A 288,358-nucleotide genomic window follows, 5' to 3' on the forward strand; every position below is an offset into this window, starting at 1 on the left:
CACTGTTCCTGTACTTCGTTCTCCAACTCGCAGCAAGTAGATAAACGATCCATTGGCAAGAAGCCGGCTTTACCCCTCCACTCTTTCCGTCATCCCCCCAGGGACCGCTTTCTGCTGTTGAATGGACGCATTGTCTAATTTAGGATTGCCCGTCGCACGGCTCGTGCAGATTAACTCATCTCATTTCAGACATTCAGACACATCATAACCCCATACTGTCACCACGCAATGCACCCAGAGCCAGCAGCCCTCTCTCCCAGTACCGTACCACTGAATTTATGAAGCCATGGCAAAGCAACCCACATTATGGGGGCTTGCATAACCCACATAACGTGAGTTCATCAGACTGCGTTTGACTGCTTAATATAGGACGGATCTGAACATGCTGCCAACCCTGCCTCTATAGAACTAAAGCTCTTTCCCAACATGATTGGATGTGACATTCGAGAAAAGCCGCGAGATATTTTTTCAAAATCTGGGAATGTATTTCAGGATGACGAGAAAGGAACCACCCCAGAAAAATCTTAACTGCTTTCAGTCTCAGTCTCCAGAATTTGCCTAAAGGCTTGTCAATGCAGACATGAGGTTCAGTGCTTAAAGTGGATTGTGGAATAGCCATTCTCAGAAGTCCAGTGGCTTTACTTTACTACTAGTGAACCACTCAGGTTCATGAAAGGCTTTAAATGTTTGGAATTGGTAGGTCTTAAAAGAATTGAAGAATGGCAGGAATCATTTACCACAAATGCAGCCAACCAGCCTAGGCATGTTTGGTAGCTGACGTGTGCTGCTTTACCTAACAATGTGAGATGCTAGGCTAGCCTTTTTAAACAAACACTAGACTTGGACCACCAGCAGTCTCATCTCTGTAAATATACATGACAAAATCTCAAGTAATTTGGTCAAAAAGCTATGAAAAAGCTATGTAAATGGGTGCATTCCACATCTCCACCAGACCCTTCCACCATCAGTGGAAAGCTAGAGACAAACTCTAGAGACGATATGGGTGGAAAGAGTTACTGCGTTATTTTTAATGAAGATGTGCACTAGGCTTAAGCCAATTGCTAAAACTTTGCATTTAACACAATTGCCAATCATAATGGATGGTTAAAATTATAGAAATGCCTGCTGTCTACACCTTTCGTTTAGCAGTTTGGTGGTTGGTGTGGCGCAACAGATAACACCACTACCTCCCAGTGAGCTACCTTACCATGTGGGAGACTGGGGTTCGATTCCTGTTCTGGGTGACTGAGCTGCGCTACCCCAATAAGAGTCCTTGGGCAAGACTCCTAACACTACATTGGCCTGACTCTGTAATATGAGTAACCTTAAGTCGCTCTGGATAAGATATGCCATAAATGTAAATTTAGCGTGTAGTTCATGTCTATTTCTGTCTATGCAGTCTAGCTTCAAAACATTCTGTGGCAACTGAAGGACGCACAGGACAGACCTGTGGTCACGCTTGTTAGATTCCACACAACACAAAACAGCAAAACCTTATAACAGCAAAAACTACCGAGCCAGAAGCAAGAAAAGCAGCTGGCTTAGAGATTTCTCAGAAGAAACGTGTTTATTTTCTTGCTTCTGCAGTTTCACGGTGGCGTCACACCGTTGCCTGTAGTGCTAAGACAGGGTCTTGGAAACGGAGCCACCTTTCAGTCTCGACCGCTCAGTTTTCACAGCTTTTTCTTTCTGAAAATATGCCCCACAACACGATACTGTCATCGATCGGCAGTAGGAAAGAGGTGCAATAGGGTGATAGTGGAGTGCACACAATCTCACAAGCCTAGTGTGCACTGCCACTGACGTTCAGGATCAGTAGTCACCACCAGCCAGTGATTGCCCATGCCTTTATTTCATTTTATTGTAGACTGCATGTACCTTTGAAAACAGTTTGTTAACTGTCATAATGCTTGAGTCCTTTTTTATATTCTGATAAGGCTGCTCATTTTACAAAGCACAGTTTTATTTTTATGAACAATTTGCTTAGTTTCACTTAGACAATGCCCCTTTTTATGGCGCAAAAGGGGCATACATTTACGCATTAAGTAATATGGATTATTACAATAATAGTTTTTAGAAGAAATACAAATTACATCATCTTTCAGGTCTCAAAAATGAGAGGTTTAAGTTGTGCGCAACATATTTTTAGAAGCTGTCTTGTTACCAAACGCATGCTATATTCAAATAATGAGCTAAAGTTAAGAAAAGAGGAAAGCTACATTCTGATTTTCTCTTGCCTCATCTGGTGAGCAGACATGGCTACTGATGCTAATGATGTGTAACATTTTGAATCTAAGATTGCTAGCAGTGTAGATATACCAAAACACTTTCCTGAGAGAAATAGGTTTGCATACAGAGTCTCAGTTTCTCATCAGTGAGCATGCAGTGAATAGCTGAATCTGAGACTGTGTATGAAATGCTATATTTACATATTTTCATATGTTTTAAGATATAGTTTTAGATTTTTTTCCAGTGTCTTTATGTGGCTGCTGCATAAAAAGTACACTCACTGCTCTCACTGTGATGCTAAAGTTTTCTGACAGCTTTCCCTATCAGCTAATCTTTGCTCTATGTTGCTTCTTAAGTCAGATGAACCATGGCCTAGATGTCACATTTTGGGTAAATCTCACAAAACAGCACTAGGTCCAATATGGTTAACTAACAGTTTGATCCAGTGTGCTGGGATATCTGTTTTAATCCATTTAATAATGTCAATAAATTCATTACAAAAATAGTATATATGATATATATAGTCTGGTAATCCAGTAGGCCAGTTAAAGGCTTAACTGACTGGCCAGCTATTTAACTAACATTAGCCAATATATAACCAGCAAGAAATGCATTTAATAGCAAATATTAATATTTGCTTAATGGTTATCTGACACTAGCTCTTAACCTACACCCCCAAGTAAGAAGCATGCTTAGTTAGCTAACATTAGCAAGCTATAACTAATCCTGCCACAAATGGTATACATGACAACCAGAAAAATATGGGTAATAGTCAATAGTAATGTTATACACAGAACCTCAGCCAGTTCTCTTGTCTGATGAAACTAATCAGCACCCTTTTATGCTGTGAGCAAGAAATTTACCTCATTGGCTGGGCTGTTACTGAGGCCAAGAGACTAATTCAGTGGCTAAAACTAACCAAAACTACGAAGTGCTATAGAAATAATGCATTAACCCATAGCAGCTAAACAGCTAGTTGGTATAATCTTGACAGTTGACTTAAAACTTCCTCAGACAAGTGAGGTACAGTAATTTGGTACAGCTCCAGTTCAGCAATCATTAAACCCTGGAATAATCTATGAATGAGCTCTACCTCCCCACTTCCTTGACACCTGAGGCAGTCAATATGAGCAGCAGTCGATGACAAAAAAAACACCATCAGCCCTTATAAAGGTGCAATATAATGGCCCTCACTGTCTACTTCCATTTGCAGTAGAATAACGAAAGCAGATATAGCCAGGAAGAACCTCTGACAGATGTACTGTTAGTGCTGACAAGTGCCAGCCATACCGCTTCCGCAATGACATCCGGAATCAATACATTTTCTCTGTGGATTTGAGATGAGCCAGTCTGATTGGCTGTGCATGCCATGTGTAAAGACACTAAATCTCACCTCGCCACAAATCCATGGTTATTTGATTTTCCTTAGAAGAAAATGAGCAGCTTATGTTTGAAAAAGGCTTTACTTGTTCAATGGAAGGGGTGATTGGTTCAGTTTTTCGAAGTGAAGTTTTTGTTTGGAAACTGAGACTAATTTAATGTGAAAGAAGCCATATAATACACTTAACCTGTAAGCTTAGTCTATAGTGAAATAGGCTACTTCTACTTCCTCCTAGTTCCTACCAATAAACCAGACCTGTTTCACTATCCCTGCACTTCTACCAATGAACCGGCTCTGTTTCTCCACAGCTCTGAATCTCACTCCAAGAAAACTGTAAAAGTTGGCAGCTCTGTCTGTGGCTCTAATCAGATCTGTAGCCATCTAGCAAAGCCAACATTTAAAGTTGGGTTAGCCTTGAGGCTACAGTTTCAAACACTATGGAACAAGTTTAATTTAAGCTTTCTGTTGCTCTGTCACTAGTCACTCAGATTTTAGCCATAGAAACTTGTATCAGTGATGCTTTATGGATTAATGGATTGACATGCATTGCATGACGGATTGCGCTGTATTAAATTATTTGGTGACATCGTAACCTCATTCCACTTAAATGGTTCTGTGGTTCTGAGCATGGTTAGCTAACTGATCATAATTGTGTCAGTGTGGAAACTGTTTTCCTCTGTACTCAGAACCATATAGCTCTACAGTGGAAAAGAAGCCATGGAGTCCCGGCCACAGATAGCTGCGGCATCACCAGAGAACAATCATGCAGAGTCCCAATATTAGGGCCAATGCTTAGGGCCTGAAGTGGTTACATGTTATTTTAGTCCCTCTATGCTGTTTAAAAATTGTGATCACCTAACCTTTCTCACTCCTCAGCCCACTGCATCCACATGGCTAGCAGATCAGACAGATTCTAGGAGAGGACGTTCCACTCAGTTCACTTAGCCTGACCTAAACGCTGCACTTCTACACTAACCGCTCTTGTACACAAAAGCATATATATATATATATATATATATATATATATATATATAGGCTAAAAGTGTGACTGAAATATAATCTCAGTTTAAATATATCCTCCCTGTCACTTCCAAGCTGAGTCACTGCTCCACATACAACACAGACCTCATATAACATGCTGGGATCTAAAATCAATCAATCAATCAATCAATCAATAAACAAATACATTCGTTCAAAATATATAATAAGGTTCATCAAGGTTCATCACCAGGTGGTGGAAAAAGTATGGACATAAGAATATGTCCATTAAAAAAAAAAGTTCATTGTACAATGTACAGGTTTAGGCCACCCCCACATCTGGTTCAGTTTCAAATACAGATATACAATCAGATAATGGCATTGTTGTACATCCCTATGTGTATCTGAGTATTTCCTTTTGACTGCTAAAGGAGAATCTATTAAAAATGTTCAGGCTTTAAGCTGATTGATAGATGCCATATAGTGTCTTACATTATTTCTTAGCCTTGTAGCTCCTGTGCAATTCTAAAAACAAAATTGTTCAGACACCAAACACTGTCTTCTCCCCAGCCTACCCCACCACATCACTATCACACTCTATATTGTGTTGCTTTTCATTGCTCTTCATTTATGTCTATTAATGAGTGAGCAAACCTGATAATTAGCTCTTTCACTGGTGGGATGGAAACAGTCTTATCAATAGCAGCCATGTGGACAGAAACTAACCAGTGATATATATGGTAATTGTGGATGACAGTAGATTGGCTATAGTCTGTAACTGTATACCTACAGTCCTGTGCAACAGTAAGACCACCCTTTATTTCATTTCCAAATACAGTGGGGGAAAAAAGTAATTGTAATCATGTAATTGACATCATAGGTAGACCTCAACTATGAGAGACAAAATGAGAAAAAAAAAATTCTGAAAATCACATTGTCTGATTTTTAAAGAATTTATTTGCAAATAATGGTGGAAAATAAGTATTTGGTCAATAACAAAAGTTCATCTCAATACTTGTTATATATCCTTTGTTGGCAATGACAGAGGTCAAACGTTTTCTGTAAGTCTTCACAAGGTTGGCACACACCGTTGCTGGTATGTTGGCCCATTCCTCCACGCAGATCTCCTCTAGAGCAGTGATGTTTTGGGGCTGTCGGCGGGCAACACGGACTTTCAACTCCCTTCAAAGGTTTTCTACGGGGTTGAGAACTGGAGACTGGCTAGGCCACTCCAGGACCTTGAAATGCTTCTTACAAAGCCACTCCTTTGTTGCCCTGGCAGTGTGCTTGGGATCATTGTCATGCTGAAAGACCCAGCCACGTTTCATCTTCAATGCCCTTGCTGATGGAAGGAGGTTTGCACCAAAATCTCACAATACATGGCCCCATTCATTCTTTCATGTACACGGACCAGTCGTCCTAGTCCCTTTGCAGAGAAACAGCCCCAAATCATGATGTTGCCACCCCCATGCTTCACAGTTGGTATGGTGTTCTTTGGATGCAACTCAGCATTTACTCTCCTCCAAACACAACGAGTTGTGTTTGTACCAAACAGTTCTACTTTGGTTTCATCTGACCATAAGACATTCTCCCAATACTCTTACGGAACATCCAAATGCTCTCTAGCAAACTTCAGACGCGCCCGGATATGTACAGGCTTAAGCAGGGGAACACGTCTGGCACTGCAAGATCTGAGTCCCTGGCGGTGTAGTGTGTTACTGACTGTAGCCTTTGTAACGTTGGTCCCAGCTTTCTGCAGGTCATTCACTAGGTCCCCCCGTGTGGTTCTGGGATTTTTGCTCACGGTTCTTGTGATCATTTTGACCCCACGGGCTGAGATCTTGCGTGGAGCCCCTGATCGAGGGAGATTACCAGTGGTCTTGTAGGTCTCCCATTTTCTGATTATTGCTCCCACAGTAGATTTCTTCACACCAAGCTGCTTGCCTATTGCAGATTCAGTCTTCCCAGCCTGATGCAGGTCTACAATTTTGTTTCTGGTGTCCTTCGACAGCTCTTTGGTCTTCACCATAGTGGAGTTTGGAGTGTGACTGTTTGAGGTTGTGGGCAGGTGTCTTTAATACTGTTAACGAGTTCAAACAGGTGCCATTAATACAGGTAATGAGTGGAGGACAGAGAAGCCTCTTAAAGAAGAAGTTACAGGTCTGTGACAGCCAGAAATCTTGCTTGTTTGTAGGTGACTAAATACTTATTTTCCACCATTATTTGCAAATAAATTCTTTAAAAATCAGACAATGTGATTTTCAGATTTTTTTTCTCATTTTGTCTCTCATAGTTGAGGTCTACCTATGATGTCAATTACAGGCCTCTCTCATCTTTGTAAGTGGGAGAACTTGCACAATTGGTGACTAACTAAATACTTTTTTCCCCCACTGTATTACAGCCGTTAGGTGCAAGTTATTCTTTTTTTTAGCATTTTAAAAACTTGTATGAATGTATCAGAGGCCTTAACAACTAAAAACTAACATTAGGTGTTTCAATGTTACTGTGTCCACACTTTACCTCTATTACAGCTTCCATTCTTTTCAGAACTGTCAGTTCTGTGGGCAATTTAGTTACATGGTTAATAGGAGTCCCATTTTCATTATTTCTTTCCCAATTTTATGGACTATGGTATTTAATCTCTTTCGAAATTCTTGAAATATCTTGAAAAATTAAGAACTTAATTGAAATAAAAAGGATCTGTATGTTTTCACAATACTGTACAGAGCAAATGAAGGCCACTGAGTAGAAGAACAAGGTAGATGTACACTTCTGGACACAAGTATTGGGGCACCTGCACATTCATCCCCAACTCATCCCAAAAGTGGATAGGGCACCATCATTCCGATGAACACAGTTCCACTGCTACATGGCTCAATGCTGAGGGACTTGGCCTTAAGGGCATGGTGCCAATAGTTTCATGTCTATCTACTCCAGAGAGTCCTATTCTATTGACTGCGTTTTTACATCTAAATTAAAGCAGCTGAAGGCATTTATCAGAAGGGTGTCCACAAACCTTTAGACAGAAACGGTAGATTAGCTCACCTCCTAATACTCATTAAAGGTTTGCTGCAAAACTGGTCACCTATTTCAGTTCCCCTGCAAACATTCCCTGATCATAGGTAACTTGACCACATTACATGTTGTCATAGGTAATCTGCTGACTGTTCACATACAAACAAAGCCCTAGTCTACTGTAAAGCTGGGCCATGGTGTCTGTCAAATGTTGAACTTACCAAAAGCATCCATCACAGTCCTATGACGGTCAGTGTTAAGTGGCATGCCATTAGTTATTTACCGTCATAGGCACTTGACTGGGGTTGTCTGAAACTGTCTTCATTAAGTATTCAGACTTTTTTACAACAGTCAGGTTAGTTTACGATAGCCTTTCCACTCCAAACTGAAACAGCCTCTTCAGGGGTCAGTGTGTGGGTCACTGAGATGATTACATTCGATCCACACTGTCGGATCTTGTGACAGTCAGGCCGTAAAGTGTGTCGAGGTCAGCCCACATGGTGGGGGCAGATATTTTGGACTGAGGATGATTTGCATTAATGAGAGAAGGGTTCATTCAGGAGTAGGATTTAATTAGCTGGCCTTAGTGTCCAGAATTGTCCGCCATCACTTGGCTCTAAATCTGCTGGGATTGCCAGGTGCGGTCCTGGAATTAACCCTGCATGCTCAAAGCAACGTCATAGATGACTACTGACAGATCTGCCACCAATGGCACATCATTAACAGAACTCTCGGTGATGTAATGTTTCCGTCACTGCACACTGTGGGCTCAGGCTCCTTTTGCAAGATGCAAACGTGCTTCAGTTGCTCAGATGCATCAAAATGATAATGATGTGAACTCACTTCCACATATTGCCTTTGATTTCCTAACCCCAAACATGAAATTGCAAAGGGAATGCTGAATATTTCATCATTAGAAATGAACTCTTTCTGACTGAAGCTTCTGGATGGTCCTGGTTGCTAAACTGTGATCCACTCAAAGTCTTCTTGGGGCTCTGATAGACATAAGGGGACCCCCCTGAGAATTGTGTGGCCAGTATACATTCATAGGAAAAAATTAGGACATTAGGACCATTTTTGTATGGAGTAATGTAACAACTAAAAGTTTGGGAGTAGGACCACGGCCCAACTCCTCCTCTTCATTACTTCACGCTATATTACATCATGCCATTTAGCTGCTCCTCTCCCCTTTCCTTCTCATGACAAAAATTTGCACCCCTCCACCGCCCCTGCTCCTCCCAATGGCCCAATTTTAACCATCCTCCGCCCGGCAAGGGGGGGGGCTGGCTTCGGGTCCCATCAACTCAAAGCCCCCCAGAACTCCAGCCCAAATTTCTCGAGTTTCACTTTGCAAATAAATATTTAAACATATGGACATTCATGATAACAATATCAAGGGGTGGAGGCAGCATAACTAAACAATAAAATTAAGAAATGTCTTTTTTTCATAATTGTAAACTGTAAAAAGTTAGGTCCCCAATTTTTTTACAAACCTAAAATGTGTGTCAGGTTTTCCACATCAGCTGCAGATGACTAGTGTCAGGCCCTCATTATTGTGCCCTCCCCCCAGGGTGATCCAGAGCCACTGCCCACAGGCCCAAATAAGGACTTCCACCTCATTTACGTTCATGTGTGTTTGGTTCAGTTCATTTGTGTTCACATATGTTTTGGTTCAGTTGTAATCGTTCATTGTTTTGCTCATGAGTTTCACCTGGGACTGGGGGTACTTAAGGAACCTTGACACCATCATTCTCTGCCAAGAATTTAACCGTATGGAGCCACCAGGACGCCCTGAGGTTCCTTGTGCGTTTTAGGTGTGTTTAGGTCAGCTCCGGTGCTTTACCCATGTTCAGGAGCAGGTCTCCTGGCTACTCACGCGTCAAGCGAGACTCGCTTGCTTCCTGTCCAGATACTCAGGTTACCCACATGCAGTTACAGGCCTTGCTGTTTGGTCTGGCAGCTGGTTTGTTGTGTATGCCATTTCATTTGTCACGTTTGTGTTTATCACTGTTACTCACTGTTTGCTGCTCGTTTTGCCTCACTTGCCCCTTTGTGTTAATCTGGTTTTGTTAATAAATCTGCTTGCTTTGATTCCATCTCTGCAAGTGTACATCTACCTTGGTCTGGCCTAACATGCAGTGACAACTACAACATAGTTAGAGAGGATTACAGAGGAGTCTGTCTTAAACCTCAAAATTAAGTAAAAAGGATGCAAACTTCAGTCAACAAACAAATCTTGACTGATCATTTACATTTACATTTATGGCATTTAGCTGACGCGCTTATCCAGAGCGACTTACAAGGTTACTCGTATTACAGAGGTGGGCCAATGTAGTGTTAGGAGTCTTGCCCAAGGACTCTTATTGGTGTAGCGCAGCATAGTCACCCAGACCGGGAATCGAACCCCAGTCTCCCACATGGTGTGGTAGCTCAGTGGCAGGTAGTGGTGTTATCTGTTGCGCCACACCAACCACACACATCAAAGGTCAAAAGGAGAGAGGGGAAGTTTTGTAACACTCCTCCTGTAATTCAGCCCTGCGTTAGTATGGCTGTCTATATCTACACTTCGCATTACTCTTTAATGAATAGATTTCTATATGATCACACACACACACTATGGGGCACACACACACACACACACACACACTGTACAGACCACTGTGTTTTATCTGCTTCCAGAATGTTAAACAGTTGAAATTTCAATGCGAGCATTTATATAGTCAGACAATTCAGTATGCATTATTCACACGGGACTGGTAGATCATTTTTGTTTGATGGTCAGAGCAGTAAAGACTTGCCACTAGTCACTGCCTCAAAGGAGGCTGCCGTTGATTTGATAAGCTCACCTCTCGTGGCCTGTTATCAAACAGAATTCATCATCCACACTGCGTTTGCTCTCGTTCAGCTGTCTTCAGACAGACGTGCCAAAACGATTCTTTAGGCGTCAAAGGGCCAATGCCGCCCACTATTTTTTAAAGCATTAAATATTAAAAGTCTTAAATATTTGAAGCCTTTCAACCTGTTTAAAGCTAAATTGCAGTAGACAATTGAGAGGGTGAGTTAAGCTCAATTCAGCAATGTTGGCTTTGTTGACTGATCAGAAGGTTAATGCAGGGATGGAAGTGTATGATCTCGACCTGAAAGAAAGAAAGCTTCTGTTGTCAGTTCAAGTCTCCTTTCACACCTGCCATTTAAAAATGTACAAAGTACTTACAGTAGGCCACGTTGTTGTTGTGTCTTTCCCAGCAATGTAAAAATGTGTTGCTCTCATAAGGATTGACAGGAATCCCCTGTAATGTCCTTTGTCATGTGAAACAACTGCTATGCCAACATTAAAACAGCAGTGGCAGTTGGAGGTGGGTGATTTGAATGAGTCATGTATATTTTTAAATGATTTGCTTAATATTAGTATAAATACCTTCAAATTAAAGCTGGCATTCCGCTGTTTAATTTGAAATCAAGAGACAAAAAACAACAAAAACTGCCTCTCCACAATTACTTTAACAATACAAACGGACGTCTTGGCTAGTAAAATCTAGCCATGGTTAAATGTAGTCTTAATTTAATAAGTATTGTGAGAATTATGACATATAATGTGGTTATGTTGATCATTTTGTGTTAGGTATCATTTTGTGATTATGTTCATCATCGGGGGTACGAACAATAATTTAGCTTGCCGTGTGTAATCAAAGTAACCAAGGCCGTGACTGCGTATATTCTAATCAGAATCCACAGGACAAGAGGTTCAAGTACAGAGTGTTCTAGTAGAAGATACATTGGGAAGATACAGTTGGGATGTAACTATACCAGCTTGGGAGACGTACAGAAAAACATGTTTTATCTGAACAAAAGAGACTCCCTATAGAGAACTATAAAAGGGAACAACTTTTGTACGAACATCAGACTACTACGGGCATTTTCCGTGTGCTGTGTGGTCTCCGTATTCTGCAGAATATTGTAATAAACTTTTCTACTTAACACGGACAGCTCTCTGTGTGATCTTTTCCTCATCCACGAGCATGCTGATCATGGACTTAGAGCTGTGATCGCAACAGTATACTATAAGATTATCATCAGCACTATGCCTATGGTCTGTCGACAGGCCACCAGTTTGTACAGAAGTCCCTGTAGTTACTGAGTAGTACACCTTAGTGTGTAAAAAGCCCTGCTATGTTGAGGGGTTAATAGGTACATATGTACTAATTACATTTAGCTGTAGTATCTATCAGGTATGGTTGTATGTACTACATTGGTAATTATGCTACATCTTACTCTTAAATATGAAATCATACCCCGGTATTACTTGCAGTAGTTGTTGTACTTGTTAAGAGTACATCTCCATTCTGAGTAATCTTTGCATTGTAGCACTAAGTACTGCTGTGTATACCTGGTAGTTATTATAGAAATTGGGTTGTACCTGCAAAGTATCTTATTTCACTGGTTATTTTAGACTGCATTATTTGTTCCTGGGATAAAACATGTTTTTGCATGGTACTAGATTAAATGTATATGATAATCCACTGCCTGACTATTGGTTATTCTCACTTACTCAGTCTCTCTCATTCCTTCACATATTACAAAAGCTTGTTGGCTAAATGTAAATGAATTACTGTTGAATTGCCATTTACAATGTTCCCAACAACACCAGATAAATACAGGGCAGCTAGAACAACTCAAGCTCCAGCTCTACCCCGCTTTATGTTCTACTGTATCTGCCTTTTTACTCATATTGATCCAGGATGCACTGATTTCACTAAGCTTTGATTTTGAATGTATTGTACCTGTAATGAACTTCCACTCCCACATACTGAAATCTCTTACATTCTACGTATGGCTGACAATTAGTAGGTTACCCTTGTTTCTTGCCTTGGCTCCTCTAATGCTCTCATGGGGGTCTCTTTTCTCTCTATATTTCTTTTCAGGTTTTTTTTCATGCTCTTAAAGTTGAGCATGATTGGCTCTTCTCAGTGGTTCTTCCTCATGCTTTTTATGAGGTTCTTCCTTTGAGTCTTGGTTTCTCTAAGTGGTTCTTCTCTGTGAATGTCTTCTCTAAGAGTTTTTAAGCTTCCAGAGAGGTTCTCCTGTTTATAATCTTGGCCTCTTTCTCTTGCTCCTTCTCTATTTTCTATTTTGATTCTTGATTCCTATCAATGATTCTTTTTACTGCTCTTAAAGAGACTCTACTTATGAGTCTTGGTTCCTCTTCATGGGTTGTCCTTATGCTCTTAGGTTTATTAAGGTGTCTAATAGCCCATTTCTGAAAAGGTGCTTTGGGACAATATCTACAGAAGAAAATGTCCTGCATATAAAATAGATGCGATATCTAATTAAAAGGACAAAGTTACTCATGCTTGTTCAAACTCAGATCTCTGCTTTCTGGGTGCCATGTGGAGCGGGTCATGAGTAGAAAGTTGCATTATATCTCCCGAGACAGAATCAGGCATTTCTTGAGGCTCTGCCACATCCTGGAATATCTAAAAATAAGATGTGGAGAGGAGAGCCATCTCAGTTCACCTACAGCAGCTGGCCTGGTTCAATCTGAAAAAATTAAACTGGAAAAGAAAAGAAGCATTCAACTGTAAAGAAAAATGACTGCTATCATTTCAAAGCAGCTTCCGCATGAAAAAAGCCTTTAAAGATTTTTCAGAAAAACGGACAAAAAGAGGGTGTGTCATTTTTCTTACGTTTGCAAAACCCAATTAAAAGACTTGACGTGAAAGTTATTAAAGCAATTCAGTTTATGCACTTTTTTTTTTTGAGCGATGCTACCTTTGATTTCCTAAATAATTTCCATGTTTTTAAAGGAGATATATATGGGTGGGAAGAACCTTTGAGAGATTTAAGGAACCATCACATGAGATAAATGTTTTATACCGATTTAAGGATTGTCATTGAACTTTTTACATTGTGTGGTTCTTTAAACTTAAAAAACATTTTCCTAAAGGGCTCCAAAAAAGCATGCATTAAAATGCAATGTTTTAAATGTGCATAATTTTTCTTTTACCCTAAATGTAGTTGATCTGTTAAGATGTGTTTGAGGTTCAAAGTTTGCATTTTATGGCATATATACAGTGGGGAGAACAAGTATTTGATACACTGCTGATTTTTCAGGTTTTCCCACTTGCAAAGCATGTAGAAGACTGTAATTTTTATCATAGGTACTCTTCAACTGTGAGTGATGGAATCTAAAACAAAAATCCAGAAAAATACATTGTATGATTTTTAAATAATTAATTTCCATTTTATTGTGGGAAATAAGTATTTGATACACCAGAAAAAGAAACTTAATATTTGGTACAGAAACCTTTGTTTGCAATTACAGAGATGAGACGTTTCCTGTAGTTCTTGACAAGGTTTGCACACACTGCAGCAGGGATTTTGGCCCACTCCTCCATACAGATCTCCTCCAGAGCCTTCAGGTTTCGTGGCTGTCGCTGGGCCACACGGACTTTAAGCTCCCTCCAGAGATTTTCTATTGGATTCAGGTCTGGAGACTGGCTAGGCCACTCCAGGACCTTAAGATGTTTCCTACGGAGCCACTCTTTAGTTGCCCTGGCTGTGTGTTTTGGGTCGTTAGCATGCTGGAAGACCCAGCCACGACCCATCTTCAGTGCTCTTACTGAGGGAAGGAGGTTGTTGGCCAAAATCTCACGATACATGGCCCCATCCATCCTTCCCACAATACGGTGCAGTCGTCCTGTCCCCTTTGCAGAAAAGCATCCCCAAAGAATGATGTTTCCACCGCCATGCTTCACGGTTGGGATGGTGTTCTTGGGGTTGTACTCATCATTCTTCTTCCTCCAAACATGACGAGTGGAGTCTAAACCAAAAAGTTCTATTTTTGTCTCATCAGACCACATGACCTTCTCCCATTCCTCCTCTGGATCATTCAGATGGTCATTTGCAAACTTCAGACGGGCTTTGACATGCGTTGGCTTGAGGAAGGGCACCTTGCGTGCACTGCAGGATTTTAATCCTTGACGGCGTAGAGTGTTACTGATTGTTTTCTTTGAGACTGTGGTCCCAGCTCTATTCAGGTCATTGACCAGGTCCTGCCGTGTAATTCTGGGCTCATTCCTCACCTTCCTCAAGATCATTGATGCTCCACGAGGTGAGATCTTGCATGGCGCCCCAGACCGAGGGAAATTATCCTTTATTTTGCATTTCTTCCATTTTCTAATAATTGCACCAACAGTTGTTGCCTTCTCACCAAGCTGCTTGCCTATTGTCCTGTAGCCCATCCCAGCCTTGTGCAGGTCTACAATTTTATCCCTGATGTCCTTACAAAGCTCGCTGGTCTTGGGCATTGTGGAGATGCTGGAGTCTGACTGATTGAGTGTGTGGACAGCGCATTACCTGTATTAATCTTCTACATGCTTTGCAAGTGGGAAAGACACCTGTCTTTTATACAGGTAACGAGTTCAAACAGGTGCAGTTAATACAGGTAATGAGTGGAGAACAGGAGGGCTTCTTAAAGAAGAAGTAACATGTCTGTGAGAGCCAAAATTCTTACTGGTTGATAGATGATCAAATACTTATTTCCCACAATAAAATGGAAATTAATTATTTAAAAATCATACAATGTATTTTTCTGGATTTTTGTTTTAGATTCCATCACTCACAGTTGAAGAGTACCTATGATAAAAATTACAGTCTTCTACATGCTTTGCAAGTGGGAAAACCTGAAAAATCAGCAGTGTATCAAATACTTGTTCTCCCCACTGTATATATATATACAGTGAGTCCAAGAAGTATTTGATCCCTTGCTGATTTTCTTCGTTGGCCCACTAATAAAGACATGATCATTCTATACTTTTAATGGTAGATGTATTCTTACATGGAGAGACAGAATATTAAAAAGAAAATCCAGAAAATAAATCTAAGGAATATATATTAATTGATTTGTATTTCATGGAGTGCAATAAGTATTTGATCCCTTAGTATTCATTAGCAGTTCTGGCTTTTACAGACCAGTTAGACACTCCCAATCAACTTGTTACCTGACCTGAAGCCACCTGTTCTCACTAATCACTTGTGTGAAAAACACCTGTCCACAGAATCAGACAGATCACACAGATTTCAAGTCTCCAACATGGGTAAAACCAAAGAGCTGTCACAGGACCTCAGAGTCAGAATTGTTGACCTTCACAAAGCTGGAATGGGCTACAAAAAGATTAGTAAGGTGTTGGATGTGAAAGTAACAACTATTGGTGCAATTATCAGAAAGTTTAAAGAGTATAACATGACAATCAACAGACCTCGGCCCGGTGCTCCAAAGAAGATTTCGCCTCGTGAGGTGGCAATGATGCTGAGAACAGTCAGAAATCGTCCTGCAACCACTCGGCAGGAGTTAGCAAATGACCTGAAGGCAGCTGGGACCACAGTTTGCAAGGAAACAATTGGCAACACTTTGCGCAACAATGGATTCACATCCTGCAGTGCCCGAAAGGTACCCCTGCTGAAGAGAGCACATGTGGAGGCGCGCCTCAAGTATGCCAATGATCATTTGAAAGATGAACCAAGTTATTGGGAGAAGGTTTTGTGGTCAGACGAGACCAAAATTGAACTTTTTGGCCTCAACTCCACCCGCCATGTGTGGAGGAAGAAAAATGCTGCCTATGACCCCAAGAACACTGTGCCCACCGTCAAGCATGGAGGTGGAAGCATAATGTTTTGGGGGTGTTTCTCTGCCAAGGGTACAGGGCTACTTCACCGCATCACTGGGAAGATGGATGGAGCCATGTACCGCACAATCCTGAGGGACAACCTCCTCCCCTCTGCCAGGGATCTGAAAATGGGCCGTGGTTGGGTCTTCCAACATGATAACGACCCTAAACATACAGCAAAGGCAACAAAGGATTGGCTCAAGAAAAATCACATTAAGGTCATGGAGTGGCCCAGCCAGTCGCCAGACCTCAATCCGATCGAAAATCTATGGAGGGAGCTGAAGGTCAGAGTTGCCAAGCGACAGCCCACCAACCTTCATGATTTAGAGAGGATCTGCAAAGAAGAGTGGGCCAAAATTCCCCCTGGTGTGTGTGCTAAACTTGTGGTTAACTACAACAAACGTCTCACCGCTGTGCTTGCAAACAAAGGCTTTGCCACTAAGTATTGAGTGTGTTTGGCAAGAGGGATCAAATACTTATTTTCCTCATTGAAATACAAATTAATTAAAATATATTCTTTAAAATTATATTCTGGATTTTTGTCTTGATATTCTGTCTCTCCATGTTAGAATATATCTACCATTAAAAGTGCAGAAGGATAGTGTCTTTATTAGTGGGCAAACAAAGAAAATCAGCAAGGGATCAAATACTTCTTGGACTCACTGTATGTATGTGTGTGTGTGTGTGTGTGTGTAAATGAATGAATACCGCACCTTTATTCAGCCAGTTAACAGTTATGCAACATGAAAAATTTTATTTTAAAAATAATTTACATAGAGTTGCATGCAAACGTTTGGGCACCCCATGTTAAATGACGTATACAAATTAAAATACATTATTTCCTGTGAAACACTTCTGCATATTTTAATACACAATTATTAAAACACCTTCCTGAGCTTTGTGTCATGGCGGGTTAGGCCATAGGGGGACTAAAGGGACTAAATAGTAAAACAACATAAACTCGACAACCAAAACTGGCGGGGGGCCCCTGGGAGCTTAGCTAATAGAGCTGGTGAGAGAGAGCTGGGGAACCAGCCGCTGAACCCTAAATGGCTAGGCCGACCAAAACAGAAGACGCAAAGTCGAAGAGGGTCACATAGCTGGAGCGAGAGTCACGGATAAATCCAGGGAGCGACCGAGGGTGCCTCGCAAAAAACTCGACACTCGAAAGCAAGGTCCGCTAGTGGACCTAAATTGTGAACTGAATTGTGAACCAAAGTGGCCTAAACAAACCATGATCTGAGTCACGAGCCTCTTGGGCTACCTTGAGGCTCTGAACCTGCAATTCTCAGCGAGGAGCACTGTAGCCAAGCTGCTTAAGTACCCCCTGTCTCAGGTGAAACTCATTAAGCAAACACGACGTGATAAACCGGAATTGAACCAAATCATTGAATCAAACTACAATGGAAACACAACAAAAGTTCTTGTGTGAGCCTGTGGGCGGCGGCTCAGAATCGCCCCGGGGGAGTGCGCAATACCGAGGGGCTGACATCCTAAGACATTTCAGCCAGCTCTTTTTAAAGGATCTTTTTACACATTTGTTTATGACTGTCCCAATAAACCCCCAAAATCCCCCAAAATACTTGTAATGAATAGTTATTTAAAGAGCCATTTTTTGAAAGTAATATGGCATTGAGGAGATGGAGGAGCAGTAATGGAACCTTAAGGAGTAGTACGTAGCGCAGTGGGATGATGTGGAGATGTAGATCGAGTAATGGTGCATTGAGGAGTAGAGTAGTGGGACGTTGAGAAGATGAAGGTGGAGTAATGGGGTGGTGAGGAGGGTCTCATATAGGCCAACAGGAGGTCGGTGTAAACACATTCATGGTCTGGGCCACAGGACTGCTTTCCATTTCTCATGCACTTAATGCACATGTTCTGATGCCTTTGCTCACGTAATTATTTTGTATCATGTTTTCTATATTTCCCAATTTAAAATGATAAAAAAGGGGGCACATCAAATTGGCTAATGCTGGTGGTAGGTTCCATTCCATTCCAAAGCTAAAGAAGCTCACTCCAGACCCTTGAAATGGCTTCACTAATCAACTACAGTTAGTGGCATGCTTTAGCGTCCACTTCACATGGTACGCTCACGTCTAAGAGCAAATACCATCAGAAATACACCTAGAATAACAAAGGCACGCTGAGTGCAGCTCCTCTCATTCAGATGTGCTCTAAATGCTCCACCGCCAGCGGGCTGAAATGACAGGCTGGGCCTGACTCATTGCTCTTTAGCTAGCTGATGAAGAGGAGCCTGCGCAGCCTGCCTCCGCAGCTCAGCCGTGGCATCAAACAGCTGCATGGACCCCAGGCACCACTTCAACTCTCACCCCTTTTTTGTCACATGCTGGGACTGCTCCAGCTGCTGCCCACACAGCTTCTCCATTATCACCATCACAACTGCAGAGAGAGACCTACTTTCATGCCTGTGGAATTTCACGCTGACCTTTCACAACTGCACTTACGCACAGCAACCACTGCGATGCTGTAAATATATTGTAGAAGAAAGCTGTTTTATTCCCCCCATATTGTTGGCGCTCTTTTAATGGCCTTTACAGTAGTGACAAGTGAAAATACAAATCTTGGGAGAATGGGAGAAAGTAATATAATCATTATGGAAAAGTGGATGTATTGGAAAACAGGGTCCAGATTCATAAAACCCAGATTTACTGACACATTAAGAGCAAACGATGTGACGGTAGCACACTCACATTTCCTTCAGAAATGAGGGTTACCAGGATGCTTTACTGTTTGCTTCAGTCTAATATGAAACACTACACCCATTCACTTGATTTGCATGCCTTTCATACCCCAACATCATCTTTTTTTGAGCATCCTTATTGTTTAAAAAATACGTCTGTCTCCAGCATTTGTGGACACCTAGGCCTTACATTTAATTTTGGAACATGACTTCCAAGAGAGCTTTAGTGAGGTCAGGCACTGATGTTGGATGATTAATTCTGGATCAGAGTTGGCACTGCAGCACATCCCAGAGGTATTGGATAGAGCTCCATCACTCCAGAGAACACAGGTTCACTCCTCCACAAGCCAGTGCTGAGGGTTTATACCCCAATGTTTATACCCTAGCTGGTTGGCATTGGGCTGTGCAGTTGAACAATGGTGTCAACAGTGGGTGCACCTAACAGGGGCTGAATGTATTGATGTACTGGAGTGTCTGGATGCTTTTAGATGTAGTGCATTAAGAAAAGGGAGCATAGCTACTGCTAGCCTCATGTGTCATGATAAAATCACCTGTTATTTGTTTTTATTGTTTAATTTGTTCCTATGATTAAAGAAATTGCAATTACAGACCTAGAAACAGTAGTATAATGGAAAACTATTCAAAATGTGGCCCACCAGAGTTACTCTAACTCCAGATCCTGTTTTTAAAATAAAACTAAGCTTTAAAAACTACATAAAAATAACTTCTTTTTTTGTATAGTGTTTCTTTTTTCTTTTGGCCCTAAGAAACCACAAACATGGCACTTTGGCCCCTTCAAGACAAAAGGTTTTTGCCTAAATCTGGTATTTAAGTTCAAATGACTATAATGACCCCATAATACTGAAGCTGTTATTTTCACCTCTTCTCTCCTTTACACCTTTTCTTTTTTCTTGGGGTGGTTTAAACTGTGGGAGAGTCTTAAGCTTGAGGGCGTGGGTTCAAATCCCACCTGAGCTTGACTTTGAAACCCAAACACACTAATCCACAGAAAGATTAGCCTACCATAGACCTTATCAAACCATTCAGTGGGACTTAAGTCTCTAGTAAACCTGGAGAAAAGTGAACCGGCATTTAAATGGAACGTCCCCGTTCGAACTGACGTCCGCTAATTTCGGCCTAAACAGAGATAGGAGCTTTCTAATAAAGGGCATTTAGGCAAAGAGCTGAGGCAATTTAACTAGCATAAAACAAATTATTTCTTTGATGGCAACACCACAATGGAGCGAGTTGGAATAATGGACCATTTCTGGTATCGGAAGGAAGACTGCACCGAGAGTCCCACTGAGGACCGCTGGTGATAATTACTTTCGATCTGTGTTCGTTTAGCAAAGCCGGAGTGCAGAAGTGCTTGCCCTTGGTGTGGAAACATAAATTGGACAGCATGTAATGCACTCTGCCTCGAGATTGACACAGACGAATGGGCAACAAGTACTGGGGAGCTGTTGAACGTTGTTAAGCTGGGCTAGGCATTTTTGGCCCTAGCCCTTCACTACAGGGACAACTCAGTAAATCAAAAAATGCCTTTGGATGTCTGAAATCCATAAAAATAAATCAGTTCATTGATGACCTATTCTGCTTCTTCATTAAGTGCTCAATATGGCCGTAATTTTCCCACTTATTTCCCACCCATGCTAATTCCCACTCTCCCACTATATAATGCTATCAGTTCAGCTACTGGAAGAGTGAATGCTAGCACAAGCTTCCTCAAAGATAAGTGAAGCACTGCACAGCTTAGACATGCTCAGAGAAGCATGCTAATGGCCAATTTCATTAGGTCCACTGGAATTGGGCATGGATGGCTGTGGCATCGATAGAGATGGAACTTGTGATCTGCTGTTGATTAGCTGATTAGTATCCTTCCACCAGATTAGATTTAACAATACTCACAAATATGCTCAGAAAAGCATAATGGGATGTTAAAATGTTGCAATATTTCCTACTGTTTAGTTTCCAACCTGTGTATTTATATGCATTTTCACACCCACCCACAATATACTTATCCTGTAGATTATAATCAGTGTAACTCGATTATATAATTATCAGTGTATAACTCTGATTATACACTTATCAATGCAACTAATACAATGTTTAATAACAATAATGATAAGTATACAATAATGATGTAACAGGCTAGTTACACACTGAGGTGTATTACTCAGTAACTATTACCAGAGAATATCCCCACCAGTTTGTACAGAAGTCAGGGACTTCTGTACAAACTGGTGGGGATATTCTCTGGTAATAGAAGTTTCTAATAACAATTTTGGCCCACTGGTATGCCACAGATGTTTTAAGGGGTTAATCAGAATATGTTTACTATAGGAACCTGGCTCCTGCTTTTGTTTGCTGCTCTTAAATTGATCTTCTGTGAGCATGGAGGATAATTTAAAAGCTGCATTTGATTGAGAGAGCAATGGTCATGGAGCCTATAACTATGACTTCAGACAGACACCACCCAATGGCCCTTTACAATGTGTTTACGTCAGTCAGTCAATTACCACAGTTCAAAACCTTGTTTAACAAATCTACTGTAATCTACATTTACACTACATTAACAGATGGAGAGCATATTGAAGACTTTATTACTTTATTACTTTACTTACTTTTAGACATTTTCTCAATGCTTTCTTAACCAAAACGGAGAGTTTTTAACCTTGTTGAATGGAAATCCTAAGAATTGGACAGGTACTTCAGGGCCAGGACTTTCGAAACACTGACCTAAGCAAGTGCTTAACCATCCCAGAAGATCATTAGAGGAAACAATCCCTCTGTTACTGTGTGTTTGCAAACTCGCCAGAGGACTACAGGGAGTCTACAGGGAGCATTGCCTCTACTGGAAGTCAGCCATGTGCTTTGAGATGGGCTACAGACCTGACGAGTCTCCGGCAGCAGCTGGGTCCAGCCAAATGCCCTGTCCTGTCAAATGCCTCTACAGTCCAAAAGACTAACAGAGTTTCTTTGATGACATCAAAAGAGAATAAGGCTTCAGGTCTTGCTAATATAACCTCTAAGAGAGAAGTTCACTAGAGAAAATACTGTCTCAATTCAAGGTGAGCGTTCCAGAAAGCTTTATCTTAATAAGGTCCACCTGCCACTACCACCTGCAAAAGGCCTTTGAAACACACTGTATATACCAGTTCAGTACACCTGCTGGTTTCCAATACCTTCTTTTCCCTTATCTTTCAATCTCTCTCACACACACACACACACACACACACACACACACACAAGGAAGCCTCTTCAGTCATCTGATTGAATCAAACTGAGAGCACAATAGGATTACAATGCCTTATACCGCCCAGTTGTTTTTCCCTTTCGGTTAAAGTCACAAGCCCTTTGCCATGGCTGACCTTTGTTTACGCATGGGGATTAAGCCAGCAGGGGGGGAAATATTATTTTTAGCAAATGAAGGTTATATTGAGAGGAAAGCCAGACTTCAAAGACAGGATTAGCGGTAATGCTACGGATATGCTAACATACACTATATGGACAAAAGAATTGGGCCACCTACACATTACACCTACAGGAGCTTTTATGACATCCCATTTTGGAGAATATGAAGCTATAACAGTTTTCACTCTTCTGAGAAAGCTTTCTGCAAGATTTTGCTGTGTGTCTGTATGTGTTTTACACATTCATCTAGAAGAGCATTTGTAAGGTCAGACACTGATGTTGGGTGAGGGGGCCTGGCTCACAATCTTGGTTGGAAATTGGAAGCACACAACTGTCCAAAAATGTCTTGGTATGCTGAAGCATCAAGAGTTCTGTTCACTGGAACTAGTGGGCCTATGCCAACCCCTGAAGAACAACCTCATAGCATTATCCCTCCTCCACCAAACAGTTGGCACAGTTCAGTCAGGCGTTCTTCTGGCAATCGCCAAATGCAGACTGCCTGATTATGAAGCATGATTCATCACTCCACGGAACACATTTCCACTGCTCCAGAGTCCAGTGGTGGTGTGCTCTACACCACTTCATCGTGCTTGGTGATGTAGGGTTGCTCGGCCATGGAAACCCATTCCATGAATCTCCCAGCACGCAGTGTTTGTGCTGATGGTAATTTCAGAGGAGGTTTGGAAATCTGCAGTTACTGGGTCAGAAGAGCATTGATGACTTCAGTGCACTATATGTTGCTGTGGTATCTCAATGCTTACACTGTTCAATAATACCACTCACAGTTTATGGTGGAATATCTTGCTGCAGTGGTGGCATCCTATACTAGTACAATGCTGGAATTCAATGAACAACTAATTTTTTCACTAATGTGTTTACTAGGTGTGTTTCACTAGGTTTCACTAGGTATTTGATTTTATACACCTGTGTCAAGAAAACTGAATAAAACACCTGAATTAAATGATTTAGAGATGTGTCCCATTACTTTTGTGCACATAGTGTAGTGTGGCATTCTCACAGACCAAAGAGATTAACTGGATACATTACATCTGTTAGAAATCAATGTAGGGAAATCTCTTTCCGCAGCTCTTTGGGGCCAAAAATCTATATTTATAATGGTTCATGCATACGGTGAGGAAGTAATTCTAGACCATAAGCATTTGTGCAATTTCAGAAAAGCCTTTGAAAAAAACACCAGAGAGGCCTTCTGGATGCATTCTCACACACGTAAACACTGCAAAAGTCGACTCTCCCTCTTTCACGTCAGTGTTACCACAGATTCCCGGCCAGGCACGTCAGCCGTGTTAGCATTTGGTGACACAGCCATTTGGCATCAAGACGAAGTCTTCAAACCCATGCAAGTCTGTGGAGATGTCCGTAACACTATGTTAGCGTATCTCTTTTTCTCTCTCTTTCTCTCTCTCTCTCTCTCTCTCTCTCTCTGTTTGTAGAACAAATAATGCCATTTCTGAATTTGACTTTTTTTTAAAAGACGATTCTTGTTTATCACATCCTTCAGGGTAAAGGATTCATTTCCATATGATATGCAGCCTTTGAGAATAGGCCAGCAGGAGTAAGGGCGAGATAAAGTATTGGGGGGGGGAGGGCTTCTGAAGCACTTCATCAAATGTCATCCAGGAGATTTGCGCCAGAGAGGTGTTGCATGAAAATGGCACTATCGAGTGTTTAATAGAGATAAATGCCTAAGCTTACCGGGTTGACAGGTTGTCGATTACGACAAAGAAAAATGTATCATGGAAAATCAAGATGATTGATTCGTTTAAGCCTTCGTGAGTCTCACCCAGTAAAGACAGAGTGGGAAATACACAGACTAGTCCTGCCACTGGTAATCTACCATCTGTGGCTGGCAACCACAAGGTTTGCAAGCTGCTACGCAGGCTCTTATCACTAGTAGTGGGTCATTTCATCACTCCCCCAGACTGGTGGAAGTACCAGTTGCATAATGACTGGGAAGGAGGAAGGAAGAACTGGGTTTCTTGGTGCTGACAGAAAACAGGCTCTCTGAAATTTTTATTGGGGCATCCATTTAGATGCTGACATAATTGTGCACTCCTGACTCACAGAATTCAATTTCTTTACAACACACTTCACCATTTAGCTTCCATCAATTTTCTACAGACAACTCTGGTGCCTATTTATCTGCCTCTTACTCACCACCCAGCTAATCTAGGGTGACTTTGTTCAAATAGATTCTTTACAACCAGAAATATGATTTATTTATTATGCTACAATCTTAAAATATTAAGAATATTTCTATATATACAAGCTATGTACACTGTTATCCCAGTTAGGTCACTGAGTATTGGCATGTAAAATGGTTCATTCTAATGTTCTGCTGTTAAATAATGGTCAACTGTGTGTCTCAAAGGCAGTAAAAATAGCGCTAGCAATCATCTTGAGAAATCACATAGCATCTTTTGGTTGAACCTTTGCTTGACATCATTGTACAAGTACAGGTCCAGATTCTGCTTAGCATTGCCGTTGTGTTCTCATCTAAAGGGTACATAGGCAGTTAGCTTTAGCAGCCTTAATCCAGAACGCCTCCACTGAGAGAAATCCCCTGTATTCTGCTTCCACTGAAAAAAAAGCTCTCCTGGGAGACACTACAACTGTCTGCCGCTCTGCCCACTGAAGAACAAGTGGTCAGAATATGGTAGAACCCTAAACTGCACTAGCAGACTGTTGTGATAAGGAGATAAAGTCTGGGCTATGAATAAAGTAGTAGTAGGTGTTAAAGCCCATAGGCAATGGCAGGGTAAGGAAGGGAGGGTAGGTGCCCAGGTGGTGGTGGGTCAGGGTGCCAGGAGAAGCTGTCAGAACCATCACAGACACCGTGGCCGACAGGTGCTCAAAGAGAAAGCCACTAAAAGGATGACGCGGGCGTGGTCCACAGGGTAAAGCAGGGATTATGTCTGAGCAGCAGATAAACAGATTATTCCCGAAACAGAGTCTGCTTTTTTAACCTCACCGCTGAGGCTTGTGGCTCTTTGAGAACAGCCACACACATAACCACCACCCCCTGACTTGGGTGGGCTCTCTTGATCACTTCGTCCCGTCACATCCAGGAATTCCTACCACCTACCGTATTAAGGCAACGAGGCCGATGTGATTATGAGTTACAAGACTTTACTTGCAGATGTCCAGTTTCTGTCTTACTCCAATGGCAGGCTCCATTCTCCTGACATCTACCTGAGGTAGAGAAGATTTGACCTGGACACACTGATTTTCAAGCCTGAGTTAGAGCGCAAGGCCTGCTGTACCACCATGCCATTGAAATGCGGGTTTCTACTTGGCTTATTCCTCTTCGCCCTACCGGTAACAGCTACCAAAGGTAAGACTCGGGCATTGGGTAACTGTACCTTGTAAACTTTACAGAGGAAAGCATTCATTTGTCATTTAATCAAAACAAGAGTAAATGCATAGGACTTTCAAGGGAGTCTTCATCAAGGGTAACTGCAGAATTACAGAATGGTACCAAGGTCAAGGGTATTATTTATTTGCATCTAGCATTGTTTGCAGCATTCTGTTCCATCTAAAAGTATCACATTTACATGTGCTCTGTGAAGAGACCTCTGTATAGTGGCTATACTCTGGAATGACTCTAATAACTTGAAGATTTCAGGTGTTGCTAGATCTTTCAAGCAGTTGCGTCCATATATGCAACTATAAATTCAACAAGAGGCCCTACAACTAAACACACTGAGTAGTGTTATTTATGTGCTGCTGATCTTTCCGATTGCATTGACTGGTAGGGTAACAATGCTTCAGGAGACTTTTTCAGATTCTACCTACATTCTTATAAATCCCATAGGCCTACAACAAGTGCTTGTGGTAAAACCCAGTAAGGTTTGAAAACAGTAATGCACTGAATGGCTCATCTCGTTCCTTAACACTGCATCTAATAGAGTCTTCGATAAACCCATCTAACATGGCTTTGTCCCGCCGTGTACCAAGAATACATTAAAGATCCGAAAACAACCCTGCTGGCATTGCGTAACATCTTGGCAGGACCACACAGTAATGTGCTGCAAGGCCACGACTGCTGCGAATGCTCTGCGTGTGGTGGCCAATCGCACACCAGGGTGGCCAATGACATACCAGATTAGATTAAGGGACCACATTACTCAAACATGCTAACATGGTTGCAAATTAATGAAACCTACCACGGATTAGATAGCATGATCTTATTTGCGTAACTTGCCCATACAAAGCATTATGCATAGCTAGCAGTGGTGATGTTGTCAACATCCCAGCTGCCTTTTCAATAAACCTTGGGAAATAAGAATTTAAAATGCAGCTTCAGAACACCTCCTGTTCTAGAGAGGAATCAGTTTAAGACCATCCGAGTCGTTGTGCCTTGTCTTCACAAACTGTACATACGTAGCACTTCAAACACATTGCTTATTCCCATAAGCATAATTATCCAGAAATTTTTCATAATATGCAGAGGTTTTCATCAATTTCACACATTTTAATCCAGGTGCAGACAACAAGACCATATCCAGAACTGGGCATTGGCTCAGATTTTTGTCACAATACAAATACAAAGCCAAAATGATGTCCACCAAATATAAGGCACACATAATCCATATGAAGTAGGCATGTATTAGATATATTAGATATATACTGAAATTTCCATGTGTTAAATTAACTGACAATTTCCACATGTTAGCTTGTGCATTTGCTTTTAGAAACATCTTCGTACCCTTAACCATTGGTCATCTCTGGGCAGTAGCCCAGCTTGGTATTTCCAGCAATTTTATTAAGGCGTATTTTAGCTATTGTCAACTACATCAAAATTGACTAAATGGCAGCTGATGCTTGATGGATGTTCATGTAGATTTATGCCAGTTGTAATGAAAGACTTATGTAGATGTCGTGTAGCCTTAATAAAGGCTAGGCTTACTTGAAGCTTTACTCACTGTTCTCTGTGTTCCCAACCCTTCGAGGCCTATTAATCTAGGGAACGAGTATTTAGCCTCTGTCTATATTGACCAAAGAAGTGTGCAGCAGAATAAGCATGGAGCATAAGCAGGAGGCAGCTAAGCATGTTCAGTCTACATGTTAATCTTTTCAGGTATTTCTGTTGTCCTAAAACACTGACTCATTGCCAGTCAGGTACTCAAGATAGATTTTTCTTCACCCTTGACTCCGTGTAGGCGCTGCTCAGGCTGCCTATTAACCTAATCCAGCCATCTTGATATTTAGCCCATTGTCAAAATGGCAGCTGGGTCACCTGGTCAGTGTTCCTTCTCAATCCCGTTCGTTCTCACAGATCTTCTTAGCTTCTTCCGCTCTAAACCTACTGACATATTCAATAGAGCAAATCGATCAAACGTCTAAAGCCATTTCTATGACAGCGCAGCCACCTGTCAACCAATCAAGCTTTGTTTACAGAAAGCTGCCTGCTTAGAAAGAACAACAGAAATGCAGTTTCGAGTGGGCTGCTTCAACCTCTCGGGAATGAAAATGAAGCGGGGGCATTTCTCGCCTCCTAGATATCAGCGTTAAAATGTCTACCAAATTATGTTGAAATAGGTCAACTTACAGAAGGATTTCAGCACAGTTCCTGGGTGTTATCAGGTATCTGACTGTGCCGAGAATCGAATGGAAATGTATGGATGATGTTAAAACTGGATTCCAATCTTTGTTGTTTCCTTGGCGACTGCCAATATGAGGCAGCAACATTGTATCATTTAGGGTATAATTATTGCTGCCAGTGAGGTAAAAGGACTGATGGATGAGCTCTCTCTCTCTCTCTCTCTCTCTCTGTCTCTTTCTGTCTCTCCTCGGCTCTCTGTGTGACACTCAGCAGCATTTACCACCATTTTCCCCCTATACACAACCATTTAAAATATAATCCATGGTAATAATGTGCCCTCCTGAATGCATGCGAGGTGCAGTGTGGGGAGAACAATATGTTTGTAGCACACTCTTGCTCATTATAATAACAAGCTCTCTACCATGCATCAGCACCTCCATTAATCATACATACACAACATAGCCATTGGTTGTGTTTGACGAATGGCCAAGAAAATAATACTTGCTTCTTGCTCCAGAAGGAAGTGGACAGAGCCAAGCAGCAGAAGCTATTGGCTCTCTTCACCTGACTGAACTGCTGAGCTCATCCAAGCAGATGTCGAGAATCAGGTCCATATTTGAACTGGAGAGGCATCGCACCAGAAGGTCAGCCTTTTTCCACTCGGGGGTCAAAGTGTGTCCACAGGAGACCCTCAGAGAGGTTATAGCCAGTCATCAGGCCTATTACAAACTGAGAGGTAAGACTTTTTCACTTCTGATATGTTTATATATGAAACATGCATAGGATTCTATCACATGGTCTATCATCAGTGCATGTCTCCACTCACCTGATAAATCAACACAATTGCAAAGTCTACAAGGCTTAGAAGAAGATTCTTAGGTGGTCAAGCGAGCCTCACATTGAACACCCTCTCCTTTTCTTTTGAGAAATCAGGCCAAAAAAATCACCAGTTACAGTTAAATGCTATGCTATTGTCTTACTGTCCCAGTCATTTTTTAGTGAAAAGCTTTCTGATCTTATACTGAGAGGATGCACTAGCTAATTTGTCTTAAATGGTGGCATCACTTTGATGTCAAAACATTCCTCAAATGGTATCCTTCACCAGTAAAACACATCAAAAGGCAAATAAATAGCTCAATCAAGGGCAATCAAGCTTAAAATCCAGAGACCTTTTGAACTCGGAAGCTAGAATCATGGATCAAGTATCTCAAGACAACGCAGCCGTGACGTACAAGCCACTGGACCTTGTGGAACACCATGACGCACACTGTCATGGAATAAAATCTTCTTCCCTTCTCTTGTCAACTTGTCATTTTGGAGATACAAGGCTTTTGTCCGACAGCGACGATATATGACATGCATGGCACGCTGTCATGCTTGCTATCAGTCGGCAGTGCAGATGCAACCCGAATGAGAAATGTAATATACGGGGTGCCCTGTTCGCCTGGAAGAGCCACGGATGAAACTCCTCGACACATTAAAAGGGCTGAGACATCACAGCTGTAATATTCGCAGTGTGAAAATAAACTCTTATCTCAGCGATGTTTATAGGAGCTGCGAGGAGGAAGAGGTGGAGGTGGAGGAGGAGCACTGCTGTCATCCAACAGCGCTCAGGAGCAGGAATGAGCCAACAGCTGCATTAATGCTGACCGCGATTAATGCCCTTCAGTGTCCACTTCAAGACATTATTTATTTTAATTCCCACACTTTCTCTCTCTCTCTCTCTCACCCTCCACTTTCTCCAAGCCTCGTAAAGCCTCAATTAAGAGGCAGAACCTCTGACTCAGATTTAAGAAATCTCACTGCCTTTCTTACAAATGAAATAAATGAGATCTTGCACTGCAAGAGAAAGAGAGGGCGATTCTTCAAAAGATGTTTTGAAAAAGCGATGTGACTGAAGAAGGGTCAAGAATGTTGACATAATGTGAAGGTTCTCAATGAATTTATAGGTTCCTCCCAATGTCACATTATTACATGTTTTTATTTCCATTCATGGCATTTGACAGCTGCTCTTATCCAGAGCAATTTGCAAAATTGTTACTTAACTAGTCCCAAATAAGCATAAGCCCATTCCTGTTTCCTGTGCAGACAAAAAGTACATAAAAGTATAATTAGCCACACCTTATTAAAACACATGTAATTACTTAAGCAATACAATTCAGTAAAGTCTAAAGTTGATAACCATGTATTTACATAATTCATAATTCAACTGTAGTCTCTGTAAGGGGTAGTTCTAGGGCAAGGCCTCCTCCTGCCACCAGGGGGAGGCCCCGAGTCACCCCAGCTAGTGATTGAGCCCAATTTCCTACACCTGGGCAGTAGGCTATATAGGCACACAGATCCAGTTGCTGGATCTTTTGATTCTGGTGGTGTGTGTGTCTGTGTGCCTGTGTAGCTCTCGAGTGGAAGGCTGAGTGTGTGTCACTCCCCTTCATGTGTCTCTCCCGAGTCTGTCTCCCTGTGTCTGTGCAGTGTGTGTGTCTGTGTGTGTGTGCGCGTAGCACTCATACACTTGTGTACCAGAGGAAGGCAGGAGTGTCTGTCTTCCCTGGTGTGTGTGTCTGTGTGTGTGTGTGCGCGTAGCACACATACACTCGTGCACAAGAGGAATGCAGGAGTGTCTGCCTTCCCTGTAACTTCTCAGTTTTCTGGTTTCTTTTGGGAGATCCTTTTTGCCCTTAGTTGTATTTCCCTCTAGTGTTAAAGAGGTAGCCAGCTCTCCCCTGGCGTCCTTTGTTTGTTTATTAAACCCATCCCTTTTTAAGTTTCATTTGTTGGCTGCTTTCATAACTGCTGCTTTGGTGAAGCGGCAGAGCGCCAGTCTCGCGACGCGGCGGCCTGGGTTCGAGTCCTGAGAGGCTTTATTTTTCATTTCCATTTTACCTGCTCTAAGATTGAAAGACTCTGCACTTGGGCCCGTTGGTTACGTGATCGTTGTAGCTCACTCAGTAGCGCGCCGGCCCGCCAACACGGCGGCCTGGGTTCAAACCCCGCTTTAAGTGAGCACCACATTACAGAAAGATCCAGCCAAGACATGGACCCAGCAGAGACGTTCAATCTAGAGCAGGTAAAAGTTGCTCTAGCTAGTCAGGGGGTGACTGTGGGGAGGCATGAGCAGGCCCTGCAGCAGATTCTTTCTCAGCTGCAGGTTCTGACAAATCTAGGATGAGCTGGCCTACCGTGACCCTCCCACCTCCCTCGATCGACTCATTGAGCTGGCCCAACGGGTTGATAACCGTCTCGAGGAGAGGCGAAGGGCGCGGGGTGCCAAAGCCCCTCGAGCTTCTCATGGCCCACCGGCTGTCTCTGGCTCTTTTAGGGGGTTAGAGGAGCCTCCCGATGGTGGTGTTCAGCCCATGCAGTTGGGGCACACTCGCCTGCCACGGCAGGAGCGTGAAGCCCGCATGCGTGAGGGCAGGTGCCTCTACTGTGGGGTCTCTGGGCACCTCCGTTCTGCTTGCCCCGAGCTCTCTGGAAAAGCCAAATGTCCGCCAGGGGAGGGGAGACCACTGACTGACCTGACGCTTCTCCCTCGGGCCCAGGGGGTATTCCTCATTGCCACACTAGCGTCAGGGTTGTTTGAGGTCCGCTTGCCTGCCTTCTTGGACTCTTGGCAGGGAACTTTCTGGATGCTGGCCTCACCAGGAAGCTGGCCCTGCCGCTGGTCCCCTTAAGGGAGCCTATGCCCATAGCAGCTATGGACGGCCGGTCACTGGAGCCCGGGGTGGTGTCCCACCAAACCCACCCTCTTACGCTGCGAGTCGGTCCTCACACTGAACGAATAGTGTTTTTCATCATCAGTGCTCCCGACTTGCAGTTGGTTCTGGGTTTCCCCTGGCTCCAGCGGCATAACCCCCATGTGGACTGGCTATCTCGGTCTGTCTTGGCATGGGGGCCAGCTTGTCAGTCCTCCTGCCTCAAGGCCCCAGGGGCTACTGTGGCTATCGACACCGTTCCTGAAGGCTTTGACCCCTTGCAAGTGCCAAAAGAGTACTGGGACCTTCGGGAGGTGTTCAGCAAACGACAGGCCCAATTGCTGCCCCCCCACAGACCTTTTGACATTGCCATCAACCTCCCTCCTGGCACTACCCCCCCTAGGGGTAGGCTGTTCTCGTTGTCGGCACCAGAACGCCAGGCAATGGAGAACTATGTCCAGGAGGCCCTGGCCCTGGGGTTCATTCGGCCGTCCACTTCCCCAGCTGGAGCCGGCTTCTTCTTTGTAGGGAAGAAGGATGGGGGTTTGAGACCCTGTATTGACTACAGGGATGATGGGATTCATGAATTGAGAAGAGGAGGTACAGTGCAGTGAGTGTCTGGTTGGCAAAATGGGTGGCAAAGCAGATTTTAATGATCGGCTAAAATACGTGATTGCATTTGGGCGTGTCAAAAGCCACAGTGTGAAGGAAGTAGCTGAATTTAAAGGTGTATGGAAGCGTACGGTCATACGGGTCTACCAGCAGTGGCAGAAATCCCAGTCTACAGAAAATTCTCCTCAGAATTGTGGCTGAAAGACAAAACTGGTGAACAGGGAGCCGGCGGGTTTAATGGCTTCTGCATGAAAACTGCTTCACTTCTGGGCAAGAATTATATTAGGGTGAGGCATGGGCATCTCACGTGGACATAGGGCAGAGTGCAAAAAGGAGTAAATCAGTCACTAATGCAAATGCAAGAGTAACACAAAATACTTTCAAACCGAAACCACTCACATTCGTCTCCATCTTTTTGTTGAGCAAAACATTTGTATATATGCATCTCTAGTTTTTTCATTTTTCACTAGTTTAGATCATTTGAATTTGTTTATTGGTCAGCTGGAGTGAGCTGGAGAGTCGCTCACTCCTGGAGCTTCTGGACCCAAGCTCGCTGAACCTATGAAGCTTGGCAAGAGAGCGCCGCAGACCTGCAGTAGCTCCCTAATGGACCCTGAGACGAGAGCTGCCTTTCCCTGCTAAGCTAGCTAGGTAGAAAGAGTGCTCTGTACGAGGATGGACTCTACAGACTGGACCGATGAATCCTGAGTCTCTACTGTGAACTCAATAACCTGGGTGCATGACACATGACAAACATAACCAGAAACCAAGATGGCGACGATGGGTGTCAACACAAGAGTCCTTTTCAACATAAAAGTCCAGAGCATAACTAAACATGACATGACTTTGAAGGGGGAGTTCTTGATCGCCTGTGAGCCGCGGCTCGAGACCGCCCTTGGGGCGGGTGCAGCGTCGCAGGCGTGACAACTAAAGGATAAACTAAATTTATAGTTATCTATTTAGAGACTGTTCAGAGGCATTATGGCAATATTCAATTAATACAGGCAATATCAAATTAAAACACATTATTTCAGATCTAAAATATCTTTTTAATTTACATTTCCTTTTTTACAGCTTTCTATTCATTATGTGTGATTACATACACTTCTGAAGTTGGACAGAACTTGGATAGAACATCATCATTTTGTAATCTGTCTGCCATAATTCTCTACTGATTTCAAACGTTTTATGATGGTAGTGGATATGCTTTGTAAAGTCATGTAGGTTATTTTACTTAATGAAATTATACAAACAAACTTCCCATTAATCACATTCTCCAACTCCTGAAAATTATATTTGCTGGTCTATTTTATTGTATTTTTTTTTCTTATGGCGAAGGGTGGGCTACAGAGCACTCCATATATCATTTACTTGTCAGTGTGTATCCAGCATCAGTTGGCGGTTGAAAGTAAAATGGATGAACATGGTCAGGATGAAGTATGAGCACCACACGCTCCATAATTCATGTTCAGAAATGGTGGTTTTGCTGTGGGGTTTAAAAGATTGTCTGGTGTGAATGGCTGGTCTGAAGCTCTTCATAACACCTGACTGTTTTCCATCTCTCACTTTGTCAGTGTGTCAAGAGGCAGTATGGGAGGCGTTCCGGATCTTTTTCGACAGAATTCCCGGCACCAGCGAGTATCAGAGATGGGTCCACACGTGTCAGCACGACTCACTCTGCATCTCAGACTTGGCCCAGAACTTCAGCAGCTCTGACGAGCACATGGACATGGTGTACAGGGTGAGCAGCACACACACACCAGTTGAGTTAGTTTGGGTGTTCAGTCTGCAGTTATCCGAGGATGAGAACTCCAGATACTGATCAAGGCAAAGGAGAAAAGGGCTTTAGTTCTAGGAGTTAAGCTGCTTTGTTGACTGTAAACAGAATGTTTACTGCTCGCATTAAGCTTCACAAAGTGAAATGAAATGAGCTGCAGGAGGCACTTCTGAATTTGCAGAGGTAGAGAAAACCCAACCGAACAAATCTCAAGCTTTCTCAATGTTGACAAGGATTCAAGCAGTCATTAGCATGCATTCCAAAGACTCTGTTTTCAGAGCTCACATATTAATATTTGGGCCTGACTGATACATAGATTGGGCAATAACAATAGCCAATATTGACAATCTACTTTTTTTATCAGAATGGGTAAACATATTGCAGTTAGACTTTCAATAATTCACAACTTCTTGTGGCAATGCTGGGTTTTGAATTCCGACCTTTTGATGATAGGTCAAAACCACAGTTTAACCACGTAATGGCGTCAAAATAATAATAAAGAAAGTTGTGATACATAAAAATAAATGAGTTCTGCTGTTTAAAGTCTTTGAAGTCATCAAATCTTCCATTTCTCCCCTTAACTTTACATGTTTCTGAGTGAAACAGGGCCTGTGAGAGGGAAATCATTGTGGGCAGGCCATAACTATGTTCATTGAAATTTGATTGGATGGTGAAAAGTGGCTGTTTAGTCTGCAGTCAAGGATGAGAGGCAAAGGAGAAAAGGGCTTTAGTTCTAGGAGTTAAGCTATGTTTATTTGAGCCTGTGTGAGCAGCTGTGAAAGGAGGTCAAAGGAGGTTAAATGTAAAAGAGAAGAACCTTCTTCCTTGTACTCATCAAGTCAACCAAATGTCAGCAGCTGGTAAAAATGACTGTACTTTTTTCATTTTGTAAGCGTCAACCTTGTTGATGAAAGAGGTCCACGGAGAATGGCCAGACTGTTAGGAGCTGACAGAATGGCTACAGTAACTCAGATAACCACTCTGTACAGCTGTGGTGAGCAGAAACGCATCCCAGAATGCACAACACGTCCTACCTTGAAGCAGATGTGCTACAACAACAGAGGACACAGACATTAACCTTGAAAAAACAGGCTTGTCTAATGCACTTTTATTTGTGGTGAGGAAGAAGTGGTGTGTGTGTTGTGGGCACATTTTGGACCTGTCAATACCAATCAAGCATTGCTTGAATGCTGCAGCCATTTTGAGTATTGTTGCTGACCATGTGCATCCCTTCATGACCACAATTGACCCATCTACTAACGGCTACTTCCAGCATGATGATGCACCATGTCACAAAGCAAAAGGTCACCTCAAACTGCTTTCATGAATATGACAGTGAGCTGTAACAGTGTTCTTTAGTTTTTCAGCCATCCCAATCACTGGATCTCAAATCCATTAGAACACTTTAGGATGTGGCTGAACAGCAGATTCTCAGCATGAAAGTTCTTTTGAAAGATCTGCAGGGATTGCGTGATGCAGTCATGTCAGCATGGACCAGAATCTCAAAGGAAGGCTTGAGGCTGTTTTGAGAGTAATTTCGAATAGATTGTTCGGTGAGCATATCAAAGAAATCCCCACCCTCTTCCTTACTGCGGGACACATATCCTAGAATGTAAGATTTTTATTGCGTGCAACAGATTATACAATGGCTGCATGACAGTTAGCCTATACTTCATTACCTTGAGGGTCAAAGTAAGGCCATACACAAGAACCCCTCACAATCAATACTCATGTATGACAGCAGATATATGCAGCTTTGCCTTACAGCACAGTTACTGCTGCAGTTAAAGTGAAATGCCTTAAAGACTAAATGTCAGCAAGTACACTGAAGAATGCCCTGGAATATTTAATAGAAAATCAAACTCCAGAACTGGGCAAACAGTGAAAGCATACACAAATGAAGATTAAGTGATAATTAGTCTCACAAAATGCAGAGCTTAGAGATGGTAAATAAGGACGAGTATGTTTCATAACTCAACTCATGCATTCATAATGTCTTCTTGTGCAACTCAAACTCAATATGAAAATTCCACAAGAATACAAATGAACACATGAGTGTATTATTCCTGGGAGGTGTAAACACTCAAAATATATAGAGCTTTTCAACAAGGCCTCCTCTTGAGAATACACACCTAGGGCACACATAACACCCTAAGCATGTATTATTTCAGGACATTCCTCAGCTTCATTCAAATTGTCTGACTTCAGCAGGCTATTAACTAGAAGTTCTGTTTGGGACAAAGTATAATAACAACAAAACAAGCTGCTGATAACACAATATCGCCAAACCACCCCCCCCCCCCTTATAGCTTTGTTAAATTGCCTGTGTACCATGGCCATTGCTAATTACAGTGATTGATTTTCAGTGCACCGTGACAACCCTGTGATGGCTTACCTTCAACTGCCACATTGCAGCATGACTCACCCAATGGAATAGCTGCGCTCTCTGGTTGAATATAGTAATACAGCCACTTGCATTGTTGTCAGTATTAGTGAGCCCTTGTGTACAGCCTCATAAATAAAGGTTCCTAAATGGTTCATTTAAATGCTCAATTTTGAATTCTGTATTAATTCGCTCTGAAGTCTAGTTTGTATCAACGTCCATAGTGATGTTTGTCACAATGCCCGGTCCAAACATGAAAATCAGCTATATATATATATATATATATATATATATATATCAGCCAGCACTTTTCACAGAGGCTTACAGAAGTCATGACATGCACACCTTCAAGACCACACTCTTTTCTGTAATATCTACAATAATATATTGTGTTCAAACCATTGTGGTACTGGTAAATGTTTTATACAACCCTGTGTGGCTCCTGTAACCATATTAAAATGTAAAGTAACATCAGCCTTACTAAATTATCTGAGGCAGGAAAGGACGAACATTTCCACTGATTCAGTTAGATGAACTAGGTTTAATGTAAGTTTGTGTGTAAGTTTATGGTATAGCTTTTATATACAGTCTGAGGGTCTATCATAAAGCATGGGGTATTTAAGTGACTTCATTTAGAACTGTAAGTATTTAACACAGTATTATGTGAGAATTGGCATTTCATGGACCTGAGCTTCCCCTACAGGTAGGCAATTGTAGTTAATACATTGGGCCACCCCTTAAGGACATGTTTTACACATATTTTACAGAACCCTTACTGAAAGTGAAAGAGGCATGTGGACTGAGGTGGTAGAGTCATATTACATGATTACAGGATAAATATGACTCTGATTGCAGTGTGTTGCACAGTGGTGTTGTCCTGCCCACTTTACCAAAGTTACATAGTGTCGTTAGTAGTGTGCTGACCCACAGCAACGATACTAGCAGTATTCTCCCTATTATATATATTGAAGGTTATGATAAGGTGCTGCATAATGTTTCTTTCATATAGATATATTTTGGAAGTATCTTTCTCCTTTACACAAGTACACCTTTTTTTACATCTTACACCTTTTACAAGTCCATTGACTAGAGCTACTAGAGCTACTAGAGCTATAACCAAACAGATTCTTATCAGTAAGTGCATGATGTAGTTTTTGCACATTGAGTTTAATATCATCAGCTTAAATAAACACATTTGAATCAGTAAAGCTTCAGTTAATTTTTAGTAAATAGTTAAACTTAAATATTTATACTTATTATTGATACTTAAAGAACTATGAATATTTTAGTGAAAGCCATTAGCCTGCCCATTTTCTTAAATTACCCTGTTAGCGTTTTAATTTTTTAGGAATTTCTGTTTGTATATTTTAGTATGCCATATGTTTTGTATGTTTTTTCCATCTTAGTAACTGGAATTACATAATTGAATGCACATCATTTATTAAATTATTTCAAATGTATTTAAGATTCCGTGCATTTCAAATCAGAAAACAGTAAATATTGTATTTTCAAACTGTCACAAACACACTGAAGATAATATTAAATAATGGAGTAAAATTAGTTTGCTCTGCTTTTCTAAACATTGGACACTGTCCCCTAGTTCAAGTTACTTGCAAATATGGACTGACAACTGTGCCTGTCTAACCCAAGTGTACTCTAGGATTTCAGTGTGGTAAAATGGGACTCCTTGTACTTTGTCTTCCAGAGAATGAACCTGCAAAGAGTGATACTTCCAGAAAGGTGAGAGCACCACAAATGTCCACAGTGGTTTCAGAAACAATGTCCACAAGTTCCACCCTGACACACTTTTTACAAATAGTTTAATTAGCACATAAGGTGTAAATGTCCTTCGTACATTCACAGAGAAGACACCGCAGCAGAGCTGGTAACAGAGCCCACGCCAGAAGCAACAGACAGAATTCCAGAAAGGTGAGACCACCAAATAGTCATAACTGATATATAACCATATATTATGAATAACATATTTATTATAAATGTGTGTATTCTTTTTGCATCCACAGAGAAGAAACAACAGCACAGGTGGAAACAGAGCCAATGTCAGAAGTAACAGGCAGACATCCAGAGCGGTAAGGTTTGGGTGATGTGGTGATATTTTTTTTATGGTGACAAACTACATCACTAAATGCATGTTGTGTAACAATGTAAAAATGTTGTAAACGTATCACAACAGTGTCTGTTTCACTGTATATAAAGCAATGTCTGCAATCTTTCATGTAACAAGTGGATGTTCATTTTGCATTCATAGAGAAAACACAGCGGCAAGGTCGGTAACAGATCCTGTGCCAGTGGTAACAGGTAAGAAGAGAGAAAAGGAAACATGAATATTTTGCTATCCTGTGATATTTCCAGTATTTAAAAAAATACATGCTGTCCCAGAAGAACCACAAAAGGTCCTGGCCCAGACTGAGGTACTAGTAGACGTGTCTCAGCCCACTACCAGCCCCCCCAGCATCCCGGCACAACCCACCGGAACCTCTGAAGACTTGGAGGAGGAAACTCAAGAAATCCCAGTGGAGGTCAGTGCTTGGACATGAAGAACCCTTAAATAACAGGGACAGCTATTGAAGCTGTTTCAAACCGAGATTAGATTAGCTCATAGCACCATGCGGAGAAGCTAGGTGAAAGCTTTCAATTTTGCATCACAGCCAGACTGATGAAAGTTTCTTAACTAATGCAATATACTTCATAATGAATTTTTAACCACATCCCTGCAAGTGGCAAGTCCGCTGTAGATGTTCTAGCATATTGGCTTTAAAGGAAAAGGAAATGCAGGCTTCACTCAGGATATGGACTGCTTAGTGCAACCCAACCATTAAAAAAATTCAGAACTGCCCTGAAATTAAAGACCTTTGAGTGGATTATTACAGAGAAATAAGATCTATAGTGCTGAGTCAGCCTGACTGTAGAGCACAGTACAGTTCACAAAAGGCCTACAAATTGCCTCAAACTACACCATGTTCAAATCTCTGCTACTAATTATCCACCCATCTGCTGCCTGAAAGCAGCCTGAAATCTGAAGTATGTTTTTCAAATCCCATCGAATTTACATTATTAGTCTAATCTTAAGTTTCATAGAATGTTACATAGATGGCAAATGTTGCATCATCAAAATAGATCAATATTAACTTTTTTTTAGAATTTATGTACTTGGTCCATACCAGACACTTTGCTAGTTTAGACCTTACCTTTAGTTTATGGTAATTTGGGAGAAGATTGTACAAGAGGGCAGAGGACTTTTGGGCTGGAGTTTATGGGGAACCTGCTTTGTGGTAGGAGCCGGTCCCCCCTCTGGAGCCAGGAATGATAGATGACAGGGTTAAAAGGGAGATGGCTGGGTTGTGGAGGGTTGCTCAGGATTCATGTGAACTCATTGGATAGAGATGGAATTCATTGGATGTTTGATTAGGGAGGAGGAGCTTCAGGCTAGTTCCTCCTCACCAAAATTTAGTTATTCCATAACACCACTTATAGAAGAACCACTTTTGTTTCTCAAAAAAACTTCAGTCGGGTAGTTCTTTAGAGAGGCGTTTTTGTAAATGAGATGTGGGTTTAAAAAACCTGGGAGGAATTCTAAACTTGGTCTAGAACCTTTTAGATTATGTTACGATTCTTTTAAAACATGGCCATGTTGTTTTATGGCCTACTGCCACAGAGCAACCTTCCTGCAGAATTCAGCTCCAACCCCAATCAGCTCCACCTGATCCATGAAATAAGGGCCTTCAGAACAGTTTGATCACCTGAAGGAGGTGTGTGAGATCTGGGTTGGAGGTGAAATGTGCAGGAAAGTACAGTAGCTCTACAGGAGTAGGGCTGGTGACCACTGTTCTATGACATTGCTGTTGGCAGCTTTATTTTAAGAGCTTAGTGTCATTTCTACAGGACTTGGAGATGCCCAATGTGGTGCCTGAGGAGCCGGTGGTGCAGGTTGTGGAGTTTAGGATCAGCCTGGTGGACCCTGGGTACAGGGAACTGCTTGGTGATGCTGATTCACCTCAGTACCATGACCTGTCACGGCACCTCCAAGACCAGGTAAGAGTTTATGATCAGCCCTTACCTGGGGTTTTGAGTGGATTATGACAAATCCATAAGAAATAAAGACTAAGTCAGCCTGGCTTTAGAACAAACGTATTGACTTAGACCCGTTATTAATTTGCTTATACATCTATAACCATTTATTGTTAAAGGGAAATATATCTCTCTTGGCTGCATTTCAGTATTACTATGTCAATGATTATAAAAAACGCATATCACGTCCACAAAAAAAGTTCCAAACCTGATATGGTTTTCCTTGTGTATATTTTCCCCAAACCACAAGTGGAGTCTCAGAATGGCGAGTTTGTTTAGCCTACTAGCATGATGACATTTTTATATATATTTATGGATCTTTATTTAATTAGACACTTGAAGACACCTGCATTGAATTTACTGTGGGTGGACTCTGTAGAGAAGCTATGCTGAAAAGCTGCTTACCAAAGATAGCCAGGTCATACCAGGGAAAGCCGAAAGATTAGCTCACCACGGAACAGATAGGCTTGGCTTAATTTATCAAATCGTGCCAGTGAAGGCGCCATGCCAGAACGTGTTTGCATTTTTTATTTATGTCTGTATGCATGTTTATTTTCCCTGAGTTAGATGTAACTTGTTTTTACCTTTTTCATTGCAGTTTTTCATTAATCACAGAGGTCTATGTGTTAACACAGCTGGGGAGTAGAAGCCTTTCGCACTCGGCTGTATTTTTAAATGTTGGCTCAGTTTACTGAGAATTTTATGCCAGTGTGAGCCTTCCCTCAGATCCAAGTACTATTAATGACTGGCCAAGGAAAGGCACCAGTTGGTAGAGTCACTAATTAGTGAAGTAACAGTTGACACATGTGGATAGTGTTGATAGACCTTGCAATAAATCTCTCTACTTCACAGATGCAACATGTGTTTGATGACTTCCCTGGGTTTAAAGACATCCAAGTGCTGGGAATCAGGTAGGTCATACAGACTAGCTTGAGGCTCAGCACAGCAAGGGATATGAGAAGGAAAACGCTGAGGATGAGGTCATTTTCGGAGGTCATCAAAAAGCCATATCCTCTCTATTAAAGCATGTTGATTAGTGTCTGAGTCATCGGCTGTACGCGGTAGAACCCACAGGGGCTTAAAAGAATTGTCTGATTTAATTGCAACGACATAGCATTCATCTGATAAAAGCGCACAGCTGGTTGAAAAAAAAAAAAAGATCCAGGCTTGGCTTCCCTACAGTCTCATAATGTAAGAATTATCTTAGCATTATCTTAGCTGTCAGACACAATTGCCATTTGCTTTGCCATCTTTATGTTAAAATGCTTTTGGGCAAGCAGGCCAGGTTGTGTGATCATCTCTAGTCATTTCAGATTGCTTATTAAATACTGACTAATTCATTTAAGCATGTAGGTTGAGTCACATGTGCATAACTGTTGTGATGTCTTAATTAATGTGGCTGACCTTTCTTTTTCTTTCTCTAAAACCAAGCGAGACAGAAGGGAACGATGGGTAAGAATATAGTCGACTAGAAAAGTCGACTGTAGTGTGTCATGTTGTTTATGGTCATTTGTAGGTAACAGTAAAAAAGGTGGTATGACACCACTTATAATGGCATTAGTAATGTACAAATGTACATGTTGCTATTTGTGGCATGCTAACATCTTTTCTCTGCCACTTATTTTTGGTTTGTCAGTAGAAGCCTCTTATACACAAGGCTTAATGGATGCCAGCATTAAGGCTACAAGACCCTACTTTCATGAAGACTGACATAAACCTGTAAACATTTATAATGGCTTAGTCCAAAAAAGCATCAGTTGCTGAACTGAACAGATATCAATGTGGACTAAAAGATCCATGATAAAAACTACTGCTTGTTAGTACAAGCCTTTATATATGTGTATGTAGGGTAAAGATAATTGTCATGAAAGACCTATGTAGGTGATATGTAGCTTCATGAATGCAACTATTCATTTTTTGACTATTATGTCAACATGCAGGGACCAAAGTGGGTTGTATCATTGGGACTCACCACACAGTGCCTAAAATGCAGCAAATTGGAACTTGTAAAGATGAAGTATGTCATTTAAATCCTAACCTAAACCCATGCTGGTTCCACAGATCTGGAGGAATATCAGTGCACTATGCAGTCATCTTTGAGATTATCACACCCGACATTGGTGAGGACAGCCTGGAGGACGGACTAGATACAAGAGTTTCAGCAAGCGGACCTAGCCTGAGGGAGACCATGACAAAAGCACTAGCTGAAGAGGCCTCCTTGCCAATCGACCTCAATACACTGACCTTTGATCCAGGTAGATGATTGATGTGAATCAGGTGGCCAGAGGAAAGAATAATTGACCTGGATATCAAGCTATTCGTAGAATCTAGTTCAAATATACATCACCCATTTTTCTGGATTATTCCAACAGGAGCCCAAAGCAAAACTATGCATGTTTGGCATATGAAGCAAATAAAAACTGTGCACTTCTGATCATATTCTTTCCCCTTACAAAATTTATCAGTTGTTCTTTTATCTATTGTTCCCAATCACACTAGGCAAGATCTTCACACCAACTCCAGGCTCTGAGGTTTTAGAGGAGTTTGAAACAGAGGTGAGGTGTTTTTTTTTTACTTCAAAAATCATCAATTTAAAAAAAAAAATCATTACCTATTACCTATAAAATTGAATGCAAATGTTTGGGCATACCTTACCTTTTTTTGAGAAAGAAAATAAGCAACAGCCTCAACAAGGAAGAGGAAGTGTGTTAAGCTTGTGGTTTCTACAATGTTAAATATTATTAAGAAATTGCAGTTCAGGGGAACTGTAGAGATCATGAGTTCATGCAAGAGATGGTGGATTCTTTGGAACTGGGATGATGGTTGTGGCTTTAAAGCAGGCAGGAATGGTAGACTTTGCTAGGAACATGTTGAAGATGTTCATGACGGTGGCAGCCAGCTGGTTGGCACACACTCATGGGACTCTGGGATTGGATCTGGCCCAGCCACTTTCTGAGATTCCGCTTCAATGCTCTCCTCACCTTTTCTGTAGTCGTGAGGAGAGGGGAGTCCATGGAGAGGGGCAGGGCAGTGGTGGTTAGCTGTGCCTGAGCAGTGATCTCAAATCGGGCATAGAAAGCATTCAGTTCAGCAGAAAAGGAGACATCTGTGGGTGCTGAGTTGCAGAATTTTCTCTTATAGTCAGTGACTGCTTGGATTCCTTACCACATGCATTGGGGGTCTTGATGTTGAATTAGGCCGTGATTTGTGTACTGTACTTATGCTTCAGGTTGCATCTGGCAGCTTTGAGTTCCTCACTGTTGCCAGATTTGAAGGCTGTATTGCATGCTTTCAGCAGACTGTGTATTTCCCAGTTCGTCCAAGGGCTTTTGGTTTGAAAGTGTGTGAATTAGCTTTGTCTCGGTCACATCATCTGCAAACTTCTTGATGACCCCAGTGACTCATCAACAAGAGAGTCACTGGTGGCTGCTATTTTAAACACATCCTAGTCATGATGGTAAGAAAGGCAAATAAAAACCTCAACATGACTGCCAAGAATGAGCAGGACGGTTTAGCTTAGTCAAATGTGGTGATTCACTATTCCACTGTGCAAAGTTGGTTGCTCCAAAAAACTGCATTTCATGAAAAGAACACCAATTGTACAGAAAGAAAATGGATGTTATATGTTTAGGAACTGTGCTCCCATCAGTGACGATATTAATGTTGCACAGGTAGAAGAAACAAATTCTACAAAATACCAATAAATCCTGAATGCAAATACCAAACTAAACCAAGCTTTTGGAATGGCACCCACATATCCTTGCCATAAACATCATAGACAACTTGTGGATTGACCTAAAATAATCTATACATGCAAGAGGACATAAATATCTTTGAACTATGGGCATTGGGAAAATATTCCAACAATGAAAAATGTTTACAAGCTGAGATTTCTGCCAAAGGAGTGTTACTAAATCCTGATTGTGTAAGGTGCCCAAACCTTTAAACATTGATGTATTCTCTCTAAAGCATGTAAACATCTAAACCAAGGGTGCCCAAACTATTGCATAAGCCTGTATCTATATAAGTAAATAATATAATAAAACACATTATATATTTTTTATTTTACTTTACAGATCCCTGAGCCAGATATTTATGATGACCCAGGCATATCAACTGAAAAGCCAGAAGTTGTGGAAATTCCTCTTTCTCCTGTTCAAGATAAGAATGATCTGGATACGCTGTTTGATTCAATGGTTACTACAGAGACAAGTGTCTCTCAAAAAACACTACCAACGACAAGTGAACCTGAAGAGGAGATTTTCATCACCCACATGATTGAGACAATAACAGGAGAAAATGTTGAGCTCATAAGAGATATTTTTTCCATGACCCCACCAGAAGAAGTACTCAGCGAGCCACCCAGTGAGGATACTAGTGAAGAGGACACAGAAGCCCCAGATAGTGATTTGAGTCCAAACCTCATTTCAGAGGATGACTTATCATTGGCATCAAATGACGAACGTCTTGACGCTCAAGGGAGGCCTGTCCCTGTTAGTGAGTCGAGTCCTAACATGATATCAGAGTTTGACATCATTTCTACATCAGTCACCACAACACAGATTTTGCTTACCACAGCAACAGTAAGTCCTCCCTCTATGGACACAGAGTTGCCAGTTACGACAGATTCAGCTATTACCTTGCAGCCTCCCACTGAGCCAATAGAGCCATTGACTGAGGAGGAAGAGTCAAACATACTTCCAACTGAGGAAGAGACACATATGTCTGAACAAGACAGAGAAGCCAAAGTACTAGAGGATGCTAGTTCAGAGGTGACTAAACCAGTAAAGAGGCCTGGAGGGGATCGGGAACCTGGTGAGAAAGTAGAACCCTTTGAATCTGAAGATCTGTCTGTGGACAAGGTTCTTGAAGTGGATCATGAATCTTATGTAGCAGAATCTGAAGGTGAACCCAATGAAGAGGTTGATGTAACAGAACCCAATGAAGAGGTTAAGGTAACAGAACCCAATAAAGAGGTTGAGATAACAGAACCAAATGAAGAGGTTGAGGTAACAGAACCAAATGAAGAGGTTGATGTAACAGAACCCAATGAAGAGGTTGAGATAACAGAACCCAATGAAGAGGTTAAGGTAACAGAACACAATGAAGAGGTTGATGTAACAGAACCTAATGAAGAGGTTGATGTAACAGAACCCAAAGGAGAGGTTGATGTAACAGAACCCAAAGAAGAGGTTGAGATAACAGAACCCAATGAAGAGGTTAAGGTAACAGAACACAATGAAGAGGCTGGGGTAACAGAACACAATGAAGAGGCTGGGGTAACAGAACACAACGAAGAGGTTGATGTAATAGAACCTAGTGAAGAGATTGAGGTAACAGAACCCAAAGAAGAGGCTGATGTAACAGAACCCAAAGAAGAGATTGAGGTAACAAAATACAATAAAGTGGCTGAGGTAACAGAACCCAATAAAGAGGTTGATGTAATAGAACCTAGTGAAGAAATTGAGGTAACAGAACCCAAAGAAGAGGCAGAGGTAACAGAACCCAGTAAAGAGGTTGATGTAATAGAACCTAGTGAAGAAATTGAGGTAACAGAACCCAAAGAAGAGGTTGAAATAGAACTAAAAGATGGTACTGAGGTAACAGAATCTAAAGCAAATATTGAGGAAACAGAACTCAAAAAACAGACTGAAGTAACAGAACCCAAAAAAGATGTCGAGGTAACAGAACCAAAAGAACTTGATGTAGAATCTGGAAACACAGAGGAAGTAAGCAAATCTGCAGATGACAATATGACAAAAGAACCAGAGGAAAAAGCTGATGTAGCAGAACCTGAAGTACAGGTTAAAATAACAGAACCTGAGGAAGAACCTGCAATATTGGAGCCCAAGGATGAAGTTATTGCCATGGAACCAGAAAGAGAGACTGATGGAGGTGTTGAAATAGCATCAGAAGAAGAGACTGAGGTGCCAGAACTGAAGAAAGACACAGAAGCTAAAGAAGTAGAACCAAGCATAAGGGTTGAGGCAGTAACCCCTGAAGAAGAGCCTGATTTATTGAGACCTGTAGAAGGGACAGACATATTAACACCTAACACACCAGAACTGCCAGAGGAAGTTACGGTGCCACAGCCTGAGGTTGATATAGCAAGTGCAACTCCTGTTCCAGAGGTACAACCAACTGAACCTCCAGCTGAGATGATTAAGATTATTCCACCCGAAATTTCTAGAGAAGGCTCTGAGCCTGGTGGGGACGCAGACTATAATCACCCTAAAGAACCTGACAATATGTCCTTTGTGCCCATAGAGGGCATTCTACCCGAGGAGGACCTAAGTGAACCTGAATATATGGATTACACCCATCCTGAGGATGAACATTCTGAGGTGCCAGGTATCAAGACTGCTGAAACAGCATCTGAGGCAGCAGAGGTCATAACAGCAGAGCCGTATGAGGACACTGCAGCTGGTGTTCAACCTGACAAACCAACTATAGCTGAAGCTCAGCCTGATCAGATTGCTGGGGAAGGACCGTCACCTGCTGAGGAACCTGAAACCATCAACAGAGGTGAACATTGTTTGATGTGAACATAAAGGGATATCTTTTACTGTTTGTGCGGAGAGAAACACATAACATGATTAAAGGGATTTAATAGCCATACTTCAATTGTGCATTTGCGTGAGAGCTAATAATTAGTCCAGCCTCCAGGGGAGAATTAATGTGCTATTTTTAGGTCTTGTGCTGCCTCCACTGATGAATGTTCTGTCTAGTTTGTAAATTAATGCCCACAAAATACTAGGCTTTTGACAATTCATTAATTCAAATACCACAGGCTACCAAGAGACACTTTGTGTAGTTCAAAAAATGTCCCCCTGCATTACTTTGATCTGTGAAAGTTTTTCATAACTAATTTTTTTGATCAGTTTATTTCATAAAGGTGCAACGGTGTTTCAGGATGTATCCATAGCATAAATAAAAGTGCTGTTAATTAATAGTGTCACAAAACAGTGCTTGATGGGAGCATTTTGGCATTTTGTATCAAAAATGATAAGACTGTTCTAGTAAAGAGGCATAATGAAAAACACAATGCCTTAAATGAGCCGTAGAGAACTGTAATTACCTTGGCATAGTTAAATAAGGAGGGCCTGGTACATGACAGTGATATACCATTGACCTCAAACATTGTTTCTCCTCATTCAAATGCAAATCTAGCATTGGCCAAGGAAAAGCTATAAAACGGGCCAACTGTAAACCCGAAATGGTTTCTTGATTAATCACTATTTACACCCCTAACCTTTACATACACACATTATTGCCTTAATCCAAGATGTCGGTACAGTAACTCTATCCATTCTAGCCATTCTATCCCAGGATCACCAGACTGCTAGAAATCAGTAAATACAATGAATTAGGCCTTGGCCAATTCATGGCTTTGCATGTTACCACTCGCTGGGTTAGGAGGTCGAAAGGAGGCGAGGATCAATGCTGAGCTAAAAGCTAACCATAGCCTTACAGCTAAGCCTAGCCGAACTGACAGAATAGTTATGACTATGCTAATATTGTGTTAGATATGTTGCTTCTGTCCGAGCCATTGTGAGGCCTTTCTGTGAACCAGCCAATCTGGACAGAGCTCACCAAAAATATTAGTAATGGTCCCACCATAAACGAAAAATGTCCGGTGTTATTACAGGGCCAAATCATAGGGTTGTAAATTGAAATACAAACCCGCATCTGGGCATTTTCCCTCCAGCCAAAGTCATGTACCTTCTATGGCACCAGAGGACAATTTAAAATACTGAGGAAATGCGTTCTATTGCTCGCTTAAATATTTAAAAAATGCTGCTAAAATTCAATGACTGTTTTGTGTCTGCTTTTAATTTTGATATACAGAAGGAGACACTGGTGAAACAGAGGCCATCCCTGACAGGGCAGAAGATTTTACCAAATCAGTCCCAGAACACAGCCCTGTGACAGAATCTCCACCAACTACTGCATCTGCAGACATGGGGCTCTTCGAGGTGGTTTTAACAGATATCCCTGTGATGACACCAGTACCTGCTCACGAGGAAGAGAACCTACAAGAAAAATCTACAGGAACATTGGTAGAACCTGCAAATGTGGAGGAGGTTGAAGGCATGGACACAGTACAGGCAGAAGGAACGGAAGAGGAGGCGGCTTCACCCGAGGACTTTGGCACTGAGGTGCAAGACCTTGCCAGGGAGCTGGATCAGATCGATGTGTTGAGCACAGAGACCATTGATCTTCTAAGTTATGGCACTGGGTATACCTTTCCAAATGAAGAACATCCATTTGAGAGCACAGTGGCTCCTCCGCTCAAATACTTGACCACACCTTCCATGACCACAGCTAGCAAAGGCAAAGAGCTGGTGGTGTTCTTCAGTTTGCGAGTCACAAACATGATGTTCTCTGACGACCTCTTTAACAAGAGCTCTCCTGAATACAGAGCTTTGGAGAATAGATTTGTTGAACTGGTGAGTGAGAAGGTGTCTTTTTTACTAAAATGCTAGAGCAAGGAAATCTTGATGATATGTTGAGTTGACTGTTGTTGCTACGGAAAGTCTCATATGTCACATATCCACTATCTTCTAGATGAATAGATAAATATATTAAGCAGCATATTTTTGGGACATTTTTTTCCCAGTACAAAATCCTTCTAGCAGTTGATCTACTGTACTCAGGTCTAAAGTGAAATCCTGAGTCATGGAGAGTACCATCACATATGGAAAGTAGTAGCAGCGGTCCAAGATCTTTCACTTCAAAGCAGCACTATCCTGAACGACCCTATCACAAGGCAAATCCACAGATTCAAACTGTTGTCTGACACTGCTATCTTCAAACTCATTAATGTCTCGGGTGAAGACATCTCTCAGAGCTTGCTTGTTTCCTGCCTGCCCTGTGGTGAGGGGAACAAACAGCACTCATGTCTTTGCCTCAAACAAATCAAACACATTCTCTTCACCACAGAACGGTGTTTTAATGACAAAGACAACAAATTAGCATGCATCACTACAGTCCTCTCTGCAGGAGTTGTTTTGTTTTTTTGTTTTTGTTTTTCTTTTTTTCAAGCCGGCAAAATTTCAGCCGTTTTTGGGTGGAAATGGGTTTTTTCAAGCACTGCACTTGAAGATGCATGGTGAGCTTTGGAAACGAGAGCTCATTATAGAAGGTCTTGTTTTTCTGCCTTCTTCAAGTATAACAAGTGAACAGAGTATGTCATAATTGAAGGCAAAGCCTTGTTGTTAAAAACTCACAAATCCTCTACAAGAAAAAGCTGAAAGCTTGATTGAACTGCACACTTTCTTGTTGATTATCCACAGCACACACACCCTTGTACCCTTGTAAGATTGTCTGTGGGTCTTTCTTTCACTATGACCACTTTTAAAGCCGAACTAGGCTACACTGTGTGAATCAAGTGGTCCTAAGACCTCATTAAATCGTGAGCCTTGGTCCAGAAGCTTATTATAACACATTCTGCAAGATCTGTTTTACTAATGTGATTTTACCTTCCACAAAAGACCAGACCTTAACCAAGGAGACTAATCTAGTGCATTTCTGAAGGTCAAGCTCAATAAACAAGACTGGTCATGAAAATGAAGGTGTTCACAGTTTCACGAGGATCTCTGTGCTGTGTGTCGGTTCTTCTTCCCAGCTACTGCCATACTTGCAGTCAAACCTAACCGGCTTCAAGCAGCTGGAGATTCTGAACTTCCGGAACGGGAGCGTGGTGGTCAACAGCAAGATGAAGTTTGCCAAGTCTGTGCCATACAACATCACCCGAGCAGTCCACTGTGTTCTGGAGGACTTCTGTAATGTGGTTGCCCAGCGTCTAGACATAGAGATTGACAGCCACTCACTAGACGTGGAACCAGGTAAGCACAATTTGCCCATGGATCCGTCATTATATTGCCTCTTTGTCAGGGTGTCCATAAAGCAGTAGTTCAGGGGGCCTTTTATGTGATAATTTGCTTGCATTGATTTTGTTATGTTACAATCAATAATAATCAATCTCCTCCACTTCCTGAGGAAACTGAGGTCTTTCCATGTATGCAGCAAGATGCCATGCATCTTTTAGAAGTCTGTGGTAAGAAGTGCAATTTTCCATTTGGCAGGAAAGTAGCATTAAGGAAAGTTACAGACCAAAGTTAAGAGACTGAAAGTGGAAGGAAGGCTGATCAGGTCAATGAGGTCTGTCTAGACTCTTTGGGACTGCTTGTTCAGGACAGGATGCTGGCTAAATTGTTGCACATTATTAACGGTGTCTCTCATTTCTTTGCTTGAGAGTTTTATCAAACAGTGGCGCGCCTTTAGCTCCAGACTAATAACGGTACAGGAGTTCCTTCCTGCTTCCAGCATCATTAGTAGAGCACACTTTACAGCCATTGCACAGCAGTATGATGGAATTCAACCTCCACAATTGCCCCCCCATTCATGGCAGTAAACACACTATGACCCTAGTGATTACTGCAGTGAGAACACACACCCAGATGGGTGCAATGGGCAGCCACCTCAGTGCCTGGGGAGCAACTGGGGGGTTGGGTGCGTTGCTCAAGGCCACCTCAACCATAAATGCCAATTCTTCTGGTCCTAAGAAGACCAGCCTTTAGACCACAGCTGCCCCTTATCCACTCAGTGGGGGATTAGTTACAAGAGGGGGGTCTAGTAGCACTTTATTTGAACCTATAGTAGATGCGTTGTAGACTATCATTTATCTATTTAAATTCACCTTTGTTGTCCATGATCCCAAACCTGACCTTAATCCTTACCCCTTAAATCCCTAAACCTACCTGTGGTCCTAATTCTAACAGTATCCTTCACGCTGTGGAGAATCTGCTTAAAAGTTTGCTGACAAATTGATCATCTGTAGGTTATCAGCAGGACACTGTCCAGAGAATTAACCCCTACCTCAGTTAATTATGCAAATTATGCTTCGCTTTAGCCCATGTGTATTATGCCATTACTTTAATAGTTCAATTGCAGAAAAATGATGTGCTTGCAAACTATAGGTGTGGAGACGGCAGATTCCTTCAAATGGCTGCAGACAGGGAGTTCTGGGCAGCATGATTAAAGAGAGGCCATTCCTATAGGAGGCCATGCATTAATACTAATGTGATCCAATTTACCCATTCCTCTAGCTGATCAAGCTGATCCTTGCAAGTTTCTGGCCTGCAACGAGTTCTCACGCTGCGCAGTGAACCGCTGGACGAAGGAGGCCGAGTGCTTGTGCGAACCAGGATACATCACGGTGGATGGGCTGCCCTGCCAGAGCGTGTGTGACGTTCAGCCCGATTTCTGTCTCAATGGTGGAGAGTGTGAAATTGTACCAGGGCATGGCGCGGCTTGCAGGTACCTCACCATACACACTGTATGAGCGAGATTAAAGTTGTAGTAAAATTTACTGCATAGAAAATCTCTGAATTGGTACTCAGTTGACCACAGCTGATGCCAACCTATCTTACAGGGCGTCTATGCTGCTTAGCATCGCCACATCATAGTTCCATCAAGTTTCTGACTGTCCGTTGGCAAACTTGTGTACTGAGTAGTGGACATTTTTTCATTATTGTTCAAATGAAATCTTGTCTGTGTACATGTGAGAACACTAGAGGTGAAAAACATATTCGGATCTGCAGTTTTTCTATCTTTGTGGGGACTCACATTTGTCATTAAAGTTAGCTATTCTAAAGCTTAAACCCTAAACACTGTTACAACTGCCAAAACCAAGCTTTATTCTCATATAAACCAAGCTTTACCACTCATATATCTGGAACAGCCTGTTTTAACCCTTAGAAGTTGCAGAAGCAGTCTGTATTATTAGCAGTGCTATTTTTCACTTCTAGCTCTTTGAAAAAGCAGATTTTGAAATTGCAATCTAAACGTGTTTGCTATCAGATAAAATATAGAATAAATGTTTTGTTCTGATAAGAAAGTTCTGATAAGAAGTTCAATACAATAAAATATTATGTAAATTATGTTCAAAATACAAAAGGTTTAACCCCTTAAAATCACTGGTGGGCCCAAAGTGTTATTACAGACTTCTATTACCAAAGAATAGCCCACCAGTTTGTACAGAATCAAAATAATATGTAATAAGGGGTTAATCCCCAGTCTGTACAGTTCATTTATAGCAACTAAGATGCAAAACGGCATGTTTTAAGCTTAGCATTTTTGTGATGTCACAAAAACCTGTTTACATATATCCACCCTTTTAGCCTACAGCCATTCTGCACTGCCAGTTACCTCTGAAGTCACTGATAAATGTCTCCATGTACATACTGTATATCAGTCTTAAAGTCACAGTAACCAGAAACAGGTTATATCTAGAATTAGCCAGAAATTAGCTAGCATCAACTAAGCAGCAACTCCACCCAACTCAATGTAAATGAGCAGTAATGCAAGATGCTAATGCTAATGTATTGTTATTTTGATAAACATGCTTTTCTGAGCACATTGTGAATTACTGTCAGCACTTTATAAACTCCATGTACCACCAAGAGCAGGTCTCATCACAAAGAGAATACGCAGTCCTATTTAGCTGTAATATAAATGATTGAGTTTTTTTTGATGAGTTTTTAAAATCTGCCACTACTAGTGTCAATACACTGTGATACAGATCATGTAATAAAGTATTGTGATATTATATTTTTACTTTCTCTAAGCACTCTCAAAGATATTTAGCCTTGTGAAATTATAGCATAGCATCATTGTTAAGTAACTGTTTTGAATGAAATAAGTGCAGAATATGCTTTCCAGAGTACATCATTCATGATCCTGGTACCAGGTCCTTCAGGGCCATTGGTGTTTACCTTGCACAAACTCAAAACGCCCACCAGTGACCAACTGCAGGTGGTCTGAGCATGGCAGAGCTATTTGTTATCTCTGGTGGTGTGCATGCAGAATAAGGAATAAGGAAAGCGTGAGAGAGGATGGAAAATGGTCATGTAAAAAAGTTGGTTTTTAACGTAAACCCTAAAAAAAAACTCATTACACAGTGTCATTCAAGAGGAATGCATGTATGTATTTAATATGTGTAGAATGTGAACGCGATGACCCAGAGTGCACATCAAATGTAGACTTAGAGTAATTACTTATAGATCTGATTGTGTAATTAAACAGTAACGGCATTATTACATTTGAATAATGGAACAAAAGTAGCTCGACATCTAAGGGTTAAAGCACTTTGCTCTGCGGGGATCTAAAACACATTCCTAATGTAATTGCCTGGCCTTTCTTTTAAGATAATGGGACCCTGCAACGATAGAAAAACCAGTGCGCACACACTCAAGCCATTACTTAAGGCTTTGAGAACATAGCATTATCCAGAAGAGCTTAATGAACGATCTGCTCTACGTGTTATCACATGAGTTGATGCTCTAACTGTCTCTCTTGACCCTTTTAGATGTCCCGTAGGTAAATTCTGGCACTTTAACGGGGAGAGATGTGCTGAGTTGGTCTCCGTGCCTCTAGACCCTTTTCTTTTCCTAGCCTGCCTCGCGGGGGCCCTCACCTTTGTTTTTGCCGTCATTGCACTCTTGATATCTATGTACAGGAAATGTGTACGGACCAGAAAGACACTGGCTTTAGTGTAAGCAGGTCTTTTTTCGTCAAATTTCACTGTGTTGACGTTTCCTTTTTCTCTGCCTATTTGGTTGTATGTTCTTCATGCACTTTACACACAGTGACCATCTTGGCATTGTTAGAGACAAACCCACCTGAACACTGAGACTGATCAGACTGGGTTTAAAGCCTAAAAAGGAGGTCAGAGCCATTCTTGCCATTAATAAGGCAGGACCTGTAAGGAATTTCATTCCTCACCTCAGCTAGTGTGCAGGTGTGAAACGATCAGTGTGGTTCTGGGTAGTTCTTCACCTAAAGACTAAAGGTGATGATTTCCCATTTTTTCCTGTCATAACGTCTTCATGAGGGGCCTAAAATACCTGAAACAAATTCTTTTAAAAACATGAGAGTAGACTGTTCAGCAGGGTGCATGCAGGTAAAGTCATCATCTATATGCTAATGATTACCATCATCAATTTTTTTTTATATGTTTGGCTTTACAGGAGAAGGCAAAAGTGGTCTGAACTAAAATAAGAGTTTATTCTAAGTAATTTAGAGCTTTTCTATTGGTCCTTTCATCCAGAGCTATTTACACAGTGTACAGAAACAGCTATAGATTCAAACCATGGAGAAAACTAAAAACAGACAAAAAAATGGAGATACATGCATTTAATTGGACAGCAGTGATATATAAAAACGGAATTTTATCATTCCTAAAATTAATTTTTAATTTTAGGGATGGAATCATAGTCAATATAAATTTTTTTTACAAGAAATTACAAAGAAAACTGTAATGTCAAACAAAAACAGATTTCAACAAAATAATGTCAATTAATTAAAATATATAATATAAAAGATGCATTTTTCACAAGAGGGAATGTCAAGAATGTGAATCTAGATAATAATGAATAATAATAATGCTTAAAAAATAGGATTTTCTCCTGCATCTTCACTTCATTCTGTACTTTTCAATAATAAATAAATAAGAAAAGCCCCTTTTGATGAGTTGGGAGAGCATGTTTCAGATTCAGGAAAGCAGTACAGAGGCTCCTACGTTCTATATATCACAATGTTTTAATACAGGGGAAAATGTTTCCTTTTGCCCCCTTGCCTGAATTCCGCCTGTATTGCCATCATGGCTTTCATTGCTAATTTAATTTTTTTTATTATCTCGAAAATGTATTTATACAACATATACAATAAACATGACAGCAGTTCTAGATTGCCCCACTGTTCCCTTTCATAATGGTCTACTAACATTTATCAAGAATGCAGAACTACTTTCTCCTTTTTTCTAGTTTCTTAGTGTTGCTCTGTGTCTTTTCATGGTTTTAAAGGTAAAGCCCATGTAGCTGTATACTTACTTGAATGAGAGAATGAGATCAGTTCAGTTATTACCAGTCTAACCTGGACTAGAGTGGAAAGCATTGTTGTTAATAATAAACATTAACCCCTTAAACAGCCTGTAAACAAATCTCAAGCTAATATCCAGCTCATGCACTCACAACAAAGTCACAAAGAGACAGATTTTTGGTCTTCCTGCATCCCGGCATATCACTGGGTCATATTGTAGTCAATTGAGATACATACTGGCTTAACCATCCACACCATGCTTTTTCTGTCATTAACTCAGACAGGGTAGGCCTATGTAAGCAGTGCTGGAGCATCGGGACACTAAAACTGGTCGACCTTGATGCCTTGCCTCCCATGTTGTCCCCTAAGCCAGTGCCTTAGAAGGCCATGATAAAGCGCTGTTGATTACTTGCCAAGGAATCAACAGCGCACTGTAAGCGGTTAGCTGTGTTAGCGTCAGCTTACACTATTCATCCAATGAAATGCATTTGAAGATGCCTTGGATGCTGAACTTCCATTCGGCCTTGGTAGCCAATGGCAGGATTTATGAAGTTTCAGACACAGCCTCTGAAAGCTTTCTGTCCTGCTCTTGTTCAAGTTCCTGTTTGGTTTTAGCTCCTTATCTGCCACCAAAAGCTTTGGGTAGTTACTCTCAACCTCTACTTTACATTATTTCTGTGAAGCAGTAACTCTATTTCTTTTTTTAAAACTCTCTAAAATCCTCACAAAGCTGAAATGTACAAAAGAACATTCAATGGTTTACTTTTTTTAAGGAGAAAATATTCAATCACGGTGACCATCGTTAAAGAGGCATGTCAGTGTCCTTGCCTTGTCCCTCCACATTCAGTTGTGCTGATTAAAATGATGAATGGCTGATGCTGTTTGAAAATCCAGGAACTAAACAGCAGAAACAGTTTAAAAAGATGCCATCAAAATTGTTTTTGTACATGTTGGAGGAACCTTTAAGAAAAGGTTTTTAGGAAAAAAGAAAGGTGAAGAACCTCAAACTGAAGAACCTCCAAAAGTTCCTCAAGAAGATCTCTTACTTTTGTAACAGTGGCATTCGTGGCATGGTTTGGGGGCAAGGGTAATGTTATTGTGAACAGCTAAGTGTGAATGGCCTAAAGTTAAAGATCAAACCAAACATTTCTTTAATATTCTAAAAAAGATAACTTTTTTATTTTATAATAATAATAATAATAATAATAATACAAAACCTTCAAAGTCCAAAGTTTGAGCACCCTGGAATTTTCACCCATTCTTCCTTGCAAAAGCCCTCTAGTTTTGTTTGATTCTTGGGCAGTTTTACACTCACTGCTCCTTTAAGGTCTACCCACAGATTTTCAATGATATTTAGGTCAGGTGACTGTGAGGGCCATGGCAAACCACCATTAAAAAGGCATGTCCTTGTCCCTGCCTGTACCCTTCACAGTCAGTTGTGCTGATTAAAATGATGAATGGCTGATGCTGTTTAAAAAACGAGGAACAGTAGAAACAGTTTAAAACGTTGCCATCAAATACATAGTGTAGCCTGTTTGGGTGTGTTTAGAGCAGAAATGTAAACATGCTGGTGTTCCAGGAGGCTTGGAGAACCACAAGTCTACATGAGAATGACTGTGAGCTGTGGAAGACTAAAAAAAAAATGACTCCAGGCATAAGAAAATCTCACCTCAATAAAGTTGGCACCTTGCTCACGGTGCCTAGAGTGCTCTTTGCAAAAGCTTGACAGAGCACATAGAACGAGATTCTGCCTAGCACAGAAAAACAGCCTGTGAAAGGTGCTGCTCCCATTAAAAACAACTGGAAATGAACCCCCTGGCCCACAAAAACAGTACCACATGCACAAACTGCTTAGGATGTAATAGACATGGGACTTTAAGGGGTTAATGTAATGAAAGCTGACATATAGTTCAAATTGGGTTAAGCATCGTGCACAAATATGTACTATTCATTTATATAAAAAATGAACATCTAAACAAAAATCAAACCTGAAGAGGAACTGTTTTCCCCCATAAGAGGACACTGCAACACAAGCACCAACATGGACTTTCCAACATCTTGTTTTGTACATAGAGCTCCTCACTAATGTATCTTCTTTACAGAACTCCTCTTGTCGTGCTTCACCCCCCTGTGATTGTCCCCTTGGGATAATGTATTGTTGACTGTATTTTCTTCTCCTTTTCTTCTCCTGTCTTTATTCCATGTTTTACGCATTTCAGTTTCTGTCTAATGAAAGCTAGTGACCCTCTAATGGAGCATTTATCTCTTTTATAGAAAACGGGACACCGCCACACTGCCAGGTCTGACAAGTTAATCATATAGACAGCAGATCTTGACAGTGTTCTAGCTCACAATGAGGTATGGATGCCATAAGGCAGCGCTTTGTTGTTGTTGTTTTTCTGTACCATTATCAATACCTGCTAACATAACCAGTATAGCCCCCAGAAACTCTAAATCCATCAGTCTCATGGGTGGGAGCCCATGTCATGTTTGACTTATTGTTCAGTTCAACTCATTAGATTGATCCGAAGTGGATCAATAAAATATGGGCCTTCTGTTTCTTGTGGGCGTGAAAAGGCCGTTCTCTCATTAATAATGGTGTGGCTACTCGAGATACATGATGATATTGGTATCATATTGGTATTCTTAGCTATTTTCGATAAAACCAGCAGCTTTCAGATTAAACTGATATTTGAAAGTGATTATCTGTGATGTACACTGTCAAAAGTGTAAGAATCCGAGGAACATTTGGAGGTTTTTCAGTTTGGGGAACCTTTTGGGGAAGAAAAGAGAGGTTTTTAGAAGAAAAGAAGAAGCTTCCTTGCAGGTTCCTTCAATGCAGATTATACATTTCTGCATTTTATAAACGTTAATATATGAGCATCTGCAGATTTTTGCAGGATTTTTGATTGTAAAATGATTGGTAATATATCTGTGTATCCCTAGTAGCCACCACACAGCAGCACACTCTTTAGTTTGCACTGGAGCTATGAGGCTAATGTAGCTAACAAGTAAATGGAAGCTCTTACCCCACCAGAACACTTTGCATTTTCTGACACTGTTATGCATAAAAACAGAAAAGGTCCATGGTACATCTAAATCAGTATCAGGAGTCATCTTAAATCTGTACTGCTCTCCATATTTACAGATAGCCATGAGTGATACAGTGCCAGAAACCAGAAAAGAAGGTCATTACATGCCAGGCGTAGATAGATGTCTTCCAACACTGAAGACATTCCCCCTTTTTGATAACGTTTCACAACAGACATGATTCCTCCACAATCACTGTAGTCTCTGCCATTGCCATGGTGACAACCAACATGACCCGGTTGGGTCCCAGCAAACAGTACTTTCGGGCAAACGCCAAAAAATCTGATTTTGTCATTTGCTGTGTCTGCATATGGTGCTAGCATCTCCAAAAGCAGCTCAAACTGGGTTACAGAAACCAGAGCATTAAGCCAGAGGAGACAAAAGTTGTATCCTCTGAATGAAGCAGTGAAACTCGCTGTGCTCCTTCAAATCTCCAGAACGGAAAGTAGATTAAACAAAGGCACCATTTTCCCCCCGCATTTATTTCTTTGGGTCCATTTACTCGTCCTTAAAACATCTCATTTGTAATGCGTCATCATGCACTAATATGATATGTTTCACCTCTCCCGCCCACCACCTCAACCTATCATCAAGCAAAGACACTCGAAGCAAAACCAGCTCCCTGATACTTCATTTCACTCAGAAATGTCACAGTACAGATTTCAATTCACATTAACATTTACACCAATGACGTAAACAAAGTCATTCAGAGTGGTTTAGTGTGAAATCCTTCATCGTAGAGAATCTCAGAATTCCACACAGTGGTGGCGAAAGGAACCGGGGGTCATGATACCTACAACACAAATACTGACATTTTATTTGTGTTATATGTACTATTACTACTACTAATGGTGAAATTCTGATCAATTTAAATGTATAAACATATTTTTTGAACAAAATTGGCAACAAATTTGCTCAGATCTTAGCAGTTTTAGTTTCAAATCCAAAGCTTTTTACTGCATTTGGGCCTTGATAAAGGGAAATAATACCGTTCCAACACAAAACAATACAAACTCAAACATGTATTAATGTACATTTTATTAAAACCGTGGAAAAACAAATACACACACTCCCTTTGAGACTGCATGATTAGCTTGTTACCTCAAGCCCTTCATCTCTGTTATTTTTGGTTGGCGGACCACGCTGAACTAGTTTAACCTAATTGAGCTCTAAGCCTAGTAGGGGCTGCCTGGACATTTCTTGTTATGATGTTTTTAACCACAACATTAACAGTATAGCCCCAAGAAATTCTCATGGGTAGTAGCATATGTCATGCTTGACCTACTGTTCAAACCGCAAAGGTCTATCTACAAATGTGTAACGCCACCTGATTCAGCTTGAACACAAATATTAAATATTAAAGAGTAACACAGTAGGTAAATGCATAAACCCATTTATGATGTGCCATCCAGCACAAACCAGCTTATGTTATGTTCTGAAATCTAGTATAGTGGTCAACGAGCACCACACCAGCCCCAGAACAGGCAGAAACAAACTTACGTTGTGTTTTGGACATTGCTATGCTGGTCAACCTGCACGAGACCAGCCTAAACAAGCTTAGATCGCTATATAAGACTGGATCTGCAAGAACCCTGAATAAGCCTCTTGTTAGCGACATTAGCCAGCTCAAAGCTACCAGTGCAGAGCTAAAAGAAGCAAACTTCAGACATTCAACATGTCCTGGCTCATCCACTACATGTGGGGTAAGGGGGAAGTTGAGCACTTTAGAAAAATGGGAGGTTGCACATAGAGAATAAAAGGGACCAGTAGTTACCTGCAGATATTCTGGACTGAAGATTTGCTAGCATATGGCTGGTGATTAGGCCCAATTGGGATTTCCGAAGCTAGCAGATTTAACTCTTGGAACTTACACTATGTTCTAATCCCGATGTTTTTCCCGTCTGCGAGGGTACTCAGACGTTTTAGCGGGCGTTAAAGTTAATTACAGCAGACTGACTTTGACGCGAAGTCATTAGTTGGATCGCGCTTGAGCCAATTTGCTCGCCTGTCTTTGCAATGGTACCACCTTATCTCCCCTACCTATAGCAAACAAGCCATGAGCCTTACAAACACTGACTGAGGCAATCTCAAAAGACTTGAATGGTTCAGTCATTGCACTGGTAGTATAGTGGCCTTGGGGACTTGAGCTGGAACTGTGTTTATTTAACATTTATCCCCCCCTTTCTTTTCACAGAACCAAGACTGCCGAATGAGTACAGGACTTCACAATATGTTTGTCGAGGATCAAAAACAAGAGCGTTAGAAATGTGAAAGCTGATAATGAACTGCCCGGAGAACACTGCTGCTTCCATGCTCTACAGTAATAGCCTGCGATTACTTTTGATATTCACGAAGCATGGCGCTGTGTGTGTGTGAGTGTGTGTGTGTGTGTGTGTGTGTGTGTGTGTGAGTGTTTGGGGAGGCAGGGGGGTTAGGGGTTATAATTCACCTTTTCCAGTGACTACACAAAGTCATGATGTACTTACTGACAAAAAGGAACAGGAGTCAAAGGGGATGACATCAATTTGGTCAGGGTAGGGACATTAAGGGAGTGTTCACTGCTGGGGGAAAACAGGGTTTTTAGCTATTGTTTTCCTCACAATGAGGCCATCATTGTTCTGTCTGCCCTGGGAAGAGATGTGTTAACTTGCTTTCAAATGTTCTCGAACAAAACGTTAAGTGTTTTGTGTGTGTGTGGCATGCTTTGGATTTCACATCTTTATAAAATGGTACCTTAGCCTGGCGTGCAGCCTGAAATTAGTCAAGCCCCCTCCCCCCACCTTTAAAAAAAATAAATAAGAGCGAGCCATGAAGTTCTAAAGAATCGTTTTCCAAAGTCATTTACATTTGTTGAATAGTGATCTCTGTTAATTATTCTTAGCTGTAGTTAATGATTGTGGAACCGCTCTAGATTCTTTGGTTCACATTGTTAGACTTAATGATTTTCTGCTGTTTTTTTGTGCTGTTAATTCATACAGTGTCAGAATATGGCCACTGTAATGCTTCGGAGCCTCTTTGTGTAAAGCAACGGATTTCAAAACATGGCAACGAAGATGGAAACATGGAGAGGATGATCATTTTTGTTGTCTTTTATAAACTTTGCACTGCCGTGAAAATAAAATTATTTTTCCAATTTAACTCGAAGCCTTTCATTCCTTCTTTTTTTCCATTCAGGTCACCATTAAAAAAAATCTGCTCATGCACACACACCGAGAATTTCACTGATTCAGTCGTTTATTTCATCATTCAAGCTGATGAAAAAGTCAGGGTCTCTTGTGTTTGTGCATGTCTGTCTTTATATAGAAAGATCAAGCCAAGATTAACTTGAGTATAGAGAATGAAAGGGCTCGCAATCTGAAGCACACCACATCATCTGTCAAACATGGTGGAGGCAGTGCCAAAGGACGTGGGTCACTGGGGTTAATGGACCGATGATATGACCGCTGACAGAAGCAGCCAGAGGAATTCTATATATGTATAGAGCTACACCGTCCGCTCTAAGTCAGTCAAATGCTGAAAAATGGATAGGATGGCGCCCAATGGTAGAGATGGATATTGACCCAAGACTTTCCTTGGAAGAAACCCAAGAGTTTTCTTAGATTCTTCTTAGACGGCTGATTCAGTCACCTGAACAGCTGGAGCAGCTTTTCACTTACTGAAGACAGAACTGAAGCAAGAAAGACCCACAAACAAGCAGCAACTGCAGTAAAGGGCTGGAAAAAATACTTCATAAATAATCCTTTGTAAACAGTAATTATTAGTTTATAAATTCCTCTTGAGTCTAAGAAAATGGAGGAGGGGGAAATGTAAAAAAGCCTTATAGTTCCTAAACCTTTAATAACAGTGTTTTTGTTAAATCCCTTCAAAAAAAAAGCATAAAGTCTTCACTTACATCTTGATTGCTTCATTTCAAATTCACTGAAGTGATTCATTCATCAGAATCAATATCAATCAATACTTTCACTGCAGACCAAGCGTGCTGATGTGGGATCTGCTGCCTGTGTTGATGGAGTACAGTCACATTTCTTCAAAATGTAATTAAATCACAGAGGTGAAAACAAAGTCATTCCGAGATGTTAGATGTGAAATTCCAAATGGCCCTGAGCAGAGTCCATTTGTCTCCTGCTGTCTCAAAACACTGGCACTGCCACTGGCCGTTTTTATCATTAGCTAAACGTTTAAATCTTGCAGATGTCAATTAACCTTTGGAAGTAACACACAAGCTCACTTCCACTGGATCAGAAAAATACATCCAATAAACAAACAAACAAAAAAAAAAACCACACAGACAGCCCAGAGGAATGGTTTTAAAGAATTTACTTTGGTGCCTCTTGCACAGCACTGTATATAAAAGGTCCTGCACTGCTGATGTGTGGGATGAGTGAGTGTATTAGAACAGGACAGCATGGGAAGAATACCGAAGTTTATTCGGACGGTGAGGTCATGCACACAGCAGCTAAGGATGTTATATAGCTTTCTACAGAGTTGTATCCATCCCCTCTCCAAGAATCACTTATTTGCTAGCATACATATTTGGTCTGACAGCAACCAATCCACCCATAATTCGACACTCATTTCCATAATATATATATATATATATATATGCACATGGTTAATCAAGTATTGCATACATATCTTCACCCAGAGTTCATCAACGATTTAATGACAAAGAATTTCACACACATTAAGGTTAAGGGAAATCACTGTAAGAATCCTGGTGTACCTAAAGTTCTAGTTAATTACAACAAAAAAAAAAAGGTTTTCAGAGGAACAGTACGAAGTTGCTCGCCAAAATAGACATAGTCGAAATAGTTGAAATCTTTATGTAAGAGGAAAAGTGCTATTTCAAAACATTCTGTACATTCAGTAGTAACTGGACGAGCGTTAGGTACAGCTGGGAAGGTTAGGGGGGTCATAAAAAAGTTGCTCAGAAAAATATAGTGCATCTCTCGAGTTTAAATCTAAACTGCAGATGTACTGTTTGTTGGTTTTCCTCAACCCTTTGCTTCTCAGTGCAAACGTAACGTCTGGTGTGATAAAGCAATATTGTTTCCACGAAAATAATCGGCAAACAATAAACAACTACATTATTTACCGCATCGTAATTGCAACTGTATTCTGTATATTGTGCAAGGTTTCAAAAAAGAGCAGAAACTGTACGCTTTTCCAGTCGTGTAACCCAATGCTATCAGTAGTCACCTGTGTTGTATCAAAACGGAATGGTTAAAAATCTCATCTAAGAAGGTTTACGTTTACAAATATAAAGTGAAGTCTTCCAGGGTGTTAATCGTGAGTGACGCACTTCTAGAACTGGACATTCCTACCAGAATACCTGAATTACCAGCTATTGTTTAGCAATATTTATCATATAATATACAAAAACGCACATTACATTGAGAGGCAGCTTAGAAAGAATCACCCTGGACATTATTACAGTTAATAAGGCCTCTTAGTTGGAGTTATAGATAGATGTTCTGTGGGGGAAGAAAAATGTGTGCAAAGACAAACTGTGTCAAATGCGAAACAATATCCAATGTCGTGATTCGGCGTGAATCAACAGGAACATGAATTTAAGGGATGAGACATAATCAGAAAGGGGAATTAAACAATGAGGACCAATGCAAATGAAGACTAGCAATAAAAACAAAAAAATATTCATTGACAAGAGAAACGCTTAAAGTGAGTCCTACTGCTCTCTTAACGCGGACTACGCTAGCGACTGCATTCTTCCCTTTGATCTAGCCACCTGGAGTACGAGTCCACGTATGCAAGCCTAAGAGTGCACTCTAGCATGGCAGTGCCTTAAGTGTTGGTCGCATGTGTGTGTGTGCCAGTGTCCAACGTCACGCATGCATGCGTGCAAGTCTACTTGAGCAGGCTCTGAAGCATGGCGGTGGCGTAGGTGGGACGCGCCTGCCGGGTCTCAATGGCATTCCTCAGGTACTGGATTCCTCCACAACGCTCCCAGATTTCCTCGAACTGCCGGGGCAGGATCTCCGCTCCTCGCTTACGGGTCAAACCAGTCTCCTCTAGGCTCAGCTCGCACATCTCCATATCGTCCTTACCTACAGAAACACATAATGAGACAGAAAGTCATCCCCAAGCCAGATCCGCACATCTTCTGTAACACACAATTATCCAGATTTATTAAAGAACCCACGTACATGACCAGCCAAAGGTTTGGCGACCCAAAAAAGAGTTTTATTTCATTTTAATTAAAGTTTCCTGCCATTTTGCACTGCCAATTAACAAACTCCAACGCGTCAATTAACCACAGTGAAGCGATGTGGGAAGCGAGCGCCATCTACCCACCTTGGAGAAAGCAAGGCCAATTTACCTCTCTTAGTACCCTGGCTGCCGATGGCTAGCAGCATGACCGGGATTCGAACCAGCGACCCTCTGATCATAGTGACAGCACCTTAGTCAGCTGAACCACTCGGGGGGCCACCACTCCCCCTTATTTTTAAAGGAACGGTTCGGAAACATACATACATACAGTACAATGGAATTATCTCTTTACATAACTCAGCTTAGAAAGCTGGGGTCAGAGCACAGGGTCACCTGTGCTACGTTGCTTCTGGAGCAGAGAGGGTTAGGTGTCTTGCCCAAAGGCCCAACAGTGGCAGCTTAGCGGAGCTGGGCATCCAACACACAACCGTGTGATCAATATCCCACAACTGCTCTAAAACACTAGAGCCAACACTAGAAGTCAATTGTCACATAAATCTTTCCCATAAATCCATGCCCACACACCTCTCTGAACCCCCTCAAACTGCACCCAGGTCAAGGTGACACAGACTTGTCTATGTGGTTTAGGGCCCAGTATGACCTGATGTCTAAAATGGCCATCAACATTCACCTTGTTGATTTATATACTTGACAGCAAGGCATACTTCACCCTACCACATCCACAAGCATGATTCTACTGACATCCTGGATGCTGTTAGTAATGTTAGCCTTGTAACTCAAAAGGCAGACTCAACAAAAGCCTGGCTGACCGACTACATATTCGGAGCTTATTAATATAAAATGTTAAGATATAATATTTGAAAGTGATGAAACAAATCAAAACCTTTTGGAATTGTTTTTGATGCAGGAAACTGGCCAGTGATAGACAACTATTTGTGCGCAACACCAGATAAACTACAGTGAGCACTGTACACTTATATAGTGGAGCTATAATGCATCTGAAAGTGGCCAGGGATTGGAAGGTCAAGGTAAGTGTTTCTAACAAAGTGGTCAGTGAGTGTCAGTTCAAGGCAGATGTTTCTAATAATGTGGTCAGTGAGTGTACACACTGCAATAAATGGAGGGCACCCTGATGATTCTCCGCTCACCTGCCACTAGCACAATGGGCTGTTTATCTGGGTGTAGTTCCATTTGCCGGGCAATCCATGGGCCGTCAAAATGGGCGTACCACCAGCCCTTCTTCTTGTTCTGTGGGTCTTTGTACTGATCTCCTGGTCTGATGAAGGGGATACGGAAATAGCGCTGCTGTCGGTTCATCAGGATCTCATGCTGCCGAGCAGGGATGGGTGGAGGCGCATTTTGCTGGGCTGTAGGAGCAGAGGCATTGTTATAAAGACCTTGAGAGAATGTTCTGTCGTCATTTTGTAGCTTGCCACTGGACTGGGTCTAAGCCACTTCTGTCTTTGAAACCTGATCATGCTCTGAGGCTGACTAAAGACTTCTAAGACCTAGAGGAATTCAGTTTGAAGTTCTAAAATGCTTTTATTATAATGCTACTACTCTACAAATACAATTTAGGAAGCTAAAGAAAAAAAACAGAACTGTTAGATGTTTCCAGAATTCTGAATGGAATAACCGGTGATTCTAAAATGACTGAGAATTTGAGCAGCTGATGATGGTATACACTAATTAAGTTTGAATGTATAATCCCCCAACTCTGACACACATCTTAAGAAACACTGAAAGACAGAAATGGCTTAGACCTGTAGTTCCTTATTTGGCCATGTGGCCAACTGCAAAATGACACATGACCTCACAGGGACAATGTACTCAATCATGGGGAACTGTACCATTATCTACAGAGTCTCTGTTACTAGGTCTGCAAGGAGAACTGTGTAGGGCCCCATTTTCATGGCGTAAAAAGCCAGTTTCTTGACCTGGGGGTGTCCAAAAGCTGCTATATTTTCATGCAGGTGCAATCATAAGCGCTAAGCACTATGCAATCATGAGCGGCATCATTTCATAGCTCTTTAACATCATTTAACAGCTGCACTATGCACTGCGGCAAAAGAAAAAAAAAGGAGTGGTTTGCTACAAATGAGAGGGAGAGAAGTGTCTATACCTGCTCTTCACATTATATAAGGTGGAGCAGACCCTTCAGTGCCAGTGCCTTCGGTGCCAGTCTTCAAAACAAAGTTTGTGTGCAAGGTAATAAAAGCCAGTAGGAATATCACTTGTGCCTTGTGTTATGTGATGCAGCTCTGGGAATGGGAAGCTTGCTAAAATGACATTTTATTTTATTTGTTTTTTACCCTCCATATACCTATTAGGTTAGGGTGGAGCTAGTCAAGGCATTCCATTTAAGTTAATTCATTCATCCTATCCATGTACCAGAAATGCATTCTTCACATTTTTAGCAGCTGTCATAAGGGCTGGCCCATTTTAGAAATCTGATTATATGAGAAAAGTCATAAAATAATGAAGTTTACAGTATATAATCACTGTAACCCTTGGTAGTTCCCCCTAGCACTAGCAATGCTCCCAACGCTAGGGGGTTACCAGGTCCCCAGCTCCACTGCACTAGGTAATAGACACTGGTGCCAGACAACAACGTATAGGAGTGTCCAGGGGAGAGAGCACGCCCAATTGTGCCCCCTTGGCAGGATTGGAACCCAGGCCACAGTGGCAAAGCATTAGTGCATTAGTGTTTTTCTTAGGCTAAAAATTTTCATTAGCTCAATAGGGGTTTTTATCAACATTCTGTAACCGCATGAGAAACTTTATCTACTTGCCTTTCTGACCAATTTTGACCACAGTAAATTTCCATTCCATGCTGAATATCATAATTTACTCCAACTGGTCCAAAATCACACCAGTTGTTGAAAATGTAAGGCAATATGAAGATTGTGTGGCCCAAAATTTATATTAGGGTGCTAAACATTCTGAATTCTATTGTCAACGGGACAATATAAATAATGTTAATGTCACAAGTGGGTGGAGCTACTCTTTACGCTCTTGGTTTCTGTTCATTACGTATTTTTCGTTATTTCCATAAACAAGGACACACTATTGAAGTGAAGTACTGAAAGCTAGTCAGGTATTAACTGGAGTATGGTGGAGAATTTCTGTAGAATTTCCAGTCTGCTAACCAGGAGTGAATGACAAGCCAGGTCAATGAGGTTCTTTGCATTAGTCTTAGATACATTATGGTTATACATATAATTAGTATGCATTACCCCCATATCTTTAACATCAGAAGACAGTGCAACCAAAATATCGGCCCCAGAAAGAATGCATTTGTGGTATGGATAGGTCACAGGACTGAACAGTATGTTGAGAATCTGTTGAGTTCCACAAAGACAACAGGGTCTGTTCTGAAACTGGATCACCACAGTATCTTATGCTTTGTGCGTGACTGTGTCAAGTTTTAGACATTACACTGAATAATGAAAAGCTCACTTTGCACCATCATGGAAATACCACTGTGCTTAAGATACATGTACAGTCTTTGCACATCCATGAAAACAGGCCCTGCAATATTAAAACCAAGATATATTTAGTAATACAGGGGATATAAGACTAAGGTTAAGCACATTTAGAAGGCTTGGATCAGCACCTAATAGGCAGGGAAGGGTAGATCATTTATGTGCTCACTGTTAGTGATCCCTCACACTTAACACATAATCCAAATGTGTCCTGAAAAGTAGTACTATGGCAAATCTACAGGACTGTGCTTCAGCTTCATTCCTGCATTACTGCAGCATTTCTTTTATTAGATACACTTCCATTAAATAAACTGAGTATGAAGGTTACTGAAATTATGAAACCTATGAAATTCCCCTGTAGGATTGCAATCAAATGATGGAAAAGGAAACAAGCATCACTTTCTTTCAAGAACTATGTATAGTCATGCTTTTAATAAACAGGGCACTACTAAGAAAAATGCAGAAAAAGCTACTCCCCTCATGCAGTGAAGCTGTAATAGTCTCTACAGTGAGATTTACTAGTTTGCTAGATTTACTAGTTTTACTAGATTTACAGAACCCCTTTCTGAAAAACTACCATTGCTTTGGGGTGGGTAATTCACAGCAAGCTATCTAAAGTTGCTGAGGGATTCCATTCTGTTCTGTTCATGGCAAATAATATATCAAATATTAGTTTTAGGCAGGAAGGCCCACTTAAATGGTACAGCACAGTGCATGTGCACAGATCAGACTCATAGAACATGACAGATGACCATTCTGACAAGTATCAATTCAGTCTAACAAGTGTTTGGTCGTTTCAGTCAGCCCGATTTTACCCGCAGATGTTTTGTCATGTTGCATGTCATATGCAATAAACTTAATTATATACTCAGCACATGCGGCCCCACAGTCAATACTACGCACTGTACCTCATCACCTGAGATCAAACCCATCGTTAAAGTGTCAGAATTATCTCGGCAGAATGAGAGAATTACGGGTTGTCCAGTCTTTCCATTTTCTTTGCGAGAACGCACTGAAATGCCATGTCGATTACCGCTCCATTACGGATTTGATTCTAGTCATTAACCGAATCGGCGGCTTCACAAAGTGAGGGAACTTTCACAGACGCAGTCAGCTGCACATCATCAACAGCTTGACGAGAGCTTTCTCAACACCCCACCTTTTTCCTTCTTCAGGAAAATCTCTCTTAAAAATGCCACATTAGCATATTCAAAAGGACAGTTCAAGGAACATAAAAAACGGAGCAGAATATGGAAAAGAGACGGACCGCAAAAGTTCAGTTAACAAGCTTCGTCCTCGTGGCCCACATGCTGCCTCTACACTCCCCCAGAAACACTGTCACATAGCCAGCATTCACAGGCAACCGCGAGCAGCCGAGGGAACATTTGGCCAAGAAGCGTTCTGGACAGAAAGAGTCTTTTTCATATCCACTGCTACATATGCCGCCGATACCTTCACTCTTACAAATAAGCTCCTGTATAGCCTGGTTCGTTGCTAGGGTTCGGGGAATGTCTAAAATCCCATAGCTCTGAGAACTTCATTTCCATTGCCAAATGGGCCCTCGCCGGCTGCGGCGCTTTCCTTGGGGCCGTGGCGGCAATGAGGAAATTGAGTTGCCTAATTTCACGCCACTCTCAATAATCAGCACTTGATTATGAATGCCTGAGCAAGTCTTTGGCTTTGTGCTCCAATAAGAAGTCAATTACGATGTTTTCGCTTTCAATCAGTGGACGGACTTTTCTCCCCGTCACACTCCCATGGCCATAACAAGGGTGCGGCGAGCATCTAAACGCAATTTAATCAAATCGGGACCATTTGCCCGCCCCCTTTTTTGGTGGGTCCATAAACCCATTATATTTCTGTCAAAATCAATAGATCCAGCCATTAACGCTGTGGACAGGTAGGTTTGCTTTCACTACTCTGAGCATTGTTTAGTAAAATGGTTTTCTTGCTTTAGAATAGCCAGCGTCCCACACTGGCATGCTAATAGGCCATTTCTTCATCTCGCTGCAATGAAACTATCCAGGGATAGCGGTCAAACTCAAACTGTAGGTCTGGAGATGGGAGGCATGCCAGATTATATCCCAAAGACTCTCTGACGAGTGGCTTGGATCATCCACTGCTTCCAGGGGGCTGTATTTTCAATGAACCCTGTCTCCCTGCCCCTTCAAGGCAAGGCGACATAAGCCCGAAAAATTATGACGAGATGTGAATCCAGAGGGGGCTAAAATGATCAGAGCAGCTTAGTTTGGTGAAAAACAGCAGGCAATTCTCTGCCTGTAATTTTCTCAGGGGAGAAAAACACCAATGGCCGATACGGGCAGAAATAAAATTATAGACTAGCGTCTGTAAATGAGGAAATTACCCCAAAATAGGCTTTTGCTGTTGACTGGTCGTAAAGGTGCTAAATCGGCTATTGGCGAGAGCCTCCCACTAAACACATGCTGAATCCTTTCATGATCTGCAGGGAAACCTATGAACCTGTGGAGTGCATCCTTGTTTTTAGCTTTCGTCCAGTTTACCTGCTTTTCTGACCAAAGCAGGAATGCAGTTCGGTTTGTACTGACTAAGTCCATGTGAACACACAGCAATTTCCAGCAGGAGAGGTGGGGAGGAGGACAGGGAGGTCTAAGCCCAGGAACAGCCTGCGTACCAGTAGCAGAGGGAAGGGAAGATAGGGTGTTGGGCGCAGTGATTAAGAGCCTGGAGCGGCTCGGCTGTTAGTGCTGTTACGTTACCGTCGAGTGGCACTTACGTTCTTTTCTCACATGTGGGGGGAGATCTGCAAACAAACCAGCTGTCTGTTACACACTTTCATCATCACATGATGTGTGTTTGTGTGTTCAAATAGAATTCATTAGAAACAACCAACTGACCAACAACAAAACTGCAACATCACAAATAATGTCCAGTACCTGATTCTACACTATACACATATATATATATTTTTTCATCAGTTAACAATTTGAGATATTAGGTATTATATGAGGTACTATGTATAACCATTATTGGTTATACATAGTATCTCATATATAATACCTAATATCTCAAATTGTAAACTGATGTAAAAAAAACCTTCTTAACCTTTAATGAAAGTATAATATTATTTACAGTCATGTTGGAGCATTTCTATTGGTCAATTCATCATGAAATTACAGAACAATCCATATTTATATTTTTAAAAGATGAAAAATTGAGATATATGTTTTTTAAGTGACAGTTGCAAAATAAAATATATATTTTTATATATTATATATTATATTATATATATATTATTATATATATATTTTTATCATAGACATAAATCAGGCAAGTATTCACATGGCTGACAAAAAAACGGAGCAATGGGCAGCCTTTACTGCGGGGCCTGGGGAGAAGAGAGCCCTGCTTAAGGGCCCAACAGTGGCAGCTTAGCATGCCCAGGTATCGAACCCACAACCCTGTCATCAATAATCCAGCGCTGTAAGCACTGAGCCTCACTGGATCTGTGACTTGTCAGATCTGGTGCCATGTTTACATTATCTCCTCCATACTTAATTTTATCATTTTTGATACCAATCTCAATGGAGATATTTTTAAAAGCTTGGTGAATCTCCCCTCCACTAATAACATCTCTTATTAGTGAATTTCATTACATTTAGTCTGTTCTCTGGTTCTTGCGAGAACGGCTTTGTGCAGCACTGAGCTACAGCACTGTTAACAATTACTACTGACAAGTCACGTCGCAGTAAAAGATATCTGCGTCAAACGGAATGTGAGGATGGAGAAAGAGTGAGGGAGAGCGACGCCTAGGGAGTAGAGTGCAGCACCTCTCAGCTAGCTGTACTGGTATTTGATGTGCAGGCACTGGTTTAGAGTGCATCTCTGCTCTCCGACACACATTATGGCCCATAAGGGCCCCCCATTATCTGTCCTTGCTTGTCTCCTCAGAGATGAGTCAGGCCGCTTTAGCCGCACTCTGTTATTAACAACCGTCGAGCACATGCCGCAGCGTCCTGCTGAACATGCATAAACACAGGCGCTCAGAAAATAGGTGGCCAGCGCCCCGGCGCCGTTACATCCTCCACTCCGCACAAGCTCTTTGTCACCATGGTGACTTCCAGCAGCAGGGACAGAAAGGCAGCTAAGGGCTTATGGGCTGGAGGGAGGTGTGCGGAGATTATTCTCTGTTGATAGCTGCCCTTCCATCTGATCAAACCGCTTTCCCTGTGCTCGTCTGTGCTTAACCCCTTCGATTCTCAGGGACCTGTATGCGGGGTCACGATTACAGTCACCAGCCTCATACCTACAGGACTCACATAATAGTCCTGTAGCAGTTACTCAATTATTCAGAGTACATGAAGGATACTAAACGATTCTTGGGTTAAAAAGTTCTTGAAATGGTTGCACAGAAAAGTGTGTTTAAGCATAGCGAGACTGAGAAAAGAGAGGATTGTGTGTGTGTGTGTGTGTGTGTGTGTGTGTCTGGGGAGATCCCCAGATTTTTTATTTTTTTTTGGAAAGTTGACAGATGAAAAGTGTCTAACAGCAGGACAAAGTTACCAAAATAAACTGTGTGTACATACACACAAACGCAAACACTCATCGGAATCTCCAGTACAACCGAAGAAAGTGTCCTCAGTGCTGCCAACATAGCAGCGGTTAATGTGTGGCTAGAGAGACAGAGGGAGGTCAGAACACAACCTAGAGCTTTTGGGTTTTGGCTGAATAACTAAAATTATGATTAATAATGGTGCTACATAAATATCCTGCACATCTCTGCTACAACATTAAATGTAAACTTTGCCTTTAGCTCCTATATTTTATAAACAAGAGGAAGCAAAGTATGTGCAGACACTGCAGCTTTCTTCCATCATAATCAGTAGTGGGGATAAATATTTTAAATAAAACACAGTTCATTTAATACAATTCTATATGGTTTGAGCCAAATGAGCTTTCCAACCTATATCCATTAAAAACGGCGCCCTGATAATTAGTTTAAAGGTTTTTGGCCACAAAGTGGAAGAGCTTATATGTACACAAAAGTTTACGGACATGACTTTTCTCATTGTTTCTCTGATGAGGGTTTTGTTGCAACACTGTGCTAAAACTAACCCCCCTGTGTGGAGGCTGTACTTTAGCCTGGCTAGCTCTTAATGGAAGTAGCGTACGTGCTCCTGTTAGGCCACCAAAAGATTAATTAATGCAATATAAGAGGAAATTCTGGATTAAACAAAGATTCATAACAAAAATTGACTTTTATTGTAGAGAAACCTTTGCTAGGAGGATGCTAGGAGAATATGAGAAGATCATGATCATGACCAAAAATCATGTTCTTCTTGCACCGGCTTAGCTTCACAAAATTGGAAAGTGTTGAATTCCCTTCATACAATGTGTTAGTTTGTGCCCACTCTCCTACTGTAATCAATTACAGTGACTAATACTTCAACCTGAACTCTGAACTCATCAATTGTTTAATGACAGAGGCCTTGCTGCACCCCCCGAAGCTTCTTGCAGACCATGTGAAACATCACGTTGCTGAAACCCTCGTTCCTTTTGTGGTGTATTTATTGGCTATGCAGCTGTGCATAGACCTGAAGGAATGATATGGTGTTAAGGAATGATATGGTGAGGCCCATGGAATAGACTTGGAAAGGAGAGTGGGATCCGTTCCCAGACCTAATTTGAGAAACTGTACATGAACTGAACAAACATAAGATGTTGTGTAGATTGAACATACTTTTGGGTGCACATAACTGAGATGTTAAGGGGTCCAGCTGTGTCTGCAGCACGTAGAACACGTACGTAATGGTGGGGGCTAATGAATATTCCTTATGGATGAAATGCAGACATCCTGCATATGGGAACAGTCCAACAACAAATGACGTATAGTAGGGTATAAAATATAAGGCATTGTCTGAGAGAGAGAGAGAGAGAGAGAGAGAGAGAGAGAGAGAGAGAGAGAGGGAAAGGAGAGAGAGAGAGAGAGAGAGAGAGAGAGAGAGAGAGAGAGAGAAAGGAGAGAGAGAGAGAGAGAGAGAGAGAGAGAGAGAGAGGAGGGGCACCCAGAATTGGCAGACTCTCTCCACACCGAACTTTTGATTGGAATAAAATGTTTCATTGTTACAACTGAGAGACGGTGGTCACGAGTCTCCTTTCAAAAGAAGTCCAACTACTCCTCCGGAGAAGACGAACCACGACACTTTATTCATGGCACCTGAAAATGGCAGCATCCCTTCATGTTGTGTAAACATGTGGATGAACAGCTATTAGGAAGGTTTCTTCATCGAGTTCCTGTTTCAGAGATGATATAATGATTACAGAACTTGTTCTTTGTAAACAGCTTTCTTACTGATTTGCTGCGGCCCTATATTGTTTGGACATGTATATATGTCTGTATAGAACCTGAGCAGCAGTCCATCCTCACCGTAATCTGTGACTGATTTGGGCGCTCTCTGCTCGGCCTCAGTGTTGCGCTTCTTGTTCTTGGACTTCCAGGCGTGGTAGACCTTCAGCCTGCGGTGGAACTCCTCCCTGCAGGCTGCCAACAACTCAATGTCTGCGAAGAGGGGGAAAAAGGGCAGAAAAGCGAGATCAGACAGATAGCAAATTGAGCTTTCGCTGTCCGCACAAAGGTCAAACATAGATGAGCACACACACACAGACAAGAGAGAGAGAGAGAGAGAGAGAGAGAGAGAGAGAGAGAGAGAGAGAGAGAGAGAGAGGCTCCCATATCACTGTTCTCTGGATTGAAAGCCAGTAGACTGGGACTATTTCCTCAATAAATTATTTCTGTTAAAGGAGAACTCCACCCATTGTGCCCCAAAGCAAAACTCATTCTGATTTGTCACTTCCAACATTTGGGTTTGTAGACACAAATTAATTATCATAACTTATTTGTGTAGACATCCCAGACCCTTGTTCCATTCACAACCACTGTTTGAAAATTAGCCCCAACAGTCTGTACAGTCCTTGTAGATACTGAGCCTTGGAGTGTTAAGGGGTTAAGTTACTCACTTCAATCCAGTCAATTAAACATCTCATAAACTATATTGTGAAGAAATGTTGAAAAAACAATAAATCCTAACATTTCTCACTTATCACATAAAAAAAAAAACCAGTCCACTCTACCTCCAGTGCAAGCCGATCACCTTCATCAGCTCCTTGATCTCAAACAAAGACCATTTCACTCCGCACTCAGATAGCAGATAATTCCAGCTCAAATATGGTCCAGTTTAGGCAGTTAGGAGTCAATTATAGCAATGGCAGGTATACTGTGTGACAAACTGGTCCAACTACAGTGGCCATGCTCTAGATTTATCATGGCATTTACATGCACATGCATCCACATGCAATCCACCATGTGAAGTGTTTGTATAGCATTTCTATTTTGGGCCAAAACTGGCCCAACAGCAGCCCTTTGTGGCTGTATTCCGGCCTCCAGATTCAGACAAAGTCACGGCCGTTACTCCATGGTAATGCAATGTGGACCAGATTAAAGTGTAAGTGTGGACCACAACTGGGTCATGACTCGTCTGCTGTCTGAGCATGCTTACCAGCTGAGAAATCACTACTAACATCTGAGTAAGTGGGAGAAAAAAAACAAAAACAACAAGCAAGGTCCTTTTTTTCCTCCATGAGCAGAAGGAGCGCTGACATAGCAGTAATTTCCCCAGAAATACTCCAGTAATACAGCGCCTGATGATAACAATCATCAAGTCTAGTGAACTAGAGAAAGCCTTCAATAAGTAAAAAAAACAGAGAGAGAGAAAGAGAGAGAGAGAGAGAGAGAGAGAGAGAGAGAGAGAGAGAGAGGGTGAGATAAAGCCTCTGTTGGTCTATCCCTTGTTGCTATGGGCTACCAATCAGCAGCACTCTTTCCCTCCACCTTCAGCTCTGCCAGCATTTTCTAGCTGATGGCAAAACACTCAACATCAAACCTCTACACTGGGAAGCCTTTCTAGTTCAGAGAACCTGCTAAGCTCTGAACATCTTCTCATTGATCTGGAACCGACAGACTGCTACCCTGACGAATCAGGCCGAAAAGTCGGAGACTGTTTCCGAAACTGAAAATAACTACCTCAACGCCTTGCCTTCCATGCTGTCTCATAAGTCACAGAAGCCACAGAAGGTCATGTAGAGATGACGGTATCTAACTCAATCACAAAGTCAACAACTGGTCCAGATATTGCCAGGGTGTCAACAGGAGAACATCCAAAAAGCGTTAGCGTTAATCGTTAGGAATTTTTCCTTCCTCTAAAAATGGAATTTATGACAGCTTGGTTCCTGATCTTTGGTTCAGACATGACCGGGTGCTTTAGAAAACAGTCTGAGCAGGCAGCAGTTGTTACTTTTAGACACTGCCTGAGATCAATGAGGTCTTTTTGCTTCTAGCGTTTCTTAAAAATCAACCTCAGTGCTTGAAAGCAGGTGCTGAGGTCTGCTTTAATTTGGGCTTGAATGCTAACCAACTCTCCAGCAATGGGCAAAAAGTAGAGTAGCGTGCACTCAGGAGGAGTTCAGGGAAATGTCTTATTTACGGTTTTAATAAGGTTAGACAGGTCTGGTCTCTATAGTCTGCTTCTTCAGTTTTGAACAGGAACTACAAGCCTGACGTGGCTAACAAGTAATGCCAATCAACACACAATCCATCAGACAGCACTGAGCAGTTGAGCAGTAAAACCGACCTGCTTTTGCGGCTTCTGAAACGTTATTTATGTGCTACAACCATGCAGTTCGTAGGGCTAGTTAGTTTGCTCACCAGCTTCACAAAGCTGCTAGGCAGTATTATCTACGTATGTCTGAACGGCTTAGCAAACATCCAGCAGCTATTTCACAGCTCAACCATTCTGAACAAGCTTTCATGCAAACTTTTTGTGTGCTTGTCCCCAGCCGAGTTTCTTTATGCTCGGGACGCACAAAGGCACTCTCTAATTTAGCCCATAAACGAGCACTGTATGAAAAAGTCAATAATACAGTCAGGCTCAATAATATACTATCCAACATTCTGCAACTCCACAAAGTAAAGATCCGATCCGATCCAAGTATCAGCAGATATCGATCCAATCTTTGTGCTTGTATAAATAATCCAGCCACACAATTTAGATTAGATGCTGATGAATACGTTCAGTAAAATCACGTTATTTTTAGTGTCAGTTTCTATAATGAGACTTTCTGGACTGATTGATTTAGTTTAGTGGAGATTTTTCTTAAAATGAATAAAATCCAGTCTGACTCTCCTCCCTGACCAGTCAGCTCCCAGCTCCTTTACAACACTGGTACACACTGGACTGATGTCTGCTGTTGGTCTACTGGTGTGAAATAACTGTGTTTAAGTGGGTAAATGTAATACTGTGATTTAGGTTTCTGTAGTGAGTGTGTATTAGCAGTAGCAGTAGCCTCCTCATTTCTGAATGGGCTTTTCAGTGCTGGTTTAAAAACAGAGAAAGTTGAGCATTTCTCCCGCTGGTAAAACAGGGCATTTCAGTGATGTATTAAGCTTCTAAGAACGTCCGTACTGCGGCAGCCGGCTGGGAATAAATGTTGCTGATGATGGCGCTCTGAACACTGTGGTTAAAACAAAGACTCAGAACTGGATAGGGATTAAAATAGCCAATACCCAATCCATTCAAATATGCCTGGATCAACCCTGATCCACTGGATCAGGTCTGAGACACAGGAAGCCAGCATTGGCTTGCATTGTGTTGAGTGATTGGGGCAGGGGGGCATGCTAACCGCTCAGGTCAGGCCACCGATAACTGCAGTAGTAGATGGCTTCACCATTGTGGAGCCTCACATCATTACATTGGCTTACCCAACCCCCCCACCCCCAATTACCCACTTATTAGAATTGCTCATCACATGTGATGCTCCCAACCACCTCCTCTTTTTAAACTGCAGCCAATGGAATGTCACCACGCAACCAACATGCTCAGAGGAAAGTGCCAAATACCTAGCTCTGCTGCATCGGCTAGTGTCACACTGAAGTGATGTGGGGGGCGATAGAGAGGACGACCTAGGCCAATTGAGCTCTCCCGGCTGCTGATTTTTTGACTAGTCAAAACACATATTGACTGGTAGCCTGCATCTGGGGAAGGCGCAAACTTGCTAACTGGCAGAGTATAGACAAGTATAAGCTCCTATTACTTGTTTGCCTAGTCGTTTTAGTGCAAAACTACAGCTGCAAACTTCAAACACCAGACATGTTGACTGACAACTTTTGTGCTCAGAGGAAAGACTTTTTGTCAATGAGATTTTTTAGCAAAGTATCACTTTAAATGTTCATATCTTACCACAGGAGGTGTTGATGGCATCCCGGAGCTCAGCGTACTTCCACTTGCTGAGTTCGTACTTCTTGGCGTTGGCTGCGGCCTTTGTGGCTTGCACCTGCGGACCCCTGCCGTAACAGCCACCACCAAAAATAATAACAATAATAATAAAAAAAACAAAAACAAGAAAGAGGACAAAAAAGGCACATAAAATAGAGGGATTTAGACAAGGCACAGCCAACTGAGTTTCGAAGGGGAAACCTGCTAAGAGCAAATCTCAGTTATAATAAAGAAAGTCACTGATTGCATAATTCAGGAGGCGACATCACAGGCAGGTATTAAAAAAGGAAAGAACGAGAGGTAAGTGGGGTTCAATTAAACTGGAGAGAAAAGCACAATGGAGAAATGACTCAGTGTCTAGGTGTGATTCAGAACACACACAAATGACTTGGCCTATGAATGACAGGAGTGAACGACAGTGAAAAACGGTCAGAAAGAGGTGGTGTGCTTTGCTGATTGGATGATCATTGTGATTATTAACAGTGAATGGAGGTGTGTAGCCACCTCATTCAGCCTTGTGATTACGACACACATGCACACAAACACACGGCAATGCCCTTGATCGCTATCGCTCCTTCTCTCTCACTACCTTTTTCTACTGTTACAGCTCTCGAAGTTGCCCGTTATAGAAATGTCAGTGAATTAGGCCAGTCACCTACATTCACCCACTCTACAATCTGATTGGTGGACATCGCCAGTCACTCAGTATGCCTGGCCTTACACTGTGAGGGCTATTTAGAGATGCAAGAAGCCAAAGGTGTGAGAATGAAAAAGAAATGAGAAGAGAAAAGGAGACAAACGAGGAAATGAGGAAAGAAAAAAAAAAAACATAAGAAAGCTAAGCTGAGGGGGAGAGCAGAAGAGAGAGTGTCAAGGAGAGGAGAGAAGAGAGGAGAAGAGAGAAGAGAGGAGAAGAAAAAGAGAACAGAAGAGAGGAGAAGAGAACAGAAGAGAGGAGAAGAGAGGAGAAGAGAAGAGAATAGAAGAGAAGAGAAGAGGAGAGAAGAGAAGAGAGAAGAGAAAAGAAGAGAAGATAGGAGAAGAGAAAGGAAGAGAGGAGAAGAATGGAGAGGAGAGAAGAGAGGAGAGAAAAGAGGAGAAGAATGGAGAGGAGAGAAGAGAGGAGAAGAATAAAGAGGAAAAGAATAAAGAGGAAAAGAAAGGAGAGGAGAAGAATGGAGAGGAGAGAAGAGAGGAGAAGAATGGAGAGGAGAGGAATGGAGAGGAGAAGAATGGAGAGGAGATGAATGGAGAGAAGAAGAATGGAGAGGAGAGGAATGGAGAGGAGAAGAATGGAGAGGAGAGGAATGGAGAGAAGAAGAATGGAGAGGAGAGGAATGGAGAGGAGAGAAGAGAGAAGAATGGAGAGGAGAAGAATGGAGAGGAGAGAAGAGAGGAGAGGAATGGAGAGGAGAGGAATGGAGAGGAGAGAAGAGAAGAGAGGAGAAGAATGGAGAGGAGAGGAATGGAGAGGAAAAGAGAAGAGAGGAGAAGAAGAAGAGAAGAGAGAGAAGAGAAGAGGAGGAGAAGTGAAGAGAGGAGAAGAATGGAGAGGAAAAGAGAAGAGAGGAGAAGAAGAAGAGAAGAGAGAGAAGAGAAGAGGAGGAGAAGTGAAGAGAGGAGAAGAATGGAGAGAAGTGAAGAGAGGAGAAGAATGGAGAGGAGAAGAATGGAGAGAAGAAGTGAAGAGAGGAGAAGAATGGAGAGGAGAGAAGAGAGGAGATGAATGGAGAGGAGAGAAGAGAGGAGAGGAATGGAGAGGAGATGAATGGAGAGAAGAAGAATGGAGAGGAGAGGAATGGAGAGGAGAAGAATGGAGAGGAGAGGAATGGAGAGGAGAGAAGAGTGAAGAATGGAGAGGAGAAGAATGGAGAGGAGAGAAGAGAGGAGAAGAATGGAGAGGAGAGGAATGGAGAGGAGAGAAGAGAAGAGAGGAGAAGAATGGAGAGGAGAGGAATGGAGAGGAAAAGAGAAGAGAGAGAAGAGAAGAGAAGAGGAGGAGAAGAATGGAGAGGAGAAGAATGGAGAGGAGAGAAGAATGGAGAGGAGAGAAGAGAGGAGAGGATTGGAGAAGAATGGAGAGGAGAAGAATGGAGAGGAGAGAAGAGAGGAGAAGAATGGAGAGGAGAGAAGAGAGGAGAAGAATGGAGAGGAGAAGAATGGAGAGGAGAGAAGAGAGGAGAAGAATGGAGAGGAGAGAAGAGAGGAGAAGAATGGAGAGAAGAATGGAGAGGAGAGAAGAGAGGAGAGGATTGGAGAAGAATGGAGAGGAGAAGAATGGAGAGGAGAAATCACAGTGTTCAGACTGGGAGTCTGAGTGAGGTTTACTGACTGCTGAAGCCCATTAGCTGTGGGGATTAGCCTTGTAGCTGCTCACTAATGTCACTCATTCACAGCCCTTCCAAATGCAACAGGCTAAAAACTGTGGAGTGGAGCTTTACTCTCAGCCTCCTGGGTCAGCGAGTTGGATCACTTGATATGATGTGGCTCTCACTGCTAGCGTCTAAAGCTGAATGACTGATGGCGGAGACCAGAGCCACTCTTTCCCACACGTCTGAGGCAGATTTTACAGCAGTGTGTCAACTGCTCACTTTCATGCTTCATTTCTAAAGAGAGCAGGCCAAGAAAACAAACTGCTGGAGAACAATACCCACACACACACACACACACACACACACACACACACACACACACGCCAAGTCATACTGGAATCCCCAATTAATTACACTATTATAAAACAATTAATTACCAAGCTGTCTCAATTAACAAACTGATTAATCTATTTGGTTATGTGTTCATTAGAAGACATGATGGAGACAACAACCTGTGGGTGAATTCTGGTGGGTAAGATTTACAGAATTACAGAATTAGCCTTGTAATTAATTTAGAATTAATCTCCCCTGAGGGATTTCTTTGGGGGTAATTGTCAGAGATGCTGGCAGGAGATTCGCCGGTCAAGCGGAGCCGCTCTACCCACCTAGCCAAGAGCTCAGACATTTCCTTGGCCATTTCTTCCCTACAGAACATGATGAATGCAACACACACACACACGAGTTAGAATACATCAGAATCACCTTAGCAGAAGCCCACTGTACAGTGTATCACAGATGAACAGCCTCCATGTTTTTAGAAACTGACCAGTGATGAACAAGGTAAATGTGCATGACAACAGGTAGGCATTCCTTGACTGTTTGTAGTGGAAGCACAAGGCAGGTGTTTCTAATAAAGTGGTCAGTGAGTTGAGATACAGGGTAGAGGTTTCTAAAAAAGTGGCCAGTGAGTGGAGGTACAGGGTAGGTGTTGCTAATAAAGTGGCCAGTGAGTGGAAGCACAAGGCAGGTATTTCTAATAAAATGGCCAGTGAGTTTTGGTATAAGGTAGGTGTTTCTAATAAAGTGGCCAGTGAGTTTTGGTATAAGGTAGGTGTTTCTAATAAAGTGGCCAGTAAGCAGAAGTTCAATGGAAGTTCTAATATAGTGGCCAGGGAGTGGACATACAATGCATGTGTTTCTATTTGTCTATTTTATTTTTATTTTTTATAAAAAGTGACACATGACAATCTGAGCTTATCTGCTAAAGCTGAGGCAGATAAACGCACTCGGGACACGCTAACAGGCTCCAGAAACATTCGGAGACGGGTTAAAAAAAATCTCAGTGAAGAACTCGTCAGTTGAACGTCTGTTATGCGCATCAAATCAAGTGTGCAGTTAATCTAATCTGGAGAGCTGCTAGAAAGTGCCAGAATGCATCACTATTAGCATGATGCTAACATTACAGGAAAACCCCTATTTACCAGGCTAGGGGAAATTAGCATCTTCTTAATCGAGCTGACACGTAAACAAAAGCTACTTTCAAAGCCAATTAGGTTTGGGGTGTAATGGCATGCTTGGCTGGCTCATGCTCTGAAAAGTCGTACGCGTATGGCGTGTTTATACTGTGCTCGGCGGCAGCCATTGCTGAACCATACACAGCCAGGGTAAAAACACATACTGAAAAAAGGTGCAGTGTTCTATTCTCGTCATAGTTGTCCTTCAATTAGCACAGGTAGCTATAATGAACTGAACAAAAAATAAGTTCCTAGAGCTGCAGCACAGTACTCTACATTTCAAGCTTGCTTGTTGTGTGTGTGCATGTCTGTGGCTGCATTGAGAACCGTGTGGAGAGAAGGTCACTCTGGCCTGTAGTGACTTCTCAGAAAGGCTCTGATAAACAATGCAGCTCTCGCTCCTTTAAACAAAGCGAATTCTAATATCCACATATAAGTCAAGCACTCCTGCATCAATACAGGCTACGGCGCGCCTTCAGATTCATCACTCTCTAATCCTGTTCTTTTATTTATGAAGAGATGGCATTAGTCAGGCAAGCGAGGGGCTGTGAATGCGCATGTGTGTGTGTGTGTGTGTGTGTGTGTGTGTGTGTGTGAGTGTGAGTGTGAGTGTGAGTGTGAGTGTGAGAGAGAGAGAGAGAGAGAGAGAGAGAGAGAGAGAGAGAGAGAGAGAGAGAGAGAGAGAGAACGTGTTACACCTCCATAGTCACGCAGTGTTAGGGGCTCAGGAGGTCTGCTGCTATGAAAGTGTAATCCTTCATTAGCGATGACACAGCACATTAGGCAGGTGGGCAAAATCGCACCCAGAGACCACTCGCACCAGCCTTCAGAGCTGGGAATAATGGAGGCTGTTCCTATTTTGTAGGTGTATAGGTTTACAGTGGAGTTAGTAGGTAACCTGAGGGCTTGTGTCTGTGTGTTGCAGGATGATGCTGTGCCATGCGATAGTACGATGCACATGTGTGTATACATTTGACATGATAATACATTTGCCATCATACCTTATCATTAGTACGATTATTTTTCTTTGCTATAGTTAGTCTGCATAGTTTAGAGGTTGCTGTGGTTACAAATCTAAGGGTAGGGGAAGGGATTTGGGGTGGTGGGAGGGAATACTCTACTAATACCACACAGTACAAGTGACATACAGTGCAATTAGATATGGGCACACCGATGAGCCACAACTTTAAGCACCCACTCACAGATGACACAAATCCATCAATTATTAATTATGTCGAGGTCTGAGCTACTTTGACAAGGCCCAGATTGTCACAGCTAGCCGTCTAGGTCAAAGAATCTCCAAAACGACCATGCTGGTGGGGAGTACCTACCGAAAGTAGTCAGAGAAAGGACAAGCCACAAATCAGAAACAGGGTATTGGGTGCTCTGTTGCAAAGGCTCTCCCAACTTTGCAGTTGCTAATTCCCAGCCACTACTAGGGACTCCCCCTACCAGCTACCAGCTTGAGGGCTAGCACATGCTTCCTCCAAGAAACATAAAGCCAGCCAACAACATCTTTTTAAACTGGTAATGCTACGGAATTGGACAGCTCAACATGACTGGAAGAGAACATTAACAACCAGTTCTGTCATATCAGCTAACAAGTGCCCACACTGGCTAGTGATGGGGGAGAGGGAGAGCCATCCTAGCCATCCAGAGAGAAACAAGGCTAATAACTATTGTCTCTAGGACTCCCGGGCACAGATGGATGCGGCATCACAGGGGCTCAAACCTAGCAATCTCGTCACAGACATTTTTGAGGATAGTTATAGAAGGAATGAGTCTGCACACATTCCTGACCACGCTAACCCCTGTCCACCTTGGAAATCGCTTTCATTGGGCAAACAAGAGTTGGACCTTGGAGCCATAGTAGAAGGAAGACAAGCGTCCAGGCTTTTTTCTGTCCTGGCACCAAAGTGGTGGAACGAGCTGCCCCTGGATGTCCGAACGGCCGAGTCGCTCGCTGTCTTCAAACGCAGACTGAAGACCCTCCTCTTCAGAGAGTACTTGGACGAATAGTTCTATGGTCGCCTTATTGTATTGTGTTTAGCAATGTCTAAGCTTGGAGGTATCTTTTGTATTATTAGTCTATTCTAACTAGCTGAGGTTTCCTTGGGTAAATAGCAAAGCACTTTGTAAGTCACTCTGGATAAGAGCGTCTGCTAAATGCCGTAAATGTAAATGTAAATGTAAATGTAGAAGGTCGCCTGTTTTCTTTTCCATCCCATGGATGATGCTATTTACTAGGGGAAGGGATAGCACCAGGATGTACTGTTCCAATTGGTTTGAGGAACACGACAAACAAGTTAAAGCTATTGCCCTGATCTCCCAGGTCAGGAACTGCTGCTTGGTTCCAGATACTACAGACCACCTTCAGAGGTCTAGCAGAATTCATGGCTTGGCAGATCAGAGCTGGTTTGGCAGCACGAGAAGGACAAACAGCACGTTGGGTATTAATGTTTTGGCTCATCGGTGTGTCATATGGTTGACTCATGTAGCGCACACTATTAGACAAGAGAACACTACTGGCCAATGCTACTGCTGCAGTGTCCCAACACCACATACTGTTGTGTCAAGTGTAAGTTAAAGATATAGTGTTTATAGTGTTGAATATGTGCATTAAAATAAACAGTGGCTGTAATTTACTCAAGTGATATAGGAATGAGAGCATAACCTACATGGTCAAGCTCTTGAGCTTCTGTGGTGCAGCAACACTGTGAAAATAGAGGAGAACAGGGTTAAATGGAGCTCTGGTAGAGCCTAGAAAAGGTGATTCCTTCTCCACAGCTTGCTTGGTTTGGCTTAAATTACGTCTTTGCCATTAATGCAATTTGGAAAACTTGCTGATCCCTGGTACTGTATTCCTGCAGTATATGCTCAATATTAGTGATCTGCTTGCACTGATGTCTAATAGGTACTTGCAGACGCTGATGTTAAAAGCTGCATGTTAGCTACATTAGAGTGAAGCAGATTCGATTGGTGAATTGCTATGGCATGCTCGGCAACTACAGTCTGTAGGGTCACAGTGGGGTCAGGATAAGCTGGGTTCAGGGGTCAAAAAGTCAAGTAGGGCTTTAAGTATCTTACATAGCTCTCTCGGGGGATGATGGGACGCTGCCGTTACTGAGAGAAAATAAAAGAAACAGAGAAACAGTGGTTAAATATTGTCAGAAAGATGAGGCTCTTCTCTGAGCATTCTGCTATTCTACGACCTGCTTCAAATGGAATTTCAGGTGCTTGAAGGAAGCAGACCCTAGCTGCTCCAAACCAGGTCATGATAAAGATATTAGGAGTCTGGCAGGAGAGAACAAATCACCTTATGACAGACACAACAGACTAATCTTATCAGATAAGATTCAGCTAGAACTGCAGAATCACCTCAGAAGAATTCAAGTACCTGCGGAGTGCAGCGTCTCCCAGTGTCTCCTCCGGGATAAGCTCCGCTTCGCTCTGAGCGATTCGCAGAGCCAACTCTCGATCCCGCCTTTCCTGCTCAAGCACCGCCTGTCGTGCTGCCTCCTCCTCCCGCTCTGCTTCCAACTGCTGCTCCATCTCCTCCTACAGAAACACGAAAAACATAGATGCATAAGAACAGTATAAATGATGTGCTTTCCATATGTTAGTGCTCAGTTAAAAATAAGAAATGTTTCTCCAGGGCCTTGGAGTAGTATCAATATAGGGCCAGTGTTGACAGAGCATAACACTTAAATAAATTAAGGTCAAATAAAGTAGGGAAGCTGAAGGTGGTGTAGGGCCAAAATTGATAAATGACTTAAAAAACTAAAATCTAAATAGATTAATTAGAATGAATAAAACAAAATAATGACATGGTCAATAAAACAAACAAAAACATACTATTACACAGTATTATGAGCTAATGCAATTGCTATGACATAAACAAGAAGTAATTAATTGAATAAAATAATTGCATTTTGCAAAGTAAATATATTAGTAACAATTAAAAAGCCATGATAAAAGGGAAAACAATCAAATGAAGCAGAAGAAGTCTGCTTCTCCCTTTTAGCAGGAGAAGAAGCAGAAGCAGGAGAAGAAGCAGAAGAAGAAGCAGAAGCAGGAGGAGAAGCAGAAGTAGGAGAAGAAGCAGAAGCAGGAGAAGAAGCAGAAGAAGAAGCAGAAGCAGGAGGAGAAGCAGAAGAAGAAGCAGGAATAGAAGCAGGAACAGAAGCAGGAGAAGAAGCAGAAGCAGGAGCAGAAGCAGGAGGAGAAGCAGAAGAAGAAGCAGGAATAGAAGCAGGAACAGAAGCAGGAGAAGAAGCAGAAGCAGGAGCAGAAGACAGAAGAAGAAGAAGCAGGAGAAGAAGCAGGAGCAGGAGAAGAGGCAGAAACAGGAGCAGAAGCAGAAGTAGAAGACAGAAACAGAAGCAGGAGAAAAAGCAGAAGCAGGAGAAAAAGCAGAAACAGAAGACAGAAACAGAAGCAGGAGAAGAAGCAGAAGCAGAAGCAGGAGAAGAAGAAGACAGAAGCACAAGCAGGAGAAGAAGAAGACAGAAGCACAAGCAGGAGAAGAAGCAGCAGACGAAGCAGAAGAAGAAGCAGAAGCAGGAGAAGAAGCAGAAGCAGGAGAAGAAGCAGGAGAAGAAGTAGTAGAAGAAGCAGGAGAAGAAGTAGTAGAAGAAGCAGGAGAAGAAGTAGTAGAAGAAGCAGGAGAAGAAGAACACAGAAGCACAAGCAGGAGAAGAAGCAGAAGCAGGAGAAGAAGCAGAAGAAGAAGCAAAAGCAGGAGAAGAAGCAGGAGAGAAAGCAGGAGAAGAAGCAGGAGCAGAAGAAAAAGAAGACAGAAGCAGGAGAAGAAACAGGAGAAAAAGCAGAAGCAGAAGACCCATGCACGAGAAGAAGCAGAAGAAGAAGCAAAAGCAGGAGAAGAAGCAGGAGAGAAAGCAGGAGAAGAAGCAGCAGACGAAGCAGAAGAAGAAGCAGAAGCAGGAGAAGAAGCAGTAGAAGAAGAAGTAGAAGAAGCAGTAGAAGAAGCAGTAGAAGAAGAAGACAGAAGCAGAAGCAGAAGCAGGAGAAGAAGCAGAAGCAGGAGAAGAAGCAGAAGAAGAAGCAAAAGCAGGAGAAGAAGCAGGAGAGAAAGCAGGAGAAGAAGCAGGAGCAGAAGAAAAAGAAGACAGAAGCAGGAGAAGAAGCAGAAGAAAAAGCAGAAGCAGAAGACCCATGCACGAGAAGAAGCAGAAGAAGAAGCAAAAGCAGGAGAAGAAGCAGGAGAAGAAGCAGGAGAGAAAGAAGGAGAAGAAGAAGACAGAAGCACAAGCAGGAGAAGAAGCAGCAGACGAAGCAGAAGAAGAAGCAGAAGCAGGAGAAGAAGCAGAAGCAGGAGAAGAAGCAGGAGAAGAAGCAGGAGAAGAAGTAGTAGAAGAAGCAGGAGAAGAAGTAGTAGAAGCAGCAGACGAAGCAGAAGACAGAAGCACAAGCAGGAGAAGAAGCAGCAGACGAAGCAGAAGAAGAAGCAGAAGCAGGAGAAGAAGCAGGAGAAGAAGCAGCAGACGAAGCAGAAGCAGGAGAAGAAGTAGTAGAAGAAGCAGGAGAAGAAGCCGGAGAAGAAGAAGACAGAAGCACAAGCAGGAGAAGAAGAAGACAGAAGCACAAGCAGGAGAAGAAGCAGAAGCAGGAGAAAAAGCAGGAGAAGAAGCAGAAGCATTCTGATTCTGATTAGCATTCTGTAATGACATCTTACTATCTCATGGCTAGCTAACTGATGATACTTCTACCACAAAGCACCCAGCATTCATGAGACATCTAGATTCTTCAAGTTTGACTATCCACACTCCTGACCAAAATTCAGCTCTGCAATGCTGCAGCCGGGTCTGAGACACTGAGGACATGCTGAAGCTCTGTTTAGACTGCGGGCTGTAATGTTTAAATCAGCGTTGTTTCTTCTTCATTAAAACAGATGTCTGCGTGTGTGCGCACGTGTGTGTGTGTGTGTGTGTGTGTGTGTGTGTGTGTGTGTGTGTGTGTGAGAGAGAGAGAGAGACAGAATGACCTCTGAAAACCACAAGAGAAAGAAAATTAGAAAAAGAGAAAGAGTGAACGGAAAAGAGAAAGAACTGATTGAACGAGTCAGACAAAAGAGAAACAGACGAGAGGGAGAGAGAGAGAGAGTGTGAAGCACAGGAGGGACGAGAGAAAGAAAAGAGAAATAGAGTAAGGAGAGACAGAGACATGAAGGTAGGAAGAGAGAAGGAGAAAGACAGTGGGGGGGGGGAGATGGAGAGACCGATATATTGACACTTATCTTAAGCGCTCACTTTACCACTTATCCGCAGTCCTGACAGAACTCATGAACGACAGAATAAAACCCGCACTGAGCAGCAGAGAAGAAAGCACGTGGTGGAGAAAGTAGCCGCCTGGGCAGAGCGGTAGATTTCGAGGAAGGGAGTGGTCAAGCCTTAGGCAGGGTGACCTTTAGCACTAAAAAATATTATCATCATCATCTTCACTCAGCCACAATGTATTCTGCACCATCCACCCCTCTCCCCTGTCTCTCTGCGTCCCATGACTCAGCTGGATAATAAGTGGAAACACAAGGTAGGTGTTTCTAATAAAGTGGCCAGTGAGTGGAAGCACAAGGTAGGTGTTTCTAACAAAGTGGCCAGAGAGTGGAAACACGAGGTAGGTGTTTCTAATAAAGTGGCCAGAGAGTGGAGGCACAAGGTAGGTGTTTCTAACAAAGTGGCCAGAGAGTATAGGTATCAGGCAGGTGTTGCTAATCAAGAGGGTCAGTGAGTGTACATCTCCATGCACCATCTGTTCATGCATGCTTCCAGGCCAGATGCTTTTTACTGCGTTGCTGCTCGACACGCATTCTCACAATGTTCCCAGTGACTCAAATTGCACACAGCAGTCTGATCCTGTCTAATGGCTGTAAACAGGGATGCAGTTGGAGCTGCTCTGCCTGAAGCAAAGCTGTGCGTACCAATGTTCCAGCATGAACCTGAGGTGAGAACGCTTAATTTGCAACAGCTCCACTGTGTTTGTTTAGAAAGCCTGAGGTATGAAAGAGAGAGAGAGGGAGAGGGAGAGAGAGAGAGAGAGAGAGAGCGTGTGAGAATGAGCAAAAAAGCAATGATGAGGGAGAGTGGCAAGAGAGAGAAAAAGAGAAAGACAAATAGAGCTAGAGACTGAGTGAAAGCGAGAGACAGAGAGTTTGAGAAAGGCATCTTAAGGGCTGTAAACGAGCAAGCTAAAGGCTACATGGCTAACAATGGCTAACAATCATAGTGTCATGGGTGGGGGGGGGTCTAGGTTGGTGAAGAGATATTATAAACTAAGTAAAAGTATAAGAGAAGAAGAGGGAGAAAGATAGCCACAGAGGGAGAGTGAGGAGGGCACAGGTGTGTGTGGTACTAAGAAAGTGGGGGGCAGGAAAAGGAAAAGGGGGGGAGACAGAGAGAGAGCGTGAGAGGTGATAGGTGCTTCAGGCTATATGCCTCAGGCCATAGGTTCTGATTACAGTGACTAGAAAGGCCTCAAGCCTGGTCTACACTGAAGACCTCTCTTCTAAAGAGAAGTACTCGCCCTTTTAGTGTCATTTTTCTCTCCTGTGAAATTCCTTTAAGTTTAAGATTTCTTTGAAGTCTTAAGATATTAAACATTTCTACTTTAACAGCTCGAGAAAGAACGAGCGTGAAGCACAAGCGCAGGATGAACACCGCCAATCAAACGAGCCTCTATCCTGATCACACATCGCATTAAGAAGCAGAAGCACATGCCTCACATACTGCTGATTGAGCCAGAGTGGCCACTAGTGTCCAGAGGAAATCAGCTCACCTGCAATCTCCTCTCTTCTTCTTCTCTCTTCTTCCTCTCCTCTTCCTCCTGCTTCCTCTTCAGCTCCATCTCTGCTTTTCTAAAAAAAAAAAAGAAGAAACAGAATGAGATGTTAACACTGAATGAATGAATGAATGAATGAATGAATGCATTCCCCTGTTTCAAGTTGCACCCATTGCTGACACAGGTGTGCAAATGCACACACACATAGCTTGTCTAGTCCCTGTAGAGAAGTACTTCCCATAGAACAGGACTCTTTGGAGCAAATAAACATGAGCCTATTCTCATGCCTAATGCCAGGTGTGGGGGCTCGAGGGGTGTTAAGCCCCTCGGCATTGAGCTGTAGAGCAGTGAAGCAGAGGAATGATGGATGGTGCTCCATCTAATGCTCTTGGGATGGGTTTGGAAGTGGGGGATGAGGTTGGGTGGTGATCATGCAACAGCAAGCTTGTCGCTGAAGGCCATTAAAATCTCACAGCAGTGCTTTAAAATCCAGTAGAACCTTCATCCCTGGGCAGTAGAGACTGTTACTCCAAAAAAAGCAGGATCAAGCCATGAGCAGGTGTCCCAATACTTTTGTCCATTTAGTGTATAACAACTTTGAGCGAATAACACAGATCAATGTCCAGTCAGAGCAAAAGCAGCTGCAAATCTATGGTTTTAACAGTCAAACATGGTGATGGTAGTGGGGACTGTTCTGCTGCCTCAGTACCTGGACAACGCTTGCTGCTGATGGCAGGCAGCATGACCTTGGATTCAAACCAGCGCCACCCCCCCACCTGTATAACAATGCCGTAATGCTAAATTCTGCTAGTGTTTGTACATTCCTGTATCCTCAACCACAGTCATCTGAGCGCATGCTTCTCTTTAATGCTCCTGAACTAGTGAATCATGATGCCAGCACATATCTGTCAAACCAGTAAAGCACATTAGACTGAACTGAGCTGAACTGAGCCCAAAGCCCTGAAACCATCTTAGTGTTAAGATCATCTTAACTGGTAGAGAGAGCATTCAGTGTGATGCTCACTCGACCATTTAAGAACCATCTTCCTGCTGAGACGCTTTGGGGAAACCCAGCTCGGAGCTGAAAAGATGAGTGCAGGTGTGTGTGTGAAAGAGAGTGAGGGAGCATGAGAGTGAGCATGTAAATGAGGGTTACAGGAGGGAACAGAAGGAGAGTGGAGCATGTGTGCATAACCGAGACAAGATCTTCTGTTCCGTAGTGGGGCTGACGGACGAGGAAGGTCAGCCACACATATACACGCACACACAGCGTGAGCGAGCGAGAGAGAGAGAGAGATGCAGCCCTGCCCGAGTTACACCATTCACGTCCACTCCAGTGGGCTGGTCATTTCACTGAACATCCCCAATCAATAACCCCACCGACACAATCCCATCATGTCAGCTCCTCACCCCCCCCTCCCCATTCTCTCATGCTTGCCTGCTCTGTCTGTCTGTGTTTTATAGGGTGCGTGACTTTATTAATAACTCCTGATGTGGCTGCGCTCCAACTGCACTGACTCAATTACGGTGTCATTTATGCTGGTGTGCTGTGCCCTTCGTTGGAGGTGAAGGTGAGTGCTGGAGGACTGCACTTGGCCCTCGGTCAGAAGCAGCCCTGGCCTGGTCCCAAACGGCTGGTGTTAAGAGGCGCTGATTGGAGACGGAGCCACAGGGCTGCGGGCCTGATAAAGACTTTATGAGCCATTAACGGAGGACAGTGATGACAAAGCATGCCAATTGAGTCCTTTTGTCTGTCCATCTTTCTAGTTATATCTTTTTCTCCATCTACCCACACAACTAGACCTGGCTCCCCACTCTCAGCTTTTTTTCCTTTCCTAGTGTTTAGATTTTGATTCCTGTTTCTCTTTGTGCTTTTTCTTTTCCTTTTCTCCACTTTCCTCCTTTCTATCCAACTTTTGCTATATAATCTTTCTTTTGTTCTTCAATCTTTCTTTTACCTACTTTACTCTCTCTTTAACGAGCCCATCTATCCAATCACTGTGATTTTTCACCCAGCATCCACTTACAGCCGTCTCTCCTCCTCCTCCTGTTTGCGGCGTCTCTCCTCCTCTTCTCTCCTTTTCTTCTCCTTCTCCATCTCCTCTTGGATGCGGCGCAGTCGCTCTCGTTCCTCCTCCTGCTGTTTCTGCTTCTGCATGGTGGCCAGCAGCTGCCCTGAGCGGGTCACCAGTGCCTGGTGCTCGTGATCAATCTCGATGCGGCTCATGATGGTGCTCTGAGAATAGAAACACACACACAAACCGTGCTTCAGTGAAACATGCAGTTGGTCAGTGTTCTTTACTGAAGAGTACTGAGGAAGTCCGCGTTCATGATGCCACAGTGAGGAAGGGGCTTGATTAAGGTGACATACAGGTGAGAGCAACATAACAGGAAATGCTAACAAACCAACTGAATCACCAATGCTAGTCTGACGTTCGCAAAAATACTACAATTGGACAATCCCTAAGACTTTTGGGATTGTATTCTATGGACACACCAGTCTCGAATGTAATCCTTTGGACAACACAAGCCTCTATACATCTGCGTTAAGGTAAATACTCTATTGAACAGTAAGAACACCATACAACATTTAAACATGGTGGTGGTAGTGTGAGCACTGAATATCTGCAGATACCGATAGCAACCCAATACCATCTGTTCCCCTCTATTAACCTCTAGACCTTTTTTTTTTTTTTTTTTTTTTTTTTAAAAGTTTGACTAAACTTTATTCAGCTAAAAATTCCAAACAATTCATTTCACACAGGACATGTTCTTTTCAGGAGGTTCCAGGTCTGAATCTGAGACGGAAATATTAATATAAAGATATTCGTACAGATTTGACCATGGTTTGTTGGTTAGGGTGCATACTGCTGCTTGTTATATTATGTGTATCTGTCAACAAGTCAAATTGATCCGGGGTTATGAAGCCTAGAATACCAGTCTGTAGGTTTGAACCATGCATTTCTGTGATAGATAAGGGTAATGGTAAATATCCAATCCGGTGACTGTGGTCAGTATTGGATTGGCGCCGCCTAGTAGGAACGTTCTGCTGCTTCAAGACCTGGAATGCTGTTTACACTGATGACGATTCATCAATTCACTGGAGACATGATTAATTTTAAGTATCTGAGCCATGAAGTCTGTCTGAAGCTGAAATATGATCGGGGTATGCTGCTAGTCAATAATCCAAAACCTGAAAAGCAAATCCACACCTGAATGGCTGAGAAACTAAAAATCTAAATGAGCGTTGTTGTCGACTCAAGTCCTGACCTAAACCTGAAAGAGATCTGGGTCTGAAATAAGCAGTTCTGCAAAAGAACAGTTAGTTGTCAGTTGCAGATCATGCAAGGTGGGGGGACAATTACTTACACACTGGTTTTTAAACTGTTGCAACAAACATCATCAAATTCAACATAGGTTGAACCTAACAAACAATTACTGACCGGGGTGGACAGCAACCCACTCTGACTCGATCGTTGAGTCATCTATGTCATCACTAGGAGTGTCCAAAGGTTTGAGACTTTGCATTCTTTAGGTGGTTTGGCTGATCCTCCCTCTCCCCCTCATATCACTCAGCATGACCAGTGCAGGAGTCGGTTAGCTGACGTAAGACACTTAGTGTTCTCCTCCAAGCGTGTTGAAAATTCTGCCGTTTGCTGGCTTCATACACTTTTAAGAAAATATATGCTAGCCTCGGCCACGATGGTGTTTTTTCACTCCTACATAGTATTGCAGCTACCTGCACTAGACAAACTAAGACACAGGCACAGGCTTTGATGCAATCTAATTCTGGTGTAATTGCCTCAGTAGGCAGTTCTTGGCCACATTACGCGGTGAAAAGCACCAGACTCCCTTACCATAGGCTTACCATTTGGCTGTTAAGACTAGGAAAGACCTAGCTAGCAAGCTAAAATACAAGACGTTTTCTGTAAGAGGAGGAACAATGTTCCTATAAGGTTCTTTGAGGTGTCATGATTCTACATAGAACTCTGGGCCTCTTAAAGAACCTTTTTTAAGGGTTTCAGTGCTTTAAGAAGAGACAACAACAACAACAACCACCACTACCAACAGCAGTCTTCCCAAGTCCAAAGACATGCCTTCAAACCCAAAGCCTGCTTTTTTGCACTGCAAGGACTGTTCGGGGGAAGCAGCAGCTGCAGTAAATTAAAGATAAAAGCTTGTCTCTGGAGACACCACTGGAAGCCAGATCCTGCAGACCAGGTACAACTCTCCACTTCCACAGAAGTGCTGACATATGAAGCCCCACAGCCTATCTGTTCTTCACTGCTCTCCAAAACCTGACCCTCATCCCATCTCAGATCCTCCCTGCCTTCTCCCTCATTAGCCTCTTCATCTATATTCATGAGCATTTAAGGTATTCGCGACTGTCTCCAATTTGGGCGCCAGTCATGGTTACTTAACACTCGATGGTATCGATTTGAATATCAGAATCTGCGGCCAACGGCACACAGATGCGAAAAGCTGGTTAATATGCATCAGCAGCTGCCGAGATGGCAGCACTCGAACGCGTCTTGGAGAGCCGGGAAGAGGCTGCGACATATCGGAGAGGACGCTGAATGTGTGTCACGGTGTCTAATGTATGCCTCGCACATGCCTTACTTAATCAAGGTCAGAGATTGCGTCGGAAGTTACCAACTTTCTCTGAGCGACTGCCCGCGAGCAGTCCTCCAGCTTTCATTACAGCTCTGCATCAGTTCATCATCAAGTGTGCGCGAGAGATGGATGAACACATAAAGTGATACTGATCACGAAGGCGCAAATGAACAAGTGGGAACACGTGTTACTACACTGACCTGAATGAACACAGCATTTCAAAAGTCTGGGGACACTTTTAATTTTATAGATTTTTTTCTTGCACTTTTTTTTATTTTAAGAAAGCCATGACTACATGAATATAAGGCCTTTCATAGTCACTCTTTAAGAGTACCTTGTCTATGACAAAACATGGCCACGTTCATAACATTAAACATTTCAATTAAATAAATGACAGTGACAGTCTAAGTCCAACGTTTGTTAGGAACATTAGCCTAGCATCTCCCATTTTAATATAAAAAAGCACAAGTGAAATGTCAAACGTTTCTTGGCTGGCTGACTGCATGTGCTGTAATAAAAAAAAAAAATTATGTTAATTAGTTTTTTTGACCAAACTACTCCTTTAATTCCTTGGAATTTAGAAGAAGTGTTGGATGAGCTGGTGTCAACAAACCTTTGGTCATACAGTGTAGATAACCAGATTAAAGACACTCGGACACATAGATAAGACTTTACTTGACTTTAATTACTTCAGTGAACTTCCTCCTCCATCATCTTCGTTGCTCACTTCATCTCTAAGCTCTTCTAATCACTCGGCATCTGACAGAGGTCATGCCTAATTACATCACAACTCTCCTGTCTGCTCGTTAAAAAGAGCAGAACCGTCAACAGGGTTCTTTCAGAGAGTTGAGTGTAATGCTAGATACATTGATATCTACACAGTTGAAAACAGGCATATACATACACACACCACTGCACCTACCTGGCTCATTCAAATTCTGACCCTGAGTTGGTAGAGCTGATCCATCCCAATTTATCCAGTATCCTGAATGTTTACCAAAAGCATTGGATAACTTAAGCAGAGGTGGAATGAAGTCTAGATTCATTTGAATATAACATATCATCCCCTTATAAGGAGATACGGTGAGGAGAGTCTTTAATTGTAATCTGTGAGAGAACAGTCAACTGTCAAAAGGCTTGGGCAAGGGGCTCTAATGAGAGAGTGAAGAGGAGTGATGAGAGAGGGCACCCTTGATGAGTGCCCCACCAGTTTGTTGTGGTTTGATGAAGATGTACCATCCACTCCGCACGTCATGCACTTCACGGTGTGCTGACAGACAGCAAACACCAACACAAGGCAAGGCCTCATAATTATGCTCTGTTCAGCACTCTGTTCTGTCCCTCTGCTCCACAGTTTACCATTTCTAATCTAACCAATCAGACGTGATTAAGGTAGCGGTCCTTCACTATTGATGACAGAAGAATCCTCAATCGTTTCTCTGGCAGACCAGAAACCGCCTCCAGGAGGCAGGTGTGCATTCGGCGGAGACTACTATCCACAGAGACGTCATGAGCAGAAACACAGAGGCTACAGTGCAAAATGCAAACCACTAAGAGAAGTTTACAGTTTACAAAAAAATTCTGAAAAGAGCTGCAGAAATCTGATCTCGTGGACAGATGAGAACATGATTAACCTCCATCAGACTGATGGCAAGTGCAACGTGTGGAGACTAGTGTGCTCAAGTTCCAGCAAATGCCTCCAAACCGACTGGACTGTGCTTCATCCTACAGCAAGATAATGATCCAGACACACTGCTAAGGCAACACAGAGTCTTCTCAAAGTGAACAAATGGAAAGTTCCTAATGTTCCAGCATGTGTTTCATATGCTGAAGAGAAGACGTAAGGGATCTGAAGAGCAGAAGATGGCTGCATTAGAGGCTTGGCAAAGCATCACCAGGGAAGATACACAGCACCTGAATTCAGGCAGGTGTTGCAATCAAGAGCTCTGCAACAAAGTTGTGAACATGACTGCTTTAATGTTCCTGTCACTGCTATGTGGTTTCCAGCATAGTTTAATAGAAATTAACAAACCATGCTGGACAGCCCTCCAAGACTGGAGTTAAAAACCCCCGTGAACTCAGGTAGACAGAAACACACCTTGATCTTGAGCATGAGCGCGTCGATGGAAGCGTCCAGATCCTGCATCTGTTTACTCATTTCCTGCTTGCCCTCCTTGAGGCCGGATACCACCTCGTTAAACATCCCCATCCGCTTCTTCAGGCTGCGCACCTTCACCAGGCCGTCAATGCTAAAAGGCACACACACACAGGCGCACACATACATAAAGAGAAGATTTAATCAAGCCTCTATTTGAGCTTCTATTTAAGTCTGGTCACAGCTGACCTCAGCCTGATGACTTCAATCCCCAGCAGACTCGGGTAGTTTAACCATTTGCCAAACGGACAGAGTCAAATCACTTAAAATCACTCCGTGCCAAAGCAGCCTTACCAAACCAGCTACTTAAATTCCCCACACATCACACTTTTAATATTTACACTATTACCGTAATGTCATTAGTATCACTCTTGCATGTCAGAGAGCAAATTTTCAATTTACATTTAGGTTACCGCTCCCCGAGCGCTATCCATTAAATGATGAATCCCATAGCAACATTCAATTATATTAAACATGTATTTAATCTCATGAAACAGTTAAAAAAAAGTGTCCAGAAATCCTTTTAGCGCAGCTTATAACCGCACCAGTGTCACGGCTGCTCCTGACTGGTGTCCACCGCAAATCCCTCAGATCATTGAAAAAAGCACTGCATGCAAAATCTCTACCTAAACACTGTCACCCCCCCACCCCACCCCATTTAGTCATTCCCAGTTCCCACCCAGTTACTAGAACTGCCCTTTTCAAATGATGCTACAATTGCCAGGAGGGCGAGAGCTAGCATGTCCTTCCTTTGACACAATTCTTGGACAGAATCTGAACAGACTTGGAGGACAACACTAGTACCAGACTAACAGATGCCTGTGCTGACTAGCATTGTGCTAGTGAATGAACTGGGAAGGGGAACCAGCCTACCCAGAAAACCAGAACAGTGCCATAATTCAATTATTGGATGTTTATAATTGGAGATACATGGCAGGCAGAAACAGAAACAGGAAAAAAAGTACTCATCCTTACAAATGATGGATTTGGCTTTAGGAATCAATAATCTTGGGATTGCAAGACTCTAATTTAACCAGTTTGGACCAGCTTGTGATGATTTGGGAGAAGACTGTAAGAGAAGGGGGAGAACACTGAGGGCTTGAGGTTCAGGTGGCTTCTGCTTTGAGGAAGCCTTAGACTCTTCATCCACAATTAGAATAATAAGATAGATACCATAAGGATCATAAACATTAACAAGGACCATTAACATCAATTTAGAAGTCTTCAACCTGCTTTACAATTTCAGTCTAATGCAACTTCAGTTACACAGCAGTATAATGAAGCACGTTACAATGAACATAAACATGCCTGCTGGCCTCTTACAGGGATGCAGCAAAGATTACTGTATGGAGAACCCTGTTTAAATGACACGTTTTGATGATTTTCTAACTACAAATAAGGGAGAAAATACATGAAATTTCCTCTACATGGAATACAAACTTAAATATGGCATTTCCTGCAAATATTAGAGCACAGGTCCTGTTTACTTGCTGAAATTAAGAGACAAAAATCCACTTTAAATAATCTCAAAGCATGTATTTAGAATAGTTAATTACTTGATGTTCTGTTTGTATAGTCTGTAATGGGCAGTATAATGCCAGTACTTGTTCTTGTGGACATGTTCTCAAACTAACCATAGGTTAGAATAATTGTAGAAGGGGAATAGATGGGGGAAATAAATCACTGGGCATGTGCAAGAGAAGGAAAGAACGGCAATTTTCATAATAACAGGCGCTTACTTGTAGTAAAGCAACATTTAATAATGCATGAATTGCTGGCCAAGGCTAAGAGCAACACTCACCGGGGTTTGTGCTTGCGCTTGCACAGCCACATGCGCACGGTCTTCTGCATCTTGATGCAGGCGCTGGCCCGATACAGCATCTTATTCTTCACTGAAGAGGTGGAGGAGGAGGAAGAGAAACAGAAAGAAAGAAAAGAAAAAGTTGACAATGACTTCTACTGAAGCTCAAAGGCCATACTGTACTGCTGTAAACCCTGGAGTTGAGTTTCATAGACAAAAGCGGAAGACTGAATGGCAGAGACGCTGACAATGCCACATATTCTTTACCATTAGGAAGTATGTGTCCCGCATAATGGATGCACAATTCTTACAAACTAGCCTGTGTATGTGTGTGCGTTTGTGTGCTGGGAATCAGGAGATGTCTGCAGGAAAAGCTCCTGCCTCCCTTTTGTCAAACAGGACAGAAAAAGTATCCCGCTAACAGACGCTGGAGAAGCTCAAATGTTCTGCACCCAAACGCTCAGGAAACAGGGAATCGATAGCAGACACAGCTCAAGCTCTGACAGAGGAGGACAAGAACTTTCTGTGAACGCAGCTGAAAATGACTTGGGAGTAGCATGGCGCTGTGAAACAGAGCAGACACAGTCCCTTGCTCCTGGGCTCCCACTACAGTTGGGAAGGGTAATTTGTGCTTTGAGGTACACCTAAAGGACACATGCATTTCTGGACAAGCTGAGAGGCGCAGAACCGTCACTGAAAGTGAAAGCAGCATATGGACTGAGGTGATAGAGTAATACTACAGGATTTTACACAAAGTCAGTGGAGCATCACAATGATTTTAAAGCTGCTATTTTTAGGAGAAAAGGTTATATATAACATTGCTTTAAAGGGCCCAATGTTCCCGCTAATGCTATGTGAGATTTTGAGCACAAAAGCGGTCATAACTCATTTTGCAGTATGTGTTCAAAAAGTTGCAGACATGCAGTCATGCAATGTTTCCTCTGAAATCAAGAGTATTAACAGAGAGCTTGTCTCCTGTTTTATGACAATAACAGACGCTACTTCTCTGGGAAGATTTCACATTAGAGATGCTAAAACATCTCTAATGTTTTTCAGCATCGGTGAGGTGAGATGATTCCAGCTCTGTGTCTTTATCAGGCTCAGGGAGTGAACGGTAGGTTTGGAAAGTGTATCAATGATGAGATCAAAAGATGTTCAAAGATGTTTTCCATAATATAAGCCCTTGCTTTCAAAGTAACAGTGTGTTTTGGTGTTCCCCCTTTCCTAATCAGCTAATTACCTAATCAGCTAATTAACAAGCTCTTGTGGGTTAGAAGGGGTGTGCTAAAGCAGGAAAATACTGAAACACACAGAGCAGGGGGTTTCCAAGTGTAAAAAAACACTGCAAAATAATAATCAGGGCTGCAGAAAAAGGTTTGCGTGTATGAGTGTGTGTACACGTTCGTGTAGAAGCAGTGAGTTACGCACATTTGATGACCGACAGAGCACACCACTGCACTTTCTTCCAGCGGCTGTGAATCAGCCACTTATTGACCCGTTTGACCAGCTCAGCCAGGTGATCCGGATCAGACTTCATTATCTGGTCAAACTCTGCAAACTGGCAGAAAAAACAGAGAATGAGAACCGTGAGAGGAGGGGGGAAAAGTAAGGACGGAAAGACAGATGGAAGTGGGGTATAAAAAAAAGGAACAAAGTATGGAAGTAAGAAAGCAAGGAAGAAGGTAAGTAGGGAAGAAACAAAAGGAACGAAGTAGTGAAGGTAGGAAGAATGATGTAAGGAAAGAAGAAAGGAACGAAATAGGGAGAAAAGATGGGAAATGGGGAAGGATGAATGGAACGAAGTAGGGAAGGAGCAAAGTAGGGAAGGAAGAAAGAATGAAAGGAGTGATGTAGGGAACAAAGAAAAGTGAAGAAAGAAGGAAAGTAAAGAAGTAAATAGGCAAATGGGGAAGGAAGAAAGGAACGAAGCAGGGAAGAAAGAAGAGCAGTAGGGAAGGAAAAAAAGAACAAATTAGGGAATAAAGAAGGGAAGTAGGGAAGGAAGAAATTAATGATGTAAGGAAGGGAGAAAGGAAGAAGGGAAGAAAGACATGAAGTAGGGGAGGAAGAAAGGAACAAAGTAGGGAAGGAAGAAACGAATTGATGAATGAGAGAAATAAAAAAGAGAAATATAATAAAAGAAAACAGGAATGAAAGAAAAAAAAAAACTAAAGAATAAAAAAAAGCAGGAAAAAGAAAAAAGGAGGACGAGAAACTAAAAGAAAAAGGGGAAAAGAGAAAAAAGAAAAGAAACAAAACAAGTAAAAAAGAATAAAATAGAAAGAAAAATAAATAACTAGAGGAAGAAAGAAATATGAGGAAGGAGAATGAGAAAAACAAAATGGAGAAAGAATCAGGCAGGGGAAGGGAGAAACCAAACAGAGGGAAAGACTGGAAAAGAAAAGAAAGGAAGAAACTAAGGGAAAAAAAACTATAATTAGAAAAAAAAAAAGAAAGAAAGGAAAAAAGGAGCAAAAGGAAAGAAAGAAGGAAAGAAGGAAAGCAGTGTATTCGCAGGTGTGGGAGAAAGTGGTGTAGGTGCAACATTTTTGCATTATTCATAATCAGAACTCAAGCAAAGGCAGGGTGTGTGAGTGGATTTAAAGACTTCATACCTTTAAGGGTTAATTTGCTCATTTCCATTCCTTCATTAACGCTAAGCTGACAGTGTGACATTTTCAAAAAAGCCCACATCCTCTCCTCCCCTAAGAAACCTGCCACAGTCTTCTCACACTCTCACACACGCGTCCTTACTGCAGGTAAATTATTCATTCAGTCAGAAATGAGACTGCCATCTGCTAGTTGCGGTTTACTATCTTCATCTAATTGCTCTCTCATCAGAACGCTAAAAGCATTACTAACTCATGTTCAGCGAGAATCGCAGGCATTTATCTCCTGGGCACATCACGATGGCAACCATTAACAGCGTCTCACCTTTCCAGGTCTGAAGAAGACTCGAGTGAGGCCGAACTTGTAGTCGTTCTCATTCAGGCCCAGAGCTTTGAACAGAGCCTGCAGCAGAGGAGAGGGACGACAGGGTTCATCAACAACAGTCCAGAATGCGGAAAGTCAGACCAAAGTTCATGAAGAAACTTATTCGATTATATATTTCCATTGTGTCACGAATAGTGTACAAAAGATCCATCCTGGCTTCGTCCTTGGCTACTGAAGGGTTTAATGACAGGCCTTCAGGTTTTCTCCAGTGTAGGACTGAAGTGAATGTAGCTTCAGCCGGGCTGTAGTGTTCACAAAGCACGTCTACTGTGAATGTGAAGAAATGCTTCACCGAAAAAAAAAAAGAGACATATGCAATTTTCTTTTGACTCAAAGACAACGGCCTATTAGCCAAGACACTTAAAGGTATAGTTTGGCCAAAAAACAAAAACACAAAAACACACACAAAAAAAAATAAAATAAAATAAATATGATTCATCACTTTGCCAATCATGTTTGGTTTTTAAAGTTTGCTTCTTTAGTTTACAACGACTGATGCTAGGCTAACCTCCAATCCTCCTAACCACCAATCTCATCTTCATAATTATCTGCTCGAAAACAGCTCTGAACCATCTCAATGTGCATTTAGGTCATTATTGCTCTGGCACAGAGAAATCAGAATCAGACTCTTTATTCCCCAAGTACCAGATGTACACAAAATGAAATCCAATACAATGATATATAATATCGAGATACTTACAGAGATTTTTAGTATCAGAACTAATCAGAACTTCTGCAAAATACCAAACTACAAAGCTGGACATTACATACAAGACAAACTAGTTTCAGTGTTTAAGTCAATTTGATTCAAAATTAATTTATATAACACCTCTTACAACAAATGTTGTCACAAAGCACTTTACAGAGATCCAGGTCCATGCCTTTTATGAGCAAGCACCACAACGGAGGTGGTAGCGACAGTGGCAAGGAAAAACTCCCTGAGAGAAACCAAGACTCTGAGGAACCCATCTGCCTTAGGTCGACCCGACACAGTACAATCAAAGAAAGTATTAGCCTAAATGGTTAAATAAGGTCTATCTCGTTTACACAGCTTTTAAACGGACTCTTTAATGCAAATAATGAATAAACAAAATGCTGAAGTAAGATACTGGTGACCGTCCAAGTGCAGTGTTTGGTCGTCTACCATCTTCTGTAAACTTCTGTAACATTTTCTGCTAACCAGTACACTAAAGAAGCAAACTTCAGATATCAAGCATGTCTCAGGTAAGTGATTAATCATGGCTCGTTTTATACAGGAGCTTGTTATGAAGATTAATGTTGCTAACAGGTAATGGAAGTCTATGATAATCATAGGTTTAGGGGAATTATTAAACTGGTAAAGTGCAAACCAAGTCATTTTGAGTGAGAATTGTTGACTGTAGTGGTGAAAGGACCCAGACATCTGAAGAGTTTGTCTGTGTCTAAACGCTACATCATACTATATCAACATATTACACAAGTTGGTTATAAACACATCCTAATTTCTATCTAATCACATGCTAATAATCTTCCTATTTCTTTCCTTTCTGCAATTGACTATGTTATTAATGATTTTTTTTTATACAGGCATGGGAATAAAACTCCTACACTTAAGACCAACTTGAAATCCTCTCTGTCTACAACATGGTCACCTCAACAGACCCTTGTGTGAACCCAGTTTCCCAATATACTTGGAAAACAATATATATCATCCTACAATATGAGCTGAATTTCCCAAGGGCCAAGCCACTCACCTGTTCCCTTTCTTTTAACAAGTTTAGTACAAAACCAGTAGCAATACCACCATACTAAGCTCATCAGTATTACATAAAAGACGTTTATTATACATTTGCACATATACATTTAATCCCAAGTTCCATTCATACCACTGTGAAGAAGGTCTGCAAGTTTCTCTCTAACGAACCATTACACATCAACCCACTCTTTACCCAGAAAACCCATCCAGTCATGAACAAAGCTCACACTGACCTTGCAGAATAGGCGAGGATCCAGGCGTGTCAGCTTGGGGGGCATGTACTGTTTGTACATGTTGTAGAGCTCGTGGAAGGGTGCTCGGGAAGGGAAACCACCCTGCATCAAGTCCAGTACAGATACCATCCCTGAGAAACAGCACAGCAAACTCACATTTAACCCAAAAAGCCTAAAGTAAAAAAGAATAAATAAATAAAAGCAGAAAGCAAGGACTTATTTCAGTATTTCAGTCACTAGAGCACCTGGGGCCCTCAGTGTCTAAAGAAATGAAATAAGCTATTGTTGTCAGTCAGGAGGAAAAAAACTTAGATTAAGTGTTGTCCTTCAAAAACTTCAGAATTTCTTTCTGACCACTCTGAAGGCTTCCTAACCTCACAAGAGCCTCCCATGCTTTTATGACTGGAAGAGGTGGCAAGGCAAGCCAGACACTGCAGGTACAACAAAGGGCAGCCAGGCATTTGCATATGCGAGCACAGAGCACAGTAACATATTTAGCCTGATTCGTTTTAGGAAATAAGGCTGTGGGTTATGTAGGCTGTGTGTCCTCTAAAGCTGTTCCTAAATAAATCTCTTCTCTGTCTAGGATAGGTACTAAATTTTAAAGGATATTAACAGACTAACAGTTAAAAAAAAATGTAAGTCTGTCATGGATGTGCTTAGTGTCATATCCATAGAGCTCCTCAACCTAACAATGCAGATCATACAGTTGCCTAAATGACAACATGGAGAATGCTTTTTAGGTATGAGCCCTGCAGGGTATTTCACAAAGCAGGATTTTCTCAGTCAGCCAGCGCAAAGCCAGGCCTGTACTATAGATAAGGAAGAAAGGCATGCAAGCGTGTGTCAACTTTTGTGGAACTATTTATTTATTTATTTATTTAATACAAAAAAATAAAAAATGAAATCAAATGTGCATATTTTTGCCCAAGTGTCCAATCTAGTAGTGTCCAAAATAGGGTGCGGCTAAAGTTCCTAACAAACACTGGAAGTCAATAGTCCCAAACCTTTTTTCAGTAAACACCAAATAAACACAAATAAACCCAACAGTACAGAGTATTCTACAAATTCTGTTGTTTTTAATGAAATATTTATGTTTCCTTCAAGGCAACCACCTGAAACCTGAAATGTCTTAGGCTTTTTTGGTAAAAACTGCCTGCATAAAGTGGAACACCAAGGAAAGTCTGATGCCATGGTCAAGTCAGAATTCTGCAAAACAGCTACCAGCATTACGTTTTTATGGTCGAGGATTTGTGTGGTTCATTGTAAGTCAGTTATACTGCGCCTTATTAATGTTAATATACCTTAATGTAGATATGCAATTTTATGGTAGTGTGTGGGAATGTATTTATGGCAAAGTTGGTTAGCAATGTCAGCCTCAAACTGAAGCAGCAAAAATTGGAAATTACACATGTCCTAGTTAAGTAGATCCGTCTAGGGTTAAGTGGAAGACTGTGTCCATTAGATTCCTTTGACAAACATTTCCTTTAGGTTACCCAGCTTAATGAGAAATCCTGCTTCAAACCCCCCCCCAAAAAAAAAAAAACCTGAGATGAAAATAACCAGTACCAGTATGTCTAGAAGCTCTGGCTGGTATGTTAACTAAGCTGCATTAAAATAGCCTTTAATAGAATTAATATCAGCACACTCTATCTACACTTTTCAATACATCAGGCTTCATGTGATTAAAACGGATCAAAATCAACTCCTGGATGAACATTACGCCTACGGCAACTCCAGTGAAGAAGCATCAATTTGCATCAAAGCTCCCTAAATGAGGGCTTAATTTGCAGATAATGCAGCTCCTCTATCGGTGATGAGGCGCGGCCATTATCCGAAACGTGTCATCTTATGGGCATTGCTTCAGTCAGAGTCAGAATAACAAGAGCAGGATGATGAAGAAAGAGAGCTTACTGAAGAAAGTCCGCTTAAGAGTTTGTGTGCCGTGTGACATAAGAAACAGTGTTATGGCCTCGTGCAGTGTGTGTAAAGAAGCTGAGGAGAAGCTCTGACCTGAGCATTGGAGCTGGGAGAGAATCTGAGTGCCTTCAAATTGGTGGCTGACCATCTTCAGATTGGGCTTCACGCAGCGGATAAAACTAGAGCCCTGGAGCCACACACAAACACAGCTGATGTAAGGCCAACATGCTACAGTTATACTTATTAGCACCATTGAGCTAAACCTGAGCATGGGGGCCAGAAGCATGGCAAGATTCGTTGTGACATTAGCAGCAAATAGCATACATCAGACGTATACCCATTTAAAGGCAAAATCCATTAATAGTTCACATTTTTAAATATCCTTCATAATGGTTTAATGTGAAATTCTGAAATATCTAATGCTACATAATGGAAAGACTCTTTCATATATTTCCAAATGAAACATTTATTCCCCAATTTGGACCGACAATTACCCAACCTGCACATGCACCCCACTCCCCCCAGCAAGCGATGCCCCCGACACTAGTGAGGGCGGACCCCTCCCCGAAAGTTGCTAATTTTTCAAACTGCCAGCACTGCAGAGAAGGGATGTGGGGACAGAGAGCGCCATCTACCCACCCAGGAAAGATCAATTGTGCCCTCTCAGGGCCTCGGCTGCCAATGGCTAGCAGCATGACCGGGATTTGAACCAGCGATCCTCTGATCATAGTGACAGCACCTTAGGGCCCCTGTCTAGAGTGTTCTGATTAGCGTGACCCAATGAAATGTGATAATTAATAATGTCCAAAGACATTACATTTTTACACTTGGGACATTTATATGACACTTCTGTCCATTGTTTTAGCTGGCTCTGGAATCAAACCCTAATCTGTCAATGGGAGGGCAATGTGTTACCTATTATGCGATCCCAACCAAATTCCTTCTTAGTTCAGGACTAGGAATGTAATGAGAACCGGTACTGATACTTCAGTAGCTAATTGAAACCAATATTCTAAAAAACATGATTACTGGTTTTCTATGGTATTAAAAGAAGCTAAAACTGCAACAGACACATGCGACTGTGATTTCTCAGAAACTGACAGGGGCAGTATAATAAGCTTACACGTGTAGGGGAGAAGAAAAGAAGAAACTAAGGCAACCATAATGTCACGTGGAACGGCATCAGGAGTTGAGCGATGCCTCATAACCAGTGATATTAGCACGCTGCATGTGTTCCGGTCTTACTCATACCTAGAAGTGCCGAGCTTCGGTCTTCTGACCGCTGTGAGTACCCACTAGAAGCACCGTGTTGGTTTTTACCTACTTATAGCACAGGCTTTACACAAGAAAGCTGTTACTGACATATTATGATCTCCAGATGGCACTTCATGGTTATATACCAGTGCTAGACTTTGATATTAGGAACCAGGTAAGTGGTCTTGTCCTAATCTACAAGCTTACCTGTCTGTTTTTACCACTGTGGACATGCAGATTGAGTATGCTTTAAATGCCACTGTTTTTGCAATATTCATTTTCTGTCTTTGTATATTACACCTTGGCTATTTGCATTATTTATTTTGTCCATATTTAAGTTTATTTAGTTTCATTTTTCAAATAACATTTATTTATTTATTTATTTAGAGAATAACACTTTATTAACCAAAGATTCCATCACATTTTTGTTGGGAAAAAAAAAAAAATTCCAAATAAGAGTTTATGTTGAACACATTTACTAAACAGTTTTTTTGGTATCAAAATTGATTTTAAGAATCAAAGAATTTTGATGGTACTGGTACCGACTGTCAAATTTCTGGCATCGTGACATCCCTATTCAGGAGATAAACTGACAAGGTTGTGGTTACCCCCCACTGTATAGAGTCTGAAAGTTTAATCAATCCAATCGGAATTGGGCAGAATCCCTGTTGCGGTGATTTAACAGTTTTTAGTTACCGTGCTGCGAAGCTTCTCCAGTAGGATGTTCAGCTGGGTCTGTCAGGTTAGAGAGAGAGAGAGAGCAAGAAAAAAAGTTTTTAGTGCTGTAACTTCACCACTTTGCACAACACCACAAACACATGCTTGTTACGTTTTCACCTCCCAAAGCCTAAAGCCGTCCACAGCACAATCCTCCAGCGCAAAGATGTTAGGATCAATTGTGCAGCGCAGCCCTGACGTTTCAATACACACACAGACACACAGACAGCCAAGGACAAAGAGTGTAACAGAAGGATGAACGGACATAGCATAAAAGACGGAAACACACAGAAACAGAAAGGGAGGCAGAACGGCTGCTGAGGAACACCATGCAGACGGACACACGGATGCACAGACGTGAGAGCCAAGGGTTGCGGGATACCTGGCTGATAACTGCTTTTAGGCCACCGTCTCCACGGATACAGCATCCAAGGATACTACATTCATATGCAACTCACTGTGCATGGGAAGACAGAGGATAGCATCTCTCTCTCTCACTCTCATCTCTTACTTTTCTCCTTCTCCCTTTCCCCCTACAGTCTCAGATTATGAGATATGCTGAGACAGACCACTGTGGGCAGTGGAAAGCAGAGATCCACACTGATTTGGGTAATAGATGAGGTCATTACTAAAGGTGTGGTACACGGTGAAGAACAAACATGCTGATCCGTCGCGTGGCAGCAGCCCTGCTCCTCTCATTTTTTAATAAAGCCGTGCCAGAGAGAAATCTATTATTAAACTGAATTGAAAATGTGTTTAGGACAAATCTTGAAAACGGGCTCCTGGTTCCTATATACCTAAATTAAAATCTCACAGCAAACCCAACACACACACACACACTGGTCACTTTATCAGAACCTTGAACCTACCTTGAAAATTGCTTTCAGGATTTGCTGCTGTTTTGAGAAGTCCCTTCCTTCCCTCCATATGTGCAATAATGCCAGTGCCTCTGGCAGCAACACAACCTCAAAGCATGAAAGTCCATGCCCCTGCTTCACAGTTGGAAAGGTGTTCTTTTCATGAAAAGCAGTTCCCTTCTTTTCTTCAAAGAAACCTTTGTTGGTTGCGGCCAAAGAGTTTTATTTTGACTTCATCAGTCCACAACTCACATGGTTTCTCTAAGGCATACTTCAAACATTTTGTGACAAGGACAATGATTAGGTTTCCTTCGTATGACTCTTTTTGAGTATGATCTCTATTGAGATTATGTTTTTGCCAGCAATGCTGCACAGTGGACCAGTGCGCCATCCTCTTGACCTTCCTGTAGGTTCTTGGCAGTCACGAGGGGGGGGGGGGGTTGCTTTCCAGCATACACAAACAGTTTTCAGAGAGTTCTTTTGGTCTTCTAGATCTCAGCTTGACCTCCACAGTTCCCCTGAAATGCCTACGTTAACATTCTGCACTGTAGAAATTGCAGGATTGATTATTTTACCCTTGCCTTGCCTTGTGGGCATCTTTAGACAGTAGGTGGTCATGACTGAGGGTCAGCACAATATTTTAAAGTTTTAAAATTAAAGATTTGGAAAGTCTGATACAGCTGACAATTTCTAATTTAAATTGGTGACGTGCCCCAAGCCTGATTTGCCTAAAATGTTGTATTTTATTTTTTTGGGTAGAAACAGCGACTCGGTTTACTACTTCTAAACAAAAAACAAAAAACAAAAGTGTGTCATCTAGACAGCGGTGCCCAAACCCTCATATACAACTGTACTATAAAACCTGGACTTTAGCCAAACTGTAATCATTCACAATTGGTCACCCACCCTCTTTCTGTCTTCCAGTCTATCGTGGGTAAGCGTCTATTTCACAAGGCTAATGTATTAATGCGACTTCAATGCAAACATGCACCATGAAGATTGAAGAACACGAGAGGTCAGACAGCCGGGTCTTATTAAAGCAGTAAAAAGCAAAGGAATAAGGGACTAAAGGTCTTTTTAGTCTTCAGTAACTATCACCTATCACTCTCTCCCTCTCTCTCTTTTGTTCATCATCTCTCTATTCTCCCTTTTTATTGTGGCACGAATCACAAGAGAGGGATGGAGAGACAGAGCAAGTGAGAGAAAAGGAACAGGAGAACAGAGCAGGAAGGAGAGGCATAAAAAACACACATGTAGAAACATACACACACACACAGGCCTACCCCACGCCACAGGACTCAGAGAAAGACAGAACACACTCCTGCTGCCCTGCTGTGAAGGGCCCTTCTGTACAGACATGCCTAATCCAGAGTATATACACTCTAAACTTATATATATATACACACACACACACACAGCCATTTGCAAAGATTATCCACAAATGGCAGTGTTGGTTGTAGCGTACTGATTAGAATAACATCTGTTCTTGTGTTGTTCAAATAATTACTGAGATAATCAATTAGTTTTCAACTGGTAGTGGGCTTCAAAACTAGCCTTTAAACACACACCTTTCTAGCAAACTGACTGTAAAGTAGCGACATGTTTAGATGTGAAGGATTTTTGGCTCACCTTAAATTTGTTGCCCACACTGATGAAGCCGAGTTTGCCAGCTTTCTGTTTGACATCTTTGGAGTTGATGGAGTTCTCAAAAAGCTCCCGTATAAAGCGATCCTTAGACTCGCTCACAAGACTCTCCAGAGACATGTGCAGAGCATCGTTATTTTTCTCCACAAACTGACTCTGAGGGGGAGAAAGAAAGACAGAAAGATAAAGATAAAATTAAACAATGAGGAAAATTATAGAATGAAAACATAGGGAAAGAAAGGAAGGAAGGAAGAAAGAAAGATAAGAATGGGAGGAGAGGGAGAAATAACTGAAAAAGGAAGAAAGAAAGGAAGGAAGGAAAGAAGGAAGACAGACAAAGAAAAAAGGAAGGAAGAAAGGAAGGAAGGAAGGAAGAAAGAAGGAAGAAAGGAAGGAAGGAAGAAAGAGACAGGAAGAAAGAAAAAAAGGAAGGAAAGAAGACAGACAGACACAGAAAAAATGAAAGAAGGAAGACAGACAGCCAGACAGAGAGAAAGAAAAAAGGAAAGAAGGAAGGAAGAAAGGAAGGAAGGAAGGAAGAAAGGAAGGAAGGAATACCGACAGTAAGAAAGAAAAAAAGGAAGAAAGGAAAGAAGGAAGGAAGAGGAGGGAAGAAAGGAAGGAAGGAAGTTCGAAAGAAAGAAAGAAAGAAAGAAAGAAAGGAAGGAATACCGACAGTAAGAAAGAAAAAAAGGAAGGAAGGAAAGAAGGAAGGAAGAGGAGGGAAGAAAGAATGGGCAGAGAAAGGGAGAAATGCAGAGAGAAAGGTAGGAAGGAAGCATCTTTATGGGACAGTAAATCCATTGTTAAAATCAAGCATATCTTCTTCCACAGTCAAAAACTCATTCATTTCCTATTTTTGTAAGAATCTGACAATAAAGTAACAGCATTTATCTCAACGCCTCTGACTTCAGCCTCCTGCATGTTCACACACTCATCTATTCTCTTTCATTAGGCCATCATGAATCATCAGGATCAGAGGAAGCTCTAGGGAGGAGCAAAAGACAAGTTGCTAAACGGCTGGAAAAAGGTGAAAACAGCAGTCATGATACTGTAGTGCTGACATTCAACACCTTTCAGGACACTTGAGGTGTGTGTGTGTGTGTGTGTGTGTGTGTGTGTGTGTGTGTGTGTGTGTGTACCGTCTCATAACAAACTGCTCCTGCGAAATGTCTGATGATAAATCCTTCATCATCCCTCACATTCCTGTGCACCGTCAGCTTTGACTTCCTGGGGACCTGAAAGGTCAGACACACATATACACACAAACACATTTAGACACACACACACACACACACAAAGACAACATTTCTTTCTCTTCGTTCAACTAGAGTTGTTCTACTTCCTTGGTAACAGCCCCCAGGTAACCGTCACCAGGCACAGGCCTACTGCTGGCTAATGGAACTACAGTATGTTAGCCATGTTGTCTGCTGGCTGCACGGCCACTCACAGTCAGGCGGAAGTGGTTTTTGTGTTTGTTGTGGACAGTCTCAGTAAAGTGCTGGTCGCTCGGTTGAGGTAGACGGTTCTCTTCATCCAGAATGTCCAAGATGCCCACTAGTTTCGACTCCACCAGGTCTGGAACACAAACAAGCACCATTCCAAGTAAGTCCAACAGTTTTCTAAAAGCCAAACCTGCCATCTGTGCATGTCTGCACTATTCAGCGCAGCTCAGAGGAGGATGGGTTCACCTTTTGAGTTTTGATCTTTTCAATAGATCTTCCTCATACTCATATGAAGCTTTTCCAAGTGCTTGATCAAACTGAGGGCCACGGCAGTGGTAAAAACTCTCGAAGAGCATGAGAGTGAAGCACAGAGAAATAAACTACCTAGCTTCCTGTGGCCTGCTCTTGAGTCCTGGTTCATTCCAGTGATTCTTCTACATGCTCTTAGAGAGGCTCTCCTTTTGAGTCTTAGTGCTTTGTTCTCATCCTCTATGGTATGTTTTACTGCTGCTGTTGCCTGCAGTTTGATAATTAGTGCTCTCTGACTGCATTTCTATAAAGCTGCTCTGGGACTGCTGTAAACTGTCTGTTGTAGAAAGTGTTATTGAACAGTGCAATACAAATCAACTTAGACTGACACGTGTAGTCACTGGGTTTCGTTTTTTTAGTCCCTCCCCCCCCTCCTTTTTCACCCAGCGGTCTGCCTCCCGGCCACAGCAGCCTTGCATTTTCCATTCGAGCTGGGTTTGATTTGAGCTGCGCTCTATGTATAGCCGAGGGCAGTGGAGTGTGTAAGACCTAATTATGAATGTGAAAGTTAGCTCTACGCACAGTAGCGGTCCAGCTGTCAGTACAAATTAGAACGTCACGATAACAGAGCTCATAGTATCTCAGCAAAAAGAATTTAGGACAGACCGAAAAGAACACCACATTCAAAAAAGAACAACAGGAATAGACACATGAAAGTGGGTGGCATGATTGTGGCTTTACTACGTTTACTCGGCTCCATGGACAAAGAATGATAATATACAATGTAAAAAAGGCACGTAAAGTCCCCCCACCTCAAATTCTATGGTTTTATGTGCCAGGACATAGAAAAAATAATCATTTTAATATGAGAATTTAAAAATATTTAGAAATGAGAATACAACCTCAGATGAGTAGCAAGACACACTAGACTCCATCCTGTCTTCTTTTTATTGAATACAAACTAGGCCAAAATGGAAAAGCCATGTGTGGAAAAACTAAAAACACCCCATGAATCAACAGCTTGTCGAAGCACCTTTAGTAATAGCAGTAATGACGTGAAGCAATGGTTTCCTGTATGACTATCATTCTCACATTGCTTTGGAGGAAATCAAGCTGTTGGATAGTGGATGGCCTCACGTTTGGTATACAGAGGAGTTCATGGTCAACTGCAAAACGGGCCCAAATCATTACCCCTCTCCACCATTTATTGGCAGTTGATATGAGGTGTCTGTACTGATATGCTCGGTTTGGCGCTGTGTAGTATAGTCAAACATCTCTACTTTGGTCGTGTGTGTCCAGAGGACATTGCCCCATTATTGTCAGGTTCCTTCACCCTAAACCTTTTGTGTGTGTGACGGTGTGGTTTATGAATCGCAATCCAGAGCATGCAAATGTGAGATCCTAGACTCCACAGAAATGGTAAAACTGCTGGTCATCCTCCTTTTGGAACGGTCACAGTGATTCTGCTGGCGAGCTGAATGAATCTGGCTCAATATGTCTGTAAATATAGCTCAAAGTGTTTTGATCAGTGGTGTGACAATTTACATTTTTACTTGTTTTTCAATAAAACACACTTAAATAAAATACATAACACCTGTGTGCCACTGACCCCAATGGTAAATGACCTGCATGTACTTCTTGTGCCGTTCCCTCACAGAGGAAACAAGCTTTACTTGGGACGGGTTTCAGGCTACTCTGAGGGTGAGAAACTGAAACACAAGCGTAGTGTTTGGAATAGTTTTCAGGTTTAGAACAGGACCTTTTGTTACCATCTTCTCAACTGACAAAAGAACAAGCATGTCCGGTTCCAGAAGACAGAGAGCTTCTTTTAAAACCAACTACCCATTTAATTACCTACTCAGTCTGTGGTCAAGAACGCAGCAGTTAATCAAAACAGACAAACCGTGAACCTTGAAGGATAACAACACATTAGGATACAAACCGTGCTGCTTGCATCCACAATGTCCGACTAAGTTTCACCTGAACTGATCAAATACGGCTCGTCTGACAACTAACCGAACCACCAAGCCAGGAACAAGGAGAGAAGTCTGGGAGAAGAGAAGTCGCACCCAAAGGGAGCAGCTCATTAGGAGTGCAGCTCATACTGGAAACCACCGAATGGTTTGTTCGTTATGAGAGGTGGACAGGCACTGAGCGGCGGGAGGCAGACGGCACTGTGTATGTGTCTGTATTTGTTTTGTGTATGTATGACTGAGTGCTTGCTTGCAGGAGCTGGAGCTCCTTTACTGAAGAAGGGCTGATGAGCTGGAGAGATCCAGCTGCTCACTGTCTTCTCACTGTGAGCGAACAGAAGGTGCGAGTCACATATACAAACACACACACTCACTACAGACACTGCAGCAGAGGAAAATGCTTAATACGCTGGGGGTAAGGCAGGAAGAGATTTGGTAGGAAGAAGTGACAGAGACAGTCAGTCAGTCAGACAGCATAAACAGGACAGTGTTGGCTAATCGACAGCATACAAAATGTTTCACTTAAAAATTGCAAAACAGTGTAGACTGTGTAGACTGTCTATACTGTGTACTGACCGTCAACACTGTCCTGTCTACTCTGTCTATACTGTGTACTGACCGTCTGCACTGTCCTGTCTACTCTCTGTCTATACTGTGTACTGACCGCATACACCGTCCTGTCTACTATCTGTCTTTACTGTGTACTGACCATCTACACTGTTCTGTCTACATTGTGTACTGACTGTCTACACTGTCCCGTCTACTCTGTCTATATTGTTTACTGACTGTCTACACTGTGCGCTCTACTCTCTGTCTATATTGTTTACTGACTGTCTCAGCTGTCCCATCTCCTCTGCCTATATTGTTTACTGACTGTCTACACTGTGCGGTCTACTCTCTGTCTATATTGTTTACTGACTGTCTACACTGTCCCGTCTACTCTGTCTATATTGTTTACTGACTGTCTACACTGTGCGCTCTACTCTCTGTCTATATTGTTTACTGACTGTCTACGCTGTCCCGTCTACTCTGTCTATATTGTTTACTGACTGTCTACACTGTCCCATCTCCTCTGTCTATATTGTTTACTGACTGTCTACACTCTGCGGTCTACTCTCTGTCTATATTGTTTACTGACTGTCTATGCTGTCCCGTCTACTCTGTCTATATTGTTTACTGACTGTCTACAATTTGCGGTCTACTCTCTGTCTACATTGTGTACTGACTGTCTACACTGTCCCGTCTACTCTGTCTATATTGTTTACTGTCTACACTGTGCGCTCTACTCTCTGTCTATATTGTTTACTGACTGTCTACACTGTCCCGTCTACTCTGTCTATATTGTTTACTGACTGTCTACACTGTCCCGTCTACTCTGTCTATATTGTTTACTGACCATCTACACTGTGCGCTCTACTCTCTGTCTATATTGTTTACTGACTGTCTACACTGTGCGCTCTACTCTCTGTCTATATTGTTTACTGACTGTCTACACTGTGCGCTCTACTCTGTCTATATTGTTTACTGTCTACACTGTGCGCTCTACTCTCTGTCTATATTGTTTACTGACTGTCTACACTGTGCGCTCTACTCTGTCTATATTGTTTACTGACTGTCTACACTGTGCGCTCTACTCTCTGTCTATATTGTTTACTGACTGTCTACACTGTGCGCTCTACTCTCTGTCTATATTGTTTACTGACTGTCTACGCTGTCCCGTCTACTCTGTCTATATTGTTTACTGACTGTCTACACTGTCCCATCTCCTCTGTCTATATTGTTTACTGACTGTCTATGCTGTCCCGTCTACTCTGTCTACATTGTTTACTGACCGTCTACACTTTGCGGTCTACTCTCTGTCTACATTGTGTACTGACTGTCTACACTGTCCCGTCTACTCTGTCTATATTGTTTACTGACTGTCTACACTGTCCTGTCTACTCTGTCTATATTGTTTACTGACTGTCTACACTGTCCTGTCTACTCTGTCTATATTGTTTACTGACTGTCTACGCTGTCCCGTCTACTCTGTCTATATTGTTTACCGACTGTCTACACTCTGCAGTCTACTCTCTGTCTATATTGTTTACTGACTGTCTACACTGTCCCGTCTACTCTGTCTATATTGTTTACTGACTGTCTACACTCTGCGGCCTACTCTCTGTCTATTGTTTACTGACTGTCTACACTGTCCCGTCTACTCTGTCTATATTGTTTACTGACTGTCTACACTGTCCATATTGTGTACTGACTGTCTACTTTCTGTCTATATTGTTTACTGACTGTCTAATTTGTATGTATACACCGTTTGTGTGTCTGCACCATCCTGTCAGTATACACTGTCCTGTATCTGTCTGTATACTCTGCTCACGTCTATCTGTACTTTCTGACTGTACCATGTCTGCCAGACCTCTTCTTTTTACACTTTGTGGGTGTCCACTCTGTCCATCGGCATGTTTTTTTCTGCCCCATACGGTTATACCAATACTGACTGCAGTGTTTACTGTTTCTCTTTCTCTGTCTGTCTAATATGTCTACACTCTGTATGTATCCTGTCTGTCTACACAGCTCGTCTACTCTCTGTTGACTAAGAGACAAGTAAATTGTGTACAAAAGCCCAGAGACAGTTAGAAAGCTAGTGTACACTTCGATACCTGCACCACATCCTCCTCTACGCCTCTCTTCCACTTTCCCCTGAGCCCTCCTCCACCCTTTTCTTTACTTTATTTATTGAACAGCCAATTTCCTTTGTCCCCCGGGGTCATTTGTGTGCATGTTTATATTTATATTTACTCGTTCGATTCCTGCTACACAGTCCGCAAATTGGGGACAGAGGTCACACCACTTTAGTGGCATGAACCCTGACAAAGCCAGAGTAGTGTCTCCATGCACTCTCCATATTACCTCAACCGCTCACTCCAGCCCGATCTGGAGCGTTTCTAGAAGAGTGCAGGTTATAAGTTTGATGTGTGAAATCCAATCCAGTGTGATCAATCAAATCAAGCTTTCAAATGACATAGATTATCCATATTAATATCTAACAGAGACAGAGTCCAATTAGGATCTGTCTCCGCTCAATGTGATTTGCAGGTGTGAGAAAACCAAGAGCTGAGCCCGAAGCTTTGCATGACTGGAACAGCTCCTAGTCATATTCCTCCATAGCAACCAAGAAATGTTCATCGAAATACGTCAAAACACCCAACCCTAACTTAGCATTACTATTTATACACCACAACTAACTTAATAGGCTTTACAGTGCATGTGTGTGTGTGTGTGTGTGTGTGTGTGTGTGTACCTATGCAGTCCTGATTGTCGACGTATTTCACTTCATTCACTCCCAGACCCTCTTTCTGGTACAGTTCTTGCTCCTGAAAAGCACAATTCAAACGCATTCAGTGGTTGCAATGCCAGATATATGCACACATGCAGATCCCATTAGACAATAACGTTCCAGCTCTGTACAGAATATGTACTAGAAAAAACACTTCTGATAATTATATAACCGTTTTTTTAAACAAATACATTTTATTTCCAAAACATCCATAAACCTTTAGAACTATTGTAAAACTTGGTCTACATTATAGATCAACATATTTGAATATATAAAATGAATTTCTGTGATGTCTGCTTTAAACACTTGGCTCCCATCGCCACTACTGTGAATACTGTGTATATATATATATATATATATATATATATATATATATATATATATATATATATATATATATATATATTCCAAAATCCAATCTGTCCTGTTATGTGTCTGTGGCTGTTGCCAGCTAGCTAAACTAACACTAGAGGTCAAAAGTACCATGCCTCGGTTCCAGCCAAGGGTTTATGTAATAAAAAAAAAATCCTTGTACTGATTTAAAAGCATAGTCAGGCAGTTTCACGAGCCTGCTCAGAAACAGCACGACACAGTTTGGCTGTGAGAACCATTTGGCACCGCAGTAGAAATATTCTCAGCTGCCCGAGACACCTGCACAGTACTGTGTAATGTAAACCTATAACGTACATGGAGCTCGAAATGGCCAGTGAGGGGAAGTACAGTAAGAAAGTTAATGGAGAGTGTATTAGTGCATTTGCGGAACTTATGGCCAGCGGCCATCTGCAAGGGAGTGAGAAAGGTGTCCGAGACGGTGCCCAGGAATCTCCATACGTGCTGGCAACAACTAAAGCGAATACTCGGAGCGTCTAAGGACTGTGACTCATGTTTTGGTTACAGTTATTTGTATAAATATATCCCGCTTTTCCGGTAGTCTGTCTGGGTCCACTATTTTTTACAAGGCACAAAGTAAAAACTACGAACTAAAAAGTGAGTGTGTGACACCGTTAGAATTGTCTATATTTTTGCAGAATTTGACCTAAACGTGGCAGATGTATGGGAACCTTTGCTTTCAGTATCAAGAAAATGTTCTTCTTGGTAAGCAGTAGCTTTCTCTTTGCAGCCCTTCCATGCTAAGAAATTTACAGTGGCAGCTAGGTGCTTGCTAAGGTTTTCCGAAGTGGTTATTATAAATGGTTGCAAGGGCATTGCGATGTGGTCCGAAGGTAAGTAGTTGCTAGTGGTTGCTAGGAAGTTGCTTGCTGGTCACCAAGATGTTCCACGTCGTTGCAAGGGCATCTCTGTGTGTGAGCTGATTGATAGGGCTCTGCTAGCGAGTCCATCTCATCATGTTGGTTCCTGAATGGTTTATCCCAGTACCCAATCCCTCATCTTTTTGCTATATGAACATATATATATATATATATATATATATATATATATATATATATATATATATATATATATATATATATATATATATATATATGAAGTAATCAGAATCAAAGAATGATGTAGTGATGTATTGTTTATGTTGACAGTATGGCAGTATGTATTAAAAGGGGTAGGTCTGCTATTCCAATTGCTGAAAAATGTTCTCATTTTGTCTCCATTTAGCAGAATGTTGCATTAAAAATATTCAGACTGAATATTCATTTGATGCTGTTGATCTCAGGACTTAATAAATGTAACATTCCAACATTCTTCTGTCCTCGACGGCCAACAACACAACTCAGTTTCACACCAGAGTTTTATTTTGTGGTTCCAACTCAACACAGAGCTAAGCAGGGTCATATTTCTAGCCTACAGGGCAGCATTAAAGCGGCAGTGCTGCCCTGGGATCAGCTGCTTCCCGCGCACACTATCCCATTCATCAGAAAAGTGGAGTTTAAAAACTGACACCAGATCAGCACACTTCTAGTCTATAAAACTGGATACAAATATACAGCCCCAGGGGCTTTGCGGTGGGACCCCAGGTGGAGGATGGTGAAAGTAAATCTCCATGACAGAGAAATAAAAAGAGAGAGAGAGAGAGAGAGAGAGAGAGAGAGAGATTGAGGAAGTGTTCTCTGATCTATTCATCGGCTTGAGAAATGTGTCCACTCACCTCTTTGAGGATTCGCTCATTGAAGAACTGCTGGAGCTTCTCATTACAGTAGTTGATGCAGAACTGTTCAAAACTGTTGTGCTCAAAATACTCTGAAGAAGAAGAAAAAAAAAAACAGAGCGAGAGTGAGCGAGAGATAAACTGAGATAGCGAGAGAGGGAGAGAGAGAAAGCAGATGCAGAACGAGAGAGAGAGAGGAGAAAAAAGCAGAAGGAAGAGACAAGAAAGAATGAGTGCAAAGAAGAGAGAGAGAGAGCGATAGAGAGAGACAGAGAGTCAAGGGGATGAAAAGGAGATGAAAGAAGGATGGAGAATGAAGGAAGGAAGGAGGCGTGTGAGACTGTGTGAGTGATTGAGAGTAGAGAGGAGCTCATGAATGCTAAGTGTGTCACACTGAGAGACTATTTCGCTGCCTCACTTTCAGCCCCACAGAGAAAATGACCAGAGAGGGGCTACAAAGGACACACACAATCATAATGCATTTCCAGGAGAAAATGCATTTGGGGGTTTTGACACTGGACACTCTTCTTTACACTCTCACATACTATATACTATATAGAGAGAAACGACTGCAATATGAAACATTCTGGACTCATGCAAATAACCTTACCAGCCAATTAAATGGCAGCAGGGCAATGCATGCAATAATGCAGATATGGGCCAGAAGCTTCAGGTAAAGTTCACATCTTTATGAGCATGGCATGATTGTTGGTGTCAGAAGGGCTGTTTTGAGTATTGCTAGAGCTGCTGATCTCCTGGGATTTTCAGCATAACAGTATCTAGAACTCTAGGCCAACACTAGCTTGTTAGTATGTTAACCTGGGGCTAACATTAACTGGTTAGTTTGCTAACTCTAGGCCAACACTAGTTTGTTAGTGTGTTAACCTGGGGCTAACATTAACTGAGTGGTGTGTTAACTTTGGGCCAACACTAGCTTGTTAGTGTGTTAACCTGGGGCTAACACTGACTGGTTTGGGCCAACACTTGCCGCTTAGTGTGTTAACCTGGGGCTAACATTAGGATGAGGCTTGGGCATGACATATATATACCACTATTATAAAAGTTCAATAATTGAAACAAAGACTGTACATATAAACTAAAAATGGATATTAATATAATACACACTGCTTATTTTTGTTGTAAAATAGACCAACACTAGTTTGTTAGTGTGTTAACCTGGGGCTAACATTAACTGAGTGGTGTGTTAACTTTGGGCCAACACTAGCTTGTTAGTATATTAATCCGAGGCCAACACTGACTGGTTTGGGCCAACACTTGCCGCTTATTGTGTTAACCTGGGGCTAACATTAGGATGAGGCTTGGGCATTACATATATATACCACTATTATAAAAGTTCAATAATTGTAACAAAGACTGTACATATAAACTAAAAATGGATATTAATATAATACACACTGCTTATTTTTGTTGTATTGAAAAATGTTTAAAATGGTGAATTTTGTGCATTATTACAACCTACAGATTTGATATTTGAACTTAGTCAGGTCCAGTTCTACTCACTAGTCAGGTGTATACCTATTACATGCGGTGCTATCCAACTGGGAGGGTAAACATGAACCCGCACCTTTTACAACTGCCTTAAAGCAACATTACTGGAAAGCTCAACACCCTTTGAGGAGAATACTAACTGCCCGATTTATTAGCATACTCACATTGTTTACCACAACACACAACACACAGCTTTCAGAGCTCAAACTCCCCCTCACTTAAACCAGCATCCTCAGACGCACTCTCTTACCGAAGCCGGCAATGTCCAGCACGCCGATGAAATTAGCTGAGGAGTCGAAAGGGAAGCACTGGTTGACTCTGGTGACCACATGATCAAAGAGGCGACTATAAACAGCCTTGGCCAGTGCGTCCCGAGCGTTATTCGCCTGCTCCACTTTCAGAGGAACCCTGAACGAGACAGAGAGAGAACATACAAAATGAGTTAAAAATAATTTGTAACAACATATTATATACACCTTCAAGAACATATAGATATATATATATATATATATATATATCAGTTCTAAATGATTTTACATTGTAATTATAAGTGCTCAGTGAATGTAAACACTGTTACGCTGATTTTAGTACTTAATCATCAGCCAATCTCACCACTCCAAAGATCCTGTTTGCTTTTCATCTTCTAAAAGTTAAAATGTCACACCCTGCTGTTTCCATAAGCCAAACATGTTGAGTGCTTTACATTACAGAAAGGTAAATGATACCCATGTTGCCTTTTACTCACCATTAGCTAGACCACATAGCCAGAGAGAGACAGAGGTTAGCATACAATAAATCACACTTTATTAGAAACTAGTGCTATGTGCCACTCACTGGCCACTTTATTAGAAACACCTGCCTTGTGCTTCCACTCACTGGCCACTTTATTAGAAACACCTGCCTTGTGCTTTCACTCACTGGCCAGTTCATTAGAAACACCTGCCTTGTGCTTCCACAGTGTAGTAAAAAACATATGCCTTGGGTAGACAACGTTCGCCTGGCTTCAACAAAACAAAGAGGTGGCAACGTGTGAAACCCTTGTCTGATAGCCAGCCAAAACCAAACTGCAGGGAATTTTCAGTTTGCAAGAGGTGTGTTTGACTTTCTGCAACCTTCGCCCGAGCTTACAGTGGCCCTTAGATGAATGAAAACTGTTCCAAATTGTGAAATGGATATTGGGGAGGGGGATGTTTGGCGAGTGGCACTGGCTCTAGTGCAAAACTACATACGCAAACTTCAGACACCCATCATGCCGAGCACAAATGGGATAAAGAGGGAAAGCGTTGAGCTGAACTGCTGCTTTCAGTGCCTGAAAGGTCAGTGGTCTGTGTATGCAGTCCTGCCAGCTAAACCTTTAGTGAGTTAGTCCAGGCTTTCCTCTTATGTAACATTCACAAATAGAGTGCTTAAGGCAGGCTCAATCCCCTACTGCCCTTCAGCCAGCCGGCTACAGCCGAATTAATACAGCTAGTTTTCAAACGACCCGGCAGCAGCACGCCACTCTCTCCACCAGTGTGACAGAGCACCTGTCTGTCTGACAAATGAGAGAGAGCATCTCACTCTAAACATCTATTCATCTCTCTCTGTCTCCCTCTCTGAGTATCTCTCACAAACACACACAGGCAAGCAACAGAGGCCCATCCAGCCAGCCAGCCAGCCAGCCAGCCAGCCACCCACGCATAAGGTGCACACAAACACCTTATTACTCTCTCCTCCATAAATGAAGAGATAAAACCTTGACAGCAGAATGAACAGAATAAGGGGGGGGGGCACAGTGGTCAGTGTGGGAGGGAGGATAATGGAGGAGAAAAGTGGCTTGGTGAGGAAAAACTGGGAGAAAACGGGAGAGTGGAGCACTTTTGGTAGATACTGACCACTGCGTACCAGGAACACCCCACAGGACTTGCTGTTTTGGAGATGCTCTGACCCAGTTGTCTTGCCATCATAATTTGACCCCTGTCAAAGTGGCTCACATCCTTACACTTGCCCATTTTTCCTGCTTTTAGCACTTCACCTTCAAGAACTGACTGTTCCATTTATTGCACCCCTTGACAGATGCCACTGTAGATGAAGATGATCAATGATTCTCACTTTACCCGCCAGTGGTGTTAATATTATGGCATGTGAGAGACAGAGACAGAGAAACAGAGAGCAAGAGAGAGAATCTTGTTCTTTGTTGTCTACACACAAGTACACACTGGGTATGACATTAAATAACAACATATAACATAACTAAATAACATGGTTTCAACTGGCTTGATCCCCAGTGAAGCCACAGCCATCCACCTTCGGACGCCCCAGAGAGCATAACTGGCCTTGCATTCTCTGGGGCAGTAGGACTGGCCTCTGTCTCCCCACATCACTCTTCACAACGCTAGCCAGCCTGGGTGCCGTTGTATTATCTGGATGTTCCCCTCCAAAAATGCTCAGCTGTGCATTGATGGCTGAATTCACAGAGGAATTTTACTGCACAGAGGATGCATTTTTACTGCACTATTAATACAACTCACTGCTACTACCACCACTACTACTAATACTAGCACCATATCACTACTACCACCACTACCACTATTACTACTGCTGCTACTACCACCACTACTACTACTATTACTTGTGCCATTATCACTACTACCACCATTACTACTATTACTACTGCTGCTACTACTACCCTTACAACTGCTACTACTACCACTATTACTAAAACTAGTGCCATTATCACTATTACCACCACTACTACTAATACTACTGCTGCTACTACCATCTTACAACTGCTACTACTACCTCTACTACTAAAACTAGAGCCATTATCACTACTACCACCACTACTACTAATACTACTGCTGCTACTACCATCTTACAACTGCTACTACTACCTCTACTACTAAAACTAGAGCCATTATCACTACTACCACCACTACTACTAATACTACTGCTGCTACTACCATCTTACAACTGCTACTACTACCTCTACTACTAAAACTAGAGCCATTATCACTACTACCACCACTACTACTAATACTACTGCTGCTACTACCATCTTACAACTGCTACTACTACCTCTACTACTAAAACTAGAGCCATTATCACTACTACCAACACTACTACTAATACTAGTACCATATCACTACTACCAACACCACCACTGTTACCACTGCTGCTACTAGTACCACTATCACTACTAATCTTTACAACTGCTACTACTATCACTTCTGCTACTAGCACCACCACTATTATTAAAACAACTAGTCGTACCATCTGTGCCACTAATACTACTACAACTATTAGTATCGCTACTACTAGTACTAGTAGTACAACTACTGCCACCAGCACTATCAGTATCACTACTAGTCCTACTACTGCTACTAATATCATTATAACTACCATCAATACCATTGTTAGTATTACTATTACTACCACTATCTGTACCACCTGCGCCACCAATACTACTACTACCACTATTAGTATCACTACTACTATTACCACTATCTGTACCATCCGTACCATATGCCCCACTAATACTACTACAACTACTGGTACTATTACCACCACTACCATTGCTACTACTACCATCACCTGTACCACCATTACTACCACCGCTACCACTATTAGGATCACTACTACTACCACTATCTGTACCATCTGTGTAACTAATACTACCACTATTGGTATCACTAGTATTCCAGAGCTATTCCAAACCTACCCCAGAATATATAAGCAGTCTGAGCAGAGAGTATACAGTCACCAGAGCTACATTATGCAAAATGGATATTAATATAATATATATTTATAAATATGAGAACTACATAGTATTTTATATTACTGCATATATAATATAATAGTCCTGATGGTTACAAGTACTACTACCACTAACAATAGGAACAGTAGTAGTAGTAATAATAATAATAATAATAATAATATTAAGCAACAGTACTCTATTCTTCTAGTATAACGCTTTGTGCTTGTTCTAGCTTCATCATCCTTTTCTGTCTTGTTGCTGCACACATAGCATTTACAAAAATGTCAGCGCAGTGACAAATGGCATTCAGTGACACTTTGATGTTTACAACAGATTTCTCTGACATTCTGATGCAATTATTAATCTCCCAATCTGACGGAAACCTCGATTAGCACGGCTTTTAGCGCTTTACAGCGGCCGGCCTTTTGTGGAGACTGCAGCTGAAGTGGCCAAAGGCTGTTAAGCGGGAAGATTCCTCACATTAGCACATCAGTGGCACACAGACGCTAAGTCAATTAGCATCAGCGCTGCTTAATGGAAGAAGAGGGCTTACTTCCACCTGCTCTGTGCAAGCGTACGTGTGTGTCCGTGCTCGTCTGTGTGTGTGAGAGAGAGAGAGAGAGAGAGAGAGAAAGAGAGAGAGAGCGAGAGTGAACGAGAGAGCCTCACTTGATGACTGTGCCTTTAGTGCCCCCTGCTGTTGTGAGCATGACTCTGGTGGTGAGGCTGACTCGCAGATCCTCTTCGTCCAAACCCAGCAGCTCAGCGCAGTGCTCAAGAGCCTGACTCGACTGCTTCTTTAAGATGCAGCCACCTAGAAAACACACACACACACACACACACACACACACACACACACACATTTATTTTTTACGCATATTTATTTCACTTATTGCAGAGATGTGTTATTTTTTAAAATATGCTTAAATATTTGATATCACCGAATGTTGCTCTAAATCTGTGGCTTCCTGCTCTCTAATGAATGCACTATGCAAGTCATGAAATAATGGCTTCCTCTCCAAAACAGTGTATGTAATAGGAACTCATTAATATTCAGCGCTAGGTAAAATTCTTCCCTATTTAACATTTGCTGCACTGTTTGGGTGCAACACCACACCACTGATGCCGTCAACACCCGTAATATCAGTAATGCTGATAGCACTGGAGTTAATAAGCTGCGAGAGGGTAGCTAACCCACTCGATGTATACAGTCATGTGAAAAAATCAGCACAGCCCATAAAAACCTTTATCTTTTTTTAACATATTTAAACACCTGGACATTTGATCTTCATTTTATCAATATTGGCAGATATATCATGAAAATAAACACATAAACAATTCTTTGTAAAATGAAATGAATGGAAATATAATTTGTGCATATGAGGAAAAAGTTAGGACACCCCTCCATTTATTACTATTAGAAAACACACTAGTTTTGGAGGAGCCTGTGTTATTTAAACCTCAGATATTTAGCTTGGTTTGCTCCTGGTTGTTGGTGTGAGCATCATCACCATGACGAGATCCAAAGAGGTCTCGAAGGTCTTCCGAAGGAAAGGTTGTAGGTGAAAAGGACTCTGGGTCTGGAACTTGAGGATCTCAGAAATACTAGAAAACAGGCGCTCCACTCTCTACAAAATGTTTTACAGCAAGTTTAGACCACAGGACACGTAAGAAAGTCCCAAGCAATCCTAAAATATCATCACTTGGCCACACAACATGATAATCCCAGTAAATCCAGCAGTGGATGGTTCATTTTGAGAATCACACACTTCATTTGAGAATCATCTACAGCCCCTCTCTTCTGTCCTTCCTTTTAACAGCCACCTACTCTTAACCCGAAACCTGGAAACTGGTGAAGGTACACACAACTCACACCAACATATCAAATTCACATCAAATGAGCCGAGTTTATTTCTGAGAAGGAGCCGAGAAGTATTTCTCCAGGTGTCTGTGTGTGTGTGTGTCTGTCCTGCAGGCTCACAGGGTGATGTATGGGTGAGATCAGGCCTCCTACAGAGAGCTATTTCAGAGCTAAACTGGTTTCATTAGTTTTCAAATCACCCCCTCCATCTCTGCCTGCAGCGCCCCACAATAAACTCACTCTGTCTCTCTCCTTCAGTCTGTCTCACTCCCTCGCTTATCCTGAGCTTCACTGTGTTTACGATCAAAACTAAAGATCACACCACAGCCAAAGCGTTTACGGTCAGTATCAGAAGGGGTTCGACTGCAAAAGGCGCCACAATACCATATCATAATAAGAGCCATCTGCAATATTTACGGACTCGCTTATTTCACATGCTTTTGTTTGCGAAGCCTTCATCCTGACCTTAACCTGCGCCTTCTGATTCCAGGTTTGAACGGCAGGATGGTAACACAGTCTCGTGAGCTAGCACGTCATTCACCACACACTCCAGAGATAAACTTTACAGTTTACAGGCCCTCCCTCACCAACTTCGACTCAGCGTTAGGAATAGTGTCAAACCTATGTTACGCCACTGACCACTTGCAGGACAAGGGGATAAGGCGACATCAAGAAGCAGACTGTTTAACTAGAACACACCCAGTCTCTGCTAGGCTGGCGTCAGCGTGCTAAACTGTTAGCTATGTAAACTTTGAAAGCAGGGTTGATCCGAACGCACGTCAAGCACAACTAACCGCTTTGTCTGGCTGATTCGTTTCGGTTCGGTGTACCACCATTTTTATGTAGCTGTTAGCCGAACCACTTTTAGCCACTTTCAGTGGTATTCCAGATGAAGCAGTATGTAACCCATAGCCTATGAAATCTGTTTACTGTATGAAGCCATTATGTAGATGTTGAAAATGCATTCAACCTCAATGATCACTGGGCAACCTTCCCAGGGTTCATATAACCAACTTCACTTCAGCTGATAAAGTCACGGAAAGGCCCTTAAGGTGGAATTAGGAACTCCACCGAGGGCAAATGGTGAGGACAACTGGACAAGCAAGTAAAAACAGTGCTGAAATGGATACAGTTGGCAAAGTGGACCTATTCTGTGACCCTTATTATTTATTTTTTGGAGTGTGAACACCATAGAGATGTTTTTCGGGTGTTTGAGCATATGCTGGAGAAGAGGCTAAAATCTGCCCTGCTTATCCCGTATGCACGTCCACGTCAATTCTGTTGCGCCTCTGTTTTAGTGAGAGTAACTGTTGCAGGAGTGCATTCCTGAACATGACTGGGAAATTTAAGAGCTCTTGGCTGGTCATGCTGAGGACTGAGGTCACATATTGTTTACTGAGGCATTCGCGGCAAGTGTAAAAGCGTGCATTCAGGTAAAATTCCATTTAAAGGCTGAATGAGTGATGGGCATGCAACACTTTATCTGAAGGCTGTCTACACAGTCTACACAGAGATAAGCAGTCAATGCCATAACTGTTAGTCAATACTTTACCAAACATTGCTAACTTATAAATCAAAAATGGTTGGGGTTCTTTGGTCCTTTTGTTGGTCCTCTGGATTTGCCTGAGGTATCTGTGCCATTCAAGACAAAACGAGCATCTCCAATCTCCTTTTCCACAGGATATGACTGAATATTTGCCCACATTTCAAGTCCCACAGGATTAGTATTACCTAAGGCATTTTTACAAGGGTAAAGGGTGCCAAAATCTTTACTGACGTGGGAGCACATGGTCCGTGAAAATGACTGACATGGCGCATGCATGCAGACGGGACTAAAATCATTAAGAAACTACTTGAATCCCGTCCAAACAGGCCTTAAAAAAGGTTTCTTGTAATGGAATTCATAAATGTCCATCTTTTTTAGTATAGGCACCTTATGTCATCTTGCAACTACTGGCATAAGCTGTTCATAATTACTGAACTACAGCTTTATAACACATCATTAAAGGCTTATGCATGTCTTACAATCCTCCTGAAGGTGGTCTTCTAATACAGTGTTGCCAAATATTTACATATACACTGGAAGAGGTTCGATAATTGGGAAGTTTAAGGGCAGAACTGAAACGCACCATAATGACTGTGAAAGTCATTAGAATGACAGGAGGAGGAGGAGGAGGAGGAAGAGGAAGTGCCACTCCACTGATAGTGACTAATTGGAATCCTGAAGTCAGCTGACTCTGCAGATGCAGCACAGACCAGGTCCAGGTGTAGCTTTACACGGGCGGTTTATCTCTGCTATACCAATGGTTACACAACACTAATTACATTACGCCAATTAAAGAGAAGTTAATGAGGTTAACCATCATTTAACGGGTTATTTGATTAACTGCTGTTTGATGGGCCTCAGTCAGGAGTGTGTTTGCAGGAAAGGAGGCGTGGGTTGTGATGAGCTGCGGCGCACTTTCTTACACAGAAGCCAAGGTCTTAGATGGATGCTTTTCAATTAGGACTACAATGCAAATTAAAACATGGCAGTAAAAAAAACTCAACATAACAGTTGCTAATATCAATCTATGCATTATAGGGAGACTCCATATTAAGCTGTGTGTGTGTGTGCTGAGAGTGTTTAAAGTGGGAAACAGGAGAAACACCAAGTCAAATGAAACAGAAAACACATATAAAAACACTGAATAAAGCATATTAACATACACAGACCAGCCAAAACATTACAACCACCTGCCTAATATTGTGCATGGTTGCCCTGCTAAAATCGCTCTGACCCACCAAGCCATGGACACGATCAACATTACCTTAATTTAACATTAACTTTACTTTAAGTGCCTGGTTCACCTCCTTTAGAGCAATTTTTGTAGGTACTGACCACTGCAAACCAGGACCACCCCACAAGATCTGCTTTGACCCAGTCATCTAGCCTTAACAATCTGGTCCTTGTCAAAGTGGCTTAGATACTTAGGCTTGCTTGCTGCCTTATATGTCCATTATATTGCACCCCTTGACAAGTGTCACTGCAACCAGTCAGCCGATCCTGATCCAAATGACACAATTGGATCTTACTAAAGTAAGTTATAATCATTAATAATACATTAAGCTAATAATGCATGTGAATGTTCCAAATATCTGAGCAATACATTAATGAGCAGATCTTCAAAACTCAAGGCTGCGAGAATTTGAAAGCTCTTCCAGCAGCAGGGCTTTTGTAACTAATTAGGCCCATCAGTTCATTGTGCCCAACAAATGCAGTCTTCACTTTTTTCAATGGCATTCTACAGTGCGAGTCTGCATTACCGGTTCCCTTGACTGATGAACAACTGAAATAACAAAAACACTGATAAACAACAAGGCAATTTTTCCCTAGCCTTTTTTGTTTATCTTCAACAAAGGTTACCAGTAGCAGTAATAATGTTCAGACACTAAAACTGCCGCTGGAGACGAGGGACTTATTTTCCATATCGCATCCGTCACTAGCAGTTTTCGTGTTCTATTAAACAGACCTTTCAACTCTACAGCCTGCGAGCAATACAGAGTGATTAGATCTTGTTTTCCAACAAGTGCCAGAAGCCCTCCGCCGCTCTGTGGTCCAACACACTGTCAACTCAGTTCTCCCGGAAGACTGTTGTGTTTACATCAGAGGACGAAACGGTCGCTCCTGCTGTTTCTGTAGTTAAACTCTGAAAGTAATTAGGTCTCAAACTCATCAATGCTTTGTAGCAAACAGCTGTAGTCTCTCCCTTCTGTCATCATCACACAGAACATTTCATTAAAAGAGTGTGAGGTTTTCACAAGTAATAGTCACGACAAGAACAAAAGGCCTTTTCCATAAACCATCCATAATTGTGGAGGCCGCTGCACTTGATGAAAAGAAGGGCTAGTCCTCTGTAGGACTGTTATGACACTGGAAATTTCGCTTCAGTATTCGTAACATGATAAGACAGCGTTCCATATGACAGAAATGTTTCTGTGAGAGCAGATCAGCCAAGAAATTGGACTCCAAATTTTGCTTCTTTTATTTAACTTAAGGCTTGCGGCGAGGTCAGTGTAGCTGACAAACACCAGACGTCAATAGTCATTCAAATCCTTTCCATTAGGGGAAACATCATCAAGTTGACTAGTAACAATATGATTTGTGTCTGACAATTGATCAACATTATGGATTACATAAATAGATCACTTGGTGCAGCCCCTCAAATACCTCATCCATCTGCCAGAGTCAAGCAATCAGTCTATCAGCCAACCTCTCCATCTACCAGCCAAGCAGTGTTTTTTTTACCAGTAAACCCAACCTATTTATCCACCAACCAAGCAGTCCATGAACCAGTAAACCCAACTATGTCCATCTACCGGTCAATCTATCCGCTAACCAGTCAGCCCATCTACCAATTGAGTCATCCATTATGCAACCTGTCCAGCTTCAGCCCATCTATCCATCTACCAACCAAAGAGTCCATCAACCAGTCATGTCTAGTTAATTCATCAATCTACCAATTGTGCCATCCATTTATCCGTCAACCCGTCCATCTACAAGCTGACCCATACACCTACCAATCCATCCATCCCCATGAGAATTTCAGTTTTTACCTGAAGTGCTGCCAGCCTCCTCGAAGTCGATGTTGCCCAGGTGAAGAACCCCTGCCACCACCCTGAACAGGTCCAGCTTCTCTGCATCATCCAGCCCGATCTTCTTCATAGCCACCACCATTCGGTTGAAGTCCCCCTGATCGTCCAGCAGGGGGTCCTTCAGCGGACCCGCCTTCAAATGCTAAGGAGCCACACATACAGCAGAGTTTGAGGGTCAAAGGTCCAGTTCAGTTCAGGTTCATGAGGAGAGTATCAGTGCAGCAGTGGTGCAGGTGAACTGGGAATGCCGCCACCAGAGAGATGAGGCAAAAATCAAGGCATAGGCGCACACAGGCAGAATTCCAACAGCGCAGGAGCACCAAAGGAGACTGAGAGAGGAACTGTAATTCAATCAAGTGTTAGTTGCCATTTGTAGATTTACGACATATTTAAGTAGCGAGGCGTCCTTGAGGGAATGCTGTAATGAAGGTCACAGAACACTGGCATTGCAGCAGAACAAACATACAGACAGCTTCCAACATCAGCAGCATCTCCCGCTCCTTATTGGCCCTTCACCCACTCACTGCTCCTTAATTAGCCTCATGTTCATCGCCGTAAGCAAAAGGACAGAACCGTTTATGAATTCGTTAGCATCTAAAATGTACATTACTAGATTATGTCAGGACACACCTGAATAAATGTACATTTTGATCCATAAACTTGTAAGCAAGCGGACGAGTCAATGATAAGCGTTGTTATTAACAACAAATAAACCAGGTTTACATATTATTGCTGTTTCTCATACCTCTCATCTTCAAAAACGGTCATTGTACGCTGTCCAATGAAAAACGTGTATCTCTATTTTTGTCGGTCTTTAGTTTTCTCCAGTGTTTGAACCCTGTAGCAGCTTCTGTACACTGTGTAAATACCTCTGGATGAATAGATGAACAGAACTGTTTGAAATGACCTGGAATAAACTCTTGTTACATTTCCACCTTCTCCTGTAAAGTCAACATTTTGGCATGATGCATGTTTTTGGACAGCACAGATATGCATAACTTCGCTAGGAGTTTTGGGAGACCAAGAACAGACTTGAACACTGCTGTCTGCAAGGAAGAGGGGGTAAATTAAATTCAAGAATCGAGAGACTCCCAACACCTTTACTAAGTACTAAGTTACTGAGTACTGACTTAGTAGTGTGTCCAAATGTTTATGCATGTAACAGTTATTACTAATTGTTTTCTTTTTTTCTTTTTGACTACGTTCATCATCAAAGTGCTGTACTGACATTTCTTTTTAAATAAGTTGTTACAGAGGTTGTGTTTATCTCTTTTCACTTTTTAGTTTGTAATTAGGCCAGGGGTACACGAACAGCTGCACACAACTGTGTGCAAGGTTTTAACCACCTAAAATCACCATGAGCTGTCGAGGAAGAGTCAGTACACTCAAAGGGCAATATTGTGTCAAAATGAGCCAGAGTAACTGCTGCAGGTTTTTCGGTTTATCCGCCAGGAGCTCTGGGCAACCCGTAACACCCCACCAGGGGCCGGGGATCACACTTAACAGGATGTGAACGGCTTAAAGTTGAGCCGTTGAATTTGTGTCATGGATTTTTTTTTGGGGGGGGGGTTCCCTGGAGCTGGCTACCACAGCTGGCTATGACTTTCCAAGCCAGTGATCTGCACAACCAAAAAAAAAAGATACTTCAAATAGAGCCGTTCATCCAGTCTGCAACACCACGTCACCCCCCCCCCCACTCCAACCTGTCCTGTCCCATGAAACTGAGAAAAGAAGTGAATGAAAGAAATAGCAGATGCAAGCTTTGCTTAGCATGCACCAAAGCCACCGCAATCAGCACATAGGCCTTCCCCTTTCCCTTTCAACCAAGCAAGGTCAAATAAATATCGAGCACTACAGCTTAATGATTGGCACTGTCCCAAATCACCTGCATTATTGCCATTCCCTAGGTGACAAGACAGAATAGCTAGAAGGGCCATTGTGTGCGAACTCATCATGAGGGGTCTTTAACGAAATGCCTCATCAACCTGAGCACGTTCTTCGCGTCTCAGGAATGCGCAAGGGCAACAAAAAAAAAACAAAAAAAAAAGGACAAAGGGTCTTTTAAGCGAATTGGGACAGGGCCGACCACTGAATGCATAGGCTTGTACTCTTGTCGGAGCCAGGTCGGGTGCTTAAGAGGAGAGAGAAGACGGATTGAAACCACCCCTGATTGTGCGTGCATAATCACCTTCTTGTCCTGCGATATACAAAGAAGAAGCAACACAAAAAGACATTCAACTGAGATTAACATGGTGAGCAGATGGTACGAAATTATTAGTGTGTGAGTACAAAGGAGAGACCCCCTTGATTACAAGCATAAACAAAGCCATGCGCAAGTCATACATAATTCAACACATGAGACACTACTGCCCGAGCGCCATCCACGTTATTTATAGGCCGCTGTGCTGGTCCACTAATGCATCACATCCTGCTACCTGTCTACATGTCTTCTATGAAAACCCATGAGCAGGTAAACTGGTCTGAGGACATAATAGCGGCACTATCCAGTAAGACCCAGGAATAATTACAAAAAAACTATTACAATGTTCTGTGCCATCCTATGTGCCAACTGTGGGCCATCAGGCTAATGTAAACCAGCCAATGAAAGCAGTGCTCATGTTTTTTTCCATGAGCCCTCCATGAAAGGAAAATCAACATTTCATTCTAAGGCAAAATTGCAGGCCTCTTAATGGGTCTGTAAATCAGTCACATATTTAATATTTATATCAAATACCAACTTCAAATACTTCATAAATGGATTCTATGGCACCTTTAAGAATGGCACCTTTTGCACTGTTGCTTTACTGCTCTACACAGTGCAGTAACTACTAGAAAACTCATTAGTGAGTTCTACAGTTACGCAAGTGGGACATAAGGGGTTATGATATACAGTCAGAACAGAATATTGTAACAGTGGGAATTACCACTCTATGCTCGGTGACTCTAGCAAGACGTTGCGGCATTGACTGTATTAGGTGATGGAAGATGCATGGTAGCATCTCGGAAATCCGCACCTCAGTGGGGCTTTCTTAAGCCACCGTAGTGAAGGTGTGCTGAGAATGGACTTCTCGCACATCGAGTGCCCCTATGGCATAACGGCGGTGCCCTACGGGCCATTCATCCCAGAGAGGAACAATGACTCCGGCGCGTGTGCGATCGTCACACCACACCACAGTGGAGCAGTTATATAATGAACACCTCCTGCCACCTTATTCAGTCCATGACACAGCATCTCGCTAGTCTCATCCGAGCCAGGGGCTCACTATTAGGTAGGTGGTAATCTGCTATGACTATGTGTTATGTGTATGTGTTCTCAATAATAAATGCATACTGTGTTCTGAAGGTTCATGAACACATTACAGACTATAAGTAACCAGGGTGGCACCAAGGCTAAGATCAGTAACAAAAGAAAAAGCCATGCTGACAGACTCGTACACAAAAACACACCTTCACAGGACCTCAAAAGCTAAAACAATATTGAAATAATAATAATCATGATGTTTAATCTTCTCCTTTCTTTACCATTCAGTTCACAACCCCTGCTAAGGACCTTAGAGACAGACCCTTTGATTATGGGGCAGGACAATAGATATGTCCACATAACCCTGCATGACTTGTTCATGAATGAGCTTCAGGCACCGCCTCCTGAAGCATATTTCTAATTAATATGAAAACAATCCAGTTCGAATGCGATTCCCCGGCCGGCGTGGCCTTCACAGGCCTGTAATGAATTAATCATTTCTATTCCTGGAGGCCGGCAGCGCAGGCGGTGTGTTGTAAGGGCTATTTCTGCAAACAATAATAATTAATTTGGCTGTTCCTGCAGGGCCGCTGCAGAGCGGGGCCGGGCGGAGTGGACTTGTTGTGAATAATTAATTACGAGCATGAAGCGCTCACTTCAGAAAGGTACTAAATCAATTCTGTCTGTTTCATCATCGATACCCTGCAGGTGCTAGTGTTATATATATATGTGTGTGTGTGTCCTCCGGAATACTTGGTAGGCTTCCAATTCAATTCACCTGCGGCACTTTGGAGATAAACTTTTAGCCACATAACTTCTTTTCCAGAATACTACTACTTCCATAGTGTACTAGTCCCACTAACCAGAATCGGTCTGATACTGATTGAACTGCAGTCGTTTGACTAGTTTGAGCTCTGTAGGCTACTTTTAGATGTCTGTGAAATGAAATGCCTCCAATAAGCATTGATTGCTGTAAAAGCTTAGTATTTGTAATACTGATACATGGCATTTCAATATCAATCTCAGAAAAGAATGTAGTTTCATGGCATCCTTAACTGTTAATACTCTCAGCTGATGATAAACTGAAACAAACCAAACCAATACAAATTCTGTGAAGCTCCGCCTTCCGTGGTGTAATATTTACACTGTTTACACTATATTATACTGTTTACAGTATATTGGGGTGGATCTATTTATTTTACTAGACAATGAATCTGGGTACCGAGAGGCGCATCCTTCTGTGTGTCAGGCCTATCCTCAGGAGATCGCCAGTGATGCCACAGCCATCCGTAACCACAATGATGCAGCAATCTGAAAAGAAGTGGTTAGCTGGCCACTTGTAGTATCTTGTGTGTGGGAGGGGGGGGGCCCTAAATAGTGGCCCGAAAAACAAAATGACCCCTACCTTTCGGTATTTGACCACTGGAGGTCAGTGTTGTGCTGGGGTCTTATTATTAACTGCTTGCACTTGGGGATTGTTTTTATTATGTAAGCTCTTTTTGGAGCAAGAGTCTCTCTCTCTCTTAGCTTGCTCCTCTCTTCACCATCATGTGTTTCTCCTTTATCTTCTGTAGAGGTCCTGGATTTCCTAAACAGATGACCATTTTAAATACCCTAGACATTTGTGATTTACTACGCCTGCCACTTAATATTGAAGGTGTTTTATGATTACTACAAGTGGAGTGCCCCCCCCCCTCCTTTCTTTATGCTGCGACCCTGGAGCAAGCCAGGCCATACCAATAAATAGTAGTGAATCAATAAATGCACTGAAAACTCATAAATCAACAAAACCAACACTACTTGCTTGAATGAGGCTGTTTGACAGACAGGCACTGTTTTGACAAATGCTAAAGCTTTAACAGTGTCCATATTAAGTGCATATTAAATTTGAATATACAAATATCCAGACTCATTAATTATTCATTTGGAAATGTTTTAGGCTGTAGAAATGATCACAATTTGGTTTCTGTTCCTGAGTGGAAAATATAACAATAATAAATAATAAAATAATTTTATTTATTTATTTATTTATTTTTGGTAGTTTTTATTTTTTACTCTTTAAACTGGTTCACAACCTAATGGCCTAAGTGAAGCAGCAGCCCAAATGCTACAATTGAAAAAAATGGCAATTTAATGAGGACATATTATGCTGTCATTTTCGTTCAGGTTTAAAAGCCACTGCTCTATTTGAGACGATCCTACCTACCCTGATTAGGTGAAGCACCCAGTGAATATGGTAAGAATAGAGTGCAGAGCACCCCAATTGAGGCACAGATGAAGTGTCTGGGTCCAGCGTGAGCAGCAGGGATATTAAAGGTTACCTCTGGACTCTTGCGGTTCTGCAGGATCTGCTTGTCTGTGTCCTTGGTGGCGAAGTAGCGTGTGCATCCCCGGTTCAGGTACTGCATCAGAAGCACAGAAAAGGGAAAAAAAAGAAACAAAAAAAAAAGAAACAGAAGACTGGTGGTTAGAAGCTAATATCACATTCATGCGTGATTAAGTGACAAACGACCAGCTCGGCTCTTGGCGGTGGCAATTTTCAGCGTTGTTGAGACGGCACAGAAGTGTAGCCCACCCCTCGCCGCAGCATAAATCCCAGAACACAAAAACGTCACCCATGCCTTATAGCCCATGCACCCGGCAAGACGTCGAGCTAATGAAATGAGCTACAAGGCAAATGATATGCAAATTCACTTTAATGACTGTTGCAAATGTAATACTGGGACAGTGGGATAGAATGATTTGTTTCGCACATTAGGCCTCGCAATTCCTATCAGTTTCTGTAGTGATAAGTTAGTCAGGTTTGTTAGAGCTATAGTCTGGTGAAGATCACACGTCTGCAAGTTCAACCCAGTAATGCTCAATCAGATAAGGCAAGCGTGGTGGACGTTTGCTTCTTTAATTTTACACTGGGGCTGTGATGCTAATGTGGGTTTTACACTGTGAAAGTACAAATTCAATTATAACTACTGGCTGGCTGCCTGCCTGCAACTACCAGCCCAGCAGCCCACTGGCTGACTGCAACTACCGGCCCACCGGCTAGCTGGCTGCCTGCAACTACCTGCTGGCTGCCTGGCTGACTGCAACTACCGGCCCACCGGCTAGCTGGCTGCCTGCAACTATCAGACCACCAGCAGCCCATTCCTTATTCATATAAAAGCATTAACATATTAATAAATCTATTTTCATCAATGAGCCAAAGGGTGGTTGGGTTGCAAAGGGAGCACCACGGCACAACATGCAGTGCATGTCACCATGCTTCATAGCCTCAGACAAGTCTTAGCACTCATACTAACCCCTGTTCTCCAACAAAACAGCCTAAAATGGCCACACAAGCCTCTGGACTGGACCTTGCAGCAATGGAAGAAGGTCACCTGGTCTGATGAGTCCAGTTCATGACCGCCAGTCATGTGCGTCCGAACTTACGCCAGATATAGCATACACCAGGCCAGAAGCCTGGCTACCGCAGCAAGAGTCTCATTCACCGGGCTGTCCTGTGAGAGCCAGGCTGATAAACACATCCTCTCACTACATGTGTTCTACATCTCGCCGCGGTGTTAGCTGTGTAAGGTAATGTCATTATGAAGCGTGTTCAGCAGTCAGCTTGCCCCCCTCTTTAATTACTACAGTGGGAGATGAATGGCTTTGCGGATGCTGTCACTGGAGAGGCGCGGATAAATGATGAGCGTGGATTGAAGTTCCAAGGTGACGGAGAGGGTGTAGAACAAGAGGGAGAACAATAATAGGGGGCTGGCCAGTCAGTAGACTACACACTACAAAGGCTTTTATTACCAATGGGCTGGTAGAGCAGGGAGACGGGGAATGAGAGAGACAGAGAATGAGAGAGATAAAGAGAAGAGGAGGAGGACGAACATGGACAGCTGACAGACAGGCAGGTGGGCGTCTACATGGATTAGCAACAGAAAGGCTAAATGGGTGCAGATACAGCGTGAGAAAAGGGGATAAAGAATACAAAGTCAGGGAAGTAGTTTTAGAAGTTTTAGAAGACCATCTTCCACTACATGAGTCTGAGCAACCTCTACTAGTTTATAGGTTATTCATGGTCTGGAAAAGCACACACAGACTGGTCGCTTCATTAGCCGACTTTATTGTGGCGCCTCCTTACAGTAGCTCCCTGCACAATGTGGGTTACCTCAAGGATGCCCTCATCTTTTCTATACAGAACCAGGATAACTAGCATGTGGATACTTAAACAGTTCTTTTCCTGGTTAAAGGGTTTCCAGAATAGCTTCAAAAGGTTAAAATGCATCATATAGTTTTATAGCCCTATACAGGACATAAGGGGTCAGCACTGTGGTCCCTGCATTGCATGGATTGCTCCACTGTCAACGCTAATGAAGAGCAAAAGAGAGTGCAAGTCTTAAAAGGTTCCATGATGGACAGCCAGGCAGTCTGACAGAAAGGCTACAGTGGTACAAGTCTCAGAAATGATATCGATTGGTATGGGAGGACCACCATACAACATACAGTGCATCTCACCATGCTTTGTTGCCACAGACTAGTCTGTGCGTAGGAAAAGGGTACACAGCAGCTATGCACACGTGACCACAATATCCGGTTACCAGTAGTCCTGTGGTCAGAAACCGACCAAAGCAGCTGTCAAATCGTGCATGAGACGACTTCACAATGGCAACCTGCGCAATTTGTGCACACGAGTATACAAATGTTTATATGCTCCCCTGAATAGGTGAGTAGGGCTTAAGCGCACATTATGCCGCCTTAGTGGTAGATCCACACACTGAGCTCGACTAATCCCCCCCCCATTTCCTTTAGGGCCTACTGTCAAGTGCCCCTCACCCGTTTCACTTCAAAAGATTCCTATCTCCATGCCAGGCACTCGGAGCTACGCGGATTATCGCGACGGGGCTATGATATCGCAACCCTTCAGCTCAATTTCAGCCTTGTTGCTTGAACAAAGCACATCAAAGTTCAGAGGAACTGAAAGTTTAAGGAAATCAGGAATGAGCTGAAAGGTTAAAATGAAAGCAGTCTGCAGCACTGGGAATGCTCAAGGTCTTCTGCAAGACCCCAAGGATCCCGGAGAAGAAAGAGATGTTAATGCTACATACACAGACTGTAAAATCCCTTTGAAGTGAACCCCTAGTAAACAAGGAGCAAAATCAGAGGGCAAGAGCTTTGGTTTCGAGGTCTGTGGGCGGACAGAAGTCGTCGACCCCAGTTCAACCCCGACTACTGGTTAAAACTGGAAAACAGAACCATGCGGAAGGTTTTCTAGTTGTGGATTATTCTGCCATCTAGTGGACAGGCCAGAAACAGTCCCACAAAAAAAAAAAAAAAAAAGGGCGCATGCAGGTGTGCATTCATTACAAAGCCATTACAGCTGCATTTCTCACACTCTCTCAGCTCTCAGTCCTGGGACATTACACATTATGTTTGTTCAGATTCAATTCACCAGATAATTACGAAGCTTTTTAAGCATTCAAAGAGCTGAATCTAGAGGAGGTGCGCTGTTGGCCCTCGGGGAACCCAAGTTATAAACTACTTTGAAAAGAACTCTGGAATTCAAAGACTAAAATGTCGATTTGCATAATGCTATTTATCTGCTGCATCCAACAATGCTGATTTACGGCAAACTAAAATGTTCTTTTTTTCGCAAAATAATTGGTTAGGAGGCACAGGGGCAACAAGCTCCCATCCTGCTGTGGGCCACAGTTCAGCAGTTTGGCGATTTCCCCGCTCACCTTATTCAGCAGTAAATTACTGTTAACTCTCCAGAACCAAAGTTGGACAGCCTTCACATGCTAGCTGAGCTGTTTGCAAAAGGCTTACTGATTTTCCTGAAAACCCTAACATGAATTTTAACCTGAAACCTTGGGTTAGCCTGCTGTCTTGGTTTCTAACAATAATCAATAATAAACATTATTTTTGTAAGTTTGCATTCATGCAGTGAAACAGGGTCCTTATTAGGGATGGGGGGGTAGATGATGGATAGAAACACAAAATAAATGGAAATCTGACCATCATCCTTTGCAAATAAAAGCTAGCCTATGGATGCACTTTGAGTCTGGTTGGCAGCAACTACAGCCTGCCATTTTTCATTACAGCTATCCAGAGGCCATTAAGGAAGCCATGTCCAAGCTTCCACCAATCTTTAGCAAAACTTTTATTAGGTGGATTTGCGTCCATATTCAGTGATTAAGAATCAATTTTATTTTAAGAAATAAATAAATAATTGCATCATATCCCTCTGAATCCTAATTGAATTACATTGTGAGATGCCTAGAGATGCTCTAATGGCTTTGCACCTGCTGAATGAATCCCCCATTTATGTTATATATATGCCAGAGTCAGTCACTGCAGACCTCAACTTCATGTGGCCTTCAGATTAGCTCAAGAACAGTGGGAATGGGTTTGGTTTCCATGGCCGAGCAGCTGTATCCAAGCCTTACATCACCACTCGCAATGCAAAGCGTCGGGTGCAGTGGTATAAAGCACGCTGCCACTGGACAGAGCAGTGGAGACGTGTTCACTGAAGTAACGAATCACGCTTCTACGTCTGGCAATCCGATGGACGAGTCTGGGTTTGGCGGTTGCCAGGAGAACAGTACTTGTCTGACTGCATCGTGCCAAGTGTAAAGTTTGGTGGAGGGGGGATTATGGTGTGGGCTTGTTTTTCAGGAGTTGGGTTCGGCCCCTTAGTTCCAGCTTCAGCATTAAGAGATTTTGGTCAATTTCATGCTCCAAACTCCCAACAGTTTGGGGGCGGCCCCTTCCTGTTCCAACATGACTGCGCACCTGTGCACAAAGCAAGGACCATAAAGACATGGATGTGCGAGGCCTGCACCTTAACTCAATAGAACACCTTTGGGATGAATTAGAGTGGAGACTGTGAGCCAGGCCTTCTCGTCCAACAGTGTCTGACCTCACAAATGCGCTTCTGGAAGAATGGTCAAAAATTCCCATAAACACTCATAAACCTTGTGGGTGGCCTGACATATTAAACCCTATGGATTAAGAATGGGATGTCACTCGAGTTCATATGCGTGCAAAGGCAAGCAAGCGAATACTTTTGGCAATATAGTGTATTAATTAATAAATAATAATAATATAGTGTATAATGTATTAAATGTATAATCTGTGGTCTTGTCTTCTGAAATTAAATAACTTTATATTTTTGACAGTCAAAAATGTTCCCATACCGAACATAGACTGACAGTAAATATAAGTAAGCAATTAGCTGCATATTACCTATTATATTACATTTTAATAATCACATTATATAAGTTATGACAGTCATATCTGAAGACCTGACAGTTGATCTGTGCACTCACCCTGAAGGAGTCTGGAGAGGTGAGGTGGAATTTTTCCCGGATGTCTTCAGTAGCTCCTGCACACAGTCTGTAGAAGATATGATAGTTCCTCTCCTCCTGGCTCTGCCTGCAGATCCGCGATTTCTCCAGCAGGTAATGAGACACGAACCCCCCTACCACTGCATTCTGGACACCACAGTGATAACAGACACTTTAACACACACATACACACACACAGTCCCCATGTACATGGCAAAACAATCCTAGAGACAGCAATGTGGGTTAAAAAAGCAAGCATGCAAACGCGTAGACCTCATTTGTATAGTCTAATATATAATTATGACTATGTCTCGCACTGCCTGTTTGTTCTGTACGCAGTAAATTAACTTGCTTAGTTTTAGAAATTTCTCAATGTATATATGATCCCAGACTATTGGAATGTGTGACCCCCAATGAGATCCCTAAGTGGACCTCAAACTGAAGAGGACAACAGATTGTTGCAAACATTACACAGACAGTAACAGTGGCTGTGTGTTTTCAAACATACTGAAGGAAAAACGTATTAAGAGCTTGCAACAGCGCTCTACACTTGGCCAAACCCCAGTCACAGCAAGGAGGACACACTGACCTTTGTGTTAAAGTGAATCTCCACAAACTTGCCAAAGCGGCTGCTGTTGTTGTTCCGGACAGTTTTAGCGTTCCCGAATGCCTCCAGCAGGGGATTCGCTGCAAAATCCGAAAGAAAGGTCAAATGTAATCTGTCTGTAACGAGTCTGTGTGGTAAGCCAATAGCATTTCGAGCACACACATACCTTCAACTATCCTTTCATCAATGTCCTGACCAGTCCCATAGGAGGTGGTTAAATATCTAGGGCGGAAAAAAAAGAAAAGACAAAAAAATCAAGGACATGATCAATAACGGTCAGTGTAACCTTCTCAAATGCTGTCTAAAAAGGATCCACTGTGATATTTCTCTCTCGTTGTCGATGTCTAATTAATTACATTTCAATTACACAGCCTTCCCCTTTATTCCAAATGCAGCCACTCAGCCAGGGCATGGCTTATATCCTACGTTTGCTTACTGCATTCTGCCAAGCACCACAAAGCTAATGTAGCTAATGAAGCTAACAAGTAATGGATGTTTATATTTTATATTTGATATTCTTAGTCAATTTGACTAGGTTTTAAGACAAGTTTGATGAAAAAGTTTGCAGTTTGCATCACAGTTGATTTCATGGGTTGTAGGCTGTTCATTTCTTGTCAATTAGATTTTTTTCCCCTTGAAATCACTGATTTGATTAGATTGTAGTAAAGGTAGAATCGTGTCCTTACCGCAGTACGAACTTGGTGTTTTCGGTCTTCCCCGCCCCTGATTCCCCAGAGACGATAATGGACTGACTCATCTTAAGTACCTTCATGTCGCGATAGGCCTTATCGGCTAGCAGAAAGACACAGGCTGTCAGCTACTCCACATTCACACTCTCCACAGTGCTCTCAGCACTCTCAACGGCACTCTCAGTGTTGTGAGGGCTAATTAAGCCACGTTTAATTGGAACAACTCAACAGAGAAAACAGAAAGAATCAAACCACTCTTAGCTATTTATGTATGAAGGTTTGTTTATGAAAAACAGACGGAATCCTCTTTAAACGCTTTAAACTGAGCTCAGGGGCTGTAGTCTTTGTCGCTCACCGATTGCATAGACGTGGGGTGGGAGTGTGCCCAGTGAGCGGCCCCGGTACTGCTTGATGGTGTCGGAGGAGTAGAGCTTGGGGATGTCATCGTAGGGGTTCACTGCTATCAGTATATTGGCCACATACGTCTACAGGAACAAATGGAGACAATGGAGTTAGGCCCAGGCTTAGTAAGGAAGCGGAGTACAGAAATGGACAATAAGTGTAATAGAAACAGACAATATTCAACTGTCTAATTAATTTTGCCCCCTTGAAACTGCACATAAAGGTTGTAATCCAGTCTTCATTTCATTCCACATGTTGATCTCTACTGACACATTTGATAGCTCTGTTACCAAGCTATTTTGAGCAGTGCTTCAGGTAGTCTCCTCCCTGCTACTACGGTGTTTATTTCTGTTGCACACTGGAAAAAAGGCTCCAAATAGTACATCACTGGCCGCATGTTTATTCAAATAATCCTAGGGTACGGTTTTGCCTCTGTGATTGAGAGGCAAGCATTCGCTGGCTGGGAGCTAATTTCGTCCAGATTGTCTAATAGACTTGTTTCCCAGGTCATATCCTGGGAAAATAGGATGTTTAAATGTACTCAAAGGCACTGTAAATGAAACGGCCTGTTTAATTCTGCTCATTAAAATGCGGGGGATCTAAATGTGGGGGGATCTAAATGTCCCTTTAAAAGTAAATGAAAGTGTAAAAGGGCTGCAGTGGCTCAATGTGGCCACCAGATGGCATCTGAATGGCATCTGCTGAATTTTGCTCTTCATAAAAGCTAAGTGGTGGTAAGATCATATCAGAAACAGCTGAATCAATGAAGAGGGGGGTGTACATAGGCTATTTATTTAATATGGGGTTATTTGTTTGAAATAATCATCATATGGTGTCGATTCTACTGAGATGGAAAGACTATAACGCTAATTTCTTTTCTCTAACTGCTTAATTTTTCAGCCCCCAACAGCCAACAGTTAAGGCAACTTGTAATAAGTAAAAACACCAGCACCAGATACACCAGGGGGACAGTGGATGAATGGTGCTGAAAAAGCTGGACAAGCATCCTAGAAAATGAGAGACAAAGGCGACCATCAAAGCAAAGCAGACAACAAATAACAGAGGACTGCAGCATGAAGAAAGAGGGGTGTGGGACTTTGAAAGAAAGCATTATAGTGCTCTCCTGGGCTTTACTGTATCAAAGCCTCAGGCAGAGCCGTCTTCTGCCTTCCGCAGTGAAATCTACTCAGCCCACAGGCTGCCTACGCAGAGAGACGATGAATTTCTCCTGCATGTTCCCAGCAGACTTTTTAATGCAGCATTATGCTTATGAAAATTGCCTTTTTTTCCCCCTGAGCTCCCCCTACAGTCGGGAAGTGGAATTCACGCTTGGAGCCACCGCATCCAGGACATGCTTTATGCATGCATTTCTGGACAAGCTGAGAGATCGGGAACTATTGCTGCAAGTGAAAAAAGCATGTGGACTGGGGCGGTTTAGCAATATTACAGAATTGTACACAGATATGACCTGCTATGTAGCGTAACTTCTCCAAAGTTACATGCCGTGCAGAAGCCCGTAACAGCGATAGAGGCCCTATTCTCGATATTACAGGTCAGTGGAGAATGAATGTTCTGAGGCTGTTATTTTAGGGTAAGAAATTCTACATACCGCTGCTTTAAATACTCACATAGATTTTGTCTTTACTGTAGCGCACGCGGATGTTGTTTAGGAGAGTGGCTTCATTCAGGTACATCAGCGAGCCTGCAATAGAAACATAAAGAACCTGCAGGTCCACTCTTTAACCCAAAACTATATTAGGACATTTTAATGTTTGTGGGAAAAACTGCTCCACTGAGGCGATTTCAGTGGAAATGTGCTGTCGGTTCTAGACTAGGCTATACATTTCTTTTTTAAATAACAAGGCCTTAGTGGATTTTATGTAAAGCAGCAGTGCTGGATCACTCACAGTTGTCCTCCACATGTTTGTTGACATCATCCTCAGCTGGGAACACTTGGTTAACAGGAGCAAGAAACGTCTGCAACATAGAAAACACTGCAGTGTCAGCAGGCCCTGCACACACTGACTTCACACTAGCTTCACAGTGACATTAAGCCTTCATTACATTCTTTAGTGTGTGTGTGTGTGTGTGTGTATATGTGTACATGTGTGTTCTTGATGTTATGAGAAATGACATTAAAGTCAGCATTTTTGAACAATCAGGGAGGTGTGGATGTATGTGTATGTGTGTGCATCTGTGTGTGTGTTTGCAGAAAAGGCATGTTGTGTAACAGGACCTGAACAATGCCTGCTAAAGCTACCATGCACACACATGCATGCACACACACTTATAATTAGCTTTGCATATAAGACAGAAACAGAGAGAGAGAGAGAGAAAGCATGAGTGTGCACAAGAAAAAGTAAGAGATTGCAAGAGAAAGTGAGACAGAGAGTGCAAAAGGGAGAGAGACCAAACCAGACACAGAGTAAGTGAGAAATGTGAGAAACCGAGACAAGGAAGACAAAAACAGAGAGACAGAGAAAGATAATGAAAGAGATAAAGAGACGATGAGAGAGAAAGAGAGAGACAGAGTAAGAGAGACAAAGAGAGAAGAGAGAATGAGAGAGTCCATGAGATACAGAGACTGACGAGTGATGGAGAGTGATAGAGAGTGATAAAGACAATGGAAAAAAAGAGTAAGACAGACAGAGAGAGAGAGAAAGACAGACAGAGAGAGAGAGAAAGACAGACAGAGAGAGAGAGAGACCATGAGACAGAGAAACAGAGTAAGACATTAGAGAGAGACAGAGAGGCAGAGGGAAATAGACAATGAGAGAGACAGAGATTTAGAGACAATGGGAGTGAGACAATGAGAGAGACAGAAGGAGAGAGACAATGAGCTAGACATAGTGATAGAGACGATGAGAGAGACATGTATACTCACATACTGTAGGTACACATGTAGGTAAGTAACTACATGTAATATGTCCCAAACATGACTGGGACATTATGATACTGTATATACAGCAGTACTTACACATAGGTACATATACCGTTCTACATATGTCCTGGAAAGGCCTAAATCAGCCCCCTATTGCTGACTTAGCTCCATACTGACTCGGCTCTAGGCAAGCATGGATTCTGCCTCTTTGTGAAATGTCAAACAGGAGAAACTAATTCTGCACTGCAGATTTAAAGCCACTACGTTCCACCAGTCCTTCCCTCATCAGTGTATTAATGATCACACTGTAAGAGCTGTAGAATTTCAGCAGCCCGCCTACACTGGAAGGCTGAATATGTGCAGTGGTGTGTGGTGGTGTGCTGCTCTGCTTTGCAGCATGGTCATGCCTTTGTGTAAAGCACCAATGACCAGCTGAATTCCCTATGTGGAATATAATATGACGGAGTATAAAGTTGGTCCTGACTGCACTGTCCTGACGGGTAAGTCCTTGATTCCCAGCTCACTGTAATCTGTGCAGGTTTAAGTGCTGGGTTTGAGGCTGTGTGTGTGAGCAAGAGAGAGAAATAGACGTAGAGAGAATGCCATAGAGGGTTGATTTAGAGCTTCAGTCAGCAGCCACTATTGATTCTCAGTGTGGCCCGGAGAGTCCAAGGAGGAACAGCTGCTGTGTTTTGGTGGCTTTGTTATCACTACAGGAAGTATCCTAAAGTCGGAACTCCTTGACATCCGACATCCTTTTTGAAATCATTTCCTGGATGCAGTTTTCCTGGAAATAGGAATGTAGGGGAGAGCGGGGCACAGATTTACTGAACACATTTGCTTTGTTGGTATTTGTAGCATTCATGGGTATCAGTAGTCAGGACTACAATTCTGTGGTGTTTGAGCCAGCCATCCTAAATACAGAGTATCAAACAGTACAGTGCCACTTCCCAGACCATGGGCCTCTGAATCGGGTTTTGAAGTTGACTCCTTCAAGGATATACCTAGGCAAGCTGCTCATTCGATGCAGTGCAACCAGGGCAGTGATGTGAATGGTTTGTGTCTATGGGGTCACGAAGTGCACAATCAAATGCCATGTCTGCTCCAGGCACTAAACACTCTAGCCTATGTTGTTGGGGGAGCTCAACAGAGAGCAATTTTTTTAGCAAATGCCCTTGTCTGGCAACAATCGAACCCATCCTAGATGATCAGAAAATCAGCAGAGGGAGTGAAACTAAAATTCACTATAATAGAGTATAACCCGGTGGTCAGAAGGTTGGGTTCACTGAGATATGGGGTGAATGAGTGACCTCTTCTCTGTCAATATAAACGCAATTTTCTCGTTGTTTTCTGGAACTTCTCTCTCTGTTTTCCATACCAATGAAACAAAGCATTACTACTCACAAATAAAGTGAATGACCCCGTTTACATCTCGTCATATTGTGAGTCTTGAGTATCAGGATTATATCTGGATAAGGTCAAGCCACATAAACGCAAGTGTAAACACACCCAAGACTCATTTAAAACAGATTCAAACCCAATCCCTCAAACCCAGTGAACACAGTCTCTCCAAAACCCCTCCCTGTACACCCTCCCCCCCAAAAAAAAAGCAAAGCACAGGAAAAAACGAATGAACGAATAAACCGCAGGTTGCTGTGTTACGAGCGACTTTTGGATATTCTGTCCCACGCAGAATATGAATATGAAATATGATTTCAGTCTGATTACCCGGAGATGCATTTGACTACCCTGTGTTAAATGTGAAGGTCTGGGATCTATGATGGACAGTGACTAAAGTCAGTTCTCATAGTCTGGGTGTTGGATGCAGGAGAAATCAGAAGATGTGAAGATCCGAGCAACTTTGACAAGAGCCAAATTGAACCGCTGAATCTCTGAACCATGAATCGGCAACAGGATGTTTGGTGCCTAAGGACCATCCACGTGCAAAAGCTCAGAAAACTGAAGGCACAAGAGGTGGCACAAGTCACAGAAATGTTAAATGAACGTTAAAGGGGGGAACATGTCTCAACACATAGCGCATCACCCTCTGCAGCAAACTAACTCAAGAGTGTCCATACTAACACCTGTCCACCGTTAAAAATGGCCCCAGAACTGTCAGAGCTGGACCGTGGAGCAAGAGAAGGTGGTTCAATGACTCCTGACTCCTGTTTCTTCTCTGTTTCTTCAGTAGCATAGGCTACTTGTGAGTGTCTGCCCATCACGACATGCACTTTATCACGTTGAGGAGTGTGTAGTTTTAGAAATAAACATTTCAAAGATGAAAGAAAGGAAGGAAGTGAAGGCTGCAGGATGGCGCTTGTGAGAACAGAGCGGTTTGAAATCAATACCATTGTACTAAACTGTGTGAGGTCACAGATTGCTTTCAGGCGTCTCTCACTGAAAAAACACAACTCACACGCACACACGCACACACGCGCACACACACACACACACACACACACACACACACACACACACACACACACACACACACACACACACACACACAAGCCCCAACTTATGAGACACTGAAGCTTTGATGTGGTAGTACATGCCACATGATCCTGATCTGCAGTGGCCACTGCTGGAACTGCAAGGCTAAATGTTGCTAACCAGTCACAGAGAACCTCTACTCTACAACTGGACTCTACACTCACCCTAGTACACACTACACATAGAGCTGGGCAATATGACAATATTTTATCGTATCGTGATAGGAGTAAACAATATGATTTAATTAGTGCACCTAAGGTGTGTAATCAGTCTTATTTATTTCAAAAGGAGTGCAGCATATTTATGTAAAAATCACAGTACTTAGTATAGGAGAGTATTTGGTGGCAGTTATAAAAAATTATGACGCTGTTTAAATATTGTGATATCAATATTTTTCCATATCGTCCAGCTCTACCCATCTAAGCAGCCATCCTGACGCCTGAACCCCCGAGACAGGACCAAAACCCAACGTCATATAATTTTTTGCTGAGGTCCGCACCAAGCAACCCGAACTGAACATATAAACACATGCAGACTATCTAAAAAAATACAAGCCTCATAGCTGCAGCGCAAAACAAAAAAAAGCAAACTTCAGAAACACATTTTTACTGATAGACTCCAAAAAAACACAATGTGTGGCACAGATGTCAGGTGACCTTTGACCGCATGGGTCAGACACTGTCAAATGCAGTGTTGCATTAGCAGGGAGCCCCTGCTGGCTCTGAGGCCCTGCGTCCGCTCCATCAGGACCTCAGAGCAGGCGGAATGCCAGAGGAGGGCATTCCTTATGCATTCCACACTCCAGGCAGCTGCGTGGGGAGCAGATCCGAAGAAGCCTGGGCTGCTTTAACACATAATGTAGATGCAGACCTCGTGTTCACGAAGACTAGTGGAGCCTGACTACATAAGAGGACCAATGGCATAAGTGTGTGTGGCTGTACACTTATAGAGTTAAGACATTTCCACCACTGAGGAGACCGAGTTCAATTACACCTCCTCTTAAGAGCTCCAAGGATCCAAGAGTCAAAAGGACAAAGCATCCTCCTCTGGTTGACACCAGATAGCCCAGCAAATAACAGAAGAAGTAGAAGAACTGGACAGGAAGAGCGAGATAATGAAGAGCTATGGCTAATGTGACAGCAGGCCGTGAGTTATGGGAATGTAAGTGAGTATAGGACACATTAACACATGCTCAGTGCTAATGTGAAAGTCCATGCAGGTTAAACAGCCTAGTATCTAGAGTGCTGTGTATCAATCAGTGTGAGGATCCAGAGCAGGACAGCATCGCAGCACCTGGCAGCTTTTTTCACACGTCGGGTCAAAATGTCATGATGCATGGACCAATGCAAATGCTCCACAATGACTTGCAACAAAATCTTTCTACACTGACTTCCATAAAGTTGCTGCTTGAAGATCAGCAATGATGTGTATATATGACCCCATCAATGTAAAAACAAGTGTGTATGTGTGTGTGTGTGTGTGTGGGTGACATAACCCTTTGAATCAGGCCTCCCCTCTTTGCCAGGATAGCTCTGAGGCAGAGACGCTGCTCCCTTACTCAATGCTCTTGGCACAGGCTCCGCCATTCAAAACAGGGTGACGTGGTGTCATGGGTTATTTTCTCTCAGTTTTCCCTTTAACTCTCTCTTTCCCTCTGCCCTCTTTTTTTCTACATCTCACTCTCTTTCAGGGGGCCTGTCGTCTATTGCCGCTCACACACTTTGCTGGTGAAAACTCACAACTCACATTGTGGCAATCCTCAGAGCTAGCTACTCCAAGCACATTCTTCAAACATCACATGAGGGCAGATGTGAGGTAGTACTCTCTCGCTCCCTCTTTCACACTTGCGTGCGTGCGTGCACACACACACACACACACACACACACACACACACACACACACACACACACACACACACACACACACACACACACACCACTCTTTCTTGCACAAAAAGCAGCTGGTACCACTCAGACACTAATAAAGCCCTGGCCGGTTCTGTGAATGCAGCTGTGTGCAGAGAGATTCTGAAGGATGATGCTGTTTCAGATACCCACAAAATGCTTGCTCTCACTCTTTAGGTCATGTTCTGTACAGCTACAGCAAAAAGCAGGATGTTAGCAGAGATGTAGAGAACTCAAATTAAACTCAATTTGATAAATGTGCATCGTAATATGTATTGTGTGGACAGGTTTTTTTAGTCTGGGATCGGGTTTGGGGGTCTGCAGCCAGCCGAGCACAGATAAGAGAGTCATGTCTATCCAAAGCAAAAACATATTTTATACAAATAAAAGATGATTTTATTCTTCTGATAGTCTCAGTGGGCTCGAATGTCTGTTAATGAGATTATCTGATGCAGAAGATAAAGCAGAAAGGTCAGCTCACCTTTCCTCTCTCCTTTAGGGGCTCGATGGTCAGGCTGTCTGCTCCAATGTCCACGATGGTGCCCAGCTGGAACCCATCTGTAGGGTGGGGCGCCCAAACTGGTTTTCCATCCTCCATCTCACCACACTGCAAACGAGAGACAGCACAAAGATCATCAGACAATAAGAAATGTAATAGTAACTCTTCTAATGATAATAGATCGAGAAGATACAGAGAAAGACGACAGAGAACAGAACAAAGACATGGATTATAAAGATGAGAGATTGAAGAGGAAGAAGAAGGCAAGAAAGAAGCCAGAAGAGAAGGACGAAAATGAGGAAAGGCAGAAGATAAAGACAAAAAAGATAAAAGATAAAAGATAAAAGAGGAGAAAGACAAAGACGAGGAAGAAGACAAAGAAGATAATGATAAAAAAAAGATAGAAGAGAAAGAAGAAGACGAGGAAGAAGACAAAGAGGATAAAGATGAAGAGGCAGAAAAGGAAGAAGAAGACGAGGAAGAAGACAAAGAGGATACAGATGAAGAGGCAGAAAAGGAAGACGAAGACGAGGAAGAAGACAAAGAGGATAAAGATGAAGAGGCAGAAAAGGAAGACGAAGACGAGGAAGAAGACAAAGAGGATAAAGATGAAGAGGCAGAAAAGGAAGACGAAGACGAGGAAGAAGACAAAGAGGATAAAGATGAAGAGGCAGAAAAGGAAGACGAAGACGAGGAAGAAGACAAAGAGGATAATGATGAAGAGGCAGAAAAGGAAGACGAAGACGAGGAAGAAGACAAAGAGGATAATGATGAAGAGGCAGAAAAGGAAGACGAAGACGAGGAAGAAGACAAAGAGGATACAGATGAAGAGGCAGAAAAGGAAGAAGATGACGAGGAAGAAGACAAAGAGGATAATGATGAAGAGGCAGAATAGGAAGGCGAAGACGAGGAAGAAGACAAAGGATAATGATGAAGAGGCAGAAATGAAAGGCGAAGACGAGGAAGAAGACAAAGGATAATGATGAAGAGGCAGAAATGAAAGGCGAAGACGAGGAAGAAGACAAAGAGGATAATGATGAAGAGGTAGAAATGAAAGGCGAAGACGAGGAAGAAGACAGAGGATAATGATGAAGAGGCAAAAAAGAAAGGCGAAGACGAGGAAGAAGACAAAGAGGATACAGATGAAGAGGCAGAAAAGGAAGGCGAAGACGAGGAAGAAGACAGAGGATACAGATGAAGAGGCAGAAAAGGAAGGCGAAGACGAGGAAGAACACAAAGAGGATAATGATGAAAAAAGATAGAAGAGGAAGACGAGGAAGAAGACAGAGATAGAATGAAGAAGAAGAGAGATAAAGAAGAGAATGACGAAGAAGAATGTAATGATAAATTATCTTCATCAGCAGCAGCACTGGCAGAGCTGCACAATACCAGCTATTGTTTATTGATAATTACTGTAAAGTTGGTCTTTTGCAAAACCTATAGGGTAAAAAATAATCACAGAGGATCCAGATGAGCTGCTGAGCCCAAGGGGTTGTCAATGTATTTTATAAGATGTTACAATCACATTGTACAGCATATACAGAGCTACAGAGTATACACAACAATTAAGCACTAGGCCAAGGCATACATTACATATGTCTGTGTGTAGGTTCACAGCACCTTAAACCACACAAACATGCCTAAAATCCCACTGGAACCAAGGAAAATAACTGATCACGTAGATTTTCATCAATGTTTAAAACCTGTGGTGTTCCACTGGTGTAGTGTCAGAACCAAAAGAACTCGTGGCCAAAGCTAAGCATGGCAGCAGCAAGAACCAGAACTCACCAACTGTTGAGCACCACTGAGCACTCGCACCCTCACATCCTGCCCTGACACTAGCAGCAGAGCTATTAGCATCACCTCCGAGGTACGCAGTTTGCCCTGAAGTTCCCAGCGAAGGCCTTTTGGCTTGCATTTCAGCTATTCATATTGTACCCGGACAACTCTCTCAAGGCCGGTCGTCAAAACACATCCACCGCTTGGTCCATCGAAACCCAACCACAAGCACACAACCCATCAAAACAGCTCCAAAATAGAATGAAGCCGTTCTAGAAACGAACCTCAATTACTCTGCTGACCACAGGAAACAGAGACTCGCTTGAGTGAGCTGTGGAACCGATTCACTGATTCACTCTCGCCATCAAGCTTACGCTGTTAAGTGTGGGTCAGCGGCTCCATGTTTCTCTCTCTCTTAACCTAACCGAACACACAGAAACCAAGGATCAGGTCAGGAACTGCTGGCCTAAGGAGCTGACCTGACTAGACGGTTCTTGGCTTGGACGTCCACTATATGTCTGGCAGCATCTAGACATTACATCTAATTTGTGAATTCAGCAGCTTCGACGTGTGCCTGCTGCTGAGACACACACAGCTTGTCCAAGTTCATCTCCATACAAAAAGCACTGACCAAAACAATGAGATGCTCTGGAGCAGCTACACATGGTCACCATGCCCAATAACAGCAGCGTCAGCTAGAGCGGTATCAACCCCCCCCGCCCCCCCCAGCTGTGAAACTGCGCTCTCCGGCGTGACGGCACTCCATCCAACAACTAAGGAAGCAGCTTAATTCATGTTTCTGATCCAGAACTAATGATCCAATATCAGCACCCATTAATATCCTTGATTTCAGCAGACATGGTCGACGAACAGGCGTCTATTAGGACATGGACAAGGAAAAAGATTTCCACAGATTTAAACAAACGTATGAGGATAGGCTTCTTTTTATTGCAAGTTAAGTTTGTTTCATCTAGTGTCATATAGTACCCCCCTGAGGTAGTTGGTGGGAGTCTGCAGTGTATTAATTAAGCAGCAAAATGAAACAAACATAAACATACACTTAAGCAAAGGTTAGATTTTTATGTAGGGCTACTAAGAAAATATGGCATCATCAAAATACAATGTTAAAAAAAACATCCAACATGCAAAGAAGTCTCTTTTGGGTCTGTAATTTGGCCATTATCGCTTTTTGCTGGCCTCAATTTTGCTCATTGTGTCGTTCGTTCAAGTGTTCTGTCCTCTGGTCTGCTCTCAGATGGATGTCAAATAGGGTAGACAGCGACATCTATCTTGTAGGACAAGAGTGCAGTGTGCACAATGACCAATGCACCAATAATGGCAACATGTGGCCGGTCTGTCATTTTTGTTATCATTATTATTTTTTACCATATCTGACTTCAACCCAAAGCTACTGTAAAACTAACGAGCGTCTTGGGGAAGCAGAGTAAAGACTAAACACAGCTAACCTGATACACACTCAGAGTCCATCACTCAGTATAGTGAGTATTAGTAACACAGCCACTAACAGCACAAAAGGTGATTGGTCTATCTTTATATGGCAATGCTAATACATCGAGCATGGCCACACCTTTGAAGTGACGTCACTCTGGTGTGGTCAGCATGGTTCGTCTACCTTTTATTGTGATCCGTTACACCCCTAGTGACAGTTGTGTTTTTACCCCAAAGACTGCATAATTCCAGCCAGAAAGCTTTGGTGTGGGAACTTTATGGCTTTAAGCAGAATGACCAAGATCTATGAACATGAAAGAGCTGCTGTGTCAACTTTGTTTAAAAACAGCACTTTTATTCGATTCATATTTGATTCATGTTTTATTTATGATATTTAATTATTTTTTTTATATTTCAATTCCAATGAGTCAACTTTCTTAACATTGTTTTTTGCAATTATTCCTGGGACAATTGATCTTCCAAAAAAAAACAAAAAACAAAACTGAATATCTATCATGACAGGCCTAGAAAGCTAGCTTTTTTATCCCTTTTTCACCAGGGATTTCTCTCTCCTAAAACGGGTCCCTCTGGAAACACAAAAGGCCTCAGCCCTGGACGGATCCCAGCTTCCACATGAATCAGACTTTCAGTGTCCAGCTATTAATTATTCGCCTCAGGCTTGCCTAGCCACTTCCCATGCGTAACAATCAGCGCATTCTCTCTACAATCCAGCAGAAAGCCACTGGGATCCTCTTCAAAACGGTCATATAGCACACATATCGAAACACAGACACACCAGCTGGCCTGGGGAGGGGGCTGGAGGTCACGTAAGGAATCGTGCGTTGTTTTAGCCTCCAGGGCTTGGCACTAATTCGGGATTAGACCAGCACTATAATGCTAGAACCTGAGAAATCTACCCCAGTGTCTGGACTGGGCACTCAGGTTCATTCCACAGTCCTTTGGCAGGGTGACATGGTACGTTCCACTTTTGTTTTTTTTAACCTGGGTCGTTACCCACACAACCCAGGAGCGATAAACCATGCTTTATGTTGCCCAGTGCTGAAATATGGCCGTTTCGGATTGGGGGGAGGGGGTACTAGTACGGCCTTAGGAAGCTCCTGTACTGGATTCAGTTAGAAGTAGCCCTTGCACAGTTTGTGGCTTTGTGTTAAGCACCAGATGACAAAAGCTCAAATCCAGGACACAGGCATTCCATTCATTCACCCTTCCAATGAGACTGAAACCAAAAACACTATTTACATACACAAATATGGGCTAAACATATTCCAGCAAACTTCTCCAGCGAATACAGCATCTTCTGTTGCTATCCAAATTAGGTTTTTATAAGTTCTCAAAGATCCAAGAAGTTAGCTTGAAATAAAAAGGGGATATGTACACTGAGGAGAAAACACACAGGCGCTATTCTGGACAATGTACCATTAACACATGGCAAAACCACCATAACCGTTGTCCATTTATGCTCACTAACCAGTGGTAGGAAAGCTTTGTAAATCCGTTGTTCTTGTGGCCACTAATCTTATCCATAATTAAAGCGATATACTCACTACCTTCCACTACCTTTCCAGTAAATATGTGAATAAAACAAAAGGTTAAGGCTAGAATCTAAGGACTCTATACTGCCATTATTTTAAGCTTATTCTCTTTGTGTAGATAATGGCTCCCAGCTCCCATATATAAAAGCCTTTGTTTTATGCTGCATTATACAATGACAACATTTTTGGTGTCAAAGTGAATAGAATTTAAAATGCTCAATTTACGTTTTTGGAGGAGAATTAATTATTTAGATTAATCAACTTAATAGTAGAATAATCGCCAAAAAGATATTCGTTAGAGGCAGCTGTAATATTAAAGCAGTCTCTGGGTTAGGAATATTATGATGTGCATGTTTTATCAAAATACTCTGAGACATTTTCATGCTATGACACAAATTTTATTTTATTGAGAAGTTGGAATAAAAAAAAAAACAAAAAAAAACACAGAACTAGTACTGGCACATTTAAAAGTTCATTCACAATCCGAAAAGACATTTTGGTTATACACACTATTCCTCATGTATCATTGATAAGCTTAGAAAACCACTTTGCCACATATTATGATGTAATTTGCCACCATAATGATAAATAATTGTCATATTTACCAGCTCCAGGTCTGGCTCTTGGGTTGCTGGGAAATAATGGACTAAATCAGGTTCTGTATTCTTTCTTTGACTTTCCTTACAATTATAAGAGTGAGAACTACTTCAGGGCCCATAATACAATACCCCCATTATAAGACTGCCATGATATTTAAAGGTTTGTGATATGCTAAGTACCACAATATGACACACTGCATTTGTTGGCATTTGCATCTGTTGTTTTTTTTTTCCCCAAATGTAATTTGTTTACAAGGTGTCCATCTCAATTCAACATTTTGGAATTCGCTTCCTAATAAATTAACAAATTACTTCAACATACTGACATACTGAGTTTCATTTTTGTGTAAGACCTGAAGGAAAGTTGCTATTTAGCAACATTTCCTCTCTGAAAACACATCAAAAAATGATTTGAGCAAAATATTAAGTTTATGCAAGTATTTCCATAAATCTTTGTATCAAAACGACACCATTATTCTTCCCAGTCAGTATGATTATTTGTGAAGGCATTTGAAACCGTATTTAGCCTGATCCAGCTTTTCAGCTCCTTTACCCTGATTCCTCAGTCTAGCTTAGCACAAGTCTGAAAAAGCCAGAATAAGACAATACAACTTGCTGCTAAAACAGCAAATGAAATGCCGGCGCCTCCTTAGCTGTCCGTCTCATTGACTCAGGCCTGTAACTCAGCAGCAGAAGTGCTAAATCAGACACAACAGTCAGCTCCCAACAAGCACAAGTATGTATGACATCAGCATATCCATCAGCTGGGTAGTCTTTGATCCCGGAAACAGAATTCAGGTCTCCAGTGCTCTGGTAGCACACAGGGAGAGCACTTATCAAACTGCCCTGTATAGATCATTAAAGCTGATTTCATTACTGTCATCGTAAAGGAGAGTGATAGTCCAGCGCTGCGGTGATGGCAGCACAGGAGAAGGATCACTCTGCCCACTCGGGGATGGCAGACTGCTGACGGCACACGTAGAGCTGACCTAAGCTGACTAGCCGTAATGGGAAGGTGTTCCGAATATCAGTATGACAATGCATTGTGGAATACAGGGTGGCGAGAGCCAATGCAGTCAAGTGAAACTGACGTACAAGTTAAACTGATGCTACATTCAAATCGGACAGTGTGATAACATCTCGCACACGTAGCGAACCTCAGCCAACACTCTGGGTTTTGTTCTTTAGTATTTGTGTTAGGCTTTTTACAGGGTCACTATTCCAGGGCCAATCACACCAAGCAGATGAGATTAAAGTCCACATTCCACACCTTCATTTAAGGGTATCTACAGTCACGCAGTCCAGTTTCACCATGTTGCAACTGCAACACTGTTTTACACAGTCCTCCTCATTTCAGGACATTTGGCTTCACAGGTGTGTTCCACTGCTTCATTAATGCAGGTGTAAGATACCAGATATAGGAGTCTGTAGTTGCCCTTGTTCAAAAGGAAGCCAAAAGCTGGGCTAATGAACGTAAAAGAAGCGGCAATGAGGCAGAGAAACAAGGATAAAACCATTAGAGGATTACCAAAGTCACCTAATAGGCCAAGGAAGACCGCAACAGTTAAAGGCAGCAGAAACCTCACTAATCTTCAGAAAAATCCTCAATTGTTTGTCCGACAGATCAGAAACAGCCTCAGGAGGTGGGTGTGTATTTGTCAGAGACTACTATCTGCAGAAGACTTCATGAACAGAAACACAAAGGCTACACTGATGATGACTGATACCCAGACCAGGTCTTTGTGGATAAATGATACCAAGGTTTAACCTCCATCAGATCAGACTGATGGTAACACCTCATCTGTGAAACATGGTGGTGGGGATGTCATGGCTGCTACAGGTACTGGTTGATGATGTAACTGCTGAAGGAAGTCGCACAATGAGTTCTGAGCTATACAGGGACATCTTATCTGCGCAAAGTCCAGTAAATACCTCCAAACTGACTGGACTGTGCTTCATCCTACAACAAGATAATGATCCCGAACACACTGCTAAGGCAACACAGGCGCACTTTTCTCAAAGTGATAAAATGGGAAGTCTCCTGGGCCGCTAAATACTCTAAAGCCCAGGAAGACAGACCTGCACTCTCAAATATAAGTTCAACAGGGAGGATTTCTGTTTTTACAGTCCAGAGTGAGGCTTCGAGACATGCGAGAAGAGAACTGAGCCGCGGTGTCCAGGAAAGCCTAAATCAACAGCAGGAAACCGTCAGTAAAAGCTCTGCAACACACAGAAGGTATAGTCATTCCAAGACGCTGATGTCAAAGGTTAATAACTGCCAAAGATAGTGCAGTAAAAAAACTGGAGAGATTATCAGAGAACTAGTGAACGTCCTTGGCACACATTTGTGTGAGAGGGTGTGTGTGCGTGCCCATACTTGTTCTGAATCATCACTGCCGGCTGTTAGATCAATCTAGGAATAAGCAAAAGCACGGAGCAGCCCTTTCACTCGGGCGTCAAAGATAAACAGCAAAGATAAACTTAAAGCAATCTGAGAAGAGCCATCCACACTTTTCTTATCTCCTGATACTTCTCATGTTCTCCTCTGCATTTGCTCTGAACAGATAATGTTCATGTTCTCTGTACTCCCATAAATCCAACACAGAACCAATCCCATCTCTTTCAGCTTTTCCAAGTTAAGGACTGCCCACCTGTTCAGCCTGGCAGAAGCCTGAGCATCGGGGTTTACTGCGACCTGCCTCAGACCAGCTGCCCACCCTCCATTACAGACTACACTGAAGTTGGCAGGGACTGCAAGTAATCATCTAATGGCTGCTATTATTATACAGTGCTTGAAAAGGAACTGAGCTTAAGGTGGAATTGAGCTTAAGTAGCACTGAATCTTAAGGTGGAACGTCTTAAGATAGTACTGAGTTTACACGGACACTGAATTTTAAGGTGGAACTTCACTAAAATTAAGTTGGCACCTGGTACACCATAACAACCACGTGGCAACCTCACAGCAACCATCTGTGAAATCATAGCAAGCACCTGGGACACTACAGCAACTGCATAGCAGCACCCCAGCAACCTCCTAGGATGCCACAGCAACCATCTAGCAACCCCATAGCAACCGCTTGACAGGCCTAAGCAACCACCTAGCAACCCAAAAGCAATCACCGTTTATCCAGAGTTTTATTCCTACTGGCTTATTTTACTGCTATACACCCAGTGGTTTCTGGACCCCTGCTCAACCAATGCTTCTTCTAAAATCAAGGACATTAAGAGGCATTTTACACTGGATGTTGGAACATTGCTGGGGGATTAGGCCGCATTCATCCTCAAGAGCATTAGTGAGATCAGGTACTGGGATGCAGCTCCATGCAGTAAAACTGCTCCACTGTTCAGTCCAAAGCTTCACCCACACTGGATGACATGCAGACATTAAGACAAAACTGACAGGAAAAAGTTCACATACTAGTAGGGCTGCACAATACTGGAAAACATGGAATTGTATCAAAGACTGGAGTAAAATAAATGATAATGGGTGTAGCTGCCTCGGGTAAATGTGTCTGTAAGAACTGCACATGACATTGCACATTCTGCGATGTGAACACTGCACATGCACACACTGCGATGTTGATGCCAAAACGATAGATTGTGCAGCCCTACCTTCTAGCTTTCCTTTTTTTTTATTCATTATGCGCTCTTTGTTTGGCCAAAAATAAATAAATTAACACAAAGATTTTCTAAATTAGATCCCAGATCCTTGGGCATTAAAATAATAACGAGTGGTTTTCATTTAAAAAGTAAGACGGATCTGCGTGCATCTTTCTAATCTTGTAGGGATGGTCTGAATCCAATCTAGTGCATTTATTTCAAGGCAGATTCAGACATATTGCAATAGACAAGGAATCGGCTATATTCAGTTTCTGATCCTTTAGATTTCTTTCTATTTTTCCAATTACGTAATTAGTCTCCAATTTTCACCCACTGGTTAAAACTTACTCTATCATACAATCCTACCAGTGTTGGGAGGGTAAGAGCTAGCCTCCAGGAACTGCCACCAATGCAACATCAGCTAAATGCTTGGGAGGTGAACACTGATGGTTATGCCAGCATTATGCTAAGTGTTTGAGGGGGAAAGGAAGAGCAATCTTATTAGCGAGGCCAAATATGCTCTGAACATCATTTCAAAAGAATTGGATGTAGATTTTCAGGCTAATAAAGGATACAGGGGTACATGTAAAGGTACTCAAGCTCTCTGGAAGGACATAAAATATGATTGACTGTGTCTGGAAAAAGGGACCACTATAGCAATTGCATGCAGTGGTGGACAGACACACACACTAGTGAATACAGCAGAGCCTTAAAGCCTAATTTGCAATTGGGGGTTAAGTGCCTTAAGAGTTCCTTCGTTCCCTTCACCCCTATGTCCTGCTTGTCCAAGGGACTGAACTGGCAACCTTCTGGCCCAAACCTGCTCCTCTAACCTTTAAGCCCTGACTGCTCATGTTTTGGCTTCCAAACAAACAAACGTTGGGAACCACTGGATATTAAGAGCGCCACATGCCATATCTGCAGAATGCAGCTAGCAATGCAAATGATTACGCAATAGAAAAGCTTGATTAAGACTTAGGTTTGTGTCTGAGAGGAGAAGAAGAGGAGTGTGAGGATAAACAACAGCCATCAACGCTCCTGGAAGTACAGCCTGTAACAGCTCGGGCTAACTTCCATATCTGTATAGCAATCAATGAGCCTCAGAGGGGGCCAATTACAGAACGAATGAGTCAACTAACACAGGAGTCCATGTCAGCCTAAGCAGAAAAAAAACACAGATAACTTAATCAAACAAGATGTGAAGTAAACACATAAACGAAACACAAGGGAAATGTCACTGTCTTGACTAATCCATTACTAATGAATGTGCAGCTCAAGCAGCACTGAGTTTTCTACACTGATGAAAGTTTGTGTGGTTCATATGACCCTCCTCAACACACGGAGCCCAAGGACTGTTGGGTGTAAAATGTTTCATTAAAGCAGTGGTTCCCAACACTGGTACTGGAGGACACCCCTGAACACACCTGATCCAGCCAATCCGCTAACTAACACGCCCTTCCTGAGCAGAAGGTAGGGGGCTACAGCGTGCAGGTCAGGGGGTTCCTCCAGGACCAGGGTTGAGAATCACCTCATACAGAAACCCATATCATGGAAAACTTCATCTCCCTCCTTTTGTGAACACAGGATAATACAGGCACAGTATGGGACAGCCAATCAGATCAGAGCTCATTTACAGACATGTCTCAAAGCAGAGTACCGTGATTTGTTACATTTCTAGAAGCTCAAAGAGGGGAAATGGTCATGATGTTCTGGGCTTGATGCACAGAGAAAATGTAGGACTTTCTGATGAGTAAAAATGAGTGAAGTCCACCTCTTGGTCAGTGTCGGTAGCCAGCTCATCTCTGTTGGGGGTTGGGGCATGTATTTAGAGGAAACGTGCTTCCACTCAGGGTGTGCCCGCTGGTTGTTTACTTAGCCTTTCATCAGCCCTGCTCTGACGGACTACATGAAAACAAACATTTGACGCTAGAGAAGTCAAGGACTTTGGGAACTCCCTCAGCTTGGCTCTTTTCCTTGAGAAGGCACTTGCTTTCTCTGTCCTGACTATGACCTTTGATCCAGACGCACTAGAACGATGCCGAAGAGTTCTGTTTTAAGCATAAATGTTGGTCTGTGACCTCTAGGGCTGTTGTATTGACACTAAACCCTGATGCTAGGGTTCATCCGTGAGAAGTCTGCTTACCTCAAAAAGCGTAGAGTAATTTACATATGAAGCGCTTATCACAAAAATATCAGTCCATCAAGTTCCGTCTACACAATGCTGCTGGTTGTTTTTTTAAGAAACACAAATGATGCTCCTAAAATATTCTGAAACCTCTCAGAAGGGGTGTCACTAGGCCAGTTTATAAATCTGAACAATATGTTCAGTTAAGAAATGTACATTATTAGTGTAAATACAATGTCTCACTTCATTATTTTATTTCTTTTTATTTACCCTTTATTTAACCAGGTCAGCCTCGTTGAGACACAATGATCTCTTTCCCAAGGGAAGTCTGGCCAGGACAGCAGCTTAAAACATCAGTTTCAACATTTAAAACAGACAATTCACAATCTAGTTGGATAAAGAGGGTTAAATAACAAAACTTTCACACAAAGCAAGAGCAGGAGCGATTGAGGAAGAGACTGATTCCAGGATCCTTACAAGATTTCTGAATGTTCCAAGAGAAATAAGTTCCTCCAGATTCAGAGTTCTCTGCAGTGAATTCCAAATAGTGCTTGCCGAATTCAGTGTGAACTTTGGGAATATCAAGCAGATAACAATTATTGGAACATAAGAAATGAGTTTAACTTCATCACAGAGACAGCAGGGCGCTAGCAACCACTGAAGCTGTGACAGGACGTTGGCTAAGAGCTTACTGAGATGCATCATATACGGGGTAAAACAGCAAGTAGTTAAAGCGTGAAGATCTGGCAAACAAAAGGTCAATTTAGATGGGAAAGAAGCTGAAGAAAACTCATCTACCCATGAATCTCTAGTGGCACCTCTATGTCTCAGGACACTGTTAAGAACCATTTATGTGAAGACTACACAGGTGGGTTCATAATTTTAAATCCAACATGATTATTAATAGGGATGTGGTACTGGGCTGATGCAGATGTCCAATACTGTCCAATGAGCCTGAAGTTCCAAACTCTGGTCATGGAGATCCAAAGCCAACATGCCTGGCTCCAATAATCAGACAAGCAACCTGCATTAGATTAAGATTGGGGCTTGACTCAGCAGGGTGGTAGACCTCTAGGACCATCCCTTTAATAAACAACTCTCCTTCTATCTGTAGGCAGAGCATGGTCACATTCCCACCAAAAGCCAGCCCAGTGATGTCAATGGTCAAGTGTGAACTGTGCAGACCAATGCTTTATGTGGAGAAAACCCGCATGGCCTCAGAGCTCTAGCTCCACCAAAAAGGTGTAGGTTATCTCGTCACGTAATGTCACTTACAGTGTTCTCAGGGAAGCCGGGCAACTGTGTATTAAAACCCTAATCCTGAGTCACTCGCAGCTAACGTTCATTCCAAAGCTATTCCATTCCAGCAGATTAAAAAGTGACTGTGCTATCAGAAAACTGCACCCAATTTCACAAGGATACAACAGTGTGAAGATCAAGATCCATACTATGATGCTTCTGGGTAAAGAGACCTCAGTAGGTCAGTAGGTTGGTCTACCGAGAATGACTGAGCTATTTCTTTTACTGCTTTTAGCAAAGAAACTGCTGGAAACCCAGTACTTCAGCTACCTGTTTAACCAGGCAGCGGATCAACAAGGGGGCCGCAGGACCGTGTCTAGACATGGTCCATGTCTGACAAACAGCTAACAGAAATATTGCCCAATATTATCAACAAACCAGCAGATTAGTCAGGCCCCAGCTAAAGCATTTTGCTAGCACAGAGGCGCACTCTGAAGCAGGGATCTGAGCCGTGAACCGTGCCGTGAGGCCTTCACAAGCTCAGCGTTCTTTGCTCTCATCGGGAGGAGTAGACATCAGCACTCCTTTGAGCATTCCTCTGAAACACTCAGCAATGCTAAATTTCCGGCAGCCCGAGGAGACGCTAACAGGCGCCGTGCACTTTGAAGGAGGTATAAATAGCAGTTTGTATGGCCTACAGTAGCGCACTGTGGCCTAAATGAGAGATATGGAAGAACGCAGGAAAACGAATAAGAAGCAAGGCTGGTTCAGAGGCCAGTATGTTACGGCACTTTGGGCCCACTCCTCTTCCACAGCACACAAGCGCGGATTGTTGCAGCAGATCACTGAGGATTCACTGTCACGCTGAGGCCGTCACGTGATCGTGGACTTTGTGTTGGCCGAGGCAGTCATGTGACCAGGGGCTGTGTTGGCTGAACACAAAAGGCTGCGATATGTCACGGTGACAATGGAGACCAAAGGAGTGGCCAACAAAGGACACAGAAAATCTCGGAGCTTCATGATCTCACCATGCAAGGCTTTAAACTGAGGCTATACAAATGTGGGGGTAATTGTCTGACTGATTAAATGGCCTGAAACACTGGCCTGAAAAATGCCCCAGGCCTAATGAAACCCGCAGCTCTCTGCTAAGCAAAATGGGTTTGGGGTAAATACTGGATTTCTCTTGGTGAAACTACCCTGCTGGAAAGACAACAAGGAGCATGTTTTCGTTTGGGTTTAATGACTTAACGGATGGACCAGCATGACCAGCTTGACCATGGATTAAGTCTAGCATGGTAGACCAGCATAACCAAACTAGTCAAGCTGTATGATCCTGACGCCCAGCCTAATCAAACTGGCCATATGTTTCGCCTGTTGTACATACGCTATACTGTTCCAGAACTAAGCTGGTCAACCAGAGGGTATGTTCTGGCCTGAATGACCAATTTGTTTTGAAGACCTTTGCCATCAAACACCAGCTTGGTCCATCTAAAACAAACAATAACTTGAAAAAACTTAATACATAAATAAATACATTGTGCATTCACAAAATTCTAAATTTGATTACACATCAGTGTTGTCAGCAAAATGAAGGTATAACGCCTGATAATGTACCTTTTGTAATACCGCTGTAGATATGGGGCGGTCCCATGAACGGACAACCTACCCGCAAGCTAACATACCAACAGTGAACTGTGATACCCTAAGGTATTAATCCTGAACTAAACACATGCCAATGCGCTAGCCATGAACAGACAAGACCACTGCAAGTTAATCTGGAAAACACAAATTACTGCCAGCTAAGGCCTTAGCCCTGAGCCAACCACAAGCCACCCTGTTGTACCCAACCTCATTGATATGCTATTGTCACACCCCTAATACATTTAGAAGTAAATGCACAATATGTGCAGAAAATGCTAATAGTTCAGAACTTTCTATTGAGGAAAATGTGACTTCAGAATGACTGGAAAGGACAGGGCAGAGATCCGTAACTTGAAAAAGAAGTATCTACTGGAGTAGATATGACAGTAGGTGGTCAATCGGTTGCAATAACACTGCAAACTTCTAACTTCAGAACATATTAAAATATATTATTTAGCAGCATTACAGTTTTTCCCCCCGGTCCAGTGATATCATATTACAGAGATCCTTCTATATGAGGGCTCTCACAGGTCAAAAGCCAGCTACATTTCTTTTTTTCATCTCCACCACGCTTTTATTCCTCATCCGTTGTTCACTTAAGTGCAAACACATTTGTCAGACTTGTCCGTCTTGTCTCACAACTCAAACAATGGTGACCATCATTCAGTCTCCAACAGCATTTTCACATTTCACATGACATTAGCCTCTAGCTGCCACAAGGTCACAAAACAGTGCAGGTGTAATTTGCATATAGGCCCCAAAGCCTCAGGTGCTGACAGAATGACAGCTTCCACGTTACAGCTTTACTGGCAAGCCTGCAACGCTAACCCGTCTGGCTTAAGAAAGCATCTTCACGCTGGATGTAGTTTCAGTCTGAGAAAGTGACAGCAGAGGCAGTACCAGTCACCAATGAGGACACATCTCACTGAATATAATTGGCCAAGTCCGAACAGTGCAGGTTGTGCTTCTGAAAAGAAGTACTTCAAAGCATGAGCTCAGATTCATTTGTTTTACACAGTTCACTATTTAAATATAATTATTTGATAGTTTTTTTTTTCATTTCTTCATATGTAAATCAAACCTATTTTCAATGCCGATTCACAGCTTTCTGCATATCTTAAGAACCAAAGGAACCAGCTAAACTAAGTCAAAAGCTCAAACTAGTTAATCTAGCATTAACTGACCGTTTTTTCAGCTAGGCTCACTGGCCATTTTATTATGTGCACCTACAATATAGAGCTATTGTAGGACCACCACTGACCAGATTAACTGGCACTTGACTTGGTGGTTTCATGGTCGTGTGTGGTGTGCTGGTGCATGAACCCTTAGGGTCTTCTAGAAATAAGCCCACTCTAGGCCTTCTAAAAGGTATAGGTGAGTCTCTAACACTGAAAAGTAAGCTGTAGTCTAACTAGTATTCGGTCAGCTTTTTGAAACAGCAGTGGCAGCGATTTTGTGCAAGGACTGTGTACTAAAAGTTGCTGGTAAACTGCTACATATATGTACTGCTGTGAGTGTTAACATACTACTAGAATCCCATAGGAAGGCTAGAGGACACTATTTTTGGCATTTCTTGGTCTGAACTCTAACCGTCACGCATCGCCATTGCTATCAGGCACAGTGGTGTTGCTGGGTTTTACCTACAGCAGCATCTCAAGTCTGCAGGAAGAGCGTCAACCTAAAATATCCAGCCAACAATGACTGTGGTCAGCAACTGACCGTTATTGAAGGGTTGGATGATGACTAACACAAACTGTGCATAGGTCACAGTCTGGAACTGCACACTTTCAGGGTGGGGCAACAAAATAGGTGTCTAAATGAAGTGTCTGGTGAACGTAAACAATGGTTAACATCCCAGCCTGTGTATTGGATACAGTCAAACATGCGCAATGCACACTGCTGTGCTAAAAACGACCCCCCCACCTCTAAAATACTATTGCAAATGGTCCTAAATAGGGCTGGGTATCAAAATGTATTTTTAGGACAAGTTTTGAAGAATATCAGGGCTCAGATGACTCGAATGACTCGATCTACGAATCAGGTGGAGACTGAACATGACGGATAAGAGAATGCCGTCATCTCAGACGCTCCCTCATTAGGCATGTCACCGTGTTCCAGCAGATTTGCATTGTACATGCTGACAGCTTTGACCTTAGCAGCCAAAACAAGTTTACACTGAAAATCATTTAAACGCTAACTCCAGCCACACCTTAGCAACACATAGCTGGGTGAAAAAGAAATCTACCCCAGAGCAGTCAGTGCAAAGTCACACCCCGTACACTTCTTTCACTTTCTCTCAGCACCACTGAACGCATTACAGAACATTAAGAATAAGGGCTTATATTCAGATTCCTGGCCTCCATCTCCTGGACATTTTCCAGTCCAGAGTTTTGCAGACATCAGCAAAGCAGTGTTTGATACCTAACTACAGAGCTCACTGGACACAGTTCACACAGCTTAAAGATTGACAGGCTTTAGGCCTATCCTTTCCAGGTCAAACTCTAACCACAATAAAATGGCCATGACTGCGGCGTGACTCCGCCAGTTTAAAAAAAAAAAAAAAAAAAAAAAGCTAATAAACCACAGACGGTTTCATAAGTGTACAGCTCAATTATGAACAACTGCATCTCGTCAAAGAAGATTTTGAGACCTGGCCTTGAGTCTAGGCGTAGTTTACTAGGCCTTAAGCCCAACAAAGACACTCCTAGGAGCATGAATCCAACATCCGGTGGATCCGATGTAGTCCCAATTATTTACTTTTTATAAATGTTTACCTATGTGCATCGCCTTAGAATTCCCAAATCTGTGCAGCCACAGGATTGCCGGTTTATTAAGTACACCTGTATCTACACACATTGGTTACATTATCAGGTACACCTACCATACAGGTGCATTTTGTAGACTTGTAGTTACTGCCTATGGCCAATCTGTTGCTGTAATATTCATCAGCCACCCTCAACCCGATTCCCCCGATTGGGTGGCGACCGTGCCATGTTTGCGGCGGTTGTATTGCTTGCTAACCTGAACTTTTTACTCCCTGCTGACTAGATATGGAAGCAGGTGTGTGGCCTGGCTGTTTGCTTTTCTGACTCAAAACGAGAGCCAGTGGCATCAACCAGCCTTAAGATATCCTGAGCTTTACAGCATAACTTCTATCATTCTATTCAGCTATAACAGTTAGTGGAGCAGGCGTCTGGCTGGCTAACGTATGCTAATCTACACTGAACCAGCTCTTTATCATCATGTGTTTATCTGTGGGCAGCACAAATTACTACTGCTCAACAATCCTTACTCTAGCCCATCCGTCCACTGACAGGGATCACCACAGCACCACTGCTGACCAGCTCCTATTGCTCAAGTAACAAATATGCACAGTGTTTCTAACACAATGACTGGGCCAACAGAGTATCTCCCAGCTTCTGAAGTCTTAGGAAACTCACTAACTAAATGGAAAAACTTATTAGGAGGACAATTTCACATCCTGGTACCGGGCAAAGTATACCAGTACTCCAAGGTAGGGGAATGTGGTGCTCAGCGATAGGCTGCAATGTGAGAAAGTCCACTTCCAAGCGAATGAAACCAGAATGGCTCAGGCGCCACTATCAGACACGGGCACTGATAGTGTTCAGGATGTCCATCAAGACAGGACAGGAGTCTACATAACATGCTGACCTCAGAAAACCCCAGCGCAGCAGATCAGGCCCAAGTGGGCTGATAGGATAACAGTGTCTGTTCAGTCTAACCGGACTCCCCCATGCTTGTACAGTCCAAGTTGGCAAAACTTCAGACAGGGGATTGGGCAGCGGGGGGAACTTGAGAAAACATGACTCAGGACCAAAAGGATGATAATGAATAAAGCACTGGGTGACCACTGAAGAACACAAGCAGCCTCTGCACTGTCCACTGCAACCCCTTGTTGTTTGCCTTATAAAAACTCTGATACATCTCATTTATTTGTACTCTAGTACGATTTAGCATCCTTATATACAGACCAAAAGTGTGCCAAGATAATATTCTCCACACCGTTACACCTTCTCCACCAGCCAGGACTGCTAATACAAGGCATGGCACAAGGTTGGGTCCATAATTTCATGCCAAATTCTGATCCTACCATCTGAGAGCGGAAATCGAGATTCATCAGTCTAGGGCACTTTTCTCCAGTCTTTACCTGTCCACCTTTGGTGAACCTGTGTCCACTGCAGCCTCAGCTTTCTGTCCTTGGCTGAAAGAAGTGGCTGACCTCAAGGTCGGGCCTTGTTGAGCATTCTGCGGTGCTTTTCTGCTCACCACTGTTGTACAGGGGGGCCTTTCTGTTAGCTCGAACCAGTCTGGCCATTTTTTATTGACCTCTTTAATCAACAATTTGAACATTACCTTGCTGCCACATGATTGGTTGTTTAGAGAACTGCTTTAATAAGTAGGTAGACTGAAGACTGAAGACCCACCTCGCAGACTGAAGACCCACCTCTTCAGAGAGTACTTGGACGAATAGTTCTATGGTCACCTTATTGTATTGTGTTTAGTAATGTCTAAGCTTAGAGGTATCTTTTGAATTATTAGCCTATTAGTTTTCTTGGGTAAATAGCAAAGCACTTTGTAAGTCGCTCTGGATAAGAGCGTCTGCTAAATGCCGTAAATGTAAATGTAAATGTATACAGGTGGTCCTGAAAAAAAGTGCTTGGTCAGCTTAATCTGCATCCACAGCAATATTTCCCAATATTGACCAGGCCCTACGAATAATCCACTGATCTTAGTTCAGTGAATAATATGAATAGTTCCTCAAGTACCAACACCAGCGAGGCAACAAACAACAACAACAACAAATTCTCTATTCAGAATCACTTTGGCCTGGGCTAACCAGTGACTTCATAAAATGGGTCAAAGTTTCCTATTGCTAAAGCCACCTAATGAGCCTGGGCAGGACTCCACAGCAACAGCCCCTGAACAAAATACCTTCCTTCATACGTCCACTTGTGCTTTTACACCCCGAGCGTTTAATCGTGCGGGTCTCGCATGAGTCAGTAGTTGGGAGCGGTGACAAAAGTCGTCTACTGTAAGATTTGGGTTACAAAGAGATTAATGTCCAAGGGCCTAGTTAGCCTCCACTGAGTGCAGCACAGCCAAGAAACGTACCGGTGATGTATTTTCCATTCATCATTAACCAGAGTCAGGTGGCCATCTAGATTACAGGAGGAGGCAAAAGCTGTAAAGCTACATAGCTTTCTTGCAAATTCCAACAATGAAGTGCGGCTTTCATGCAGCACATTTTACCGTTAAAACTCGAAACCTTGATCTACACCAAGAGCAGGCAGTCAATTCTCAAGCTCAGTCAGAAAGAGCGATCTTTAAACCTTCTTGCTTCAACACGTGGATCGATGTCACGTCATGACAAGTATTAATAAGTGAGGATTGTTGTCTTTTATCTAAGGTTTCTCTTCTTTGGCCTGGCAGCTTTCTAATCTGAGAACAACCACAGAAAGCTTTCAGCTTACTTTCCAGAAAACAGAGCAAAAACTAACCTGAAGACCAAAGGCAGTCCGACTCCCTGAAGGTACTGTACGTGCCTGCTCCCTTGACTTCCACCTGAACTTTACACTGGGCAATTTCTCATTCGCTGATTGAGGTTGGTGCTCAAGCTGTAGGCAGGCAGAGTCCTACAACAGAAGCCTAAGGCATGTCGCAGTGAGGGACTACTACTTCAGCATAAGCACAGTGTCCCAGGGCAGGTTGCTATAGTGATCACCAACCAGAGGCCGGGCTCATTTGGATGTGGTCAGAGTTAAACGGAGGCGGGGAAGCAGGTGAATACACAGCGTAATGACAGAGCTGGGCAAAAAAAAAAAAAACACCAGGAAGCCTCCCTCTTTCTCTCTCTCTCTTTCTCTCACCCTTTCTTTCTCCCTCACTCTTTCGAGACAAATGCAGACAGACAAGTACAGACAGACCTAATGTCTACTGAATAGCTAGACAATTATATGTAATAAAGGGCCCACATCACACATTCAGGGTTTTTTTTCTCCTTTTCCCCAAGGTCCATTTATACTGTTCATATGGGTGTATGTGTAATTAAGCTGGAACTTTTTGCTACTGTCCCTTTAAGGGTGCTGTCTGAATGTCCTCCGTTCTGATTGGCCACCCTTTATCGGTCCTCATTCAATACGCAACCCAGACTGAAACCCTCCTTTTCACATTTAGTTGGCAGATGCTTTTAAATGGGTTGGTTTTTGCGGCATCACGTTTCCAAATGGGCCTACTCGTTCCAAAAGTAGCCCAGCCTGCAACAGTGTGAACCGGTGGAGCTGAAGTGCTGAAGACTGAATAAGCGGATGTATGTAAATGTGACAGTGCAAAAACAAAGAAGTCTTTTGAACTTCAGCGTGAGTGGGCGGAGCTAAACTGTGCTTTGTCATTCTAAACAGACTGTATCTGCAGCTTAGCTTCCATACATGGACCATATAAACCTTGTGTTTTGTCAATGAAACCATAGAAAACATTACCAAAAAGACTGATATGGGCCCTTTAACTTAGCAGACCCTGTACTGTACTGCGCAAATCAGTGCTCTACAAGCAAGAGTCTTGATCTGAGGTTGACTATGGTAGGGCCTAACTCAAATAAAGAGCAGTGAATATTCACAGGTGAAAGGTCCATTGGTCTGTTCCTATGAAAATAGGAACACATGTTTTGAATATGGGATCTCCATGATGACGTGAACGAGGCTCATTTCCTTCTTGTTACTGACCTTCATATCCTGCCCTGTTTACCTGCCTATTAACACTTCTGATGGAGATAATCTGCTTTACAACCAAAGGACTAATTTTACAACAAATGTTCTCAAGCTCACACTAAACAGTGTTAAGGAATATGTACACCATCAGAAAACGTTAGTATGTAATATGTGCAGAGAGTCAATTGAGATGTAGCTATAAAGAGATGGACTAGTTTGTTATTATGCATGACAGTCTACACTCTAAGCAAAAGAAGTGTGCAGTGTACAGTGGTACGCACTCTGAACTGATATCTTTGGTTTACTATGTTGGTTTGAGTCGACTACTGATGTGGCCGATAGTTTATAGCGCGGTGTATGGTGCTATGATTAGAATTTCTATAGCGTGTGTGCATTAGCCTACTCCTCTCAGTGCTGATCTCACCAGTCAAACTGAGCATTTGTGCCATAGCTTCGTTACTAACAAGCCAGTAGTACAAAAGCAGAGTGTATTTCCACACACGGTGTAGGTGGCACACGCATAAGCAGCAGAAGGAAAAGCCACTCGACAGCAAACCTGATCCAGTACAACACGCCTGAATGAGCCCCAATCCAAATCTACTGGAGCAGATAAAGAGGTTCTGAACATATCCATACCTCCATCCTCACAAAGTTCATGCATAATCAGCACAGCTCAATAATCAGGCAGTCTCAAAAGGGAGAAACACCTCCTAGCCTGTAAGCATATCTCAGCACAACCAGGAAATTAGCAGGCCTTATGAAACCAAATCTGGCATTAACTCTTCGAGTTTCCAGCACCTGACTTCCTCACATGCGTTGGCCTGCCTGCACAACCAGCCTTTAGCCCAGGCTGATCAGGTGAGTCACAACACCAAGGCAAGCGCACCTGTAGGCGTGTCGTGGTGGTCGAACAGGGTAAGGTGACGCATTTGGCTCGACAGCCTCCATATCCCTTTATGTTAAAATCAAACACAGTGTCCACAGTCTGTGGAAGGCAAAACACAGGCTGTAACACTATCCAGAGGACAACGTGTCCAAGGTGGCTGCCGTTTACAGTGGGCAGGCTTATACTCTGAGGCTGAAAACGGCTGAGGTGAACCGATCAGTTGGGGTCTACGGTATAAAATGAGCTCACCAACCTCTCATGTCCTCTCAGGATGTGCAAGTCTTCACTGCCCTTTGCTCTGCAGTTACTTTTTTATGACAGCCAGGAGATGCAGGAAGAGCAAGTCTCGTCACAGTGCCCGATACTTGTGTGTCAATGCACCCATAAAACGACAGCCATGCAAAATGTCAGGGTAAAGGTCGTGGCTCTGGAAATGGGGGAGGGGGGGGGGGACTTAAATGATTAAAAAGAGTCAGTCAGGTCAGTTCAAGCGGACCACACATGCTACCAAACAGGAAGTCAAGATCTGACACTCTGCTATGAAGGAGGATGCTTGTCCAGACCTACTTTTGACAATCTAACGCTGGACCCGGTCTCCCTTCACATGCTTGATCAGAGCTTCGCTGATAAAGAAACGCTTAGCCAGACCGGACAGGTCACATCTACCATGAGACAGATTCCCTCTGGCTACCTATAGCCATTTTCTTTATGACTAGTAAAGCCATGTGTTGCTGAGGAGATTCACATGTAACTCTAATGATGATGAAATAGTGGTAACCCTCTTTGTGGACTATTTTTCCTCAGGACACCCTCCACCACCAACACAATGGCTTCCAACATCTAGTGTAAAGCAGCCTGTCAGACATCAGCCCGTCTACTCCACGTCCATATGTCTGACAGATTTCTCCAAACCACTCTGATTGAGTTTGCTGACTCTCAGCCGTTTAACTATGCTGAAGTTTAGACACAACTGGTGTGTCAGGTGAAGTGATCTCCTCAAAACTCTCTCAGACACACGGCTCAGGAGCTGGTCTCGTGCTTGAACTTGGCACTGGGCAGCGGTGTGTGCATAAGCAAAGCTAGGCCGGGTGCAGGCTGGCTACATGCAAGGTAGGTAGGTGGATGGATGAGAGGGGGAGGAAGAGGAGGAGGGACAGCGAGAACAACAAGGCAGCATCAGCTGCTGCTGCGGGGATCAAATCTGCTACGCTGCCGTGCACTCAGCCCTGCTGCTCACAGCAGCGTGGGAACGAGCATCTCTCTCTCTCTCTCTCTCTCTCTCTCTGTCTGGCTGTGCAGCCATTGCCTTCGTCGCAGCGCGTCGCAGCGCAGTGCAGCCCCCGCGTGCAGCACTGGACCGCACAAATAAACAACACCTAACTGTTTAAAGAAGCGCGAGGGTCGACGAGCGACGACGTCCACTGCCCCACAGACAGAGAGAGAGACATACACACACACACACACACAAACACACACACCGACTTCGTTTACCTCCAACACCGCCCCTCCTCCTGCTCTTCTTCCAATGGGAGAACTAACAGAGCCCGGTGCACCGGACCGCACGAGCGCGCTTACCTCGGTCCGCTGCTATCCCGTGATGTTGCGGTGTACGTGTGCGTGCGTGCGCGCGCGCGCTGTTTCACATTAACGTGGAAAGTTTGTTGTTCTGGGGGGGGACGGGGGGACGGGGTCGCGATCTCTCTCTCTCTCTCTCTCTCCCTCTCTTGCTCCCGTCCTCTCCTTCCTCCAGCCACACGAAGCCACAACCAAGTCCTGGGCCAATGGAGCGGCGTGACGTCACGGGCCGGGGCCGCGCACCAGCGCGGTTGCGTCACCAGCAGGGCGCGCGCGCTCGACGCGCAGTGCACGCGGCTGAGGTTGGGAGTCCCGAGTTCAGCCAAGAAGAAGAAACCTGGGGGAGAAAACACGGAGCTGCACGAGTTTTACACTTGTAGGCGAACAGGATCTAGAGAAACCTACTAACTAAGTTAGACGCCACCTACAGCTTATTATAGCTAGTTCAGCTGATTATAAATACCCTTTCTGATTCAGAAACACTGTTTTATGACAGTTAGCTACATGCATGGTGAAGACGCACAGGGCGATTTTAAACAGACATTATTATGGTTGTAGGGCAAAATAGTGCCCATGATTTAATTCCCAGACTCACAGCCGACATAAGTGGGTCCAGTGACGGGACGCCCAGACAGTCTGCATATCAGTCCGCTGGCCCAGTGAGGCCGGCACCTCTTTCTACAGCACCGTCCTTTAACTGATGAAGATCTATATATTTTTGGAGACATTATTATTTTATTAAAACATTATTTATTATATATATTATTATATATATTTACTGAAATGTCGTTTCAGTAACTGGATGGTTGTCTGTCTCTTGTATTGTATGCTAGCTAGCTAAGCTGCGGGCTGCCGAGCTGCTTCAGAGCTTCTAGATCTTCGCTAGCCGACTTCGAAAGTAGCGTTGCTTTAGTGTGAATTAGTATTAATTTAATTAATTAGTAAATATTTAAAGATGATGAAATATCAGCTCATATAACCTTTTCTACAATTGTACCCCTTTTTTAACCGTCCCTCTGCACCCTGGAGACACGCATTTCAGGAAGGGAGGGAGCGCGCGCGCACCAAGCAACAGCCGCTCTTTCCCTCAGCCTCTAAAAGTGCGCGAGCCCTCTTTTGTTTTTGTATTTTTATGTTATTTAATATTTTAATAATAATTTCAGACTATATATATTAATTAACTTTTTTATTTGAAATCATACATTTAAATCTAAATGTTTTAACTGACTTTAAAGACTTTAGCATGATTTACTTTATTTGCTAATTCCTAAAACTAGTGTAGAAAAAAATATAAATGATATAAAGTCAAATATAAAAATAAAGTAAAATAAATAAGGAATTAATGGATATGTGGATAAAGAAAAATCTAAAACTCTGAAAACCGCTCTGTAAGCGGTCATTCCATTCACCGCTACTGGAAATAAAGCCACTCTCCATGACCTTGTTTACATCTCAAATAAATTATACAGTAATGTGGAACTGCTGTAATTAAATCTTTTGCAATATCTTATTGAAAAAAAAAATTGGATTCAGAGTGTGTAAACACGTCTAAACGGGTCTACCATGCCACTGTCCTGCACATTTTAGTGTTTGTCCAGCTCAAACACACCTGCTTCGGCTCATCAGCTCATTTAATAATGGCTGTTGAAGTAGGGGGACAGTAAACTGTACAGGGCAGGTGGACTTCAGGATCACAACTAGGAACCTCTTGCCTTCGTGATTAATGTGTCCAGCACTTCAAAGCAGTTAACTGAGCAGGCCTCTGCTGTCTGATCCAGACAAGTATTCAGCGCATATCCTAGAAATGACTGCGAGGGCTGTGTGTGTTAACCAGAAGCCGATACATTACTGGGACTTACCGTGATAGACACAAATCCCAGATATTACTGGTAATAGTAATCCAGTAATATCCTGGGCTTCAAATAACTGTCATTTGACCTCAGTCTGTCTGGGTGGCCAGGATGTTCTGTTCCAGGAACCCATCCATGTAGTCAACAAGCAAACACACACAGTGACCATGAGTACACATGCACAGCGTGGTGGGCAGCCATTGCTGCTGAACCCAGGGAGCACAGGTAGGGTTAAAGGCCTTGCCAAAGGGCCCAAACAGTGGCAGCTTGCTGACCCCAGGGATCAAACCCACAACCCTGTCATCAATAGCCCGGTGCTCTAACCGTTGGGCTGCCACTGTCCAAATGTCCACACACTCTTACATGTCCAAGGGGCCCCCTAGGAACCCGTGTATGTAAAAGCATCTGGATCTAGATTAGTGACTATCCTTTATACATCTCGGTAGAGAGGCCTTTATGCATGGTTGTACTTCACCTGTAGTTGGCCCTCTTTTTTATTTTTTTATTGAATTATTTTAAAAGTCCAGTTCTGTGGTTGGTGCCTGTCCTGCTCACCAGATTCAGCTCACAAAGAACTTGTAATGATAACCAGCATCTCGATAGTTATTTTCAGAAGGTAATCCCCCATGGGTTGTCTCGGTCTTGCCCACACAAACAACTTATCGATCATCAATTTTTAAATGCCCTGGTAATCCTATGCTACGCGTCACTCTTGCTTTCACCCCCGACTGTCATCTTATGCAAGCCTGAAAGCTGATCCACGCAGAGAGAAACTCATTAGGTCGTGTCGGAGCAGGGACATTTGCAACCGTTCAAGCTTGACAGTAAAACGGGGTCACAGCCTCCTCCTTGATCCTCTGTCTGTTCTTTAGTCAACCCCCCCTCCTCCCTCCTCCCTCTCAAAAAAAAAAAAAAAAAAAAAAAAAAAAAAAAAAAAGAGAAGAAAGCACCACTGTCTCACTGATTTGGCAGATGCTGCAGAGACCATTTACATTGGTCCAGCTCAACTAGGCCCTCACAGTGCAATGGCACAAGCTGCACAAACAGCTTTCCTAGGGCCTGACGGAAACACTGACAAATTGTATCACGCGGCGGACGTGGAAACGGGGACACTTGACTTTTTCAGGGACCAAGGAAGGCCAGCAGTATTTATCTAAGCTGGGCGATGCTGGATCCACACTGATCCGACTAAAGCTTTTAGCATTTTTATACTGTTGACTTATTGAGCTAAAAGCCGGGCACATCAGCAGCTTAGCTTCATTTGCCAGGTACACTGAAACGACTCGTTTTATTCATGCCACGAAGACGCTGGTTGCTTTCCTCCCCTAATAATAATAATAATAATAATAATAATAATAAGGCCTAAAAACAAGAACGTCACCCAGAACGCCCCTCTGCAGTTAAGCAAGTTAAGGGAGTGGAAGATGAACTGATCTCCAAAAGGCATAAAAGTTAAAGATAAAGAAGGACCATGCAGATGTTTGGCCACCCTAAGAGATTTGAGCCCTCCGTTAACTTTTCCCAAGGTCTGAGCTCTTAATTAGCTTGGTAGGGCTATGGCCTGTTCCCAGTAATTGATAGTAAAAGTCAAGTGATGCAAATTTCACTTTTCATTATAAACACTCAACTCCTTAAACTTTGTCCTAACAGCTGCCTAGCGCTCTGAAAATGAATAGAACTGATGGCCACAAAGCAGGAGAAGACTATAAGAAAAAAGATATACATATAAGAGTGTTAAAAGATATACTGATAAAGATTCCAATACTGATATTGGGATCAGAATTTAAGTATCGTGTCATATCTAGCCAATACAGTACAGCACAGAACCCAGAGATTTAATGACAATGAGCAACATACAAGCATGTATACGATGACTGTTGGCAAAGTGCTAAAGACGACTGCTGACGGCTGATCTTTCCGAAAGTAATATGCAAGACAAACGGTCATTCGTCTGAATCTGAGCTTCTCGTCAGGTACCGTAATGAACATTTACTCATGTTTATTACATAGTTATGTAATTATTATTTAACAGTTATTGCAGACGAGTAAGGAATAGAAAAGAGCACTCGTGACGGACACTTCAAATGCTTGTATTTGTATGAACTAAGGCAGATGTGCACTCTTGCATCTCAAATAGTTTAATATTGAAAATGAAGTCCACCTATGTGTGGTCACATCGTATAAAGCTTCAACAGGCACTGACTAGCAACTGTGTTATGCCATGAGGAGTTAGATGTTCATAAAAAAATAAAATAAAATAAAAAAAAAAAACGAACTCCAAATTGTTTGGATATTTAGTCTACAAACAGCAAATTCTTTTCTACAGTCAGAAGCATGGAGTTGAAGTACAAACGGAACAGGACACTGAACAGTACTGTAGCTAATCCTGCAGGCTTACGAAGTGACCAAGGCCATTTGTCACCTTCATGAAGTCATCTTATGAATACAATTTTTTCTTCTTTTTTTTTTTATACCTTACCAATGAAGCAAGAGTGAGACGTGAGATGATCAGACGTCAATTCCACAAAGGCAGCAATAAAACCCCCAAAAATGAAAAGAAAAACAAAAAACAAAACAAAAAAAAACCCCTTCCAGCATATGTACACGTTTTTATTCAATACAAATTAAAAATTGTTCTTGCTCTCTTGTTAATGCAGGGTCTAGGAGTTGGATGTGGAGGAAACGGAAACAGTTCTCAGAAGAATTAACGGCAGAATCGTCCAGCAGCGTACAATCACGGCGGGCCCTGACTTGGCGCCGGCGTTGCGGGAGGCGGGGCCGACAGGACCACGTCATAGTAAGAGCATAGCAGCATGGGGCAGAGCTCACGAGCTGATCGGTGGAATTAGATCAGCTGACTCTAAGGCGTCTCCAACGTCCAGGTCCTCGCAGGGACTGTCGCAGGGCTCGGCCTGCCTGGAACTTTCCCTGTCTAGTTGCTGTTGAGATTGAATCTTCAGAATGAGCTCCTTGATCTCGTCACGTTTAGTTTTCATTCGTTGCTGAGGAAACCAGTCCAATAGGTTCATAGGGAGATGAAAACTTGGCAGAGGATTCTTTTAGACAGATAAAAGACAAAAAGAAACGGAACAAAAGATCCATATTTAGAGATGTATTAAAGGTTCATCAACAATAGGCGGGAAGAAAGGTCTATATAAAGATCCAAACTGTTACATTTGTTATAATTAGCACTTTCTAAAACCCTGACGTTTTTTTTTATAAACATAGAGCTAAAGCTTTATTAGGGAGCATTATTTTGCAAATAAGAGTATTTCCATGTTTCTGATGGTCTTCAAAGCAGTTAAAACAGCACGTTCTGTAATCTTTCAGGACATTCTGCTAATACATACATTTATTCCACACTTTTCTCTTTTACAGTTTAATTACAGAGAACTGCATTTAAATTCTCTTAAGAAAACACTGAAAATACTATTGCACCCTACTTGCAATAGATAAATAATCATGCCATTTTACAGGCATATTAGTATGCATATGTGAGCATAGCATTTCTTTTATATCATAAAGCTGTGCACTTGTGTTCTTTGTAAGTGGGGCAGTGGTGAAGCACTTGTTCCACCTGCAGGACCGTCCACTAAAGTCTCACTTTAGACGCAGCACTTAATTCTACCCTGCTGCCAATTCAGTTACTTCACAACTTGGAGCAGTTCATGTAATTTATTCTGTTCAGTTATCATAGCCCTTAAGGTGCGTGTAATTTGGAAACTTACAGACCAGAATGCTTCCATGACCATAATGTTTATTCCCCATCAGTATTATTGTGTGAAGATGCAAGCACCCAGCACAAACTGTGTGCACATAAAAGCCCTGAAACATGTATTACAAGCATGCCTTTTCGGCCCTTTTAACCCAAATGTCAGTTTAGAATTACAGGCAGAGTGTTTTTTCACCACCGTACCTCAAAGAAGCTCTCGACGTACTGCAGGACATAGACGCCGCAGTCACTGAAGTTGTCCTGCTGAGGCACACGTGGGCTGGAGCCCTTCATCACTTCCTTCCCAAAACTCCTCTGAGTTCCCTTCTTCACCTCCCACTCCACCTCCAGATACCTGAGCAGAAACACATACGGTCATGTGCAACTACACACTAAACATGCACAGTGTGACTGGTCAATTCAAGCATGACCATTCATCTCACACAGATCTGTGATGCTTAGGGATTCCTCTTAGTTTGTCCTCCAATTGGAAAACCTAAGCACCCAGCCAGTAGACTCACAATAACGACATTTACGTGTACACCAGTGTTTCAATACAGTTCTGATTAAGGCAGACAGCCTAACTAAGCTCATGGGCAAAGTAAAGTCCTATCCGAGTTATGTTTAGCCGAGTGTGGTGCATTAAACAACCTGTGTGAAAATGAGCTTTTTACAAGATGCCACTCACAGGACCAGGGGAGGATGAATAATAAGGATTAGAAAAAAACATGAGTCACAAAAGGTGAAAGTGCTGCACATTTGCAGAGAGGATGGGGTCGTATCACATGATAAACTATGTCGGCAGGCATGTAAACAGGACTAGCTATAAAAGCTTTTGTAAACTTCAGGTTTGGTCCAGTTTCTCATACTGTCCAAGAACTTAGTTAGGAAGTATGTAAATGTAGCTATAGTGTCAATAAGGCATTCACTCAAAGTGTGCAGAGAGCTTAACACTGATTAAAACCACTTGTTCGAAGAACTTCACTGGCTGATAAGAGACATAACCTACTCTCGCAATGTCTTCACCACTGTTGATCTGGCAGGACCTCGCAAGGAGTCCATGATGAGAATACAGGGTCTGAGAAATGAGCAGAGCACAACAATGAAGTAAAAGCACCAATATCTGGACAACCTCTCATTTCTTTCTAACATAAAACGCCACGTTTATCATTACATCGTACAGGTTACTAATACACAGTAGTCAGTGTAGACAAGATCAGCTGGTCTTTCTCTCACTACAGATACTATATGCATTTTACAGTTCCTTGAGTCCAGGGAACTCTGCTTACAACCATGTCGCCACCTACTGGCATTTTTTTACACTGCACAGGTTTATTATTAATAAATTGGCTTAACATACTGAATGGTGTATGCTTACTGTCTGCAGACGGTGGGTTTGGATGCCCACTCCATGTTCTCCGAAACTCCAGTGTCATCTACCAGTGTTCCATCTTCACTGCATTCATCCTGGTAGACAAACAATGCTATACTCAGGGAGAATATGGTGTAGCGTCCACGATACCTCAAGCTTAGCTTAAATAAACTTTCAAAAACAGACAACTGGAATTCATTTATCCACCTTTCCAAGCTTATAAACATAACACACAAAGGGGCGGGGCAAACCTAAAAACTAGAGATGTGTCAATATCCAATAATAAGGCAACAATAATAAGGTATATCATCAACATTATAATAATAATCCTGTTACTGCAATAAAATGTCTGCATTTTTAGATATGCAGAGTAGCCCTGGTTCCAGTAGGCTTTTCAGTAGTTTTTTTGTGTAATTCACTATGAGCTTTAAAAGTGCTCAGATCAAAGTTATATACCCACCCTGTATTGCTTGATGTGCTAGCTAGAGGGTGTAAAACCAAACTTCTGACCCCCAAAAAGAATTTTTGCCTACCACACACACTTACATGACATGAGCTTTGGTCATCAGAGAAGGTTCCAGGCTCATCGTTGCCATAACACACGCTGATTCTGTGCAAAGCATCTTAAAACAAAAAAAGGAACAATTCAGATTTAAGAGTTAAATTTCTATATATTAATATAATAATAAATTACGCTGTCCTCTAATAATGCCAAACACCCCTCTACAACTCACCTGTGTAATGTGGCTGAACTTTGACCTGTCCGTTTATCCCGTGCCCTTGGGCACAGGTATGCTCCGATTGTCTGTGTGCACAGGGAGGCTTGCTTGCATGACTCACGGGGTGCTCACAGAGAGCATCTCCCACTGCATTAACCTCAAACTTGTTAAAGGAGATAGGCTCTGTGTGGGGGGAGGGCTCCTCTAGGCCTCCTTCACTCATGACAGAGGTGCCAAGCTGGGCTGAGGATGGGGCGTTGCCCCGGGAGTGGGATGAGGGCGAAGGCTGGTACAGAGGGTTGGGTTCGGTGTGAACCCCATCAAGGCCTGGGAAGCAGATCACTGCGAGATACCAGTGGGCTCTGATCATGTAAAGAAACACATGGAGAACGAAAAAATTGCACAGATGTAACCATTTCTTTTTCTTTTCATAGAGTACTTTATGTACTTCGTTTACATCAATCAAGGAAATCATACCCAAAATATACAGTTCATACTGCTATTTTTCTCAAATGTAGGCAACAATGGCTTACGACTCATTGATGGGAACAAAGATGAAGTCCTTCTGAAAAAGATCCACATGCCGCGTCCATGTTTTAACCCTGTTGTGCTTCCTCTTCTGTATCCTGAGCAAGGTTACAAAGGACAGTCACATTTGTTTATCCATAAATATGAAAACTCATGAGCAATGCAAAAAAGAAGTTGCCAAGTTCAGTAACCAGTCCCTGACAAGGTCAGGTGGCATAGTTTATTTAGTAATTTTAGCATGAAAATCTGGTCAATTCTGGTGCACCAAGACTACAATACAAACGGTAGCTGCTGTAGAATAATTTAACATATAATTCATAATAATAATTCAACAACTATGCAGACACAAGTCATGTCTAAAATTGTAGCGTTTCTTTCTTATTAAAGGAACCTACGGTAGGTTGGTTGTGTCTTGTGCATTCCTCCTCTCTCTCTGGTTGAGTCTCTTGTAAAAGAAGGAGCTGAAGACATGACTTCTAAGCGCATCTTCCTTTTTCAACTTCTCTATAAACAAATACCTATTCAAAAAACAACAAGCAGTTACTAAATACAACATGAATACGCTACTTTACCATGCAGAGCAGCAAAGCTCTTTAACAGTGAAGTAAACAATTAAGTGCCAAGATAACTCTGATCATAATCTGAAGTTGTTCAGTTGACTATTCGTTGTAGTTGACAGTTATTGCAGATCAAGTATTTTGGAATACAGCACGTAACGTGGTCCAGACTAACTTCAAGTAAAAGTCGATGATAACGTCGTTCAGAAACTCTCCGTCGTTTAAACAGTGAAGGTCTTCATTCGTCACAGAGATTCCACCTTTAGCAGGTGGAGGGGGGTACACCATTAACCTAAAATAAATAAATAAAATAACATTTAAAAATGATATTATATATATATATATATATATATATATATATATATATATAAAAAATATTATTTTTATGATTATATTTATGTATTTCGGTTGGAAAGCTCATCGGTTTTAAACCTAGAACTGTGCTGAATCAACAGATGCTGATGTGTGACTTTTGTGAAGGGTTTTAGGGTGAATCAGTATGTATTATGTAACAAGTTCAACACTAAGCTGTTCTTACTTTATGACCGGGCCTGTGAAAGTAGGATGCAGCTCTGCCATATCTTCATCGTCATCTTCATCATAGAACGCATGGAGATGACTGGACATCCGCGTCCTGACCGGTGTATCTGTTGAAGCGGTGGGGGGTACAGTTACCGCAGTTGCTGTAGTGACTGTTGCTGTTGCTGTGGTTACTGAGGCGGTTATAGTTGTTGCAGGTGGTGATGTTGTGGTTGAAGTCGAACCCAATTTGGCCTTCTGTGCTTTTGCCTAAGAAAAACAAACAAATAAATTAAATAAAATTGATGTGCCCCGTAACAGTGAATCTGCAGTGGCATGTAACACAATACCAAGATAATTTGCATTTCACAAATTCAAATGATATCAACTGTCGTCTCAAAGTCTAAAATACACAGTTATTATGCATAAAAAAAAAAAAGTATTTACTTTTTGTCCTTTCATTTGAACACGCCTGCAGCTCTTTACATTGCGCAAAAACTCTAACTAATAGACCAATAAAAGTCTTTTTTTTTTTTTTTTTTTTTTTACAGCAATAAGGGGTTAAAGCCACGCTTACCTTCTCCTTTTCTTTTGACGCTTTGTTATACTGAACAAGTCTAACATTGGCCTCATCAAAGGGTAGTCTGGCAGGAAAGCCGGAGAGGTTATTGTTTCGGCCAATCTCGACCAAAATGTCTTCCAAAATCATCTGCTCTTGCATCGAAAGGCCGTTTTCAAATATCAACACTATGTATTTCTCATCAAGGTCTAGAGGAAAAGAAGAAAAGATGAATAATTAAAATACAGTCATGCTATCAAAACAAGCTGCCCTTAAATTTGTTACTGTAAAGCTGAGCCAAGCTGTGCTACTCACTGTTACCGCTGCAGTCGTACCACAGGCCTCCGCTCTCCTGGGACATCTGGAGCTGGGTGCGTAGCCGCTGGCACTCGCTGTCACTGGTCTGGAAGAAGAGGACGGGCAGTTTCCTCACACAGCACCACTCGCACTTGGTCAGCTCGGACGACTTTAGACGCACCTTCTCTAGCACGTCAACCTCCTGACCTGCACAGTGAAGAATCAAATCTTACGTTTCTGGAAAAGAGACTATGAAGCAGACTATAAGACAAGGAACCCGTTCCCAAACAGACCCAGCCGGACTCGCAGATCTTTCTTCATCCATCAATCAGATATGTGCAACATTGACTGGTATATTTTCAAATCACGCCTCAAAACTCATCCGTTTAAGACAGCATACAGTCTATAGCCTGCTACATTGATTTTATGCTACTTTAAAATTGCTTTCCTGTTTTTACTGTTTCTTATGTTGTGTTTTTGTTTTGATTTTATTATTTTATATACGGTGACCCTGAGAATCATGAAAGGCACCTATAAATAAAATGTATTATTATTATTATTCAGTTGATTTGTACAGCAATTTAAGTGAGAATGGTCCACACAGCATCCAACTTGTTTTAAAGCTTTTCAAAGAAAGTGTAAATGAAGGAACTTACCTTCAGTTTCTAGTTGTATGTATTCTACAGTGAACTAAATGGAAGAAAGAAATGGAAAAAAATAAATAAATAATCGCTCATTGTACATTACAATACATAGCCTCCACAAATTGTAATTAGAGAGGTTTTTAAGCTTTTGACTAAATGAAAGAAGCTCACAATGACTGGTTTGGTCACCATCCTGCGTAGACTTCCTATCCGCACACTCCTGCACTCAAGAATAATGCTTTCCAGCTTTGGTGGCTGGCCCACTTTGCGCTTCTTAGACGGAGATGGATCCTCACATAATGTATTCCCAAACTGTAAAGACAAACACATGCACTGTACTGCACGAAGACAGACATTTAACTCAGTCATCTCATACAGTGTTTTGAAGTTCATGGCTTTAGGTGCTTTAACAGATGTAACTATGCACAGCAATAATATGACAAACTACAATACTAATCTTGAAGCCATAAAAATAGCAAACTGCAGAGGTCAATTCTCAAACACTGGATTAAAACAATGTAAAAACATTTTTTGTTTTTAAATACATAAGCTACAGATTCAGGCTCTTACTGCATCTTTCATGCGGTTTCTCCTGGGTGCCACGTTCCTGTGGTCCACGTCTGTGAAAAAATCACACGCATGCTCCTCATGTTCTACAACTCCTTTAACCGCCGCTTCCACTCTACCACCAGAGGGTGCCGGAGATGAGTGGGCAGAGTCAGCAGGCCTCGGAGAGACACTGTCCAGCCTGTTGACACTGCCCGTACTGGCATTGTCTGCCTCCTCGTCTTCATCACTGGACAGCACGACTGCAAATATATGCAAACAACTTGAGGGTGCAATGGTAGCCTTTATGCAAATCTTGCTCAAACTAAAACTGAATGTTTGTATGTGCAGATCTCTCTGCATTACTAGGGCCCCTAGTGTTACATTCAGGCATTCATTCTGATGCTAAATAATGTCAACTAGCAATCACCTTTTAAAATCATTAAAAGACTGAAAAGAAATCACACCTGTAACTGCAAGAACAGTGTTGGGCTAAACAAGCTAACTGAACTAATATTAGACCAAATACTGCAAAAGCTTGAAATCATCAAATGTGTGCATTATTGGCAAAAGCCATATTTTCCTTAGTATGAATTCCCAAAATGCTGAACATGCAAGCTGTGATTCACAGTGAGCACAGCTTATCAGTTGGAACCTTCATGTTCCAACCAAATGCAAACGTTTGGAGAACTGCATGTGTTTTCTAAGTAAAAATTTATCATGTTCTACAGCGTAATTACTGTTTAACCGGCTTAATTTAAAAAACAAATGTGTCAAAAAAAAAAAAACTTTTGCATAAAATTAGATATCATGTATGAAGTTAGGGGGTTCTTCTAAAGGTGTGTTCCAGTTTCAGTTGTGCATTTTAAATTCTACAGCATAATATTATATATGTAAAATGCCATTTGTGATTTAGTCACAGAAAAAAGTATTTGCTAATCTACAGCATTAGTGCTGATATTTATATCTGATTTGTCACATTCCTACATTAGCATAACATTAGCTTATCGTTCACTAAATAACTTTTTGTCTTGTTAGTGTGTCTAGTCATGCTATGAATATTATGATATTCAAGTGAAATAAGACAAATATTTAAAAATTAATACTTGGGGTTACAAACAGGGCCCAGCCAATTCCCTTCACCCAGTACACTGCAAACTCTTCAAATGGGTCACCAGCTAGGCACCTCTCTTCATCAGTGCTTCGTTAAATAAAGACCACCTCAACCAACAGGTACTTGGGCCTACTTTAGTGTGTGTATATAAATATATACATAGTAAAAATACAGTTCTTACTATTTTTTTTTTTACTATAAAATGTTGCTGTGGGCAGAATACTGGCTTCACGAAGAACCAGAAGAACAGTATAACGCCATGTTCATGGTCCAATTTATCTAATCCACAACCACTGACTAGCTCTCTTAACCTCAACCTCTGAATCCAAATTCCACCAGCAATGACGTGACAGACTTTGCTTCAAAACCCCTAACACCTAACCTCTCTCTACCAGTCTAAGATATGCCTGCAACAGACACTCTCTCACCTCAGCCACCAGATCTACATTCTTAAATTTAAATTCAATTTCATCTTCAAATGTAACGGTTAGTACTACTAAACAGACAATCTGTTTGCTTTCTGAATAGAACACCATGTAGTTTGACCCTGCACTTGATATTCCTCATGCACAAATCTAATTGCCCTGCCGCCACAAACAATGGGCATGTCCTTGCCCTGTAAGACAACTCCTCCTAGAACTTTTTTTTGAGCTAGCTCAGAGATCCTTACGGTTATCTCACAGCATGGAAGGAAAGCGCATTAGGCTTTCCGACTTACTATGACTTCAATACTAATTGCTACTCACTCGGGTCATTGAGTTCATGTTGCTTGGCGAGAGGCTGTCTCTTGCCCTTGGTTAGCTTGGCTTCATATGCCCCAGAGTTCCCTGCTGCAGTGACAGAGGGCCTGCCGTTGTGTGGCAGCTGCAGGTTCCCTCGCGTGATTCGTGCCGGTGGGTTCATGACAATGTCCACTTGGGCAGAGCGCCCCCCTGAGGCCGGGCCATAGAAGTTCTTGCTGAGCTGCATGTTAGTGGGGCCGGGAGAGGGCTGGGAATGAATAGGTGGTCGAGGGGCGGGAGAGGACGGGATGGTGGGGAGGAGGTGGGTCTCTGCGGGCAGGGGGTTCCCACAGTTTTCGCACTTGACGTGGTCCTCACTTTGCTGGCCACAGTTTCCACACACAGTGAAGTACTCATCTGGCTGCAGATCCTGAGGGACAGAGAGGAAATTTAGACTGGGCATTCGCTGCTTGGCAGAGGTCAGTGGAGAGGGGTGTGAACATTTACAATTAAACCTAGCTCAAACAGTGTTTCTTAATTCTGATCCCAAGGACTCAACTGCTCTGCACCCACTTTCTCTGCTCTGCCTTTTATGGCTTGGATCAGGTGTGTTAGAGTTGAGAATTATTGAAATATTGTAGGTCAGCGGATCCCATAAAGCTGGATGAAGAAAAAAAAGCTAGTTTAACAAAGCTAACCAACATTGCTAACAGTGATAGGGACAGAAAGAGAACCATGTTTCATGTCCTGTCACACAATTTGGACTGTTTCTCTACAGCTAGTTTCCTATACACCTTCATTGTCTAATAGCAGTTAATGGACATGTCAAAGCCTGCCCTTAATCAGCAGCAGATGTTTGCACATCATAGTGATTCCATTAAACCGGTGCTGATGAGATGGCAGGACATGATTCATGTCAGCCAGATGCTTGATGCATATGAATAAGTGGCGTCCCTAATTGAAACACTTTTAGAAACATTGCCGCTTGGCGGGTTTAGAAATGTGAGAATAACTACTACAGCATGAACTGATCTATCAATGGCAGCTTTACCAAGAATTACACTTATAATGAACCCAAGGAGTCAGAGTCAAGAGAGGTATCACAATCCGTCTCTGTTCACCAGCTCTTACCTCCACTTGTACGTCAGAAGTTGGAACAGTGCCCATGCCCTCAAACAGCGGCCGCCGTTTTTGCTGGACGCACCGCTTTAAGTTCAGATTCTCCGATTCTGGAGGACACACAAAAAGAAAAACATGTAGGAAGATTTTTCTTTAACAGACAAAAGAACATAAGGTATCCTTTAATCATTTGAACATGCAATGCTGTTCATTAACAAACAATAAATGATCATTTTGCATTCTGTCTTTGAGGTGCACATCTCATGTTTGCACCAAGTCATAAAGCTGGCCACATGGCAGGTCACAGAATCAGAATATTAAGCAGCCTGCAGTGCCTCCCAGATGACTGTAGGGAACAAAGGCATTTCCCTAGCTTTGAGATGTCTGACAGCCTGCCCTTCCAATCACCATGCACCACTCCAAGCTTACAGTATTCAGGGCTTGATTATAGTAGTAATCGGTCAATCAACCAACTTCTTTTTTTTTTTTTTTTCAAAAACTGCCCAATAACAAGCAACATATACCATCTGATTCCAAAACATCAAAAAGGCAAGATTTTAAACTTCCTTAAAAAAAAAAGAAAAAAAAAAAAAAAAGTCAAAGTACAATCGTACAAAAGTACAAAGAGGACTAGTTGCTGCTGAATACGGACAAAGCGGCATCCTTCCCAAAAAAACAAACAAACAAACACGCAACCCACAGCACACTAATCAGGTTGCTAATTACTGCACAATATTGTTAAGCCAGTATTGTTGCCAAAAAAATAATTCATTAACACTAAATACTTTCAAACTGAACATTACAATCTCACAGTTGTAAACCACTGACTACATACATGCTCAGAAAATCACAACTGTGGCTATACCTTCACCTTCCTAAATTACTTTATTGAATTCACAAGGACCATTTTCCAATGCAAGTGAACCAATTCACAGTTTACATACAGATTTGGAGACAATATAGTGCTACAAATGATCTACTAAATTAAATGACTGAGTGCATCTGTGCGGATTATTCCATTTTTATGGACACAGCTTATGATGGTTTCATGAAAATAACCAGTAGGTGTCGATTTCATATAGTGGGAGAGAAAACTACAATTTAAAACATAGGTCTTAATGCAAACCTTTGAAATCTTGCATATGATTCAATAAAAATGCAATTTAAACAACCAAATTCAATAGTGTAATACAGCAGTAACTAACTAAAGATTAGAGATATGAACATTTTGGGAGGAAAAAAATAAATTACTTAAACCATGCCTTTTTTTAACTTCATTAAAACGATAAACCACAACGATAATATCCACAACATTTGTAAGCCCTTATAAATCCAACACACAGAAATGGAGAAACATGAGGCAAAGCCTCCAGAGAGACGTAACTCACAGCTGCAGAAAGGTTATTTAACTGCACATTTTTAAGACCATTTATGTAGTCTATTCAGACATTGCCACGGCAACAGGACATATCTTTTGAAATCCTCTTTTCTGAGGACAGAGGTGCCGTCTTCCTCCATCTCCTTTTCTCGGCTCTATCCTTCCCTCTCGCGCTCTCTCTCCTCTCCCGGGAGACACACCGATTAATCAGAGGCCAGCAATCCCCTCTGGCGTGCGGAGACGCAGACGCACACAGCAGCATGGAGCTTTGCCTCAATCATCAGGCATGCACACGCACACACACTTTTTGCCTCCCCACGCGCTGCGCTATCTTGGACAGCACACAACCATGATACACACTGTTCCTTCTTCCATTCTCTCAGTCATGCAACAGCACATCTCTCTGTGCACGAACGAACACGGCATTCCCATTAAGCGAGAGTCAGCGGGCACCTGCAGGCAAAATGAGGCCACAGAAATTGATGTTCAGAGTAGATGCCATTTTACGATGAACAGAGGCCGGTCTTGTCATCCTGTTGTGATGACTAAGGAAAGGAAAGTAGATCCTATATCAGCATAAAAGCCAGACTCTACCCACTCCCGAAGAAATGCAGAAAACAGAGTTTGGCTCATGCATCACGTTGTCCTTGAGCAACTGATCGCGAGCCAGACAGAACTAGCCTTGATTTCCACACAAACAATATCGCCTGTACAAGGAATGGCAATAAAATGGAGACAGCACTCCTGCCTCAACTAGTGAATCAAATACCCACAGATGCAGTTTTACTGTGTGCAATCAATCAGACTGACTGCAAATTGTCCCAAACCCAGATATTACTGCAGACTTGGCTCTAGCTGTTCTGGCTCTAGCTGTTCTGGGCTCAGTCTAGGGTTCAACACCAATGACTGCCCTAATTGGGTCAAGTGGGACAGCATCTGCTCGGTCAAGGTCGAGTTAAAGTTCAGCCTCAAGACCCCCTCCCCCCTATTTTCTTGTTGCCATTTCCCAGCCAGTACCTGGGACACCCCCAAACACACAATGCTATCTGCACCGGAAGGATGAAGGCTAGCATATGCTTGCTAACGCAACGTCAGCTTAACACTCCTGAGGGAGAACACAGATCTTGGTCCAATTATTTTTACCTACCCAAATGAGAGGTTTTACATAGTTTGTAGGTCTTAAAACTAAGAAAGCAGACAAAACTTGATGGTTCGTCGACAGTTGTTTATATGAAGCAGTCCTGAAAAACCACAGGAGTATTGGACCTGTGTATGTGCTGAATGCATACAAAAGTAGTTCATTCTTACTTTATCTAACACATACACACAGAGAGAGAACATAGAAACTGTCCTGAGGAGGACATTCAGACAAAACAGGCAGCAAAACACTCAGACAAAAGCTTACCTGATATCTCTGGGCAGGTTAGAATAATGTTGTCTAGTTCTACTCTTTGGATTTGCTGAGTGGTGAAGTCAGGCCTGCAGGATTGAGAGGAAGACAGTTAAGCACTTATATACATATGCATATGAAGAAAAATCAAGCAACAGTTACGCTCTGTCTGAAACGCAGGGTAGCTGCCTTGATGTCTTGCTGCCCATAAGTCAGTGCATTAGAACAGTGTTTTTTTAAATTGTGTGTTAGTGTGGGGATGACTGTGTCTTAAGGAAGACCACAGAAGGGCCATGCAGTTGCTACAAAGAGTTCTTTGGTAAATCCCGCCACGGATCATAGTATAGAAACATATCTAAATAATACTAAACTTTATTAATGTGATCATACTGTAGATTTCAGTTGAAATAAATACATGTAAATACAAACGAAAATGTGTCTATTTTAGATGAGTCATTTAAAAAACACCACCCCTAAATGTGGTACATTTAGGGACATTTAGAGGCATAACTGCCTTAGAAGGCTGTACTGGAATCAATACATGGCAAAAATACAGACAGCCTACTACTGGCCAACTAATCTTCAAGAAAATAAATAACATGGCAGTAGTTTATGCAAATGCTCAATTCAGACAGAACATTGTCCAAAGGTTTGTGGACACCCTTTGTTATTGGTATTTTCAGCTGCATTACAATTTACCCACTGCTAACACGGGTGTTAAAATGCAGACATGAAGCTAGCATAATCTGTTGGGTCCTTGAGCAAGGCCCTTTACCCTCTCTGCTCCCCGGGCGCTGGAGTTGGCTGCCCACCGCTCTGGGTGTGTGTGTACTCACTGGCCCTAGTTCACTAGTGTGTGTGTGTTCACTACCACAGATGGGTTAAATGCGGAGGACACATTTCGCTGTGCGGTGTACACTGCACAGTGACAAATACGTGCACCTTTACCTTTACCTTTTAATCTACATAGAAAAGCAACGCCAATGAATGGGAGGCAGTGGAGCAGCCACACAAGGTCACAATGCCCAATAGCGGGCTTTAAGCCCCTCTGCATTGGGAACTGCAGCAAGGAGCTGCTCTCTGGTGTGACAGATCTCCACCCAGTACCTTTGAGACTAAACACAAGGCCATTTGTGATGCAGAACTAATGAGCCAACATCAGCACCCGATCTCACTAATACTCTTATGGCTGAATGCAATACAATTCTTACAGTAATGTTGTAAACTCTAGGAGGTCTTCCTTAAGGAGTGGAGGCAATTACTGAAGCTGAAGGGGAAAGGACCTTTTTTTTTATTCCCTTGATTTTGGAAAAAAAAAAAAAAAAACACTGGATGAGAAGGTGTCTACAAATGATTGGCCATTTTGTGTAGGAGCCTCTCTGTAATGCTGCCTGAGGCAGGATATGCTATGTTTCAGACACAGCCCAAAAGGCAAAAATCAAAATGAGAATCATAGCTTACACACGGTCTGAGATTCTGCACTTACATTAAGCAGACAAGCATGACGTGCTGCCACATACTGGGATGAACAGCCGCACATCATATGAAATGCTGCTTAAAGCCTGCATGCATTATGCAATGCATTTCAAGATAGGCTATGGGAAAGCTAAAAACAATCCGGTATAAGCGAAAATGACATTTGAATAGCTAAGACTGAGTGAAAGCAGCAGCAAAAGCTAGCTTTAATCTTGAATGACTATGTTATCTAAAGCAGCAGACCACACAGACACTACTGGCATGACGAACATGACTAAAACTTACCTTTCTTTTAAGTCAAGGTTGCTTTATATGGAGTGCGGGATGTGAATAAATGAAAGGTAACGTTATGTTCAGTTTTTCTTTGTGTGTAGAAAAAAAGCAAGGCGGTAATACGACAGTAAAAAGGTACCATCTCTGTTAAATTACTACATCTAACAAAGGAAAATACCATTTCTGCTTGGCTGAGGTTATATTTTTTTTACCCAGTCATTAACAGTTCTGCTTCTACAGAACAACAGCAGTCAAACAACCCTCTTTCTAACTCCGATACAGGCTAAGTATTATGAATCTATAGACATGTCTATTCTTCCATTAGCTCAGGATGCATCACTGTAGAATACAATAACAGTAACAAGCATGTGAAGTGCTTTACCTTTGGACTGGCTTCCTAACAGGAGTAGGGAGATGAGTGTGCTGAAACAGTCTCCCTTGAACTACCACACCCTGAGAGGGTGCTGGACTCACAATTAAATAATTGGTTCTGTTGGGGAGCGGGGAGATTGCCATTGGGTGTGGTGCTTCACTGGAAGACAAAAAGGATATTACATCATTCATTCATATATACATATTTCTTTTTTAAGCAACTAACTCTATAGTTAGATTGGTAAAACCAAGGTAAACACCACTGTTTCACTACAAATGCAAATAATTCATGCTGTTTTATATCTAAACCTACAGGAATGGAATTGGTGTCCATTTTTTCCAATTTTCACTTTGTGAGAACTCTGACAGTTGTTTGTCACACTGTTGTTTTAATTAAAAATGGACCAACAGTGTATAATATTTGTACAATGACTTCCACTAGAAGTTAAAAGTTTTGTTTTTCTTTTTCTGTAAAGCTGCAGTTTTGGAGACGCAAGGTTTTTGCCCGACAGCAACAATATGGATGTTGCCCTTGAGCTGGCTGTGTTCTTCAGCAAGGACAAAATCGTATCCATAGTAGGGCTGCACCGATTAGTCGACACCATCAACAACATCTATTATATTACTACTATTATATTAACACTACTATAATAATTGGTCGACTCGATTTCTGCATCAACGCTGCGTTAATTCGGAACTGAGGTGAACTCCAGGAAATGCTGGGGTCAGAATCGCTTCCATTGTCTGCCATGGCTGCATTCTGTAGGCACGCTCAGTGTTGCAGCACATCAGTTCTAAGATGTTTAACCTGTTATGATTTGATTAGCAGACACGGGGGTCATAACAGAAATACTCGCTGACTAATCTGAGTAAATAAATTCATTATTATTGACTGATTAGTCGACTACCAAAATAATCATTAGCCCTAATCAATAGTGAGCTAATGTTGATGCATAAATCACATGTGTATGAAACCACACTGACTTTGTTATGCATATGCCAGTCTGCCTGGATCCCTCTTTGTAAGCCAAAACTGAGCAACACTGCATATGTGAAGCAGCATTTGAACCAGTACCTGGGCTTGCCTGTTCCCATTCTGTTGAGGGGTTTGAAATGATTTTGCCGTCTTTCATAAGTCTTCATCTCTATAGGACCAAAGTGCCTCAGAGGGGGAGCCTGCTGTGGGGGAAAGAGGGGAAAAAAGGAGAGTGTATGTGTGAAGGAAAAAAAGATGAAGGGGAAGAGAATGAAGCATTCTCAGCTTCTCTCAGCAAACTCAGCTTCTGTGTTGAATGCACCTATTCAGCAGCTGTATTCGCTAAACCTTGGGGAGGGATGCACTACTTAGCTGACAGGCTCTCTCAATTCATCTCCTGTTCTAAGAACTGTGTTAGGTTATAAAGAATGCATCAGGTACAAGAAGAGTGAGCTAAATTTAAATGCAAAATGAATTCAACTGGAACATTTTTTAACCCAATCTTTTGCATACCATCGCTAGAAAGTGGGACAGTTCTGTATATAATTGTAGATCATGGGGTCACACAATCCAATAACGTTTCTGCAATATTATTTCTATTAAAATGTCTTGAAGTTAGCCTGACACACACACACACACACACACACACACACACACACACACACACACACATTACTACACCCTTAACTCACTTAACAATACAAGGTATGTGCTCCTTTTTGGACAATATTAGAATCCCTGTAGCAGGAGGACTACTTATCAGTGGGCAGATAAGACACAAAGTACCAACAAGCTCAAGTACGAGTCAGAATAGAGAACATTAAAGGAGGACAGATGCAGAATAGGTTGCTGTGACAGAGCAGAGGGGGAGGTAGAGACATAAAAAGAAGAATGAGAAGATTGAGAAGAGAGCCAGAGAGAGGGAGTGAGCAAGTGTCTGGGGGAGTACCTTCATCCCTTCAGGGGAAAGTTCCTGCCGACCACCCACTTGATCCATGGTCACCAGGGAAGTGCTGAGAGGCAAAAGGAAGCAGAGAGACATCAACGAAACTAACCCCACACACACACTATGCTCAATTTACTGCAAAAATGGAACAACTGCTAGACAAACAACCGTGTAAAGACACGTTGGCTTGGAGTTCATGTGTGTTTTAGTCTTATTTAAACGTAGATTGACAAATGTTTTGTTCCTCCAGGCTTAGGGTACGGATTCTCACAAATAACATATCACTACATAAAACCACTTTGGAGCTTTGGCCTAAACTGGACCCAAAAATAGGATAGTTCATTGAACAGGTGACGTGACTCACTGGCTACTGCTAAACCTGGCTCACTTGTCCAGAGCAGGGATGACGATGCATGAGTAAATGAACGGAAGGGAAAGGAAATTTTAACTTAATTGAATTTAGCATGCAGATGTATGCTGACTTTTTATTTGGCAGATTTTGCATGTCTTCCAAAAACGAAGACAAAAGAAATACCCAAATAGTCATTTCAGCCCTTAAAGACTGGCCCCTTGAACAGTTAACTGAGCACTCAGATACCCGTGCATGTCCCCAGTCTGGAGTTGAAGAGCGCTTTGTTTAGATGATCTCAGTTTTAAGTAGAGATAGCTAATGCTCAAGGTCAGGGGCTTTCTTGCCTTTAAACCATAAGACAACCTGTGTGCCCTGATGCTTTTGGCAAATCGAATCCCACCTCCTGAGGACACAGACCTGCTTAATGGGCTGAACAGGGGTTGCTGCTCCCTCATGAAAGTAAAGCCTGGAGCCGTCACATTAAGCTCTGATGATACTGTCCCTTACTCTGCCCATGGACGTCCCAGACTGCTGCATTTGCAAACCTGACTGAAGGGAGGAACTTAACATGGCGATCCTTCTGTCAAAAGCTGAGGCTGCAGCTCTTTCTCCTACGCATGCAGAAAGCCCCGGTCATGCACTGCCACACTTTAGCAAGCGGAAAAGCCGGTGCCTTCACCGTGACTTCAGGTGGAATGGAAGCCATCGCTCACGGTTAAGAAAAGAGGGCGAGAGCAAAGCCGCGGTGGCCCTGGATGCTAAGACAAGCTTTGGAGAAGTGCTTACTCGTTTCTCCTCTCCTCTTCACTGTCATCAGAAAGAGAAAAACTCCAGCTCTGCTTGAACCCTCCATCTCTCTTGGCCTCTGATCTATCTAGAGCTTAGACAGATAAAGAAAGAACACCACACCACACAGTGAGAGCACGGACATGCAGCCACATAAGAACTCTAGGTGAAAGCTCACTCACTACAGAGAGCTTTAGAGTGCAAGCTACTGATCTTTGCATTGAGGGATTTCAGCAGAAACTGATGGCGTCTCAATTTGCATGTGTACGTTTCAAGAATAGACAAACGCTCTCTTTTAAGCCACGTAAAAGGTCACTGCCGAAAAACAAGCAACGTCAAGGAACGTCAAACCAACAGCTATTTTTAGTCAAAACATTTGACTTTGGGGCTACAGAATACGGCAGCCATTAATATCCCAAAAAAGGCTCTTCCGTTTTAGACCGCTTAATGCTTAAAGGGTGGGGCTGACAGTGGCCAGGGTAGCAGATAAGTGGCATGACTCTGCTGCACAGGCCTCAAGTTCTAACTAAGGCATTGTATCCACTGTTTCACTCTTACAAAAATACATTTGGAAAAGGCAGAGGCTCATGAGTGGGGCCCATATTGACATGGGCAATATCATGACATTTTATCTTTACAGTGATCAAAATGATTCAACTACCAGTTTTTGCCAGGGTTTAATATACAATGCGAATGCATTTTGTCTGTGTAAACGCTCACAATACGTATATGTATATGCACACAATGCTAAGAAATTCAAATGTCTTATTGCAATATAATAATAATAAAAGATATGTGCCACATCGCCCACCCTTAGGCTGCCAATACGAGCTGCCTTCCAGTTAAGCCGCTGTTGCTTGCATCAATGATGCACAAAGTGCAGCCTACTCACCCTACTTCACACCCTTAATTTAACCTTTAACTAACATTTTAGGAATGCTGACAGTCCAAGACAGTCGGTCTACTGTGAGCCTTTGATTGTAGCCAGAACTCACCTAACACTTAAGTATCATATTTAAAAGATTTACAGAGCGCCAGAACAAAAACCATTCAGCACTCACCTGGCGAACTGCAGTCACAGGCAGTTCAAATTTGACAGTAGCATCATATCGCTTGCATGCTCTCCAATGAAAAGCATGCATCTCCATTTTTTTCCTTTTTTAGCTTTCTCCATTGGTTGAACCCTGTAGCTGCTCTGTACACTGAATATGCTCTAAATTACTCTAAGCTTTTGAGTAACACTGACGTCCATTCAAAGCTTAGAGCATTTTTGCCTTCCCCTGTACTCAATCTTGGAGATGGACATGGTTTTCACTGGACAGCAACGATATATCAATTTATTATGGGACAGGTTTCTGGACAAGCCAGGCTTTGGACTAAACTGCAGTACCAATAATATAACGAGCCACCATTGAAAATGCATTGTTGTCTAGGCATAGACCTAATCTGACTGCAGATGAGCAACCCTACTGGTCCAAAAGTTTGCAGACACCTGCTTACCAAGCATTTCTGCTGAAATCGTGGGTATCGATAGGGGTTTATTCTGCCTTTACTTTTGTAAAAAGAGAATTGGATTGAATTCAGACACAAGAGCATCCATGAAGTCAGGTACTCACTTAAATTCTGCAATCTCTTATTTGATGTGTGCATATTTACACTTAGCAGTGATACTAAGGTGGGCTGAAAAGGTACAAAGTCAGCCGTGCCTCTCAACCCAACCTCACACTTACAGGATCTAAGTGCATTTACACTTCAACCAGTAAGTCAGTCCTACATTTTCACCTGAAAGCATGAACCACCGTCAGGAGCATAGCCCGCATGTTTCACATACCAAGGTATTGGTATACAGCTCTAACCCTAATGCACTGATGGGGCCTCCACTACAGGCTGCATCAGTTCTTCACCAGAAGGAAAAACATGGACCCAGAGGCCACTTTCCACTAAATAACACCACATCCACAGTGAAATCAGCAAAAACGACCATACTGTAGAGCAAGAACAAGTTTTCCTCTGGTAGAAACGCTTAGAAAAGGAACAGTCAACTGTGAACTCAGTGAAAAGTGCGGAGCAGAAACTTGGCTGGAAGAAACCGCTCAAATCCAAGTTCATGCGTATTTTAGGAAGACGAAACCCTTCAGCTTTCGGATATCCGAAGCTAATTCTCCACATCTAATATACTTTGCTCATTTTTGTTATTGAAGAAAGTGCTAGAAAGCTAGCACTAGCTACACATACGAGGGGAAGATGTCAGTGGCTAATAGCGTCTAGTAGACAAAGCTGCTGTTAGTGAAGCACTTGCAGGCGCGATTAGCAGCTTGTCCTCACTGAAAACGTCCAAACCACGACTCGCAATAAAACACCCAGCCATTCTTTAACGAGCCGACAGCAACCCTGCCTTGACATATCTCTACTGACACCAGTATTTTAGTGTAAAACGTGACGTTTGTCTGTGGTTGTGCAGAAAAGGCCTGCAGCTCTCCTGCCGCTGCAGCTGGTCTGGAGCCTCTTCGGCTAGCTAGCTAGCTAAATGACCAACACATCGCCTCGCTGATGGAGTTTCGCTTCGTAGCTAGCCGCCCTGAAAGACAGCAGGACATGATGCAAGGCTAGAAACGCTGCAATTCGTGTCAAAATGTCGAGCATGCAGGTTTTGGCTAGTGTTAGGCATTTGGAGAAGGGCGCCATCCATCCAGCCAGCCAGCCAGCCAGCTAGCTAGCAAGCTAACCTGCGTTAGCCACAACGGAAAGCGTCAAAAACATGAACGTTGGTTTTTCAAACGGTCAACTGTCCGCTCAGCGCATTTTTCAACGCAGCTACATGTGTGAGCTGTTGGTGTCATTCTGCGAGGTTAAGCATGCACCTTTTGTTGTTTTTTTCTAATACAAGCCCGTCAAAGATGAAGACAAACAATCAATGACCACCCTGCTGGTTAGCCACGTTAGCTAGCGAGAGGCTAACGCAGCGTAGCGCAGCGTAGCGCAGCGCAGCTCCTCGCACGGCTGGCTAGCATTAGCTAGCGATAGCTTAGCTAGCTAGCTAACTACACAAATAAGCCCACGCTCAGTCAGCAACGACGCGAGCTTCAAACGCCTCGAAACCCGCGCTGCACGGCACCGAATAACGAACAGCCTTCACGCCGACCACGGCGCGTAAAACGGCTCCACGCCGAGCTACTGACCTTCAATAAAAAGGCTCTTCTTGTGGGCCATGTTTATTCCATGTTGTCATCGGGTCGAGGCTGTTTTGTCTCTCTCTGCTGAGGGGAGAGAAGTGTGGCCACCTCAAGCTCTGCACGTCCAAAGCAGGGGGACGCAGCGTCAACACGGCGCTTCAGGAAAAAACTCTCACCATCGCAGTTATTTCTGGAGCGAGCTAGCACCAGATCCTCAGCGTCTTAGCTACTAACCTACTCCCAGACCGACTGATAGTGGGTGATCAATTACACGGAATCTCTGCGTAACTTTTAATGAGGGTAATCTCTCGATGGCCTTTTCAGAGCCCCGCTCCCTTCAAACCTGTGCGCGCGTGATTTTCCTCTGACTGAGAAGAAAAAGTGGGAAACTTTCACTTGCATTGTTTTAGCTCATCAAATGTTGTGAACTTGCGAGCATCTCTCTCACACACACACACACACACACACACACACACACACTACTACTTCTGGTTCCGTTACTTTTCAGGACTTGAAGAGTGACTGAACTCATGCAGATGCGGAGCTGGGCTCACTGTAGGGGTTCGTTGTCAGTGATGAGCTGCAGTATTTTAGCCCTTTATACTGACAGAGCCGTGGGCTCGGACTGACTGCTCCTGCTGCACAGGCTGCAACTCACGCGCTGCCTCACTAGATGGCGCCAGAGAAGAGAGTAAGCGGCAGACCCAGCGTCCCACAGTCCAACAGTAAAGTTCCCCATTACTATCTGCATCTCAACTGTTAGATAATAATAATAATAATAATAATAATAGTGTGGACAGTCCACATCTGAACTTTTATTTTTCCCAATATTGTCTGCATTTGAAAAGTATCTTTTTCAATATCTGCATCTGACATTTTTAATTCCCTGCTAATGTTCACTTCTAAAAATGTTTTGCATCTGAAATGTAAAAAAAAATTCATTTCCTATTTATAGAACCCGGCCATAGCAGTAGCAGTGGTGGGTCAGTGGTTAGAGTGCCGGGATATTGATAACAGGGTTGTGGGTTCGATTCCCAGGCTCTGCAAGCTGCCACCGATGGGCCCTTGAGCAAGGCCCTTTACTCTCTCTGCTCCCTGGGCGCTGGAGTTGGCTGCCCACCGCTCTGGCTGTGTGTGTGTACTCACTGCCCCTAACACATGTGTGTGTGTGAATGTGTGTTCACTACCAGATGGGTTAAATGCGGAGGACACATTTTGCTGTACAGTGACAAATACGTGCTGTACAGTGACAGATACGTGCACCTTTTTCTCAGCACGCAGGGAGCAATTAGGGGTTAGGTGCCTTGCTCAATGTTGAGTGAGGGAGGAGAAAGCACTGTTGCTTCTCTCCCTCATCTCTGCTTGAACCAGTAATCTTCCAGTCCCAAGCCCACGTCTATAGGTAACGACCTATAGGTTACGACTAAAACCTTGAGTGCAGAATTTTAGGAAAACAGCATCTCTCCAACTGTTCTTTTGGTTTTTGTGTGGCAGCCAGTGGCACAGGGAACATTTCACTAAATGGATTCAATGAAATATCAGCAAATTCTGGAAGCAGATATCTGTGGATAGACCTTAAAAGTGCAGTGCATGCAAACAAAAACCAACTTTTACTACAAAATGTGTTTACAAGCTGTGATACTTGGCAGCTTGTAAAGGTTGGCGCACAGGTGTCCACACTTTCTTTTTCTCATAGTTCCTTCCATTTTTAAAACTGTAAAAGCTAGAAATATAAAGTAGTCCTGCTTAAAATACTGAATTTGAACTTTTACACCTTTTAGAAATCAGTAAACAGTGGTATGTGGACATTTGGGCACCCCTGGTCAAGCACCACATTTTGTTGATTTTATTATTAATTTTCTAAGTACGAAAATACCCCCACAAAAAAAACCTGCACATTCCTGAGTTTCCTAAAAATGTCTATTTATGTTCTGAACTTAACATATAGGTAAAAGTAGAAAGTACAATATTTTTGAACATGATGCATTTAATGTTTTTTTTTTCTTTTTTGCAATTTGTTTAACAGTACAGTGTGTTCTCTGGAGAGAATGTGAACTTTACACTGAGAATAATTATTTACATAATTGACCAATCAGTCATTTGCATGTAGATTTGAACTAGTAGTTGTAAAACCAGCTCACATTTATTGCAGTTTCTGCAGTAACCTTCTCCTCCAGCAGTGCTAAGGAAGACATCGCTCCTCCTGGCTCGGCACACTGCTAACTGCACTGTGTAACTTTGGTGGACTAAGGTGGTATATTACTCTATCACCTTAGTCCACCTGCTTCTTTCATTTAGATCTCTCTGAATATCAAACTCAAAATCTACATTTCTTTAGAATAAACATGTAGATTTTGTGAAATGGCTGTTTCTGAGCCCAAAACAGAACATGACCAGGGGACATATGACATGTAAGCTCTAGAATGTATAGAACGGCCACTCATAATGGACCGATGCACCTGTTAAACTGGAAATTTAGGCCACTGTCAAAATCTTGTACTTCTAGCAAGGCAGAAGTAAGTGAGTGGACTTACTGTAATAAGATTGTATTGTATTGTTTTTACTGGTCCATTTATCATAGGTTTTTAATTTATGTACAGGGCAAATTTCATTGTTTCTATAGTAAACCTGTAGGCCGTGTTTTACAATGTTTTCTGCAGCAGTTTGTTTTCTGAAACCAGAAGCTGAGTTTAAGTAGCTTGTCTAAAGGCCATGCACTGAAGTTTAGTAGCTTTTTACACAGAGATGTGTACTTCAATGTGGAAGTGCTGCATAAGCACTTTTTATTTCTAAACTGGTATATTTTCACTGCTCTGAAATGTGAATTTTAAACACCAGTTAAAAAGCTGTTTGGTGAAGCTTAGCAAGATTATGCTTCCCTACCTGGGCTTGGCAAGCTGCTCCCTGGGCACCGCAGCAAAGGCTGCACACCTTTACTACTGTTTATGTGTGTGTGTGTGTGTGTGTGTGTGTGTGTGTGTGCTCACTGTACAGATGGGTTCAAGGCAGAGGCTAAATACCATCTGTGTCCAAAACTAATGGTAAATATGGTTGTCTTGTTTTGCATACAGCCGACCGGGGTGTTTTACATTCTGCCTTCCCCATCATACTGATCATGGGCATATTATTATTAGTAAGCTACTGTGTAGAAAGTCGGGTGTATAGGCTATCAAAGTATCCGAATTACAGTTTGAAGGTAGCACAGTTTGGCTCAAGGCTTAAAGCTGCATGCAGCTGCCACAGCAGTGCAGTTATTCAGCTTATATGCTAACTTCACACATCTGTGCTCTAATGAGAAAAAAAAAACATGACGTTGAGTTTATGTGTCCAACACCGCAACTATCCTGCTACCATAGCGGTGCAACGCTTATTGCTTATTGCAGTGGTGGCTCAGCGGTTAGAGCGCCGGGCTATTGATAACAGGGTTGTGGGTTCGATTCCCGGGCTGCCACTGTTGGGCCCTTGAGCAAGGCCCTTTACCCTCTCTGCTCCCCGGGTGCTGGAGTTGGCTGCCCACTGCTCTGGGTGTGTGTGTACTCACTGCTCCTAGTTCACGTGTGTGTGTGTGTGTGTGTTCACTACCACAGATGGGTTAAATGTGGAGGACACAAGCTGGTTAGCTACATATTAAATATGGGCCTTCGTTAGCTAGCTAGTGTCATGTCTGCCTCTGTTTTGTTTTTGTCTTGTCTGTCCTAGCCACACCTGTCCATTAGTGTTTCCACCAGTGTCTCCTTTGTAACCACGCCTTCTTGTTACTCCCTGGTGTACCTTGTTATCCTCTGTATAAATACCCCTTTGTTTCAGTCATCCTTTGTCTGGTCTTGTGCATGTCAGCATGTCCATGTTGCTGCACGTTCATGGTGGTTTTGTGGTTTGTTGATTTGGCCTGTTTGTGATTCTTGTGGAGTTTATTTGGTAAGCTTTGTGCTCAGAAGCGCTAGCTAGCTAGCACAAATTTTACCATAATTAAGTGATTTCTGGCTAGGCTTGCTCAAATAATATTCTGCATAAAGGCCCCTGTGCTCATTCTACCAGAGGAATGGGCTCTTTTTAAAAGGGTTACGGTAGGGGACATATGTGCTGTATTCAACAGATTTTTATTGTCTGGCTGTTACAGTGCCTTCTCTCAGTGTAGGCTCTTAGTAAGATCTTAGTCCCTGTTGTATCTGTTATGTTTAGACAGTTCCTGGAGCAGTATGTTCTACTACTAGAATAGGTTGTCCTTAGTAGTGGCGTGAGAAGGCGGAACTTAAACACATTTGATCATGTGAATTCCCGATTCAAGCACTGCCTAGAACTAGACACTTGCCTCAGTATTAGAGAGGGTCTCATTTCTAATACTAGTGAAGGAAATTTGATCCATAACTTCACTTATCTGTGTTGCCCACTTTCGCTAGTCAAAGAACTCGTTTTCAGTCCAATATAAAACCCTTTTCACTTTGAGGGTAGGTTTTTAGACCTTGCGATGTCAGAGGGGTCGTAAACACACAAACTAAAATGCACTTAACTAAATAACAGCTAAAATGATATTCACTGTGCTGCCGCTGGCGAAGTCATTCCTGCTCGTTTCCAACACTGGCTTTTATGTAACTGAATGAGTGGCTGCATTTTTTTGTTACTTCATATCCAGTATCCTCAGGCGTGCTTTCCATTGTATAGGATAAGTTGTCTATATGCAGAAAGCTCCGATTTCTTTGAGGCACATTTATAGGTACTCGCTTCAGTTACAGCTGCTATGCTTGAAAAGATTTTTATATAGTATTTTAAATAGACTGACAGTCGCTAACAATCATGTGAACCCATGAACAGACAGCAGTGCACTCAGATCAGTGTTAGTTACCATATGTTTATTATAATGTTAAGCAATGGCAGATATTGTGTCATTTTTGGGCCTGTTGAAATACTCGTAAAGAGAAATGCACCATATCTGGTCAAAGGAGGTGACCTTTGAGTGTGATACCATATCACTTTCTGCAACCTGTCATTCTGCAGAATAGCCCAAGCAATAGAGAGGGAAGCTGAGGTTTCTCCGAAGACAGATAGACACCTGAGATACCATTAGGACTACAATAAGGGTTTTGATCAAAGTAAAAAAAAAAGAAAAGAAAAGAAACTCAAATGTCATTAGCTGTCATTTAATCACACTAATTATAACTGTTATTTTTGTTTATTTTTGTTGCACCAGGGCCAATTAGATCCTAGTCACACAACTGGTCCGTAGTGGTTAAATCTGGTAAACTGATAAACTGACCACATGATTTTGAAGCACTGATTCAGACAAATATCCACAAATCTAATATTAAATATTAAGTACATGCAGATACACACTACTCTTTCTTTTTTTTCCCCAGACTGTTTAATAAGTAAGCTCCCGGACAAAAAATTAGTCATCTTGCATGTTTAAGTTGGTGGTAACGTTAATCTTCTGCAGATGGCGCTGCACAAGGATGATCAAGCTATTAATCCCTGCAGGGTGTGCAACAGGATTCATAGATTGACAGGAGGTGGTCCAGTGCAGTCATGTTGGATGTGTGGAAAATGGATGGCTAAAAGGAGTGACTGTTTTGGGCGTGCCAAAGGCCACAGTGTGAAGGAAGTAGCTGAATCTGAAGGAGGGGTACGGTCATACGGGTCTACCAGCAGTGGCAGAAATCCCAGTTCTCCTTAGAATTGTGGCCAAAAGACAAGACTGATGGACATGGACCACCAGCAGGTTTCATGGCTTGTCAATTTTGTCTGGGATTTCTGCCACTGCTGGTAGACCAGTATGACCGTATGCTTCCATACACCTGCAGATTCAGCTACTTCCTTCACACTGTGGTCTTTGACACGCCGATGCTTTGCGACCCATTTTCCACACATCCAACAAGACATTCACTGCACTGTACCACCTCTTCTCAATCTATGAATCCCGCACCTAGCAGCCCAATTATTTTCATGCAGCGCCATCTGCAGGAGCCTAAAGTTATTACCACCTTAAACATGCAAGGTGACCAGTTTTTTCTCTGGGGAGCTAAAATGGCACATTAAGTCTTCAGGTAGAGAGTATCCAAAGAGCTTAAAGTCCAGCTCATAAATTTCATAGAGTTTTCTCCTCCACTCAGTGGGAAGCGGACAACATGGTCGACTTTGAGAAGACGCAGCAGGTGCTGCGCATCCTCATTCATGGTTTCCATTTTCCCAACGAAATCATACTCAATCTGGCATGGATGGCACAAGTGATACACCTGCCTCCAGTGCTCCTGAAAGGAGATGCCATCATCACCTGGAAGGTCCAGAATGTACTGGATGAAGTCAGAGAAGGATGGGCGTATACCCGCTGTATGAGCATGTGCTGCGCTGGCTGGTGGAAAAAGTTCCCTGTACCTCTTCATGATAGGAACAGCAAGGAGGTTGTAGAAGTAGTCGTTTTTCTTTTCAAATTTGTCCCGGTAGGCAGAAATCTAACGAAAGGATGCCAGACGAAGAGGAACTTTTTTTACTTCTGAATGTTCCTCTTCATCACATTCCTGTGGGCTCTGTTGAGATAGACCACACTGTTGCCGTGAATTTGGTCTCTGGGAATGTCCGAGGGATTTTTGAATGGAACGCCGCTTACCTTCAGGCTCTCGCTCAGGAAAATCATGATGCTTTTCCACTCATCCACAATGAGGTTCGCCAGCTGATTGCGTGGAATGTCATTAAGTGTGGCCCTTTTCAGAAAGGCTAAAGTGCCGTTGTGGCTGCACAGGTTGTGAATGACCTTGTTTCTGGCGTGCTGTTGCAGATCCAGTGACTTTGGGCTTGAATGCCTTATGCTCCTCACAAACGCCCCCACAGAGCCGTTTCTCAGGTCCCTCTCCAAATCCTCTTTCAGAGCTGCAGGTCCAGTAGTCCTCTTTCTAATGGTTCCAAATCTGGAGCAGCCGTGGCCATAAGCGGACTGGAGCTGGTCTTGGTGCAGGTTTGAACACCGTTGTAAAGTGAGCCCATCTTCAGAGCTGAGAGAAAATGCTTTTTTCCCAACATCTAAGCACCAAAAAAACACTAAAAACAACGAGAAACATCCCAGAAAAAAGACCAGCTGTAAAAATCTTTGCATGTTCATTGCCTCACCAGAAACTGAAAATGAATGAACAAAATAGCGGAGCCTCAGGGATGTATAAGTTCACCTGAAAATAATACGTTGATATTTTAGGGGTGGCAGTTTTCCTTATATGTCAACCACTGACCTAACTGGTTCTGAACATAATACGTAACTGTTCAAATCTATTCATATGCCTTACTCTTGACTGCAAATACTAATGCTACATAACATCAGAGACAATCTTAAACATAAAAGACATCAAACTGTCTGCAACACTGATGCTGATAGGAGAGTAACACTCAATCCAGTGTAATGCACTTGGTAAGACGTTTACTTACACTCATCACAGACATGAATGTCATTGACTGTTCTTTTTCTGTGGCAGCACACACAAGTTTGTGGTGGTGCACAAGCTTGAGCGTTTTGGGGGATAATCTGAAGTCAGCAGAGGATTCCGATTATACACACAGGTTAAATACTATACATACAGCCCACCTTATATATATATATATATATATATATACAACTCTACACATGTTAAGTTTACAGGTGTGTTTGTGTGTGTATGTCACTGTGTGTGTGTGTGTGTTTGTGTGAAGGTTGGGTGTGTTTGTTACTTCTGTAATGTCAGTTATCGTGCACTGTGAGCTACTGTAACCAAAAACAAATTCCTTGTATGTGTAAGCATACTTGGCCAATAAAGTCCGATTCTGATTCTGATTCTGACCTTAGATTTGGTCGAAATGTCCCTTAGCTAGTTCACCCTTGACCATTGCTTTTTTATTTAATTATTGCTTTTGTTTGGTAGCCATCAATAAGCCTCTTCTGGATGGAGAGGTGACCACTCTTCTTGGTAGAGTACAATACATGTATTGGTTTCCTGGCACAATTCCAACTTTTAAGCACAGGTCACATATTTATTATTAAAATCTTTTTAATTTTCTGTCATTTGATGTCATGTGTCTCAAAATCCTTTTTTTTTGTACATTTACATACTTTGTACTTATTTTTTCAGCAATTATGGATCTTTTGGTATATTTGGTTCCAATAATGCAAAGCCACAGGATTATTTTTCTAGACCAGACTTGTGTTTATTCGGGTCACCCGCCTTCTCCTACTCTCTCTTCCTCTTTCTTATTATGACGTGATGTCAAAGGTGAAATCCCCAACATTCCCAAACTACGTTCTTAGATCCCAAAGACAGGACATGTCCCGGACATGTCTGTCATCCTTGCATACCATTTTAAGAAAGCTAAGATGGAGCGAAGATGAAAATCCAAAAATAAAGAGAACATGATTGAATATAGAAAGCAATGGTCTCTAAGCAGTGATTGGAGGACAGCGCAATTAAGACGGGGCTTGCACGCAGTCCATGTATGATCATATAACACAGTGGAATAGGAATGCAATTTTTGAGGCTTTTGCATAGGATTGTATATTAATTAAACCATTCCATTTTAATTCAATCTAATAATTTAATCAGTTAAAATACTTAAAATTATCTCATGCAGTCTCTGACAGGCATGGGTGTTTGTGGGCTAGGTGAGAGAGGGGCCTTTAGCCATCAAACCTGCAGCCATACAAAGAGACACTGTGCAGCTTGTGAGATGATATGAACCAGTAAGCAGTTTCTTCAGTCATCGCTTATTTAATGTTCGATGAGCACATATTTGCCAAACAATCAAGCTACTAAACAACATTCCTGCTCGGGTTCTAGGGCTTTAAATGCACCTAGCCTGAACATTAATCCAGCACTGATCACTCCTGCCAAAGCATTTCAAGGTTTATCAGAATACTAAGACTGATAGGACAAAAGAGGGAGGTTTCTGAGATCAGGACTGGGGTGCTGTGGATTGAAAAATGTCTATGAGGGAAGCTAAAAGAGGCGGGAAATCATGCCATGGAAACTTAGGAAGGTTGTCTGAAGAACATATATTCACAACAAGGAAGTCAATTCCAGCAGAAAATGCTACAGAATCTTTCAACTTCAATTCTAAGTTATTTTCCTGGATTTGAAACAGTGGACATTCATGATACAGTAAATTCTTGGTGCCTTTACCAGGTTTTGACTATCTGACACCAAATTTAAATATAAATGGAGCAATAGAAATGCTCCAAAACAAACTGAAATACAGGTTATTGTAATACAGGTAATCATTTTAGCTGTAAAGTTGTAATTTTTTGAGATATGAGGCTTTGTCATTTACACATGCAGAAATTTTAGATCATCTAAACACATTACTTACCAGAATTCCTCTCAGCAATACTCTATACACTCCAGATTATATTAGAACAGATGCAGGTAAACAGAAATACAGGAAAAAGGAACAGCAAGTTCTCATTTTGCAGAAAGTCCTTGAGATCATGTGAACTAACTTGATAAACGAAGCTTGGTTCCAGTCAAGCCAAGTCAGGTCAAGAGGTTTTATTGTCATTTCAACTATATACATACAATAGTAACTATATAGTACAGAGTGAAACGAAACAACATTGCTCCAGAACCATGGTGCAACACACAACACGGTGCAGATAGACAATACAACACAATGCAGACAATTTACAGCACTTCTATTGGTTTATTCACCTAAAATTAGCTACACATAGCAGCTATAGGGTTCAAACAAATGAGAGAAAATACATATATGCAATAAAATGATCTCATTATCACTCATTTTCTCATCATTATTAACACTTTTAGCATCACTTATAAAAGTAAAAGATCCTTGAGGAACTTGTAGAGGTTCTTCAACTTGAAACTGTGGAGGAACCTCTTAAGGTGCTTTAAGGAAACTTCAAGAAAAGGTTTTTAGAAGAAAAAGGTTCATTGAAGGTGTGGAGTACCCATATCCACTGTATTTGCACTACTTTCTTCACAGGTTAAAATTATTTTGGGCCTCTCCTCACAATTCATTAATCCATAATCCACAGTGTAATGCAATACTGTGCATCATAGATTCATAGATTAATTCCAGTTTGCTCAGACTTGTGAAGATCATGTTATACTAACTTACAGGAAGAATATGGAAAGGCTAGCATAGAGTACTACAGCATGTGCTGCAAGAAATAAACACTCCTCAAACAGACACCTTAGAGTACCAAAGTAGAAACTTTTAAGTTTTTGAACTTCTTTATTAGGGAGTCAATACAGCTACTTAATAAAGAGATTGGGTTCATTAAATAACCGCTTAGGCAGGTACACATAGACTCACTGTGCAACATCAAGGCAGTCCTTGGGGATGGTGAAGTAAAATAACAACTGCTGTGGGGATCCCTTGAGCTTGGAAAGCTCCCAAAACACTCAGTGACAGTAATATCAAGTGTCTTTGTTTGGACACCCGAGAACAGTTTCACTCCATGGCCTTCTCCCGGAATTGATTTACTTTATAAAAAATACTAAAATCAAAGTGGTAACAAATAGCCTCACTCACACATGATTACTTATCATGTCCAAGACATGGACAGTATTAAACAAATTACTAAATAAAAAATCGGATGTACTACACACTAACCCCCTCAGACTGAGCACTCATTTCTAAGGCCCAAGCTCACAAAGCTCTAATTAACAACTGAGAAGTCCTTTGACAGAGGATCAGGCAGGGCGAGTCTGTGTTTGGGGACACAGCTCTTTAAGGAGGGTGCCCCAGTAGTCGCAGCAGATGGTGGAGAATGGTTTGGGTGGATGTCTGTGTAGGATGTGTCAGTAATGCATTAAAAGAGACACTAGGGGACAAGGAAGCTAACAAGCAGCAGGTGTCTCTTGGCAGGAAACAGCAGATTAATACTATGGGTGTAACAATAAGGAGATTTATGATATTGTACGGTTCATCATTCTCACAATATTTTAAATAAAAATTTCTCTGTGAAAGATTACGACTATATTTACTGTTATAATTATCTGCCCACTTTAGAATTCCTTCTACTTCTGCATTTTGTCTTATTTAAGTTAAAGACAAACCACACAAAGCAGCTCATTCATTTAATGAAGATCAAAATCTATACCACCCATGTAAAAAAGTAATTGCACTCTTGGCAGAAACAACTGCAATCAAAGGAGGTAACTTGCGATGACATCACTGTGGAGGAATTTGGTCCCATTTACCTTTGCAAAACTGTTTTTATTGGAAGATTTTCAAGCATGAACTGATCATTTAAGGTCTTGCCACAACATCTCAATAGGATTCATGTCAGGACTTTAAGTTGGCCACTCCAAAACCTTCATTTAGTACCAACCAGAGGTTGTTTGTTTGCTTTGGATCATTGTCCTGTTACATATCCCAAATGTGATTGGGATGGATATTCTCCTTTAGAGAGGAACATTCATGGGACCCATGTCTTCCACCTCTAACTTATCAGTCCACAGAATGTTATCCCAAAAGTCTTCAAGGTCATACAGATGTTTTTTGACAAATGTGAGGCAAGTCTTTGTGTTCTTTCTAGACAGCAGTGATTTGATTTTTTTTTTCAATTTGATATTTTTTCAATTTGATATTTTTTCAATTTGATATTTTTTCAATTTCCTCTCAGCTGTGTATAACTTCTTCCAGAACAATTACAGAGTGGCTACACCTCTCAATAAATGTATTTACATACAATTGTTTGAACGGATGATTTTGGAATCTGTAGTTGTTTAGAAATTACTCCAAGAGATTACTCCATTCATGACTTGCTTAAAATTATGATTGTCCTTTTTTTGGATCTGCACTGAGCTCCTTGGAGTTTCCCATTGTATTGTGTATTGGTCTGTCCAGCAAGTGCTGTCAAACAAACTTATTTGTAGTCAGTCATGATCACTAACAGGAAGTTAAGAGGCCTTGGAAAGACATTTTGGAACTTTTAGCACAGATCCCCCACTCCAAAATAATCCGTTTATGCAGCAATATCTAGTTTTTTTCTATTAAAGATGTATGTTGTCCATAATGAATAATGTAAACTTTTCACTAAAACTATACTTAAATGCTTACTCTTAATGCTTAATATTCCCATTTCAACACTCTCCAGAGAAGAAGAGCAGCTCTGTCTTTCTGGGGTTGAGTTTGAGGTGGTGAGCCGTCATCCAAGAAGAGACGTCGGCGAGGCATGCTGAGATGCGGGCAGAAACCTGTGTGTCAGACGGTGGGAAAGAGAGCATGAGTTGAGTGTCATCAGCTTAACAGTGGTAAGAGAATCCATGAGAGGAAATCACTTTACCAAGAGAGCGAGTGTAGAGTGAGAAAAGAAGAGGACCAAGAACCGAGCCTTGTGGAACGCCAGTGGAGAGACTACAAGGAGCGGACGTGTCGCCCTGCCATGTTACCTGGTATGAGCGTCCCTGCAGGTATGATGCAAACCATCACCATGCAGAAATTGTGTTTCTGCCAAAAGAAGCTATACTAGCGAAACCAAGCAAACTGTGTGTTAACGCCACATGGGGAAATAATATGAGCGGTCCAGGAGAAAACAGGTATAGAAGTTATGATAATGGTGGTTTAAATACTGTGAAAACTGAGAGTAAACTGAAAGTTTCTTAGATTGGGTCACGTCTTCGGCTTATGATGATCTGGGAGAAGTCTGTGAGAGGGGGGAGGAACTCCGAGGATTACTTTGGGTTGGAGTTCGGGTGGCTTTTCTTTGTGGCAGGAAGCCAAGACCCCCATCTGATACGTGTAGCCAGGAATGATAGATGACAGGGTTAAAAGGGTGGTGACAGGGTGGTAGAGGGTTAGCAGACTTGTCATAGACACATGGACAAGGCTGAGATGGAATTTCTAACGTTAGATTATGGAGGACTGCCTTCAGGCAGTTCCTCCTCCAGTTATTTCATAACTCCACTAAGTTTTTGTAGATATGTCAGTGCATGTATAGACTCCAGTTATTTCATAACTCCACTAAGTTTTTGTAGATATGTATAGTGCATGGCGATAGAGAAACTAAAAGGAAAATTGTATTAGAATATTTAATTTGCTGATTTTTTAGAAATATATTCGATTTTTAACATTAATTGTAAAACACAAAGACAAGTAGGCTAACTTATAGGAATTTAATTAATTATGCATATTGTCCCTGTCATGCAAACACCTTCTATCTCCAGTTTTGTAGATTTTCACATGTGAATCTGGCAGTTGTTTTGTACACTACATCCAAATTTCATGATAAATGGAGCAATGGAAATTCTCCAAAATGACCTGGAATGAAGTCTTTTTACGCTGACTTCCATTGAAAGTGAAGAAAGTTTTATCCCACTCCTGTAAAGTTGCCATTGTGGAGATATGGGGTTTTTATATGACTTTGATGATATGAAGACTTAATGTTTGGTTATCTGCTGCAGGTAGATTTCCAACCATGTGCATGCCAATGCCAGAATGTAAAAAAAAGTTTTAGACCAAAAGAAATATTAAATAGAACACTTCAATAAACATGTTTTAAACATATATCGAACTAAGACAAATATTATATACAGTACTTTACAGGCATGTGATCAATACACATTACTGGAAGGTAAATGTGGAGGTTAGTCGGGACATTTCACTCCAGTTCTCTTGAGTCTCTGCCACGGACATCTTCATAATAGACTACATACGTCTGCTATGTGCTTGCTGCAGTGTGACGTGACGTGCTGGTGCAATGGATCCCTTACAAACCAATAGGCTGGGTCTCATCCAACCACAATCAAATTCACACTTTCTGGATGGCGTGATTTATCTGGATAGAGTTTTTTTTTATGAAATGAAATAGGAGTAAAGAGGCTATTTTTAAAATGTAAGCAGTAGAAGGACCAGATAATTGTGTGAAAGGAGTAGAAGTAAATAATAATAACTCCAGTAAAGAATAGATAGAACCAACCTTACAACTTCTGTGCCTTTTGTACACAACTAGTAATGTTGTCTATCTTAGACTTATTTTGTCTATAGTCCCAGGTTTCCTCATTCTATTCCTTTGTATGTGCTTTTTGTACCAGCCTGCCTGTTTCTTGGAATTGCAGATCATTTAACAACCTGTAATTTATTGTCTGCCTGTTTCTTTACACAGGCCAAAAGCTTTGACAATGAGTGGATGAGCTGCCATATCTGCATTTGTCCAAACATGTTGCTTCCTATCTACATAGGGTTAACATCAGCCAATATACACTATAGTCCATATGTTTCTCAGGTATCATAGGGTATAAAGGGTTAATAGCATCTCCCTGAATGGCCCCACCTCCCACGTGATTCTCATGTTTCAACTCCCATGAAACTGAATTTTCCATTTTCTTACCCCTCACTCGTCTCTCGCTCGTGCCTTGTGACTGAAATGAAACTGAGACAGCTCTTCTTTGTTTTAATTCTGGGATGTGTCCTCCTGATGTTTTATGTCAACAAAACCTGGAAAGAAAGACATGAAGCACAGAAAATCCCCAGCAATTCTGCAAGGAAATCTTTGCTTATAGCCGACCATGGATATTCTGAGCCACAGCCAGAGACCGTCAATAGTAGCTCCTTTGGATCAGGCTTGCGTTTCTTCTACAACCTGCTCTGGGATGGATTCAGAGCCTCCGATGAGGAGACAAATGAAGAGGATGGCATGTCTGTGGACACAGAGCTGGAGGACAGGAAATGTGAGTGGAAGAGTCACTCTAGTCCGATTCCTCTGGAGCTCAAACACAGACAGTACACTCGTAAGAAGCTGATTCATGACCTGTGTGACAGCAATGGCACCTTAGGCATCAATGAACAATGGCAGTCAGTTGATGAAATCCCCAACCTGGAACTCAGCAACCTGCTTGTGGATGACCGGCATGGAATCATCTACTGCTATGTTCCAAAAGTTGCGTGCACTGAGTGGAAGCGGATCATGATTGTTCTGAGTGAAAGTCTAAAGGTGGATGGTGTTCCTTACAAAGATCCTTCAGATATTCCTGAAACACTAATTCATGGAAACACCACCCAGTACCTTAACCAGTACCCCAGAAAGGTGATGAAACACAAACTGCAAAGGTACAAGAAGTTCATGTTTGTCAGAGAGCCATTTGTTAGACTGATCTCAGCCTTCAGAGACAAGTTCCAAAAAGAAAATCAGCAGTTTTACATGTACCATGCTGTCAAGATGCTGAAGAAATTCGCCAAAGTCCCCAAACCACCAGCATCTGCGAAAGAAGCGTTCACCGCTGGCATTGCACCCTCTTTCTCCAACTTCATCCAGTATATACTGAGCCTACCAGCAAAGAACTACACAGTGCTGGATGAGCACTGGAGGCAAGTTACTCACCTGTGTCACCCATGCTTGATTGATTATGACTTTATAGGGAAGATGGAGACCATAGAAGACGACGCTGCCCACCTGCTGCGATTGCTCCATGTTGATAATGTCGTCCAGTTCCCAAGCAACAAAAGCACCACGACCGATGAACACTGGATAAAGACATGGTTTGCCAGCATTCCCACTAAATGGAGGAGGAAACTGTACAAAAAGTATGAGACAGACTACAAATTATTTGGATACCATGATCCTGAACATTTCCTACATCCATGAAACATACAGCCAGTTTGCTGGCTGGTGAAACTCCATCTGGGATGATAAAATTCTTTGGGATTGGATGTGAGGTTTTTCAGAAGATATTTTATAGGTCACTTGTTTACATGGAGTTGCTGAACCGTGAATACTTTTATTTGTGGTGATTGTAACTGCACATATTTCTACTGCAAATGTGTTATTTATTCTTAATGATAGGGCAAACATTTTGCACAACATGGATAACATCTTCACGATAACTCCTATTCTATGTCTGACGTCTTCAGTAAGGGCTGTGGGAAATAAAATGTAGGCAGAGGTTAGGAGAAAGAAACAGATTTGGATCTCCTTAGGGTTGGTTGAACGTCATACATTGGATAAATAGAAATGCAAATGTATTATTATTATTATTATTATTATTATTACTATCGTTTTTGGAGGCAGTGGTGGTGGTGGAGGTGGTATTTCTACTACTAAATTAATTAAACACTGTGCTGTAAAAAAAGTTTTATGTCTTTTGGAAATACATTTCAGAATTCTATAAGACAAATGAGGGAATAAATGTCTACTATTAACCATTACTTTTGTTTTTTAAATAATTAGTAATTATTTACAATGGATTGCTGTCATGGCTAAGCCTTACAGACAAATTTTCAAGTCAAGTCAAATTTTCATGTCATTTCAACTACATACAGAGTACAGGACCTCCAGGACAGATTTTCGACTCTTCATGCCAACAAATGCAGAAAATGCTCAAATTGTTGGTAGTTATGAAAACATATAAGGTCATATCTGGCATGATTTCGCTGAGTCATAGTCACCAGAATGACGTCTATGAATCGAATGATTAGATAAATAGATACATTACTCACTCGTCCAGAATCTGCTTAACCCACCATACCCGCCCGTTGGCAGGCTGAAAGTGTTATTAGCAAACTTCTGTCACCAAAGAATGGCCCCACCAGTTTGTACAGACGTTCCTGTAGTTACTGAGTAATACGCCTTAGTGTGTAATAAACCTTGCTGTGTTAAGGGGTTAAGTAAAAGCTTGGGAGGGTGTTTAGAAAGCAGAGATGATTGTTTACAGTATAAATGCATGCATTCCTCAATGACATATGATCAAGTAAAAGGTCTTCTGTCATGAGAAGACCCTCGCCTTACTCCAGGTATTGTCCTGAGGGTAAATTGAGGTGTTTCACTAAGAGACAATGGGCCACAGTAATTGACATCTGTTAAATTTCTGAGGACACTGGACTATTGGTTAGCACTCAAAGACAAATGTAAGGAAGTTCTGATGAAGATGTTGGTGAATGAGGCCCAGTGTTAGAGGTAGAGAGGGAAATATATACTGTGCCAAAATGAGGATATACGCTGGCATAAGTATTTCTTGAACCGCTGTCCGATTTGAACAGCACTGTGTCGTCTTTCCTGTGTAAAAGTTGTAAACATTTTGATTGGACGCATTCTTATAGTAAAGACACCCTATAAGACTGTTGGTTGGATTTATGTGAATCCAGGATTGTGTGAATCATTAAATCCCATTAACCCAACCAATGCTGCATTTTCTTGATAATCATATCGCTGCTGTCAAATGGAAACCATGTATCTCTATTTTTGTCTGTTTTTATTTTTTTCCATGGTTTGAACCCTGTAGCTGCTTTTAACACTTTTTTAATACTTCTGGGTGAACACACACTTAACTACACACACATGTTCAGGGAACAGAGGTCCCTCAATGTAAAAATACAATGTGCGTTACCCCCCACATGTGCAATTAAGTCAATTTGCAATTATCTGTAAATAATCTGTAAATAATATAGTTATTGCTTTCTTCTACTACTATTATTTATATTGTGTACATATTGGTAATTTATCTACATTTTTGCATCTGAGGGTCTTGCTATCCCTTTTCTGCTGTGACGCTAAGAATTTCCCGACTGTGGAATAAAGGATATAAATAAATATAGGATATAATAAAGGATTATCTTATCTTATTTTACATGAACTAACATTCAGAGTTCAGAACAGTTTTGCCTTCTCTTGTAAAGTCACCATTTTGGAGTTACATGTTCTTCATTGGACAGCGACGATATGCACATCTACTTGAGTATAGTAAGTGTGTACCATAATGGTCATCTGTGAGTGAGTAAAGAGCTATTGACAGCACTTACTGCTCAGTGTTGTTGTAGACAGCAAAAATTGGGCATTGGTTGGGTAAAAGGCATGTGGGTATGTCCCCTTTGAAGTTCTTCCTGATTTGAGCACTGTTAATCAGAGTAGATGTTTAAAGCTTACTCATTTACTCTACTACAAATATTCCTTTAAGCATTCTCTGCCTGAACAGATGCTGCAATACATACATGACTGGATAAAGCTGGTCAAAATGTAGACTTGCTCACATGCTAAGCAAAGTACATTTGTGTTCGTAGCCTTCGTGGCTTGATTCAGTCATAGACAGAACAAAACTAATATTAGACCACAGGTAAAAAATTCAGTTCTTGCAACACATGCTACTCATGGTGATGCACAACAGGTATGTTCAGTTGGCCCAACTGAAGGCTACCATGAGGATAACCAGATTCCTGACCCCATGAGTGAACACACACCTGAATCATTTTAATGTTGCAAATTAAAACCACATGAAAAAGGATCAAATATCATAAATCTCCAGGTTGTGGCAAGGGCCTGAGCAAATGAACTAGATGTGAAAACCTAGCTGATTTGCATAAGTCTTAAAGTGGCACATGTTACAGATGCACGAAACACAGACTGTCGAAGCATTTACAAGGCAAACACTTAGTCAGGTTAGTGCCATCTCAAAGAACATTGCTTTCTTTATTCAGGCAAACGGACTGTATCCTGTTAACCTACAGCCTGTGGTTTAGTTTACAGTATAGTTTACAGTATAATGCACATTTAGTATTGAGACCAGCAGTCTTGTTACAGTACTTTAACATTGTCACACGCTCCCTCTCCTGGGCCCTCGCAGTACTGCACATAACTAGATCATGTTCTCTGGTTCTGTGTGTTGTCCAGGTTCTTAATAGGCTCCCCCATACCAAAGCCCCACACCACACACCAGCAGGACTCTTTAGCACATATTATAATACTGTGATTGAGTGAAACTGGGAAATACCACTTGTCCGACATGTAAAGTGCAGTTAAAGTGCAAATAAGGTTGTATTTACAAGTAGATATTTTTCGAGATAACATATGAGTTAACGAGATGTATGTGATCGATGTGCTTTTTCATATAGCAAAGAAATAGTTGGCACTCTCTGCACCTCCATGCTTTCGGTTCTCATGTTGTGGGTGGTAATCGTATTCACTAGTCAAGAATCCTTGACCTTTTTGACCTTCTGTTCTTTGTTTTTTAATGAAAGACACATCTACCTGCCTGTTATTTGATTCCCGCCTGTTTAATCCACCATTGGCACTGGATTAGCCCTAAAATTAACCCCTTAGGCATCTTCTTGTCAGTCCTTGTAGTGCTTTTACTGCCTGCCACAGACTGGGCGGCTCGCATGTGGGCCTCTAATCGACAGGTTGCTCACTCCCGTAGCCATGTTTTGAAGCCTCCTTTAGTGGCCATTTTTAGTGCTACTTTAGACTCTTGGTCCAGGCCTTACATTGGGAACACTGGTGACACAACAGAGAGGGAGCTTGTATGGCAGTGGGGTTCCACAGCAACATTGTGTGTCCTGGTGTGTCATGGAGAGCAGGAGAAGTTTCTTGCACTGGAATATTATATTTAGACTATTTTTATATTATATGTTTTTGATATGAGCCTGCTTCATTTCCATTTATGTCATTACGTCCAGGTCAGCAAAGTCAGTTGTAGCCTGAATGCTAAGCAGACTTTCTGGAAAGTCTTTCTTTCTTTATACTTGTTCCTTTTGTTTGATTTCACCATGCGCTACCTTCACCCACCTGTGCCTCCTCTGTAGCCACGCCCCTTGTTCGTTTCAGGTGTTTTCCGTTTGTCTTTGTATAAGCACCCCTTTGTTTTAGCCTTCCCTTATATGGTCTTGTGTGTGATCATGTGTAGGGATGTTCAAGGTGGTGCAATGTATGTTGGCTTGGCCTGGTCTGCCTGTTCTGTTTCTGTTTTTCAGTAGTTAAGTTTGCTTAATCTGTTTGTTCTGTCTGTCTGTTTAGTTTGGTAGTTTTGGTATTTTGATTATTAATTACAAAGCAGTTATAACTAATGTTTATTTGACATGTGGATGCTTTTTGGCAACTTATTGTGTCTTCTGAACTAGAGACCTATCTCCAACCTCACTTTCTTAGCTTAAATAATAGGAAGGGTTGTAGTTACTTCCAGCATTTCTTACAGAAAACGATCTCTATGCACTACCAGCACAGGACTTTCTACTTTCTCTATTAAAGCCACAGTGCACCAGGAAGTGAACACACTGCACATTGCCATTTAGCATCACATAGCGTAATGGTACGCACTCACTCGCCACTTTGCCTTGTCACATCCAATTCATTCCAATGGAGAGAGCTGCAAATGAGTACGGCCACCGCACTGCTTCAAGACAATCGGGTTGGTATGTTACACGAGTGTCACACACAGAACAAATGCCTTTCAAACATGGAGGAAAAATAATTCTTCAGAACTTAGTAGAACACAGTATAAACTTTGGCAGGTGATTAGTAATCCAGTTATTATTTTAGTTCAGTTTTAGTCAGTTAAATTTCTGAAATATTTAGTCATCTTTCTTTAATGTTTGGTTTTAAAGGGCATATTTATATTCCCAACTTTTCTAAACAGCCTAGGAATAATGTGCTGATCACATTAACATGTGAAACATTTGATTAACATCTGATCACATTTACATCACATCTGACAAACATCTGATATTATATCTGACAGATCCAGTACAGTGTGTACATACTATATGGTTTCACTGTGACTGAGCATGTACTTTAAAACGATAAACTCTCCATATGTAGCCTCTTGTTGCCCCTTAGTTTTATAACAGCTCTGGAAAAAATTGAGACCATTTAATTTGTTTTCTTAAATTTGCATCTCTACGTGTATGGCAGCCTTTTTATTCCAGGCATTTCATCATTACAAAGCTGAGTTAGCTGAATTTGCATATTATGAATGGCATAAAGTCACCCAACAGCAATGTAAAAGACTAGTGGAGAGCCTGCCAAGACATGAAAGCTGTGACTGACAGTCAAGGTTATTTCACTATGGTGATTTTTTTGAATGCTCTCAAAGTTCAAATATTAGTACTGTGTAGTTTAAATTTGAATGATAACTTCTTTGCATTATAATTATTATATACATTTATTTGCATTTTTGAACAGTTTCCATTTCAGCAAATAAATGCTCTAAATAGCAATATTTTTATTTGAAATTTGTCTGAGTTATATACACTCCAGTGAGTCTTTCTAGCTTATCAACTCATGCAGGCCAGAGTGGCTACCGAGATAGATTTCAGGGGTTTCTTGTGAGGGACATAAACAAAGCAAACTTGAGAAAAAATTGCTACCAAGTAATTTCCTTGTATCACATTCACACACTCTGGACTACTGCAACCCGAGAAGGGTACCAAAACCCTCCCCTGGCTCAACTATGAAGTTGCACAGCTCGGAATGCACGTACTGTAGCCTTTAAATTTGGGTATACGGAAGAGTACAAAAAAGACAGCTAAAAGCAGTCTAAACATATGTACAAAGACAGAGTACCACAGTTCAACTCCACCAATGTCAGAAGCATGTGGCAGGGGTTAAACACAATCACAGAGTGAGACCAGCACCGCGTTTCCAGACAAGCTAAACTCCTTTTATGCTCATTCTAAAGCAATTAATGCTGCGCCCCTGGAGAGAGCCCCTGCCACTGCTACTTCTCACCCACCCTCTGTCTCTGTATCCGACATTTACTATAAGCACGTAAACACCTGCAAATCTCCATTGATGGAACCACTGTGGAGAAGGTCAGCAGATGTTTTTAGGTGTTCACATCGGCAAGGTGCTGAAGATTGTGCCTTCTTCACCACCACAACAGCGCCTCTTCTACCTCTGTACATCCTCAGGACGTTCTACACCTGCACTGTTGAGAGTACTCTGCCGAGCTGTTTCACCACCTGCTACAGGAACTGCATTGCTCCTAAGTCGAAAGCTCTGCAGAGGGTGGTGCAAACAGCTCAGCACATCATTGCGGTTCAGCTTCCAAACCTTCTGTTGTCAAAGCTGCTGAGTGGCAGGGGGAACAGAAGTATGAAGTCCAGAACCAGATGGGTCAGAGACAGCTTCTTCCCACAGGCCATCAGAGTACCAAATAGCCAGTAGCATTGTGTTTTACATAGCCCATCACACACATATCTCACCTCAATCAGAACCACTGTGGACCTATATGGGACAAACCACACCCCACCTTCACCCACATCAACACAGTCTGCACACTGCACTTTACAACTGGAACCAAACCAAAGACTCTTTCACCCCACTCGCAAATAGTAATCTGTAACATCTACATATTGTGTATTTTTATAACTTAAATTAATGTTAAATTAAGTTAGTGTATATATTCTGTACATGATTTTTTGTACTTGATTTTTTGTACACGTTTTATATGTGTGTATTTACTCAGAGGGACAATCAGATTTTCATTCATCTTTACACCTGTGTTCATGTGATGTGACAATACAGTTTATTGTATCAGATTTTTGTTACTTCCCATTTCAAAAGCTCTGAGCTTGCCGTACACAATGTGAATTTAAAACATGACAGAATATGACATCTGATTCTCTCTAAACTGTATGTTTTTCAACATTTGTTTGCGATTGTTTAAGCATGGCCAGCTACAATTTAGCATAACAATGCATTACACAGTTACATTTTAAAGAGGCAGACTTGCATCTCATTTAAGGCTGTGCTGTAAATAAGACACTGTTCTAATTATCCTTAACATTTTTGAAGAGCTAGCATGTGGTGGATTTTTACCACATCGTACATGCTTTGCTTTTCAGTCTGCAGAGCACAAGTGATGCAAATGAACATGATCAGTAAGGCAGGAAATGGTTAAACTTACACAGACAAATGTATTCAGGAACGAGCGTCCACTTACAGAGATGCCAAAACAAATGTCATACATGTACCGACAGAATCGTAGTCGACTAACAATGGTCACTTAACCAGTGAACAGCTCAAGCTTAAACGCATTAAAATCTGGAAAATGCTTTTGTATATGTAAAATGCAAATAAAATATAAGTAATGCTAAATGAATGATGACTTGGTTTTGGTATATAAAACCACACAAACGTCCTCAGCAAACTTTATAAATATACAGTGAAAGATACAATGGGAAAAGATCAAATATACAGTGGGCTTTATATATTTGATCAGGTCAGCCCCACTTCTAAGAAGTAATCAAAATAATATTTAAGCTAAACAAAATATTCTTCGAATCAATAAAGGTAAAAAGGCAAAAGGTAAAGGTGCACGTATTTGTTACTGTAGTATGTACAGCGAAATGTGTCTTCCATTTGTGGTGGTGAACACACACACACACACACACACACACACACACACATACACAATATTCAAAGAGGTGTTGATCTGCAGAATGTGTTCTTATGTACTTGTTTAAAAAATGATTAGTTGCCATTGTAAGTAGGCCAGGTCCTGTTTCTTGTCCCACATGCTCCAGTGTAAGTTACCCTTTGTAAGAAAAGTTTAATTTTAGCTTACTTCTTATTACTCCACTGCTGCGTTCTCTCCACTGGCTTCCTGTAGCTGCCCGCATCAGATTTAAAACCCTGACTCTGGCCTACAAAGCCAAGAACGGACCAGCCCCTCCGTATCTGATGGCAATGGTCAAAAGCCGATCCGCACCAAGAGCCCTTCGAGCTTCAAGTATGGCTCGGCTTGACCCGCCATCCCTCAAAATCCGTGGAAGACAAGCGTCCAGGCTTTTTTCTGTCCTGGCACCAAAGTGGTGGAACGAGCTGCCCCTGGATGTCCGAACGGCCGAGTCACTCGCTGTCTTCAAACGCAGACTGAAGACCCACCTCTTCAGAGAGTACTTGGACGAATAGTTCTATGGTCGCCTTATTGTATTGTGTTTAGTAATGTCTAAGCTTAGAGGTATCTTTTGAATTATTAGCCTATTCTAACTAGCGAAGGTTTTCTTGGGTAAATAGCAAAGCACTTTGTAAGTCGCTCTGGATAAGAGCGTCTGCTAAATGCCGTAAATATTATGAGAATTATCATATTTGTATTCTTACAGTCTTTTTCTGGATGTTTCAGTCAATACACTCCTATGGGGAATGAGTCACTGAATGTGTATTCAGGCCACTCAGAAGCAGGCAAGGAATTTATGAGAACATAAAACTAGAATCAAACAAAAGCTCTTTTATGTAGAGATGGAGTATGGACATTTGCTTTGTACCATCTAACACATGAGATAAGCATGTGTAGAACTCAATTGTCTGTGGTCACACCAGTAGAAGCATCACTTTGAACAAAACTCAAAAGGTAAACTAATGAAAATAGAAATAGAGTAAAAATACTATACTCTTTACTACAAATAGTAAATTACAGTTGCAACTGAAATGATTCAACACTAAATGCCATTTTTGCCAGTTTGCTGACTGATGTTTGATTGCATGTTAGAGAGCTGTCCAAACAGTTCCGAGAAGAGATCGCTGCCCTCTACAAACAAGGAAAAGGATCCAGAAAGAGAGCAAAGCACTGTATGTTCCTAGAGATCCAGCTGGAAGCAGAGTTCACATGTTCAGAGTTAAAGGGACACTGGCTACACTTCCTGGATATTGCAGAAAGAGGAAGCTCTCACCAGCTGCTACCAGATTCCTGAGGTGGTAAAAAACCCTTGAGTGAGGGTCAGCAGCAAGACTTGGTGGCAGCAGTTTGCACAGTAAGGTGAATATACTAAAGGTCTCCATGCTTGTACACCGCTACTGACCCAAAAGCTCTAATCTGCTCAGAACCTGATAAATAAGACACAGAAGTTTGGGGGTTCTGTTCTGTGGAGCAACAAAACAAAACTGGATCTTTTCTAGCCTATGGATCAGCGGTCTGCCTGGAAGAGACAGATCGAAGCATATGATGTAGGGTGATGAACACCCTGCCTACATTGAAGCATTCAAAAACCTGCAGCACGTAGAAGGATGATTCAATCAGAATGGATTCAATTAAGGATCAGGAAATTATAGGAGGAAATGGGCATCACTGGACCTTCCAACAGGACAATGATCCCAAGCATACCTTAAGGTCCACCAAAGCTTGATTTCAGAAGAAGTTCTGGAAGATTCCGGCATGGTCATCACAGTCGCCTCACTTGAACCCCATAGAAAGTATTTGGTGGGATTTGAATATGGCGGCTGCAGCAGCAACCCAAGAACATTAGTAAACTAGAGACCACTGACCATGAGGAACGGGCTGAGATTTCCCAGGGAAGCTGCCATCACGTTTGCAATGGGTCATAACAGATTGACAATGGCCCCTCTTCTACTCCACTGTCTCTGCACAACAGCAGGGACCACTCACAGTCTTTCCCTCCTCCACCCTAAACATTCACACTCTCTGACCACCAGCATCCACTGACTGTGACAAACAACAATTTCCACCCTTCCACTACTGAGCAGTCCAGAACTCGCCACCGACTAACACTGCTGAACATGTGAAGAAGCTACTGAGGGAACATAAACAGGGCAAAGGCACAGTACCAGATAGCATTGAGTGTAAAGTACTGAAATTGGGTGATGAACCACGTCACAAAATTCTTCAGCACATCTTTCACCTACTCTGCAGTCAGGAAATAGCTCCTTTAAAGTGGAAAACATCTTGTGTGGCTCCTGCTTCCAAGAAAACGCAACTGACTGCATGAATGACTGAATGACTGAATTACTATCGGCCTGTCATTCTGACAGCCCACCTGATACCGACTTTATCAGACAAGCTCTTGACCCACAGGATGGCACTGGACTGGATGATGCAGGCATCTACCTGCTGGACAAAGCACTGTGAGGATCATGTCCTTCAGTTTCTCCAGAGTATTCAACACCATACAGCTTAAGCTGTTAGGGGAGAAGCTTTGACTGATGTAGGTGGATATATCCATCACCTCATGGATGACTATCTGACCCCAGTTTGTGTGGCTGCAGGGCTGTGTCTCAAACAGGGCTACAGGTAGCAGTGGCCCCTCCCATTAGACACCCCGGGGTATGTTGGGCGAGCAAACAGTTTTGTTTCCTGTATGACAGGATATTAAGAAAGACACGGTGAGACGGTGATTAGTCCAAGCTCTCAAATACATCTTTTTTTTTTACATTTACGGCATTTAGCAGACGCTCTTATCCAGCGCGACTTACAAAGTGCTTTGCTATTTATCCAAGAAAGGCCTTAGCTAGTTAGAAAATACTAATAATTCAAAAGATACCTCTAAGCTTTAGACATTGCTAAACACAATACAATAAGGCGACCATAGAACTATTAGTCCAAGTACTCTCTGAAGAGGTGGGTCTTCAGTTTGCGTTTGAAGACAGCGAGCGACTCGGGCGTTCGGACACCATGGGGGCAGCTCATTCCACCATTTTGGTGCAGGACAGAAAAGAGCCTGGACGCTTGTCTTCCGCGGATTTTGAGGGATGGCGGGTCGAGCCAAGCCGTACTTGAAGCTGGAAGGGCTCTTGGTGCGGATCGGCTTTTGACCATTGCCTTCAGATACGGAGGGGCTGGTCAGTTCTTGGCTTTGTAGGCCAGCGTCAGGGTTTTGAATCTGATGCGGGCAGCTACAGGAAGCCAATGGAGAGAACGCAGCAGTGGAGTGACATGGCTGAATTTAGAAACGTTGAAGACGACCCGTGCCGCTGCATTCTGGATGAGTTGCAGGGGCCTGATGGTGCGCAGAGGGAGACCAGCCAGAAGAGAGTTGCAGTAGTCAAGTCTGGAAGTGACAAGAGACTGAACAAGCACCTGGGCGACTCTCTAGAGAGGAAGGGTCGAATTCTCCGGATGTTGTACAGGAGAAATCTGCAGGACCATGTTACGTTTGCAACATGACTTGAGAACGATAACTAATCATCCATGACTACACCAAGGCTTCGGGCTTCAGTAGAAGGAGTGACCAGTGAGTTCTCAAAGGTGATGGCAAGATCGTTTTTTGGACCAGCAGTTCCCGGGATGTACAGCAGCTCCATCTTGCTGGGGTTGAGTTTGAGGTGGTGAGCCGCCATCCAAGAAGAGACGTCGGCGAGGCATGCTGAGATGCGGGCAGAAACCTGTGTGTCAGACGGTGGGAAAGAGAGCATGAGTTGAGTGTCATCGGCGTAACAGTGGTAAGAGAATCCATGAGAGGATATCACTTTACCAAGAGAGCGAGTGTAGAGTGAGAAAAGAAGAGGACCAAGAACCGAGCCTTGTGGAACGCCAGTGGAGAGACTACAAGGAGCGGACGTGTCGCCCTGCCACGTTACCTGGTATGAGCGTCCCTGCAGGTATGATGCAAACCATCGCCATGCAGAGCCGGTAATTCCAAGACCGGCAAGGATAGACAGGAGGATCTTGTGGTCCACTGTGTCAAAAGCTGCGGAGAGGTCAAGAAGGATCAGAACCGAGGACAGTCTGGCAGCTTTAGCTGCATGGAGCTTCTCTGTAACTGCAATGAGAGCAGTTTCAGTAGAGTGTGCAGCTTTGAAGCCAGACTGGTTAGGGTCCTGAAGATTGTTCAGAGTGAGAAAGAGAGACAGTTGGTTGTAGACAGAACGTTCGAGAATCTTTGAGAGAAAAGAGAGAAGAGAGATAGGTCTGTAGTTGCCGATGTCCAAGCTGTCCAGAGTTGGTTTCTTTAGGATGGGCACGATTCTGGCAGACTTGAAGGCCGATGGTACCTGACCTGACAACAAAGAGCTGTTTATGATAGAGGAGATGAAGGGAGGGAGGTTTGGAGCGATTGTTTGGAACAGAGGGGATGGAACAGGGTCTAGTGGACAGGTGGTAGGATTATTGGAGGTGAGAAGATGTAGGAGGTCATCTGTGGAAAGAGGAGAGAAGCAGGTCAGAGAAGAAGGAGGAGGAGGGCAGTGCCTAGAGAGGGGGGTAGAGGCAGGGGGAAAAGATCGGCGGATCTTGTCAACCTTTTCTTCAAAGAAGGAGACAAAATTTTCTGCAGACAGGGTAGTGGGAGGTGGGGGAGTAGGAGGGTTGAGGAGAGAGGAGAAGATGGTGAATAGTTTGCGTGGGTCAGATGCAGAGGATTCCAATTTCCCCCTGTAGTAAGATGCTTTAGCGGCAGCAACTTCCGTTCTGAACCTGGAGAGAAGAGACTGATAGGAGTGGAGGTCGGAGTCGTGTTGTGACTTCTGCCACTTCCTTTCAGCCAGTCTTAGCTCTCTACGGTTGTTGCGGAGAACATCTGACAGCCACGGGGAAGGTGGAGAAGAATTTGCTGACCTAGGGGAGAAAGGGCAGAGAAGGTCGAGAGAGGTGGAGATAGATGAGAGGAGAGTGTCTGTAGCAGTTTCAAGTGGCAGAGAGGAGAAAGATTCAAGATCAGGAAGAGTGGTCAGGACAGTTGAGGCAAGAGCTGAGGGGGAAACAGAGCGAAGATTGCGGTGAACAGTGTAAGAGCTTGCAGAGGTGGTGGTTGAAGGAGCAGAGAGGGGGAGTGAGAAGGAGAGAAAGTGGTGATCAGAGAAGTCCAAAGGAGTCACAGCCACATCCAGAGCAGAGACAGGTCTGCTGAAGGTCAGGTCCAGAGTGTTCCCTGCTCTGTGTGTTGGTGCAGACTGGTTGAACGCGAGATCAAAAGAGGATAGGATTGGGAGAAGGCATGAAGACTGGAGTTTCTCTGATGGAAGGTTGAAGTCGCCGAGTAGAATAAGTGGGGCGTCAACAGGGAGTCCACTCAAGAGAACATCCAGTTCATCAACAAAATTGCCCAAAGGACCAGGAGGACGATAGAGAACAATGATGTGAAGTCTAGTGGGAGAAGAGACAGTAACAGCATGGTATTCAAAAGAGGAAACGTCAAGATTAGAGAAAGAGAGTGGGGTGAAGCGCCACAGAGGAGAGAGAAGTAGACCGGTGCCGCCGCCCCTGCCAGTCCTTTGTGGAGAGTGGGAAAAGGCAGCTGGAGTTGCAGAGTTGTCCGGGGTGATCCACGTCTCAGTCAGTGCCAGGAAGTTTAGAGACCGAGCAGAAGCAAAAGCTGAAATGAAATCTGCCTTCTGCACTGCAGACTGGCAATTCCACAGTCCCCCAGTCACCATCACATTGGTATTAGAACAAGGTGGGTAAATGAGGTTACCGGAATTGCGGCGTCTGCATCGGTGTCTGCACCTCCGGCTGCTGTCAGAGGTGTGGACAGGAATTGCAAAGCACATCTTCAAGTACAACAGAATAGAGTTAAGTAAGTAAGTTTTTGCGGCTGATATTCTAGCTAGGAGTCATGACGTCTAACAAACCGCTCCACACCTAATTTATCAAGATTGGAGGCACTTGGCTCCTCCTCTGCAATTCACACTTCTAGCTGGCCTGAAACTACACCTGAATCAGCACCTCAATCAACTAGTGAGCACCAAGCTGCTATGTTAACCTTATAACTATAACCACTATAACTATATATTATACGGTTCATTATATAACAATGTATGTCCATCATGTAGCATACCTACATCAGTGTACCTAGCACTAAGGGCCCCCAAAAAGGTCTTCATTTTTGCTCAATCCCTGCTCCCATCACATTATTTGAAAAAGGTCCATTTCAATGTTTGCTGGTCAACTGTTGTTTTAGTGTTGGTTAGTTAGGCCCAAAAATGACTCGTTCTGGTGTATGTTTTGATTCCATTTTAACAGAACAGAAACTTACCCCGCTCATGCTCAATATACACCAATGCTCGCCAAGCCTAAACTATTATCTCTAAATAAAAAGTCTTACAAAGCGGCACAGCACTTTTGAGTTTGTTGCCATTAGTGTTGCAAAAAGGCCTTTTTTTACAGCTTTACGCAGTAGCCATATGGACACCATGGGGATCGGCAAACAAATGTGAGTAATAACTCATAGCCCATAAAGCTCAAGGTTATGGCCCATTCCTGATAGCAGCTCAGAAACCTTATCTGGCAATAGGACAGAGTGAAAAATGGCAAACTTTATTGATCAATCAAAAAAGCAGACACGCAACAGCAAGCAGATGGTCAATGACTCTGGAAGGACCCAACATTAGTACTGGCAGAGTCAGTGTACCCAACCTTTCCAACCTGACAACACCCAAGTTAGAAGTTATGACTCTGTATGTCAGAGTCATAAACACTCATTCAGCTACATGCACTGTAGAACATCAGCTCAACAAGCAGAACTGAAAGCCTGCTGCTGATATGTTCCAAGGGTCAAACGGAAAGTTGGTAAAACTCTGAATGCCTATTAAGTAAGGTAGCACTCTGTCACTTAACCAAAACTTGGCTCAGCTGAATTTTCCAGCTATGTCTGAGCTTTTCCTACTTGCAATTCTCCACTTCTGTCAACAGAAGCAACTATAATTTGCATGACCCCTGTCTCATTGCTCACCCTCACACCATCCTCCTCAGACAATCACAAACTGTTCTCCCATCCAAACTCTCCAGAGTTCTAATCATTCTCACCTGTTTCTCATTTCCCTCTGTGTATATATACACCTGTTCAGTTCAGTACACACACCTCATTTCGAGATCAACGCGCCCATCGGTGTAGATATATTCACAAGCACTGTTGCTGTTTAAACCACGCAGGTGGAAGGCCTGAAAATAGACTGTTGGCGAGGTATAAAATAGCAACGAGCATCGCGACAAACCTTGCATAACTGGACTACAGACATGCTTAAATATTATAGGAGTGTCAGCCCAGCGGCCGGGTTACGTTCCAGCCTCAGGTAGTCTTCCCAGGTTAAGCCCCATTTCTGTTGTCACCTGTTTGTTTCTGTTTCTGGTTTATTGGACCCTGTACTTTGCTGCCTCGTTTTGTTGTGTTTGTTTGTTTGATTTCGTCATTAAAGACTATATTCTTGCATTGCTCTGTCCCTGCGAGTGTTCCCTTGTCTCGCCTAGCCAGCATGACAAGGAGCAGTTATTATTTTCAGATCTGTGCTGAAAGGAAAATAAAACAAAACAAGTTTATACATTATTATAAAAAAGTAATAAAATACACTATATGTCCAAATGTTTGTGGATACCTCTTCTAATGAATGCATTCGGCTACTAAGTTGCACCCATTGCTGGCACAGATGTGCTAATGCACGCCATGTCTAGTTAATATATATATTATAATATTACCAAAATTGAAAGATACAGCATTATATAATTAATACAATAATATATATATACATATAAATCTATACATTAACATATTGCTACCAAGCCTAACGCCAGACGTGGGCCAGAGGGGTATAAAGCAATGCTCTTGTTGCTGAATGCAATCAAATCCTCACAGTAATGCTCAAAAATCTAGTAGATTTTAGAAGGGAGTTAACGTGCCTGGACCGCACCCTCCTCTCAGTAGATTCACAGCAGAGAGCATACAGTGAGAAAGAAGACAGATCGGTACATTAGTGGAACATGGTGTATATCTGACAAGAGAACACCCATCAGACATCCACAGAACATTTGCACAGTTCACCTGCAGCTCTCATCTTCATTACAACGAGAAAGTGGTTTGTCACAACACATTTGTAAACCTGCATCGATACTGTGCAAAAAATGTTTTATTAGGTCCCGAAGAGGGAGAAGCTTTTCACTCTTCTCTTCTTCTTCGGCTAATGTATGATTGTTGAGACTCAAGGCACATCTGAGAGAATACAACTACTGTGGTTTATTGCTGAGGATGTGTCTCCATCTAGAGGGTCAGTCTAATGTCAATGTAATTTTCTTCTTATGGGATGACCATCGATCAACCATAACAATAAAACCTCTGACAGGGCAAGTGAATAGCACTTATTATCTGGTCGCAGTGATACCTGTCACAGGGGTAGGATACACATATTACACACAGCAGGTGAACAGTCAGTTCTTGGAGTCGATATGTTGGGAGTAGGGAAAATGAGCAAGCGTGAGGATCTGAGTCACATTGACAAGAGCCAAACTGTCATAGCTAGATGACAGGGTCTGACCATCTCCAAAACATCAGGTCTTGTGTAGTGGTCCTGGTATGCAGTGGTTGGTATCAATCAAAAGTGCACCACCAGAAACTCCCAATGCATGTTTAACACCAGAAGATGAAAATGGGTGTGGCTACACAGGTGATAAAAAAGACTGTCCAAACAAAGAATCAACCTCTCTGAGTTTATCCACACAGGTAAACACTTAACAGAGAGAATCGTCGGCACTCTCTGAGTTTATCCACACAGGTAAACACTTAACAGAGAGAATCGACAGCACTCTCTGAGTTTATCCACACAGGTAAACACTTAACAGAGAGAATCGACGGCACTCTCTGAGTTTATCCACACAGGTAAACACTTAACAGAGAGAATCGACAGCACTCTCTGAGTTTATCCACACAGGTAAACACTTAACAGAGAGAATCGACAGAAATCTCTGAGTTTATCCACACAGGTAAACACTTAACAGAGAGAATCGACGGCACTCTCTGAGTTTATCCACACAGGTAAACACTTAACAGAGAGAATCGACAGCACTCTCTGAGTTTATCTACACAGGTAAACACTTAACAGAGAGAATCGACAGCACTCTCTGAGTTTATCCACACAGGTAAACACTTAACAGAGAGAATCGACAGAAATCTCTGAGTTTATCCACACAGGTAAACACTTAACAGAGAGAATCGACGGCACTCTCTGAGTTTATCCACACAGGTAAACACTTAACAGAGAGAATCGACAGAAATCTCTGAGTTTATCCACACAGGTAAACACTTAACAGAGAGAATCGACGGCACTCTCTGAGTTTATCCACACAGGTAAACACTTAACAGAGAGAATCGACAGAAATCTCTGAGTTTATCCACACAGGTAAACACTTAACAGAGAGAATCGACAGAAATCTCTGAGTTTATCCACACAGGTAAACACTTAACAGAGAGAATCGACAGCACTCTCTGAGTTTATCCACACAGGTAAACACTTAACAGAGAGAATCGACAGAAATCTCTGAGTTTATCTACACAGGTAAACACTTAACAGAGAGAATCGACAGCACTCTCTGAGTTTATCCACACAGGTAAACACTTAACAGAGAGAATCGACGGCACTCTCTGAGTTTATCCACACAGGTAAACACTTAACAGAGAGAATCGACGGCACTCTCTGAGTTTATCCACACAGGTAAACACTTAACAGAGAGAAACGACAGAAATCTCTTTGAGATATCCACCAAGGTAAACACTTAACAGAGAGAAACAAAGGAACCAAAGAAGCCATCTACCATTGTCCTAACAAAGGACAGCCAGCTCTTGATGGGCCGAGCTCTAATCACCTTAGGAGCCTTTAGAATTTCAGCTGGACGTCTGATCAGCGTTTCCACAGCTACTTTCTACAAGTCAAGCTTGCAACGGGTGGTCACGACCTGAACGAGAGTAAAGTGAACTTTTCCTGGACCAGAAGCCAGAAAGACGAGCATTCCTAGAAGCAGTACCTGGACGGCACATCAAGAATCTTCATTCTTCAAGGAATGGTGAAAATTCCCTCAAATCAGCTTGAGGACGACAACCACTGGATATTTGAGAAAATATCTGTCACGTGAGACTGAACTTTAACATCTGGGCATAGTTTAGCAAAAGATTTCTTTATCTTAAGGTTTAATGCATTCAAATGTATTATTTATTTTTCTGAAAGAACCAGTAACTGTTAGAGCCTGCAAACTCTGCAAAGATCTGTGAGCGCAGCGATATAAATTTTCTTTGCATGCAACCTCTCTTTCTTAACACTTGAAATACAGCCACATTAGTACATAGTTTAGAAAAGTTGAGCATAGCAGCAGCTTTAACACGTTCTTACAGTCGTCTTCACTCTTTGTTCTTGCACGTTCTGAAAGCGGAACAAAGGCCGACTGATCTCATTTACATATAGTGGCGACCGCCATATTTAAACATTCAAACTCCATACAAAGTAAATCTCCGCCCCTTATCGCGTCATCAAGCCTACTCTTTTCATTGTTTAGCCCGCACATGCGCTCTCTCTCTCTCTCTCTCTCTACCACACACACTCGTAGCTAACCATCTAGCTCTGAGACATTGTAAATATACTGACTGATGGTGTAATTTGTGTTTAGTGTAGTTTGTGTTAATAAATGCTTCATTTATTTACACCAAGTTGTTCGTCTTGATATCATTTAATACTGGTTGTTGCCAATAACTGTAAAAAGAATTCAATATATAGCTTTCTCTAGTTAGAAATAAGTGATTGAGATATTAATGATTTGAACATATATGAGACTGATTTAATTTATTAATGAGACTGATTTATTTAATTATTTGAGAATTCTGAGGCTGGGTATCCACCCAATTTATGATGCCGTTGTGAAAACGTGCCCATTTCCCCCACAAATGTAAAGGATTTAATTGCCTCAATACCAGATGCTACAGGACATTTAGAGGTCTTGTGGAGTCCATATCTCGATGGGTCCGAGCTGTTTTGACAGTGACGGTGTCTACAGTGTAATTGTGTATGTTTCTAGGCAACTTGAGGCCTTTTTTCTGTTAGTTTTGACTTAAACCTTCTGAAGCAAATCTGTACAATTAAGAAGAGTAATCTTTTCAATCAAACAATCAAACAATACCTCTCCTCTGTCATCACCATATCACCATATCATCTTGCCCAATCTCCCTGTCCTATTTTTACCTGGGATCTGCTGCTCTCTACCATGGTCCAGAAAAAGGAGGGAAGGCAGAAGAATGTCCATGTCACAACGATTCACAGTTTCTATGACTACTGTCGCCTGGCAACAATCCGTCCATATACAGTGCACCATCTCTTTTGATTAAAGAACACGAACCAGGACGGCCCGTTCCCTGTGTCTCTGTTTTCCATCCAACTAGGCTGACTTTGTCACATACGCACCGGGTATTACTCAACGCAGGCAGAAATCTATTTAATAACTTGCAGTAGTGCAGCTCTCACGCTCTCATGTCTGCCAATATACTGGGTGAAAGGCACATTTTATAGGAAAGAGGTTCTCTACACCATAAAGCGTCTAGCGCTCAAGCCGAACTGCACCCAAATCAACACTCTAAAGGGTCGTTTAACACAGAAGGTGTTAACTCAGCACTGGAGAAGTTGTTGAAGCTGGATCACCACAATGGTAAAAGGGTTGCTGTTAAATGCCAGCTTAAATGTATATCAGTAACAATGAAATAAATGGAAAAGGCAGTGTTAGCTTAACCGTACCTAGTTTATTCAATCAGTCCTATTATATTCAATCACTACTCATGTGTATTTCAGAGACATTATTGTCATGTTGCATGGCCCACCTCCGCTTCAGCTTTTAGGACAGCTGGTCTCACATTTTCTCTGATGCCTATTTCCCTAATGTTTCATAGTGGATTCTATAAGGAAAAGCTTGCCAGGATAAAGCAGTAAAACAGTACCAAATCACCTCCATGTTTCACATTAGGTATGAGTGCTTGTGTTCAAATGCTTGTGCCAAACATGTCTTCAGTTACTGTGCCAATGTAGTTCAACTTTGGCTTCATCTATCCAAAGCACATTGTTCCAGATGTGCTAGTGTTGGTCTAGGTGTTCTCTGGAACACTTTAGTCTTGCTCTGACAGCAAAGGTTTCCTCCTCACACACCTCCTATGAAAATCAAATGGTAGATGCTGTACTTCCAACTGTTACAAGAGCTACCTGTAGACCCTGTGAAGACATTTTAAGATAGGTGGAGATTTCTATTCTCTTCTAGTCTTCTTCTGGGTTCAATGTGAGTTGAATAATTAGATAATTGCATTATCTGGTATAGCTTAATTATTTTATTCATGATCCAGTTGTAACATGCCCATCTGCGTTAACTTATACCAATGTGATGTAAATGGTCTAAATGGTGATCACAGTGTCATGAAAACTGTTAATAATGTTTTTCCTCTTAATATTAATATATAAAATATTGAAATGACTAAAGTGGAGCGAAAACCTTTTTAGACATCTCTAAATTTTCCATTTAGAAACTTTTGTAGACAACATCACACAGTTGAACAACAGCAGAGAGTGTAGTGGAAAGGAGCTGACTTAGCAAATTAGAAGAGGTGTCCAGAGATTTTGGACATGAATCCACATAGTAGGATATCTATAGGATCTGTCTAGGGTCTATCAGATCAATATTTTCATTTCCTTATATGTTCTTTTAAACCAAGGGCACTGATACTTTTGGAAGGCACTCCAGCAACTCCACTGTGCCCATCCACTGCAGTTTAATGTTCCCTGCACTACAACTCCAGATCTAAGAGATAACCAATTCCTTCATGGTCAGATGTGTTAGTGTAAGAAAAATCTAAATCATGCAGTGCAGGGTTGGTGAAAACTTGGGAATACTATATGGGTGTATATTGTTGCTTTGCCTCTAGAACAGACTTTGACTCATTGTACTGTTAGGATTAAGCCCATTCTTAGACTAAACTAGATGCTTGATGTAATACTAGACCCATTTCTGCAAAACACAATCCTTACTGATTGAATGTCTACACATTTCAGTTCACAAACCTCCAGTCCTCATCCGTGACACCCACAAGATGAGGTCAGCAGAGTACAGATATGGTACATGAGAGCGGCACCTTGGAAATATAAAGATAAAAAGATTGTTAAACAATTAATAATTGATGTACTTAAAAAGAAATTAATGTAATTATAAATGTTCATACTATTGGTCTAGATGCTCTAAATCATGCACCTCAAATGGTTATTTTATATCTTTTTTCACAGACTGGTTTGCAGATATTTTAGGTGTCTTTCAAAATACTACATTTAAACCTAGTCCTGATAACAGTATTTTAAATGGAGACTCTCCATTAAAAGACATGTGCCACTCAATTGCTCGTACACTGCAAGTAGTTGCTGAATACTGACACAGCTTGAATATTCCAATGAATAGAATTTAATATGGTGAACCTGACCATGCTCACTGCGGTTCTGTGGAAAGCTATGCCAGAACTGCATTTAATTACTTTGCTTTAAGCTTTGAGAGGAGATATTATATGGAGTTTGCTGTTAGCCACCTACTCTCTTTCGCTCAGTCGCTCAGAACCTGTTGGAGAAATGCTGCCCTCTTGAGGTTAAGTCATTATGTTTCAGTAGGCTGGACGTCACTATACAGATATAAACGATCAATCAGGAGCAGAAATCTTTAATTATTGATAGGGTCAAATAATTGTTAAAAATACAAAATCAAAATCTTTTGTGTTCATACAGTAAGGTTTCTGTTAAAATACCCCTTTATTCAAGTAGTTATTTGAAGAGAGTTACTCTTAGCACAAAACAAGAAAACAAAATTGTCAGATTTTGAAATACATTTAATTTACCTCTCAGTAATGGAGGACAAAACCTTCAGAAGCCTTTAGTACATGTAAAATGTTCTTGCACATACAGTACATCTTCAGTGGTACAGTCAAATGTGTGATACTGCAGTGTGAAACGTTCATTCAAAGGGTCTGGAAAAACACTTTTCTCAAGACTATGAATCTATTCAATTGACTCTGCAGCTCTAATGAATTTACAATACACAAATTCCATTTGAGTGAACTTGTTTTCTTACCTTTTTCTTACCATACCAGAGCATGCACAATACAGTTGTTCAGTCAGTCAAAGCTCTACAGTTTGCATGTACTAAATGCTATGATTGGCCCTCAGCTATGATGGTACATGACAGAACCAATGGCGACATATGTACAGGAGTAGTGTACAGTGGTTAACACTCGCTACGGCTCTACAACGCAATCACAAACATTCTAGATGTAATCATGAAACCGTTTTTGTTCATTTTCATAATTTTCATGTTCATTGTTTCTGTAATATTTCATGAATCCTCCCACGTTGCTCTGAAAATCTTCCACAACATCTGCCACAACAATCAAGAACTCTAACCAGTCTTTTTGCCTTTCAGTTCAACAAACTGACATACCGTTATCTATCTCTCTACTTCTCTTCCTGCCCTCACTCTCTGTGCTCACAGAGCTCCAAGATCGTGACAGGAGCGAGATTTCTGCCTGAAGAACTTGCCACTCTCACGTTCCTTTTCACGCGGGTATCGCGGCACCAGGCTGGCGAGGAAGCGCTTGGCTCGTGTGGTCAGGCTCTCGCGGCGGCCACCTGTTGCCCCTTCTCCTCCAGCACCCAGGGAACCCAGACTCTCGCCACGAGCTGCTCGAACTGCCAGCTCCAGGAGCTCTGTGGTGCCGTGGTCCAGAGAAGCGGACAGCTCCAGATATGGAGACTCGTATAGAGCAGCGCTGGATCGAGCCTCTGAAAAACAGACAGGGATGAGGAACAAAGTGTAAAATATATATACACAGACACTTCACGTGTCCAAAACTTTATGGACATCCCTGTCAATAGAATGGGACCCTCCTCAGCCTGAGGCTACTACGACCAAAGCTAAGCGTTTGCTGGAAACCTCTCAGCATTGGGCTGTGTGCAGCAGTGGAAAGATATCTGTGCTGGACTGCTGGAGTTTTATTCTATTTTAAAGTATCATTTGGCATCCAGAAAGTCTTGTGGCAGAATGCAATCGAATCTTCACAGCAGGTAAAATCTAGTGAAAAGCCTACCTCGAAGAATTAAGACTGCTTCAGTAGAGAGGTGCATGCTGCCTTTTGACACTCTTAATATTTAAAGAATTATTAGACAAGTTTGTTGAAGCAGTTGCAATGAAAAGCATTTGAATTATTTAACTAACTACAATATTTCTGCTTCTGATCAAAGGGGGCATTACAATGATATAATTGGGAAATAAAGTAGCATGCTCTCTTATCCAAGGCATCAATATTTACACACAGGATGCTGCGTATGCTTTGATAGATGTTTCAGGGTCATGCCCTGACCGCCCTAAAATAGTCTACAAAACAAACATAGACACATGACCTCATTGATAATTTTTTCAGTTTATGTAATAAGTTTATTTATCTAGATATAATTTTGGGGGGTTGTACATTTTAAATGTTTACATTCAGAATCATATTTTGGGCTAGTTTCTGCTTCTTTTGGTCAGGTTTGGAGAAATATTTTGGCAGAAAAACAGGTAAACCTGTTAAAAAAAGTTTAGTCAAATGTACTCATTACTCACATTTTTTAGTTGTTTATCTCAGTTTGGTCAACAGTTTATATTGAGTTAAGTAAATTTTATGAACTGCAGCTGAGATTTCTTAAATACTGAGGAATACAATTTTTGTGTTCCTCTCCTCAGGGCTCCATTGTCAAAAGCCTCCCAGCCTCGTGACATTATGAGATTGGGAAGCTCGAACCTACAGACCTACAGAGTGGTAACAAAACTGTATAACCTTTATAATCTAATGACTTTTTCTTTATTAAATGCAATATAACATCAAATGGAATCTTTTTTTTATGCTTTTGTGTACACCCACGCAACTGGTATTAATCAGTAATCAATGTCAAATCTTATGCCATTAAAGTGGATCAGCTGTCCTGTTTTCCCAGTTACTGCATGTTTTCACCTTTCCTCCTGCTTCCAGGGTAAGAAAGGGAGCAGCAGGAAAGTAGGGGGAGGACATGAGCAGTAGCAAAAAGGTTTTGAGCACAGTCACAGGAGAAAGACAAGTCAAAGACATGTCTCAAGAATGACAAGAAGGTTTTGCACCAGACAAGAGAATATCACAGTTCAAATCCGGCTTGCATTTAGACCCTCAGCGTAAAGAAGTACTGTAAATGGATTATTCAAGTGAGGTGTAACAATGTATTTATTGTGTATTTTAACTGTAATATCACAATTTGGTACTGAGTCTGGTCATAAAGCAATTATTGCTATTAACAACTGTTCGGTTAATATCTAAGTATACAAATTAGGGACAAGGTAACACACTTCTTTATGTCTAAATGGGTCTTAAGTCTGAGGCTTTAGCTTTTTTTGTTTTAAAATCAGCTTAAACTAATGCTAATTTTGGGGGAGGACACAATGGAGCATATGTATTTAGCTTCAGTATATGAGTGAAAATATGAAGAACAAGCATGGGCCAAAGCAAAAATCCCTGCAAATGTTTAGTTGTTGAATCCATGCTCAAACGGCGCTCATGTATGTGATTTCAGCGTTGATTCAACGTCGGTTCCTCACTGAGAATGAGACATTTGAAAGTGCTTTGGCAGCTGCTGCAGATAGCATTCTAATAGAGTCTACAATTGAGTGAAACACAAAACAGAGACATGGTGGTAAATATAGACCGCAGAGAAGCAGAAGGAAGGAAGGAGATTGGAAGGAGAGAGAAAATCAGCCAACTCATTACTGTGGTTCAGGGTGGGTCACAGAGTGCAGGCACTTGTCTTCAGTTCTGCTTTCCTTTCTCTTTCTCTCTCTCTCTCGCTCCTTCTTCTCTTTCCTATCCTCTCTCTCCCCTACGCTCTCCCCCCTCTTTCTCTGAGTCATACTCACCGTGCCCTGTAAACATTACACACAGAGTAGTATAACAGATACCTGGGCCTCTCCAGAAGAAAACCCTCATTATAGAACTTCACCTTTATACCACACTGACACACACACACTTCTAAAGACCTCTCCTGAAAAAAACTCAGACGGACAGAGAGGGAGACGCAATTGGGAATGGATGTGCCAAGCTGATAATCTAGTGGGAACAGATTAAGTTCCACCACCACCACCAATGCTAATTTTCCCTAATTGCCCCAAATTAAAAGCTCCATTAATTAAAGCGTGATACGTCCCCGATGGTAGATACAAAGACAAGTAGAACAGCTAAATCTCTTTGGCTCAAAGAATTTTCTGGAGGGCTGTAAAGTAGCTCGAGTCCAGAAAGAGAGAAAGACAGAGATAGAAAGAGAGAGTTAGAGAGAGCGCACTTTATCTTCCATTTGACGCCTCTGAATGTAATTAACCCCAAATGCCATGTAACATGCTGCAGGCACGTACACACACACACCAACACACACAGCTGAGATTACACACAACAGTCACAAACCCACAGGATCTAAAAGTGTCTATTTGAGTGCATATCTATGTGTGTGTGTCTTTAAACCCAGATGAAAACGCACAAAAATGCAGCCAGTGAGAGCAATCTAAGATTTTGTGTTTTTGCATGTGTGTGTGTGTGTGTGTATGCGTGTATAGTTTCATGTTAAAGCCCATCCTCCTCTCCACCCACACTGAGTGGTTGCTGCTGTTCTCTGCCAGTGTGCATCTACGCTTTCATAAATCTGCCAACATCCCATTCCTCCAGCTGGGACCCACATAGGACACACACACACACACACACACACACACACCAAAAGGAATATTCACACACACTTCCATGCACAAACAACCGCCTGCATACACTCACACATAGAGTCTGTCACCACAGAGACGAAAGAGAGAGAGAGAGAGAGAGAGAGAGAGAGAGAGAGAGAGAGAGAGGGTGAGTGCAAGATTTAAAGAGAGGCAGAGGCAGAGTAGGAGGTTCATTAGAAGACAGCAGTAACCGAGAGAGAGAGAGACAGAAAGAGAGAGAGACAAAGAGCGAGTGAAAGAAGAGGGAGAGATGGGGCAAATGAAGGCAGGGTGAAAGGAGAGCACTGACTGCTTACCACTGATACAAAAAAATGAATTTAAAGGTCACACTGCGCAAAAATCTACACTTGCACAACTGTGCTCAGATATTTTTAGAATTTGAACCGAGCTAGATCTACATTCGAATGATTTGGCTGTGGGCCACACATCTCCGCACTGCATGCTGATCTGAACTGCTGAATTAACTCGCTGTCAGAGAACACATGTGCACTTATGGAAGGGAAGACAGCTTAAACTAACGTCTTTAGTATGTCCTGTTGTATGTCATTATTAGATTTGTGACCTTATAACTTCTCTCTTAATGAGCATGACCACTTAACTGTGTGGAATCTGTGTAAATATCAATACACATACGAAGCTAGCTGGCCATAAAACAGGATGGAAAGGCTTAAAAACACCCACTGGTAATTCACACACAGTAACACCAATTGGAGAGTTCCCTTGAGCTGCCTAGGTAGCTACTGCTGCGATTATAAGTGTAGTTACAATGTTGCATTTTAATTGTGGTCTGCCTACCACAGACACTGATCTTATATTACACTAACCAAAATATGTAAAGAAGTCACGAATATCAAGAGTCAACACCAACTGTGCAGATTATTTGGTTTAAAGTAGTGCTGGGCAATATAAACTGTAAATATCATCCATTTTAACTATTTTATTGAAGATGACCATATTCATACCTGCTTCATGGGTTACCAAATGTGTGTCATTTAATAAGAAATAAGAATGTGCATGGGCTGTTTGTGTGGAAATGGTTTGGTTTCCAGAGAGATGCCAAAACAGAGCACAGGGTTACAGCAAATTATGGCATAAATACATGACTGTGTTTATTAGGCAGAACGGTCAAACCGGAATTAAACAAGCGATTTTTGCTTAGTTAAAGGCAAACCATTCAAATGGCTGAAGAACCAACTGTCCATGAACAGTGGTGTATAGCCACGTATCACGAATCACATCTGTTTAGAGGATAAAGTCTTATATCTGAGAGCACAACAGCTCTTTCTCATTTCTAGTTTCTAGTCTAATTTAAAGGTCTTCGATCCATGTGCATAATGTTTACATGCAGACTGACCATGTGCCTGTCAATTCCTTTCCAGCTCCCTCCCTGACCTGAAAGTGATGGTGAGACTCACATGCTTCTAGTCTGAGCTCATCAGTGCCTGTATACAGAGCTTTTTGGGTGGGATCTAAGCTGACTTTTGGTAAAGCTTTGATATGCATTCTAACATTGGTTTAAGATATAAGGTATAAGATGTAATATTCTTATGGATAGTTAAGCTTTCATTGCACAGTGAACACTGGCTCGCAGAGGACTCCAAAAAGCAAATAAAAGCAGCCTGCCTTTTCACCAGCGTTACAGAATCATGCTGTACACTGGCCTAACTGAGCTTGTGGGCTTGTTTTTCTGGTACCTTGCAATGCTCTAAGGCAATTTGCAACAAAGAGGCTGCATATCACCCTGGCTTTGCGTGATGAGTGTAACACAGCCTTGCTTTTTGCAAACCTGGTGCACCAATGTAATATATATGTAATATAACTGATGTGTGAATTTGTAGAATTGTATTTGGGCTTGGACGTGCCTCAGCCTCGTTTTGAAACCAAAACTTTCCATTCCAAACGCAATGCATGCTCTTGAAGAGATCATCAAATGTGTGAATTTTTTCAAAGCAAGTGAGAGTGTGTGTGCTTCCCTTTAGACACATGAAGCCAGCCAACAACATCTTTTCGAATACCCTCTAAAACAGCATCACTGAAGCTATTTGACAATTCTGTAACATTAGCTAAGAGACGACCAGACTGGCTAGAATCACACTGATAGACGAGGGGAAGGGGCCATCCCACCCAACATCCCTGAGAAGATAAGTTTAGTCATGCTCCTTTGGCCAAGGATTGATCTTGCGATCTCCTGATTACTGGGTTCAGTGTGATGCCTTGCTTGACCACTTAAGAATCACTTTTGTGCTAAGATGCTTTTGGGAGATCCAAACCAAAGCCTGTTTACAACTGGCATTAACATGCATTTTGGGTGATTGATCCCATTCAGATTTCAGGTGTAAACACCCCCAACACGCATTGTGGATCTTGGCTTCTCTTTCCATCTTGCCTTGGCGTATGCATGCTTGCATATTTACTGGGAGGTGAGAGCAGTATTACAGAGTTTGTTTCTTTGTTACGGGAGCACGAGAACCCTCTACTTTTCCAAACATTGTATGTAACCATAAACTGTTAACAGTCCCCCAGAGGGGAAAGTCAATTGTTTGTGGGAGAGTAAAACTGGATCTCATCTGGTAACACTGGGAATGCATTTTAATGACTAATGTAAACAGAATCCAGTCAAATTAGATCCAGATACTTTCCAGATACAAAACAAGTTAATGTTAGGTGTAAACAGGCCCAATGTCTATTACAAGCAGTTATAGGCTCCAAATGTCCATGTACAGCTGCTGCACCACCACTGTTTGCATGACACTTGCCAAATATTGCAAATCCTATATAATGGCTTTTGAAATGTAGCATTATTACAGTGGTGCCATTTAATGACACTCCAATTTGATAACATGTTTTTTAGGAATGCACATGATATCAGAATTATATCAGTATTGGATGGTATTTGCTTTAATATGGAAAAGTACTGGCGTCAGACAGATTTTTAAACCAGCATTTGATTATTTTATTAACTTTAGAAGAGCAGAATATTTACATAACACTGTGCTAAAATGTCTGCATTTGATTAAATTTGCAGATGGCAGGGTCAACTCTTCAGAAATAAATGTTACTATATCTATAATGCTGATCCAGGTAGATACAGAATTTTAAAATGTATATATATTTATGCATTAGCATCAGCAGATACTATGTACATGAAAAAATGTTCATTCTTAAACATTCATTAAAGAACAATCTGCAAAAGGTTTTTCATCAATGCAAAGATCCTCACAAGCAAAGAACCACCTAAGCGTTTAAATGGCTATCATGGCTCTGTACAGAACCCTCTGCCTTTATATAGGAACCATTCAAGAACCATTTAAGAGTGTAAGGGGGTTAAACCGAACATACCTTCTGTAGTGACCTCTCGGGAGCGGACTAAGTCGCTCTTGTTGCCTACGAGGATGATGGGCGTTTGGGGCTGGTTTTCCCTGAGGAGGAGGCGGAGCTGAGCCGTGCGATGGAAGCTGCGTCTGTCAGTCACTGAAAACACCAACACGCATACTTCGCACATCAGCGTGGACAGATCCTGTCACAGAGCGACAGCATGAAAGAGAGAGAGAGAGAGCGAGAGAGAGAGAGAAAGGGAGAGTGTGAGCAATGTGTTATTGTCAGTGTAAATACATGATTCATCTGAAACATACGCAGGAACCATGCTGATTAGATAAACGGCTGCTGGTGTTTCAACACATGTGAGGGCAAAAACAATACCAGCAGATGATCTACTAAGTCTCTTATGAGCAAGAATAATGGAATTTTGTATAAATGCTTATGTTAACATGTAGTTCCTGGTGTACCCCTTTGACGTGACACAAAAGAGCACAAATAGAGAGTATCTGATAGGTTTTGTGCCTTTTGTAATTTTAGAAGACCTGAATATGAAGGCCATGCAAAAGTCCTTATTTGAGCTCTCCATGGTGCTGAACTCCAGTGTTGTCACAGTTACTTTATGATTAGTGAATAAGTTGAATCAGGTGCTTTACAAAAAGAGAAATACACACAAAAAATGTGGTGCTGCATCACTGGAGTCTGAAACACCTGTGCTAAAAAATATGTTTGTTTACCATCAAACTATCCATTTTGGGAGACATGACTGGTATGCTTAACCTAATGAGAGGCTGCTCTTTTGAAAGGTCTGAAAAACTCCCCAAATGTTCTCAGACATTGTTGTCATGACTAGGGTTGCCATATTCAAAATTCACCATGTGAATTAACGAGTAATTATGGGAATCTATGGAAATATTCTAAGCTAACGGTGAGAAGCTTACATATAGATGGTAAAAATATACTGAAGCATAATGTTGGCTAAAATAATTAGATATGATACCGAAACAGTTGAATAGCAAAGCTGCTCCTCAGTCCCGAGTACATGGCACATAACACACTGCAAGGCTATTGGGACCACACCCTCTGCATGCACTGTTCATTGCTCCATCACATGTACAGCATATGTACAGATAATTTCTAGAAACCTGAATAAATAGTATTAATTAATAGTATAAAAGTATTAATTCTTGGTTACAGAAACCCATTGAGACAAACAATATAGGTAGCTAGCCTGCTAATGTTCATAAACTAGTCTCAAATATTTTAGACAAGATTATGCTTCAGTATATTTTTTTATCATCTATATGTAAGTTTCTCCACTTTAGCTTAGAATATTCCCATTTATTCTCATGAATTCCCATTAATTACCCGTTTATTCCCTTGGTACATTTATTGTATTGTTATGCCTTCGTGTCTGCATGGTGCATTGATGATAGTGTATGATACAGTTCCTTTAAATTATCCAATTTTTCTTATTATTTCCAATAAATTCCCCAAATTTCCCCAAATTTCCATGGAAAGTTTACATTTTTGGAATATTTCCAAAGTTACCGGTAATTTACTGGACATTTCACCCCTTCGTAACCCTAGTCATGACAGTCAAATATCATGTCCAAACTGTGAATCTGACCTAGATTAGAACTGTTAGAACTTTTTTTTTAATTTAAATGATTAGAACTGTTGAAGTACATCAGCATTTTTGGGAGAAAATTGACCAAGCCAGTGTGCGCAGAGATTTAACTGGATATACTAAGAGTGCTGCCTGTGGTCTAAACTGTGATACAGTTTTAGTTAATGATTTAAAACTTAGTTATGCTTTAGGTATGATTCTGATTTTCTATATACAGAGCAAGCTAGAACTGCAGTCCAATGTGCAAAAAGGATCCTGTTTGATTTCTTTTTGAAACATCTTCATTATTACCACCACAGCTCAGAAAACAAGAAAGTACTTGTAATGTACTCACTCCTCAAGTAAATTAGTTGTTGGAGATGTGGAGTTGAATACATATCGAGTTTATATCAATGTGTGAAAAGAGTGTCAGTGAGTGGGTGTATATGTGCCATGTCTTTAGGTCTCCTTGTGTTGGCAGCAGAGATATCACGATGGCAGAATTCTGGTACTTGATACAGTTTGAAAATTTGTGCAGATAATGCAAGGTACAAAAGATGTAAAACATACTACCATTATCCGGTTTAGCTAAACTCCAGGGACGTTTTAGTTGCATCAGGGAATATGAAAATACACCCATCTTTTGATGAATGCTGTCTAGTTTCTCAGCTGGAATTGATAACATGAATTACTTTGATTTACCAACATTGTAAGCCTTTGTAAGCATTATAGCTCTATTTTTGCTAGACTCAGAAAAGGCACTGCATGCTGATGCACACACACAACTGGCTATTTCATATAGTGTTTAGTTCTGGTTTTATTATTTTAACCAACAAAAAATTATTACTAGTGATTAAATATGGCTCTTATTAACAGTGGACAGAAATCCCATTATAATATAATATATAAGCCATTGTAAACCTACTAATATATTGATAACCTACTAAAATAACAAATACAAATAACTTTCAAAAACATGCTAATTCAGCCTGCCAATTAATTAGCAGTTTTGGTGCTTTAGTGACGTTGCCTCTATCATCTCTGTATTTTTACATCTGAGTTCTGCTTCTCTAGATATATGTTTTTAGATTAGTGTTATTTGATAACACTAATCTGCCAATACCAGATACCATAGGACCTTCACGGATCTTGTAGAGTGAGCTGTTATGTGGGTGGTCATAATGTTTTTGCAGAAAACTAGTACTTTCTTTTTTGCAAGTTTCGATCTCTTATAGCACCTTGCACTTTCTGTATTACATCTTTCTCATAGTGTTAATATGTTTTTCTTTTTAGCCTTTTTTTTTTTGGAAATGCTCTCTCCTGCCTGCAGAGAAAAGCCATTAGAGGCCTACCAAGTCAGAAAGCCTCCCTGAGAACTGCTTTACTTTCTCCTTCATTAGTGTAGCAACTCCCTGCGGAGCACAGCCAAATCACTAGCCACTTTCAACATATCCACAGCTATTACCCTGCCCTAATAGGCACAAAACACAAAAGCACGCTGGACACAAAGCAGTTGAGTCCTCTCCTGCAATTAATTTCACCTACCTCAAAATGCTGCAAAGGTCAGACGAAATCTGAGACTACTGACAAATTGTAGAAAATTAGGAAAAATTAAGAATGTAAAAGAACGTATACCAACATAATTTTATAATATGTTTTTATAAGCGTATAATGTTAAAGAACTGATATGAAATCACCCAGATTGCAAGTAAATTTCATAAGTATGCATTGCTAGCTGTTATTTTTACTAAAATGTTCAATTAGTCCAATTAGGCTTATGTTATTATAATAGATCATGGGATCTGCTTGAAATTACAAGAGACTGCGGAAGTGGACAATCACTGCGATAATTTGTAAAGAAGGTACTTCAATGAATGCATCATCAATTTTTATGGTGAAGATAGATTGGTCTTAAGCCCTACCCCATGTTTAAAAGACATTGCTTATTCAAGCCTGTCTTACTGACTAATGATTGAATTGCTTTGGTGTATTCTAAACCAGATGTCAAAGTGATATATGGATCATGCACACACTACTTTAATCAACAATAACAACAAAAAAAAACCTAGGCAGTAAGACACTTTTACAGATACTTGGCCACACTGCCAAGACACTAATTGTTAAACTGAAGCTTGGGTACATGAAGAAGGTAAATGTGGTATAGAAATATATTGAATATATGTGTGAGGATATGTGTTCAAATCCATGCTCACACACTCACAGAGGTTTAAAAAGCTCACCTGTCTCCAGTTATCAAATATAAAGATGGTGCTCTCCTCGTCGTCCACGGTGACAGTTCGAACATAGCCCTCCCCTACGAGAAACACACACACACAAAACAGCCGTGACCTAAGAGAGTCAAAGGCTCTCAAGGGAGGGCTGTGTTTTCTTTTTTTCTTCCTTCTCTCAGGGCTTGTGTAACAGCAGTAAGCTCCCTCCAGAGCACAGACCACCACAGCCTGCAGAAAAAACAACTTACATTTGACTGAGCACTGGAGTCTGCTATACTACCATAAGGTCGTGTTTCTGATCTCTATTAAGCAAGTCACCGTGTAGTAAGAGTGTCCATAAACCAGGATATTTGTCAAGTAACTCGACATTTGTTGACAGGTTGATTGGCACATAATATAGTGCGGTCTGCACGTTCGTCTCTGCGTAAATCAATCATTGCGACTATTTGTGTAAGGATCCAAGCGATACATGAGTTTGCAGATAATATCAACCTATGCTGAGGTCCTGTGAATAAATTGATATCACCAAAAATCCAGTGGTACACTGGCACATAAAATGCCATCATGTGCATCAAATCCTGAGCGGTGTAGTTGCAAAAAGCATTAATAGCCCATTTTACAGTGAATTAAACAAACTGACACCGACACTGCTGACACTGATATGCAAATGCACACTTACACCTTGTCTAGTCTCTGAGGCAAAGTATTGCCAATAGAATAGCACTCTCTGGAGCAAATAAACATAAAGCTATCGGCACCATGTCTAGTGCCAGGTGTGGGCTAGAGATCATCAACATCCCAACCAAACTAAAGGCAGAGTTACACCTTCAGCAAGCACCACAACTGTGTCCTTTTTGGCACTGGTTGCCATGCATCAGGTATAAACCTAGCTGAATTTTTGGCTCAGTGAATGCAATCAAATCCTCACAGCGAGGATCCATGGACAGTAGAGACTGTTACTCCTGAATGAGCAGGTGTCCCAATACTTTTGTCCATATAGTGTAAATGATAGTTACAGTGTAATTTTATTAGTTCTGAACTTACATTTCTTTTATATTTAAGACAGGGATGTCCTAACCTGGTTTTTAATCTGTTTTTAATTTTGATTATTGGGCGATATTGATCTGGTCTTTGTGATCCTATAAATAATCCAGTTACACAGTTAGGGTAAAATGTGCTGCTAATAACCATTAAATCACTTTTTAGTTAACAGTTTACATAATCTGACATTCTGGGCTGACTGATTTACTTTGGTAGCGGACTGTTTTAAACTTTATAGTGTGTTTAAAATGGTATAATCTGAATGAAATGTGCTATGATTTGGTTTTCTATAGCTCCTCTCTGTTTTGAACACATTGTTCAAAGACTTAACATGAACATATTTACCCACACAGAATATTTATAACAAAACTTGGTGTTTTTAAGCCTAAGTCAGTTTTCTTGTTTATTTGACTAAAAACTAACAAACATCTAATTTAAGGGTGGTTGGTGTAGTGAAATGGGTACCAATATTGGGTTGATTATATATTTATATATAATCCTTAGGCAAGACTCCTAACACTATATTCTCCTACCTGTGTAACATGATTCAAATGGAAGTCGCTGTATATATAAGAGAATCAGAAAAATGTCAATGTTGAGTCTACATTATCAGTTATCAGACTGTCTAGTGTTGTGAGCACTAATATTGCTCATGAAATGTTCATATCAGCTGTGCCCTACTTTGTATTCTTTAACAGTGTGTAAATCTGAATTAGAGCCCAACCAATATGTCAGGTTTGCCAGTAATCACGGCCAATAATGCCAGCACGTGGTCTAGCCTAGACTAGCCGGGATGAGAACTCAGACTCTTGATGGTTGTGATCCATTATAAATAACCCTTGGTTAGCATCACATACACTACCATGTGAGTGTCAAAGCTAAAAAGGGTCCACCCCTGTGGTCAGATACTTTCTAATGGAGAATGGGGTAGAATGTGACTGCTAGATGGTTTATGACTATATGGATGCAGAAAATCACTGTACCATCAGAATCCACGGACGCAGTCCTGTCTATCTCCCTGCGAGGGCGATAGCAAGCGACGTTTTGCCCACCCCATTCTGGCAAGCAGTGCAATCCTCAGAGGCCCACCCTGCCTCTCCTCAGTGTCTGCACTGATGATCTCATCCTGCGCTGGGATGAAGCTTATCGGAGTGGGGACGTTCCTCCAAGTCCCGGCGTCCAGTCACAGTCATCATTGACCGCTTCCTCCCTTCTGAGCTGATGTTTGAATGGAACAGGGTGCTTCCTCTACGAAGTGGCGGGGCACTGGACAAAGTCATGCTGCACAGAGAACACATCAAATTAGTGACCCGAGACCAGTATTAGGTTTCAGTATCTGAGAAGATCAGGAAACTAGATCAGGACCCTGACAGACTTGTGGTCATCTACTGCTCTCCGGAGAGCCCGAATGTCATCAACACACAGTGCCCACTAGTAAGGGCGAAGCGTTTTGTCATGCTTACACCAGATCATGTTAAAGTGATTTCATCTGATATCTAATATCATTACAATTTGACTCATAACTAGGAAGGAGAGGTGAGCTCAGAGACATCGTTACACTATGAAGCAACCAGCCTTCACAGTCACTGTTACCTAACATGCTAAAAACTGGACCTTTTGAGGAGGGAGGGAGGGGGGGGCAGGGAGACACAGAGAGAGAGACAGAGAGAGAGAGATGAGAGAGAGAGAGAGAGAGACAGAGGGAGACAGAGAGAGAGAGAGAGAGAGAGAGAGAGCGAGAGAGAGAGAGAGAGAGAGACAGAGGGAGACAGAGAGAGAGAGAGAGAGAGAGACAGAGGGAGACAGAGAGAGAGAGAGAGAGACCAGAGGGAGACAGAGAGAGAGAGACAGAGGGAGACAGAGAGAGAGAGAGAGAGAGAGAGACAGAGGGAGACGGAGAGAGAGAGAGAGAGAGAGAGAGAGAGAGAGACAGAGGGAGACAGAGAGACAGAGAGAGAGAGAGACAGAGGAGACGGAGAGAGAGAGAGAGAGAGAGAGAGAGAGACAGAGAGAGAGAGAGACAGAGGGAGACAGAGAGAGAGAGAGAGAGAGAGAGAGACAGAGAGAGAGAGAGACAGAGGGAGACAGACAGAGAGAGAGAGAGAGAGAGAGAGAGAGAGAGAGAGAGAGACAGAGAGAGAGAGAGAGAGAGAGACAGAGGGAGACAGAGAGAGAGAGAGAGAGAGAGAGAGAGAGAGAGAGAGAGACAGAGAGAGAGAGAGAGAGAGACAGAGGGAGACAGAGAGAGAGAGAGAGAGAGAGAGAGAGAGAGAGGCTCAAATTCACAGGCACACATTTCTACACTGTAACGTTTTCTTTACACTAGCTAAATGTCAGTACAGCCAGTCACTCACTGTGAGCTCACCTGTCCATGAGCCCCTTAATGAACACCACAGTCTGCCCACCGCCACACTGGAGCTCCCTCAGCGCTCCCGTCTCCCTCAGCCTGACAGGACTCTTAAAAAATAGTGCTGCTCAGCCTCGGAGACTTCAGCTTCAGCTAGTTAGATAGTCTTACGGTTTCACCGTCTTGTATTTTCGCACTTCGGCTGATTTTGCCTCGTCGCGCAGCTGCACATTTTTAGCCTAATCTCTTCAGGAGAAACAAACACCACCATTAGCAGAGACGCTCTCACAGAGCTGCTCACACCGGCGCGCGCTGCGACCGCAGAGCCTGGGCAGCACTTCGCCTGTTCACAACAATTTCAGCAAAGTTTTCGTCAGAGCCGGTCGTGTGAGAGGACTCCGGGCGTCAAACGCACTACAGGCGCTACTTTAAGTAGCTAGCTAGATACTCTAGTACTCCTACCTCTCTCTTGCCCATTAGAGGTCCTCTCTCTCCCTCTCCGCGGTTCGTCCGTTACTCCGGTTTGCGCTGCTGCTCGGTAACTACGCCTCGTGCTCCGCCTCCTGCTCTCCCACTCAGAGGCGCGCGCGGCTCTCCGCTCTCCACTCACTCACCTCCACTCAACCTATAGAGAGAAAAGCTCTCTCTCTCTCTTTCTCTCTCTCGCTCTCGCTCTCTCTCTCTCTCTCTCTCTCTCTCTCTCTCCTCCGTTCCTCTAAATTATTATATATTTTTAATTTTACTTTTTAAATAAAAACAATATAAATATTTTAGTATCTCTCTCCTTCTCGTTTTCTACTCTCTCTAGCTACCATTTTGTCTACTTTACCTCTCTGTCTTCCCAGTCTTTTCTATCGCCCTCTCGTGTTCTCGCTCATTCTTCCTACCTCTGTCTTTTAAAGACTCTCTCTCTCTCTCTCTCTCTCTCTCTCTGTGTGTGTGTGTGTGTGTGTGTGTGTGTGTGTGTAAGTGAGTCATACCCATGAAAACAGACCCAAACAGTGAAACGGGGTACAAAGAGAGGCCGATTAGATAGTTTGAGACTCACAGCTCAACTAGATCATTCATCTTCAGTCGTGTGATTTTCGTTGGTGACTCTTTCCGACCATCGACCTGTCTGAAACACCTCAGTTGAACGCGCAGTGTCGCGCCGCGTCAGTAGGGGGCAGCAAAGAACAACCAAAAAGAGCCCCATGAACGCCGACGTTTAGACAGGTAGTTGTCTGTCTCTGTAGAGTCCAGACTAATACGGTCGCTTTAAACAACACAGAGATTATATCCAGCTCGAGTCCCACTTTCAAAAGCATTCACAATCATTTTACACCAGTAAACACCTGTGTTTGTAGGGGTCACATGTCTCCAGGCCTGGGAGTTGTGGGTGTATTGACATGTATTGCGGGGACTTCTGTCTGGTCCTCATCGGGTGACCAATCATGGCTTTCATTACTTGCATCAGGTGTGCTTGAGATAAAACACGTCAGATACCTGGACTGGCTCAGGGTTTGTTGACTGCAATGTTTGACTGCATGGCTTAGTCACAAGAGGGCTGTCCAGACAGTTCAGAGAAGAGGACATTGCAGAAAGTGAAAGCTCCCATCAGCTGCTACCAGCTACCTCCTGAGGAGGCAGGTGGTCAGAAACCCTGGAGTGACTGCTAGAGACCTGCAGCAAGTCTTGGTGGCAGCATATACTAAATGCTGAAAGCTCTCCATGTCTGTACACCGCTACTGACCCAAAAGCTCCAATCTGCTCAGAACCAGATAAATAAGACACAGGAGTTGGAGTTGGCCTATGGATCAGCGGAACCATCAGGCATACTCTGATGAACGGTGGCTTAGTGATGCTCTGGGTCTGATTTGCCTCCTCTGGCACTGGAAACCTGCAGCATGTAGAAGGGCAAGATGGATTCAATCAAGTATCAGGAAATCATAGAAATTGCCATGCCTTCTGTGAGGAAGCTAAAGCTTGGGCATCATTGGACCTTCCAGCAGGACCATGATCCCAAGCATACCTCAACGTCCACCAAGGCTTGGTTCAGAAGAAGTCCTGGAAGATTCCAGAGTGGTCAGCATAGTCGCCTGACTCGAACCTCATAGAAAATCTTTGGTGGGGTTTGAAGAAGGTGGTTACAGTACACAAACCTAAGAATATTAGTAAACTGGAGGCCACTGGCTATGAGGTATGGGCTAAGATTCCTCAACAACTACTAGAAGCTGGTGTCTAGCTCTGCATCACACTTGCAGCAGGTCATAACAGCAGTAGGGTGAACGTGAACGTTAGCATTATGGGGACATCTGACTGGTCCTCACCTAAATTTAAAGTATGTCATTTGTATTAGTAAAATGCTCATTTTAAGGTTTCCAGCCAAAAGTTACAGTTGCGTTAGGAATAACAGCTGGAATAAATGTGGGAATATAAAGTTGTGTGTTTGTGTGTGGAGTGGACTAGCATTCAGCTCTTTGGTTGGACAAGATGCTCCTAAGATGACGGGAAACATTAATATTGTGACTTTGTGAGGACAGCTGGCTGCAGAGCAATATTTCTATGTTAGCTGCACGTACAATTAAATGGAAGTGCCTCACAAAGATGCAGAAAAAATGTGTGTGTGTGTGTGTGTGTGTGTGTTGGACAGTGTGTATTTAGCTGTTTGTGGAGGCCAAATCTCTCCAGGCCAGTAAAAAACGTGGGCACTTTGACATTGTGGGGGCATTGGACTTGTCCTGACTATGTTTTAAAACCATAACATGCAATTTTATGAATCAATCTTTATATTAATCAAACGATGTATATTAGTTTCCTGCAGTTTAAAGGATGGGTTAGCGCAGCATAGCATTTTTTTAAAAAGATGATAGAAATACCCCACAAAGATGGGAATACATACTTTGTGTGTGTAAAGTGAGCATGTATTTAATTCTTTGCAAGGACGAGGATGGAAAACATGATATGTTTGACACTGGAGGTAAAACTCTTCTTTTACGTCAGGAAAGGTAAAAAAATTCACTTCAGTGCTGAAGTAAGGTTCAGGGTTTAGGTGTAAATAGACCAGATAGCACAGATTTCAATGGAAGTATCTGACAAAGACAGGATTACAGTTATGTATGGTTGTACTTGTGTGTTGAGATGAGTTGACCTCAGGCAATGAAAGAACTTTTGATTTCACTCCACCATGTCGCCACGTCTCCCTACACGCATGCATGTGTATAATATTACAGGTATACTGATGTTACATATAGCCATGTGTTACATGTGCAGTTCCCATGAGCTCATTAGAGGCTTATTGTACCTTTACAACCTAAATCTGTCGGTGCACACTACAATTGGGGGCTGTGTGAGTGTGTGTGTGTGTGTGTGTGTGTGTGTGCGCGAAGCATCAGCGTGGCATAGAAGCAAGCGGTGGTGAGTGTGCATGTAACTCTGTGTACGTCCTGTCCACAATGGCCTCCTGCCTTTTCCAAAGCGCTCCGGCAGTGAGCTGGCCGAGGCCTATTATCCCCCTAATCCCGGGGCCATTGTGCCGGGCCCGGGAGAGAGAGAGCGAGAGACAGAGAGAGGGAGGGAGGGGCAAGGGTGAGGTCATCCTGAACAGCTCTTAGCCAGGGTCACTGTCTTTCTATAGCGAGAGCGAGGGATACAGAGAATGAGAGAGAGAGAGAAAGGGAGGGGAGAGGGGTGAAAACTGTGAACTGGTAAAGAAAAGAGGCAGCCTGCAGGAACCGAAGCACACTCAAATCAATTCGTTCTGAACAAATTTGCTTGTAATAAAAAGAGCCAAACCGTTGACACTGGAGTATCCAGTCTCAACCTCTAAAGCTCTTAAAATAACCAAATCCTGTACCTAACTCCATGTTGAGTGTACAAATAGTGATGATTCACGAGTGACAAAATACTTTTATTTTCATAGGAAACCACTACAATAGAGCATAAACCAAAACAATGGTGATAGTGACTGGAATCATGCTCAGCATCATAGGAATCATGGCAATGTATGTAATCAAGCTACAAAATAAATAAAACACACTAAGCGTGGAAATAAAACAGTCAACCAGCAAATGATCAAATGAAAATGACCATTACATCAACAAACAATGTAATAAATACTGTGAATAAATAAGGGGAATAAATCCAACAGACAAGCTTTCTTTCACAGACCTACACTCAGCAAATAAAAAAAAATAAAACAAGAAAAAAACAACAGCTCTCTAAGATAATGTTACTCGGATGACATTTCGGTAATGCTGCATGCATAGGGGAACAATGGAAATGTACGGATGAGGCCTCAATATATGCCTCATCATTTCACCCAGTCATTAAAAACAAGAATAAAAATAATGCTAATAATAATAATAACAGTAACCCACAGTGTCCAGCTCTGTGAATTTGGAGGTGAATTGGTTGTTATTGTCTCTGAAACTGGTTCATGAGCCTCACTCTGTAACAAGCCTGGTACTGCCTCTATTTCTATCAGTTCACCTTAAGGAGTGTGTCTCAATATAGTGAGCTGTCTGAACAGGCACCATTTACCCCAAACCATTTCAGCCATAGCAAACAAATCGAGATTCGTGGGCTAGACGTAGGCATTGTCCCCACTTTAGACAACACGTTTGTAACAACATAGTGCTAGCACAAGCATTATTTAGCTAGCTGGCCATCTGAAACAGAGCTAGTTAGCATCTACAAATGTATGGAGAACAACACAGCGGGTGTGAAATTCACTACATTTAAAAAGGAGCTAAAATCACAGCATGTCACATTGCCTCTGTTTCAGGAAAACGTCGTACTGCACTGCAGGATTGTCTTATCCATTAATGATACATGCGATGCTAATGGCTAGCTAGCTATGTGGTCTGTTGAAACAATAGCCCGAGGCAACAGGCTATCCAAGCTTGCTAGCATGAACATATGTTCGGAGAACATGAGCTACATCACAGCTTGCCCAGTTAACTTTTTTGCCATCTTGAATAAAATGGATTAGATTAGATGCTAAAGTTAGTTAGTTAGCTAGTTGTCCATTTCAAACAATAGCCTAAAGCAATTATAGTGTCATTCTAGAAAATTAGCAACATCAAGCAAGTTGCTGCATTGCTCAAGAAAACCGGTTGTCATATGGTGACAAAAAACATATTTCATGATATGTAGGAAGCTGGAGTTGGTCAGTTAGATAGCTAGATAGCTTTTCCTTTAGTTGGCAGCAAATTTAAAGGTGTCCAAAAACTGAAGGCAGCCTCGACGATGTAGACTATGCCTTAAATGCTGCCTGTCTAGACGGCTCACTTAACATTAAGACACAGCGATAGACACAGTCACTCGAAACTCGAAATGTAATTCACTCGGCCATGCTAATCACAGATCATTTCGATGAAAAACACAGGGATGATGCCTTGCGTTCCAACCACTTCCAAGCACACAAAAATTCACACAGTAGTATCGACAGTAAAAGCAGATTCTCCTGTTGAGTGCAGGTGTCCATTTCCAAACCAGCAACAGTCTTTCAAAATCAGAAAGTTTATTGCAAGAATGAAGTGTTGTGACAGGTATGATCAATCATAAACATGTCATAGCCCCCCACCACCCTCCCCCCACTTGTCATTTTCCTGTTTTTTGTCTTTAATCGCTTGTAGTGCTTTTCATTCTACTAGAAACTGTTCTGTTACCAGAAGATGTGCAATAATATAAGACTGTCATCGATCTTTGGGAACACTATCACTCAAACACACACACACACACACACACACACACACACAAAAATGAACCTTATGATTTGTACAGTCTTGATCAAAAGGTTATAGAGCAGCAGGTCGATGCATTTTTGAAAACGTCCTTTTCCGACAGTGAGTTCTGAGCTGTGGCACATGGTGAAAACCATACAGTGAGAGCATGAGGAGCCTCTGCGGTTCAAATGTTAAGTCCGACAACATCCTTGTTAGTGCTCCGATGCCTAGCGTTACCAGACAGCTCTAATTTTTCCGTTCCCTGGACTAGGCATGTAAGTAATACAAAAAATGAGAATGCATTTGAAAGTTGCGAAAGCTTGTTGTTTATTTATTTATTTATGTATTTTATTTGTGCTCCTACAAACCTCACAGTGATCGAACCGAAGAAAGAAAGAAAAAAAATGTCAGCCAGCAGCAGCAGCAGCAGCAGCAGAGAGAACGGTCCTCATGGAGTTACAATCTAGGGCTTCAGGCTGAGCCTGAATTTGTCAGTCAAATTGAACCCGCTTTGGTTAAGTAGCTTATTTCACTGTTGAGGGCCCCCCTTCCTTTCTTCCCTCTCACCTTCTGCGATAGTGTCTGAGGGACTGGCTAGCTTGCTTGGATGGGACAGTCTCCTTTGTTTTTTCTTGGTTTACCGTCTCGCTGCTCTCCAGTCCTTTCCTTCCAGCCGAGAGCATCATAGGAAGTAGTCCGGGGGCGGGGAAGGCGGTTTGTTGGCTTGAGTGGTTGGGGCCTCACCGGAACTAACGAGCTTCTCGTAACGAGCCTTGTAGGCGTCCCGCTCCCTCAACACGCGGGACAGCTCACACTGCAGCTGCTCCAACTGGAGAAAGAGGAGAAAGAGGAGAAGAAAGAGAGAAAAGAGCGTGAAGAGGAGAGACAGTGAAAAAATGTGATGATAGAGAGGATAGAGAATGGAGAGAGAGAGAGAGAGAGAGAGAGAGAGAACGAGAGAACGAGAGGAAAGAAGAAGGGCAAAAAGGAGGAAAGGGGGTAGAGATAGAGATAGAGAAACAACAAGAGAGAGAGAGAGTGGGCGAACAATGAAAATGATAGAGCGAGGAAAGGAAGGGATGGAGTAAGGTAGAGTGCAAAAAAGAGGGAGATGAGAGGATGCGTGAGGGGGCAAGTGGGCAAGAGGCAGGAGAGAGAGGGATGGGGGAGTGTGATGGAGGGCCAAGGGAGAGGAAGGATAGACAGAAGGAGAGGATGGAGTATGGGAGCGAGAGAAATAGAGAAAGATAAGGGAAGCAAAGAGAGAGCGGGGAATGGCCAGATCAAGAAGAGAGAGAGAGAGAGACAGAAAAGTGTGATAAGGTGGATGGAGTGAGTTTGAGATGTGAAAAGAGAGAATGGACAAAGGACAGAGTGGGGGAGAGACAAGAGACAAGAGAGTGTGAGAATAAGAGAGAGAAATAGAGAGAGACAGAATTCATTTGAAAATTCTTATGTAATGGTAGAATTCTTGGCATTCAGGACCACTCTCAGCTGCCAGCTGCAATCTATTAAAGACCCCTTACATTTTAGTGCATTTAGATTTGCATGCTCTCAGTATTATTATGGATTTTGAAAAGGCTGAAAACGTGGAGTGCCTCCTCTACACATTCCACTCTGAAACACATTTCACCCTTCCCTCATGTCTCTGCTTGTTTCACTTTGTCAGTGTGACTTTTAAACACAGCGAGTTTCATCCTGAAATACATGGGATTTTGCTTTTTACTGTATTTCAGCGTGTGCTTTAAGATATTTCCTAAGCCTGACCCCAAGCTTGACCTCTTAGATAACACATTCTGACATCACTAGTGGGAATATTTGCCCTCGCATTAGCAGTCGTCTATGTGTGTTGGCTAGCTTGCCCTCCCTAAGTTTATACTGTACAGGCAGCCATAAGGGAGGGTGGTTCAAATTGTGATTTGTATTTACTGCACTGGAGTGAAAGTGAATTACACTCCACAACTGTAGGGGGAGGCCAGGAGAAAAAATGACTGATTCTTACACACTTCTGCTTTTGCTCATCTTGTCATATTTCCTTAGCAGACCTAAATTACTATATTACTACTGTCTAGGTGGCTGTAACAGGGCATAATTTTGAAGCATGTAAACAACTCACAGTGAGAGTTAGCTGGGCTATAATACAGCCTCCAAGCAGCTAAACTAAGTCCATATATATATATATATTTTTTTTTACTTGTGTAATTTTACCCTAAAATGTACCCTCATCAAATATCAAATGCATATAAAATCAAATGCATCAAATATATTTTAAATTATTATTTTATTTATATTATTTTCTCTGTATTTAGCCTGTCTGGTTCAAACAACATACACCGGCATCTATTTACCAGACTTTTAAATGAGAACTAGCCCCTCAGTCTGCTATAATTTACAGTAACAAAACTGAACAATTTTTCTGGGACAGTTTTATATGAAACTGTTATTCTCAATGAGGAAAACCCCTGTTCATAGTTCTTCTAAGATTATTTTAATAATGTTTTTTTACTGCAGCGGAACTGCACTACACTGTAACTTTTTCCAGTACTACACTAAGTCTGTATACAACTTTTACATCATGTGGAGGTTCTGCTAAGCTTCAAAATGGATATTTGCACTTATGTCATTAAAAAAACAAGGGTTCTTTATAGCAGTAGTCTTCAGGGGCCCATTTCCAAATTTCTGCTGTGATCCAACTCCCAACATACAGAGATATTGCACAAATGCCACTTTCACTAAGGACCACTTTGAGAACTACTACTGTACAAAACCGTCCTGTGTTTTTTTTTTTTTTTTGTGGCAGAGATGTCTAGTCTTACTCGCAAGAGATAAGAGATAAGCTGGTATATGGCAGTTTATCCTGGTCTGGTACTGGTTGACTGGTTGACCAGCATAGCAGGGTTCAAAACACAACAAAGGCTTGGAATCCATGGTAGAAACAAAAAGTGGCCGTTCTAGAGCCCATCTGGACACTGTGTGTGTGTGTGTGTGTGTGTGTGTGTGTGTGTGTGTGTGTGTGTGTGAGTTTGCGTACCTGTTGCGTGAGGACGTGTTTCTCAGACTCAAGCGCATGCCGGTGTTGCAGTCGTTTGTAACGGCAGGACTGAGCATAGCCACGGTTCTTCAGGGTGCGGCGTTTCTGCTTTAGGCGAACCACCTCGTCCTTACTCACACCCCGCAAGTGTCTGTTCAGCTCGCGCACGGACAGACTGACCAGCTGCTCGTCCGAGAACCGCTCATCCACCGCACACTGAGGGAGAGACAACAGCAGGCCATGTCAGAATTCCTGGGACATGAGGTCACATAGCATGAGGCAACAGCATGAGAACACAGCAGGCACACAACGGCTGTTACTAGATTACAACAATTACATCAATTAGTATGAATGATGGTTAATGCATCATGAGCTATGTGAACAGCTCACTTGGAAAGCTAGCCTGGCTAAAGTACGGCCTCCTCACAGAGGGGTTAGTTTTGCCACAGTGTTACAACCAACTCTCCCAGTATAAACAATGTGAGACATCCATATCCCTTCATATTGATCCAAATGATGGCATTTTTGCGATTATTTGTATACAAAGATTTCTCTAAAATGTAGTAAAAATGTTAGCGTTGTGACATTAGCCTGTTCTAAATATGCGTACATTTGACGCAGCCTCTCTTCACTAACCATATTTATTCATATTTAGTTAGAGTTATATTTATATCTACAATAACTCTACAATAATATTACCAAACAACAAAGCTTGCTGTACTGAATCACTTTGCTGATGCAAACATGCACAAAGAGTGTCATGACACGGACGGTGGTGGTGACTGATGATGAGGATGATCAAGGGAATAACGAATAGACGTAGGTATTTACAAACAAACAGGAACGTAATCATGTATGATGCATGCACGTGTACGCCGCTCGTGCATTAGCTTTGTTTTTATATGCTTGTGTGTGTGTGTGTGTGTGATGGGCTGCACATTTGGTCTGCACATGTCCATAATCTATAGTGTAATCTGACTGAGTGTGAGTGACAGTGATCGGGATTACACAACAATAATAGCAGATATTACGCTAATCTCATAGACCTGTTCCACATTCAACTCCACAGATTTCCAACCCGCATCCTGACAGGCACCGGCACTTCGAAGCAACATCACACACTCGCACACACCGTCTCTACAAAACCCCATTACTGCACCCCATTACTGCGACTGAAAAAAATGACAGGCCAAAGTAGCAACAACCTCTAGATGTTCTATCCAAAATACAAGGCTGTATTGGCTGGAATACATGGTAAATACAGTTGAATGTTTTACAATGCAAAGTATCTGCCCATACAAAATACTCTAGTTATAAATGTTTAATGTATTCAAATGTGTCATATTCATAGGTCATAGGCATTACTACAAAATGCATACATCTAAGCAACCAACAATACAAGGCTGAGGTAATACAGCCATTCTCAAATCCCAATTACACTTGTGTTATATCTGCCTCAGACATCACTTTCTAAACTCAACATTGCTTCCTCTGGCTCTTGCAGCATACTTCCCTATAGTGTTTGGATTCCAGTCGACAGCATGGTATGGAATCAGGCTATCCTGGTATGGAATTAGGTTGAATGGAATCTCATTAGTTTTGCAACAGGGATTAGCACTGTAAACTTTCACTCTGACCACTGTACAGCTCCAGTTCCCTACAGTTCTTTGTCTGATTGTAGATGACCCAGTAGATTAATTTGTAAGATTTTTGTACAACTACAAAAGTCCAGATGTTGCCAAAGTTCAGCAAAGTGACCGAACGTCCACTCAGACTAATCTTTACCTGACCAACTTGGAGCTGGTGGTGATGATGGTGACTGTGACTGCCATGCATGGGATGATGAGGATGGTGATGATGATGATGATGCTGTGGGTGATGAAGGCGGCCCTGTGGGCTTGAGGGCTGTGGGTACGGGGCAGTGGGTGGGTTCGCACCATGGAGAGAGGGAGGGGCAGAGGAGACGAAGAGGAGTGGACGGTGACATAGCTCTGAAGTTTTGCTGACGGCTACGTCACCTCCACTCTCGCTGCTGGAATCTCCCAGGTTACTGCTTCCAGAGCTCTGTGATAGGACAGGAAACTAAGAGAGTGAGAGATAGAGAGACGCACATCAACAAGGCAGAACTCAAACCTTACAATCATATATGCACACACCAGATGACCCCAAGCTAATGGTTCTCAACACTGGTCTTTGGGTACCCCGGCCCTGTATATTTTAGTGCTCAAACAAAGTGGTTCTCAACTCCAGTCCTGAAGACCCTTTGCTCTGCATACCTGATGCAACTGGTAAAAGACTTGAAAATAAGTCTATGATTTAGAATATTCTGCTTTAATGCACCTGATGCAACTAATCATTCAAATTAACAAGCTCTTCCCTTCCAGGACCAGGACCAGGCTTTAGAACAACTGTTCTAAACTGATGATGATACTTCCCTACTGGTGAAGTCGAACAACCTCTCGAACATCGAACAACCCACTTAAAAGTTAAGGATCTGATTAACAGGATAAAGTGACTAAGAGCAGGTAAATTACTACAATGTGCATGGCAAGGGTACTCCAGGACCAGTGTTGGGAACCACTGTGCCAACAAATGAATACACTGCTAGTACCTGTGAACTTACAGCCGCAGCAGCCGAGTTGAGCAGTGCCTCTACAGCATCTTCACATCCCAGGAACCCCCCGATGGCACCCCTATCTCTGTCTACTCTCTCTGGTGCTCCAAGGGCACCCAGGAGGGAAGCGGCACCACCTGTCTCACCCCCAAACTGCTGCTGCAGAGCGGCCAACCAGATGAGGTCTTCCAAAGAGGCAGGATTGGGGCACTGTGGCGGGGCACCTGGCGCAGGGCTGCCGTCTGGATTGCCCTGAGATGCCTGGCTGAGTCCAGAGACGTAGCCGGCGGAGACGGAAAGGGGGAAGGAGAGCGAAGAGGAGGAGGACGACGAGGCAGACGGTGGCGGATGGGCATCGCTGAGGGTTGGGGAAGGTGGCAGGGAAGTGTAGGGGCTGGAGCTCAGGCTTGAGTCCGGAGGGGGGCGCACCACATAGGGGGATTCAGAGGTATCCCGTTGCTGGAGGCCTACTTTGGGGTAGGAACATGGTGGCTGGGGAGGTGGGGGAGTGTCAGGCTTCACCTCGAACTTGAGCAGGTCAAAATCGTTGAGGTACTCCATGGCTAGGGGGCTGGGAGGCAGTGAGGGGAGAGGGAGTGAAGGGGACGACATAGCCGGTATTTTAGTGAGGGGAGAGTCTGCAGAGTAACCAAGTGTGTGGTGTAGCTGATGTGGTAGAGAAGGGGCTTTGAACTCAATGCCCTGCTACTCTTTCAACAGTCCAAGCATGCACAGAGGGGCTTCACTATCTGCCAGGAGACACACTCGACAGTCTGCCACTCCAGTGCCAGGTTTGGATAGGATCAGCGATGATGCCAATAACCTGATCCCTGATTGGCCAAAACCTGTGGTACTTGATTGGAGAGCCAATGCTTCTTTTTATGGAGGATGTTTAGTGTTACCTCCTGATCCTGCCAAGGAAAAGGACAGGCAGAAATAGAAATGACAGATTAGATGATTTGCATAAATGCATGAGGTTGCAAGGGGAAGTAAGGATGGTGCAGAACAAACATATTGGATTCGATTACTGCCCGCAGAAAAACAACCTCATATCATTTTGTGAATCTGTCTGTGGTAGGAGCTAGTAGTTCTAGTAGAATGAGAGTATTGAGCTTCTAGGGTTTCATTTTGAGATCTCATATTGAAATGTTTGTGTGACACAGGATCAGGCTCGTAGCTAAATGAATAATGTGAATTCTAGGTCAGACGCTATCCAATATTCTTTTAAATGTTTTTCAGAAACCACTCAGAAATCAGTTTTTGCAGAAACCACAGCTGTACGGGCTTGGCTATGTTAATAAACCCAGAGCAAAAACCTGAGGCATCTGTGCTGCTGCTTAGACAAATCCTGACAGGCACTTTAAACTCAGTCACTTCCCCTTACTGAGGTTTCTCTTCAACAAAGCAACACAGCAACACTCTAGCTGTTGTCTCAAACCAGGCAGTGTTTTCTCTAAAGGCTGGTTAAAGGCCTTCAAATGTTATTGCAGGAATACGGCTGGGATTGGCCTAGCAGGAACTGAAGTGAAGATAACATCACTGAGCCCAGGGTCGAGAGGTCAAAAGCAGCACGAGAATGACAGCCCATCCCCTATAGATACACTGTGCCAGGTACTCTATTCTTTCCAGTCCCTTAGTTTTAGGATGGAGGATAGCCACATTACCGGGGAAATAAACTTAGGAGGCTAAACTGTGAATTCATGTAGAGCATGCTCATCATGCTAATGCTAAAGAATGTAAAATTGAACCAGAATTGGCACAAATAAAATATACTGTAACAACATAGTCATGTGCTGCAACATGGTGGAACTTCCATGTGCGTTAAATAATCCTTGCCTCAGATGAATCACTGTTTACAGCTGAGCTCTTTATACACTGAAGTGGGAGTCGCATAATGCTGCATATGAATGTCTAATGTCAATTACCTTTCGAGAGTTAGCAATAGTTGAAAACTTATCAAAATGAAGTTTGCACCACTCACATGAGCTATCTCAGTGGCATCAGTTCAGCTGGGGAACGCAGAAGGCTCTGCTGGCTTTTTATAGTGTCGTATAACAGCCTTTAAGTGAGCAACCATAGAAGAACATTATGAAGGCCTGTTGTTAGCAAAGGAAGTCTGACACATGTAAGAATGCTCGATAAATTGAGCATGATGCTGGACATGACTGTGTGCAACTCTAAGCCAATTAATATCAGTTGCTATTCCTATCCATGTCAGAAGGAATAAAGTGGGCCCACAAATCTGATTCAGATTACTGGGAGGAAAGGTTTAAATCCAATCGCAGGTACCAGCCATAATCTTAATCCAGAAACCACTCACTGTGAGACGAAGGAGGGGAAAATCCCATATATCAACTCTGAATAACTTCATATGGACATATGGTCTCGTACCTTGTACTTTACAAATGTAAGATGTGCTCCAAAACATAACAATCTGAACAGGCAATAAAGAACACCTGATAGTTTTATGGCACCAAACAGAACAAAAACGGAAGCAGCACTGTTTAAGATCCTCATCCGCAAATCCTCAGTACCCCCTTGCAAATTCCATAATAGGATGCAGCCTTAAAAAAAAAAGTTTGTCAAATGAGACACAGAAATCATTGTGGCCTCTTATGCTGCGCAAGCCTCATTTGCTAAGGGTTGGAACCATCAGCACATGGTACATTTCACAGGTCAGTAAAGTCATCAAGTTCACTGAAGTCACCAAACTGTTGTAAAAAGGCCTTTGCGGCCAACATTGAAGGCATTATTTCAGATCACTGCTCAGTAAATGAACAGCCTCCTGTTGCCCAAAAATGAAGCGTCTGTGCCACTGCCAGCGAGCAGGCCATCATGGGCCTACAGAAAAGGCCCAAATGCTAGTGGCCATAGAGAGGGAAAGCAAGAGACAGAGAGAAAGAAAGAGAAGCAGATATCGGACTAAAACTAGAAACTACAAACTACTGTAAAGACAGGGTCCCAGGCAATGGTAGATATCTCATTAAAGGAAGCATAAAAGGGGGCATGATAATTTCCCCTAGTAGTCAACTGTATGAGATTAGACAGTGGAGTAATCTCATACAGTTGACTACTAGGGAGAATTATTATGACAAGTTTCTCAGACAGAACTAGAAAACATTGGCTCTTACGATGGAACCCAATGGGCAGGCGCCCAGTGTGTTTAGAGTCATTGTTTTTTTCTCTCCTCTTTTGTAAGTACAGAGAAATGATTGCCTATTGTACTCCGTTATACCATACTCTAGAGAGGTGTCAGGTGGAGATTAGGATGAAAGCCTTGGTCCACAGCTTACATTATGCGTTCAGACTAGTTCGAAAAGAACTGATATTGGTTATTGAATCATGCGAATTAGGATGAATGACGGAATACCAGTCAGCGGGTTGAAGAGGTTAAAGCCACAAGTAAAAGGTCATATAACATTTCTCTTACCGTGGGTCATACAAAGCGAGGCCAGTGGGCATCCCTCTGATCTGTTTCATTCCTCATTGCTGGCTGGACTGAGTGATTGATGCCTGATTTGTATGTGTATGAGTGCGTGTGTGAATGTGTGTGTGTGAGTGTGAGAGTGTGTGTAGGAGCGAGCGTGTGTCAGACTGTGAGCATCTGAGCGAGCGTGTGCCACTTTGTAACGGACTGTGTCACTGCCCCCTCCTCTCCGGTGTAAATCCCTATCTACCCCCAGCTCTCTCTCTTTCTCTCTCTCTCTCTCTCTCTCTCTCTATCTCTCACTCACTGTCATGCCCCCTTTTATCCCTCCTAAAGCCACAGGTTTGTTCAATTGTTTTGTTATGTCTATGTGCTCTCTCTCTCTCTCTCTCTCTCTCTCTCTCTCTCTGTCTGTCTCTCTCTCTGTGTCTCTCTCTCGTTCCTCTTTATTTCTCTATTAATCATTGTTCTAGTCAGGTGCATTTGAATCTTTGTAAGGCCAGCTAGCATTTTCTCTCAAACTTTTAAGTTACAGGAAGTTCAACGCATACAACCTTGGAAATGGAAAATTAGCAGTAGTTTTCCTTTTTAATTATGAATAAACAATTTGTTTTACTAAAAAATATACACTCTGTTTTTGGTGTTATGGTGAATAGTTAGTCAGAAATCATGGTCTACATTACTCAAACACTGCATTACAGTGTATACCCATATAAAGATGTGGCCGTTATATTGCTCAAAGGCATTGTTGTTGTTTTACTTATAGACATCACAGTTACATCACCCAAAGGTGTCTCTGTTTCATTACTCAAATGCAGTGCTATTCCATTACTTAAAAAATGGCACAGTTACATTACTCAAAGCCCCTGCTGTTACTCAAAAGACCTCAAAAGCAGCACCATATTACTCAAAAAGTACTAAAAAGTACTTTAGGGTACTAAAAATTGTTGTGTGTCCGTATTTCTACACTTTAACCCCTTAAACAGCCTATTGACCACGCTTGACATGTTATTACAAACTTCTGTCACCAAAGAATAGCCCACTAGTTTGTACAGAAGTCCCTGTAGTCACTGAGTAATACACCTTAGTGTGTAATAAGCCTTGCTGTGTTAAGGTGTTAAGCAAAACGGTTCCATATACAGCACATTTACATTTAAGGCATTTAGCAGACGCTCTTATTCAGAGCGACTTACAAAAGTGCTTTGCTATTTACTCAAGAAAAACCTCAGCTAGTTTGAATAGACTAATAGTTCAAAGATACCTCTAAGTTTAGACACTACTGAACACAAGTCAACATGGAGACCATAATACTCTACTCTTCGGGCAAGTATTCTCGGAAGAGGTGGGATTTCAGACTGCATTTGAAGACAGAGAGCGACTCTGCCATTTATACACCCCGGGAAAGCTTGTTCCGCTACTTTGGTTCCAGGACAGAAAAAAGCCTGGACGCTTGTCTTGTCTAAGGGCTCTTGGTGCAGATCAGCTTTTGACCATTGCTATCAAGTATGGAGGGGCTGGTCCGTTCTTGGCTTTATAGGCCAGCATCAAGGTTTTGAATCTGATGTGGGCAGCAGCTACAGGAAGCCAGTGAAGAGAGAATGCAGCAGTGGAGTGCTACACAGAACCATTTTTCAAAGGTTCAATATGGATGCAACTGCAAATGTTTCTCCACCAATCTGACTAGCAGTTTAACCAAGCTACAAACCCTGAAAATTGTAGCTTTCATTGTCATTTCCTTTTCTTGTTAATGACAACAGCCTGACTTGAACCTATGATCACCTTGAAGCATGTGGACACAGACACTACGGTGCATGCACCTCATTACTGTATCAATCGTGGATCAAACACACAGACACACACATGCACAGTCCAAGAATCTGACCAATGCCAGGCATCCAGGGTTGCCGTGACAACAGTGTGCTAGCACACAGAAATAGATGCAATAGTCTGCAGCACCATCAATGCTGGTAATGAAATATTGATAAGTTGGATGACATAAGTAGGATGGGGAGATAATAGTTGGAGTTTTTTTGTGGGCAACACATGAAGCTGGCAGTTGTCCACCTTCTGCCACCTGGTGGGCTCTCTGCAGGGTAATGGGTGTACGTGAGTGTGGGTGTATTTAGTGCAACAAACACACTACACTGCCGTGCAAAAGTTAGTTGGTGTATTAAGTGTCAAGCTGTTTACCTTAGTAGTCTAGTAGGTCCTTCCTAGTTGATTTAATCAGCCCTTCATTAAAGTAAATCAGGTGAGCTGCTTCTGGAACTGAACAGATCCATACAGTGTCTGGAGTTCATAGAGAAGATTAGCACCCAAACCCATGTTCTTCTAACTGTGCTCCCATAACCATCATCTCAATAAATTTACTGCCTGCTGACTATGGTATGTTTGTGTGTATTTGTATTTGCTGGTGTTAAATAGTGTTAAATCTAACATTTCTACAATGTTCAGAGGCAAACACACATTTACTGTTAAGAAAAATAGCTTTGAACAATTACTGTGATTTTGACCCAGTGCTGTACGAACTCTTGAATTTGAAATTACATATTTGGAGAGCAGGCATTACAGCATTTTTCATTTAATTGAACAATTTCACACATTCAGGCCTACACCAAATGCCTTACACAGCTATGAAAAACATTCCTTCAGTGTCCACACTTTGATTTTGTGATCAACTTTAATTACTTTTCACAAGATGGGGAAAGGTGTTGAGGAGGCAGGGTGGTAAAATACAATGTACACAGGTCAGGTCGTACACAAAAGCCAGTATAAAAAGGACTGTTACACAGAGTAGAAAATTGGCATGCAAAAGTCATCACTTAAGTCCTTAAGAAGTCCTCAATCCACAACTCTTGAAAAGAACTATACTAAGGCTAAGGCTAAAATATAGTATTTACAAAATGTTGACTGTATGTCTTTGTTGAGATGTATATATCCATGTATGTATAGGATGCATTATTATGTATTATTATTAATATTGAACCTTATTATTGAAAGCCTGCACCAAATCATTATGAAGCAGCATAAGGTGCGTTTAGAACACGCTTTTAACTTGTTAAAATCTCTGAATAGTAATTTCACCTTTAGACCTATCGTTAAGCAATAAAAAGCTGACCGATCACAAACTGGTCCTCTGGATGAGTCTTTAAATATGCTGAGGAATAACTAGACTCGTCGATCATTGTGAAGAGGCAAAAATCTGTATTTGTAATTACGTGGTTGCATAGACTATTTAAAAAAATACATTCAACTACCTTGACCTTATGATAAAAATATCATATATATGTTAAGCCTTGTTAAGGCTCATGCTTTGTGTGTGACTTTTATTACACCCTAAGGATTAAGAATTGTTAAGTACATGCAAAGCAATGCAAACTGACTGAGTTATTCCTAAGTTGTAACAATGGGGAAAAAAGCCAGGAAATACAGACGGTTCAGAGGGGTTTAGGAGGTTAAAATAATTTTTCGTCACACATCTCATTCACAACAATGCTTCTTTATTGATAACTACACCTCAAAAATCAATACATGTCATTAAGATAGGGAAAGAGCTCAGGAATTATGACCTTAGCCTAAACTGGAAGGATATCTAGTGTTAGAGCAAGATATTTATTTAGGGAACGTAAGGCTATTGCAGAGTATGTATATATATATATATGTAAAAAGATGAGAGAGGTCGGTAATTGACATCATAGGTAGACCTCAACTATGAGACAATATGAGAAAAAAAATTCAGAAAATCACATTGTCTGATTTTTAAAGAATTTATTTGCAAATAATGGTGGAAAATAAGTATTTGGTCAATAACAAAAGTTCATCTCAATACTTGTTATATATCCTTTGTTGGCAATGACAGAGGTCAAACGTTTTCTGTAAGTCTTCACAAGGTTGGCACACACTGTTGCTGGTATGTTGGCCCATTCCTCCATGCAGATCTCCTCTAGAGCAGTGACGTTTTGGGGCAACACAGACTTTCAACTCCCTCCAAAGGTTTTCTATGGGGTTGAGACCTGGAGACAGGCTAGGCCACTCCAGGACCTTGAAATGCTTCTTACGAAGCCACTCCTTTGTTGCCCTGGCAGTGTGCTTGAGATCATTGTCATGCTGAAAGAACCAGCCACGTTTCATCTTCAATGCCCTTGCTGATGGAAGGAGAAATCTCACAATACTAGGCCCCATTCATTCTTTCATGTACACGGACCAGTCGTCCTAGTCCCTTTGCAGAGAAACAGCCCCAAAGCATGATGTTGCCACCCCCATGCTTCACAGTTGGTATGGTGTTCTTTGGATGCAACTCAGCATTTACTCTCCTCCAAACACAACGAGTTGTGTTTGTACCAAACAGTTCTACTTTGGTTTCATCTGACCATAAGACATTCTCCCAATACTCTTCCAGAACATCCAAATGCTCTCTAGCAAACTTCAGACGCGCCCGGATATGTACAGACTTAAGCAGGGGAACACGTCTGGCACTGCAAGATCTGAGTCCCTGGCGGCGTAGTGTGTTACTGACGGTAGCCTTTGTAACATTGGTCCCAGCTTTCTGCAGGTCATTCACTAGGTCCCCCCGTGTGGTTCTGGGATTTTTGCTCACCGTTCTTGTGATCATTTTAACCCCACGGGCTGAGATCTTGCGTGGAGCCCCTGATCGAGGGAGATTAGCAGTGGTCTTGTAGGTCTCCCATTTTCTGATTATTGCTCCCACAGTAGATTTCTTCACACCAAGCTGCTTGCCTATTGCAGATTCAGTCTTCCCAGCCTGATGCAGGTCTACAATTTTGTTTCTGGTGTCCTTCGACAGCTCTTTGGTCTTCACCATAGTGGAGTTTGGAGTATGACTGTTTGAGGTTGTGGGCAGGTGTCTTTAATACTGTTAACGAGTTCAAACAGGTGCCATTAATACAGGTAATGAGTGGAGGACAGAGAAGCCTCTTAAAGAAGAAGTTACAGGTCTGTGACAGCCAGAAATCTTGCTTGTTTGTAGGTGACCAAATACTTATTTTCCACCATTATTTGCAAATAAATTCTTTATAAATCAGACAATGTGATTTTTTAGAATTTTTTTCTCATTTTGTCTCTCATAGTTGAGGTCTACCTATGATGTCAATTACAGGCCTCTCTCATCTTTGTAAGTGGGAGAACTTGCACAATTGGTGACTTTGGTCCCCACTGTGTATGTATATATATATATATATATATATATATATATATATATATATATATTTATGTATATATGTATATGTATATATATTTTTTTACTTTTAGATGGAAGTCAAAGTGGAATGATTTTATTACTTTTAATCATTTAAAAATGTGTTATTTAAGCATTTATCAGTTTTTTTATGGTGACAATATTTGTATGTATAATGAATGCACCAGAAATGGTCCCCAATTACTTGAAATGCATTTTATTTTCCTGTAAACCTACTAAGATACAAGTATTTGTCCAGACAGCTTTGTCTATGTGTAACACTCAAGCTCAAAGACATAACTAAACTATTTCACAGTTCTTCTTTATAGAACCTGGGTTAACTCCTGTTGTGATAATGGGCCTAATCGGACTGCTCTAACACCATTTGTTGTCGTTCATTCATTTAATTATTTATGTATAAGATGTTTTGTTGTGGCTCTTTGGCTGTTCTTGTGTCTGGCTCTTTGCCTAGCTTTGACTAGTCACCCCCTCCCCCTTCTTCGGGTCTTGTTTATAGTTACAGATAAGGAGACAAAGAGCGTGTAATTCTGGATTTTTACTGCTGCGCAAAGCAGGCAAGTGCCGAACGAGCACTTTTTAATGACCCTCCCGGGCTCAACCTGCTAATCTGAGGCTTCTAATAACGTCTCGTTAAGGAATCAGTGCGTTAATATTGTGTGACTAAATCTGATTTAGGGCATGAGTATAAATGCAATAATAAAGAGAGAAGGGTAATCTCTTACACACACACACACACACACACACACACACACACACACACACACACACACATGAAAATGCACCCACACACACTACACAACCCAATTGAACTGATTAAAACCTGCCTTTATTTAATTCATTTAAGCTTTTAAGTGTTACCATTGTGTCCCCATGTTGATATGTCGACATGAGGCGGCTTTGTGACAAGTTTTCCTCCCAGTAGGTCTGCATCTCCATCAGTCTGCTGTGTGTGTTTCCGGAGGTAAAGCTTAGAGCTTATAACAACATGCACACACACTCCCATTGGAGACATGGACAAAAAGGGCCAGAGAGGTCAAGAGAATGAACCTTCCACTTTGAAACATTGCCAAAGGAACCCCGATTCATCACTTTCGTCCTTTATGACCAATGAAGGTCTAAAAGTCCCAATCATTAACCAACCTGATCTAATCTGACACACCAGAACAGGAGAACAGGAAAAAAGGAGAACACCAGTCCACTTGCTCAAACACATCTCATGGTATAATCACATCATGACATTTATCATTAAACAGGTAAAAGAATCAGAATCCTCCAACATCCCTTTCTTCATATCCTCCCAGATTACCTCAGGCAATCATGAGGCAGTGATTATCTTGTGAAACTGGATGCTGTGGAGAGGCTGCTGTTTCTCCATATCCACTATGAAAAGTCTTATCGCAGCTGAAATTAAAGTGTCATTCAAGTTAATGATGTATCACTTCAGCTGTTATTTCAGATGTACGAAATAGGGGTACTGCAAAATGACTACCCGCGCAACACTGCATGCAAGGTTTGTTCATCCAATTTTGTCCATAATAAAAGCAAAGTCACAGAATCATGTAAAGAAATCATTAAGTAAATATAAAGAAACTATATACCATTAAATATTACAGAATTTCATCTACGTAATTAATAGAAGAAATGAAGTTTACATACACTTATCATGGACATGAATGTAAGATTCTTAGATTATTAATTTTGTGGGAGAACTCTCAACTTCCTGTTAGTGATCATGATTGACTACAGCTGGTAGCTTCTCTCTGCCCTCATAGTAAGGGTTTGTTTGACAGCTCACTGGATTGACCAACACACGGCAGATCTGTGAAGGACTTACACAGGTCAGGAATGTCTCTTGGAGCCATTTCTGAACATCTACAGATTCCTAGATCATCAGATCATCCCACAACTACATGTAAGTACAAGTTATTGGGAGGTGTAGCCACTTTGCAATGGCTTGGACGAAGAGACACACTGCCACCCTCAGCTTTGCGGAAACTGCTTCTGATAGTACAGAACCAGCCAGGAACCACTGTAAGCTGATGGAAGCTGTTTACTCCCTAATAAGACAATTGGGTGTTCCACAAGAACAATGACACCAATCATCCATTAAAGTTTGTGGAATGTATGAAGCAGGCTAACATTACGCTTTTGGAATTGCTTAGCCAAAGTCCTGACCCCAAGCATGTGGTAGGAGTCAGGTCTGTGCCAGGAAACCAAGACCTTTATTGAACTCTACCAATTCTGGCAATGACTCCTACAGATACAACGATTTATAGGCAGCTGCATTATTAATCATATACACACCAACCCCCGTAGCTCACAAATTGAATAACACCCCCCTACTTGCCGCACAAATTACAACCCCCCAACCCGCAAATACCTGAGGCCCTTTATCCTTGTTGTGACCTCCTGTTCACCCTCAACAAGCCTCAGCTACGACACTGAGTGTCTAAAGACTGCCCACAACGCATGTCAACCGGGGACGTGATCTGCACATACAGGGAGAGGTTGGCTCAGGTCAGTGTAAGAGGGTCACATGAGGCTGCAGGAAGTTGCTTTTACTTGCAATCCATTTTACAGAGAGCAATTTAAAGACAGAGTGCACATGGTTGGAGTACAAATGAATGAGAAAGGAAGTCATCGTGATGCATTAGAATATTCTCATGTGCCCTTTTGCACTGTTTTATAATGCACAACATTAGCGCTGACAATGCCGGGTTAACTACTGGGCACATTTTGGAATTGCTATTTCTGAACACGGCACATTTACAGCATACTGAAGTCTCTATCCAGCCTCCAGTGTCCAGCACCCATCCTCCTCTACAATGAATAACCATGTTTGTAACCCCACTGTAACATACAATATAACTTAGGGATATAGCTAGGTGTTGTTTTGCAAGCTTCAGGGGTAGATTTCGTAGCCTTCCCTGCTTTGTAGGCATCAGTTAGCTTCATCAGTTGGCTGCTAGAGTAGCCCATGTTTGTCGAATATTAGCCTAAGGTTTGAAGAGTCAGAATTGCCATTAGCTGACGGTTTCTAATGACAGTTCTTGAACTGTCAAACTAATGATCATAGTATAATAACTTAATGAAGAGTCTAATACAGATACACGCATATAAACACTTTGCTGTTATTTACCTCATTCTCCAAGCTGTGCAGTAATGGGATCAACACGTTCATTTGAATGCCAGTCATCTCGGGATTAAGACATGCTAATGTGAGCCCAGGTTTCAGTGCAGCAGTCATTTCAGTGCAATTCATATTTCCCTTTTAATTTGACGATTACATTTAGTCATTTGTGAGTTGGTGTGCTGTAAAACTTCTCTATGTGTGTGTGGGTGTGTGTGTTTTAGACATGTGCAGGGGTCTTGTTTTGGGTAGGATTATAAGGCTAGTCATTGGATTAAGTGGCTGATTCTCCTGCTATAATCTGGTGTCAGATTAACAGATCCTAGTGCTTTAATAAACTGTCTGTAATGTAGACAGAGGGTGGGCACTGCTAATACCAACACCGTCTCCCCCTACCGTCTCCCCTAATACCCCCCCTCCTTTAAGAAAAAAACATAATCACACCAAGCAATTATACACAATCCCTCCAACAGCTCGAAGCAGACGGATCTGAATGGAAATTGACTGGCACACCACCGGCCTTGAAATGGTCTGAAATGCAGACTCTGTGGGGTGTTCTTTTTTTACTTGTTTATTTGTTTACGTTTCACCTTTACTAGTTTTATTGTGCATATTAGTATAATATGTATATGTTAATAAAAATATTAAACCACAACAGACTATACATTTTTAGATGCTAATCAGGATTTTCTTTCATGAAAAGGTATTAAGGAAATTTAATTATTTGCTTGTAAAGTAAAGTCAAAGAGTATGAGTGCTTTATATATATATATATATATATATATATATATATATATATATATATATATATATATATATATATATATATATACATCAAGGTATAGCAAAGTACATCTTTCAGTGTAATGGAGTCTTATGGAGAGTCTGTAAGTAACTCAATGTTGCAGGTAGAATTTAGAACAGGGCCCAATACCATAAAATGACAGGCTATAGCTGACATTTAAACCATGAACATCTAGAGAAGCTAGCCTAGCAGATAGCCGTGCTATCTCTGCCTTTCTTAGTCACATTTGAGCATGTGACTGCAATATGTTCACATTCAGGCATGAAAATGTGAAAAAAAGACAGTAATAACTCCTACAGGGATGCATGAGTGCCTTTTGAAGTGTACAAAATTGAAAGCACTTTACATTTTAATACAGAGTAATACATGTGATACGTACTGTTTAAAACATGCAGGAATGATTTGAATCCTGCACAATCCAGTACAATATTACTTTCATTTCATTTCATTCAATCTATGATATGCTAGGTTTCCCCGAGCATGTCAGGCTTTGCTCACTGACAATTACCTCCTCCTCGGAACAGCATGCATGTTTGACCTCACGACCCTGTCCAACTCCTGCCAAGCAACCACACAAACACGGGCATTAGGCAGCTTTAATTTAGTTAGACCCCAAACACAGTCTCCTGAAGGAAAACAGCCATAGGTGGCCGACAGTGCTGGTGCAGAGGAGACAGAAAAAAGAGCGGGAGAAGGGAGGAGGGAGGAGGGAGGAGGGCGGAGGGGGGTGGGTGGAGGGAGGAGGGAGAGAGAGGGATGAGCAGATTAAAGTGGTCGATACTTTGGCTTGCCTCCAGTCTGAAAGATGACACTAAATCTGTTAATTCTCTCCCACACAGACACCCCCACTATCCTCCTCCCCTCCGCCTCTCTCTCTCTCTCTCTCTCTCTCTCTCGCTCACTCCACACTGCTCAAGAACTGCTCTAGTTCTAGTGCATTACAGTGGACTGAGAATAAAAATGTAGCCTGTATCTGGAGAACTATCTTTATTAAGGGATGGCACCACATCATTATCACGCCATTACATTTTTTCTTAAACTGGCTGATGAATTAATTTTCCACGCATTTCTGCATCAGCCTTTAGTTTGTCACAAAGATGCAATCGAAAATGTTTCGAATGGCACTGAGAAACAATTTATTTACTGTATACTACTGATAAGATTGATCTAAACATTGATATATTAAATAGGAATAGCAATACAATGTGCTCATTTACAGAATAAAATGTTTTTCTTGTATTTGATATATTTTTTAGACATAGTTTATTTTCCAACCTCTCTTCTTTTCCTGAAGAATTAAATAGACTGTGCCTTTAAGACTAATGATGGATAAATTAGAACATATATCTTTAATTTGAAAACACCTTTGAAATTCTTTTTTAAATCAACACTTCAAAACTTTACACACAGTGTCAACAAAACAAGACCAATTTAAATAGCTCATCACAACTAATAGAACAAGTGTTTATTCTCCACATTTAACACTAAATAACACTTTTAATGGCGACTGCAATCTCAGTTATTCAATCCCCTGAACAGAATCCCTCATAAGAGCACACTTCAGGTCACCAATCATGTGGCCAATCAGGGCTTTGGGCATTATTATTTACATCAGGTTTGCTTGAGATAGAACACATCAAATACCTGAACTGGCCTTGGAGTTTGTTGACTGTGATGTTGGATTGCATGTTAGAAAAATAGAAAAAAGTCAAGTGAGCTGTCTGGATAGTTCTGAGAAGAGATTACTGCCTTCCACAAACGAGGAAAAGGATCCAGAAAGAGAGCCAAACACTAAATGTTCCTAGAGATCCAGCTGGACACTCACACGTTCAGACTACACTACCTGGAAGAGGAAGCTATCAAGCTATCTAACAAAACCCATAAGTGACTGCAGAAGACCTGCAGCAAGACTTGGAGGCAGCAGGCACTGAGGTCATAGTTTGCACAGTAAAGCACATCCTCAAACCCATAGAAATAAGCCATCGAATTTTGGGGATTCTGTTCTGTGAAATGATGAAACGAAACTGGAATTTTTCAGGTCAATGGAGCAGCGGTATGTCTGGAGGAGGAAGAATGAAGCATAGACCGAAAAGAACACCCTGCCTACAGTGAAGCATGGCAGTGGCTCAATGCTGCACTGGGCTTTGCTTCCTCTGGCACCAAAAAACTGCAGCAGGTGAAGGGCAATATGGATTCAATCGAGAATCAGGAAATTTTTGATTGGAAAATGTTTGATTGGTTTATTTTAAACAGCTGTTTTTTAAGTAGATTTTGCTAATAAATAATTTCAAATAACTCATTTGCAGTGTGGTTGCATAATTCTGATTGCAGCTGTACATTCAGCATACTTAATAATTGCATGAAAGTAGCAAATGGTACCTTGACCTTGACTTTTGGTAGCCATCCACACATTTCTGGCAGAATTAGCTTACAGTTTCAAGCTGAAGAATAAGTTGATTTCCTAACTGGAACCATATATACAAACACACCTGGCATACTGGAAGTCAGGAGTCAACTTAATGTTAGTCTGCTTATTCCATTACACAACCACCTCTGATAAGTAGTTTTGGGGTACTTTTCAGTGAACACTTACTTTCAACATCTTTCAACTTGATGTCTTGATGTTAACACTGTAACAAGACAGGTTGTGAGGTCTCATTCACAAATGCCCAAAAAGTCGGATGTCATCCTGGCATCACTGCTGCATTTTGTAATATGCCTACATGATCAAGAACAGGCTAAGCAAACACACCAAAAAGTTTCTCTTCTGAAACTCAGCTGTAACTCAGAATGACCTGTATACACACAGAAAAACAGGGGCAGGGGGTTGATAGCTGGAAGATGTAATCATGGCATTTAAATGACTGGGTAATAATTGCAATTATGAGGGCAGGCCAGAGGGGGAGTCTGTCAGATAGGAGAGATGGAGAAAATATGAGTCATCCACTGCTAGATAACTCATACACACACAGACCTCTGGGCCTACAGCCAGCAGGGAAGTCTTTGAGTAGGCAGAGTAGGAGTGCTAATCTGGCTTTTGCTTTGATGACCATATTCACCATAAAAAAAAGAAAGGAATTTGAGCCAAGGTGGGGAGTAGCAAATTCAATTTACTCTGGCTTACGTGTCTAAGAAAGTCTTTTCCTTTTCTGACGATTTCCAAATGCTACTTTTACCTATATTGGGTTTATTTGTGAGAAAAGGGATCTACGCCCAGTCATTTACATTCAGCCTACATACATCCTTAGTTCTGTTCTGTAGGTACAACACCTGGACTGCTTTGCTGTTACTTACACAGCTCTGAAACTCTAAGAACCCAAATCGATGCGGAGAGATGTATTAAGAATGCAGTTCTATGAAGATTTGTTTAGTAGTTGTCCATTAAACTACTTAAAACTATTCAACTAGAGTCTGATAGCTACTTTAACTTCTGTAGCTACCTTTTTCTGTAGCACTCGTGGCGCAAACTGCACTGGATCATTTTGTTAAAATGTGGGGCTTTACCTGTAAACAGATGGCGCATTGAGTGTTACGAGAACTCCCATTCATATTTCAACCAATGGCCGGCCTCCTAATTTTAGAGGAGAGCACTAATTGACCAAAATGTCAGCTAACAGCTAACATCGGCTAACAGATGTCTCCTTGCCACAGCCCCTGTTACGTTGTAGTACCTGTCTGTAAGACCTGTGAGCAAACAAGCTTGCATTTTAAAATAAGCCTTGACGGTGGTAAAATGACTGTAATGCATAGTTTAAATAAAAAGGTAAACAGTCAATAAATGTTGGTTACTTGTTGGTTGTCATGCCTGTCCCTGTTGTCATGTCTGCCTTTGTTTGTTTTTTTTGGCTCTGTTTGTGTCCTGATATATTTTTTAGACATAGTTTATTTTCCAACCTCTCTTCTTTTCCTGAAGAATTAAATAGACTGTGCCTTTAAGACTAATGATGGATAAATTAGAACATATATCTTTAATTTGAAAACACCTTTTAAATTCTTTTTTAAATCAACACTTCAAAACTTTACACACAGTGTCAACAAAACAAGACCAATTTAGCTATGCTATCTATGCTATCTATGCTAGCTATGACTGTCCATTAGTGTTTCCACCAGTGTTTCATTTGTAGCCACGCCCCCTTGTTAGTCCCAGGTGTTCCTTGTGCGTCTCTTGTTAGTGTCTTTATGAGTACCCCTTTGTTTCAGTCGTCCCTTGTCTGGTCTTGTGCGTGTTGTGATTGTGCATGTGCATGTCAGTTTCATGGTTTGTTGAGTTGGGCTGTTTATGGGATTATTCTTGTGTTGTTTATTTGTTAAGCTTTGTTCTTGTTTGGTTTCTGTTTGTTTTGTTTAATTTTCCCTGTATTAAAATATCCTGTGAGTAGGTCCACCTCTGTCTCGTGACAAACTGTGACATTGGTTAATCTAATTTAAACAACATGCTAACGCTGCTTGCATGCATTGTCACTTATTGTAGCCATTTTGTTTAAAAAGCGTTTGTTTTTTAATGTATCAAAAATTGTATCATTTATTCTTGCTTTTGAAAATACAGATCACAAATCTGTAGAGATCTGTAAGATATTGCTCATATTTGCAATGCAGCTCACCGTCCCTTAACACGTGTATGAGGGAATAGGCAAGGGAAGGAAAAATGATGTTTGAATGAGAAAATGATCCACTGCTGAGACAGTCTTGAAGCTTCCCCATAAACTAGTAAAGTCTGCACATTAAGATGTCTGTTTCCATGGTTACGGGCTGAGCAGGTCACAGGTGACCTTTATCGCAGGCAGAAATTACAAACTTACAGCAGATCATATTAGCAGGCAGCTTCCATTGACCTTTTGTGCTGGATAAGGAGTGTACTGATACATGTGGAAAGTGTTGTGGTTAATAGAGATAGACAGGCCTTGAAATGAAGCAGACTCTGCTTGTATGTGTGTATGTGTGGGTGGGTGTGGGTGGGTGTGGGTGGGGGTGGGGGGGTGATGAGATGATGCTGTACGAACTGCTTGGCGAAGGTAAGTGTACTATTAATTTGATTCATAAAGCAACTGTCAGCTTAGCTGTAAAGGGAGGTCGTCTCAAATTGATACGGGATACTTGCATGTAGCTTAATGAGCAGGGTTTTTTATGTGCATAACTAAATGGTTAGACATAAATAAGGCCATTCAGACTGATGTAATGTGAAAATGCTTCATAATTCACAGTTACAATGATGGAAAACAGACATCTGAGGAGTCTAATGCCTTAAAGCTCCATGACAGAGAGGCACTTTATGAAATAGTTCAGATCACACTGCAGAATGCAGACACATTTTCTGATTGCTATGACATCAGGTTTTAGCTTAGATTGGGCCTAATTTCACATGAAGTGGCACAAAATAGTACCCAATAGTGTTTCAGATTTTATCTACATAAACATTACACCCAACTGTGTGAAGGACACTTTTAGGTTCACTGGTCATTTGGATAGTTGTACACATCCTGACTCTTGCCTCCTATCTCCACCACAGTAAAGAAGCCTGAGTCTATGGCATCCTTATGACTGTCATTTTGCTATATTACAGTAATTAAAGGTAACATACAGGTAATATATTCATGTCTTTGGTTTTGATTAAGATATAAAATATCCTTTTAATTTACATTCTTTATCTACTTTGTTGATATAGCACAATTTAAACACAAAATGCTTAACAGAAAGAGTTAATAATACCAGATCAGTCTTAGACGGGCAGCAAATTAAGCACTATGAATACCAATAAGAGCAATGACAGCTTGGATAGAAATGGTGGAAGACTGACATCACTTCAGAAACAAATGAGGATTAATAGGCTGAAAGCATTAAAATTACTTCAGTGTAAGTTTTAATATTAAGGAACTAATTATTGCTGTTAGACAGCTTTCCCAGTTATTGTGAAATCATCTGCAGCTCTGTTTATCATTGAATTGTTTTTTTTTTTTTTGCAGGTATAATAATGATATTAAAATAGATAACAATTAAATCTGTTTATACATTTGCCAGTATATATATATATATATATATATATATATATATATATATATATATATATATATATATAGCTTTTTTATTATGTAAAAAGTGATAATTTCTGAAGAGAAGATATCATCGATCTTGTGCAAAAAAAAAACAACATATCTCAGCAATTTTATAGGATGAAGGAAAAAAACATTCTGAATTTTAATGGAAGTCAATGTAAAAATATTACATTTCAAGTCATTTTGGAGCATTTCTATTGGTCCATTCCTCAAGTCATTTTCACACAATGTAAAGAACAACTGCCAGATTGACATTATGTCAAAAACTAAAAAATTGCAAATACTGAGATACAAGGTTTTAGCTCAACAGCGACGATATGTACTTATGAGACTGAGGGAATAAAAGGATTTAGGATGTTAAAAAGCTTTTAAGTGCAGTACAAGATGAGCAGATACAGGGTACTATTATTTTTTTATCAATAACCATCAAAAAATTAAGATCACAATAAAAAAGTCACAATTTTGCTCTGAGAGCCAAAGCTTCTATGCACTATGCACTATGTCTATTTGCACACTGTACAGATATTCTTTTCTTTTCTGTAAATATCAGCTCTTTACTTTCTGTAAATATCAGCTCTTTATTACCTTTAGTACTTGTTACTTTTTTCATTTATCCCCTACCCTATTTATTGTTTAGTGTTATTTTTCCTTTAGTTTAAGACTGTGTTGTGTGTTTTTTGTTATTTGTCATACGTGTTGCTCTCACCAAGACAAATTCCTTGTATGTGCAACATACTTGGTGAAATAAAGAGATTCTGATTCTGATTCTAGATCCTTCCACGTTGTTTGGGAGTCGTGACGCACGACTGTCCAGCGGCAGGTGCCACCTTGACAGTGTCCTGCATTATGCTGCATCAGATGCACAGAGTCAGCTAACCTCTTCCAGTTCCTTCTCTCAGTACCAGCAAAGTGTGACTCATGGGCTTCAACAGTCTGTGATACCTTGTTACCTCTGGTAATGAGTCACTGTGGAGCCCATGTGGTGACTGCTGCAGTTGACCATGCACTAATAATAATAAATCAGTCTAGAGTCTAAAAGAGAACAACTTTGGGTTCTGAGAGTCTTTCAATGTATGATTCATTAAATAGAAATTGGTGTAAATGAACTGGGATGAACCTCTTTCATTTTGAAGAACCTTAATTATGTACAGTTTCCATTTCAGTTAAAGGATGGTCCCACTTTATATTCAGTCATGGTTATGTATTATAACTGTGCTGTTATACATTTAATACATCTACAACAGCGTAACTACCAGTGGATTACACATTTAATATAAAGTAGGCCTTTATATTAGTTTCTAGAACTGTACACTCAAGCCAACAAACCCTTTAGGGACATTTTTTAAGAGAATGACTTTCTGAAGATACTGTAAAGGATCCTGATAGAGTGTTCCTGCTCCAGCATCCTTCTTAAGTCTGCACAGTCCAGACTGTTGTCACATTTTGATGTTTTTAACCTCGTTCTTGTCTCCTCCCTTGTCTTCTTCCACTTAGATACAGTTTATTACCACTCTGTCCCGGGTAATTCCAGTCTTGTCCTGGCTACACGTCTGCTTAAATTTGTCCCCTGAGCTCTTGATTGTAAGTTCTGTGGTTGTAAGTTTGATGTGAAATGTACATTTTGCACCTTGTTTCTGCATTTTCATTTTTTAACATCATTTGAAAGCAGTTTTTTGTTCTGACAGTGATAATATGCTCCTATCATGATGGCAGCTGAATAACTCAGAATCTGCTTATAACCATTACTATAAAATATCAGGGGCCATCATGACTTTTTTTTTAAACTGACAATGTTGCAAACACTGAAAGTCTGGACTCATAATTACAATATTTCTGACAGGTCCTGAAGACAGCATAAATTACCCTAATTTTCTCTGCACCCTTTGTCCGGTCCTCCTACTCCTCAGTTACTTTGTCTTGTGTTTCCACATTCTACCTTAGTGTTACTTTAATAAAACTTTAAACTCACACCTACATTCCTCAAGACTCAATACACCTTCAATAATGACTTTTCCGTTCTAGGAAAAGCCTTTAGTCTGATGCACAGAACTAAGTTCCACATACAGTAAATGCATCACTTAAGGAGGCAATGAGGAGGAGCTTCTTTCCACAAGCCATCCATGCCCTGAATGGGGACAGGGACTAGGACACTAAATTAAAATATCTACATACACAAACTGGACCCTCACCCACTACAATACACAACCATGGCTCGCGGAAAACTCACTACGGACAATAACGAAAATATTTCTTTTTAACTCACACATACACTCACATACAGATAAATATGTACATATGTATACATATATATATATATATATATATATATATATATATATATATATATATATACACACACACACACAGACACGCACTATTTCATCTGTATATATATATATATATATTTTTTTGCTTATATTTCTATATTTTCATATTTTTATATTTTATTTTTTAACTTAAATTTAACTTAAATGTAACTTATTCTATTTTTATTTTTATTTTGCACTTTTGCACTTTACTTCATTAAGTTAAGGTTTAGTTAAGTTTAAATTTAGATCTTTATTGTATAGCTTTGATGTGGGCAGACTGTCAAAAAAGCATTTCACTGCAAGTTATACTGTGTATTACTATGTATGTGACAAATAAAATTTGATTTGATTTTTGATTTGATTTGAGGTATGCTAGCTAGCACAATAGCTAATTTGGCCAAAGTTGCCATCAAATCTGTCTGCAGTTTCAGTTTCAGCTCCGGTGCACTTTCCTTTAAACACCATATGTACAGGTTTTCCTTAAGCAATAGGAAAGATTTGCCAGGTATTCTAGTGACTCTAGTAAAAAAAACTCAGGACTTACCATGTACCCCAATGACTCAAGACTCCCCTTAGAGTCGCCCCCACACACTTGACTCGGACTTCGACAGACTTAAGAAACAACTTGAATTTACACTTAGACTCAAAACTCAGCTTGGCCTTGCACCCAGAGACTCCTGAGTTTCCTCACACTTGCAACTCCAGACACTGAAGATTCTAGATAATCTAGATTTAAATCATAGAGACTCGAGACTCTTAAAACTCAATTGGGACTTGAACCGTAGAGACTCCAGTCACTCAAGACTCAACTTGGACTTGCAGTCCAGACTCACTCAGACTTTACTCATACTTTAGAGACTCGATTCAGACTTGCACCCTAGAGATTTGAGACTTGAGAATTAACTCAGACTCAAGATTCAACTTGAACTTGCATTTCAGACACTTCAGGCTTGACTCGAGACTTGAGAGTTGAAATTCCACTTTAACTTGCACTCCAGACTTGAGACTCCAGTCAAACTCTAGACAGTCGAACAAAAATTTGACTTGCCTTCCAGATACTTGAAACTCGACTCAGACTTAAGCACCTCAGAAACCTAGGACTCAACTTGCATCTCAGACACTCGAGATTCATCTCAGACTTGCAACCCAGATGCTACAGACCTAGACTTGCACCACAGGGACCTGATTTACACCAGTACTTTTCATTCTCAAGACATGACTTGCACTTGCACCCCTGAGACTTGTAACTTAACTCACAGTCTAGTTATTCAAGATCCAACTTGGACTCACACTCCAGAGTCTCACACTAAAGACCTGACTTCACAATTCAGGTTTTTTCAGTCTTCCCTATAATTAATAAAGCGGAAAATAATCAAAACTAAGTAAACGTGTGTCCAGTTTAACTGTCTAATATCAGCAGCCTACAAGATTATTTTCTGGCAATTTCTGGAGAAACTTTAGCATTTAGTCACTGGTGTATCTCAGATATCCTCAGTTTGACTGGAATTGAACTGAAAGTCCCCAGAGAAAAAAGCAGACACCAGTGGCTGTGCGTTTGTGTGAGTGTTTCATAATCTCGGGAATGTCACGCTTGCACAGAGACATTTCTTCTCATGCTGCTTTTTTCATCCCTCTCTCTGCCCACTCATGCTTATCCCGCAATCTTCTGCTTTTTTCTGACGCTCCTTTAGAATTGGAAATCATGTTGCTAAGTAACAGCTAAAGAGTAATTACTGGCATTGAAGCTTTTTTTGCTCGTTTTATGGGTCATAGCAGTGTTTCTCTTTTCTCTGATGATACGCATGCACACTTGCAGTAACGAGAGACACGGCCACACACACACACCCACATATACACACGTCACACGAACATGCAGACATGTACTAACACTTATAATTGCCTGGCAGGTTGCACCCACACACTTCCAATACCTGCATGGATGTGATATTTCGACAGATGTGAGAACACACCCCCTGATTAGCACTGAGCCCCATAATATTGTTTGCTTTTTTATTAAAAGCCACAATGTGAAAAGGAAACACACATTCCACACATCTCTCTGACTCATATATCTCTGACTCACACATATCCCTATAGTGGATAGCAGTGTAGCAGTCAAAGCCATCTAGTTCCATTGGACGACGCTGGTAAAGAAGGGTATGTGAAAATAACTAGAACTGAAATTCAGTTTCATCATCGAACTGAACTGAAATGATGTCTATCACTAACCTGCACTGAGGTCCATCGGCAAGCTAAACCAAAGCTCATCACTGAACTGAATTGAGGTCTATCAATAAAATGAAATGAGGTCCAGTTTTGAACTGAAGTGAATTAAGGTCAATCACTGAACTGAATTCATTCATAGTTGAGATCAGTCCCAATTATGGTCTAACTAAATTAAAGATAAATTCAATTAGATTCGATACTGAAATTGATTGAGGTGCATCATTGAATTAAGGTCCATCAAGGAACTGAGCAGAGATTAATCACTGATCTGAATTGATGATCACCACTGAACTGAACTGAGATCAGTAATTCAGGTGAACTGAGGTCCAACACTGAACTAAACTTAACTAAGGTTCATCACTGAATTGAGTGGTGGTCCAGCACAGGACTGGATTAAGTCCTATAATTAAATGAAACTGAACTGAGGTCCAACATATTTTCTCTTGTTTTCTTGTTGCCAGATTGGTTTATCAATTACAGTCAGTATCACTTTTGATTACACTGATTAGCAATACAATTGGATCACTTTTCACATTTCTATTGTTGTGATGTACTCCAGATTAGACAGTTGTTTCTCATGAGTTTGAATTGGTTTAGGTTTAGTTAATGAGTAAATGTAGTTAATGATTATTTTTATGCAGCCTGTTTACCATATGTTCACATGCTTTTTGACTCTTCTGTCCACTTTTCCTTTTTTTTACTGGTGTGGTCCAATTAAAACCACTCATTTCTGTGTTTACTCAGCCAGGAATGTGGATCCTGAACCAGTGGCAGCAGAAGAAATTAATAGCCAATTAGTGTCCGGTGCTTGGACTTCAATGCTGAGTATCTTTATTAGTCTGGCACATGAATGTGCTCACTCTGAAAGGCTCAAGGCTACTCTAAAAAGGTCAGGACTCTCAAAACTCGCAATGACTGTGATTGGTCACTACTACATTGATTTAAGCAGTTTCAGAAATCCTTGAACCATCTTAAACATGTTTATGATGATATATAGTATAATGTTAAGGTATACTGACATCAAAGAACACAGGTATGTGTAAAAAGATACATAGGCACAGTATATAGAGTCAGGTCCATAAGTATTTGGACAATGACAATGTTTGCAATGTTAATTAACAATGCTAATCACAATGTAATTGTAACAAAGTATGCTGTAGGCTTTAAATCAAGGGGTTGTAAAAAAAAAGAAATATATACACACACACACACACACACTATGTTGCCAAAAGTATTTGGTCGCCTGCAAATTAACTTAAGTGACATCACATTCTTAATCCTAAGAGTTTAATATGATGTCAGGCCACCCTTTGCAGCTTCAAGTCTTCTGGGGAGGCTTTCCACAAGGTTTAGGAGTTTAGTGTTTATAGGAATTTTTTGACCATTCTTCCAGAAGCACATTTGTGAGGTCAGGCACTGATTTTGGAGAAGGCCTGGCTCACAGTCTCCACTCTAATTCATCCCAAAGGTGTTCTATCGGGTTGAGGTCAGGACTTTTTGCAGGTCAGTCAAGTTCTCCCAGTCAAGTTCTGAGGTTCTGGAACAAGGTTATTTAGACAGATAAAACCAAGGAACACTTCAATGTTAAGAAAGAAAGGAAGAGCATACCACATCATCTGTTAAACATGGAGGAACTGTTATAGCATGGGCATGTATGTGTGTCAATGGGACGGGTTCACTGGGATTAATTGATGCTTGGGATTAAGTTGAGCATCTTTTTACTTACTGAAGACAAAACTGAAGGCAGAAAGACCCACAAATAAGCAGCAACTGAAGGCGGCTGCAGTAAAGGCCTGGAAAGCATCAGGGAACATTCAGCATTTAATGTCCATCCGTTCCAGACTTTTGGCAATTAAATCACTGAATCAAAAGAATTTACTTCCAAGTATTAAAAAATGTCTGAATTTCCTAAACAGTTAATGCTATATATTTTGTTAAACTTTATGAATTGGCTGCCTTCACTTGAATTGCATCTTGATTGCTTCATTATAAAACTCAGTAGGGATGTTGTCAAATGATCAGATTTGTTTTAGTTTATAAATATTCATGACCGTGACTGTGTTTGTGTGTGTGTATGTGTGTGTGTGTGTGTGTGTGTAGGTATATACAGAAAATGCAGGAAATTCAACATATGAAGTTACATCGCTATTGCACATCTCAGGACAGAACTTATCTAATCTATAGAAAGGGAAAGAGAGATAGAGCCAAAGGATGAGATCATCAGTGGTGATGAGAGATATTGGGTGTTGGGTGTACTCCATCATCTTCAGTGATGATTTCCTGCAGCTGTGATGCACCTTCTCTCCCCCAGCGCCTACGTCTGACTCATCGCATCGCTGGGTGAAAAGGGATCACCGCTCGGTTGCTCATGACAACCTGTGTATCAAGCTTAGGAGCGTGGTGTGAAGGCGTGTAGGATGTAGAGAACGCTGAAAAGCCATCGCCTCTATATGGATACAGCAAACACTCTGTGTTGGTATATGATGCCCTCTGCTGGTGACTGTAGACAAAGACGTTTAAAGAGAAGTAATGTGGATGTAGAATCCCCTGAATTACTGCAAATGATTTACATGGAAGTTTTCAGACCTGATCTGTTTTAGTTTTTTAAGAAAGTACATTTTACTGGTGTCTGATTCAGTCATTAGTAATTATTGTCCTTAAAGTAACCATTTAGTATCCTGTTGTTTCACAAGGGAGTGAAAATTTTCATTTAATGATTGCCGTTATTTAAGAATGAGTTATAGATAACACCATGCTGTGTTTTGGAATTAAGTGTTTCTATAATAAATAAGTGAGATTTCAGAGCATGTATTTTTATTTACTGAAAACAAATTAAATAAGCAAATCATTAGTAATTGTGCTTTGCATCAGAAGGAGTGTTTTGTCTGTTTACAAAGTGAATTTGACCAGTATACACAATATACACACTG

At 41.9% G+C, this 288,358-nt stretch overlaps 4 protein-coding genes and 2 pseudogenes across 15 annotated transcripts; 1 reads left to right on the forward strand and 5 right to left on the reverse strand.

The window, feature by feature from the left end:
• Positions 1-62,773: 62,773 nt before the first annotated feature.
• myo6a (myosin VIa) lies at positions 62,774-174,277 on the reverse strand. Of its 8 annotated transcripts, none has more exons than XM_072678654.1 (36): positions 174,060-174,277; positions 150,871-150,996; positions 145,019-145,088; positions 144,740-144,813; positions 143,065-143,194; positions 142,707-142,812; positions 142,187-142,242; positions 142,003-142,100; positions 141,396-141,560; positions 136,404-136,484; positions 130,803-130,983; positions 125,015-125,159; positions 120,860-121,017; positions 119,101-119,192; positions 116,961-117,033; positions 111,449-111,576; positions 111,141-111,236; positions 109,984-110,154; positions 107,477-107,515; positions 105,620-105,713; positions 103,607-103,737; positions 101,579-101,656; positions 100,073-100,202; positions 98,645-98,735; positions 96,787-96,937; positions 92,102-92,310; positions 90,072-90,150; positions 85,678-85,838; positions 85,368-85,403; positions 84,959-84,994; positions 81,432-81,470; positions 78,419-78,522; positions 74,554-74,685; positions 70,903-70,929; positions 65,811-66,029; positions 62,774-64,538 (listed from the first exon to the last, which is right to left on the reverse strand). In XM_072678654.1, exons 2-36 carry the CDS (start codon positions 150,985-150,987, stop codon positions 64,339-64,341), a joined length of 3,897 nt encoding a protein of 1,298 aa, XP_072534755.1. In that variant the 5' UTR covers positions 150,988-150,996; positions 174,060-174,277; the 3' UTR covers positions 62,774-64,338. The 8 variants fall into 8 exon arrangements, with proteins under 8 accessions (XP_072534755.1, XP_072534756.1, XP_072534757.1 ...); XM_072678655.1 differs by having other exon boundaries at positions 173,976-174,277; XM_072678656.1 differs by lacking the exon at positions 174,060-174,277 and adding an exon at positions 170,393-170,503.
• A 3,706-nt stretch (positions 174,278-177,983) lies between these two features.
• On the reverse strand, positions 177,984-199,760 carry senp6a (SUMO specific peptidase 6a). Of its 5 annotated transcripts, none has more exons than XM_072678649.1 (24): positions 199,446-199,760; positions 196,267-196,360; positions 195,132-195,195; positions 194,282-194,385; positions 193,217-193,366; positions 192,847-192,867; positions 191,101-191,174; positions 188,330-188,427; positions 187,223-187,628; positions 185,387-185,625; positions 184,988-185,128; positions 184,829-184,862; positions 184,191-184,379; positions 183,894-184,084; positions 183,336-183,586; positions 182,973-183,089; positions 182,636-182,758; positions 182,246-182,338; positions 181,728-182,074; positions 181,540-181,616; positions 181,000-181,088; positions 180,631-180,699; positions 179,826-179,976; positions 177,984-178,965 (listed from the first exon to the last, which is right to left on the reverse strand). In XM_072678649.1, the coding sequence occupies exons 1-24, from the start codon at positions 199,474-199,476 to the stop codon at positions 178,735-178,737; spliced, it is 3,384 nt and encodes a 1,127-aa protein (XP_072534750.1). In that variant the 5' UTR covers positions 199,477-199,760; the 3' UTR covers positions 177,984-178,734. The 5 variants fall into 5 exon arrangements, with proteins under 5 accessions (XP_072534750.1, XP_072534749.1, XP_072534754.1 ...); XM_072678648.1 differs by lacking the exon at positions 199,446-199,760 and adding an exon at positions 197,883-199,024; XM_072678653.1 differs by lacking the exon at positions 192,847-192,867.
• A 5,658-nt stretch (positions 199,761-205,418) lies between these two features.
• LOC140535774 (carbohydrate sulfotransferase 12-like) lies at positions 205,419-209,353 on the reverse strand (annotated as a pseudogene).
• Positions 209,354-213,774: 4,421 nt separating this feature from the next.
• On the forward strand, positions 213,775-214,992 carry LOC140536566 (carbohydrate sulfotransferase 12-like). The gene has a single exon (XM_072658863.1). It carries the CDS (start codon positions 213,775-213,777, stop codon positions 214,990-214,992), a length of 1,218 nt encoding a protein of 405 aa, XP_072514964.1.
• A 21,422-nt stretch (positions 214,993-236,414) lies between these two features.
• On the reverse strand, positions 236,415-249,846 carry LOC140555291 (GTP-binding protein REM 2-like; annotated as a pseudogene).
• Positions 249,847-257,057: 7,211 nt separating this feature from the next.
• On the reverse strand, positions 257,058-262,906 carry nrl (neural retina leucine zipper). The gene is made up of 3 exons (XM_072695696.1): positions 262,789-262,906; positions 259,653-259,868; positions 257,058-257,450 (listed from the first exon to the last, which is right to left on the reverse strand). The coding sequence occupies exons 1-3, from the start codon at positions 262,876-262,878 to the stop codon at positions 257,304-257,306; spliced, it is 453 nt and encodes a 150-aa protein (XP_072551797.1). The 5' UTR covers positions 262,879-262,906; the 3' UTR covers positions 257,058-257,303.
• Positions 262,907-288,358: the final 25,452 nt, after the last annotated feature.

Source organism: Salminus brasiliensis, chromosome 1, assembly GCF_030463535.1.
Source record: "Salminus brasiliensis chromosome 1, fSalBra1.hap2, whole genome shotgun sequence".
NCBI lineage: Eukaryota > Metazoa > Chordata > Actinopteri > Characiformes > Bryconidae > Salminus > Salminus brasiliensis.

Coding starts and splice junctions, on each gene's coding strand:
- LOC140536566 (XM_072658863.1), top strand. CDS start 213,775: ATGAAACTGAGACAGCTCTTCTTTGTTTTAATTCTGGGATGTGTCCTC.
- senp6a (XM_072678648.1), bottom strand. CDS start 197,916: ATGCACACATCAAATAAGAGATTGCAGAATTTAA. Junction 187,629..188,329: donor CTTCTGACGTACAAGTGGAG/GTAAGAGCTGGT, acceptor TCTGTCCCTCAG/GATCTGCAGCCAGATGAGTA. Junction 181,089..181,539: donor ATGACCAAAGCTCATGTCAT/GTAAGTGTGTGT, acceptor TTTGTCTACCAG/GATGAATGCAGTGAAGATGG.
- nrl (XM_072695696.1), bottom strand. CDS start 262,878: ATGTCGTCCCCTTCACTCCCTCTCCCCTCACTGCCTCCCAGCCCCCTA. Junction 259,869..262,788: donor TTGACCTGCTCAAGTTCGAG/GTGAAGCCTGAC, acceptor TCTCTCCCTCAG/TGTGCGGTGGATGAGCGGTT. Junction 257,451..259,652: donor AACACGTCCTCACGCAACAG/GTACGCAAACTC, acceptor CTCTTTCTCCAG/TTGGAGCAGCTGCAGTGTGA.
- myo6a (XM_072678654.1), bottom strand. CDS start 150,987: ATGGAGGATGGAAAACCAGTTTGGGCGCCCCACCCTACAGATGGGTTC. Junction 142,101..142,186: donor TGATGAAAGGATAGTTGAAG/GTATGTGTGTGC, acceptor CGGATTTTGCAG/CGAATCCCCTGCTGGAGGCA. Junction 85,839..90,071: donor AAGAAGAGAGGAGATTGCAG/GTGAGCTGATTT, acceptor GTGTTTCTGTAG/GAGGAGATGGAGCAGCAGTT.